Raw genomic sequence first — 288,358 nt, forward strand, 5'->3', positions numbered from 1 at the left:
ACATTGGTTACATTTGCTGACTTGGAGAAGTGGCCTTCTGTAAGAGATGTCCTGTGTGTCTCAATAGCACACTCTGCTTGAGTCACCAGATCTATATGCTCTAGGTATGCTTCCTATGTTGGCTGCAGGGTGCTTCTGTTGAGGCAGGTTGAAGTTTTACTGTGGATGGTCTGGTAGACATGCCTGTCCCTAGTCCAGTTGATTGCCCAGACCTACCTCATGTGAATGCTGCCAGCCACTGGTTGATGGAACCTTTCACAATGTGGCTGCCTATTGAATTCTGGGAGGTCCTGAAGATAGTGCTGGCTCATTGGTGGGTGGAGTCAAGGTCAAGAGATTAGGTCCCAGGACTTGTGCTGACCTGCTTGTAGAAAGATTGGGTCCTGTCACAGCAGACTGAAGGACTATGGTTATCTTAAGACTGGTGTCTGCACACTGGTGAATGAGGCTATTTCCATGTCTAGAGCAGACTCACTGGTGGGTGGGGCTGCAGGCCAGGGCATTCTGGGGCTGGTACCTGCCCACTGGTAAGCAGAGCTTGATCTCTAGGTCTCTAGCTGCAAGACCCTGGTGTCTCAGGTCTAATGCCTGTGCATTAGTGTGTGGGGTCAGATCCTGAGTCCTCTGATAAGTATAGCTGTGTCCAGGGGTGGCTGTGGGCTCAGGGGGTCTTAAGGCAACCTATCTGCTGGTTGACAGGGCTGTATCCTTGACCAGTTAGTTAATTGGCCTGAGGCTGCCCAGTACTTGTGTGTACGGGCTGGTGGGCAGGTGCAGAGCTGGGTCCTAGGCTTATAAGCTAGAGGGAGGATTCCTAAATGGTGCTTATCAGTGTCCATGTGGTAGAATTAGCTACCAAAAATGGCTGCTACAGTGTCTAATGTCCCCAGGGTGAGCTCCAATTGCCTCCCACCCCTCTACGAGGCTCTCCAAGATCAACAGGTAGGTCTGACCCAGGTTCCTTTCAAATTACTGCTTCTGCCCTGGGTCACAGAGCATGTGAGATTTTGCATGAACCCTGTAAGAGTGGAGTCTCTATTTCCCACGTCAGTCTGAGTCTCCTAAACGTAAATCCCACTGGCCTACAAAGACAAATATTCTGGGGGCTCATCTTCCCAATACAGGAACCCCAGTCTTGGGAGCCCAATGTGGGGCTCAGACTCCTTTCTCCCTAGGGAGTACCTCTGCAATTCTAATTTTTCTGCCTTTTGTGGGTCACCCATCTGGGGGTATGACTCTTGACTATACCACAACTCCACCTCTCCTACCCATCTTGTTGTAGTTCCTTCTTTATAATTTTAGTTATAGAATATCTTTTCTGATAGGTTTCAGTCTTTTTCTTCAATAGTTATTATGTAAATAATTGTAATTTTGTGGCTGTGAGAGGTGAGCTCAGAGTCTTTCTACTCTGTCATCTTCTATTTATGTACCAACAATGTCTTTTATGACCTACTCTCAGAAGTCAAACTCCATAATTCCTGCCACACTCTATACTTTAGAGAAGTCAAATTTGATGTTTTTTTAATTTAGTGCCATGGTGTATTTATATGTCTGTTTCCAGCTCAATTCCTCACACACAGTATGTGCTCCATAAATCCTGCAGGAAGGCATATAAATATCAAAAAATGGAACTGCTGATTATATGACTTTATATTTACAACAAAGGACTACTATAATGCTAAATCTGCAAATCTTAGAATTTAGTGATGAAAAAATAATCATCTTTGCTATTTTCTTGTATTTATAAGCAGACACTACATTTTCTATAAGTTTTTATCAGGTTGGAACTACCTTCTTTGCTGTCATAAGGTCAGAGCTACATTTAGAAGGTGTTACCAGGAGACTCAGACTCAAAAAATACCTGTTAAAATCTGTAGGAAGTTAAGTTTCAAACCAAGACTGAATAGAGGAAATCAATCTATGAATTTTCAATTTGTGCTCATTTTAATAAAGGAAAAAGACTAATGTACTCTCTGCTTAAAAGAGGATGGATGGATTCAAGTTTCTAAGGATATTTCCTTTACTTCAGGAGAAGAGTGATAATGAACTGTCAATTTCCCCAACTTGGTTTTCTGCCTGGGCAGGTTTTATCAATGGGTCTGTCACAATGCTGAAATTGGGTGTTCTTGCTATGTTGTTTAATAAATCTAATATCTTGAAGTCTTGCAGTATTAGCCAAATAAAAACTCTTAAAGAAGATCCCATATAATATTTTTTTCTTGTTTAATTTTTAGCAGTATCAGTGAAATTGCCATGTCTTTCACAAGTGTCATATTTATATTACTTATTGAATCCAGGACTTGAAAACAAGAAATGATATTTTTTTCTGTTATCCTCAAAAAGTTAAATTATTTGGAAAGTAGTACTATTTTAACTTTTGGCAGTGCTAATAGGTAAGTAAATAGAAAATATAGCCCCTATTGTGTGAGTGTGAGTGAGTGTGACTGTGGGTGGTGGGTTAAAGAGTCTCTTGTCTCACTAGGCTGTCTCAGCATCTGATGGTCTGCCATCTGAGACTTACTTTTTTGGCTTACACTATTACGTTTAAGACTCTCTCATTTGCAAAGCTCTACCTAATTTTCAGTTTATCCATTCATTAATTATTTCATCATCACACCATAACTATGATATAGCAATATAAATTATTCATACCCAATAATAGGGAAGGAAACTGAAACTCAACAAGATTAAATTATTTGTCAAAGGATTCAAGCAAACACTCAGGCTTTCTGACTACAGTATTTCACCAGTATCACAAAATGATAATGATTATTTACTATAAGCTATTTGGGGCTATTATGAGTCAATTTTCATCATCTAAACTCTTCTTCTTTCCCTATAATCCTTCAGTGGACAAACCGTTGCTTACCTTGTCTCAGAAATGCCCACTTCACCAGGAGATGACTTTTTCCAACGAAATTTATTTCTATCTGGTGACATCATAACCTCTCAGTGCTCTTGGAAGATCCCATTGTTGAATTCCAAAGCTTTTCACAGTCTACCTGTTGGGATTCATAAAAATGAAATAATCAAGCCTTAGGAAAGACAAGAATGAAATTAAGGAAGGCAAAAGGATATGCTGAGCCTTTGACTCTGTCCTTAAGATCATTTCAAAAAAGAGTCCTGGGATAAAGTTGCAGCTATGGATATGAAGCAGGTCTTCAAAGTTGTGACACTAAGGACTAAAGCCAGGGAGAAAAGGACTAAAGCCAGGTCGTTTGCATTAGTCAAAACTCTTTGGTCACATATGAAAACACCCAATACAGCAGTTTAAGACAAAACAGGAAGCATTAGACCATGTGACAAAATGGAAGAACAGAGTGTAATAGGGTAGATGGAAGTTAAGGTTAGGGACAGCTGTAACCAGGGACTTAAACTATACTGTCCACTTCTTATTTTTACTTTTCTCTGTGCAGATTCTTCTTTCTCTACTGCAACGTAATAGTGATGTGGAGGATAGGGTCTTTGAAAATAGACCTCAGTCTTATACTCAGTGTTCTTTATCCACAGACTAAAGTTGAAAAGAATGATCTTTCCCTACTTGGATTTAGAAGTTTTTAGGAGATAACACTAATAGACTTTGGGTTATATACCAACTTCTCTACCAATCAACATGTATGGGTATAATGAGTTTTATGATAGCTCAGTTTGGGTCATGTGCCCATAACTGTAGCCAGGAAAGAAGGTTTGGCTGCCAGAAGAAAGAGAAATGGTACATTTATTGCATTTTAGATCAGGAGTAGATCATGGAGAGTTTGATATGCCCTGCCAAAGAATTTGGAGTTTATCATATATGCATAGTTTATTCATTCACAGATTTAAAAGTAAGAAAAACATAATAAGTTTTGCATTTTGAAAAGACAATTCTGGTATCAATGTAAGGGATAAAATAGAGATTATTCCCTAGATTTATTGAAGTATAATTTTTCAAGGTTTATTGAAATATGATTGATATATGGCATTGTGTAATTTTGAGGTGTACAGTGTGATTATTCAGTATATGTATATATTATGAAATACCACAATAAGTTTAGTTAACACATCCATCACTTCACAGAGTTACCTTTGTGTCTGTGTGTGTGGTGAAAACATTTAAGATCTACTTTTTATCAACTTCAAGTATAACATACAGTGTTGTTAACTATAGTCACAATGCTATACATCAGATCTCCAGAACTTATTCATCTTCTGACTGGAAGTTTGTATCCTTTGACTAATATCTCTCCATTTCCCCCACACCATAGCCCCTGGCAACCACCAATCTGTTCTTTCTTTCTATGAGTTTGGTTTTTTTTTATTCCAAATATAGGTGAGATCTAACAGTATTTGTCTTTCTCTGTGTGACTAATTTCACTTAGTAAGGTCCATGCCCTTAAGATTCATTCATATTTTCATAAATGGCAGGCTTTTCTTCTCTTTAATAGTTGAGTACCATTCTATTGTATATGTGTGTATACACACACACACACACACACACACACACACACACACCTTCTTTATCCATTCATCTGTCAATGGACACATGTTGTTCCCATTTCTTAGCTATTGTGAATAATACTGCAATGAATATGAGGGTGCAGGTATATCTTGAAGATATATATATATCTTCAAGATTGCAATTTCATTTCCTTCAGATATATACTCAGAAGCTGGTTTGCTGGATCCTATTGTAGTTCTGTTTTTATTTTTTTGAGGAACCTCTGTACTCTTTTCCACAGTGGCTATTCCAATTTACATTCCCACAAACAGTGCACAAGTGTTCCTATTTATCCACATCCTCCCCAATGCTCATTGTCTCTTTGATGATAGCCATTCTAACAGGTATACGATGATATTTCATTGTGGTTCTGATTTGCATGAAATAGAGATTTTTAAAAATACAAGCGATAGGTGTTGTAGGAGACTATTCTACTATATAGCTAAGATTCAATGATGGTCATAAGGAAGGCAGTAGCAATGGATGTAGAGAGGTAGGGCCAGGCTTGAGAAATGGTGTGAAGATAGAATCTATAAGATTGTGAGGGCTTGGGAGTGGAGAGTGGGAGAATATTTCTATATTTCTAACTTGTATGATTGCATAAATGATGGTATGATCCACAATGTATATAAAACATAAGGAAAAGCAGATTTGGTGTCATTTTTTAAATAAATTTATTATAAGATCTGTCCAGTTTTCATCCCTGGATTATTGGGCAGTGACTACAAGCTTTGCTATCTAGAGAAAGAATGATTATCCTTTGTCTGCTGTAATTGAGCTTGTTGAGCAGGTGATATGTGGTCAAAGTGTAGGTAAAGACCTTTTAGAAGTGACTGTAATCACAGTCAACAAGGAGAATGCTTTGACAAATGGCCTTTGTTCTCATCACTCACTGAAGCTCAAATCTGTATCTTCCACGGTGCTTTTGTGCATAAAGGTGCTAGTTCTTCAAATAGTACACCTTTTTCCTTTTTACCTATTTGCATGTGTATGCATAGGTGTGTATGCATTGCAAATGACTGCACACTACTTTTAAAATCATCTACAAATTTTAGAGTGAAGAATAACAAGGATGAACATGGCACATGTGTCTATAAGGACCTCAATAAAGAGCTTAGAGATTGTCCATTATCACACATTTGAGATCCTGAAATGGTCTCATATCTGATTAATATCTTTCTATGTGGATTTGTTTTCTCATAAAGTTCTCCCATCATGCTGCCATAGAATCTTTAATAATCACTCAAGCTCAGCACATGTATGATGATATTACCTTGACTTTGCTAAAAAGCTTCTCATTCTTTATTGGATCTCAGTGCCTCAAGCTATAGAATGCATTCTTTCTGTGCTTATACCCACAAATAATGTAAAGAATGTTAGCACATCCTTAGTAATCATTTTGACAAGCTATCCAATGTGATCTTTTAAGATTCCATCATTAAGTAGTAGTCTCAGTTCTTTTTATCAGGAGGATTTGTATTTCTAAATATTTTTCTCTCTCTTCTAGAGCAGGGCTTGGGAATCTTTGGCCTGCAGGCTGGTTATCGATTTTTTTGTATTAATACAGTTTTATTGGAAAATGGTCATTCCCATTTGCTTATGTAAGTCCATGTTTACTTTTGCTTTTGTACTACAATGACAGAGTTGAATAGTTGTGACAGAGACTAAATAGGCTGCAAAGACTAAAATATTTACTATCTTACTCTTCATAGAAAAGTGTGGTGACCTCTGTTGTGAACTCTGCTTTCTTTTATTTTTCTTTTAATTTAGTAAGTACATTTTATTTATTTATTTATAATTTTCTTTTATGTCAATATTTTTTTTAAATTAAAGTAGAGTTGATTTACAATATCATGTTAGTTTCAGGTGTACAGCACAGTGATTCAGTTATATATATATATATATATATATATATATATATATATATATATATATATATATATATATAATTTTTTTTTCCTTTTTAGATTCTTTTCCCTTATAGGGTTTTACTAAATATTGAGTATAGTTCCCTGTGGTATACAGTTGTTACTTATCTATTTTATATATAGTAGTGTGTATATGTTAATCACTGAAATATTCTTTCTTGATGATGAGAGATCCTGATTACAGCGAACATTCTCATTAAAAACATGTAAGAAGGGAATGATGAAATAATATTTTTAAAATCTTCCTCCTTTCCTCTGTCAGCTTCTTTCTTCACATAAGTCATATTTTTCTATTATGTGTACAACTTCAGTTGAATTTGCTACATTTTCTCCTCTAATAGTGGTATAGTCAACTAGTATCACCAGTGCATGTGTTTTAGAGGTTGATTTCTTAGGTAAAGTAGTAGATCAAAATTATTTTTTGCTATTGTTTTGCTCTTCTATCTGCATTAGAGAAATACTTTACTTTCAGATTATTTCTGAGAAAATCTAACAAAATTCAAATATTTATGTCCAAGAAAGAACTCATTTATTACTATTCTCTGTGCTTTCTAATCTCAACTTGTTTCTAGGGAAATGGAGATGTCACAGTTATGTCACCCTAACAAGCTGAATCTTAACCATTTTTCTGTGTTTGCCTACATGTGATTTATAAGATCTCTGGACTATAAAAACATATTTAGTAATATGACTTATAAAAATTCTCATACGATTATTATCAATATGCAATCATGGTTCTCCCTTAGGCAAAATGAGGTCCCTTTCTGGAGGAAATAAAAGTTAAAAGAGAAATGTAAAGATAAAACACAGAAACAGAAAATTCCTTTCCTAAAACAGAAAGGTGAGAAACCAATGGTTAGAATCTCAATACACATGAGTCAGTTTTACACAGTGCTCTGGAATTAGTTTGAACCTCAACTCTGTGACTTAGCAGCTGTGTGACCTATCTAAGATCCAGTCCTTATCTCTAATGTGGGGATAATTAATAATAGATCCTAGAGAGATTGGTTCAAGATGGAGGAGTAGAAGGATGTGCTCTCACTCCCTCGTGTGAGACCACTGGAATCACAAATAACTGCTGAACAATCATCGACAGGAAGACACTGGGACACATCAAAAAACATACCCCACATCCAAAGACAAAGGAGAAGCCACAATGAGATGGTAGGAGGGGCACAATCACAATAAAATCAAATCCCATAACTGCTGGGTGGATGACTCACAAACTGTAGAACACTTATACCACAGAAGTCCACCCACTGGATTGAAGGTTCTGAGCCCCACGTCAGTCTTCCCAACCTGGGGGTCTGGCAATGGGGGGAGGAATTCCTAGAGAATCAGACTTTAAAGTCTACCAGGATTTGACTGTAGGACTTTGACAGGACTGGGGAAAAAAGAGACTCCACTCTTGGAGGGCACACACGAAAGAGTGTGCACATCAGGACCCAGGGAAGGGAGCAGTGACCCCATTGGAGACAGAACGAGACCAACCTGCTAGTGTTTGAGGGTCTCTGGCAGAGGTGAGGGGTGGCTGTGTCTCACCATGAGGACAAGGACACTGGCAGCAGAAATTCTAGGAAGTAATCCTTGGTGTGAGCCCTCCCAGAGACCACCATTAGCCCCACCAAAGAGCTTAGGTAGGCTCCAGTGGTGGGTCACGTCAGGCCAAACAACCAATAGAGAGGGAACCCAGCTCCACCCATCAGCAGACAAGTGGATTAAATTTTTACTGAGCGCTGCCAACCAGAGCAACAGCCCGCTCTACCCACCACCAGTCCCTCCCATCAGTTAACTTGCTCAAGCCTCTTTGATGGTCTCATCCACCAGAGGGCAGACAGCAGAAGCAAGAATTTCAATCTTGCAGCCTGTGGAATAAAAACCACATTCACAGAAAGATAGACAAGATGAAAAGGCAGAGAGCTATGTACCATATGAAGGAACAAGATAAAACCCCAGAAAAACAACTAAATGAAGTGGACATAGGCAACCTTCTAGAAAAAGAATTCAGAATAATGATAGTGAAGATGATCCAGGACCTCTGAAAAAGAATGTAGGCAAAGGTAGAGAAGATGCAAGAAATGTTTAACAAAGGCCTATAAGAATTAAGGAACAAAACACAGAGATGAACAATACAATAACTGAAATGAAAAATACACTAGAAAGAATCAATAGCAGAATAACTGAGGCAGAAGAACACATAAGTGACCTGGAAGACAGAATGGTGGAATTAACTGCTGCAGAACAGAATAAAGAAAAAAGAATGAAAATAAATGAAGACAGCCTAAGAGACTTCTGGGGCAACATTAAACGTAAAAACATTTGCATTATAGGGGGTCCCAGAAGGAGAAGAGAAAGGACCCGAGAAAATATTTAAAGAGATTATAGTCAAAAACTTCCCTAACATGGGAAAGGAAATAGCCACCCAAGTCCAGGAAACACAGAGAGTCCCATCCAGGATAAACCCAAGGAGAAACATGCCAAGACACATAGTAATCAAATTGGCAAAAATTAAAGACAAAGAAAAAATATTGAAAGAAGCAAGGGAAAAATGACAAATAACAGATAAGGGAACTCCCATAAGGTTAACAGATGATTTCTCAGCAGAAACTCTACAAGTCAGCAGGGCATGTCATGACATATTTAAAGATATGAAAGGGAAGAACTTACAATCAAGACTACTCTACCCAGTAAGGATCTCATTCAGATTCGATGGAGAAATCAAAAGCTTTACAGAGAAGTAAAGGCTAAGAGAATTCAGCACCACAAAACCAGCTCTACAACAAATGCTAAAGGAACTTCTCTAAGTGGGAAACACGAGAGAAGAAAAGGACCTACACAAACAAACCCAAAACAATTAAGAAAATGGTAAAAGGAACATACATATTGATAATTACCTTAAACATGAATGGATTAAATGCTCCAACAAAAAGACACAGGCTGTATGAATGGATACAAAGACAAGACCCATAAATATGTTTTCTACAAGAGACCCACTTCAGACCTAGGGACACGTACAGACTGAAAGTGAGGGGATGGAAAAAGATATTCCATGCAAATTGAAATCAAAAGAAAGCTGAAGTAGCAATACTCATATCAGATAAAATAAACTTTAAAATAAAGAATGTTACAAGAGACAAAGGAGGACACTACATAATGATCAAGGGACAGATCCAAGAAGAAGATATAACAATTATAAATATATATGCCCCCAACATAGGAACACCTCAATACATAAGGCAACTGCTAACAGCTATAAAAGAGGAAATCAACAGTAACACAATAATAATGGGGGACTTTAACACCTCAGTTACATCAATGGACAGATCATCCAAACAGAAAATTAATAAGGAAACACAAGCGTTAAATGGCACAATAGACCAGATAGATTTAATTGACATTTTTAGGACATTCCATCCAATAACAGCAGATTATACGTTCCTCTCAACTGCACATGGAACATTCTCCAGGATAGTTCACACCTTGGGTCACAAAATCAAGCCTCAGTAAATTTAAGAAAATTGAAATCATATCAAGCATCTTTTCTGATCAGAATGCTATGAGATTAGAAATCAATTACAGGAAAAAATCTGTAAAAAATAAAAACACATGGAGGCTAAACAATACACTACTTAATAGCCAAGAGAAGACTGAAGAAATCAAAGAGGAAATAAAAAAATACCTAGAGACAAAAGACAATGAAAACAAGATGATCCAAAACCTATGGGATGCAGCAAAAGCAGTTCTAAGAGGGAAGTTTATAGCAATACAGTCCTACCTCAAGAAACAAGAAAAATCACAAATAAAAAATCTAACCTTACACCTAAGGGAATTAGAGAAAGAAGAGCACAGGAAACCCAAAGTTAGAAGGAGGAAAGAAATTGTAAAGATCCGAGCAGAAATAAATGAAATAGAAACAAAAGGAACAATAGCAAAGATCAATAAAACTAAAAGCTGGTTCTGTGAGAAATAAACAAAATTTATAAACCATTAGCCAGACTCAGCAAGAAAAAGAGGGAGAAGACTCAAATCAATAAAATTAGAAATGAGAAAGGAGAAGTTCCAACAGACACTGAAGAAATACAAAACATCCTGAGAGATTACTACAAGCAACTCTATACCAATAAAATGGACAACCTGGAAGAAATGGATAAATTCTTAGAAAGGTATATCCTTTCAAGACTGAACCAGGAAGAATTAGAAAATATGAACAGACCAATCACAAGTAATGAAATTGAAACTGTGATTAAAAATCTTCAAGAAACAAAAGTCCAGGACCAGATGACTTCACAGGAGAATTCTATCAGACATTTAGAGAAGAGCTAACACCCATCCTTCTCAAACTCTTCCAAAAAACTGCAGAGGAAGGAACACTCCCAAACTCATTATGAGGCCACCAATACCCTGATACCCAAACCAGACAAAGACATTACTAAAAAATGAAAATTACAGACCAATATCACTGATGAATATAGATGCAAAAATCCTCAACAAAATACTAGCAAACAGAATCCAACAACACATTAAAAGGATCATACACCATGATTAAGAGGGATTAATCCCAGTGATGTGAAGATTGTTCGATATACGCAAATCAATCAATGTGATACACCATGTTAACAAATTGAAAAATAAAAAGCATATGATCATCTCAATAGATGCAGAAAAAGCTTTTAACAAAATTCAACACCCATTTATGATAAAAACTCTCCAGAAAGTGGGCATAGAGGGAACCTACCTCAACATAATAAAGGCCATATATGACAAACCCACAGCAAACATCATTCTCAATGATGAAAAACTGAAAACGTTTCCTCTAAAATCAGGAGCAAGACAAGGATGTTCACTCTCACCACTATTTTTCTACATAGTTTTGGAAGTCCTAGCCATGGCAATCCGAGAAAAAAAAAGAAATAAAAGGAATACAAATTGGAAAAGAAGAAGTAAAACTGTTACTGTTTGCAGATGACATGATACTATACATAGACAATCCTAAAGATGCCACCAGAAAACTAGTAGAGCTAAACAATGAATTTAGTAAAGTTGCAGGACACCAAATTTATGCACAGAAATCTCTTGCATTCCTATATAATAATAATGAAAAATCTGAAAGAGAAACTAAGGATACACTCCCATTTACCATTGCAAGCAGAAGAATAAAATACATAGGAATAAACCTACCTAGGGAGATAAAAGACCTGTATGTTGAAAACTATGACACTGATGAACGAAATTAAAGATGATACAAACTGATGGAGAGATATACCTTGTTCTTGGATTGGAAAATTCAATATTATGAAAATGACTATACTACCCATAGCAATCTACAGATTCAATGCAATCCCTATCAAATTACCAATGGCATTTTTTACAGAACTAGAACAAAAAATCTTAAAATTTGTATGGAGACAAAAAAGACCCTGAATAGCCAAAGCAGTCTTGAGGGAAAAAAGCTGACCTGGAGGAATCAGACTCCCTGGCTTCAGACTATACTACAAAGCTACAGTAATCAAGACAATATTGTACTGGCACAAAAACAGAGATATAGATCAATGGAACAGAATAGAAAGCCCAGAGATAAACCCATGCACCTATGATCAACAAATCTGTGGCAAAGGAGGCAAGGATACATAATGGAGAAAAGACAGTCTCTTCAATAAGTTATGCTGGGAAAACGGGACAGCTACATGTAAAAGAATGAAATTAGAACACTCCTTAACACCATACACAAAAATAAACTCAAAAGGGATTAGAGACCTAAATGTAAGACCAGACACTATAAAACTCTTATAGGAAAACATAGGAAGAACACTCTTTGATATAAATTACAGCAAGATCTTTTTTGATCCACTTCCTAGAGTAATGGAAATAAAAACAAAAATAAACAAATGGGACCTAATTAAACTTAAAAGCTTTTGCAAAGCAAAGCAAACTACAAACAAGACAAAAAGACAACCCTCAGAATGGGAGAAAACATTTGCAAATGAATCAACGGACAAAGGATTACTCTCTAAAATATATAAACAGCTCATGCAGCTCAATATTAAAAAAACAAACAACCCAATACAAAAATGGGCAGAAGACCTAAATAGACATTTCTCCAAAAAAGACATACAGATGCCCAAGATGCACATGAAAAGCTGCTCAGTATCACTAATTATTAGAGAAATGCAAATCAAAATTACAATGAGGCATCACTTCACACCAGTTAGAATGGGCATCATCAGAAAATCTACAAACAACAAATGCTGGAGACGGTGTGGAGAAAAGGGAAGCCTCTTGCACTGTTAGTGAGAATATAAATTGTTACAGTCACTATGGATAGCAGTATGGACATTCCTTAAAAAACTAAAAATAGAGTTACTATATCACCCAGCAATCCCACTACTGGGCATATACCCAGAGAAAACCATAGTTCAAAAAGGCACATGAACCCCAATGTTCATTGCAGCACTATTTACAATAGCCAGGTTATGGAAGTAACATAAATGCCCATCGACAGATGAATGGATAAAGAAGATATGGTACATATATACAATGGAATATTACTCAGCCATAGAAAGGAGCAAAATTGAGTCATTTGTAGAGATGTGGATGAATCTAGAGACTGTCATACAGTGTGAAGTAAGTCAGAAAGAAAAACAAATATAGTATATTAACACATATATGTGGAACCTAGAAAAATGGTACAGATGAACTGGTTTGCAGGGCAGAAATTGAGACACCAATGTAGAGAACAAATATATGGACACCAAGGGGTGAAAGTGGTGGAGGGGATTGGTGGTGCTGTGATTAATTAGGAGATTGGGATTGACATATACACACTAATATGTATAAAATGGATAACTAATAACAACGTGCTGTATAAAAAAATAAATTAAATAAAATTAAAAAAAACCCAAAAAAGATCCTATTCCGTGGGGTTTCAGAGTGGATTAAAAGAGTGAACATAAAGCACTTAACATAGAGCCTGACATTTTAACAAGTGTTCAATAAATGTTAGCCTTATTAATAGTAGTAATAACATTTCCTTGTAAGTCTTTCTTACTATCTTCGACAACTTAGCCTACTATAAAAAAATACCATAAACTGGGTGATTTATCAACAACAAAAATTGATTACTCACAGTTCTGGTGTTTGGAAATTGGATATCATTGTGCCAGGATAGTTGGGTTCTAGTTAGGGCCCCCTTCCAGGTTGCAGATGATGACTTCCTGGTACATCCTCACATGGCAGAAAGAGTGAGCTTGCTCTCTGATCTCTTATAAGGGCACTAATTTTACTTGTGAGGCCGCTGTCTCAGACCCTACCTCCATACCATCCCACATGGGGGTTAATATTTCAACATATTAATTTTGATGAGATAAAAACATTTAAATAATAATACTTACCTACTCTCAGGGAACAAATTATGTTCCAAGAGACACTGGAGCAACCCCTATACAGACACATTTATTCAATGTGAGTCAATGATTTTTAGTCCATCAGGAAAGATTGGATACACAAAAGGTTAACAGACACCATGAGACCTGGAGTAAAGAGAAGGTGTAGGACAGAGCTGGTATGATAAGAGGAGGAGACAGTCTCACAATTTTTTTTTAAATTTATTTTATTATTTATTTATTTATTTTTGGCTGTGTTTGGTCTTTGTTGCTGCGTGTGGGCTTTCTCTAGTTGCAGTGAGCAGGTGCTACTCTTTGTTGTGGTGCGCAATCTTCTCATTGTGGTGGCTTCTCTTGTTATGGAGTGCAGGTTCTAGGCCTGCGGGCTTCCATAGTTGTGGCACATGGGCTCATTAGTTGTGGCTTGTGGACGCTAGAGCACAGACTCAGTAGTTGTGGCACACGGGTTTAGTTGCTCCTCGGCATGTGGGTTCTTCCTGGACCAGGGCTCGAACCCATGTCCCCTGTGTTGGCAGGTGGATTCCCAACCACTGTGCCACCAGGGAAAACCCCCCTCACAATTGTTTAAATACAAACTTTCAATCAGATGTATTCTCTTCAGTAAGAAAGAATATCTTATTGAGTAGAATTAATTACTTAAGAGAGGTTTCCAAATGCTTTCCTTAAAAAAATTGATTGCTTATATTTTTATAGCATGAAATTAAAACATTATATTTTATTAGGGACATTTTTTAATAATAAACATATAAAGAAATTATTTTATATTTTAGAATATTTCTATTTAATTGATATTTCTAATTCATCAACAATGACCAAATAATCTAAATATATATACCTTCTAAAATTATTAGACAATCACAGGGAAAAATATATTTTTAAAAAGCCTAAAAATCTATGGCCTTGTTTTTTTCTACCTTAGGAGAGAGGAAATATTTCCTTTTGAGATCTGGAGGTACAGCCTTCTTCTGTATAGAAGTAATAATTTTGTCAAACAATATTACATTGACAATTATTTTTATTCCTTTATCTGTGGTAAGCTAATGGGAAAATTTGCAAACTGGTCATCCTTATTGTTTAGACTATGGCTTCAGAATAGTGAATCTGATGGTGCCTTAACATAAAAAAAAAAAAAAAGATTTTTCTTATTACCATATTTCAACAAAAACACTCAATATACCACAGCTTTAGGGATCTTAGCAAGACCACTGTGGTTACTTCTGTACCCCATCAGTCGCAAGCAGTCTTCTCATTTTCTAAACTAGCTTTAAAATGGCTTCTTTATTATTAGTAGGTATTTATGCTTTCTTTTGTTACTCATTCTTTTTCTTTCCTTAATTGCAATAGAAATATCAAGTTCCATTAATACCTAAATTTCCAGCGTTCTTCATACTGTAACTTAACTCATAGATAGAATAATTAAAAAAAATATTACTAAGATTTTTTTTTAATCTGATCATAGCCAAGATAGAAAGATAGTCCCTGTTTGTGGCCCTGATTTCATTAGCAGAGTGGCCAGAAGAATGCCAATTAGCTAAACTTACCTTCAAGAATAGAAAACATGGGCCTCCCTGGTGGTTGAGAGTCCGCCTGCCGATGCAGGGGACACGGGTTCGTGCCCCGGTCCAGGAAGATCCCACATGCTGCGGAGCGGCTGGGCCCATGAGCCATGGCTGCTGAGCCTGCGCATCTGGAGCCTGTGCTCAGCAACGGGAGAGGCCACAACAGTGAGAGGCACACATATCGCCAAAAAAAAAAAAAAAAAGGAATAGAAAACATGGCCAAATTAGCCAGACAATAAATATCTGTGGGTGATCCTTTACGGCAGTTGATAAGCCAAGGTTTTAGTTGAGTTGGGTTTTGATGCTTTCAGTAAGCTGTAGATATTTCCTCTTGAGAAAAAATGTGAAACAAAATGTAAATTGAATGAAATATGTAGAAAGTAAAAGTGGATTTCTTTTCCTTTTAAGGAATTATCTGTGCTCATCTGGGAAATTTATGACCACTTTTAGTATTGCTGTATTAGAATATCATACATAACTAATCCAATCTGCTTTATAAACAAGACATATCAAGTAACAACAGAACTATAGGAAAACATGTGCCTATTTAGGTTAAGAATTTATATTTATTTTGGTTGTCATGCTCTCTGAAAGTAATTTAAGTCACTAAAATCATGAGTCAGTTACTGTCTGATGTATATAAAGTTGAAAGCTATACCTTCTTATGTGTGGAGACTATAATCATAAACTTTCTGGTTGTCAATCTGTGTCTGCTCACCAGGAACCTGGAAATGTCAGGTCCTGTCATGTTTAGTGCTCTTTTAATGAGTCATGGTAACTCACATAAACTTAATCTTTTCTTTTTTTCCCCATATAGACATAGATATGGATTAATGGAATCTATTATTGGGATTTCCTGAGTCCCATTCTTAAAGTCAACCAATCCTTTCTGTAAATCTGGAAAGTTGGGAAACGAAAATATTAAAGATGAAAAAAATACAGTCCAATATTCTCATATTATAGATTACAAATAGTTTGGCTCTGAAAAGCTAAATGATTTGTCCTAGACCAGAAATTAGCAGCAAAACCAGGTAAGGAGACCAGATTTATTGATTCCTGTTTCCAGATTATAACTTATTTTCTCTTAAAAAACACATTATAAGTGTAAAATAATGTGTACAAGATGACATGAAATGGAAAGATTGTGCTTATAGTTATTTACGTTAAGATTATTTTGGATAAATTCCTTCAATTTTTCATTCAATTTCTACTTTAGCCAGTAATAATTTGAAAAAAATTCCATTAAGTTATTCTTGACATATCAACTCCTATTGCCACAATTAAAAAAAATAATAATAATTGACTTTCTCATTATATAGTTGACAGTCACTTGATAAGGCTAACACAATTTATGCATAGAAACATACATATGAACACACACAAAAATATCATATATAATCTCAACAATCTTAGATAATCACTGGTATCATTTTGGAGCATTTCCTTCTGTTTTTAATTTTTAATATCAATCAAGAAATCAAAAAATCTATGGATCATTTTTATTTACTCAGTTTATTTTGGAGTATCTACCAATGCACCATCTTTAGAAGCTGGAAATACACAAATATAAGGCAAAAACAGCTTCTTTTGTATGTCTATTTTATATTTCTTGTAAAAATTACAATTAAATACAGATGGCCTCAACTTACTATGGTTAGACTTATGATTTTTCAACACTACAATGGTGAGAAAGCAATATGGATTCAGTAGAAACTGTACTTTGAATTTTGACTTTTGACCTTTTCTCAGGTTAGTGATAGGCAGTACTGTACTCTCATGATGCTGGGCAGGGCAGCCAGTCACAGTGAACTCAGCCACACCATCATAAGGGTAAAAAACGGACACACTTACAACCATTCTGTACACATACAACAATTCTGTTTTTCACTTTGAGTACAGTATTCAATAAATTACATGAGATATTCAACATTTTATACTAAAATAGACTTTGTTTTAGATGCTTTTGCCCAACTGTAGGCTAATGTAAGTGTTATAAGCACGTTTAAGATAGGATAGGCTAAGCTACAGTGTTCAGTAGGTTAGATGTATTACATGAATTTTTTTTTTTTTTTTCTGCAGTACGCGGGGCTCTCACTGTTGTGGCCTCTCCCGTTGTGGAGCACAGGCTCTGGACGTGCAGGCTCAGCAGCCATGGCTCACGGGCCTAGCCGCTCCGCAGCATGTGGGATCTTCCCGGTCCGGGGCACGAACCAGTGTCCCCTGTATCGGCAGGCGGACTCTCAACCACTGTGCCACCAGGGAAGCCCTATTACATGCATTTTTGACTTAATACTTTCAAGTTACAAATGGGTTTATTGGGATGTTACCCCATCATAAGTCAAGTAAGATCTGTAATTTCAAAACAATGAATTACAACTATAATTACAAATGAGAGCTGTGTCATCTGAATATATAACAAAGGAAACTTAGAAAGAGGGCAGAGAAAGCTCCTCTAAGAAAATGGCAATGAAGTTGATTCTGAATGATGAGTAGAAGTTAGCTACATAAAGGAAAATTTGGGGGAGGAATTAAGGCAGGTGCCTCGCACGATATGTACCTCATTTTTAAATTTTTAACATTAAAAAAATAGCAGTAGTGGGCTTCCCTGGTGGAGCAGTGGTTGAGAGTCCGCCTGCCGGTGCAGGGGACACGGGTTCGTGCCCCGGTCCGGGAATATCCCACATGCCTCAGAGGGGCTGGGCCCGTGAGCCATGGCCACTGAGCCTGCGTGTCCGGAGCCTGTGCTCCGCAATGGAAGAGGCCACAACAGTGAGAGGCCCGCGTACCACAAAAACAACAAAACAACAAAACAACAACAACAAAAAAAAAACACTTTTTGAATCTGGGAAAATTTCCCTAATATATATTCAGAAATCTGTAATAAAGCTAAAGTTTATGCCTTTATATATTGATATATATATTGATAAAATTATATAAATTATTTCATATTTAAAGTTATATATAGATAAAATTGTTTCAAGAATATATCAATTATCAGTCAGTTATTCTCACAGGATTATAGGAGAATTTTCATGTTACTGTACCAATGGCATATTTTTTATATTCAACAATAACTTGAAAATTTTGAATATTTGACAATTTTAATTTTATTTTTTTCCATTTCTGGCTATGATTATTTGCCACCATGGTAAGTTATTATCTTGTGTGCTCTTGCTGTGCATTAGTTTCTTAAATTGGTTTCTTCATTATATTTATTTTTGTTAGAAATTTCTTAGTGTTAAAAGTATTAACACATTAATAATTCTTTGGCAGTATTTTCCCTGTCATTTAGCTTTAATGTTAAAACATTTACATAGAACATATTGACATAGTCTCATTGCAAATTTTACAACTAATATATTTCATAGATTTTATATTCTATATAGACAGTTAGTAGAAATCCTACCCTGCCAGGATCCTCCACAACTAACCTTGGACAGCTATTCCATGTGTGTTCTTGTAGATTGAATTCTATGCATTTACAAATCTACCTAAACACTTATATAAGATTTTCTTTTCTACAAAAATCGTATTGTTATATAAGAATACCTTTTCAAGTTATTATTGTATATTAGAAATCATTTTATATCAGTAAAAACAGCTCTGCTTCTTTTTTTTAGCTCTGCCTTATTCTTGTAAGTGTTTAATAGTATTTAATAATGAGAAGTTAGAAATAAGAGCAGTTATGTGATAAGTGTTTAACAACCAGTTCAATGGGAAAAAAAAATTCTAAGCCCTGATTTTTACCTTCACTGACTTATGAGGTGGAAATATTCTCATTCTTGCTCATTTCAAACTACCAAAAGTTTAACAACCAACTCACAAAATTCCTGAAAAATTGTCTTCCTTGACAATTGTACAAAATTGATCCTTTGCAGTCCAGCTTTCCAGGTGGAACTGACTTTTTGCAGGATGTTGAAATTATTTACACCATAGTACTTGAAGGAAATAATGCCAGTAGAATGGTGATGTGGCAGGTCAAGGTTAGAAACCACTGGTTTGTCATGTCATTTAGCTATAATCACAAGGCTTAGACCATAACACTTAATCATTCCAGGGGAACAACTGATACCCCTCTAATCATTAATGCAGAAAAAACAGAACAGATGTGGAAGTCAAATTTCTGCCATATTGTATGGCTATAACAACAGTCAGCCCCTGGTTCAGTCCAGAGGTCAGGTACTTCTAGTTATTCAGGTTATAACCTGGTTACCAAAGGATTGCATTTCTCTCTCTAGAATCTGACATCTTGCCTTGAACCTGTCCCACAATTCTGGATGCATTTTCTCCCAATAACCAATGTGGTAACATTCCTTTCAACTAATCCTCTATTAATTGATATTGGTTTTTTTCCTGTTTTTAATTCTCAGAAACATTTCATGAATGTCATTATACATACAAATATGTAACTCTTTCTGAAGGATAGAAAACTAGAAGTGGAATTGATTGATTAAAATAAATACACTTAAACTTGCAATAAATAATGCCAACATGTCCTCCTGGAAGGCTATGTCAATTTGGATAATCACCTCTAATATTTTGTGTGCCTGTTTTTCTTCAATGTTTACAGTATTGTTTATTTAAAGTTTTTAAATATTTCTAGAGTAGAGGACATAAAAAGAGATATCTCTGAGCTGGTTTAAGTTGTATTTTTCTGACGACTGTCAGTGTTGATCATGTTTTTATTTCCTTACATACATTTTTTTATTTCTTCGTGGAAAACTTTCATATATTTTAAGCAATTTCTGAGTATATATTTTTCTTAACAATTTATGGAAGTTTTTAACATATATTCTGGATGTTAATTTTGGTTTGTTATAAATGTTTTCAAATTATCGTTTATCTTTTAATTTTGACTGTGATGCTTTTCCTCCTACAGAAGTTTATGTTATGTAACTCTTTATTCCTTACAGGTTTCAGTTTTTATATCTAGCTTAACAAGTCCTTCACTATTCTAAAATATAAGAATATTTTCTTCTTCTGGCTATGAATGCTTGACCTTTAAAATTGCTTTTCTTTGTACTATGAAAGATTAATATAACTTCATAAATATTTTTTCAACTTGGTTACCTACTTGTTCAAATAATTTATTCTTTTCCCATTGATTTGAAAAGTTTCCTTTGTTTACAAGGATCTGATTATATAGACTCCTTATTTAGTTAAAATTGATTTATTTTTGTTTTAATAATATAATTTCATATAGCTTTATCATTGCCTTTCATTTTCAAAATTGTTTTGTGTGTTCTTGAGCATTTTATTTTCCTGTTGAACTTGAGAATCAGTTCAAGTTCTACACGCACTCCTTTAGAAATTTTCATTGGGATTGCATTGAATTTATAGATATGTATTTAGATATTCCATTTCTCTTGTAATTTATTATTATTGAGCCTTCTTTATCTTCTTTAGTAAAACTTTGCCATTTTAAATAAATTATAACCATTTCTTGTTATATTTATCCCCAGGTGCTCATATTAGGATTCTAGGTTGCAAGCAACAAAACTCTGGACAAAATATGCAATAAAGATATTTTCTAAGTTTGGTGGAGGCTCAGAAACAAACACAAACAAACAAAACAAACAAACAAAAAAAAAAAACAGGAGCCTGGAAATTTATCAATAGGCAACATTGAAAGAAATTCTGGAGTGCTAAGAAAAAGGTAACACTGTGCTATCCAAGCACAAACAAGTATGTACTCTGCTACTAAAATAAATCGAATCCAAATATTTTTTTTCTGAACTTGAGTCATGAGCTCAACATTCAAAATCCTGGAGAGTCCAACAGACTGAGCTGAGATGGGATACCCATCCCCTCTCTATTCCAAGGAGTTAAGAAGGAAAGATTTTGGTCCCTTAGCTTTCCACAAATGGAGTTGGGTTCCTGGGATTATCTCCAAGAAAAACTACATTACATAGAGAAATGATTCCCTCAGAGGAAATGAGGGTGCCAGTAGGAATGGAGAGTGGGTTAGGTAGTAAAACAATATTATTTGTAGTAAAAAAATAATATTTAAACATATGTATAGCCAAGCTATTAACTTTTACATGTTTGTCTTGTTTTGCTTAATTCACTTTATGTTTTTATTAGTTCCAAGAATTTTTCACTTGACTGCCATGGATTTTCTTGGTAAATTATCATGTAATTTATAAATATAAATTATTATAAATATGTATAAAGTATTTATAAATAAAATATCTCTTCATGTCTAATATTGCATCTTAATTTTTCTTATTGTAATTATTCTTGGTCTTTCCTGAGATTACTTAGTTTTTATTTTATAGTTATTATAACAATGTTATATTATTTATAAAAATCAAATATTTCTATAATCATATTCAAAACAATTTCCCAATCCCACCGTTCCTTGTCTTTCACGTTCTCTCTGTTTCTAATGACAGTTACTTTTGATTCTTTTATCTATATTTTCTGATATTTACATTTATATTTCTGGACAATATAGCTTTAGAACTTCTTTCGAATTTTCAATTTTAGGCATATATTACTGATTTCCCATTATGGTAGCTGAGGCTTTAACTGCTTTATACAACTTCCTTCTTATTTTCCTACTCTTATCTTCCCAACATACTTACAATATAATTGGTTAAATCAGTAGTAGGCTCTTGGACTATTCTACTTGGGTAAATACATATTCTTGTGAAGCCAAAAAATATAGATTATGTTTTTTTCACTCATATTCCCCTTCCTCAATCATTGCCTTATTTCTTTTATTTACATAATTTTCTATTTTTCTACCATTACTTGTTCCAAAAGCAATAATTTCCACACAGCCGTAATTTTTCCAATGCTAAAACACACCAAGTGATATATTTGGTTTATCTGATTTTTCTTTAATTAATTTTTTTTTTTTTGCGGTATGCGGGCCTCTCGCCGCCATGGCCTCCCCCGCCGTGGAGCACAGTCTCCAGACGCGCAGACGCAGCGGCCATGGGCCACGGTCCCAGCCGCTCCATGGCATGCGGGACCCTCCCGGACCCGGGCACGAACCTGCGTCCCCTGCCTCAGCAGGCGGACTCTCAACCACTGTGCCACCAGGGAAGCCCTCTTTAATTAATTTATTTTTAGAATCTTGGATTTCTTCCCCTTCTGCTCCGGTCTGGACTGGTTGCTCCTAAGCCTGCTGAAAAGCAGTTATTGTGGGACTTTCTTTAACCATCCTTCTACAACTGAGGCCCTGCTTTCTGGATCCCACATCTTCCTCTTGTTTTATTTTCCACTAGCATATTTTCTAAAACTTCTTAGGAAAGGGTACTTGGAAGATTAAATGTTAAAGTCCTTGATTATTTTAAAATGCCTTCAATCTATTTTCCAATTTTAATGGTATTTGGTACTGGCAGAGCATGCTAGGTTAGAAAATAATTTTCCTCAGAATTTAGAGGACATTGTCTCTATTTTCCTATAGGATCCAGAATTGCTATCAAGCAATCTAAAGTCATTTTGTTTCCCACCCTTATGATATGCCCAGTTCCCCTCCCAACCCCTGTATGCTTTTAAGATTTTCTCTTTATCTACAAGTTTTTTTCCCCAGTTTTATTAGTAAAAAATTGGCATAAATCACTGTACAAATTTAAGGCACACAACATGATAGTTTGATTTACATATATTGTGAAATGTTTACCACAACTTGTTTAGCTAACATCTATCATCTCATATAGATACAATAAGAAAAAAGAAGGAAGAAAAGAAAAAAGGGAAAAAAATCTCCTTGTGATAAGAACTCTTAGGATTGACTCTCTTAACTTTCTTATATATCATACAGCAGTGCTAACTATAGTCATCATGTACATTACAGCCCTAGTACTTCTTTATCTTATAACTTATCCACAAGGTTTTGCACATGGATGCAATTTTTGATTTATTTTACTGATAATTCAATACAACTTTTTTAATATTGAGGTTTAATACATGCTTTTTCACTTGTAGGAAATTTCCTTGTTTTAAAAATGTCAATTTTGTATATATATAAACACATATGTATTACATATATACATATATATACATATAATATTACATATATTACATATATACATATGTATAGTATATATGTACATACATACATAATCTGCCCTTTCATACTTGTTCTCCTTTAGTTGGATTTCTTAGCCATGCCTAATAAGTATTATCTAGCTCCTGTCAACTTTGCTCCACAACCATCTTTCACTAGATTTCATTTTATTGTTCGTTATGTCCATTTCTTTTATTATGTCTTAATGAACTAGACCTGGTATTCTCTTAAAACCTGATTTTACTAGTTTTTGTCAAAATTCTTTCTACTCTTCAAATAAAAAGATTTTCTTAAAGGAATGTGACCTCAACAATTAGAAGCATATGTTACTACAACCATCTTGTTAAACCTTGACTCTCACAGGCAAACATGGATAAAGAGGAAGGGAGCTGTTGTCAGGGTCTTTTCTGCATTTATAATATCTATATGTTTTCATAATACAGAAAGTGATGTTACTGATTCTAAGATTAATCTTGGAAATGATTAAAGCCCATTGTTACACAGTCATTCAATCTTTTATAGTTTTTTTCAATAAAATGTATGTCCTGTGGATTAGGAACTACTAGGCATTGACTGATTAAACAAAAAAAATGAGACATTCTCTGCATTTGAGGAGCTCTCAGTATGTTAAAGGAGACAAGTATGTAAACAAATTAGAATAAAATGTATTAATAATATACAACTGCATAATTGTTCACTATTGCCTGAATTAAATGATTAAGTTTTAGAATTTTAAAACTAACTATAACCCTAGAGTTTATTTTGTCCAGAAACAAACAAAAAACCATGAATGAGTACTTACAGTTTGACTCTTTATTTTCATTGACTCCTCACATTAACTGGATACTATATCCAATTTTCAGATGAGAAATTATATTGTCTCATTTATTCATACATTCATTCATTATTTAACAAATGATAATTATTAAGTGTCAGACCCCACTCTGCACAGTCGAGACAATCAGAAGTAAATGTAATTGTCCCTGATTTCCATGGAGATTAGTCTGGTGGTGGTGGTGAGATACATTAGTCAAATGATCACAAAAATATATAAAATGTGTAAGTGTTTAGAAGGAATGTTACATGCAGTTGTCAGCATATGTAATAGGATTTGACCTTGTCATTCAATCAGCTATTTCAAAGTTTTGTCTCATTGCCAGGCATTGTTCTAGCTACTAAAAATACCACATAAAAAAGTCAGACATTGTCCTTACCCTCGTGGAAATTACAATCTAGCAGATGCTCAGAAAGAATAAGCGATACATTGGAGGTTATATATTTCAGAAGTGAGGGAGCCAAAATTCATGCTGTTCAGTCTGATGCCAAAGCCCATTATCCACTGTAACATGCCACCTTCCCCAATTTTATCTATCTGTGGTTTAGTGAGCATTTGCCTCTTTTTGTTTGTTTATTTATCTGCCCAAAAAATAGACTTTTTCTTTTTCCCCATGGTGAAGCATTCCCCACACACTCTATGAGTCTTAAAGACAGGCAAAGGCTGCTTTTCACCATAGACACTGAAAAGCCAGACACTCGTTTTCTGAGTCACCCATGCAGAAGTGAATGGCTTGGGCATGTGATTTTACGAATCCAGTATGCTTACCTTGCATTTTAATTATGTTTGGGTGTCTCAAAGAAGGAGGGAACATCTTTCACAGAAGTAACAGAGAAAACGCCTGGTGTTCAGGGTTCTCAGCTATGTAGGTGCAGTCTGTGCCTCTGATATGCAGCAGTGGCAACATCGATGGTCTCAGTGTGCTGTATTTCAACACCAGTCCTCCCTTTTTTCTTACTATTTTCTGAGTCTGGTTCTCCCACCTTTTTGGTGACTGAGTAAATCATCTAGATTTATTTTCTATTGCTTGCAACTAGGAACCCAAGCAAATTCAGTTTGAATTATTTCATGACAAACACTGAACTTCTCTGACCAATAGTGGATTGGATGATAATGGAATGAAATCTTCATTTGCTTATGCAGAGTTCTATAGAACTTCCTCTTTCATTTCCTTCACTGTTGGGAAAGGTAAATTAACAAGAAATAGGATATTGATAGTGCTTTCAAGACTATCGATTGGTGTGATGGCAAATACAATACACTTAGAGTATTTGGGCTTATTGAAACCTATAAATTGATTCAACCTTTATGAATATCTACACATATCCAGACTCTAATTGAAAGCATCTTCAAAACGATTGAAATCAGAAATAAAACTGAGATATATTACTTTCCTTTTAATCTACTCCTATTAGCTGTCAACTGTTATTCTCATTTTTAATATTTTATTACTTTTGTGTGAGCATAATCCTCATTCTAAAAATGTGAACTGAAAAATCTGTCAAAATTTTTAATCTCATGATCAACAAAAAACTTAGTAGTTGTGATTTTTCACTTTTCAACTAGTTACTCTGATATTATATACATACAATCTAAAGGAGCTGTCAATCAAGGAATTTGTTGATCCTCAAAACTGTGATTTCAACTAGAGAAGTTTCCTTAACCACTGCTGCATTTGACTTTGATGACTGGTTTGCTTATCAGTGCATGTTTTCCTTGTAATTCATGAACAATTTGTTTTTCTGAGTTTTCACTAACATTTATTTATACAAACTTTTTTTGTTGAAGTTTATAATAGCTTTATGTTTGCTACAAGAGAAGTTTGTTAAATGGATACTTATCTGATGAAATGAAAATTTTCTGTGATATTTATCCATGATAGAAAGTATTCAAGAATCTATTGATTCAGCATGTTTAATTATAGGAATACAGTAACAATTCTGAAAAGGAGAATGAGTCAACTGTCTACTTTTTTCATATGTCAACCTTTAAAATCTTTCAAGGATATTAGTGAACTTAGCGACTGGTCATGTGGCTATATCAATTAATATTAATACATGGCAACCACTAAATATTAATCACCCAGAGGTTAAACTCTATATCCAGTAATCTGGATATTTTAAAATATCTATATGTTTGATATTTGTTAGATGAATATCTAAGCAATTTTTAAAAATTCCAAATAAATGTTTATCTTTGAAGCCTATATTAACATGAACTTGATCTCAGGTGGTCTCGGCCTACAACTGCTTGAAGCAGGGTTTCGGTTCCCGTCCAGAAATTGAGGTCGGGTTGCAGAACTGAGAGCACCAAATCCTAGCCAGTAGACCAGTGGTCAGTGACAAGGCCCTGGCCCTTAGGCTTTGCAGAAGAGAACTCCCACAAAGATGGAAAGTAGTGAAACAAGTAAAGTAGTTTATTAGGAGAAAAAAACAAGAGTATAGAGTATGTGTGGATAGGCACTCAAGGGAGGACTCAGAGAGAGAGTCATGCCCTTGTGGTAGTTTGAATCACCTATATGGGACATTTCTTCCAGTTTTCCTTTGGCCAATCACTTTGATTTGCCTGGTTCAGTGCTGTATTTGGTATATCTCAGGATCCTCCCATGTGTGCACGTGCATCTCTCAACCAAGATGGATTCCACCGAAGATGCCTATGCGTAGTTGGTATCACTTACTATGACCTCCCTTTTTGACCTCCAAGGAGCTTTCTAGTCAGGAAGGTTCCCTTGACTTCAAGAATGAGGAATATGTGGTCTCTTCTATCTGTGCAGGGCCCAGCCTCTTCTCTCAATTGCCCTGCTATTCTCATCTTGGAGTATCGGTTCACAGGGAACGAATCTCCAATTGCTTACCCTGGCGGGGGGCCCATCTACCTCCTGCCTCAAACTGATGCCTTCAATGGCTTATTCCTATTTCATTGAGAATAAGCCAAAACATTTTATATTGATATCAAATAAAAATAAAATACAGCATGAAGAGGTAAAAAGATAGATCAAAGTGCCTAAACCTACAATATCATTAATATCTATGTAAAAGCAGATGCCAAATTTCTACAGATTGAGTTACCAATAGATGCTTTAAATCAATTCATTTTTGTGCTTTACTTATTTTGATAGTGTCATCACTATATTTCTAAGCACTTCAATGTCAGCTTTTTGTTTATTTCTTTTTGATTAATTTCTTTCGAGACACTATCTCTCAGATTGACTTAGTTTAATTTTAGCTATATTGCTTACGTTTTCACTCTAGCTTAGTGTACTCAAATATATTATCTTTAATCCTGAGTGACTTTCTGCATTACAGTTAATATTTTATAAGATAAAAGTTATTTACAGTAAATTTGTTTTAATATCACACAAAAACTTAGTAAAATCTTTCTAATCCAGATTTGGGGATGGAGACAAAAGAATTCCAGATAACTTGAACAGGATTGACAATATGGATGACAGGTGTTCTCACTGTTGACCTTCATGCAGTCACTTCCACCGTTCTTTCTTTTCTGTTTTTTAAATTACTGGGTGTATTCTGTGTAGATCATGATTTTAATTTTTTTTTAAGTTAATCTTTATTTATTTATTTATTTTTGGCTGCATTGGGTGTTCATTGCTGTGCACAGGCTTTCTCTAACTGCAGTGAGCAGGGGTTACTCTTCGTTGTGATGCACAGGTTTCTCATTGTGGTGGCTTCTCTTGTGGAGCACAGGCTCTAGGCATGCAGGCTTCAGTAGTTGTGGCACATGGCCTTAGTTGCTCCGTGTCACGTGGGATCTTCCCAGACCAGGGCTCAAACCCATGTACCCTGCATTGGCAGGCGGATTCTTAACCGCTGGGTCACCAGGGAAATCACCATTCTTTCTTAAAGACCTTTATGTGAATGAAAGGCCTTTTGTTTTCATATGTCATTAGGAGATACTTAGTTTCATTCTCATCCAGAATTGGAGGAATTTGTGATACCCTATAATCTTACCAATTCTTGCCTTGCCTTCCTGTTTTCTTGCAGACACTACTACTGCTGTAATTTTATATTTGCTTGTGTCCTTATATATTGCAAATACTCACACATATTTTATTATTTTCTATGTCCAATACAGTCCAATAACTTAACAGTTTTTATCCTCATTTTATAGTTTAGGACACTAAGGACCAAATAATTAAGTCACACGTGATGGGTTGTTACATGGTTCCACAGCTGGGCAAAGCTAGCTCTATAACCTCTGACTCTAAGTTGTGCAAATTTTCTAATACACCACAACATCTCACTATCAGTTATTATGCTTATAGTAAATATTTATTGAGCCAAACTTTTATCTTTCAGTCCCATGATATAATCCATTGTCATTTTTATTATACTATGCCATCAGGTGACATAGTTTTAAGTTTGATAGTGAAGTATCAAAAATGTTGCTTTCTAGATGTTTGGAGTGTGGTAAGGGCAAGATAGAAACATTTTTGTCATATTATAAGCCAAGGCTCCAATTTGCTTCTGTATCAAAGAATTAAATTCCTGAGACCTGAGCCTGAATGAATGGCAAACAGACCCTTTAGTATTATTTACTTACAGCCTTTCTCTGGTTAGCTTCTTATGCATGGGGGCCAATTTCATCCTTTCTCAATCATCTTGAGAGTACATACTGTAAAAATGGAATAACAATACTATTCAGTTGAATTACATTTTGCAAGGTTTTAAACAGCTTGATCTGATAAGAATCTTGTGAAGTTCGTGGGTCAGATTTTATCACTCTCATTTTAGAGAGGAAAAACTAGGACTAAGGGAATAGGCCAGGTACACAAAGATCCTAAGCAACAGACTTGAGGCTAGAACTCAGTTTTCTTGACAGTTGGGTCTATATTTCTTCTACTGTAGTGCCCCACTTTTTCCCCAACTGTGCTGGTACTTAGAAGCCATCACAATGCTTCTGAAAAATGGAATTCTGTGATGGAGGAGTGGCAGCAACATTTTTTCAATTATGTTCAAGAGAGGATATATTCTCTGTACAGTTTCAGAAGGCTTCCCTCAGTTATTCACCAGGTATTGCACAATCAGGCAGTCAAAATTCTTTGCAATAAAATTCAAATTTAATTCCAGGGTCATGCACAAAAGAAATGCTTTCTGGGAGATTAATGTTCAGAAAAGTAAGAGAACATTTGTACTTCAAGGTGCTGGGTGCTGCTTTGTGCCACTACTGTGTGCACCTTGAGTTAAATCATTAGGCTATTGGTTAAACCAATGAACTTGGGTCTCACCAGTGGGTTATTATTCAAATTAGTATAGTGAAAAGTGTCATCGTCACAATCATCTCAGTTTAAGACAAGGAAACAGAACACTTGTCTTGAAACAAAAATATGCAAACAGGGAAAAAATGCTGACACTGGCTGTGTCAAAAGTAGTTTATCCCTGAGTTAATTGCCAGTATGAGTTGACAGGAAGTGATTCCAGAGTCACTCTTCCAAGAGGCAGAACAATCCTGTACCCAGAAAGGAAGAAAGGTGCATGAGAAAAGAACACAGTGAGAAGCTGTGAAGAGGAGCTCAAATTGTTATGCAATGCACTAATGAGAACAAATAGATATTTTGTTCCAAAAAGATCTTCAGAGACAAATATCTCTAAATTGAATTTGTACATTAAAAAAAGGGATGTTTGTTGAATTGCATGTTATGTAAATGTCAACTGTTTGTTAGATCATAAGAAAAATATTATTCAAAACAGGCCAGATTATTTGGATGTGTGATCATCTCTAAGGCTCTAAAAGCTGAATGTAAGTGGCCGGTTGTATCATCAACCACCACATCATAATCATGAACAACATTTGACTTTACCTCACTTTTAGCTGAAATATTTCCTTATGCATGGACATTTTTCTATATTTTTAAAGTTAAAGTGACAAAATACTCTGTGAAGCTGTATTGGGCATCTAAAGAATTTTAATCTAGAAAAAACATACTGCTCAGGAAAACAGTATATTCAGCACTAGAAAAAGTTGCAATAGGGCTCAGTTGTAGGAATGGAAAGTTCCTTTTTGGACACTTCAAATGTTGCATTTCAGTGTCAACTCACTGTCCAATTATCTGTATTTACACTCCTTGGCTGAACTTCATGGCCACCCATTACTTTACTCTAATTTACTTTCATTATCTAATTTTCCATTAATTATTACTCCAGATTCCCTGTTTTCTTTTCACAGTGACATTTTCTCTTCCAAGTCTGTATTTATGCTCTTCCCACTGCTTAAGATGCCTTGTTCCCACTCTGGATCCCTCCGCTTAATTTTTTCTTTAAGTTCCAACTCAAATTTATCCTCCCCCTTAAAGTATTTTCTACTTCCAAATAGGCTTGAGGTCACCAGTTTAACCCTAATTGCAGACATCTGCAGGAGGTTACAACTAACAAGAGTCTTTTGTGAGCAATTTCTCTTTATTTCTTATGTCTTACTGTGAAGCAGAATAGGCAATGCCTCTAGGTATTGGTGACTAAAGAGGGAGACATTTTATTGATAAATGGTTACTTTATCAGGCTGAAACAACTAACCTGAGGGTGCTTTCTCTATGTTCACTGAGTAATTTTTGAGAGCTCAGGTAGCATTGAAGTAAAGATTTAAAGAGGCAGGTTCTATATTTATATTTACAGCACTTAATTTCAGAAAGATGCAGATGGACAGTCCATTTGTATTAACAATATTTTTATTATTGTAATAATGACTAAATCACTAGGTTCTTTCTATAAAATATTCAAGGTGCTTATGGTTGTCATGTGAAAGAACTTTGTCAGATTACAATGTCCCTGAAATTTTATGATCCTTAGAACATATTGTTCAGCTATCATGAGACATCCATTGTAATTGTTTTTTCTTATTTTGAATTCCAGAGATTATGAATAAACATTAAAATGTAAATTCATTAAAATTGCAGGAGACATTTGTATGTTTCCTTGGTTTGGGGATGCTAGGATATATATCCATTTTTCAACAAATAAATATTGACTAAGCACCCATTCTTTTCCTTAATATAGTATTATGGAAACTCAAGAAAGTTCCACTTGGGGGGGAGGGTGGTGGTGGTGGGATGAATTGGGAGATTGGGATTGACATATATACACTAATATGTATAAAATAGATAACTAATAAGAACCTGCTGTATAAAAATAGTAATAATAAATAAAATAAAATTTTAAAAAAGTCCACTTTACCTGGGGAATCACTATTTAAAAATATTTATTTTAATTTATTTTTTATTAAGAAAATTATATATATTAAAAAAAATCTCACAGTGCCTTCATGTAAAGTGATTTATAATATTGTTAATAATACAAAATTTTTCGAGCTTTGTGCTAATATTTGTCCATAAAAGTCTTACTTTATCTTCTATTTACTGGAACTTGTTTACCTACCAAATAAAAGGGAGTGAAAGGAAACATTGTAGGTATTATTGCTTTTTTTCCAACAAGCTTTTAGGGAGCATTTAATTATGTGTTTCAGGATTTATGGTCTCTACAATACAAAGGAGAGTAATATCAGTTGCTACCCTCAAGAAGCTCAAAGTATAGTGGGATAAAAATAATATCTAAAGTTTAAATAATGCTTTATTGATTATATATTCAATATTTTACTTATTTTTATTAGCGCTACTTTATAGATGAGAAAATTGAATTTCGTGAGTCAAGTTGTTTGCCCAAAGTCACACAGTAATACAGTGGCAAAACCTATATTTAAACTAAGGTCTTATGTCTCTGAAACAGAGGCACCACCTGTTATGGATTTGACATTATATTACTGGGCACTGAAAGCCCTGAGGAGATTAAAACTTGTCTTCTTTCTGATTCTTGAATTTAGAAATGTTTACTGAAACAATGGCAACTTTATTCTAGATAAACAATTACTGTCTTCAAAGTTTTTCTTTATTAATGTTTTCAATTTGATCTATTTAGTGTTTCATAGTTTTTCAGGTGGGGGAGAAACAAAATCAATGTTGTGCCACACTAAAGACTCTAAAAACAGCAAGGAGCTATGGGAAAGCTCAGAGTCAATTATAAAGGGAGTCAAATCAGACAGGTAAACAGAATTCATCATTAATTAATGCAGAGTAGCTCTGTGAAGTAGCTGTAGTTGAGTGTTAATCAAACTTTCTGGTTGGTACAAAACGTTTTTGTTTTTGTTTTTAATGAGTCTAAATTCACTCAAGATCTTGCAGCACCAAGGATGCCACTGACCTCTCAATGGTAGTGACTGATGTTTCCACTAAAAACCAGAAAAATTCTAGTTTTGGAAACATATGACTGGTGGAAAGACAAGTAAAACTAATTTGAGGAAAAGTAAAGTTTCTATACCCTACTAGAAAATACATGTTAAAAATAAATTTGAGTTAGTTGAGCTAACTAGCCTAAGTCTAGAGAGTGATAGATTTCAGCTCACTATAAGAATTTTTTCTAAAAATTGCAACTGATCATGAATAGAATAAGCTGACTCTGAAGTAGCAAGGTTCTTATGATCAGATGTTTCAATAAAAGCTATATGAAAATGTTATAAGTTGTGGCAGAGGTGGTCCTCGTGTGTGGTAGAGGGTTGAAAGTGACTATCTTGAATTTCCCTTCCATTCCACGTTTTTAACACTATTCCTAAGTTAACTCTTTGCTCTTTCCTCTGTCTTAAAAAGGCTAATGGCTTTAGAAAAAAAAATGAGGAGGAAAGCAGGTAGGAAGTATGAGGAGAGATGGAAAATTAGGAAAATAAATGCATATTGGAAGTATATTGAGTCTTAGCAGGAAAGGGCCAGTAAAAAATGACTGACATCTGCTAAATATGTCATAGTGTTTAAGCCACATACAACACCCAGTTCAGGCCTCTATGATGTTAAGGTATTAGGTAGATCTTTTCAAGAAACCAGCGTAAGCACTGACATTCAGTCTGATCCCTCACACATATACATCTTCATACATGGCCTGCATAGAGCACATAGTGGAGAAGCAACACTACAGTAAATATAAATAAAGCTGCAAGTTTCTGCACACAGCCTGTGGCATGTTCCTTGCCTATTCTGCTTTCAACTCTACATGTTTTCAGCATTGTCTCCCATCCTCCTGTTTTCTCCTGTCTTTTTCCTGTTTAATACAATGATTTCCTTCTGATTCTAACCTTACATCTTTCCAGGGAAATTCAGGCTCTCTATTTTGACATTGTTCAGAGAGGAACATTGCATCTAACCTACATTCCCTCCATACTCGACTTGGCCCTTTCAACCCTTTTCATAGGCAAGACATGGTCTGATGACCCATCCTTATTACTCTCCAAATTCAAACTGTTTCTGTTTTTCACAGTCCCAAGGAAATTTGCTGATCTCTGTCTATGGTCATCTAACTCTAAAACGGATGCATACCACACTCTCCCAAAGTTTTCTTTGGGACAAGAAAGGTGAAGAAACTCTATCATTAATAAATCAAACACTGAAAAAAAAAATCTTCTGTTCCTCTTGCAGTAAGAATAATATGTTGACCTATAAGTCGGTGAGTCTGAAGAAACTATGAAAGAAATAAATGAATATCAACAGTTGCTACTAGACTTTCAAGTCACATCAGTCTACTTATCTTTCACTTCAAATCATTAAAAATATTGTGCTTAATGTACACATATATAAATACTGTGATATGGGAATGAGCTCTGTAGTATATCCTAAAGCCTACACAGGAGTACAGGAAGACTCCCTTTTATATTGCAGACAACATAGGAATTATTCCAGCTATTTTCCTGAAGTTATTATATTTCTGCTTGTAGTTTTGCCTTTTAACATTTTCTCATTGATAAAGAATAGCTGAACCTCTCTCTTTGGAGGTCATCAAATATGAAATTGCTGTGGTATTTTGCTAGAACCACAACACAAAATGTGGGCAGTTTTAACATTTCTCATAATATCTCTATAATTTAGTATTTTGATTACAAAATACAAAAATAGTGAATATGTCTAGACTAGTAAGATATTAAATTGGAAGCAAACACTATTACAGTTTATATCCTTAAAACCAGAGTTGGAAATTTTTCTTCTGTCTATGAGGGAGTAGCATCTATCAAAGAAATTCTCTTGATTCCACATTTAAGCAAATGTGACATTTGTCCTTCTCTACCTGACTTACTTCACTTAGTTTGATAATTTCCAGGTCCATCAATGTTGCTGCAAATGGCATTACTTCATTCTTTTTAAAAGCTGAATAATCCATTGCATATATGTACCAACCTTCTTTATCCATCCGTCAATGCACATTTAGGCTGCTTCCATGTCCTGGCTATTGTAAACAGTACTGCAATAAATATTGGGGTGCATGTATCCTTTGAGCCATGTTTTTCTCTGGATATATGCCCAGGAGTGTGGATGCTGGGTCATATGGTAGCTCTATTTTTAGTTTTTTTAAGGAACCTCCATACTGTTCTCCATAATGGCTGTATCAATCTACATTCCCACCAACAGAGTAGGAGGGTTCTCTTTCTCCACACCCTCTTCAGCATTTATTGTTTGTAGATTTACTGATGATGGCCATTCTGACTGGTGTGAGGTGATACTTCATTGTAGTTTTGATTTGCATTACTCTAACAATTAGCATTGTTGAGCATCTTTTCATGTGCCTCTTGGGCATCTGTATGTCTTCTTTGGAGAAATGTCTATATAGGTCTTCTGCCCATTTTTGGATTGAGTTTTTTGTTTTTTTGATATTGAGCTACATGAGTTGTTTGTAAATTTTGGAGACTAATCCCCTCTCGGTCTCATCATTTGCAAATATTTTTTTCCCATTCTGTGGTTTGTCTTTTCTTTTTGTTTGTGGTTTACTTTGCTATGCAAAAGCTTTTGAGTTTAATTAGGTCTATTTGTTTATTATGGTTTTTATTTCCATTATTCTGGGAGGAGGAAGGATAAAGATATTGCTGTGATTTATGTCAAAGAGTGTTTTGCCTCTGTTTTCCTCTAACAGCTTTATAATATCTGGTCTTACATTTATGTCTTTAATCCATTTTGAGTTTATTTTTGTGTATGGTGTTAGGGAGTGTTCTAATTTCATTTTTTTACATGTATCTGTCCAGTTCTCCCAGCACCATTTATTGCAGAGACTGTCTTTCCTCCATTGTATAATCCTGCCTCCTTTGTGGTAGATTACTTGACCACAGATGCATGGGTTTATTTCTGGGCTTTCTATCCCGTTCCATTGATCTATATTTCTGGTTTTGTGTCAGTACCATACTGTTTTGATGACTGTAGCTTTATAGTATAGTCTGAAGTCAGGGAGCCTGATTCTTCCAACTCCATTTTCTTTCTCAAGATTGCTTTGGCTATTTGGGTTCTTTTGTGTCTACATACAAATTTTAAGATTTTTTGATCTAGTTCTGTGAAAAATGCCACTGGTAATTTGATAGGAATTGCATTGAATCTGTAGATTGCTTTGGGTAGTATAGTCATTTTCACAATATTGATTCTTCCAATCCAAGAGCATGGTATATCTTTCCATCAGTTTGTGTCATCTTGATTTCTTTCATCAGTGTCTTATAGTTTTCAGAGTACAGGTATTTTCTGTCTTTAGATAGGTTTATTACTAGGTATTTTAGCTTTTTTGATGCAAATGAACTTATTTACAAAATAGGAACAGACTCACAGACTTAGAGAATGAACTTATGTTTACAGAGGTGAAGGGTGTGGGAGAGGGATAGATTGGCAATTTGGGGTTGACATGTACACACTGCTATATTTAAAATAGATAACCAACAAGGACCTACTGTAAAAAAATTAAATTAATTAATTTAAATAAATAAGTAAATTTTAAAATGTGAATAGTTTAGCTTTATGATTGAGCAGAGATTCTTTAGTTCAAATTGTGGCTTTTTTATTTGCATGTGTATGACATTTATTAAATTTCTTAAATGCACTCTGTTTCAATAAAAATAAATAAATAAAGTTAACAGTTTAGATGAAAAAAAAAAAAAGAAATTCTCTTGAATAAAGTAAATGTAAAACCTGGAGAGAAAACAAAAACAGAACAAACAGCTAAGCTAAGAATTGTTTGAATTCTTCAGAGAACAATCCTTACTGCCAAGGTTTGTGGAGCCCAGACCTAAGACAAAAATAAATTGCATCGAAGGGAACCCCACATTTACCTCTATGTCTCCTGACCATTTATTTGCTGATTTTCAGTGATGGGGATGAAAGATGAAGAGAAAGTAGGAGCCCTGAGTTATGAAAATCTTACTGTGATGGAAGGAACACAGAGCTCAGGGAAACCAAGTCAACCACAACTTGAGAGAAAATGATCCTGGAGCAAAGTGCAATGACTGCAGAGAATTAAGTTTAAATTCTGCATGCAATTTTGCCTGGAGCATTTGCCAACTCCTAGGGTGCACAGGTTTGAAGTGAGACACTGAGAAATAAGGCAGAGAATCCACTCATTCCATAGTACTAAGGAAGCAATTTTAAAGGTCTTATTTCAAAAAAGGACAGGCTCAGGAAAACACCTCAAAGGGTAGCCTCAACTGAGGTTCTCAGTTGAGAACCTCAAAGGGCTACCCTTAGCAATAAGAGTTACACTGAAAAAAATAAGGACCATGTTTAAAGGCAAAATAGAACTAAAACAGGGCTTAAAAAATGAAATCCACACTACACTATATGAAGATAATCTCATCATACTCCAGTGAAATGCAAAAGTCACACTAAATTTCTTTTGGAGGAAGATACTACCGTTCACTATCATTACAATACTTTTTATCTACAAAGTTCAGTTTAAAAAATATATTTGTCATGGAAGGAAATAAAACAAAATAACCAAAAAGGAAAAGAAAAATGCAAAGACAAGTGTAAACTCCCAAAAGAGATTTCATTTTTGTAATTATGATACACAACACTTCAATATAACTGTAATACATTTGAAAAATAGAGAAGAAAATGCAGAATTTAATCAGAGAACTGGAGTATAAAAAAATATATCCTAGAAATAAAATATATAGTAATTGAAATTAAGAAAGTAATAGAAGTTTCAATAGCAGTTTAGACACCATGAAATAAAGGATTAGTGAACTAGAAGGTAGTTCAGCAAGAAATTTCCAGATTGAAACCCAAAGAACACAAAAATGAAAAACACAAAAAAATCATGAGAGCCAAAGACAATAGGGTGAAAAATCCAGAACTTTTTGTAATTTGTCTTAGAAGAACTGCAACAGAGATTTGTAAAGAAGCAATAGTCAAAGAAAATAAAAGACAATTATTTTTAGAAAGGCTTAAAAAAAAAAGAGCATCAAGGCCCATTTAAAATAACTTTCAAAGTAAGCCCAAATTAGAATAAACATACACACACACACAGACCCATTGTTCGTTTGGTTAAAAAGCTGAAAACCAAGGAAAAATTGAAAAGCAGCCATATAAAAAGTTATATTTTCTTCAAATGTGAAATAATAAGTTAAACTTTTTTTTTTTTTTTTTTGTGGTATGCGGGCCTCTCACTGTTGTGGCCTCTCCCATTGCGGAGCACAGACTCCAGACGTGCAGGCTCAGCAGCCATGGCTTACGGGCCTAGCCACTCCGTGGCATGTGGGATCCTCCCAGACCGGGGCACAAATCCGTGTCCCCTGCATCGGCAGGTGGAATCGCAACCACTGTGCCACCAGGGAAGCCCAATAAGCTAACTTTTTATCAGCAACAGTGGAAACTAGAAAACAAAGAAATAATATCTTAAAAAATACTGAGAGAAAATAACTCCCATTTTATAATTATTAATATATTCATGATAAACATTGTCTTCAAAGAATAAAGAAAATAAAGACATTTATAAATAAACAAAAATTAGAGATTCATCATGGGGTGACCACACTAAAAAAAAAATCTATGAAAATATTTTATCAAGGAGGTAAAAAGAAGAGAATATTCACTGTTTAAAACAATAATAATGATGTGGTGGGGTTAATTACTAAATCTAATAGGCTACTACAATCACCTTACTACCTAGCAAGTTAGAGGAGAAGCTAAGTAAGAACCCTACAAAGAGTTTTAAACATGAAAGCCCTTTGGTCAAAACAGACAGGCAGTCAACAATGGTTCTGCTCAGCTTGTACCAGCAGAAGAAATCTAAGAGGGATGACCACTGGCTGAGGGAAGTTGTCTCAACAAAAAGTCATGATCCCTTGCATAGTTTCTCAACAAGTTTCTCAACTTGAACCTGTTTTCAAATCTGGAATCCACTGACTGAAAAGGAAACGAGGTCCCCAGGACAAAGTACTCTGTGACAACACAAAAGTATATTCAATAATTCCCTCAGTTCTTCTTCTATGGGATCTATAGCAGTTATTCAGGATCAGCAATAGACTGAGAAAACGGTACTTTTCAAACATTTCAAGAACTATTGGACACCCATTTGAATTGGAATTGATCCCTGGAGACACAAATTATCATCATGGTCCTCCTGGTAATAGTAGGTAGGTAATTTGATAGGTACATTACCTGCAAATCTAGGTAATGTACAGAGTCTTGGCAAAGTTCTAACTACAGTGTATCTCTTGGGTCTGTGTATCCATCCAGTGGTTATTTTTGTTTCCCACATACATAATTAAAATACTTAACTTTTGGTGTACCTGTACTGATTCCTTAGCTTCTGGGGTAAGAGCAATTACACTGGGGAAGAACACGAAGCTGCTTCTGAAACTACTTCAATCCCTCAGCCAGGATAGTAACTAAAATAATATCATACACCAAGGTAATAGTGGACATTAGTACCTGCCTTCAGGTTAGTTTTCCCCTGCTTTCTTTTTTTATTCCTCCTGCTTTCCTCCACACCTTGTTCCAGGATCTCAAAGTACCTCATCTAGTCTATTTCAACATACTCCTTATAGGGTTTTTTGCAGTCAGTCTTACCACTCTTCACACTACAACTAGAGTAATCATCCTGAGACAAATTTAATCAGGCAATTACTTGCTTTCAAAATCCAGGCATGGTTTACTTCTGGATTAGTTCAAAACTGTGTAAACTTGCACACTCCAATAGCATGTACTTTTGAGTCCTCTCCAATAACATCTAGTATATGTTACCATGGTACCTTCTTTCATACTTTTATAAACCCATATTGAAATTCTGCTTTAACTTGTCTATACTCTCCAGCTGCTTTGACCACACTAAATTATATTCAGAGGCAAAATGGCTATGTCTTACTTACCTTTATTCCCAGTGCCTCATCTAGTGATTGATACAGAGTAAAGTGTTCAATTTTACATGTACAAATGAATCAATATTTGTAAAAGTATCTAGCCTACATTAGAAACAAAAATCAACAAGGGCTAGCTAAATCTGTTAGTTGAGTGCTTCCAGGAGGCATACTGAGGGAGCTACTAGAGTAATATTTTCTTTAGGAATGCAGGATTGACTTGTTGTCTTTTACAGAATTTGTTTTCCTAATTAATTTTTAGCTTAGGTAAACATTAAAATTAGTTGTTATTCCAACAGCATAAAGAATGTCAATAAATGGTAACAGGGACACTTAGAGTAGAAAACACAATAATATTGCAGTAGATAATTCTGATGCAGATACTGTAGATTTGGCTGCCATAACAATGTTGATTAATAATAAAAAGGCATGTTGGGTTCTTCTGCTCTTCCATGCAAATGACAGCTGCCCATTAATTCTTGCCAAACCAGTATTCAGAAAATATATATATATATAACCCTAGTCTGATTTCTAAGTCCAGAGACTGGAAAAGTGACCACTTACCCCTCTGCTATGCAGCAGGTAGATTTGTCTTAATCTAAATATTTAACAATCATTATATTCTCAAATTTCTAGAAGAATCAAATGTAAGAAATGGAAGAGTTTTAAATATTATTTTCATTTGACCCTGTCATTTTATAGTCTAGTAAATTTGGTCTAGAGGTATTCTAGCACTCTACCAAAAAAACTATAATCAGGTAGCATCCAGAGCCCTCAGGTAATTTTTTTTTTTTTTCAATGAATGATCCTACTCTGAGTGGTGTTGCCTTATAGGGCCTCTGTAGGATCTGACTTAGTGAAGTTCAGGTAACCACAGTATTATAAAAGTTGATCATAGAAGTAAACTCTGAGAAGTAGCCCAGTTCACGTATGCTTGTGCTCCTCAACTCAACAAGACTCCATGTAAATTTGGACATTACAAATTGTTCTTTGGAATATTTTCCTCTTTAATTCTTAAATGTTTTTCTTTTCCTCCTGAAAGCAGAATAAAATGCTCATTTAAATAACTTTGTTGTAAATTTGTCATCTATTGAGGTTTCAGGGAAATATAATTCATTCTTTTAATATATTTCTTTGGGTAAATTTTGGGGAGCAATGAAAATAATTCCATTCTCAAAGTATACTGAAAACTAATTCAACAACATGTTATAATCTAAGGAAAGCAAAATAAGTTAAATTAAAATTATGAAAAATATAAATTTTCATTACTAAAAACTGGTTTCTTGTCAATATATATTTAAAGGGCTACTATATTGTTAGAAATATTTTAATCTACAAATTAATCTAAAAGGATATTTTAATGCCAGCAACATTTAATTTGCTTGAAATTAATGTAAATTTTATTAAATTATCTATACGACAAATATTTTATCTATGAGTAAAAATTTGACAATTATAATTCCAAACTAAGAAACTTAAAATTTATTTTTGTCAGCTTCTATTGCCTTCTAGCATTTTCTGGGCAGTACTGATCTTGCTTGGAGATGCAGTAACTACCCTCTCCATACAATTGCAATGAACAAAATTCCAAGAATGTATGGATTCACTAAAAATTAATTTTTTCTCTCCTTTCTCAAACTGTGGTCAGATTAGTGTTTTAAGATTCTAGATTCACTTCTAGGAAGCCTCTAAGATTTAGAGAGATAAAGAGTATTTTAGAGATCATCTAAACTGATACCCTCCAATTCATGTATTTTTCAAGGTTTATTGTTAAAAAGCAAAGATTAAAATCTTTACATGCATTGAGGAATTAACCAACTTGCCCTCCAAACCTCTTAAGACTCATTTTCAAGTACTTTCCCTAATAAGCCATGCAGCCAACTAGTGTCTATGACATTTCATGTGAAAAAAAAGCTACTATGTAAAATATCTATACCCTCAAAACTTCTCGCTCATTGCCCCTTCCATCCTAACAGGAGTCAGCAGGTTTACTGCCCAGAGAGTTTGAGAACACCAAGGGTAGCTGAGTACCTTACCAAAACAGGGCACCAATTGGAATTTTATTGATAAGAAAGGATGAGAGGAAAAATAGAATTTAAGATCAGTTGTACTTCTAATCAGTCACTGCACCACCTCTGGAATCTCTCTGTTCAGATCTCTTGTACATCTCAAATCAGTAAATATTTTTAATGTTTAATCTACTATTTTCTTTCATTTCTCAACTTCCAGAAACACTGTTTACCAGGTCTGTAATATACTAGTCAGGTAAATAAAGAACTGTTATCTTATAAAATTAGTTCAGTAGAAAAAGTTTCTGTGCTCTACCTAGTTTCCTTTCTGCTGCAACCTCTAGCAACCACTTTTTACTGCCTCCATAGTTTTGCTTTTTCCAGAATGTCATGTAGTTGGAATCATACTGCATGTATAATTGGCTATTTTCACTTAGTAGTATGCATTGAAGCTTTTCATGGCTTGATGGCTCATTTCCTTTTAGTGTTGAATAATTATCTTTTGGAGGCTTCATCTCTGTTTAGAGGAACTACAACATCCTCAGATACATGCAAAATACATGGATACAAGAGAGGGAATAATTGGGACCATTTTCTGTGCAAATCTTTCAGTCCAGGCTAGCCAATTTATCTCCTGCTACTCACTGCTTTCCTTTTTATTAAAAGTATAAATGACTAAAATAAACAGGTTTTTTTCATTTTTTTTATTGCTGAGCAGCAGTTCATTTGCTACAATTTGTTCATTCATTCACCTATTGATGGAAATTTGGATTGTTTTCAATTTTTGTCTATTATGTATAATAGATAATAATGTTATGTATAACATCGCTATGAACAACCTCTTTTATGGACATATTTTTTCATTTATCTTTTGTACATACTTATGAGTAAAATGAATGTCTCCACAACCTTCACAACACTTGGTTGAGTCAGTAATTTAATTGTAAACATTCTAAATGATGTGTAGAGATATCTTATTGTAGTTTGCATTTCCCTAATGATTAATAATTTGAGCTCCTTTTCCTGTGCTTATTTAGTATTCACATACTTTTTTTTTCCCTAAACAACAGAAATTTATTTCTCACAGTTCTGGATGTTGGGAAGTCCCAGATCAAGGCACTGGCAAAGTAGGTTTCATTCCACGGCCTCTTCTCTTGACTTGCAGGTGGTTACCATCTCCATGTGTGCTCACATGAACCCTTCTTTGTGTTTATGGTCGGGGGGAGAATGTGGGGGGATGAAGTGAGCTCATCCATACATGTTTTGTGAAGTCTGTTCAAAATTTTTGCCCAAGATTCAGTGTGAATTTATTTCTTATTTTGAAAGTTTCTTATATACCCTAGACACAAATCCTTTGCCAACTTTATGAGTTGCAAATACTTTCCCCTGGCCCATGGCTTTCCTTTTCATTCTCTTTACAGTGTCTTTTTATAAGAAAATGTACTTAATTTTGATGACATAGGATTTATCAATTTTTCTTGTATGTAGTTGTGCTTTTAGTTTTTTATGTAAGAAATCCTTCCTAACCCAAGGCAAACAAAAATATCTCCTACTTTCTTCTAGGAACTTTAATGGTTTTAACTTTACACATAACTCTGAGATCCATTTTGAACTACTTTTTGTATGAAGTATTAAAGCTCATTATTTTTTGCATGTAGATATCCAATTTCCAGCATTATTTTTTTTAAAAAACTATTCTTTCTCCACTGAATTGTCTTTGCATTTACCCTGAAAATCAATTTTTGGATTACTTAATCTGTTTCACTGATCTATTTGTATATCTTGATGCCAATGTCACACTGTCTTGATTATTGCATAATAATAATAATATTGTATATTTTACAATATTAATATATGATAATAATATTGTATATTGTATAATCTGTATTAAAGTCAGGTTGTCTAAGTCTTCCAACTATGTTAGTTTTCAAAGTTGTTTTAACTTTCCTAGACACCTTAATTTCCATACGAAAAATTAGAATTATATTTCCAATTACTGTAGAACAGCCTGCTGAGTTTTGGCTGAAATTGGATTGACTATGGATCAATTTGTGAAGAAGCAATATCTTAATAATATTGAGTCTTCTGATCTATCTGTCCATTTATTTATGTCTTCTTTAATTTCTCTCATCAATGTTTTGTAGTTTTCTGTGTCATGGTCTTCACATCTTTCATCATATTTATCCATAAGTACTTTATAAATATTTTAAAAGTTATAACAAATACTGTTTTTAAAATTTCTGATTGTATGTTGATAGAATATAAAATATAATGTATTTAGTCTATGTTCTTCCATCTTGCTAATTTCCTAAACTCATTTATTAATTTGAATAGCTTTTTTTGATGTGTGTGTAGATGCCATTGGATTTTCTACATAAGATAATCATGTTGTCTGCAAATAAAGAAAGTGACTTCTTTCTTTCCATTCTGAATGTGGTTATTTATTGTTCTTGTCTTAGTACATTGGCTAGAACCTTCATTACAGTGCTGAACAGACATAATGAAATTTTCTTGTTCTTGATCTTAAGGGAAGAGCAATAAATCTCATAACACCAAGTATGATTTTATATGTAGGGTTTTTTTCAGATTTTTAAAAATCAAGTTGTCTTTTCCTCATATATTGAGAATTTTTTTTTAATCAGAAATAGATGTGGATTTTGTCAAGTGTTTTTTTGCTCTATTTATTGAAATTATGATTTTTCTTTTTTCATCTGTAAATATGGTAAATTACACTGATAAATTTTCAAATGTTAAATAGCCTTACATTTTCGGAAATAATCTGTACTTGATAATGAAGAATTGACCTTTTTACATATTGTTGGATTCCATTTATTTAGATTTGTTTATGAATTATTGTATCTATGTTCATGAGAAATATTTGTCCTTAGTTTTCTTTTCTTGTAAAGTTTTTCTGGTTTGCTAACAGAGTAATGCTGTCATCATTGAGTGATTAGAAAAGTATTCCCTCCTCTTCAATTTTTGGAAGATTGTATAGAACTGACATTACTTCTATCAATTATTGAGAATGAGGTCTATCTATTTCTCTTTGAAGTTCTATCTATTTTTGCTTCATGTATTTTGAAGCTCTGTTACTATATGTATAAATATTTATGATTATTGTATCCTCTTGATAAATGGACTCTTTTGGATAGTAGAAACAGGCAATATTCCTGGTTCTGTATAGTCTCCAAGAATTGTTCTCCCTAATTTTTCCAGGTGATTCTTTCCTCAGCTTCAGGTAGATTTATCTTTCTGACACACGTGTGCAGATTAGTCCTGTACTGAAAAATTTGAGACAGACCTTCTGCATATTGCCAGACATTTCTTTTTTTGAAGACCTTTGCCTTCTGGTACTTGCTCTGTGGAACAAGCTACTTTGCCTCTAAACTATCAGCAGCTTCCTCATCTCAGCTGGAATGCCACATTTGGCCTCTGTCCGTTCTGTCTCAACTAGGTGGGAAACTAGAGCTGATTACATCATTTACTAGTTAAAATAAACCATGCCAATTTGTACAAAGGCCTGAAATCTCAGTTGAAATTGTTCTTGTGCTCTTCATTTAAGAAAATGATGTTATAATTTTGTTTTAAAACAGATGATCAAAAATATAAGAATAGAAACAAATGAAAGGATAAATAACATAGAATTTGTGAATAACACCATTGAACTAATTCACCTTTCTGGTATCTGGGAAATAAAGTTTCTATAAACATTGTTAAAGCGTAACTACTCCTACAGTATGATATATTGTCACTATGTTGTAAAGAGAAACAAGTACATATAATCATTTTGTGAAAGATTGCTATAGGTGCATGTGCTTTAAATAGAAGAAAGCTAAAAAATACTTTGTTGTTGTTACTGCTTCTCAGAAAGTTTGGTGGTTCAGTTTACTTCATATAAACCCTCCAAATATCTGGGTCCTTGTCTAAGTTCATCCCAAACATGTTCAAATTCCTTCCCTCTCTCCTCATCACCTCTTGTCTTCTCATTTTCCGTCTAACCTTTTCCTGAACTCACTCTTATCTTCCAACATCTAATAGGCTTTCAATAAGGACTAAGCACATGAGGGCCAGATTTCTGTGCTGGAATTTTCTCTCTGTAGACTTTTCAAGTAAAATTCCACAATGTTCTGATTTTAGTGAATCAGTAACACTCCCTAATGTTTTCATTCTTAATATACCTCTACTTGTAATCTCTACCTCTTTTGTGACTTTTTGACACCCTCTTGATGTTTCCAAAATGTGGTGACAATACCCTTTCTCATTTCTGTCTAAGTTGACCTCAAATTAAGATATTTCTGTAAAGATTTGGTTGGACAAATATAGACATTTATTCCAAATTAAATGAATGGTCTTCTTCAGATTGAGTTTCAAACTGTGAACTTGAAAAGATAAGTTCTGTTTGATTAATTGTAAAGATCAAATCAATTACTTTATAAAAACAATTAAATTATTCTGAGCATAAGCTTTTATATTTGGAAAGAATAGAAGTAAGTTCTATATTCAAGATTTCTTAAGCATGTTGTCTGTGAACCACCATCAGAGGAAAGAATTTTCTCTTAAGATTTTAAAGCAGGATGTAGACAGGTAACCATAGTGGCATAGATGTCTCTCTGATACTGTGTGAACTAGGCTTATAAAAGTTGGTTCTGTATTGAGAAATTTTTGTGCAGTTTTTCTAATCAAAAACAAATATCTATTCCAAATACGTAGACTCGACTTTTTTCTTAGAGGCAACAGAATAAATACAATGATGAGCAACAGTGAGAGACAAATGTCATAACTTTAATTCAGCTATGATAATGAGATGAACGCAACAATTGTGTGTGAAAAGAGCAACTTGATTGAACCCAAAAAATGTTACTTTTATCCTAGGGAGAATGCAGGCAAGCTGTGAAATGTTGATGCAGTGAAAAAAGATACTGACGTACATTTCTGAGAAAATAACAGGTTGGTCCTGTACAAAGGGAATCTTGTCAAAAATATATTTGGGATCCTGTTCTCTTATTATTAGAACACCTTTAGGACATTTTATGATATTTTCTTCATTTTATGATATTTTCTACAGCAGGACTGTAGCTGTTTAGCTTGGTGTCTATCATTCCTTCTTTGGCAACATGTAGGATAACTAACACATCTCATAAGACACTGGTATAAGACAATATGGACAACATAAAAATGGTACGGCATTCCTCAAAATGTTTTATGTAAAAAGATAGGCTGTTTTAGACTAGCTGATTCCCTAGAAGAATATGTCAAAATAAGGGCACAGAGAGGAACAGGTGATTTCAAGATGTTCCGCATACAAACAACAAGGTGCCTTGTTGCACTGCTATATAAAATTTAAGAATGCCAGTATACTAATCCATTGATAGGGAAAGAAATGTCATAAATTCACTTACCTCTTACACCATTCTCCTAAATTGTCCAGTAAACATAGTCCATTGGCATCCTGGAGATGACATTCTGAAGGGAAAGTACTACATTCCTTGGTGGGTCAGTAGATGGCAGTATGTCTGAATTTAATGTTGTAGTAAGGGAAAACTTTTTAGCATTTTCCAGGAAAATGAGGGTTTTGACAGCTGTGAGGCCGCATGGGGCCTCACATGGGCCAGGAGACTTGATCTTTATTTCTGGCTCTACTCCTGAATAAATTTATTTGAATAAATGGAGACCAGCCACCTAACTTTTGTGTTCCTTGCTTTCCTGAAATTGAAATTAGAGAAAATACTCTGTCTCTTACTATCTCCTTCACAAGGACACTGTGAGTTTAATCATATTTCAGAATTATTTCTGTTCTTTGAAGAAAGACTATGAATTTGCTATGCTCTTTGTAATGTGGGTGGCAAAACTGATCTGGGTTGTTCATCTGGGACTTGAAGTTAATAAACACAAAGGCAATTGGCAAGAAGGGTCTTCTGTATTTCACTGACATAAACATTGGTGTATTTTGGTTTTGAGTAGCCAGTATTGGATCTGAGGATGCTAACTCCTGTTTCTTGGAATTAAAATAACTTTCTCAATGCCATGGAACTCAACAATTATGGAATGAAGCCAAAGGCCCCTGGCACCTTCCCAATTTAAAAGTTAACTGTTCAGAGCAAGTACAGATTCAGTCAGATACAATATTTTTTATTCGTGCCTGCTATTGAACATGAGAATTTTTACTTTGGCATTTTACTCTAAAGCTGGCACTATGACAAATGCAAAATGAAATTATAAATTTGAAATAGCATTGAATGATTGAATGATGATCCTTTCTCCCACTGAGATCTAGCTATGCATGGGAGTGTTACTTTCATTTGACCTTAGGCTCTTCAACTGAAACATACTTGCAGATCCATGGCACCAAAATGAGCTGTGACAAGAACATGTGGTGTAAAACAAACTGTGGTATCTGACCTGCCAACCTGGTTCTGGCCATGTTCACAGACACACTTCTCTGCAGGAGCCCTGCTACTTTGAAGCTGACAAAGTAGTGCAAAAAGGGATAAGATCACAAATACTATTTCTGGACAGGTGGGTATTGATAAGGAGGGGTAGAGTGTGTATAGTACGGACTCCTATCTCATCCAGTTTTCCTGGAAGCAAGAAATTGTATTATGTGGCATCACCAGAAAACTGCTTGCCATACATACAAAAAGTAAAATAATAAAACTTAAAAGATGTCATGACTTGAATATACACCATACCACAATTTCTAGCTAGCAGCCATTTAGTATATAGACAAATATTTGAAGTAAATTCTTGCCGTATAAGCAACCAGAAAAGCTGTGCTCATATCAAAATCCACTGTCAAAATGTTAGCAAACTGGGCCTTTTGGAAGTTTCCTGTGCAATAAGCATAGATTCGAGACTAGTGACTTTTGCTGTATGCCATCTTATTTGTCAGACATGGCTCTATAGTTGGATGGTGAATGGCTTGTTGGTTTGAATGTCAGGAGGTTAAATTTTAATTTAAATATGCATAAGCATTAAAATACGTTCAAGAGAATGTCACATCAATCTCAGCCTCAAGGTACCAATTATGTTGTTTGGGTTCCACATTTGACACTGTTCTGACTAAACTGATATCCCCAGCTCAGATTTTTTTAAAATGCTCAGATCTCAGTTTCATAAGACATTCTATTTAAAGTAGAAATATTAGGAAGAACTGAATTATAGGAACACTATTTCAGAGTTTCAAGGACATAAAAGTCAAAGCACAGTGCTTGCAGCTAATGAACAATAACAAAGATGTATAAGTGAGCACATTATCTACTAGCACTAAGATAAAAGAAATATACTTGGAAAGTATGTAACCATTACATAGGATGGATCAAAAAAAATGTTTAAGGCTGGAGTTGAATTAGAAGCACTAATTTGTAAACTGGATGAGAACATATAGCTATTTTTAATCCTTAGTTAACAAGTTTCATTTTTCCTTAAAGCCACTTAGTAAAAAAAAATAAATGATGCAGGAGAAATAAGAGGAATAACTATTAACTAATATTTTATGCATATTTGAATTTATTTAAAACTGGACTGTAGCACAATTTATATAAGATAAAATTTTACTTATCTATCAGGCAGTCAACCAAAATTCTCTATTAAGAATCTCATTATAAATCAATAGTAAAATGTTAACTGATGTTCATTGATTACGCTGAAGTACTTTCTGATTCAGAAAAAAATTAAATTAGATATTAAAGTATGCACAATACATTTTTAATGTTATGTATATTTATAATTTTGAATATTGTTTATTCATATCTAATTTGTGGTAATCTTATGAGTTCTATCATTGGTAAGTTGTAATACTTTCTAGATTATTATTTTTTAATAATTTACTCTATCAAAATAATTTTAAACTTTGGTACAATGATAATTAGAAATGGTTGCTCTGACAAGTTATGAATCAGGTTAGTAGTTACCTAAAGGCATGGAATATAAGAATTTATTTCTGCATGCTAGCTGCACACATCTATAAAATCTAAAATAAAAGTTGTAAAAAATAAGATGACATAAGAAACTGAGGAACTGAAAACCATTGGGAGATCCATGGGAATGGAAATTGGCTTTCTGGACCAGAGGAAAAGGAATAAAATGAAGGAAAAAAACAAAGCACCAACAGGAATCAGAAAGCATTACATTTAAATTCTCTCTGTTACATGGATGATGATTCCTGAATTGTCCTGATATTTTGAAACAGGTGGAAAGTTGATAAGAATAGATTGACTTTCTACAAACTGAGAAGATCTCAAAATCTGGGAAGTGATAGGTCACAGATATACAAATGAAGAATTGCAACTAGTTGACTAAAAGATGATACCTATTAGGATTCTTTCTGCTCTAAATGGTTGACAACTTAAATTGGATTAATAAGCATGGCATATCATTGGCTAATGTAAACAAACAGTTCAGCTAAATTGTAAGCTAGAACTCTAATCATTAGGATTTCTCTTTTACACTACCCCCTGTTCCCTGGGCTAGCTCAGCTCTCAGGATGGTGTAAAATGGATGTAAAATGGCAGCTGCAGCAGCAACCCTCACATTCTCTTACCTCCCACTACAGAGTGAGTATTGTTATCTAGCATCTAGCAATTGTTCTGAGGAACACACTTATGGGACTGGATTAAATGAATGGCCAATGCCTGGAGCAATCCTGATGGCCAGGAAAATATGCCTATTTGGTGAAGTCTGTATTCATCCATTGATTTGTGAACACATCCAGTAAATAAATCAATATGTTGAAACCTTTCCTTGACCTCAGTCACTATGGCCAATAAACCCTACGCAATACCCCCAAAAATGCATAACCAACAGTGGGAAAGTGGTAGTTTCCCCAAAGCAGCTGAAACGTTATTATTTGAAGGAAGGAAAATGAATTCTTAGAGCAAGAAACTGCAAGGGAATTCATAGCTGCTTTCATGATTCAATTCATAGATAGAATGGGTAGGTGTCAAGGAGGCTGAACGTAGAGAGTGAATTTCAATATTTGCAGTACTGGCTCAGGAAAAGGGGATATGTAAGTGACCACCAAAAAGGTGAACTAGTTCTATAAATCAAGGCCACACCAGCATTTTGGATCTGTTCACTGTCAATGACTCATTTATACATTCTGTATCATTTATAGTTCGTTAAGTCTACACATATAACTGTGAGGCAGTTCTGTGTTTCAGATACATCCATGTGGATTCACTCATATCTGGAGACCAAATACTCATCTTTAAGAATCAGGCAAGTGTCTTCTTCTGTGAAGACAGAGCTGAACCACCTTCATGTCAGTCACAAGTATGCCTTATACATATACTGGGTTTGTGTTTAAGGCTCTGTTGTAATTACTTATTTTGGTTCCTGTCTTCCCCACTTAGCTTTGAGCTATTGGATAATAGGGTTATTCATTTTATCTCCAGGGTATGGCACCACAAGGTGTGATGCTTAACAAATACTTTGTTAAAGAATAAAACATATAATTTAAATTCCTCATTTATTATTTACTCAAATCTTAGCAATTTTATGTAGGAAAAACTCTCAAGATATGGAGACTAATTCATATAATCTGTGACAATAATAAATAACTTGTATTTATTTAATCCTGATTACATATCAGTTACATGCCTTACATGTATTATATCATTTAGTCCTCACATCAAACTTGTTTGGTAGGTGTTGCTATCTCCTTTACACAGATACATGCCTGAGGTTAAATAACTTGCAACAGACTGCAAATTAGTAATTGGTGAAAGTTGGATTTAGGTCATACCAGATCTGACTTAAATGCCAGGCATTTTCTGTAGTTCTTAAAATTTTCCTGCTTTGAAATTTTGCAAGGAGAGGGAAAATTCCATAGCAAACAAACAAACTAATAAAAAAATCAAACAACAAAAAAAACTTTCGCTCTGATACTGATACTAGTCAAAAAAGTGAAAAACTCATAAAAATGAAAAATCAGATCTGAATCTGGAAGCTCATCATATGTATAAAGGGAACTTAAAAATTAACACTGAAAGAGTGTTTGAGCTTGTCAGTATAGATTTATTTATTTTTGTGTGTGTGTGTGATTTTTGCCTGCGTGAGCTGTTAAGCACTCATATTCACATTGATCATGGTGTTACTCAGGAGAGCTGGCCTATCACTTCAAGTATGAAAAACCAGAAGGAGGTCTATAAAAATTTCCAGAGAATAAACAATAAGGGGAATTGTGAAATGATTTTTCTTTTCTGATGTATTTTGCACAGTGTCCCTCTTTGCGTATATCAATATAAAAAATTGCTATAAATATAAAGATACATATGATAGGTATACAATATGCAGTATTTAACAGAAATGAATCACCTTAACAAGTCAGAATGTGAAAGCTGAAGCAGCTTAATTTCCTTTCTTCCCTAAAAATCATGCTGATTTCTTAGGATTTATTTCAAATGTGACTTTTTGAGACAAAAGTAAAAAGTTTTGTGGGCTTTTGGGGGGATTGTATTTATACAATAACTGTAGTCAGAAAGGCCTTATCTGAAGTGGGTATAAATGATGGCACTGTGAAGCAGTTATAGCAATATTTGGTCCTTTAGGAACCCCGGCCGCTTCTATAGTATCTCATGTCTTCTTTGGGTCCTCAAAGTGAGGTTTCCCTGGCTGATCTTTGTGTCCCCTCTGCCCTTGCTGTATGATTCTCCTCTAGATCTGCTTTTCAGTGCTTTCTTCTCTTCTGGGATAAGTTAACTCAGTTTTCGATTTAACTTTGGGTCTCAAAATGTCTGACCATATATTAGCCCCTGACTCACAATTAACTTTATAAGACTCCATTTTTCTAACTGCTTTTTCCCCCTGAAAAAAAATAGTAAAATCATGTAAACTTCTAAGTTGCTGTGTTTTCCTCTTTATACTCTGACAAATCAGCTTTTTGTTTTTGTTGTTGTCGCATGTGAATCTAACCTAGCACAATGAAGTGGAAGAGAGCCAAATCATTAGGAACAGTTAAGTAGGTTGTTCCTAGAACAGATTTGGGAACTTCTATGTCATCGCATTTCTAGTTGTTTTGTCAGGAGAAAAAGTAGAGATTAGAGGAGGACAGGCAGCCTGGTAAGCCCCTTGTTATGACAGTGATTCTACTTATATGGACCAAATGGATTTACTGATGTGGATGGAATGCCTCCAGATATTTTGTCAACAACATCAGGGTAAACCTACTCCTCAGCTCCTGTTCTTGTGCATTTACTGCTCATCTGTTTGTATACTACTCCAAGTATGAAATTTCATATTATAGTCCCGGTTGAAGTGTACTAGCAATATTACAACTGCAAATTAGTGTTGGGTGGCCACTGGGAGGGAAGAAAGACATTAAGTAGAGAAAACGAAGGAAAATTCAGTGTTAAATTTCAGGGCTAAACTTAAGGAAATATGGGATGATGTAATCAAAAGGGAGGCCTTGACCTTTCTTTATTTTCCTTTACCCTCATTATTTTTTTCAAGTGCTCTTCCTCGGTTTAACCACCAATTAGACCATCAGATACAAGCCATTTGCATGAGCTCTAGATTCATGCCATGCTGCCAGCTCACTGCCTCACATCTTTATGGCAATGATGTTATACGACATTGAAAACTGGCTAAAGGATGAAGAAAATTAGAAAACACATCTACCAGGGAACTGAAAATTGAACATGCTAGAAGTACAAGGTAAGGAGCAGGCCCAGTGGAGAAGGAAAGAGCTAACTAGAGTGGGAGATGCAGCATGAGAAAAGAAGGGTAGAACTCAATAGGGAGTAAGGCCAGTAACCCAAACACTTAAGAATTAGCTTGGATAAGAGTAAGAAGGGAGTGCCACTGGAATTACAGAGCAGACACAGGGAGCACCATTATTTTCCATGAATATAAGAGGTTACAGGTGGGCCTTGAGATAAACAGAATGTCTGACATGGAAATTAGATGGATATGGGTCATTACAACTATATTATTGATACAGCCAATTAAAAGTTGGAAGGGAAGTATGATTATAATCATATTTGTTTGTTTGTATTCCTAGAGAATTGTATCAGGACCATTATAATAGTACTTAAAACTCCTGTAAGCTATATATCACATACATTAGGTGTGGAGGAGGCCAGAGCCAGAAAGGCTCATTCTTCTTCATTCTGTGTGTTCAAGAGAATGATTGGAGGGGGATCTGGTGCAAGAAAAATTTAGCTTTCTCAAATAGCAGCTCCTTCCCTGAATGGAGAAAAAGTTTTCCACCTAACAGGAAGATATTGCTCAAGTTTTTCTCACCCAATACGGTCTCCTTTGGGAAGGCTGCATGTCTACCAGTAGATAAGGCCTTTGTGGGAAGCATGTATCATAAAAATACTCCATTCCAGACCTGCTCATATGTCCCAGAACTTCCCCCTGTGATGAGCCAGTGAGGAGAGGCTGAGGGTCCAAGACATGTGTCACACCTCAGTATCCCCAGGCCTTAGAATAGGAAACAAGTAAGAGCAAGACAGGGAGAATGAAGAAAGAAGGGATAGAGAATTTATTTCAATATCTAGTGAAGTAGTAAGGCACTGTAATAGATAGAGTTGGGAACAGCTTTTGTTGAAATTGGTTCAAATACAGAAAATAGAATAAATTTCTGGCTCTCAAAGTGAGTTTCCCCATCCACACCGGTTGTTTGTGAATATCTCAGACCTTATTCATTTCCTCTTGGCAGCAGCCTATGAAAAGAGGGGGGAAACTTTCCAAAGGCTTTTTCTATTGCAATCATAGAATGTTATTTTCAAAAATTGTAAAGAAGTATGTTTGTTAAATATTCCTCCTATTTTTTCAGGGACCTACAATTCAAGGAGAAATATTGCAATTTTATGGTTCTAAGAGGAACATTAAATGAACTTTAAAACCATAAAAGGCTTAACATTGCCAGCTCTAAAACTACCAAGTTGCTCTAGTGTCATTGAATTAGTTTACATATCTAAAATACTGTGTTACTGTTGTTATTCATAGAGAACCAATATGATACATCTCATTTCACTGTAGATTTGTGGCTCTGTTTTCTGAGGACAGTCTCTTTTTACCAAGGAATGTCTTTAATCATTATGGTCTTTTTATTAGCCTTTGTAATGTTCTTTATTGTACCTCTTTGTCAGAGAATGCAAATGCATGGATCAAAAGGCATATAAGGGTTTAAGGCTAGATTAAGTCTATGAATAATGTTATCCCAAGATGATTTTACACCCAGAGAGAAGTTGATGCTGAAAGTATCAAACACTAAAAATTCAGTATGACATTATTAGGTGAGTTTCCTGAGTGATTGGTATTACTTAAGTAAGTCAGCAGAGTTAACAAACCAGATTTTTCTTTTACAACCAAATATTTCCTGGAGCTATTGAGGCAAATTCTGTAAAGTTCCTATAACCAGAATTAGCTCAGAAAGTAGGGAATTTGATACCAGTGTTTGTTGTGCATAAATGAGCATAATATTTCTAAAATCTATATTGCTCCATTTCAACACATCTTATAAACTACTGCCAGATAAATATCTCAGAAACACAGTTCTGATGCTGTCACTCATGTCACCAAGAGCTTTTAATGGAGATTCTCAGATATGAAGAAATCTCTCTGGGAGACCTTGAAGCCGCCTTTTTCAACCTTGCTCTACAATATCTAAAATGGCTCAGAAAAACAGAATAGTCACAATATTGAGGCTCAACACTAATAGTCAAATGATTGTCATATTAAAAAAAAAATTCTACCTAATTTCAGGACAATGCAGTTGGACGGAGACAAAGATTTGGTGGCCCACCCCTGCTTTACTCTAAGAAATGCAGCAGCAAACATGGGCCATCTGGAAGAAGGCAGGATGACAGTCCATTTCTCTCTGTCAGCCCAGTGACTCAGAGAATTGGGAAGGCATTAGCTCTCTCTTAGCTTGTCAGAAACCTGATGAGCACAGTATTATGGTCATTAATGGACAGTCACATGTAAGGTGACACAAAACTCTGCCCTAAAACTTCATTCTTTTCCACTCTTTCCTTCAATCCTTGTTGAGACCTACTGTACAGGGGGCAGCATAACATGCTGGAAAAAAGATCAAGTCCTGTGCCCCAACTCTATTACTCACTGTCTCCATGACATTGGGCCTCTGTGGCTTAGTCACTACATCCAAAATGGGAAAATAAGAGTGATAGTTCTACTTCATGGAGCTGTTGAGAACTAAATGAGTAAATTTTATTATTAAGGCAATTTTTAACCAGAGCCAGAGAGGTTGTTTTGTTTTGTTTTGTTTTGTTTTTTGCAGTGCTTTGAAGGAAGATTTTCTGAAGCTAGCTTAATCTTAAAGACCTTCCATTTACCCCACCCTATTCCAAAGGTCAGAGCAATTTAAATAAGCCCAACTCTGCTATCTCAGAGGACAGGGACAAACCAGTTCCAAACAGCTATGTCTGGGATTTGGGCAGAGGACACAGTGAAGGAGAGTTAATATTGGTAAGTCCTGCTATCTCAAATAGGACTTGAAGGGTCAAAGCAAATCCAAACAACATAGCTAAAGAGATCTAACTACTGTTTATGAAGATAGTACTTTAAAGTTTGAATTTGAGTAACTATGGACAGAGAAACCAAAACTGTTTCTTTTTATAGTCATTCCAATACAGGAAGTCACCAAGTCATAGAGGGATGTGGGCCATGGGAAGTTCCATGGGTGGATCAAACTCAGTATGTCTAACAGTAAATCAGAAATTATTTTTTAGTCAGGCTTTCTCATCCTTCCCTATTTCCCAGGTCATGGAACCACTATTTAGCTTCTGAAATTCCAGCTAGCTATCCTGCCTTTATTCTCTATTATTTGCTAGCTCATATTTCTTGTTTTGACTCCCTTTTCATAATTCTGAATGTGCTTATCTCCACCCATGGCTCTTCTCCTTTTTCAATTTGAATGACACTGGATTAACACAAGACTCTTTTCTTGACTCTAAGATCTGTTCAGTTTTTCAAGACAACTGTATCCCAAGATTTGTTTTTCTAAAGCCCCTTTCAAGAAGATGTACTAAGAAAGAAAGAGAAAAACAAATATTTTATATTAATGCATATATGTGAAATCTAGAAAAATGGTACAGATGAACCTATTTGCAAAGCAGAAATAAATAGACATACAGACATAGAAAACAAACGTATGGATACCAAGGAGGGAAGGTGGATTGGATGAATTGGGAGATTGGGATTGATACTATGTATAAAATAGATAACTAATGCGAACCTACTGTATAACACAGGGAACTCTATTAAATGCTCTGTGGTGACCTAAATGGGAAGGAAATGCAAAAAAGAGGGGATATATGTATACATATAGCTGATTCATTTTGCTGTACAGCAGAAACTAATGCAACATTGTAAAGCAATTATACCCCAATTAAAAACAAAAAGAAAAAGAAATCAGTGATATGAAGCATACTAAGTTTCTTCAATTCCCTTGATCCCCATGGCATTTTGTCACATCTGTTCTTTGGATCTTCAACTCAGAATCAAACCTGGACACTGAACCTACCCTATTTGGGAAAATATATAAATATGCTGACTGGATTCATCCAAGAGTAAAACTTTCCAATATAGATGGGTCTCTAAAGTGCCCAGTGTTAATTTTATGTGTCACTCTTTCTCCATTTTCCAGTAGTTATTATATTTTCACTTCTTAACTTAAGCTGGCTATCTCTATTCCTATTATAAACTTGACTTTTATTTCCCACAGAAATAAAATCTGTTACATACTCTCTTGATTTATTCCTTCCCCCTCAAAACCTATATTTTTACTTATCCTTATGTAAATAGAAATTATGTTCTGAGTGGAATTTTCTTGTTATCTTAAAAATGGTGCTAAGCCCCAAAGTTAAGAAGAAAAATCCCTAAATATTCCATATTCTAAACTCAGAGAATGATCAACCATTGGACTGGTCATCTCTCATAGGGATTACTAACAGGTGTCATTGGAGAAACCATACAAGAACTATTGCCTCACAAAACCCTGCTAAGGAAATTTAAAAATTGAGGAGAGTCATGTGGGTCTTTTCATAGAGTGCAGTGTTCTTTACAAGAAGCTATTTCCTTCACTATCTATACAGAGGGAAAGAGTCTGCTTCCCCTCCACAAATAAAGAGAGAAAGGACACAAAGAAATCACTTGTAAAATGTGGAGTCCTGCAAAAAAAGGACATCAGCATTTTGCTTCCAGGTAGAAACTCATTTAAACTTTAGACATGTTGATCTGCCCTTTGATGCTGGAATAAGGAGCAAAAACCTAAAGAGAAAAAGCATGAAGAAGTGTATGGACAGCAAGGACATTCCCTCCATATCCTGAGTTTCAAGAGATCTAAATATATATGACAAACTTGCCTTTAGGTTATGGAGTTGGAAACCATGGAAGGAAGATGAAATTGTGGACTTGATAATAATATGGATCAGGACAAACTAGGAGAGAACTGAACCTTGACCACAGGCCTATAAGCCAAAAGATAAGGATGTCTTTGTCTCCACAACCCTTCTCCTCAGCCTAACAACAGAGGTGGAGCTCAGGGAAGAGAGAGTGAAGGTAGCTAGAGTACACTGTACCCCACTTCCAATCTGATAGAGCTACCAGGAATCCTTCTGTTGAAGAGTAAATGAAAATAACGAATGAACAAAAAAATTTAGAGAAATTAGAGTGAGGATATTGAATGATCAGTTACCAAAATAAAAATTAAGATTTTAATAACAAGTTAACTAGAAAGTGCTAAAATTGAGATAAATTTTTTAAGGGGACTACCATTTAGCAGGAAGAGTATAGTTGAAAGCAGGAATTCAAAAATTTTAAATGGGCTTCCCTGGTGGCGCAGTGGTTGAGAGTCCACCTGCCGATGCAGGGGACATGGGTTCGTGCCCTGGTCCAGGAAGATCCCACATGCCGCGGAGCGGCTGGGCCTATGATCCATGGCCGCTGAGCCTGCGCGTCCGGAGCCTATGCTCCGCAACAGGAGAGGCCACAACAGTGAGAGGCCTGCGTACCGCAAAAAAAAAAAAAAAAAAATTTAAACTGTCTCATGTTTACGTAAATTAAAATATCTATAATATCTTTTATAATCTTTAATAGAGGAAGAATTTTCTCTCTTCTTTACATCCAGGCTAATTTGGTCATTTGTAATCTTTGCCTCTAGGTGTTCTTTCCAGACCTTGCATACTTTCCATAGGCTTCCTCTCATTAGTTAAACATCCTAAGCTTCCCTCCTAAAATCAATGCAACACCACACAACACAACATAATACAAATAATAAAACTACCCCTCAACTCCATCTTCTACTTGTCAGGGAGAAAGAAATTTTGCTCTACACTTCTAGGTTCTTCCGGCTGGTCTAAGAATTAAATTGACATGAGACAAATTAACAGGAGAAAATGGCTGGAACTTTCACCTTAAATATCATCTTTAGCTAAAGAAAAAAGAGGGTGTTGGGGTCAGTGGCTTGGGACTTCAAAAGGGAGGAAGACAATTCACAGTAAGATAGAAAAGCAACTGTTTGGTAAACAAATATTTGGAGGGCTATGCTGAGACAATGGGGCACAGAGTGGACTCTGATCTCTAGGCCCTGTCCTCCCCGTCAACAGACACAGCTGGCCAATATTCTTTGCACATGTCTCTGGTGATAGCTCCATTCCTCCGGGGCCAGTGTCTTTATCTAAATTCTTTAGTGATTTAAGGGGGAAGGTCATTGTTTCTTTCTGAGTCTTTTGGACCTTTATTGTTTTCAGCTTGAAATAATCCACATGCCAAAGAGACATTTTGGAGTGACAAATTTTGTTCTCTTGCAATCTCAAACTACTATTATATTCTATGATGTTTTTGGTAATGAAAACAACAGGTAATGAAATATCTATTTTCATGATATTTTGACCATACGCTGAGAGATTTCATGAGCACATTTGTTGTATTATGAAAATCTACTTTAAAGCCTGTCTCTATTTTATTTATTTTCTTATTTCAATAGGGTCTGGGTCTATAAGCATTTTGAATTGGTCTAATATTCCCTAGGTGTTCTCATTTATTCCTGCAATACCTGTGACTCTTTTATGCTGCTATTTTTTAAGTCTGCATTTCCAGCCTTGACATCTGTTCCAAGCTCTGCAGGTATATATCTGGTTTTGTATTCATCTTCTCTACTTGAACCCTGCAGAACAGCTCATATTTGATATGAACTTATTCTCGGAACCTTTAAAACCATCTCTTTCTGAGGTCTGTGCATCAGTAAATGTCAATAGTGTCTATTTATTTCTTTTTCTAGCTCGTTTCTTGACATTTAATAGATACTCAATAATTCTTGGTTAAATGAAATTAATAAATTAATTAATATTAATTTAAAAATAAATCATGACTAGCATACAATTAGTCTATTAATCAGTATCTGCATTATTTTATTTCAAATAATATACTTTATTTTTCCTTTTTAAATCAATGCAAATTATTCTGCTTTTGCCCATGATGCTTGCTACATTTCCTTCTCCTTTCCAAGTTTGTACATCTCATTTAATTTAAATCTCTTAAGCTCTCAGGAATTCTCAAACTTTCCCTCTTTGATCACTGGTCTTTAAAATTCATATTTATTACATTCATTATTTTAATATTAAATTCAATCCTTGGTTATTACTCTACACTATTTTATGTGGGTTTGTTTTGTCAATTAAAGAATGCACTTTCCAATCCATTTCCAAAAGGATTGAGCCACTGCAATCATTGACCTTCAGCACAGCCAGAGAGGAGTTCAGGGTGGAGATCAGGAGTGAGGCACTCTGTGCTCTGGGGAAACTGGCAGAACAGGCCTTCAGATAGTTAAGATATCTTCAGGAGAAAGTTTTGTGAACTCCAATTCTTGCATTATCCCATACTTAGAAAAGCACTAAAACCATTAGCCAAGATATCTGTTCCTCATGAGTAGCAGCAGCCTTCTACTGAGACATGTGTTTGTTTACATGTACCCTTCACCAAAATCACATATATACTGAATTCCCTCCTTAAGTCTTCAGAACAGTTTCTCAGAGCTATTTGAGAGGTTGTCTCCTGGGCCGTAGTCCTCAGTAAGACACTGAATAAATTCGACTTACAGCTTATACATTGTGCATTTTTTTTTAAGTTGACAGTAATATCTTCAATTAATTTTCAACTCTGAGTTGTGATAAATATAATTTACATATTCCTTTAGACAAATAAGAATACTCAGTAGATACTCAAAAAATGCATGGCTAAATTATGCAAATAAGATTTATCTTATGTTTCCAGAATCACTTAGTGTTGCCCTATGTACCCTTTCTTGAAGTCTGGGAAATTGCCCTTGAAAAGTTACTAGTCATAGACCAATAAAGCCATGTGTTTTATTCAAAAACATAACTGTCACAGGATAATAAATAATGCTGTGGGCATTCATCTGGCTGATCCACTGACTCATTATTTGAACTGAAGGAAGACTGTTCACATTTTTTACTTCAACATTACCTAAGTGTCAGAGAGTCAAAATGAGATGTAGTGAGATAGATGTACACAGAGCTCATGCAGCCTCAGTCTAAAGGAGGCTTACTGATACAGAGCTCCCTCATTCTTTGCACATGTATAATGAAAAAATTGTATTGCAGGGTGCAATTATTTAACATGTGTTATAGTTAAGTATCTAAAACATCTACAGGGTCTGAAAAAGCATATGGAAATGAGCTGTTTTCCAAGTTAATGTCACAGAAAATGACAGCTAAGCTGATCTCTTTTTCACACACTTTTAATGAAGTATTTCTCTTAGGGTTTGAAAGAACTTGCAATCTAGCTGCTTTCAACTCTGGGACATAGAAGATTCAAAAGAAATTAGTCTTGGGTTCTGATATATTAGTTCAGAAGTAACTGGCAGTTTCATTTATAGGTGTACAATTTCTATAAGCGATATTCAGGCAAGTAGGCAGACTAAATGAGCAACGTTTATCTCTAGCCCTTCAAGCCTTTCCATTTTCTAACCCATCCTTGATAATTTCTGCAACTTTTATATCTTTTCCTTCTTTCTAAAGATTCTCTCAGAACCTTCTTTCATACGGATCTATTCATGCTAAATGTAAGTTTCTTTTTCCAAGAAACCCTTTTTGGGAGGTCATTTTAATTTGTGCTTTAGAAGGTGGAGAGGGGCATCCACTAAGCTGCTCCCCACTGAATGTGTTTATAAGACAAACAATAGCTACCTCAGCAAATCATGTAAAGCAGAGGCACATTTCCACTGAATCCTGCCCAGGCTGCAGAATAATGACCAAATAATTCTTGCTGTTTTAAAACACTAAGTTTTAGGGTATTTTGTTACATAGCAATACTTCATTGGAACTTAGGAAAATAACATGATATCAGGATATTGGTGTGGGGTGAATATCATGGGAAAATATATATGGGAATATTGTGTGTGTAAGGATTGAAAAATACATATTATTAGAACTAATGAAAAAAAGATGTGATGGTATATCTGAAATTAACTTTAAAGACATTCTAAACCAGACTTTATCTATGAGAAAATTGATTACAAATGAGGTGAAGAGACTAGCTATATATCAGTAGCTTAAATTTTGTGACAATTGCTTTCTGAATTCCTGAAAATGTTCAATATGGAGAAGAATAAAAATTAAAGCTCTTTTAGTGACAAATACAATAAAGGTTAATAAACATGTAACAGGTATGGGGGGATTCAAGCATGACTTTCTATTATATGTATGATAGAGAAATATGTATAGACCCTGATTTTTAAAAGGAAAAGAGCTGGTAAAATAATATCTTTTTGTAGTGTATTTATATATTGACACTCATGAAGTGTTTTGTGATACATCCTCCATGTAATACCTGAAACATATATGGGCAATCACAGAGGGAAAAAGGAAAATCTGGATTTCATAATCACTTATGTGTACACGTCTATATATGTGAAAACATAGGGACATGCATCTCTATTTTACAACTGTATTTAACATCACAAAATTGGGAACCTATAATGTCATAGCAGACAAAAGAAGTTTACTGAAGCCGGTGTGTAAACGTAATCAGAAATATGAAGCTACTCTGAAAGTCCTATCATATTACTGGTATTTGATTAAATGTTGACTTGTAGAGCTAGACTTTCATTCTTAATGCCCCAATAGTTGTAAACATAATATATAAAACACAATTTATTACATACAATTTCAAAAGCTATAGAAAGGTGAATTACAAAGAAAAATATTGACATTTTAGATTTAGTGATCTGAAGAGTAATTCTATTAAAGAAAAGAAAAAAAGAGATCTTAGCTGAGAAGCTTTACTATAATAACTGAGACAGTAATAAATTATGCATAGGCGGTGTCATTTTTAGGACAATTCTACACAGCCTGGTTCAGAAACTTGTGCTGACCTATATGAAATCTTTCCTTCTCATTAATTTTTTGAACTTTTCCTCTCTCCAGTACATGACATCACTTTTCCATTACCAATTTCAAAACTCTGGCACAACCCAGATCCCAGTAAGAGGAGGAGGTACAATAACCAATCAAAGCATGTGGATTTTGACATGGGGTTCATGCCCAGGTGATTCAGTTGCTCTGTACTCATCTCCAGAAAAGAAGGTCCCAGAGACCAGAAAAAGCTTCTCCTTTTAAGGACTCTGGGAGCTCTGCAGTCTATAGTAGTTTTAGAGAGGTAATATAGCCTAGTCAAAGTGGGTACTGGACACACTTAATCCCAGTTCAATCCCTTAATAGTTTTGTCTTTAGCAATCAATTTCAACAGTATTTACCCAATGAGTAAATAGTATAAAAACTTATACAGCTTCAGAAAATAAATTCTTAATAAATGGTAAATACTACTAGCTATTTTTCATGATAATTTTTTCTTATGCACAAGTAAACTTTTAATAAGTTTAATAAAGTTAATGTCAAGTTGATTATTACATGATGGATATAATTTCAATTTACTGTCACATATTTTAGTATAAAATATATCAATCCTGTGGAAAATATGTAAATTCATAAAGAACAGTAGTGTACTCACTACTCACCTTTTTTAAAAAAATATCTTGATATTTGTTGTTCAAAAAATGAAGCAAACATAGATATTGGCAGCGCTTGGGAGACAACTCTCAATCACATTTTCTTCCTCCCCAATCCAAAGGAAAATCTTATATCTTCATGTCGAATATTATCCTTATGTTTTCCTATCTTTAAAAATACACTAGCATCAATAAACTTTAAAAAAATTGTTATTTTTTTTAGACTATGTCTTTCTATATATATATAAGCTGTTCATTGTATAACTGCTTTAAGCCCTCCATGAATATATCAGGCTTAAAAATCTGTTCTCTTATTAACGAGCATTTAGGTAGTTTCAATATTTTGCTGTTTTACACGCACCTATTTGCGTCTCATTCTCTTTATTTTTAAATTGGAAATATTAATAGTACCTCCCTCATAGGATTTTTGTGGAGAGTAAAATAGTTAATAAATATAAGAATTGTGCTAAGTGCAAAATAAATATGTGTCTGCTAATATTATAAATAGTGTTGCAAGCATCCTTGATGCACTCACCTCTTTGATTCCACCTGTAAAATGTAGGAATGACATCCAAAAGTGGAAATATATGGTATTTGGTATATACATTTCAACTTGACCATAATTTTTCAATCTGCTCTCCAAAGTAATTGTACTATTTTATATTCTGAGGATTACATGGATTTTGGAATCAGACTCTCTGAGAACTAGCTATATGACCTTAGCAAGATACCTCTCTGTGACTTAATTTTCTCATCTGTCAAGTGAATATAACAATTCTATCTATCTGATTGGGTTTCAATAAAGATTAAATAGATTATTTGTATAAAGCATTTGAAACAATGTCTATAACATGTTAAGTGTACAGTATATATTAGCTATCAAAACCATTACCAGCAGAATAGGAAAGTTCTGATTTCTCTACTAGTAGTTGAAATTGTCAGATTTATTTTGTTCTTTGCTTTCTTTCTTTATCCAGATTGATGGGTGTAAGATAGTACTTAATGTTTACTATAATTTACTTTCCTCTGAATAACAGTCAGGTTAAGTATTTTGGAGGTGCCCAAATTTACCTTCTTCCATTTCCCACCTCACATGCAATGATTTTAATCCTTGAAGTGCTCATAAAGCCAACCCATGGCCAAACCTCCTGCTTCCAGCAGGCCAGAGGCTTCATCCTTATTCTCCTCTCTCTTCTACTCCATGCAGATAATTATCTTCTTTTTGAATCAGGATATATTCTTTTACTATTTCCTTTTTGTGTATCATATTTTCATAGTCATCTTATTGCTTTGTATTGGGAGCAAAGGGCTTACCTACAATCATGAACTTACAGACCATCTTAACCAGAAAAAAAAACATTGTTCCTGGAAAAATAATATATTTTCACTGTAGGCAACATGGGACTAGATGGCAGACATGACTACAATAAATAAAAGGTATCCATACTTCTACTAGCAGGAAACATTTCTTAAAACTATTTTATATTTCCATAAAATGAACTGTAAATAAAATTATGTAGATATTAATAGTACTACATTATCAAACTTATGAATTGTGGAAAAGCATGTTGTCAGAAGAGAGTTCCTCTTCTTAAACAATTTGATTATATGGTAATATAATATTAAAATAAATTGAATCAGAAATGAAATCTAAAGTTTGAAAGACAGTCACAAAATCAATGTAAGACAAGAAATTGTAATAACTTAAAAAAGTAAAATATGCAATTATCTAAGTAGAAAATGGAATAAAAGTTTACATTGTTAAATACAGGCATGAATTTCTTTCCTATAAACAATAAAATATATAAACCAATTGTTAATGTAAATGAAAAGTAGAGTAATTGTACAAACTTTAGTATGAGCAAAGAGATGTAATGATACTTTGTATTTTATGATGCCAATAAAATTGAATCTGGTTGAAATGATGCTCTAGGACAGGGTTCCCAAACCCCCAGGCCATGGACTGATACAGGTCCATGGACTGTTAGGAACCCTCGCACAGCAGGAGGTGAGCAGCGAGCAAGCTATCAAAGCTTCATCTGCTGCTCCCCATTGCTCCCCATCGCTAGCATTACTGCCTGAACCATCTTCCTCCACCCCATCCGTGGAAAAATTGTCTTCCACAAAACCAGTCCCTGGTGCCAAAATGTTGGGGACCACTGCTCTAGGAAATATGTTACCTAAATCACCACAAAATGATGTAGTAAGTTGAATAGACAAAGAGCCTTGGAAAATTTTTGAGATAATTGTCAAAAACTACTAACAAAAGTGCTCCCAGAAGGCTTCATAGTTGAGTTTATTGTAAATTTCAAATAATTAATTCTGTCCTATTGACTCTTTCAGAAGTTAAAGAAAAAAGGAAAATTTCCCAATACTTTAATATTTTATAGCATAACCCTGACACAATACTATACATATTGTGCATAAAACTTGAAATAAATCTTACTCATAAAGATGCAAAATCTCAAGTAAAATTTTAGCAAATTAAATGCAGTAGATTAGCCATTACCAAGTAGAAAATGGAATAATGCTTAAATATTCAAAAAATCTAATCCTTCATGTTAATAAGTCAAAAAGAAAACCTTATGATCATCTCAATAGATGACACAAGTGTATATGGTAAATTTCCACACCCTTTAATAGTTTTTTAAAAAGTCAAAACATGCAAAAATAGGTTTTTATATGATAAAAATTAATTCTCTCACTTTCTATGCACCAGTATACATGTATGTATGTATACTTTTGTTGAAATTGAAATAAAAGCCTATGCTACCTCCAAAACTTCCTTACATCTTGAGTACAGCTGCATTAAATCTGTAAGATATTTGGGGCAATAGTTGTAATTATGCAATACTATTACATTTCCTAAATCTATGTGCTTTAGAATGCTAGTTCTACCAGATATTAATAGGTCTCCTTTGAATAAAATATTTCATGGCCAAATAAGTTTGAAGTGCACTGGGTTACCCAGATGAACATATTCTTTCACTGCAAGACTACCTGAGAGAGAGATAAATTGTGTATGATTTCTAAAATGTATTTGGCCATCAGCTACACCCAGCTCATGTGTACACTTTCCTTTTCTACTTTTTAGTGCCCAGTGATGAAATGTACAAGTGAGCATTTGTAGCTAAGAGGAACAAGATCCCAGCTCTTACACTACCGATTTTAAGATTGTTTGCCAAAGAAGTGGAATCTTATTGTGTATTAAAGGATGTTACTCCAAATTTGCTCATATCATTTTCTTAAGCTGGATATTATAATTGTGTCTATTTAAAAGTCTTTTGCCTTAATCCCTTTAAATTTCCATTTAAAATGAAATGTGAATAATGTTGGTTTCATGCATGTATAACTTTCCTTCATTGAATAAACTTTCATGGAATGCTTTATAAGTGCCAGACACTTTCTAGAAATGGATTATTCAAAATTGAATAAAATAGGCAGATAAAGACCTAACTACAATCACTGTAGAGCATATAATCCCAGGCAGTAATTGCTTAATTTGTAAGAATGCATTCCCCTTTATGAGTGTGCAACTTCAAAATACATTGCCTTACTTATAAAGTTATATGCATTCACTGTTGTGCAAACATTTTGAGTAAATTATAAAATTTAACTTTTTGAAAACTTGAAGCTGTACAATATTGGGAATGATTGTGACACAGAGTCCAATACCTAAAGCATCTTTTTATGGGTAAAAATTCAGGGGGCCAGAATTTCATGCTCAGATTGAGAGCAAAATTAGATTTCATAGCAGTTCTGAAGTTTGACCCACCATATTGTACATCATAACTAAGATTTATTGAGTACTGGGGGGAAAATATGTTGTATTGGCTAGGAATTTACAATTTGAGGACCTCAGATAGAATCCTTGGTGGTTTCCTAATCACCTGCATGGGACACTAAAAGTAACTTACCTTCACACCTTGGTGAAAAAAATAGGTACCTTTTATTCTAGTATCTTTCATGCTGAAAACCTTAGGAACAAAGAGTGTATCCTGTAATATAATGATAGACCTCTGCTTGTCACCCATTTTATCCATGGATAGTAAAGTAACCTAATACAGTTTTCCTTTAGGACTAACAAAGTTATATGAGTTATAATAATATTATACTAAATTACTTTGACATTTCATATCCTGGGATGGAAAAATAAAATACTTCATTTTAAAGTTTATATTTTAACAAAGTGTATTTATATTTAAAGTTAACACTTTACAAAGCAAAGTTAAAATTTTTAGTTATTTTGTAATTGTGATGCATGGGCCACTAGATATACAGATGGGAGTTTGGTGATTTCTAAACCAAACAAATTAGTGGGAAAATCCTTTCAGTAATGAACTCCCATTTAGAAATGTACAATAGACAAGGCTGCCAATTTTATCAAAATGTAATAGAAAGTCATGGAAGCAGATATGAATCATTCCTATTCATGGGAAAATGTGGAAGATATTTCCCTTAGCAATTGATCACCCTGAGGGAAAATAAGCAGTGAATATTCAATTGTCCATGGAAGTAAGGCTGAATTGCAAAGGCTACAAAATGTAGCACATTACAACCTGGCTCTAATTACCATTGCAATGTCTAAGCTATTCCTACCCATTTGCAATAATATATTAAAATGTTTCCACTTCTTTAAGTGAAGGAAGCGTCAATTTATACAAAGTCTTTAATGAAGCTACTGTGCATTTTTCTTTCCACTTCTCCCAATTCCCACAAAAAAATAGTTACCAATGTTGGCAATGTATTTTTTTCCAGAGGCAGCAAAATCATGATCTCAAAGAATTCTTACTTTTTGACCATATTTCAGTTTTGATGCATATTTAAAGGCTGACTTAGAGCAGCAGCCATCAAGAGTGTTTTCTCTGAAATGTACTTATGATGTTTAAATTTTTTATAAAGTTATTTTCTGACTTGACATTACATTCAAATGCAGAGTTGAGCATGGTTGAACAAATTGGTTTCTTGGAAACCCTAAAAATAAATTAGGATTCAGCAGCAGCAAGTCAGTTTTAAGCTGCTCCAGGCATTTTGCTATATTTATTATTATAATACTTGACCATGAGTGAAGCAAGTGGATCACAAGTACAGCAATATTATAAAACAACATAGAGAATAAGTGCCTTAAAGAACTAAAATGTTTGTTTTAAACACTAAACTTGCAAACTGAAAATCTTGAAGTTCAATTTGAAATGGGAAAAAGAATTATATCTCGTATATTAGTACAATAATATTAAAATCTAGCTGCATAAAGAAGAATGTCAGTAAAGTCATGACAAAGGATAGTGTTTTTCTTCAATATGAATGCATTGCTTTATGCAATCTCTCTTTGCTTGGTCTCAGTGACAATATGTTTGGCAACTACTATAAATTTAATATATTTTCTTTATTAAAATACACCACTTTCTTTCATATAAATATTTAATTAGTAATGAAGGAAAAGCTATTGGAACATTTCCCTCATTTGCAGAGTGACTCATTTGTCATTGAATACGGCAATTTCCTGGGGTTTACTAATACTAGCTAAAAAGCTCATCCATTTTCAGTCCTCCTTCAGAAAGTAAAAGAACTAAAAATTTATCCTCTGTAAGCCATCAGAAAACAATGAAGCAAAGAGTGGACAAATCAGGGTTTTTTTTTGTGCTGTACGCAGGCCTCTCACTGTTGTGGCCTCTCCCGTTGCGGAGCACAGGCTCCGGACGTGCAGGCTCAGCGGCCATGGCTCACAGGCCCAGCCACTCCACGGCATGTGGGATCTTCCCGGACAGGGGCACGAACCCATGTCCCCTGCATCGGCAGGCGGACTCTCAACCACTGCGCCACCAGGGAAGCCCGACAAATCAGGTTTTAAAGATGGAAAGATAATTTATATTTTATTTATCTACAACTGTTATTTAAATTTTCTTCTTTTACTATCTTATAAAAAGATAATGGGGATGGTTCTGTTTCTCTGGAGAATCCCAACTAAGAGTTCTAAAGGAAGATACTTTAAAAAAATCCTAAAACATTCTGTTCTTTTCCTCTTCAATGATCCTTTTGTTTGCCCATGTTAAAATATCATGTAATTATGAAATATTTCTTCAGAAAAAAGAATAAAACTGTTTGGCGGCCAAATGTTTATGATTGTTTCTTCTTCTCTCTCTAATGTCATTTTAATAGTCACTTAACGCACTCAGAGAATAATGAAATTCAACTTTACTTTTCCTGTCTTTCCACAATTTTATTGCATAAGTAAACCACATAGGTCTATCATGATGATGATCTTTTCAGCACATTGATTCTGCGTCTGTTTCGTTTATTATGGCTCCCTGTGGAAATCTGGTCAGGTCAACTATTTCTGCATTCTTTTCTCTAAATTGGTTAGATTGTCTCAGATTCTTTTCTCTTCAGTGTATACTAGATCTGGGAACATAATGTCAGTGCAGGCACCCTTGCTTGAGTTTATATAAACTTACTCTCTTTTCTCTTGGTCACATAAATGATATTTTGACAATCCAGTCAGAAATTTCTACTTGATTTGAAAATTTCTTAGAAAAAGTTAAGAAATATATATTTATCTCCATTTATAACTCTACTGCTCCTTTACATAACTCAGTATTTGTGGACACCTCCCCTCCTCCCCATCACCTTACCCTGTGACCCAACAATTTGGGCTTTTTTTTTAAACATCTTTATTGGAGTATAATTGCTTTACAATGGTGAGTTAGTTTCTGCTTTATAACAAAGTGAATCCGCTATACATATGCATATATCCCCATATCTCCTCCCTCTTGCGTCTCCCTCCCACTTTTCCTAACCCACCCCTCTAGGTGGTCACAAAGCACCGAGCTGATCTCCCTGTGCTATGTGGCTGCTTTCCACTAGCTAGCTATTTTACGTTTGGTAGTATATATAAGTCCATGCCACTCTCTCACTTCGTCCCAGCTTACCCTTCCCCCTCCCCATGTCCTCAAGGCATATATTTTAAAAATCTCTCTAGCTCTCTTACAAGTAGACTCTATTATTCTATCATCTTCATTCTTTCTTTGTATCTGGATTATAGTGCCTTTTGACTTAGGAACTAGGAATGGTGGTGACACCACAAAGACCTTAGGCCACATGCAGAGTTCGGTCCAGCTGTAGTTAATGTCTTGTGTTTTCTGAATCATTAGCTTCTAATTGTTCTAAAAACTCTTCAGAACTGGCTTCTCAAAAATCTAAATGCTCCTATTTCTAACTAATACTATTTCATTTAAAAAGTTGGTTTCAAATATTTTAGTAAAAAACATTGTTTTGATTTATATTAACACTCATTTCCTAGATATTTACCTCTTAAAAATGACATAAATGTATCTGGAATTAGTGACTTGACTATTAGATACATTGTAAAACAATTATACTCCAACAAAGATGTTTAAAAAATAAAATTAATTAATTAAAAAAATAAAAAAGAAAGAAACAGTCTGCCTTGTTGTTATATTTATCATTATATTTTCTCTATCATTCCTTGTGTACCATAAGCTCCTTGAGGTAAGGGACTATGTTTTCTAACTCTGTAAACTTAAGGTATCTTGCAAGCATTATACTAGTGAAACAGGGGAAAAGTTACAGACAGGTGTTGAATCTTTGTCTTATTGAATTGTGTTTATGTGCATGTGTGTGTGAAGGAAAATCTTCATAAACATTATAAATCTTCCTTAGAATTGCTATGTAAAAAATATTTAATACCCTCTTATGAGGATTTACAAGTGTCTGATTAACAAGTATAAGTGGCTTCACTCATGGAAATAATTAAAGTTGCTATTCACATTTACTTATCAATCATTTATTATGTGCTAGGCACTGTACTAGTCACAGCCCTTTGTGGAGGGCTGAGATATAATAAACATCTTCTTACTTAAGAGTTTACTAATTGTTCTTATTTATTAATTACATATTTGCCTAAGCTTGAACTTGTATTACAAGACTTATATTATGCTACATATCAAGGACAAGAGGAATAGAGCCTACATTTTCTTGCCTCTCTGTTCCAATAAACTGCAATGCCATTGCTTTCACTGACGCTTTCATCCTGCAGGCAGTGCCTGACATGTAATACTAACTTCTATTTAGTAGGCTTTTTCTAATGAACGATAATGAGATTCTGTAATGCAGAAAGTATAAGTTATGAATCAGCATCAAATAAGGCTTTGCAAGTGAACTAAAGACAAATCTCACCAAGTTAGCTATTCATAGCCTGACCCTGGAATGAAATAAAAAGCACCAAATCGACTAACATCTAAAGATTGTGGGCCAACTGTCTTTTACAGCTGACAAGATGCTTGGCACTTCCACGCAAATCAAAAATTATTTCATCATTTATAATTTGCATTGGTCTTTCAAAACTGTGCAGAACAGCTAAAAAGGAACACCTATAGGCCATTAAAGGGGAGTATTTTTAGATGACAATAGCTCCTTGTATTGTCAGATGTTTATCTTGTTTTTAAAAATGTGTAATTTAAAAATATAAGTAATTGAGCTTCCCTGGTGGCGCAGTGGTTGAGAGTCTGCCTGCCCATGCAGGGGACACGGGTTTGTGCCCCGGTCCGGGAAGATCCCACATTCCAGTGGAGCAGCTGGGCCCGTGAGCCATGGCCGCTGAGTCTGCGCATCCAGAGCCTGTGCTCCGCAACGGGAGAGGCCACAACAGTGAGAGGCCAGTGTACCGCAAAAAAAAAAAAAAAAAAAAAATATATATATATATATATATATATATAAAGTAATTAAAATACACACCAAATCATTGACATAAAAGGTAGTCTTGAATTTTGTACAAAGGTCCATGAAACTTAATAATTCTCTTATTCTAACATGTACTATATATTTTCTACGTATTTGTGTGTTGAAAATTGAACTCATGATCTTTACCCAAAACCCTGTTCTTTGTTGAGAATTTTACTTTCCTGGTTTCCTGTCTTACGTCCCTTAGCTCAAACTACCCCATAATTAAGAGATCATAAAGCAAAGATAAATCTACTTCCTAAATATACCACTAAACTCTCCTCTTTTCTCTGTTCATCATGTCACTGATTCCTTTATTCCTGTCTTTGTCTCCTACCTGGACCAAGGGAAGAGGCCATGTGTAGGAAGGAGGGGGCAGGACAATGTCAGTATGGCTGCAATAAAAGATATGAGTGAACTACTTGTGCAAGTTAAGGATGGAAATGCAGATCTGCTGAAAAGAGTCCTGCATTGTAAGATCTTGGATTTTATCCAAAAATTGATGGAGAATCACTAAAGGATATTAAGAAGTGAATGAAGTTATCAGAAAACAAAATTATTCTTTTTATTTTATTTTATTTTATTATTCTAAAGAATCTAAAGGATTCTTTAGAAGGAAAGCATTGTAGGTAGAATCAAAGACACTCTAAAAATGTCTAAGTCCTAATCCCAGGAACCTGTGAATATGTTACTTTACATGCTAAATGTTAAGGAGTTTGTGATGGAGATTATCCTGGATTATCCAAGAGGATTCAATGTAATCACAAGGGCACAGGGGCCCTTATAAGGGAAAGAATGAGGCTGGAATCAGAAAGGGCTGTATGTGTGTGTGTGTATGTGTGTGTGTGTGTGTGTGTGTGTGTGTGTGTGTGTGTGTGTGTGTGTGGGAAAGAAAGAGAGAAAGATTTGAAGATGTTACCCTGTGGTTACCCTGGTGGCTTTGAAGATGAAGAAAGAAGCTGTGATCCAAGGAATAGAGATGGCTCTTAGAAATTGTTAAAGGTAAGGAAATGGATTTTCCCCTAGAGCCTCTGGGGCAAAGCCAGTCCTATTGACACCTTGATTTTCGCCGAGTGAAACCCATTTTGGAATTCCGACTTCCAGAATTATAAGACGATTCACTTGCATGATTTTAAGCCACTATATGTGTGGTAATTTGTTATATGTGTGGTAATTTGTATTTGTATGGAAACTAATACACAAGGCAAAAATGAATAAGAAAGTGGAGACAGCAGTCTCTCTGGGGTAGCATGACAGTGCATTATTGACCATTTCAGCAGTCCAGAAACACCAGGTTTAGAAGGTAAAGAGAAGATTAAGCATGATACTTGAATCAGAGTGCTTTAGAAAAATAATTAGGCAGTTAGGCTAAGGCATAGATTCTATTTTTTTTTTACACCTTTATTGGAGTATAATTGCTTTACAAAGGTGTGTTAGTTTCTGCTTTATAACAAAGTGAATCAGCTATACATATGTTCCCATATCTCTTCCCTCATACATCTCCCTCCATTCCACCCTCCCTATCCCACCCCTCCAGGCGGTCACAAAGCACCGAGCTGATCTCCCTGTGCTATGCAGCTGCTTCCCACTAGCTATCTACCTTACGTTTGGTAGTGTATATATGTCCATGCCTCTCTGTCCTTTGTCACAGCTTACCCTTCCCCCTCCCCATATCCTCAAGTCCATTCTCTAGTAGGTCTGTGTCTTTATTCCTGTCTTACCCCTAGGTTCTTCAGGACATTTTTTTTTTCTTAAATTCCATATATATGTGTTAGCATATGGTATTTGTCTTTCTCTTTCTGACTTACTTCACTCTGTATGACAGACTCTAGGTCTATCCACCTCATTACAAATAGCTCAATTTCGTTTCTTTTTATGGCTGAGTAATATTCCATTGTTTATATGTGCCACATCTTCTTTTTCCATTCATCTGATGATGGACACTTAGGTTGTTTCCATCTCCAGGCTATTGTAAATAGAGCTGCAATGAACATTTTGATACATGACTCTTTTTGAATTATGGTTTTCTCAGGGTATATGCCCAGTGGTGGGATTGCTGGGTCATATGGTAGTTCTATTTGTAGTTTTCTAAGGAGCCTCCATACTGTTCTCCACAGTGGCTGTATCAATTTACATTCCCACCAACAGTGCAAGAGGGTTCCCTTTTCTCCACACCCTCTCCAACATTTATTTTTTCTAGGTTTTTTGATGATGGCCATTCTGACTGGTGTGAGATGATATCTCATTGTAGTTTTGATTTGCATTTCTCTAATGATTAATAAAGTTGAGCATTCTTTCATGTGTTTGTTGGTAGTCTGTATATCTTCTTTGGAGAAATGTCTATTTCGGTCTTCTGCCCATTTTTGGATTGGGCTGTTTGTTTTTTGTTATTGAGCTGCATGAGTTGCTTATAAACTTTGGAGATTAACCCTTTGTCAGTTGCTTTATTTGCAAATATTTTCTCCCATTCTGAGGCTGTCTTTTGGTCTTGTTTATGGTTTCCTTTGTTGTGCAAAAGCTTTGAAGTTTCATTAAGTCCCATTTGTTTATTTTTGTTTTTATTTTCATTTCTCTGGGAGGTGGGTTAGAAAGGATCTTGCTGTGATTTATGTCATAGAGTGTTCTTCCTATGTTTTCCACTAAGAGTTTGATAGTTTCTGGCATTACATTTAGGTCTTTAATCCATGTTGAGCTTATTTTTGTGTATGGTGTTAGGGAGTGATCTAATCTCATACTTTTAAATTTACCTGTCCAGTTTTCCCAGCATCACTTATTGAAGAGGCTGTCTTTTCTCCACTGTACATTCCTGCCTCCTTTATCAAAGATAAGGTGACCATATGTGCATGGATTTATCTCTGGGCTTTTTCTCCTGTTCCATTGATCTATCTTTCTGTTTTTGTGCCACTACCATACTGTCTTGATTACTGTAGCTTTATAGTATAGTCTAAAGTCAGGGAGCCTGATTCCTCCAGCTCCGTTTTTCATTATCAGGATTGCTTTGGCTATTCGGGGTCTTTTGTGTTTCCATACAAATTGTGAAATTTTTTGTTCTAGTTCTGTGAAAAATACCAGTGGTAGTTTGATAGGGATTGCATTGAATCTGTAGATTGCTTTGGGTAGTAGAGTCATTTTCACAATGTTGATACTTCCAATCCAAGAACATGGTATATCTCTCCATCTATTTGTATCATCTTTAATTTCTTTCATCTGTGTCTTATAATTTTCTGCATACAGGATTTTTGTCTCCTTAGGTAGGCTTATTCCTAGATATTTTATTCTCTTTGTTGCAGTGGTAAATGGGAGTGTTTTTTTGATTTCGCTTTCAGATTTTTCATCATTAGTGTATAGGAATGCCAGAGATTTCTGTGCATTAATTTTGTATCCTGCTACTTTACCAAATTCATTGATTAGCTCTAGTAGTTTTCTGGTAGCATCTTTAGGGTTCTCTATGTATAGTATCATGTCATCTGCAGACAGTGACAGTTTTACTTCTTCTTTTCTGATTTGGATTCCTTTTGTTTCCTTTTCTTCTCTGATTGCTGTGGCTAAAACTTCCAAAACTATGTTGAATAATAGTGGTGAGAGTGGGCAACCTTGTCTTGTTCCTGATCTTATGTGAAATGCTTTCAGTTTATCACTATTGAGGACGATGTTGGCTGTCGGTTTGTCATATATGGGCTTTATTATGTTGAGGAAAGTTCCCTCTATGCCCACTTTCTGCAGGGTTTTTATCATAAATAGGTGTTGAATTTTGTCGAAAGCTTTCTCTGCATCTATTGAGCTGATCACATGGTTTTTTCTCCTTCAATTTGTTAATATGGTGTATCACATTGTTTTGCATATATTGAAGAATCCTTGCATTCCTGGAATAAACCCCACTTGATCACGGTGTATGATCCTTTCAATGTGCTGTTGGATTCTGTTTGCTAGTATTTTGTTGAGGATTTTTGCATCTATGTTCAGCATAGATTCTTTAGGATATATTTTTCTTGTTTTGTGAGAGGAAGATAAACATGGTGAAAAGGCAATTTAATGTTATTATTATAAGATGGCACATTTGAAATTTAATAATGTGTATCATTTTCAAAACTTGAAAGATTTCTTCTTGTTAAATCCAGTATCACTAATGTTTGCTTAGCCTAGGATAAGAATATACTGAAATCACTTTTGCTTTCATTCTAGTTCCCAAATACATGGTTAGAAGTAACACAATGAAGTGAGTGTTTGAATTTTGAGCATCACCACATTAATTCACATCTTGGGGAGTAGGTACTGCAAACAAAAACAAAATAGAGCTGTAGGTATGAGGGTAGAGGGGGAGGAGTAGTTTTTTAACTTTTTTGGTTGTACCTAAAATTTAAATAAAAATCTTTCATGGTAAATTAGGTACCTATAACCATTTTACTAGCAAATCATTTGCACTCAAAGAAACGTAGACCCAGAAATACTAAACAACTTTCATAGATGATATAACCATAAATAACAAAACAAGGATTGAGGGCCTGATGTGCTGCTGACACCAGGGCCTGGACCCTATTTTTAACCTCTACACTATACAATTTATAAGCATATCATTGTTATATCTATTCTTTTACATTTGTGAACAACTACCCAGGTGAGTTAATATAAGTCTACTCAATATCTTAATGACTGCATAGTATTCAATGTAGTATTAATTATTGTTCAACATTGGCTTACTGGATTCTTTTTCTAATGAACAGTGCTGCAATAACCATCTCTTTAACCAAATCTTTATATTTATTTTTATTTATTTACTTTCAGTTCCTAGAAATAGAATTTATAAATGAATTGTATGGTTTAAGACTTTTCATTAAACAGCACTTCATTGACCTAAAGAAAGGATTTATTTATCATGACTATATATAAAATTTTCTTTCAGTAATGATCCTGTAATATGAGATGGTTTTATAATTACTTATAATGGTGGTTTACGTTGTCATAGTCACATGTCCATCTTTTATCTGATCCCATGGATGCATTTCTGACATAGCTAAATGTAGTGGTAGATACAGACTGTGAACATTGAATTTTAAATGAACTGGTGGCATTTGATATTTCACTAAATCAGAGAAATACTTAAGTTATAAAAGAGGAAACTTTCCACTATTCTCAAGGTAATTATTAAAATGGCTAACATGTTAAGGTCAGAGTCTACTCAAATTAACGAGGTGTTAACATCCTCTAAAAATAGTCTCATTAGAAGTACTGTTGGGTTAAGTTTTCATGCCTTCTGGGAGCTGGGTCTGATTGATCTAAGTCAATTTCCCTTTTCTTGTCAGAAAGTTTTTCAATATATTCTGTGCTCTTTTTTTTTTTTCCTTTTTCCTCTTTCTTCCTTATAGTTTTGCTTAAGACATAGAGGGTAGAAATAACAGTATTTGAAAAAGAAACACATATGTCAAACTGCTATAATAAATGTGTTTCGTCTAATCCTTTCAGTTTTGTTCTGCATTGCTATAGCTTCTGCTTTTCCATTATTTTATTTTTAAAAGATTTGAAACAATTGCTTTTAGCTATTAGAATGGCTAGACTGCCTGTTAATTATTATATAATTATTTATATAATAGATAACTGAAATCCTCAGTTTATTGCCTATAAAATAATAGGCTCAGGAAATGCAAGACATAATCTTCATAATTAAGTCACAAAAATCAACTTGGTACACACACACTCTCACACATATACTAACCAAGTTATTATTCATTCATTAATTCATTTTTCACACAACAAAGTATTACTCATCAGCTGTGATGTATAAGACATTAGGAGAGATAAAAATTAATAACATACAGTTCTTGCTTTCAACTAATCCAATAGGGAAATAAGAAAATTAAAAATAGAATGCAAAGTGAAATAAAATTAGATATCATAAGTTTGCCTATGCTTTTTTATAGGTGCAAATTCTGTATTTTTAAATAATGAAAAATACTAAAGGTATAAGGAATGCATGAGCAAAGATGTGGAGACAGAGATGACATGGGGTAGTTAAGGAACAGGTAGCAATTATTTCTACCTGATTGGGGTAACACAATATCTAAAAAGGCGCTTTTCAAATAAGGTAGAAAATGAACTACTGGAAGAGACATTTGGAGTTTATTCAGTTGGCAATGAAAAGTGTTTAAAAATTTCCACAATGGGAGTAATTTGATTCAATTTGAGGATGATTTACATCCTCAAGATTCATATGAAATCAAAGCAAAGGACAGAATTAAAAAGGAAACCTATCTTGAAAACAGTTATTATTATTATAAACTATTAACTTGATTAAACATTTAATGAGTTTCCAACATATTCCAGATTATTACACACAAAGCTGTAGAGAAAACGAAGGCAAACGTAGTGGGAATACAAAGGGAAATGTGTTTACCTGGGATAGTTCAGGGAGGGTAGGTGATTTAAAGCTTCCAAATCAAGGGCCCTGAGGAGACTTGTTCTAAAAATTAATAGAAGGTAACTTGTTTGAAAAGTTGAATATGTGCAGATAAAAGAAAATTATGACAATAGCACAAAGAATGGTAGTTTTGAAAAGCTAGAAGTAGGTGTGAAGGTATAGTAGGAGATGAGGGGAAGAAACATACCAGGTTTAAAAATTCATATATTTTCCTAAGACAATAAACAGCTATTGAAGAATTTAGTTAAGGAGTATCACGATCATATAATTGTTTAGATAGGTCATTCTCGCATAGAGTAAGGTTGGAAAAAGAGAGAAAAGTTATTTGTTACTTTAATAGTCCACTTGAGACATAATGTGGGTCTACACCAAAGCAGATATATAAGGAGGAAGCATTATGAAAGAAGCAACTGGTTCAACAGCTTTTGGAAGCTAGTTGGATTTAACGGTGGTGTTGAGAAAAATGGGAGTTCTCAAAAGGGAATAAAGTATTTTGCATAACAGAAGTAATTTCCAATGAGTTTCTGATTGGTGCTCTAGATAAGGCTTAAATGGAGAGTGGATCTCTTTTAGGCAGCAAAATTCATGGACCCTGAACCAAACATTCATATATCTACATTAAATTTTAACAGAGTGAAATATGTGACTGTGACATCATCAATAACTAGTCTGTATTATTGGTATCAGTGTTTTCTGCTTGAACTGTATCTCACCAGGGCATTTAGAACACTGTCTTATCCTTAGCAGACTCCCAGGAAATGTTGATTGATGACCTTGATAAAGATGAGAATTTGCTAGCTGGGCTAGGAGCCAAATGCCACAACTTCCTGCCAAATTTCTTACCTACTTCCTTTCCTTTGCTAACAACAAAGTGAATTTTATTTGTCATTTTTTTCAATACAAAGCATCTGTAATAAAAAGAAAATCTTAACCAAGTTTTAAAAGTTGAACAGTTTTTTTCACAGTAAACAGAAATTGTTTGAACTTATGATGAGATGATTATGCCAGTATGTGAAATTCTTCCTCTTACTGAGCAGAACAGGCTCCATGCAGGTGGCTCTGGTTTGCAAATTTTTGAAAACAAATTGTTGATTATTCTGCCAGTTTACTGATTATTCATTTGTTCTCTATTAAGTTTGGGGAATATTGTACAATTGCTGCAAATTCATCATGATTTTCATTGTTCTGGTATTCTTCAGGATCTGATGATAAACTCTATCAGTCTTTTTACTCCTTCTCTAACTTCTTGGTTGGAATGGGGAAAAGTGTGATAAATCCAGGCTTTTAGATCCAGCACATGGTTGATGTTGAGCAAATAAACAATAAATATATGAATGAAAGATCTTGATATTCTGATGGTAGGTAGAACAGTAAAAATATATATTTTCAAGGTCAAAGGAAAAATATGAAGCATTTTATTGAGGAAAGCTTTGAGCAAATAAAAATATAAACAGCAAGGTATTATGAAATCTCACATTTCCATCACAGAAGCTTTAATGATTATCTACTCTTAGCCAATGCTGCTTCATCTATATCCCTACCTATTTCTGACCCCTTCCTTCATGATGTATCTGAAGGAAACATTGCTATTTTCTGAATATTCCTTATTAACAATAAAACACTAGTATAACATCAAGAAATATAATAATTATTGGCCTTCCCTGGTGACACAGTGGTTAAGAATCTGCCTGCCAATGCAGGGGACACGGGTTGGAGCTCTGGTCCAGAAAGATCCCACATGCCGTAGAGCAACTAAGCCTGTGTGCCACAACTACTGAAGCCCGTGCGCCTAGAGCCTGTGCTCCACAGCAAGAGAAGCCACCACAATGAGAAGCCTGGGCACAGCAACGAAGAGTAGACCTTGCTCACTGCAACTAGAGAAAGCCTGCGTGCAACAACGAAGACCCAATGCAGCCAAAAAAAAAAAAAAAAAAAAGGAAGAAATATAATAATTATTAAATCACTACGATTGATTTACTTTAATACATTAAGCTTTGCACTTCACAACTTTTATTTTTTCCCCATTTTGAGTCCAACCCTCTATAATCTAGCTCTTGTTTCAACATTTTAGCCTTCCCCTCTAAATACATAATTTCCCTCTATGTATATCCTTCAGCTGCTATGTTGTCCATGGCAGTTAAAGTTGTTCAGATATCCATAGTGACTCTTTTTCTTCTATGGTTTTTTCTTTGAAACATTTCTACAGTTACTGAAATAATGTTCACCTTTGGAATAAATTGTTGTGTTAACCTTGTCAGATGTTATTTCTTCAACAAGTCAATAAGAGTTTTGTCACTGAATGAGTCATATAGTCAAGGCCTTCACTCTCTTTTTGTTTTTATTTAGAGAAAAATTTATTTACAGAAAAAAATATTATTTTCCTTAGAAATAGAGGTTCAGACATTTTTTGCCAACAAAATTAAAGAATCTATCTAATTGATATGGTTTTAGGCAGAAATACTACACACTTATAAAAATGACTGGTTTTAAAAATTATGGTTATTTAACTACAAAAGCAAATCTCACATATTTATACAGATGTCAGCAAGCATGTCCTAGAAATGCTTTGAGATTAAAAGAAACAACACTATAAATTGTCACTCAGAATAATGCAAATATTTATTAATCATATCTTTTGTCACTACTTTGCTAAAGTCTTTAAATCAAAATAAGCAAATCATGTGCTGGGTAAAGTCTTCTAACTTTGTTTTTTCTTGCCTTTTAGCATGTCTTATAGTTTTTTTGTTGAAAACCAGACATGATGTATCAGGTAACAGGAACTGTGGTAAGTAGGCCTTCAATGTGAGGTTTTGATAATCCTGTTAGAAATTGCATTATGTTTAACGTTTGTTGTAGCTATAGGTGTCAGAGGCTCAGCTCCTTCTAGTGTCCTTGTCTTTATCTTGTTATTTTTGGTAAAGAGGAACAAAGATCTCCTTCTTAAGTAGAGTCTGTGTCATACAGTTCTTGCAACTGTAATCCACCATTATTATATTGAAGTTCTATTGATGTGGTAGTAAAGTATGTGGGAAGACACATATCCTATAATTTTATGATTAAATCTCAGGTTTTTAGGGGTTTGGGCCCTAGGGCTGCAACCTTCACAAGTGTTTCTTAACATTTTTTTTTTTTCTCCCTGTAGGTGAGATAGGAAGACTAGCTAAGACTGGAAAGGGATGATTGCCCTTCCCTAGGTTGGATAAGGATTTCATAGTCCTTTTCCTCAGAGAGTAGGCCATTGTTATGGAGAATGCTCTGAGAATATTTCAAATGGTTAATTTTCTTTTCTTCTTGACAGAAACTCAAGGGGATTTTGTTTGTTTGTTTGTTTTTGATTTTCACCATGAGGATCTTGTGGGGCTTCTGGAGGTAATGAATATGTGGCTGTCCTCTCAGGCTTAGCCCCCAGGAGTTTCTCATTCTCATGTTAGTCCATATCCAGCATGTAGCAATTCATCAAAATTACCTTTTAAGGGTTTATGGTCCCACTGGGGTCTGCTCTAAATAAACTGATTTTGGCTTGATTCTGTGTATTTGAATGCCTCTCCAGATTTTACAGTTCCAGTTTGCCTTGTAACTTTAATTCTCTGATGGATCCAAAAAGTTGTCAATTTTCAATTTGTTTAGCTTTTTTCTTGTTGAAAGGACAAGAGTGATAAATTCTAAGCCCTTTACATGACAGAACTGAAACCAGAAGTCCTTAACCATCATTTTAAGCATTTATTATGAAAATTTTTGAACACACACAAATTATAAAGAATAGTAAAGAGGACCTTTATATACCCATCCCACAACTGATCATGAAAAGCAGCATTTGTTTATCTTGTTGCATCTATGCCTCCCATATTTTTATTTTGGCTGAGTATTTTAAAGCAAATATCAAACATCATACCATTTCACCTTCAAAAATATTTCAGCATGTATCTCTAATAAATGAGGTTATTTCAAAAATATAACTGTAATAATCAGACCCAACAAAATTAAACAATAATTCTTTAATAGTCTCTAATACTTTGTTCATGTTCAATTTTCCCTGATTGTCTCAAAATATCTTTTTACAGATAGTTAATATCAGGATCCAAACAAAGTCTAAGTACTTTTCTAAATATAGCTTTTAAGGCTCTCTTAACCTAAAATTTCCCTTTCCTTTTCCTATTTGCTTCAGGATATTAGTTCATTAAAGGAACTGTGTCATTTGTCTTGTAGTACCCTGCATGGTCTTGATTTGGTGCTTTGTATCCTTGTGGTTTAAAAAAAAAAATTGTTCTTCCATCTTTTTTATTTCCTATATTGGGTAGTTGGAGCTAGAGGCTTGGTTAGATTCAGGTTTAATTTTTTTTTTTTTTTGGAGGCGGTGGGTGGGTAGGATACTTCAAAAGTGGTGGTGTGTACTTCCTATTGCATTATACCAGGTGTTTGATACAGCCTGATTTTTCTACTCTTAGTGATAAGGTAGTGTCAGAGTAATCCTCCCATTATGAATAGCAAACTCTAATATGAACTTTGGTAAGGTGAGACTGTTGGAAAAGACTATTGCAATAGAAGGTGAGACACTATTGTAAAAGGTGAGAGGGACTGTTGGAATAGGGTAAAGGGGACTACTGTAATAAAAAGAAAACTCTGACTATAAGATCTGCAGTTGTCTCAAAGATAAAGCAGAAGGGCTTTTCTTTTATTGAGTAAAGTAAATAAAGGTAGAAATAACCAGATGTATGTGTATGTGTGGTGGTATCAAAAAATTGAGCAGTTGTTTCCCTTTGTGGTTTTCTTTTTTCCTTCCTCTCTCCCTCCCTCCCCCTTCCATCCTTCCTTCCTTCCTTCCTTCCTTCCTTCCTTCCTTCCTTCCTTCCTTTCCTCTCTTTCCAGTGGTTTTGATTTTGGCTCTCTCATGCTCACATTCTCACTTTTTAAAATTTTCTTTTGATGCTGGGCCTGGCTGAAGGGGTCTCAAAGCCCTAATGGCAGCATGGGAAAGAAAACTGAATGAAGTTTGGTCAAATAAACTTATCAATAATTTTTATCAGATTGGTCAGTGGAGACAAAGAGATCAGCTAATCATTCATGAGACAAAGAATGGGAACTTAGAGGGTCTGTGTATGGCCTAGTCTTCAATAAAAAAGGGAGTCATTTCTGAGACTTCTTTAAGTCATATATGGAAGAGTGATTCTCTGCAGTAAGCCACTTCCCCAAATAAAAAGAGGTAGAGGTAGTAAGATTTCCTAACCCTCATTGTTTTCCAGGAACACAGGACTCAGGTAAAATTCAACATTATCATACAGTTCTCATAAAGCATTCACTTATGATTTAACAGCATTGATGGGTATCTCCTAGATCCATTAATTCATTAAAAGATATACTTCTTGAAAATATCAGTCAAGATTTATTCCACATGATTAATCCTATGCATAGTCATAATTGTGTGTATTATTTTGTGGTGTTTCTATTCCTCACTGTTTAATTTTCCTAGCTTTGAGTTTATCTCTACTATGACTGCTTGAATGTTACATAACTCCATAAAAGAATTCATATTCTAAGCAATAAACATCAAAGGTCTTCAGAATTTTTGTTTCTATCAAATTCTGATTTTGAATTAGATACATGAAAGATGGTTTAGAATGTTAGTGTTGAAACAGGATAAATTAAGGCTTGGGAGTTTTTGTGTGTTTGGGTTTTTTTTGTTGTTGTTGTAGTTACTTAATAATTCTTTTTTTTTTAGGCATAATAATTCAGAAAATTTTAAAAATTATTGACTTCTTATCTTTCTACATACCTGAAATTTCTTACCACTGAAGTAGAAAACACAATATGTGAAATGTTTTTTTACTCATTACTGCTTAAATTAAGTAACTGCTTAATAAAATTAACCTCTGCTCTTTCTTATTCTAATGAAAATTGTGTTTTATTTTTTTCCCAAAGATGGTTTCTTTGCAATTTTTCCAGACACTATCCATATAAAGGCTGGATATAGAATGCTAATTTCACATTAGGCATCAAGATGAGGGAGGTGTCGCTTTAAGAGGATGCAAGTAAATCATCTAAATATTTGGAAAACTATGAAGTATTTTTCTTAGCATTCATGTTCATAATCACTTCAAGGCAATAATAGAGTTAACAAGCAAAATTACTCTTTAAATTACTATTCATGACAATAAATAAAGACAATAAATAATAAAGAATGATTGATAGAGTTAGGAAATCACCATTTTGCAACCTCTAAGGAATTAATGGATTGGGACAATAGTCATCAGTAGCTGAGGGCAATACGAAAAGAGATAGCCAGACATTGTGGAAGAACACACCACCATCTATGAAGTACGCTTGTGTTTTGAGATATATAGAAATAGATTAGCTATAGATTAGAGTATGGTTATAAATGTAGCTATAGATAACCAATTTCCCTGTATTTATAAATATTGGTGCTTAGATTCAGAGGCTTGAACAGATCTACCTCGCTTTAACTCACATTCATGCACACACATATTTCTAGTATTTCTTAAATAACCTAAGAATAATATCAATTCTTTAATTGTGGTAATTTAATTTATTGCTTACATGCTCTTATTCTCTTATACTAACAAATTCAACTTTCAAATATGCTTTTTTTAAAGTTGTATTATTTTATCTGAACTGGACAGATCATAAATGAATCTAAACTTACAAATATTTTTTTATAATTACCTCTGCTCACACTCACATTATGTCATAATTTCAGTTGGCCACCTGGGAAAGGTAGGTACACACGCACGATGCTAAGGAGTATCTTTGCTGGAATTGCCAAATATTGGTAATCATAATACTGAATGTAAACAATGTACCTGATTCTACTATTCTGTTTATATGCAAATTATCACTTATGTTAATATTTAAGGATACGGAAAATTGAAGGAAATTGAAGACTAAAGAGGATATGTAGCTTTCTCCACATTAGATAATTATTAAGATAGTAAAATGTAGTTATGTTTGACTCCCATGCTCATATTTTTAGTCGCAAAAATTAATTTATACTGCTAAAGTTAACTTCAGTGACAAGTCACATAGAATAATCTTGGACATACAATTTTCCTCCCCTTGGCACACAGTGTGTTTTAAGGTAATTTGATTATTTGAAATAATACCTATACACTTACTGTATGACTCTGCTTTTCCACCATCAAGAGAAATAAAGACATCTTTCCACACTAAAACATTGACAAACCAAAATCTGTATTAGTCCACTGCTATCATAACAAATTACCACAGACAAGTGGCTTAAGACAACACAAATTTATTCTTTACAGTTCTGAAGGACAGAGTCTAAAATTAAGGTGTTGGCAGGACTTCATTCCTTCTGGAGGCTTCCAGGAAAGATCTACTTGTTCAGCTTCTAAAAGCCACCTGCATTCCTTACTCACATTGCTGCTACTGTTGTTTCTATCATAACATCTCCTATTAGACCACTGTAACATATTCACAATAACTAAATTCTTTTAAAAATCCAAATGTCTAAAAATTATTGAATGTATAAACAAATATGGTTTACCCATACTGTGGAATACAACTCAGCAATAGACACAGCCACAATGAGGATAAATCTTGAATACATAATGCTATTAGATAAACCCACTTATACAAAATTCTAGAAAAGTCAAACTATTATAACCAAAAATAAATCATTGTTTACCTAGGGCCAGGAGTTTAGTGAGGGAATTAACTGCAAATAGACAGAAAAGAAATTTTTAGAATGAGAGAAATGGTAGTATTTACCCAACATTATAAAATTTTCACAACTCAACAACTGTATGTTTAAAATGGATAGCTTTGAGTTTTTGTAAATTAAACCTCAATAAAATTGGAAAAATTTTGATATAATATCCAGGTTATTTTATGATTTCTTGTTTGTATGTCATATCACTAATTTTCCAATGATTGGGTTTGCCAATGATACAAACCTTGTCAACTTATGAACAGTGAGTTCCACCTTTTCCATGATGGGATACAAATAGGATTAGTTAGAAGTCATCAGAAATACAAATAGAAATTAAGATGAGACATCTTTCCTTTTAAAAACCTGAGATTAAGCATTCAAAATAGAAAATGTCACCAATAAAATTTCAAACCTTCTTGAATCATTTTCTTTTCTTTTCAGCAGCCAAAATACCTGAGCCAAGGATTGAGTACAATTTGGTCCCAGGAATGTTATGCAAATGGTTTTAAGTGAGAACCAAGTCATTATTTTCTATAAAGCTCATCCTGAAGATTGTATAAGCACAGAAAGGCAAACTGTCAAATAAACTGTTGTGTGAATCCCTCAATGAAAGGAATATGGACAAAAATGACCCTCATTCTTTACAACATTTTCATTTGTAAAACTGTCCAAGGATATTGTTTTGATATGATGGAGTTAATTTTGTATAGTGCTGTAGAACAAAACATCAAGGAGATTTTTTCTTAGTTATGATTATTATAACTATAAAATGAACATATATGTCCTACTTTACATAAATTAATAGAGTTCAATTTCCTCTATTCTGCCAAATAAACCACAGAGCAACTTGAATTTAATTCATCCTTCTGCAGAATTATCTGAACAACTGGAGCAATTAATTTTTAAGTTATTTACAAATGCTCACTGAAGCACATATACTGCTGATTTTTGTGGCAGCTAAGGGTCTATGAAGTAGACAATGCTCACTAATCATGGACACCTGGGACATTATCATTATAAAGTAAATACATCCTGAGTGTCTGAAAACTGTCACATAAGGGTTTACATGCATTAGAGTCTGAGCACCAATGGCTAAAACCATCTATCCAGAGATAAAGCATTACTTAAATATTAGTATCAACTAAGTGCCCTGTGCCACTCATCAGGTATTATCTTCAACTCATCCTTTAACCCTACAACCAATCTTAGAATATTTCTTGGAATTCTACCACATGCATGTCTCTCAACTCAATTCTTCTTTCCTTCTATTTTGTCTGGACTGTTATAATGGCCTCTTACATAACCTCCCTGTTCTTAATCTGGTCCCACTGTACATGTTCAACTACCATGAACTATCTAAAACCAAATCTGGTCATATGACTTACCACTTAATTCTCTTCCTTACTTCTTGATACTTCCAGTTTGAAATTGGAATATTTTGACCTGACACACAGACCTCACTTGATCTGCCCCCCTACCCACCTTTCCAGTCACATTATCCATCAACCTTCCTCATGTCTTTACTGCTATAAGTACATACAAGTGTGTTACCATTCAGAAGTATTAAAATACTTTCTATATACATATAATTTTATTTCATGTCTCACATATTTGTTGATACCCTCCTTCTGCTATGTCTTCCTGGTAAACTTTTATAATACATTTTATACACCCACCTTAGGATTACTTTCTCCCTGAGGCCTTCTCCAACTCAACATATTATGGTTATTCACTCCCTTCTCTATGTTTTTGCTGTATTACTGGAAAAAGTATTTTTTTTTATTAATTACCTACAAACAATTTATTTCCTTGATCTTTTTACTTCTATACTGTAATTCTCTTGAGCACAGGAAATATCTTATTTATCTTTGCAAACCTAAAGGCTGGAACATAGGTGGTGTTTACTGAATATTGAAATGGACCCTGGAGAGAAAATTTTGTATTAATGGTAGGTTAGATTTTGTAATGTCCTTTTCAAGTGATGAATTATTATATCTCCTGCATTTCAATTTGACAAACCCTATCCCTTTCTAGTTTCATTGTCTTTATTAGGAAATTTTTGTTCATTATAGAACAAAATGCTCTACCTCACTTGTACATGAGGTAGAGCAAATATAACATTCTCTTCTATTTTTTTAAACAGCATGTAAGTATTGTATAGTGTTCTTTCTCAATACTTCTAGATCTCTTAGGGCATTCATGCTACAAAGACAAATATTAATTTAAGTTAACTCAAATTCACTCAGTTTTATTTATTAAAAAAGTCAAAAATTGTAACAACATAGAGTACTGACTCTAGTGTAAACCTACATACTTGCCACTCTTTAGTTCAGCAATATTACTTGAATCAATTACCTTTTGAGAAGGGTACATTTCCATTGGCTTTTAACTGAAGTATTGAAAAAATTTATTTCCCTCAAACTATTTTTGTAAAGGTTAAACATACACACTTTCAGTGTGGTGTGAATCTTAATATTACATTTTGGGAACACTGATTCATCCAATTTTCTATGTGGATAACAGACTGAGAATCCTTGCCCCCATAAAAACCATCAAAAAACATTATACTAAAAGAGGTTTCAATACCTCTTCTAGTCAGTGAGATAAGTGTTTAGGGTTATGCTTAAATTAGCTGATTTTTCACGACTCTACCACTTTACACTATTCACAATGATATTTATTACTCTTTCCTAACTGACTCCACGGTGCATAAATGAAGTTTATAGGAATCTAATGATTAAGTGGTGGATGCAGGCAAATGATCTATTCTATGTAATACCACCTCCATGTGTGCTCTTATTCTTCTCCTCTGAGAAATTGTTCTATCAATGCTTTACTTTCTCTTGTGTCTCTCTTTTGTGTTTTTCCATCTCTCCCTCACTACTAGCTTTTCTGCCCCTATACATCCACTTTTTACCTGTATTTTTAAGAGATCTTCCTTTGACCTCGTTAACTTTCCTTTCTTTAACTGTCAAAAATAATTTTAAAATAATTTATTCTCATTGTCTTCCTCTTCCTTGCACTCCCATCCTAACTTCTGGCAAAGTGGACTTATACTCAGTTTTTTTTTGTTTGTTTGTTTTTGTTTTTGTTTTTTTTGTGGTACGCGGGCCTCTCACTATTGTGGCCTCTCGCGTTGTGGAGCACAGGCTCCGGACACACAGGCTCAGTGGCCATGGCTCACGGGCCTAGCCACTCCATGGCATGTGGGATCTTCCAGGACTGGGGCACGAACCCATGTCCCCTGCAACAGCAGGCAGACTCTCAACCACTGCACCACCAGGTAAGCCCTATACTCAGTTTTTTAAGGACTTTTCTTAGCCCTCATTGTCCTCGAATTCTTTGTTGGATTAGCTATGTTAACATTATAAATACTATTTCCTTCCTTTTCTAGAATTTCTTTCTCCCTAAAATTGCATGCAGCTGTACTCTTTTGATTATTTTATGTCATCTAAATCTTGGACAGGCATAAAATTTTGACTGCCTAGGTCAAATTCTTACTCCATCATTAACTGCTGGGTGACCTGGCAAAATTACTTCCCCTCTTCATGTTTAAGTTCCTTCATCTAGATGAAGGTTTTATCGCTAAAGGAGGTAATCTGCCACTGACACTAAAGAAGAAGAAGTAATTTGCATTAAACTAATGGGTCTTCTCAAAACAAGACAGATCCAAAAGAAAGTTCTCAAGCAATAAAGTTAAAAATATAGCTATTTTTGAAAATTAAAATTGCACTATATATAATGTGCTGCATAAAACCTCACTGTTTTTGATGACCAAATAATAAAATGTACCTGAAACTAAAATTTAATAAATAAACATGTTTTTATGCAATGCTTAACAAATATTTGATCCTTTAAGTACCAGAAACTGTAGCAGGTGCCTGGATTTACAATTGTGAATGAAACTGAAATGGAACAGGACCCTGTTGGGGCGCTCCCAGGTACAAATCTTTTATGTGTCACCATTTCTTGTTTGTAGGAAATAGGCTTCAGCCTCCCTGACCTCCCTGAGTTCCAAAGGGCATATTCCCTGTTGCTTATCATGGAAGGGAGGGAATGTAGAAACAAAGGAGGAGCAGTCAAGAAGCAATAGTGCCGCCCTGGGACAGGGTTCTGGTTTCTCCTCAAGGGATATACATAACAATGTTTCTTTGAGTTCTGGGCAACCCCCCCCCCCCCCCCCCCCCCCCCGTGGATGATGGTAACCTCAGGCTGACAAAAGATTCCTGGAACACCACCTTGTTACCTCACCACCAACCAATCAGAAGAAAGTCACACACCATGCAACCCTCACCCCAAATTTTGCCTATAAAAACTTCTCCCCAAAAACCATCAAGGATTTTTTGTTTGTTTGCTTGTTTGTTTTGAGCATGAGCCACCTGTTCTCCTTGCTTGGCCCTGCAATAAACCTTTCTCTGATCCAAATGCCAATATTTTGATTTGTTTGGCCTCACTGTGCATTGGGCACACAAACTTGAGTTTAGTAACAAAACATGTCCATATAATAGATGTTAACAATAAACTCACTTATTTTGTAATTTAACTGGTGCCAACAGAATTTAAACATTTTAAACTTTCACTTGAAGATTGTGAATATGTAATTTATTAAGGCATAGATTTTCCTGTTGCAATGTAGACATCCTTTCAAAGCTCTAACGTTGATAGTTTCAAAGTCTGAAGTGTTTGTGGACTAATATTTTACATCATTTAACCCATTTGTCCCAGGGTCTCTGAAATTATTTTTATTTGCATACAAAGACTTTTATAATGTAAGCTCAAACCTAAAATGTTTACTTTCATTTTAGAGAAGTATATATTTACTTAAACTCATCATATTACAGACTGAAAATCTTATGTTGCACATTTTCCTGAGAGCAACCTTAGGGGAGGAGAAGGTCTTTAGCATCACTAGCATTTGGCATAGGAAATACTAATGTGTTCCTTATTAATACAGTTGCTGAAAACTCAGCCTCTGTGCTCTGGTGCCAAATCGAATCTTGGAGACAGAGTTTTGGGTGAAGGGGAAATAATAGCTTTATTGCTTTGCCAGGCAAAAGGGGACATAGTGGGCTAATGCCCTCAAGACTGTGTGTCCAACTTGGGGGGATTTGGTGAGGAGCTTTATAGCAATGGTTCAAGAGCAGGGTTGCTGATAAGGATCAGGGTGTGTGCAGGGCCTGCATTCCTTTAACCTGGCCTCAGGTTGTCTACTGATGAGTTTCTGTGGCTCTTGAGGTTATCAAACTGTGACTTCCTCTCTGGAATAAAGAATACTTCATCAAGTAGTTAAGTTCTTCCATTTGTTAGGAGTTTTGGTTCTGCAGAAGACCTCAACGATATTGATGTGTGTATCCCTTGAGGCAGAACCAGGAGTCTGTCCCAAGGCTTCACTATTGCTTCTTGACTGCTCCTCCTTTGTCTCTTCATCCCCTCCCTTCCCTGCTTAGCAACTGTTTGAACCTGCCGTTTGGAACTCAGGGAAGGTCATGGAGGCTGAAACCTATTTCCTACAAACAAGAAACAGTGGGTAGAGGGGGAAACATAAAGGCTTTCATGCCCAAGAGCCCCACAGAGTCCTGCTCAGTTTCAATACCAATGTTGAAAATATGTACAAATACACAAATAAAAAGTTCAGGTTGGAGTAAAGGTAATAGGAGGAAAGAAAACTAAATCTCTTATTATGTGAGCTAATCTGTAACACATTTATTGTATGTAGTAATTTCAATGACAGTGTAAATCTATATTTTAATATACAGAATGTGCTCTGGGAAATACATTGCAATAAATGCTATTACTTTTGTAACATTATCATAATTTTTTAATGTAATGTCATATCCTCTTGTCTTAATATCAGTTCAAAATATTTATTAATCTATTTGAAGTTGCCTGCTGGCTGACATATTGGGATATTCTACATGGTTTGTAATATAATTTTTCTTTTCCTCTGTATTTTCTATATTTAGTCATTTCCCAGAAAGCTCATTACATTCTTTCCAGAATTTCATTACAACTTCTGATACTGTGAGGGGCATCATAGAAGTTTCTTATTGTATTGATATGGACACTTATTTTATTTTATTATTAATATACTTTTTAAGCAATGTGTGTTTCTGCTCTTTTCTTAGCCTGTTTAATTCAGTATCTCTAATTTTAAGGGGGACAAACCTCTTACTACAATCTTTACGCTTTTTTCCTTCTTTTTCTTCAGTCTCCCCTTCTCATTCCCTAGTGAGAGATGGGTTCAAGGGATATAAATGAACTTAACCAAAAAAGAGTAATCTGGGTGACAAAATGCAGTTAGAATGGATAAGGTAGATTAATTCCGCTTCCTCCCTTACTTTCATAAGTCAAGATTTTGATACATTGTCTAACTTCAGAATATCACATAAGATTAATATTTGTATTTTGCATTTCAAAACACACACACACACACACACACACACACACACACACACACACACACACACCTTAAACAGATTTTGGGAAAATATTTACCCTTGATCCCTTCTATAAAAGAGAAGTTTAATGGCCCTTTGTCTACAAACCCCCAAATCTCAGCCTCAGGAATACAGGACAGAGCAGTGGTTTTAAACTTTATGTTGGAAAAACAACCACCTGGGTTTCCTGTGAAAAAACCAAATTCTTCAGAGATACCCTCAAAGACACTGATTTATGGGATCTGGATAGGCTCAGGAATCTGTATTTTTTGAATAAGTATTCCATGTGATTCTGTTCAAATAATTCAAGGACCATGGTTTGAGAAATTTTTGCCTGAATTTTGTTCCCTGGAAAAAAAATTTTAAAGCTCCAAACTGTCATCATTCAAATAATAATACAGACCTTTTCAACTTAGGATGGGGTTATGTCCCAATAAACTCATCATTAAGTTGAAAATATCATTAAGTTGGAAATACATTTAATACCCCTAAGCTACCATACATCAGAGCTTAGCCTAGCCTATCTTTTATTTTTAATAAATTTATTTATTTATTTATTTTAGGCTGCATTGGGTCTTCGTCTCTGCACACAGGCTTTATCTAGTTTTGGTGAGTGGGGCTACTCTTCATTGCAGCATGCCAGCTTCTCATTGTGGTGGCTTCTCTTTGGTGCGGAGCACGGGCTCTAGGCGCATGGGCTTCAGTAGTTGTGGTGTGCAGGCTCAGTAGTTGTGGCTCATGGGCTCTAGAGTGCTTAGCCTAGCCTATCTTAAATGTGCACAGAACACATACATTAGCCTATAGTTGGACAAAATTATGTACCAAAAAGTCTATTATATAATATAATATTGAATATCTTGTGTAATTTATTGAATACTGTGCTGAAAGTGAAAAATAGAATAGTCGTATGGGTACAGAATGGTCGTAATGTGTTGTTTTATCCTCCTGATCACATGGTTGACTGGGAATTGTGTCTCACTGCTCCACCCAGTATCATGAGAGAGTATCACACTGCATATCACTAGCCTGGGAAAAGATCAAAATTGAAAGTTTGAAGTGTGGTTTCTACTGAATACATATGGCTTTCCCACTGTTGTAAAGTCAAAAAATCTTAAGTCCAACTCTTGTAAACTGGGGATCATCTCTGTTAAGGTCTAAACTGTCAAGGTTATGAAATTATGGGAGGAGGAAGTGACAGGTTTCTCATCATGTCTTTTGTGGAGCCAGCAGTCAAGTCAGCACCCTAGTGATGTATAGGGACCCAAGTAAATATTTCAGGGACATTCTGTCACTGTCTACCAATTCAGGGAAAGTGAAACAAATACTGTAAAGAGCTCAAACATGGTGGAGGATGAGGGACATAGTGCAAGTGAGATTTTCTCCAGATTTCTCAGAAAATTTCTACTGGCTTTTCTCAGACAATGCTTGATAAGTATTTTAGGAACAGACTAAAAATCAGACAGAAGTTATCCCAGGTTTCAGTAGGCATTAGGATACTGATGAAAGTTCAGCCATAGACTTTCTGTGATTTCCCACAAGCATCCAGAGAAAGGGAAGCCTGTGACTAGAAGAAAACCAAAACCATTGTTCAGAACTAGTTGGGTGATTATGTTTTTCTGAAATAACTTCTCAGTGTTGGACTTAGAGGTCTAAACAAATTATCCAGATTGTATCATTATTTTGTCTCTTTTGTAATGAAACTGTTAAGACCAAAGTACCAAATGTGTTAGTGAGAAAAGTTCAGTATTCACATTCCCTCTTCTTCAATACTCTTCTTCCCTTGAAGAGGCACATAAAGATGACAAAGAAGAAACACAAATATGGTCAGATACAAGTTAATGACTGAGATTGGTAGAATATTGTGAGAAATTCTAACACCCAGAGTGAGAAAACCTTGAAAAAATATAAAATTTTTAAAAAGGCATTTATAAATTTTATTTTGTTTAAAGCAACTTTCTTATAAAATAAAGTCTTAATCCTGATATTGAGGCAGATGGTCAATATGTACACAGGATGACAAGAGAGAAAATACTATTTCTATTTTATTTACAATTATAGTTTGGGTCAACAAAACCTTTTTTTTATTGACCACTGTATGCCTAGCACTATTTCTGTTTCTGAAGATACAAAGATGATTAAAAACAGTTCTTAATTTGAAGAACTTACAGTTCAAATGAATTGGCTAACCAAATTGCAGCACTTCTGTTGGTGCCTTTTTATTGCTGTCCACATTAAAGAAAGAGGGACCTAACATAGTGATATTCTTTCTGTAGTCCTGGATCTCTGTTAGTAGAGTTCCATCAACAACTCTATAACTTAGATTTTTTTTTTAATTTTTAAAATAACAAAACTGAATTGTTGATTAAAGACACCTAGCCTTAAAGTGGTAAGTCACAAATGACATACCTGTGTATATGGTCCATGGATTTTCTTTAACACCAACAATAATGATGATAAAATAACTATGCAAACAAATTGAATAAAAATGAATTTGATTTTAATACATAAAATAAGATTATACAAAAATTCATAGATGGTTTAAATGAATCCAACACTCCAAGTCCAAAAGTATGCATTTCTGTTATAAGGAGAAAATTCAGAGATAATTTTGGTGAACCAATGTTCCAAAATAATGGAATATTAAGACACATTTGAATTTTGGAAATGTGACTATTTTCTTAGCTTTTAAAAAGAGAAATAAGGTTGGCTGTATATATTAGAAAACATGGACCTGAAAAATAGTGGTTTGTTTCCTTAGAAAGAGAATCCATGATCACCAGTACTTATCATAGGTAATATATATGTATGTTTCTTTATCTATAGAATTCTTATACTCAGGCGTTGGGAAATGCCACTTGGGTACTGTATCTGAATTTCAAAAAGTCACTAATCTCTGAAAATATTTGTCAGGTGAATTAATAATTGATAAAAACCTTATATATTAGAGGCGTTGAATAATGATGTGTTCCCCTGGAGGAAAATTACCACTAGTAAACTGGACATTTCATCCTATCTCCTGTTCACAAATCTAGGCCATGCTTCAATAGGGGATAACTTAGGAGGGATGTGCACTGGTGAGAGAAATCCCAGTTTAAGGATGAACTGGAAACTTACTAAAAATATTATTCATGTGATAGTCAGGCAGAAAAAATAAGTTGAGATCAAGATACCAAGAAACAGACTTGGGGTCAGAGGTCTAGAATGAAGAGATTAGACACTCAATCTGGAGATACTAGATTTAAACAAAGAAAGAGTACAGGTTAGTGTGGTAGCCTCTAACGTAGCATTGTGTATCATCTACATTAGTGTTGGCTGTTTCTCTAGGTGTTTTTTTTAGCACAGGGACAAATGTACTGGGCCAGTCACAGTCACTAATAGGATTCAAATCTGAAGATACACTCTTCCCCTACCAGAGACCCACCTTAGTAGTGGGCCAGACATTGACAGGTATCCATAGTCCACTTGAGGCATTGGAAATCATTCAGAGACTCCTCAAGGTCAGAGTGATTTTTATAATAACACTAAAACACTCTGTCTATTTTACTGTGCTGACGTTTTCACATTTGCTGATACAGCTGCTGGTGACATCATAAATCAAGGCAGTGGCAAAAAATTTCAGTCATTATATTCCTCACTGTCATGCAACATGCACGCACACACACACACACACACACATGCAGAGAAACCAATTTTACTTATGAATGTCTTTGATAAAATGATAAAAACTATTAGTTCTATTACTATTGACCCTTGAGTATATATGTCATTTTAATATTCTGTGGGACAAAATGAGGAATGTTTATAAAGCTCTTCTGATGTTTGTCTCTAAGTAAAGCCCTTGTGTGATGGTTTCAGTTGCTAGCTGAACTAGTCCCTTTATTCATAAAGCACCATTTTACTTGAAGATACAACAGGCTGACAAATTATGATTATTCAGAATTGAATATTTTGCTGATATATTCTAAAAGAAACCCAACAAGACAAAAGATGAAGCAAACCTGCCACCTTAGGAAAACATCTGATAGTATTTTCTGCAAATGAGAAAACTGGCACTTTTAAGTAAAAATTAAATTTTTGCAAAAATTTATCTAACACCATGCTCTTTAGAATTTCTCAATACTTAAAGATGTTTCTATTGAGATTTGAGGAAATATTAACAAATGTATAAAGTAATGTATCCAACTATGGAAAATATTTTTTTTGTCAGTTAACCAGTATTTTCCAACTAGTTTAGGCATGCTGTTACACAATCAGCACGGGTAAAAGATCCATTCAAAGTGCACAATAGGAAGTACAATAAGCATACAATTCATATAAGTTCTTTCCTTTTGTCATATAAAAATAAAATAAATATCTATTCACACATACAACATACAAATCAAAATAATCTACAATATCACATTATCTTACAGTTATCCTACAGCTTATAATGTTGCCATAATACTCACAGTCTCTATTATATGGAGAATCTTTTCACATAAACTATGCCTATAAGTTTGTTCATCATATTTCACTGTGGCGGTCACTCCATTGATATTCTTACAGCTTGCTTCTTAGTGTTTTTTTTTTTTTTTTATCTCCTGCCTCCCTCTGGCTGTCCAAATAACCACAGTTCACAATAAGTTGGGAGTGAGAGATTTACTCTTGACAGTTTTCTGCATACCCAACAGCAGACACCTTACCCTAGCTATTTCTTGCCTTTCAACAAGAGCATTCTCTTCAGGTTTAAATCTGAACTATTCAATACCCACAAATACAAAATACACAGATCACTGTTACATAAACCATTTGTTTTCATTTATGATGTTCTAATATAAATAGCTTCAATATCCCTAAATCCCAATTAGAAGGTCAAAGAAGAGGTGAAATAAAACTCAAGAGTTTGGCCAATGTATCTTGATTTTTTCACCATCACTGGTGAAATATATCAATCAATATATTTATGAAATTAATAATGGATCAATGTTTCCCTTCACTTTGGCTTCGGAAATCTGATATCTGATCCAAATCATCTTTTACTGTTAAAAAAAAGTCTTAGAATTTGAAAGCCATGGATCCATTCTCATGTCCCCAAGTAGGTAAACGTCTAATCTATCCATTTAAGCAATTGTGAAAGGTGTCCAGGCAAAACGTGCCTCACCAAATTTTTTTGTTTATTTGACAAATGAATAATTCTAGTAATCAAACATATTCAACTTATATCTGAGAAAATTCTTAGAGAAATTTACTTTTCATTTTTTGTTGTTCAAATAGAGGTCAGTTGATCAGCACACTCACTTAATAAATAACTCTTAGTATACTTTTTTTTTTAATTGGAGTATAATTGCTTTACAATGTTGCATTAGTTTCTGCTGTACAATGAAGTGAATCAGCTATGTGTATACCTATATCCCCTCTCTCTTGGACCTCCCTCCCACCCACCTCATCTCACGTATCTAGGTCATCACAGAGCACCGAGCTGAGCTTCCTGTGCTTTTTAGCATGTTCCAGCTAGCTATCTATTTTACGCATGGTAGTGTATATATGTCAGTCCTAATCTCCCAATTCTTCCCACCCTCCCCTTCCTCCTCTGTGTCCATATGTCCATTCTCTACATCTACATCTCTATTCCTGCCCTGCAAATAGGTTCATCTGTACCATTTTTCTAAATTCCACATATATGCATTAATATACGATATTTGCTTTTCTCTTTCTGGCTTACTTCACTCTGTATGGCAGACTCTAGGTCCATCCACATGTCTACAAATGACCCAATTTCATTCCTTTTTATGGCTGAGTAATATTCCATTGTACATATGTACCACATCTTCTTTTTCCATTCCTCTGTCATCAGACATTTACATTGTTTCCATACCCTGGCTATTGCAAATACGGCTGCAATGAACACTGGGGTACATATGTCCCTTTGAATTATAGTTTTCTTAGGGTATATGCCCAGTAGTGGGATTGCTGGGTCATATGGTAGTTCTACTTTTAGTTTTATATGGAAACTCCATACTGCTGTCCACAGTGGCTGTATCCATTTACATTCCTACCAACAGTGCAAAGTGTGTTCCCTTTTCTCCACACTCTTTCCAGCATTTATTGTTGTAGATTTTTGAATAGATCTTTATTAAAATATAAATGCTTCACAATACCGTTTTAGTTTCCGTTGCACAACAAAACGAATCAGCCATATGCATACACGTGTCCCTATATCCCCTCCCTCTTGAACCTCCCTCCCATCCTCCTTATCCCACCCCTCTAAGTCATAGTAAAGCACCAAGCTGATCTCCCTGTGCTATGCTGCTGCTCCCCACGAGCCAACTACTTTACATCTGGTAGTGTATGTATGTCAAAGTTAGTCTCACTTTGCCCCAGCTTCGCCCTCCCACCCCATGTCATCAAATCCATTCTCTAGGTATACCTCTTTATTCCTGCCCTGAAACTAAGTTCATTAGTACCTTTTTTTTTTTTAGATTCCATATATATGCATTAGCATACAGTATATATTTTTCTCTTTCTGACTTTCTTCACTCTGTATGACAGTCTCTAGTTCCATGCACTTCACTACAGGTAACTCAATTTCATTTCTTTTTATGGCTGAATAATATTCTATTGTATATATGTGCCACATCTTCTTTAACCATTCATCTGTCAGTGGACATTTAAGGTGGTTCCGTGTCCTGGCTATAGTGAATAGTGCTGCAATGAACATTGTGATGCATGCCTCTTTTTGTATTATGGTTTTCTCAGCATATGTGCCCAGCAGTGGGATTTCTGGGTCATATGGTAGTTCTATTTTTAGTTTTCTAAGGAACCACCATACTGTTTTCCATAGTGGCTGTATCAATTTTCATTCCCACCAATGGTGTAGGAGGGGTCCATTTTCCCCACAGCCTTTCCAGCATTTATTGTTTCTAGCTTTGTTAATAATGACCATTCTGACTGGCATGAAGTGATACCTCATTGTAGTTCTGATTTACATTTCTCAGATAATTAGTGATGTTGAGCATCTTTTCATGTGCTTCTTGGCCATCTGTATGTCTTCTTTGGTGAAATGTCTATTTAGGTCTTCTGTGCATTTTTTAATTGGATTGTTTTTTTTTTTGGTATTGAGCTCCATGAGCTGTTTGTGTATTTTGGAGATTAATCCTTTGTCTGTTGTTTCATTTGCAAATACTTTCTTCCATTCTGAGGGTTGTCTTTCTGTCTTGTTTATGGTTTCCTTTGCTGTGCAACAGCTTTTAAGTTTAAGTCCCATTTGTTTATTTTTGTTTTTATTTCCTTTATTCTAAGAGGTGAGTCATAAAAGATCTTGCTGTGCTTTATGTCAAAGAGTGTTTTTCCTATGTTTTCCTCTAAAAGTTTTATATTGTCTGGTCTTACATTTAAGTGTTTAATCCATTTGGAGTTTATTTTTGTGTACAATGTTAGGTAGTGTTCTAATTTCATTCTTTTGCATGTAGCTGCCCAGTTTTCCCAGCACCACTTATTGAAGAGGCTGTCTTTTCTCCATTGTGTGTTCTTGGCTCCTTTGTCATAAGTTAGGTGTCTATATATGCATCAGTTTATCTCTGGGCATTCTACCCTGTCCCATTGATCTATATTTCTGTTTTTATGTCAGTACCATACTCTCTTGATTACTGTAGCTTTGTAGTATAGTTTGAAATCGAGGAGCCTGATTCCTCCAACTCCATTTTTCTTTCTCAAGATTGCTTTGGCTATTCAGGGTCTTTTGTTTTTCCATACAAATTGTCAGATTTTTTGTTCTAATTCTCTGAAGAATGCCATTGGTAGTTAGACAGGTATTGCATTCAATCTGTAGATTGCTTTAGACAGTATAGTCATTTTCACAGTATTGATTCTTCCAATCCAAGAACATGGTATATTTCTCCATGTGTTTATGTCATCTTTGATTTCTTTCATCACTCTTTTATAGTTTTCTGACTACAAGTATTTTGGCTCCTTAGACAAGTTTATTCCTAGGTATTTTGAACATCTTTCCATGTGCCTCTGGACCATCTGTATGTCTTCTTTGATGAAATGCCTGTTTAGAACTTCCACTCATTTTTATAATTGGGTTACTTGGTTATTTTTGATATTGGCCTCCATTAGCTGCTTGTATATTTTGGAGATTAATCCTTTGTCCATTTCTTCATTTGAAAATATTTTCTCCCATCCTGAGAGTTGTCTTTTCATCTTGTTTATGGTTTCCTTTGCTATGCAAAAGCTTTTAATTTTAATTGGTCCCATATGTTTATTTTTGTTTTATTTTCATTTCTTTAGGAGGTGGGTCAAAAAAGAACTTGCTGTGGTTTATGTCAAAGAGTGTTTTGCCTATGTTTTTCTCTAAGAGTTTTATAGTTTCTGGCTTTACATTTAGGTCTTTAATCCATTTTGAGTTTATTTTTGTGTATGGTGTTAGGGAGTGTTCTAATTTCATTCTTTTACATGTAGCTGTCCAGTTTTACATGTAGCTGTCCAGTTTTCCCAGCATCACTTATTGAAGAGGCTGTCTTTTCTCCATTGTATGTTCTTGTCTCCTTTGTCATAAATTAGGTGGCCATATGTGCATGGGTTTATCTCTGAGCTTTCTATTCTGTACTGTTGATATATATTTCTGTTTTTGTGCCAGTGCCTTACTGTACCTTTGTAGTATAGTTTGAAGTCAGGTAGCCTGATAGACCAATATCACTGATGAAAATAGATGTAAAAATCCTCAACAAAATACCAGCAAACAGAACCCAACCACACATTAAAAGCATCATACACCATGATGAAGTAGGATTTATCCCAGGAATACAGGGATTCTTCAGTATATGCATATCAATCAATGTGATACACCATACTAACAAATTAAGGAATAAAAAACATATGACCATCTCAATAGATGCAGAAAAAGATTTTCACAAAATTCTACACCCATTTATAATAAAAACTCACCAGAAAATGAGTATAGAGAGAACCTACCTCAACATAATAAAGACCATATATGACAAACCCACAGCAAGCTTCATTCTCAATGGTGAAAATCTGTAAGGATTTCCACTAAGATCAGGAACAAGACAAGGATTCAACTCTCACCACTCTTACTCAATATAGTTTTAGAAGTCCTAGCCATGGCAATCAGAGAAGAAAAAGAAATAAAAATAAATTGGAAAAGAAGAAGTAAAACTGTTTGTAGATGACATGATATTATACATAGAAAATCCTAAAGATGTGACCAGAAAACTACTAGAACTAATCAATGAATTTGGTAAGGTTTCAGGATAAAAAATTAATACACAGAAATCTCTTGCATTCCTATACACTAAAAACAGAAAATCAGAAAGAGAAGTTAAGGAAACAATCCCATTTACCATCACAATGGAAAGAATAAAATACCTGGGAATAAACCTACCTAGCAAAAGATCTGTACTCAGAAAAGTATAAAACACTGATGAAAGAAATCAAAGATGGTACAAACAGATGGAGAAATATGCCATGTTCTTTGATTGGAGGAATCAATATTGTGAAAATGACTATACTACCCAAAGCAATCTACAGATTCAATGCAATCCCTATGAAATTACCAGTGGCATTCTTCACAGAATTAGAACAAAAAATTTTACAATTTGTGTGGAAACACAAGACCCTGAATAGCCAAAGCAATTTTGAGAAAGAACAATGGACCCAATATATACTTTTAGATCTTTGAGATAATGTTATCCTGGGCCCTTTTATTTTTTTTTTTTCTTTTGATAAACAATTCTTACTTCCTCAACCTTGGGAACTTAATTCTATGCATTTACTCATTTTTATTGCTTGTCACTGGACTTAAGTTTTGTTCTGTCTTCTTTTCAAATATCACTTGAAAACATAAAACAGTCTACATTGTGCTCTATTTGAGCCATGCCATTCACAGACACTGAATACCAGCCACTTCATTAGGAGCAATTTATTACCATTTTTCCACCATAGGACAATTGGTTCCCATTTGTATTCCAGGAAAATTTCTTTTCCTGGAGGACTTTCAGAATAAAATAATTCAAACACACATGGCCTACTCCTTCCTGCAGAACCAGACATTTTAGAGTAATTTGATTGTTCAAAGTTTTAAAGCATGTCCACACCTATGTTCCTCTCCTATACCTTTGCTCACTCTTTGCCTATCACATCTTTATCTTTCTATAAAACTTATTGGTGATATAAATTCAACTCTGCTTCTACCACAATAAGATTCCAGACTCATTTTCAGCTCAGTCTGGCTTCTGCCTGCAGGAGATAACCATCTCTTTAAATGTAACCATAGATAGCTTCCGTTTTTCACATTTAACTTTGTGTTGTTAATACCTGACCTGAATCTATAATTTTTTTTCCTTCTATGCTTTGATAACAGTTAACTCAAACCAACAAATCACCCAATCTTTGTAAGTACCATTGTCCACATATCTCTTAAATGTTTGTTTTTTTCCACAAGCCATTTGGGGTAGACAGAATAATGTCCTCCAAATGTCTCCATCTTAATTCCCAGAACTTGTGAATGTTAGTTTACATAGAAAAAGGGAATTTGCATATGTGATTAAGTTAATGACCTTCAGATGGTAATATTATTTATATTATCAGTGTAGAATCAATATAATTACATGCATTCTTTTTTAAATCTTTATTGAAATATAGTTGATTTACAATGTTGTGTTAGTTTCAGGTGTACAGCACAGTGATTCAGTTATATATATATATATATATATATATATATATATATATATATATATATATATATATATATATATCCTTTTTTAGGTTCTTTCCCATTATAGGTTATTATAAGATATTGAGTATAGTTCCCTGTGCTATACAGTAGATCCTTGTTAGTTATCTATTTCATATATAGTAGTGTGTATATTTTAATCCCAAACTCCTAATTTATCCCTCCCCCTACTCCTTTCCCAATCACATGGGTTCTTAAAAACAGGACCTATGTAGGGTCAGAGGAAAATGTGGCTATGGAAGAATAGTGAGAGACAGGCAACATTACTGGTTTTGAAGGTAACAGGAAGACAAGGAATGTAGGTTGCCTCTTAAAAGCTGAAAAGGTAAGAAAATGGATGCTCCCTTAGAACCTCCAGAGGGAACACAAACCTACTGACACCTGATAGTCTATTGAGATCTGTACTGGTCTTCTTTAGAACTCAAAGAAAATAAAGTGTTGTTTTAAGTCACTAAATTTGTAGTAACTTGTTATGGATGCAATAGAAAGGCAATACACCAGTGCATTCCACTTTATTCATATTTTGTCTTAATTCTTCTCAGGTAAGAGCATTAGTAATTGTGATGTTAAAGTGTGCCAGGAATTATCTCTAGCCACTTCAGTTGAATCATTGGTGATATATTCCTAGAAACATTCCTTGTTAGTGTTTCAATCTGAGGATGTGTAGGACTACTTCCAGCAAAACTGTCTTAATTTGGGTTCTCCTACAAGAAGGTCTTGAAAAAAATAATTAGAATGCAAGTAGTATATTTGGGGAGTGATCTGGGGACAGCGTTGGAGAGAACATAGATAATACAAGGAAGAGAGTAAAGCTAATAAGAAGTATGTTACCATGTGAACACCTGGAACTTAAACTTATTGAAGAATTGAGGGAGAGAGAGAAGAAAAAACTTGAGAATTATCCCACTCAGGGGACAAGGGAGACGGGGGTAATGATTCATATAGTTCCATCAGCTACTGGTTAAGGGATCCTAAAGACTACTGATCCACCAGTACTTCTAGCCTAACCATCTAGAAGGTAGAACAGGCTCTGGTAGTCATGGACACCTCGGCAACAAAAAATCAGAGGCATTGGCAGTTGGAATTTGCTCCAGAGTGCACGGAGATGGTAAAGGCTGAGGGGAGATGGGTGAGTCATTTACAATATCTGCTATTATCAGCAATTCACATTTGTTTTACTGTAAGATAGTATCACATCCGTTATCTTATATCCTTGCCTTTTGCTACTCTATACTTCATATGTTTTTAAATGTATTATCTGACCTCATCTAATTAATTGGTAGTTGTTTTTCCTGATTCCACTCTCTTGTCCCCTTCTTCAGTAATTATGTTACTTGTGTTCTCAAAAATGTTTTATTTGTTCTCAATATTTTTTTAACACTTCTTTATCATTCCACTGAAAGTTTTGTAATCTGGCTCAAAAACTCTCCAGGATTTCATGCCACTTTTTTCCATACTTCTTTTGTTTCAAGGACATCCACATAGTCACATATTTTCGCAAACATTAGATATTAATAATATGTCATTTAACGTATTTTTCTGGTTCTATATGCCTTACTACTTCTATTCATACTGAATTCTAACCCTGAGTTATTCTCCCTTTCCCAAATATATCACAAGCTTTCATATCACAAACTTTCATCCCTCCATATCTTTGCTCCTATAGCTTTTTATGACTTGATTCAATTCATTCTTCATTGCCCCATGTAATTGTCACTTCTTCTGTGATCATTTCCTAATTTCCTAGATAAAATAAATTATTCTCATATCAGTGCTTCCATAATACTGTTTATTCTTCTATGAGTTTGTCTTGTATTATTGCTATTGTCTCTTATCTCTGTCAATAAATTTTGAGCTTTTCAGATCATGCACCCACCGAAGTGCTTTACATGTAGTAGATGTCTAACAAATGGATCTTTGATAGCAATCAATCAGAATCAAATGAACTAGTTTACAAGATGAAATGAGAAGCTGTATTAGAGGATATGATTGTTTGATAGGAATAATATCCAACCAACAACTCTCAGGATTAAAGAATATCTATCTTTAGTAATCTTTGAAACATGCTACCAATGACAATAAAATGAAATAAACAAATTTTAGAATGACCATTTTCTCATGACATAATTCTCATTTTCTTCCTTATTTCAGACACTGCATGCAAGAAAGTGGTTAACATGTTTTCTGGATATAGGTTTATCTTCACTGTCTCAGCTAGCGTCACTATCTCAGGCTCACAAAGTATCAAATTTATGATCATGGAATTATCATAACATAGTTTTGGGTTAATGAGCCTATTTGACAGTGAAAGAAATATTTAAATATAGGAACATGAGATCCATTTTTCCTATATTATACTGCATCATTTAGAAACTATTTCCTGATAGAACATTAGAATGACTTCAGAAAAGATACATTTGAATTGAACTCTTTGGGATGAATCCTTGTGGAATTCAAGTCTAAGCCAACACCTATTGTATGGTATTACATCCTCAACAGTAGAACAGATGTCTCTGAGAGTAAAAGTAGGAGTACATACTTTTCATCATCAGTGAATACTATTGACACATTTGGGTAATTTTTAACACTTTTCCTCCAAACTTAACTAGAGTTCCAGTTTTAGAAGGAGGGCACTTCTACCAGGGCACACAATACGGTTCTCTTAAGCCTGGAGGTCTATCTGCCACTGGTTATTTTGCCCACTGCTATGTCAGTGGACTAGCAGGGAAAGAAAGGAATTACTACTCTAGCAGAATTAGTTGACTTAATACATTGAGGTGAAATTGTTGCTGCTATGTTACTGGGGTAGGGGGAAGTGTGTCTGAAATCAGGACACACTGAGGTTCCTCTTGATTCTCTCATGCTCAGTGATAAATTTAGGTGGAAAATTATAGCAAGTATGGTCTGAAAGGATATGGTAACCAGGATGAAAATCCGAGTTATCCCACCATGGATGAAGATCTGAAACCCTAGATCAGCAGAATTGTTGACTGAGGGTGAGTAGCACCTAGAATAGCCAGTAAAAGAAGGAGGTTATGAATATCAATTATAACTTTGGGATCAATTACTGCAGCAGAGACAATAATAGTGAATATGAGAAAACAGAGAGAATTTTAAAGTTCTAAAGAGAACTTTAGAACTAAAGTTCTAAAGAGAACTTTATCTAAAGTGCAAGTAATATAAAGGCAATTGTATCACCTATAAATATCTTGGAGATTACAATTTTGGCAGCAACAAAGGTATGTACTCTTTATCAAATATTATTTTATTTTCCTTTTTATAAGCCCATTCTCCAAACTTCCTTGCTGTTAATTAACTGACTGGGTTACAGACAATGTGATGTGAGTGAAAATTTTGTAGGCCTGGTCCTTAATAGTATTCTATGTGTTCATTTAGACTTTGCTCCCCTGACATTATGACCTGAAGGCTACATATTTCTGATTTCAGTGCCCCCAAACAGAGGAAGATTCCCTGAATGCCATCATTTTATTGAGTCAATAATAAGTTATTACTGTATTAAGCCACTAAAATTTCAAGGTTAATGAGGGCCATGTGTTCACTGAGCAATGAAGAGAAAATACAGATTCCTGTGGGATTTGTAGTACACATGAGGTCAGGCTATATTGTGTTTTCTGTCCTTACATACAAATAAATTTCTTTTTATCATTCCCTCAGTTTGTCTATTTAGGGTTCTCTGTGCCTTGCAACAGAAGAGCAATGTCCAATAAACATAAACAGTATTTCTCAATTTTATTTATATCTAAATATATCTTGTATCCTGTAACATCTTCAATATATTTCTCCTTATTTATTACTAATATTTCACCATTTTTCCCGCACATATTTTCCCTTCCCATATAATTGTTTTTGTCTGACTGAAATGCTTTTTTCTTTTTCTCCGTCTGGCAAACTCATATTTATTCTTTGGCACTCAGATCAATTATATCAAACCTCTGTGTAACTTTTTCAGGTGCCTTAATGGAGATTTAGTTTTCCTTTCCTTGTGTTTCATGGTTTCATGTTCACATATGTATAAAACTTCACTGGGCAGTGATGCATCAATTTTGTTTCATGTCTGTCTTGCCTTCAGTCCTTGGGCACAAGGTCCATGCCTTTTTCAAGTTATGTACACTAGTGCCTATTACAATGGAAGGCATACAGTGCCTGCTCAATAAATGAGGGATCAAAAAGATGGCCCTGATCACATTAAATAGCAAGATAAATTGTTTACTTTCAGTTATTTTACTCTATGACACACCAATCACAAAATATCAAATCTGGGAATGGTGGTGATTTAATTTCATGAGACTGCTGAAATAAAATGATTTTACTTTAATTTCATTTTTATTCATTTAGCTTGGTACTCTAAGCAAACTAAAGAATTTGGGGTCAGGAGAGCTGAGCAGACCATTAATTCAACAACCACTAAGGCATATGACAGCCCTCAAGGCAGTTCAAGAACTGCTAGTCTCACCAACTGCTTCTGGAAGAGTCTGCCAAGTAGTTATACACTGTAGAAAGTGCAATTGCTCCCCATATGACATCTGTGGGCTAGAGTGTTCCTTTGTACTCAACTAGGGACAAAAATATTCATTTTACTGTTTTCTTCAATATTGGGGCAGAAAGAACATTATTAAAACCTTTACATTTTTCTCACTCATAACAACAATCCTGGTTGCATTGCCTTCATGCAAATAATAATCAAGAGAAAATTATAGATGGCATAAGCATCTATTTTTCAGGAGGCCAAAGGGCACTGTGTTTGCATTTCACAGCAAATTTAATCTGTAGTAGAGATATTTTCCCAGTTAGCAGTTTAGGGAAATGTAAGCTAACCACACATGCACACACATGTATGCACATACACATGCACACACGCACACAAACTTTTTCGTTTGAATTTTATATTAAGTTACTAGAATGAAAATTTTTTTTCTAAAATTACATGGTAGTAGCACTTACTCAAAATCTTTTATTGGTCCTAAAATTAAAAAGCTGATTAAAAACTAGTATAGAATTATTATTCTTTTTGTTTTAAATATGCAATATTTTGTTTAAAGTATTTTGTATTTTACTCAGTATTTCTAGAATATTGCTGCAAATTTAAATATATAAGCCTAAATTGCATTCCCTACCAATTCAACTTGCTATTTTTAATTGAGCTTTCCAAATAGACTGTTCAGCTATTTACAGCTTAGTTTTAAAGAAAAGAGAGCAGAATTATGATGAAAACATTTACACTGGTATTTGGTTGATCTCTAAAACTAAAATTGCTTTTCGTGCTTCTCTTCTCGCTCATCAAGCCAGGGACAATGCTCAATTTATAAAAGAAGAGGAGGTTTCATTATATTATTTTATTTTCATTAGGATATAATTTACATACAGCAAAATTCACCCTTTTTAGTGTATAGTCCTATGATATGGACAAATGCATACATTCATGTAACCGCTAATGCAATCAAAATACAGAATAGTTTGGTTTCATCACCTCAGAAAAATTCATCCATGCCCTTTTGAAGTCAAACCTTAACTCCACCCTAACCTATAGAAAGCTCTGATCTGTGTTCTATCACTATATTTTCCTCTTCAAAATGTAATATAAATAAAATTGTTTTAGTATGTACCTTTTCCATTCTGCCTTCTTGTACTTAGTATACAGTGAATGTGAGATTCATCCGTGGTGTTGAGTGTATCAGAAGTATGCTTCCTCCTGTTATTGACTACTATTCCATTTTACAGATGCATCACAATTTGTTTATCTATTCACTATTTGATGGATATTTAGGCCGTTTCCCGTTTGGGGTAGTTTGAATAAAACAACTATAAAAATTCACATATAGGATATTGTGTGAATAAAAGTGCTAAATTCTCTTGGGTAAATACTTAGGACTGAGATTGTTCTGTTGTATTGTTTATAAGAAACTGACAAACTGTCTTTCTAGACATGCCTCACCAGGGCCTCTTCCCTGGTCCAGATCTTTCTGGCGAGCACCCAGTGATGGTTTGTGAAGAAGAACCTGTGACTGTGAAGGAAATACCTGTGTGTCTGTGGCTTCCAGGAGTTCCATTCTCTCAAGCTCTTATGCTAGCCTGCACTCTACCTTTAGGAATGTATTAAAAATGTAGTTAAATTCGTATTGCTTTTTATGGCACCTGGCCTATTTTCCTCCATGCTCTGTCACAGGTAATCCTGGGTTCATGTCCTATTTCTTCCAGGAAAGAACGATCTTTAGATTTCAAGTCTACTTTATTACCATGCAACGCTAGCTTTCTTATGGGTTTAAGAAAATGTGTGATTTTTTAGTCTGTTTTTTCTAGTTGTTAGAGTGGAAACAATGCTCCTTCCAGTTTTCTTGTTCTAAGTGGAAGTTTAACTAAGCTGAGCTTTTAATGAGACCAAATTATAATTTCTGATGCTCTTAAGCACATTTAAACGAAAAATCTTTAGGTCAGTGAGCTACCCAGTGAAGGTGTACCTTGGTGGAAATATCTTGGCTAAGCTAAATAAATGCAAATTCATTTCTTTAGCTTAGTCATCTTGGAAACCTAAGAAGATGTCCTCTGGAGTTGACTTGAACTTTTACAAAACATAATAATACAATACATAAAAAAGGATAACTACTATGATCATTGTATATTCACATCATTAAGACAAAACTGCATATAAAAATGGAGACATTTTTGTATAATTGACCACTAGAACTTGTTTCAAAAAGCTAGTGAGGAAATCCATCCTCACACAGGACTTGTTGCCTCCTTGTCATGTTATCAGTTATGTATCATTACTTGTTTTCTCATTTCTTTGCATATTGTTTGCTTAGTTCAACATCCAGGCTCTGCTGGTGAAATTTTGCATATTCCTTAAGACTGAAACTATCTTTTTAAAATCCTGCCCCTTCCCTCAATGGAAGCAGTCATTTCCTTGCTTTTGATTGTAATCAATTTTGTACAAATATGTTATAGTGTAGTGGCAGATATCATTTGTTACCTAGGCTTTGTTTCTCTCTGCAGTTCTTTTTTAATCACAGAACTCTAGTTTTATTCAGGGTTTAATTTTCTTCAAATGTTCCTATTTATCACTTCTTAGATAAATTCCAGTCTTTTTAATTGGGAATATGAGAGATTCCATGATCTAATTCCATCTAAGCTCTCCGGCTTCATCCCCTTACTCCCTCATTCAAGCAACAAAAGGCTTATGGTGCCCTTCACAAACCGTGGTATTTCTCTTGTCCATGCCTTGCCTCAGAATGCCCACTTTTTCTGCAGTCTTTTCCTTACTCACTAACATACTTTAAATGTCAGGTCTGAAGGCATTTATTCCAACAGACCTTACCTGATTCTCTATGGTTTGTTATGTTTACCCAGAATATGTCCTCTTTATCATCCCTTTCATAACATACATTGTGGAGTAATCATCTATTCATTTTTTCCACCTCTGTCCTTGTATTCTGGGCTCCCTGAATGCTAAGATTGTTTTATTCAGCATTATTTCCTTAGCACAATGCCTGACACATTCAATAAATGTTTCTGTTTGATGTTTCACTTAGAGGACTGTGTTTTGCTTGAATGAAATTCAGTGAATTAAGAGTTTAAAAATATAAGCCAAAATAAATAAATAAATAATAAAAATATAAGCCACAGACTGGGAAAAAAAATAATTGCAAAAGACAAATCTGGTAAAGGACTATTATCAAAAATAAACAAAAATCTCTTGAAAGAATAATAAAAGAAAAACAAACAACCCAGTTAAAAAACTGTACAAAACACTTTAACAAACAACTCAGCAAAAAAAAAAAAAAAAGATATATAAGGCAAGCAAGAATATGAACAGATGCTCAGCATCATATATTATTGAGGAATTAAACATTATAGCAATGAGATACTACTGCACACATATTTGAGTGGCTTAAATCCAAAACACTGACAACACTAAATGTTAAAGAGGATATAGAGCAATGGAACTCTCATCCATTGCAGGAAGGAATGGTATATATAGCCACTTTGGAAGACAGTTTAGCAGTTTCTTACAAAACTAAACATACTCTTATATAATCCAGCAATCATATCTTTTGGTATTTACCCAAATGTGTTGTAAATGTATGCCCACAAAAAACCTGTACATGAACATTTATAGCAGCTTTATTTATTCATATTTGCCCCAAATTGGAAACAACCAAAATGTCCTTCCATAAGTGAGTGGATAAACAAACTGTGTTATATTAATATAATAGAATATTATACATTGTTTAAAAGAAATGAACTGCCAAACCACAGAAAGACAAAGAGGAAACTTAATGCATATTGCCAATGAAAAAAAAGAGAAAACAGTCTGAAGAGGCTACATAGGGTTTGAACGCAACTATGTGACATTCTGGAAAAGGCAAAACTATAGAAACAGTTGGAAATGTGATTGGGAGGGAAAAAGGGGGGAAGGGAGGGGTAAACAGATTGAGTACAGAGGACTTTTAAAGCAGTTTAACTATTCTGTATGACAATATAATGGTGAATACATGTTATATATTTTTCAAAACCCATTTGATGTACACCCTAACCCTAACCCTAATGTAAACTATGGACCTTAGTTAATAACAATGTACTAATATCGATTAATCAATTAAAGTAATTGTACTACACTAATGAAAGATATTAATAACAGTGGAAACTGTGGAAGGTATATAAGAAATTTGTACTTTCTGCTTAATTTTTCTATAACTCTAAAACTGCTCTAAAATAAAGTGTATTAATTTTTAAATTTAATGCACAGCAACTTATAGGATATTATGTATCTTCTCCTTGAGGACTGTGAAAATAACTTAGAAAATGATTTGAAGAAAAATATCTAATATATCCTAGAGAGAGGTGGATAGCTTGGGACTGGCTGCAGCACTGATTTGTGAATGCTAGAATCAGCCATGGATCATGAAGGAAGACAAGATCATGGTTAAACCTACATATGTTGCCAAGACAAAGTCCTGCTTTTGGTAAAATTTGATTCTCCATGCCCATTAGTCAAAATGAGATGGATGACGAGACAGAAAGCCAAACAACTGGCTCACTGGCCTCCTCAAGACTTGACAAACTTTCCTTATTCAATTCCTGTTGAACTCTAAAAATAGCCTTGGGACATATGTAGGACAGCTATTATTAATACCATTTTACAGATGAAGATGCTAAGGCTCAGAAAACTTGAAGTTCCACTTAAAATAGGTATCTAATGAAAAATGATGGTGAAATTATCTAATAAGCTATTTCTCAAGAGATTATCAACCAAAAATATAACAAAATATAAAGAGATGCATCAAATACTTCAGAAACTCCAGAAGAAAAAGCAAATGACTATATAGGATAAGTGAGAAGAGTATAGTCCTTTCACTCAATGAGTAATGGAGACAAAACAAAAATAAAGAATTGATTAATTAATTAATTAATTAAAAAATAGGTATCTAGTTTCCTTGTCCCCAACTGACTCATTTCTGCTCTCTTGTTAATATGGTACATGTATATCTATGTATCTCTGTCTCTCTCTTTCTCTCCACATGACACCTCTGGCAAAACTGCTACTTAAAATAAACAAAATATTTAAAAAATTATATTTCACTATCTAAAAAGAGGTTATCAGCTTTAGTACTTTTGCCTTGGGTTTGGTGTCATAATTTATCTTCCCATCTACATTTTGCTCCAATATACAATGAGAGCTCAACTTTTCAAGCTAATCTTTTCAAGAGGACTTTTTCTTATTCCTCTTTATTTTATTTTCGTCTTTTATTTATTTATCTAAACTATTGTATTGCATTTTCAAGTATGCTTGACTTACATATACTTGGGGATATTTGATTATGTAAGTTCTTTGTCCATTTCAATTTCCTTTATGTTTGAAGGAATTTCATACAATTCTAAATTAAACACAATTTGGTAATGAGTGGAAGCAAGTAATTCAGATTATATTGACTCATGTTAGAATTAATATTTGACTTTGCCGCATAGAGAACAATGAGGCATTTGCCTAAGGCAGATTTTTGTGCTATCAACATAGGGGTATGGGAAGCATTAAGCGAGAGTCTGGAAACTAAACTAAAACTGGCATGGGTAAATGCCTTATATGTACGGCAGCAGTGTTGAAAATTTTATAAACAATTGAAGAATTCTGCCAACTCAAACATTTTATTTTTCCAAATGTTTCCTTCGGAGAAATTTGAAATCAAGTTCATTTGATAAATGTATTTTTACAATGTATTTGTAAGGGCAGCTGTTTTAAACTCAGACTGCTTATGTATACAAACCATTCATATTTGTAATGTAAGCTTTAATTATAGGTTGAGCTAAACTGTAAGATCTATACGGAATATAAAATTACTCTAATGTGATTACTATTTTTATATTGATTGTTAATTAAAATTATTTCACACTAGAGATTTATTACATTTAACAGAACTGAAATTAGAGTATATCAATTAAGTATATTACCCAGTAATTACATGGAACAGAAAATTGAATTACTATGTTTATTGCTGTAGGGATATACTTTGTGAAAACCAAGGTAATATTCTACCTTGAAAGTATAGCAATGCACAGCATGCACCTTTGTTGTGCATGGTCTAGAAATTATATCTCATTACCTATAGTTTTGTATGCCTCTATAGCTGTCCATGATGGCTCTCTTGTGTATTTCATTATGTCTTAAATTAACTAGTACACATTTTACAACCATCACTAAAATAATGAAAATCTAAAGCTCCACTAAGCTAACTCTCCATCCTCTTATCTCTCCTTGTATTGACTCCTTTCTGTGACTTGCAATCTTGGTATAGAATAAAGCAGGAGTCATAGACACTCCAAATTTAGCTCTATCACCTAGATTGACTGGCAAGTCATAATCTCCAAGAAAAAAAATTCCCGATTATTCATTCTTTCACTTATCCATTTGACAAATATTTACTGAGCACCTATTATGTGAGACACTGATATGAACACTGGGGATAAACCAGTATTCAAAGCCGATTGCTATGGTAGTTCTATTTTTAGTCATTTAAGGAAGCTCCATACTGTTCTGTACAGTGACTGTATCAATTTACATTCCCACCAACAGTGCAGGAGGGTTCCCTTTTCACCACACCCTTTCCAGCATTTATTGTTTCTAGTTTTTTTGGTAACGGCCATTCTGACTGGCGTGAGGTGATACCTCAGTGTAGTTTTGATTTACATTTCTCTAATAATTAGTGATGTTGATTATCTTTTCATATGCCTCTTGGCCATCTGTATGTCTCCTTGGTGAAATGAGAGTAGCATCGACATATATACAGTACCGAATGTAAAATAGTTGACTGGTGGGGAGCAGCAGCTTAGCACAGGGAGATCCGCTTGGTGCTTTGCAATGACCTAGAGGGGTGGGATAGAGATAATGGGAGCGAGGGGCAAGAGGGAGGGGATATGGAGACATGTGTATGCATATGGCTGATTCACTTTTTTGTGCAATAGAAACTAGCACAGTATTGTGAATCAATTATACTCCAATAGAGATCTATTAAAAAAGAAACAATTGAATCTCTGCCCTCATGGAGCTTTCATATTAATTGGAGGAAGATGGAAAGAAATAGGCAAAAATAAATAAATTATGTCATGCAGTGATAAGTGTTTGAAAAGAAATATAGGAAGGCAATAAAATTAGGTTGCTCAAGGAAGGCATATCTGAGGCAATGACATTTGGTTAAAGAAAAAGAGTGGGAAAATGCTATGTAGCTTTTCAGTAAGTGTGCAGAAATCAGGGATCAGCATGAACAATGATCTTAAAGAGAAAGAGAATTCCTGGTAAGCAAGAAGAAGAGCAAGAGAGCCCATGGACCTAGAGTAGAGTAAATGATGGGGCCTGTGGCAGAAGATAATTACTGAGCATAAGGGAGATGATAGATCATTAGGGCCTTGTTGACAATAGTCAAAATGCTGGATATTTGGATAAAATTGTGAAAATCCAGTAAAAGTCTTTATTATGTCTTTATCACTAGAAGTGTCTTCTAGAAGGATCCCTGTTTGCTCAAATTAAAGTGGTTTATGACTGACACAGAAATGAAAGTTTGGGAATGTTTAGTTGTTAAGGATTTAGCCATATAGAGTAGTGTGCATATATAGGTAACTGAGCCAGGAAAAACAGTATTCTTCAAAAGAGTATATAAAACAAAAAAGTGCATGGCTGAAGAGCACAGGGATAAAAAAAAAAATCTGGATTAGAGCAACCATTAAGAGCTAGAGAATTGGATTAATTGGGACAGCAATTGCTACTCAGTTAAGTAAATGAAAGCACAATTCTGGAATAGGACCACTGCAGAAAATGGGCCAGAAAAAGGCAGTTTTATTGGTTAGTCTTTATGGTTGGAAATTTCACAAGATGACTATGGTAAATAGAATGTGATTCTATTTCATCTTTCCATCTTTAAAATAGAAATTCAGTCTAGTTAAAATATTACAGAACTAGTTTTATTGGGTCCTGGAAACAATTTGATCCACTGATCCTTGACCTTGACAGTATATTAGATTCATCTAGGAAGATTTTTTAAAAATACTGATGGCCATGCCCAATCCTACAGCTATTAAATCAGAATCTCTGGGATGTAGGGTCTTGACATTTTTACATTTGATTACATTCCTGTTTGACACTATTGTGCAGGCATATTTTATAATCACTGATCTATTTCTTAATCACCTCTTCCAGCTCCATATTCCAAGGATTCTCATGGAAGTGATCATAAATGATTATTTTTCATTCTATGTTATATTGAATCAACATTTGCCTCTGTCCTTTGGTCATTTTTCTCTCCTATGGGATTATATAGAACAGTATGCTCCATCTTCCATGTGACAAGCCTCAGATATTAGAGAATCTCCCAAACCTCCTCTTCTCCAAGTATAATATTCTTTCTTTTAATATTTTTTTAAATTGAAGTATAGATGATTTATACTTATACATTTATACTACAATGTTGTGTCAGTTTCTGGTATACAACAGTGATTAGGATATATATTTTAATATTCTTTTTCATATTCTTTTCCATTATAGTTTTTTACAATATATTGAATATAGTTCCCTGTGCTATACAGTAGGAACTTGTCATTTATTTTGTATATAGTGGTTTGTATCTGCTAGTCTCAAACCCCTAATGTATCCTCCTCATTTACCCTTTGGTAACCATAAGTTTGATTTCTATGTCTGTCAGTCTGTATCTGTTTTGTAAATAAGTTCATTTGTATCATATTTTAAATTCCACAAACAAGTAATATCATATATTTGTCTTTGTCTGACTTGCTTCACTTAGTATGACAATCTCTAAGTCCATCTATGTTGCTGCAAATGGCATCATTTTATTCTTTTTATGACTGAGTAGTATTCCATTGTGTGTAAATCCATATAAATATATATATATATATATAGAGAGAGAGAGAGAGAGAGAGAGAGAGAGAGAGAGAGGGAGAGAGATCACATCTTCTTTATCCATTCATGTGTCGATGGACATTTAGATTGCTTCCATGTCCTGGCTATTGTAAATAGTGCTTCTATGAACAAAGGGGTGGACATATAATTTTGAATTAGAATTTTCTCTGGATATAGGCCCAGGAGTGAGATTGCTGGATCATATGGCAACTCTATTTTTAGTTTTTTTTTTTTTTTGCAGTGCGCGGGCCTCTCACCGCTGTGGCCTCTCCCGCCGTGGAGCACAGGCTCCGGACGCGCAGGCCCAGCGGCCACAGCCCACGGGCCCAGCCGCTCCGCGGCATGCGGGATCTTCCCGGACCAGGGCACGAACCCGCACCCCCTGCATCAGCAGGCAGACCCTCAACCACTGCGCCACCAGGGAAGCCCTATTTTTAGTTTTTTAAGGAACCTCCATACTGTTTTCCATAGTAGCAGCACAAATTTACATTTCCACCAACAGAATAGAAGGGTTCACTTTCCTTTACACCCTATTGAGAATTTGTTATTTGTAGACGTTTTAATGATGGCTATTCTGACTGCTGTGAGGTGATACTTCATTGTAGTTTTGATTTGCATTTCTCTAAAAATTAGTGATGTTGGGCATCTTTTCATATATCTGTTGGCCATCTTTATGTCTTCTAAAGAGAAATGTCTATTTAGGTCTTCTGCCAATTTTTTCATTGGGTTGGTTTTTTGTCATGAAGTTGTATGAGCTGTTTTTATATTTTGGAACTTAATTCCTTGTTGGTCGCATCTGTTGCAAATATTTTCACCCATTCTGTAGTTTGTCTTTCTGTTGTTTATGGTTTCTTTTGTTGTGCAAAAGCTTATGAGTTTGATCAGGACCCATTTGTTTATCTTTGCTTTTATTTCTATTACTTTGGGGGACTAACCTAAGAAAACATTGTGATGATTTTTGCCAGAGAATGTTTTGCCTATGTTCCCTTCTAGGAGTTTTATGATGTCATGATGCATATTTAAGTCTTTAAGCCATTTTGAGTTTATTTTTGTGTGTGGTGTAAGGCAATGTTCTAACTACATCGATTTACATGCAGCTGTCCAGCTTTCCCAACACCATTTGCTGAAGAGGCTGTCTTTTCTCCATTGTATGTTTTTGCCTCCTGTGTTGCAGATTAATTGGCCAGACATTCATGGGTTTATTTTGGGGCTGTCTATTCTGTTCCATTGATTCATGTCTGTTTTTGTGTCAATACCACACTCTTTTGATTACTGTAGCTTTGTAATATTGTCTGGGAGGGTTATGCCTCCACCTTTGTTCTTTTCCCTCAGGATTGCTTTGGCAATTCTGGATCTTTTATGGTTCTATATAAATTTTAGGATTATTTGTTCTAATTCTGTGAAAAGTATCATGGTAATTTGATAGAGATCACATTAAATCTGTAGATTGCCTTGAGGAGTATGGCCATTTTAAAAGTATTAATTCTTCCAATCAAAGATCATGGGATATCTTTTCATTTCTTTGAATTATCTTCAATTTCCATTATCAATGTTTTATAGTTATCAGTGTATAAGTCTTTCATCTCTTTGGTCAGGTTTATCCTAAGTATTTTATTTTTTTGGATGCAATTTTAAAATGGATTTTTAAAAAAAATTCCCTTTCTAATATTTCATTGTTAGTGTAAAGAAATGCAACAGATTTCTGTTTGTTAATCTTCTATCCTGCTTCCTTGCTGGATTCATTTATCAGTTCTAGTAGGTTTTGTGTGGAATATTTAGGGTTTTCTATATATAGTATCATGTCACCAGCATATAATGATAATTTTACCCCTTCTCTTTCAGTTTGGATATCTTTTATTTCTTTTTCTTCTCTGATTGCTATGGCTAGGACTTCCAATACTATATTGAATAGAAGTGGTGAAACTGGACATACTTATCTTCTTCTAGATTTTAATGAGAAGACTTTTAGCTTTTCACCATTGAGTATTAGGTTGGCTGTGGGTTTGTCATGAATAGTTTGTTTTATTTTTTTTGTGTGTGTGTGGTATGCTGGCCTCTCACTGCTGTGGCCTCTCTCGCTGTGGAGCACAGTCTCCAGACGTGCTGGCTCAGTAGCCATGGCTCATGGGCCTGGTTGTTCTGCGGCATGTGGGATCTTCCTGGACTGGGGCACGAACTTGTGTCCCCTGCATTGGCAGGCGGACACTCGACCACTGTGTCACCAGGGAAGCCCCATGAATAGCTTTTATGATGTTGAGATATGTTCCCTCTATACCAACTTTGGTAAGAGTTTTGATCATGAATGGATGTTGAATTTTATTAAATGATTTTTTTTTTGTATTTTTTGAGAGGATCATGTGGTTTTTGTCTTTTATTTTGTTGATGTTGTGCATCACATTGATTGATTTGCAATGTTGAACCATCCCATATGACCCTGGGAGGAATCCAACTTAATCATTGTGTAATATCTTTTTTATGTTTTGTTGGATTCAGTTTGCTAATACTTTGTTGAGAATTTTGCCTCTATATTCATCAAAGTTATTGGCCTGTATTTTTTTTTTTTTTTTTTGTAGTGTCTTTGTCTGGTTTTGGTGCCAGGATGATGGTGGCTTCCTGCTGCTAACTTTAGGTTTTGTTTTTGTTTTTCTAATACTTTCAGGTGGTAATTTAAGTTGTTTATTTGAGATTTTTCTTGTTTTTTGAGGAAACCTGTATCACTATGAAATTCCCTCTTAAGACTACTTTAGCTGCATCCCATGATTTTGTATGATAGTATTTTCAATGTCTTTTGTCTCAAGGTATTTTTTAATGTCCTTTTTGATGTCATCATTGACCCATTGGGTTTTTAGTAGCATGTGTTTAGTCTCTATGTAATCATTTTTTCCTTATTTCTCTTTCTGTGGTTGATTTCTCATTTCATGCTGTTGTGGTCAGAAAAGATGCTTGAAGTAATTTCTACCCTCTTAAATTTGTTGAGGTTTGTTTTGTGTCCTAGTATGTGGTCTATACTAGAGAATGTTCCATGTGCAGTGGAAAAGAATGTGTATTCCTTTTTTTTTCCTTTTTTTTTTTTTTGGAATGTAATGTCCTGAATATATCAATTAAGTGTAACTGTTATATTGTGTCATTTAGGATCTCTATTGCCTTATTGATTTTCTCCCTGGAAGATCTGTCCATTGATTTCAGTAGAGTGTTAATGTCTCCTACTATTATTGTATACATGTCAATTCCTCCTTTTATGTCAGTATTTGTTTTATATATTTTGGGCTCCTGTATTGGGTGCCTGTATGTTAACAAGTTTAATATCCTCTTATATTGATATATTTGTCATTATATAGTGTCCTTTATCTTTCTTTAATACCTTTGATTTAAAGTCTATTTTCTCTGATATGAGTATTGTTACCCCCGCTTTCTTGTCATTTCCATTTGCTTGAATATCTTTTTCATCCCCTCTCTTTCAGTCTAAGTATGTCTTTTGCCCTGAAGTGAGTCTCTTATTGGAAGCATATTTTAGGTTATTGTTTGCTTTATCCATTCTGCCACTCTATATCTTCTTTTAAATTATTTTATTGTAGTATAATTGCTTTGCAATGTTGTTTTAGTTTCTGTTGTACAATGAAGTGAATCAGCTATATGTATACGTATAGCCCCTACCTCTTGGACCTCCCTCCCACCCCCCATCTCACTTGTCTAGGTCATCACAGAGCACTGAGCTGAGCTCCCTGTGCTTGATCAGAGCATTTAGTCCATTGTCCTTCAAGGTAATTAATGATAGATATGTACTTATTGTTATTTTAGACCTTGTTTTCCAGTTGATTTTTATTTCTTCTTTGTTCCTTTCTTTTTTTTTTCTTTTGTGTTTTCTTTTGTATTATGGTTATGGTTTTCTTTTGTATTATGACTGAGTTACCTTCTTTTTGTTTTTTTTAAATATATCTATTATATATATTTGATTTGTGATTACCCTGTTTTTCAAGTATGTTAATCCGTTACTATATCCACTTGCTTTAGACTTGTAGTCAGTCATATAGGCTCAAACACATTCTAAGAAAAAAATCTCCATTTTTCTCACACTTCTCCTCCATGTTTTATGATTTTGATGTCCTCTTTTACATCTTCATGTTTATCTCTTTTCTGTTAATTGTAGTTATCATCTGTTTAACAATTTTTATTTGATTTTTTAAAAAAATCTATGTACTGGCTTATTTAGTAATTTACTTTCCAAATGTGGTTTCTCTTTCCTGTATATTTTGCTTCTTTTCTCTTTAGAGAAGGTTTTTCAATATTTTCTTTAGGATAGATTTAAGATAGCTGTATTTTTAAAATTTTTGCTTGTCTGAGAATTTCTTTATCTCTGTTTCTATTCTAAATTATAATCTTGCTGGGTAGAATTTCCTAGGTTGCAGGTTTTTCCCATTTATGAGTTTGACTACATCTTGGCACTCCCTCTGTCCTACAACATTTCTGTAGAGAAATCAGATGATCACCTTATGGGGGTTCCCTTTGTAACTAACTCTTTATCTCTTGCTGCCTTTAGAATCCTCTTGATCTTTAACTTTAGCTATTTTAATTGTAATATGTTTTTTATAGGTCTGTTTGGGTTCATCTTGTTTGAGACCTTCTGTCTTTCCTGTACCTGGATATCTGTTTTCTTCTTTAGGTTTGGGAATTTTCAGCCATAATTTCTTCAAATACATTTTCAATCCCCTTTTATCTTTCTTCTCCTTCTGGCATCCCTATTATGCACAGATTGGCATGCTTTATATTATCCCATAGGTTTTTTAGATTGCTTTCATTTTTTTTTTTTTTAATTTGGCTTTCTCACTGCTGTTCTGATTGGGTTATTTCCATTATTCTCTCTTCCAGATCACTTATTTGTTCTTCTGCATTATTTAGCTTGCTATTCATTGTCTTTAGCTTGGCTTTCATCTCAGCAAATGCATATCCTAATTTTAACTAGCTCCTCTTTATATTTTCCTTGTTACAGTGATATGCATTTCTATAAATAGTCTTTCTTAGTTTCCTCAGTATTTTTCTTTTAAGAAGATGTTGGGGGTAGGAGTTTATTAATTAATTAGTTTATTTTTGCTGTGTTAGGTCTTCATTTCTGTGCAAGGGTTTTCTCTAGTAGTGGCAAGCGGGGGCCACTATTCATCGCGGTGCATGGGCCTCTCACTATCACGGCCTCTGTTATTGCAGAGCACAGGCTCCAGACACACAGTCTCAGTAGTTGTGGCTCACGGGCCTAGTTGCTCCACAGCATATGGGATCCTCTCAGACCAGGGCTCGAACCCATGTCCCTTGCATTAGCAGGCAGATTATCAACCACTGCACAACCAAGGAAGCCCACCTCAGTATTTTTATTATCTCCTTGGACTCCAGGTCTGGTAGGCCAGAGGAGTCTGTTTCATTGTTTTTTTTTCTTTCAGGGGATTTCTCTTGTTCTCTTAACTGGGTGTGGCTCTTCTGCTTCTTCATTTTACTTATATTTCTCTGACTCTATGAATTTAGGAGAACCAGTTATCTATTGTGGTCTTGAAGGGCTGTTTTTATGTGGGAGCATCCCTGAGTAACATGCGTACTCGAATTTTTTAATGCAAGGACTGTTTTTTTTATGGATGCATTCCATGTCTTTACTCAATGTGCACTGGTTATTATCCCATTGATAGGGATCTGATTGGTGTTGCGGTGACAAAACCCTGTGTTGAGCAGGGCCTCCTCTTTTCTCTGTGGTTGTCACAGCCCTGCACATACCAGCTGTTGCTTGTCTCAGGCTGGGGAGTGCAGCAAGGTGGCCAGGAACGTCTGTGCTAGTCTCTTTATGTTCTGCCTGCTGCAAGCTGGCTTCTACACCCTTCTCAGTGTCTCTGAAACTGTCTATCTTTCCCAGATGACCTCCCAGCTGGTTAAGGGGGTTCCCAGGATGAGGGAACCTTTCTTCTTTCACAGCTCTCTCCCAGGGGGCAGGTCCCATATCAATTCCTTTTTTTAAAATTTTATTTTAATATTATCAGGTTGTGTGGTGATCTTTCTTACAGCTTTGGTTGCATTTCTTCCACCTGTATTCAGTAGGTATTCTTTGAGAATTGTTCCACATTTATATGTATTTTTGATGTATTTGTGGGAGTAGGTGAGCTCCATGTCCTTCTATTCTGCCATCTGTGTCTCCCAAGTATACTATTCTTTCTTACTACAATTATTTTTTCTAAGGCATGGTTTATAAATGTCTTGCTTGTCTCTTCCTTACCTCATTCCTAATTGTCAATATCTGCTGATGAAAATATTCTTTTGCTAAAGTAACTAAAGCATGCATTGGTTTATTTTCACAGTCACATCAAGATGTCTTCTTATATTTAGTTTGTAGTCAACTTAAAATTCCATCCATATTTTCCCTCATAAGAACAGTTGTTAATCCAAATTTTCCCTACACTATCTTAGGCAAGTTTAAGTCATACATCTGAATGAACTTTTTGTTCATTCAGTTTGAACTGAACTACTGGGATCCTAGACACAAGTGAATTTCATATTCATTCCCATGCTTTTTTCCATGACCCTGAGAAATGACCCTGGATATATATGGAAAAATTAAGGGCAAAGTGTGGGCACAGCAGAAAGAACTCACCATGGGGTGCAGAAGCTGAAGATTGTATGAGGATCTTTAAGATATCACTTTAGTGAGGATGAATTACTTTTCCCCCAATTACTATTAATGTATATTTCCAGTTACAGTGGGCTACAAGAGGTATTATTGGGAGATTTGGGGGGTGGGAAGGAATTAGCCATTTTGTAATTTATGCACATTTTTGTTAATAGACTAATTCACCTTTACAGAATGATACTTCTTTACCCTTCCCTGAATCTTCATACCATCAAATTCGGAAACAACAAAACTTGACAGGGTTTGGGCTTAGAGGTTCCAGATTGTGTCTTGATCTTCTCACATTATATTCATCTTCTCTTCCCAATTACCTGCCCTATGGATTTCAAGTTCCAGTATTAGATTAAAGGACCTACAGGAACTGCTTAACCAGCTCTCACAATTGATTAAGGTCAAATTTCAGTAATAAATCCATATGTATACTCTAGTGATTTATTTCTCTTATTAAATTCCAATTGATATAGAAGGGATTAGTCTGTGCTTCAGAAAAGGCATGTAGCTTCACTCCCCCTGCACAGTTTATTATCTCATATGGAGAAAATGTTTAAGCATTTGAGGAAAAACTGTGATCTATGTCACCTCCAAGGAATAGTTAAATAGCTATTGTTGCTGGGAAAAGAGTAGGTGAAAGAATACCCTCAGACATGGTCCACCATAGATATAAAGCAATATCTGTCTGCCTTGGAGAAGAGTGGCAGGGAAGCTATGAAATTCTCACCTCCAAGATCCAGACACACTAGCCTTATTATATAAGACTGAAGTTGGACAATAATAACAGAGAACTCTCCCTTCCCATCCTCTCACAACTAACCTAGTAAGTCCTTGTTAAATAGTCAGTGGATTCTACTGATCTTGTAGGGTTAGAACATGGAGAGGGAACCCCATGTAGCAAAGATGTTCAACATTGACTGAAATCTGAAGGTGGGACACAAATACTGAGAACCTTCACCACTAGGTTCCCAGTACATGAAATACATTGGAGGATTTTGAAGCCTACATTACAGTGAAAGTAGCCAGAGCAACCACACACAGAAACTCAGCTCAAATCCTGACAAAACTGACTCAACATTGCATACTAACTGCATGATAGAATAGTATTTGCAGGTGTTAATATCATTTGCCTCAGTCTCTAATATTGTTCATATGATGTCACTTATGTGACCAAAATTTACAAGATTCACTGTAAAACAAGAAAAAAAAAACACTCATTTTTCAGAAACAAAAGGAATTAACATAATTCAGGGAAGATAAAATGGTGGAACTATCAAACCAGGACTTTGAAAGTTCTATGGTTAATATATTAAGGTATTTAGTCAAAAGATAGACAGCAGGTGGGCTTCGCTGGTGGTGCAGTGGTTGAGAGTCTGCCTGCTGATGCAGAGGACATGGGTTCATGACCCGGTCTGGGAAGATCCCACATGCCACAGAGCGGCTGGGCCCGTGAGCCATGGCCACTGAGCCTGTGCGTCCAGAGCCTGTGCTCCACAACAGGAGAGGCCACAACAGTGAGAAGCCCGCATACAAAAAAAAAAAAAAAAAAAAAGATAGACAGCAAGCATGGCTAGATTAAAATTTTTTAAATAGTTACAGAAGCTATAAAAAAAAAGAGTCAAGTTAAAATATAAGAAATAAAAAGAACTGACTGATGAAAAAGTCCTTTGAGAAGCTTATTATTAGATTCAAGGAAGCTGAAGAATCAGTGAACTTGAAGAACTATACAAAAAATAACAAATTAGAAATACAAAAAGAAAAACAAACTCAATAAAACAGAGCAAAGTATACAGCGCTGTAGAACAATACTGTGAAGGAAATCAGAGAAAAATACTACCATTTAAAAAACACACACCAGGATTATAGTAGATTATTTGTCAGAAACTATGCAAGACAGAAGACAATGTAGTAGCACCTTTAAACTGTTGGAAAAAAATAAAGCAAATAAGCTGACAAACAAACAAAAACTGATAACCCAGAATTGTATGCTAATGAAAATGCCTTTGAAAACTTAAGGTGATATAAATATTTGTCCAGACAAAGAAAAGTAAGAAAATTCATTGTGCTATAAGAAATATTCCAGGAAGAAGTTCTTCACACAGAAGGAATATAAAACCAGAGAGAAACATGAAACCACACAAATAATAGCTTCAGAAATGGTAAACATGAATATATATATGAAAGATATTATTTTTTAAAATCACTTGAGATGACCATACGGTGTTTAAAAATAGTAATAATGTACCTTTGAGTTTATAAACTATTAAAAAGTAAAATGTGTGACAAAAATAGCACACAGAATAGGAGGGATGACTTGGCAGTATGTTTATGTATGGGTTTTTAACTGTATAAGAAATGGTATGCTATCATTTGAAAGCAAACTTTTGATAAGTTACATATGTATATTGGACACCATAAAGAAATCACTAAATTAAAGAAAAATTTTAAATGTGGTATAATAAATAAACCAAGGGTGTAAATAAAATAGAATCATGAAAAACAATCCAACTAACTCTATTAATCCCAAATAATATAAAAACTGAGGGAAAAAAAAAAAGAGCTGGAGGGTCAGTGGCAATATGGTGGAGTAGAAAGAATCTGAGCTCACCTCCTCTCACAGGCACACCAAAATCACAATGATTTACAGAACAACGATTGATGACAAAGATCAGAACCTACTAGAAAATATCTTCTACAACTAAAGATATAAAGAAGGAACCACAACAAGAAAGGTAGGAGGAAAGTCACAATATATTCAAGTCCTATAACTTGGGTGGGCAAACAACAAACAGGAGAATAATTAGTTTTTTATTGAAGTATAGTCAATGTATAATATTATATAAATTATAGATGCAAAATATAGTGATTCATGAGAATAAATACTATTGCAGAGTTTCTCTCAAATGAGTGAGAGGTTCAAGCCCCACACTGGGCTCCCCAGCACAGGGCTTCTGAACTGAGAATTTAAACCCCAGAACATTTGGTTCAAAGGCCAGCTGGGCTTACTTTCTGGATTCTCAGAAGGCTGGAAGAAAGAATTCACTCTTAAAGTGTGCACACAAAATCTCACACACTCTGGGAGCCAGGACAGACCAATAATTTGAAAGTACCCAGAGTCAGATCTACTTGTTGATACTGGAGAGCCTCCCAGAGAGACAGTAGGCAACGGAGCTCACCCTAGGTCCAGAGACACAGGTGGCAGCCATTTAAGGGAATTCCTTCTACCATGTGGACACTGACACTGGCAAGTGTCAGCCCACCAGAGGGTCAAGGACCTGCCCCATGCCTCACTGTACAGGTACTAGACATGATACCCCCAAGGCCCTCCAGCCAGAGACTCTGAGGCCCAGCTCCCAGTGGTCAGGCACCAACCTCAGAATCCCCTGGCCTTTGCCTTGTCCAGCAATGAGACTGCTCTAACATTGGGCCCAATCTTACCTAATAGAGGGCATGTGTTAGCAGCAAGAAAATCACAACCCCATAGCATAAAGACTTGGCCCAACTAGCAGGCCAATTCCTGTCCTGGAACTGGCTTGGACCTGGACCTGCCCACTAGTAGGCCAACACATCCTTCTAGACAACTCAGACACCATAGCCAACTGTTTCAAAAACAGTTTCCAGCCACCATTGATCTGAAACCAGCTTGGGGATCCCTGGACCCTGTAACCAGACTCTAGGACCTGGCTAACCAATAGACCACCACTGGCCCAAGAAACTGGCTTCACCCACCAGTGGGCAGGGAACAACCTCAGGGTCTCCTGGATGTTGACTCCACCCACCACTAAGTCAGCACTAGTTCCAGAGCCCCCCAGGTCCTGTAGTCAACTGCCTCATGACCTGGTCCCACCAACCAGTAGCCAGCAGCCTTCACACAAGTCAGGGCCTGGCCACCAACTGGACTGGTGGACAACAAAGCCTACGAGACTGCCCACAAGGTTAACTAACCACAACAGAAAGACCCATATAGTCCTCATAGGGGGAAATCCTAGAGCATATATCTCTAGTGATAAGAGATGCTGGGACACATAGGACATTTCCTACAAACATCACTTGTCTAAGATCAGAAAACATAACCAGGGACTTCCCTGGCAGTCCAGTGGTTAAGACTTTGCCTTCCAATGCAGGGGGTGTAGGTTCAATCACTGGTTGGGGAGCTAAGATCCCACATTCCTCATGGCCAAAAAACTAAAACATAAAACAAGTAATATTGTAACAAATTCAATAAAGACTTTAAAAATGGTCCACATCAAAAATATCTTAAAAAAAAGAAAACATAACCAACCTACCAGATACATATATAGAAAAAACAGCAACTTAGGCAAAATGAGGCAACAGAGGAACATGTTCCAGAAGAAGGAATAACACAAAACCACAGAAGAAGAACTAAGTGAGGTGAAGATAAGCAATCTACCAAAGGAAGAGTCAGGTTAGTGATTGTAAAGATGTTCAAAAAACTTGGGAAGTGAATGGATGCACAGACTAAGAAGTTAGAAGTTTTTAACAAAGAGTTAGGGTGTATAAAGAACAACCAAACAGAGATTTAGAATACAATAACTGAAATGAAAAATACACAAGAAGGAATCAACAGTAGACTAAATGACACAGAGGAACAGATCAATGAGCTGGAAGACAGAGTAGTGGAAATAACTGACTCTGAACAGAAAAAAAAGAAAGGAGAATGAAAACAAATGAGGTCAGTTTAATAGATCTATGAGGGAACATCAAGTGCATTATTACTCATATTTAAATGCCCCAAAAGGAGAAGAGAGAGAAAGGGGCTGAGAACATAATTGAAGAAATAACAGCTGAAAACTTTCTTAACCTGGGAAAGGAAACAGACTTCCAAGTCCAGGAAGTGCAGAACCCCATATAAGATCAACCCAAGAGAAAAACGCCTAAGACACATTGTAATTAAAATGGCAAAAACTAAAAATAAAGAGAATATCAAAAGCAGCAAAGGAAAAGTAAAAATTTACATACAAGGGAACTCCCATAAGGCTATTATTTGACTTTTCAGCAGAAACATGGCAGGCTGTAAGAGCATGGCATGATATATTTAAAATGATGAAAGTGAAAAGCCTACTATTCACAAGAATTTCTACTTGGCAAGGCTCTCATTCAGATTTGATGGAGAGAGAAAAAGCCTTATAGATAAGCAAAAGCTAAAAATGTTCAGTACATCAAACCAATTAAAGAAATGTTAAATAAACTTCTTTAAACAAAAAAGAAAAGGCCACAACTAGAAACATTAAATTTATGAAAGGAAAAATCATATTGGTTAAGGCCAGCTTAAAAGACAAAAGTAATAAAATCATCTATATCCACAGTTAGCAGTTGAGTACACAAAACAATTAGATGTAAAATATGATTTCAGAAGCAATAATTGTGAGGGGAAGAGAGCACAAAAGTAGGATTGTTAAAATGCATTTGGAATAAAGAGATCAGCAATTTAAAACAATCAAGTATATATATATATATATATATATATATATATATATATATATAATATATATATTGCTATGTATAAACCTCATGGTAACCACATACCAAAAAATCTATAGTAGAGAAGAGTTAAAACCAATCCTTCTCAAACTACTCCAAAAAATTGCAGAGGAAGGAATGTTTCTGAATGCATTCTATGAGTCTATCATCACCCTGATATCAAAATCAAACAAAGATATAACAAAAAAATAATATTACAGGCCAATATCCCTGATGAATATAGATGCAAAAATACTCAACAAAATATTAGCAAACTGAATCCAGTAATACATTAAAAGGATCATACACCATGATCAAGTGTGACTTATCCTTGGAATGTAAGGATTTTTCAGTATCCACAAATCTATCAATGTGATACATCACATTAACAAATTGAAGAATAAAAACTATATGATTTTCTCTATATATGCAGAAAATCTTTTGACAAAAATTCAACATCCATTTATTATGAAAATTCTCTAGAAATTTGGCATAGAGGAAATATAACTCAATGTGATAAAGGCCATATATGACAAACCCATAGCTAAAATCATACCCACAGATAAAAAGCTGAAAGCGTTTCCTTTAATATCAGGGAAAAAACAAGGACACCCATTCTCATCAATTTTATTAATCATAGTATTGGAAGTCCTAGCCACAGCAATCAGACACACACAAAATAAATAAATAAATAAAAGGAATCCAATTGGGAAAGGAAGAAGTAAAACTGTCACTGTTTGCAGATGACATGATACTATACATAGGAAATCCTAAAAGTGCCACAAAAAAACTATTAGAGCTCACCAATGAATTCAGTAAAGTTGCAGTATACAAAATTAATACATAGAAATCTGTTGCATTTCTATACAATAAAAACAAACTATCAGAAGGAGAAATTAAGGAAACTATCCCATTTACAATCATATCAAAAAAATAAAATACCTAGGAATAATCCTACCTAAGGGGGTAAAGGAACTATACTCACAAAACTATAAGACACTGATGAAAGAAATTGAAGACAGCACAAACAGATGGAGAGATATACCATGTTCATGGATTGGAAGAATTAATATTGTTAAAATGACCATACTACCCAAGGTAATCTACAGATTGAATGCAATCCCTATCAAAAGACCAAGGGCATTTTTCACAAAACTAGAAAAATAATTTTGATTATATAATAGAAAAACATTTTCTGAAATAAAGATTACATCTTATGATTGAAAAGATATCTCAAGGACCTTAAGGATGAGTGCAGGGTATATCCTGATAATATTTCTTAATTTTAGGGATAAAGAAAGAGCTATATAGTCATGCAGATAGAAAAGAATGAATAATATACAAGAAAAACAATTGGACTTGCTTCAGACACCTACGACATAGTGATATTAATGTCAAACAAAAATTTCTGCAGATTTCTGAAATACAAAAAAAGTGTATCTTATACATATATACATTAATTTCAAGTTTAAGTCAAAAGAAAACCATTCTTAGTTTGCAAGAAAAAAGAATAATAGTATCAATGACCTTGGGTGGATATGACGTGTCAATGTAGGTTCACCCTCAGTAAAAAGTGTACCCTTTTGATAAGTGAAGTTGCTAATAAGGGAGGCTATTGATGAGTGCGGGCACAGGCTATATGGGAAATCTCTGCATCTTCGTTTCATTTTTGTTGAAAACTTAACACATGTCTAGAAAAATAAAAGCTTAAAAAACCCAACTCTGTAAGGACTAGGGAGGTTACAGTGCTGAAAGGTAGAGGTATAAGAAAAGATCATTCAAAGAGACAACACATTTTACACATTCAAGAGAATTTGGGTTTGGGGTTTTGGCTATTTTTTAAGGTAGGGGTGTATGAATATACAAACACACACATATACACATGTGGAAAAATTATCAATAGAAATAAAAGCTAGAGATAAATGTGAAAGGAAAGGAGAGGTTGGAGAGCTTCTTGACAGTGTGATACAACGAGATCCTTGTTTAGGAGGCCAGGAAGGATGAGATCGGTATTAAAGAAAAAGTAATCTAGGAAACAAGAAAGTTGAATTTAGAAAAAGGAACAACTTTTCTCTGAGGCAGGAATAAGTTCAGGATATTTGACGGCATAGAGTATCCTGAGTATGACATAAAGATACAGAAAGTTGTGGGAAATAACAGAGGTAAGGTTTACAAGTGACCTAATATTTTTAGGAGAGTAACTACAAACAGGCTAACTACAAACAGGCTTTCACAGCAAATAGCAAATCCTTTTTAAACTAAAGGATTTGTTATTTGCTGTGAAAGCTGGTTTTAAACTAAAGGATTTGCTATTTGCAGTGAAAGCTTGTTTGTAGTTAGGTGAATATAACATCCGTGTAGCTTTGGGATCCTTATTGTGAGTCTCCTTGAAATTGCTCAGATTATATCACACAGAAGTAACTACTCAAGAAAAAGATAACCCTCCTATAAAAATCCAGACTCCTGAGTAATCAGCTCCATCTGTCAACCAGTTGTAGCTTTAAATTTATAAATCTACTTTTGCAGAAGTCTTCTAAGTTCTTTTTCTTTTTCTGTTTCTTTTTATTTTGGTATTTCAAAATTACAGAGAAGTTACATGAATAAAACAAGGAACTCCTACAGATATACCTGTCCAGATTTACCAACTCTTTATGTGTATGTATGTAAGAATTTTCTTAACAATCATGGTCCTAACTACTCTTAAATACATTTTTGTCTGCTTCCTAAAATCAAACACCCTTATAAAACCAAAGAAGAGTTATCAAAATTAGGAAATTTAACACTGATACATTATCATCTAAACAACTTTCCATATACACAGTTTATTACTTAACACAATAATGTCAATAACTCAATTCTTTTTCCTGGTACAAAATCTAATCTATGATCACCTTTAGGATTTAATTGCCTGTCTCTTTAGCCCTTTTTCATATGGAACAATTCCTCAGCTTCATTTTTGTTCCTTGATCTTAATTTTTTGAAAAGTAGATATATTTTTTAAAGAATATATGTGAATTTGTGATTATCTGAGTTTTCCTCATAATTAGATTCATATTGTGTCAGAGGCACTGATGAAGGCATGCTCTCTGTCCTTTCCAAATCATCACATCAGGAGACACATGCCAGTTCACCCGAATATCAGCCATGTCAGTTTTGTCACTTAATTACAATAATGTCTCCATACAACAATTTGTGGGAAGATGCTTTGATATAATGTAAGTATTTAATTCTCATAAAATTTCCATCCACTGCTTTTAGCATCAATTGACACATTTCAAATTACATTATTATTTCTATATTAATTAGTTGGCATTCTATTATGAGGGAGAGCTTTCCTGCCCCTTCCATTAGTTTATTTATTCATTTTTTAATCAGTATGGACTCATTGATTCTTGTTTTATTTGATGGTTTATAGTCTATTACTCCAGTTATTTATTTTATTGCTAAAAATTTCCCAGATTTGACAAGTGGAAGTGCTTTCAAGAAGGCTTCAGTGTCATTTTGCCATGTCCCTTTGATTCTTCGATTCTTATTTTCTGGCATAAGATGATCCAGGCTCATCTTGAACTTTTCCTTCCTCAGACTTGGAATCAAGCATTTTTACAAAGAGTCTCGTTCCTTTTTGCATTGAATAGTACATACAGAACAAGATCTGGGTCCCTAATGTGCTCATTACTATGGTTGTACCATTGCTTCTAGGTCTTCTCATACAAGAGAGCCAACGTATATATGTATATGCACACATAAAAGCATGTATTATTTCTATATATTCATATACATCCATAATTTCATACTATCTCCAATTTCAATCTGATAAGAGTAGATACATTCTAGTTGTTGCCATTTTTACATTTGTACCACTATAACAGTGAGAAAATGTACTTCCATTATTCCCAATGTATTTATCCCTTTGCTTAAGCTTAAAAGAAGCTAGTTTCAGAAGTTAGTTTCTAGACACAGAACTTAGTTTCAGCTTTTCTAGCCCATATCACTGTGAAAAGCAAAATTAATAATGAGAGTCAATATTTGTTTACAACTCCTTTTTTGAGGTAAAATTGACATCCAGGTGAAATGCATAAATCTTAAATTTACGATTCACTAAGATTTTAGAGTAAGAGTTTTAGAGTTTAAAGAGGTAAGTTACATCTCTGTAGCCAACATCCCTATCAAGACACAGACTATTTTAGAAGGATTAGTTTTGCCACAATTAGAATGTTATGTAAATGGAATCAAATAATATGTATTCTTTGAGGTCCAACTTCTTTCATTCAGCATAATGACTCGGGTTCATTGATGTAGTTGTATGTATCAGTAGTTCATTCTCTTTATTCCTGAATAGTATTTTATGGAATGAATACACCACTATTTGTTTATTCAACCCCATTTTAATATACATTTATGGGTTTTTTTGTTTGTTTTTTGTGTTTTTCTGTGGTACGCGGGTCTCTCACTGCTGTGGCCTCTCCCGTTGTGGAGCACAGGCTCTGGACGTGCAGGCTCAGCGGCCATGGCTCATGGGCCTAGCCGCTCCATGGCATGTGGGATCTTCCTGGACCGGGGCATGAATCCGTGTCCCCTGAATAGGCAGGCGGACTCTCAACCACCGTGCTACCGGGGAAGCCCTACATTTATGTTTATTGGCTATTGTGAATTAAGATACCATGACTATTATCTGATATTTATAAATTTTTTATTTCCCTATACAAATACCTAAGAATGTAATTGTTGGGCCATAAGCAGATGAATATTCAACTTTAAAAGAAGCTATCTCTCCCCAAAGAAGTTGTATTATTTTATACCACCACCAGTAATCATGTGCATCCTGATTTTAATCATTCCGGGGTATGTGTAGTGGTATCTCATTGTGATTTTAATTTTCCTGAAAATCAAAAATATTGAGCACTTTTAAATGTGTCATTGGCCATTTTTAATATCTTCTTTTGTGAAGTGTCTGTTCAAGTCCTTTGTCGATTTATATACTGAACTTTAAAAAAATTTTACCAAGGTGTAGGGGTACTTTATAGTCTTGATTCAAATATTTTATGAGATATGGCCATTCAATGTCCTCTCCAGTCTTTGCCTTGTCTCTTATTTATATGTTTTGATGAGAAGTTTTTTATTTTGACAAGTCTGTTTTATCAATTGTCTTTACCTATTGGTTTCTCTGTCCTGTGTAATAATCCTTTGTTAACCCAAGGTGGTAAAAATATTCTCCTATGTTTTCATTTGGAATATTTATAGCTTTGACTTGTGTGTTTAAATATATGATCCATCTCAAATGAATCTTGTTTATGGATATGATGGAGTGATGGCTTTCTTTTCTTTTCACATATGGATGTCCAGTTCTTCCAGCATCATTCATTGAAAATAATTTATTTCATAAGTCAGTGGATTTAATGCAAATAACCAAATTTCTTTATATGTGTGGGTCTATTTTATAATCATTATTGAGTTTAATTCATCAGATTGGCTCTCTTTATGCTGATATCATACATCTGGATTACTGTTGCTCTAAATTTATGTAGTGAAGTTATGTGTTATGAATCCTGGACCTTTATTATTCTTTTCCAAGTTATTTTTGTCTACTTTAAATCTTTTGTATTTCTATATAAATTTTAAATCAACTTATTCATTTCTGTTACAAAATCTGCTATGACTATGACAGAGATTATAGACTCTGTAGATTGATTAGGGGAAAATTGACATCTTAACAACACTGAATATTTTAATCCAAAAACATGGTATATTGCTCCATTAAATTATTTCTTCTTTATTTTGATAATGATTTATAGTTTGCACTGTAGCAATCTTGAACATCTCTTGTTAATTTTATACTTTCTTTTTGAAGCTGATATTCATGGAATTTGTAATTTTATTTTTCAATTATTTGCTGCTAATAATTAGAAATAAAATTCATGTTTCTCCTGTAATGTGTTAAATTTATTGATTCAAGTAGTTGTTTTGTATATTCTTTAGGACTTTTTTGCATAATCCATTGTGCTGTTTGTGATTAGTGCAATTTTATTTCCTACTACCCAAACTTTAAGCTTTTAATTTCTGTTTTTTTCTTACCCATTTATACCAGATAGAACTTCTACTGCAATTTTTAAACAGAATTGCTGAATACTAACAACTTTACCTTGTTCCAGATATTACTGAGGCACATTCAATACTTCAGAAATAATTATTTCTCCTAGATATAATTCTTTGATTCCCTTTATTGTACCAAAACTTTCCTTTTCTTCCCAGTTTCCTAAGATAATTTTCCCTTCTTCAACTTAAAAGAAAAATCCTGATAGGCATAGCATTATGTCAAATGTTTTATTCTCCATCTATTGAAATGAGTTGGCATGTGCTTTTCACCTTTATTCTTTTAATGTGGTAAAAGAATTGGTTTGAGTTTTAATCAAATCTTGTAATTTTTTTTACATTCTTGCAAACTCCCCTTTGTAATGATTGTATTTTGGTTGCTACTATTTTCTTACAAATGTCTAAGTCTATATTTTTAGAGAGAATTTTACCTTCTAAAGTCTTACCAAGTTATGGTATCAGGGTTATGCAAGCCACATAAGAACAGCTGTGACATGTTCCTTTTCCTATACAGTCTGAAAGTTTATGTACAACTTAAACTTATGTATGGTGATATTTTTTCCCTTACATTTTAGACTTCATCAGTGAAGCCATCTGAACTTGATGTTTCTTTTATGGGAAAATTTTCGATAACTTTACTTCTTCTTTTGTTTATAAACTTATTCCAACATCTTTTTGTTGAGTCAATTTTTAAAGGAATTTGTTCATCTTAATGATCAAATTTATTAGTATAAATCGTTCATCATGTTTCTTGTTCCAAAAATATACAAGCTTCAGTCACATAGGCTACTTCATTCCTGAGATTGAGAATATGTTTTCCTCTCATTTCTTTCTTTAGCATTTTCTATAGGGCTATTGGTTTTAATACTTTTTCTTTTTTTAAATTCACTTCCGTCTTTGGTTCTTTTTTCTATTTCACAGATTTCTGCCTTTATAATAATAATTTTCTCCTTTTTACTTACTTTGAGTTTAATTTGATCATCTCTTAATAATTTCTCTTTGAAAAAAACTTAGAACGTTACTTTTAACCTTTCTTGTTTTTATTTATTTATTTATTTATTATTTTTTTAACATCTTTATTGGAGTATAATTGATTTACAATGGTGTGTTAGTTTCTGCTGTATCACAAAGTGAATCAACTCTACATATACATATATCCCCAATCTCTTCCCTCTTGCAACTCCCTCTCTCCCACCCTCCATATCCCACCCCACTAGTTGGTCACAAAACAAGGAGCTGATCTCCCTGTGCTATGTGGCTGCTTCCCACTAGCTATCTGCTTTATGTTTGGTGGTGTATATATGTCCATGCCACTCTCTCACTTTCTCCCAGCTTACCCTTCACCTTCCCCATGTCCTCAGGTCCATTCTGTAGTAGGTCTGCAGCCTTATTCCCATCTTGGCCCTAGGTTCTTCATGACATTTTTTTTTTTTTAGATTCCATATATATGTGTTAGCATATGGTATTTGTTTTTCTCCTTCTGACTTACTTCACTCTGTATGACAGACTCTAGGTCCATCCACCTCATTACAAATAACTCAATTTCATTTCTTTTTATGGCTGAATAATATTCCATTGTTTATATGTGCCACATCTTCTTTATCCATTCATCTGTTGATGGGCACTTAGGTAGCTTCCATGTCCTGGATATTGTGAATAAAGCTGCAATGAACATTGTGGTACATGAAACTTTTTGAATTATGGTTTCTCAGGGTATATGCCCAGTAGTGGGATTGCTGGGTCATATGGTAGTTCTATTTTTAGTTTTTTCAGGAACTCCATACTGTTCTCCATAGTGGCTGTATCAATTTACATTTCCACCAACAGTGCAAGAGTGTTCCCTTTTCTCCACACCCTCTCCAGGATTTACTGTTTGTAGATTTTTTGATGATGGCTATTCTGACCAGTGTGAGATGATATCTCATTGTAGTTTTGATTTGCATTTCTCTAATGATTAATGATGTTGAGCACTCTTTCATGTGTTTGTTGACAATCTGTATATCTTCTTTGGAGAACTGTCTATTTAGCTGTTCTGCACAGTTTTGGATTGAGTTATGTGCTTTTATGATATTGAGCTGCATGACCTGCTAGTAAATTTTGGAGATTAATCCTTTATCAGTTGCTTCATTTGAAAATATTTTCTCCCATTCTGAGGTTGTCTTTTGGTCTTGTTAATGGTTTCTTTTGCTGTGCAAAAGCTTGTAAGTTTCATTAGGTCCCATTTGTTTATTTTTCTTTTTATTTCCACTTCTCTAAGTGATGGGTCATAAAGAATCTTGCTGTGATTTATGTCATAGAGTGTTCTGCCTATGATTTCCACTAAGAGTTTGATAGTCTCTGGCCTTACATTTAGGTCTCTAATCCATTTTGAGTTTATTTTTGTTCATGATGTTAGGGAGTGTTCTAATTTCATTCTTTTACATACAGCTCTCCAGTTTTCCCAGCACCACTTATTGAAGAGGCTGTCTTTTCTCCATTGTATATTCTTGCCTCCTTTATCAAAGATAAGGTGATCATATGTGCATGGGTTTATCTCTGGGATTTCTATCCTGTTCAATTCATCTATATTTCTGTTTTTGTGCCAGTACCATAATGTCTTGATTACTGTCACTTTGTAGCATAGTCTGAAGTCAGGGAGCCTGATTCCTCTGGCTCTGTTTTTCTTTCTCAAGATTGCTTTGGCTATTCGGGGTCTTTTGTGTTTCCATGCAAACTATGAAAATTTTTGTTCTAGTGCTGAGAAAAATGCCAGTTATTCTGGTGAGTGCTGGGTCAGCACCGATCCCCTGTGTGGGAATATCTCTGCTTTGCCCTCTGCACCCCTGTTGCTACGCTCTCCTCCATGGCTCCGAAGCTCACTCCACCCCCCACCACCCACAGTCTTTACCCGCAAAGGGACTTCCTAGTGTGTGGAATCCTTTCCTCCTTCACAACTCCCTCCTGGAGGTGTGGGTCCCATCCCTATTCTTTTGTCTCTGTTTTTTCTTTTGCCCTACCCAGGTACCTGGGAAGTTTCTTTCCTTTTGGGAGGTCTGAGGTCTTCTGCCAGCATTCAGTAGTGTTCTGTAGGAGTCATTCCACATGTAGATGTATTTCTGATGTATTTGTGGGGATGAGGATGATCTCACGTCTTACTGTTCTGCCATCTTGAAGCCTCCAGCCCTTTCCTGTTTTTAAATATGGCCCTTTAAAATTATAAAATTTCTGTTTGACCATTGCATTAGTTACATACCATAAATTTTTATTGTTCCTTCATTATTATTCAGCTTGAAATAGTTTCTAATTTTCCTTTTGATTTTTTTGTTGATCTATCACTGATCATGAAGAAGTGAGTTTTTTAATTTTCAAATACTGGAAGTTCCCTGAATATTTTATTTTGAAGTTTTCTAATTAAATTCTACTCTAATCAGAGAATACATGCTGTTGAAGATTCCATATGTCCTTGTACAGAATGTGTATTCTGCAATTGTTGGGTGTAGTATCTTATAATTTTCATTTGGGTCAAGGCATTTACTTGGTGGTATTGTTCAGATCCTCTGCATACTTGTTGATCTTTGTCTGAGTGTTTTTCAGTTTCTAAAGGCAAGATATTAAATTCAAATATAATTTTCAATTTTTTTCTATTGTTCTTTCTCTTTTTAGTTCTGTCACTTTAACTTCATATTTTGAAGCAACTTTTCAGTAGACAGTCTTCTGAGGTTTTTGCATGTTCCATTTGTTTGTATTGGTCATTGTATCTTTATGAAATGCCCCTCTTTAGCTATATTGCTTGCATTAAAGTTTATTTTGTCTGATGTTTACATAGGCTTAATACTTGCATAGTATATATCTTTCCATACTTTTGCTTTCATCCAGAATTGTATTTATATTTAAAGTTCATCTCTTATAGAAAACATAATATTGAACTTTGGATTTTCAACCAATTGGACAGTGTCTCCTTTTTAATTTAGGTGTTTAATATATTTATGCTTAATGTTATGTAAATAAAAATAATTTATTATATTCATCACAATGGTTCTTAATTTGTTTTTATTTGTCTCATATAATCTTTTATTTTCTCCTCTACTTTTTTTCTTCTTTTGAATTAACTGATTTTTTTGTCTTATACCATTTTTATTCCTCTATTGGCTTTTCAAGTATTCCTCCTTGCATTATCTTTTAAAATAGTTATTGTGGTTAAATATGCTCCTTTAATTTATCATAATCTACTTAGATTTAATATTATATCACTTCATGTGAAATATAAAAATCTTGCAACAGAATAATTCCATTTAACCATTATCCTTTGTGTTAGTTCTGTTACTTATATTTCTTAATTCCTCCAGTAATTTTAATTCCTCTCTTTCCATCCTGTAATTTTGGATGTGAATAAGGTCACAGAATATAAGAATAAAACACATAAGGGTATAAGAAGAACTTAACTTCAAATCCCTGTCCTCAGTATTCTGTGTGATACCTGGAAGAAGGGGAAGATCTCTTTCTCAGCACATGCAAACAATGAAGGTTTATAGGACTTAAAAAAAAAAAAAAACCTAATACACCCCCTCCCCAAATGAATGTGTTAAAATGGAAAGAACGAGAATTTGGGAAGTAAATTAACTAATTCTGAGTCTTGGAACTTTAAATTTTAGTGGTATTATTGAGAATCAACTAACTTTTTTTGCTTTTTCCCTCCTTCTCTCTCTCTCCATCTCTTTCTTCCTTCTTTCTGTTCTTTCTTCCTTCCTTTTATGCATTTTTTTTAAATTTCTTTTTTCCTTTCCTCTTTCCTTTCACAAACTTTGATTGAGCTCTTATTATATCTTAGGCACTGGGGACATAAAGTCTTGAACCTTTATTTCTTCATCTATAAAATTACATTGATAAATATCTCATCATATTCACATGGAGATTAAAATAGAGAGAAAAATCTGTGTCTTGCTAATTAGAGTCCCTCCATTTAGTAATTTATCAGTCAATGAGATTGGCCATAATTATTCAACAAATGTTGATTCCCTCCTCAGCCCCCAAATGTGATAAGTTATGGCAGGTTTACTTTGCTCAGTAAAATTCTCTAGGGAATTGTCCTTTGCACTGTGCCACTCAGAGGTCAGGGAGTTTTCACAACAGCTGGAATGATCAAAGTTTTGAAACAAGTGAACCCATTCCAGTTTAAACTTTAAAATCCAAGTAGTTTAAGAGCCACAAGTAACATCTTCTACATATAACAAAGTTCCAAATGTTTGATCAACAAACTCTATTGTTTTATTCCTATTTGTTCTTATGCATTCACTATACATTTCTGGCATCACTCATGTTAGACTTAGCAATGATTCTTAAAAGGATTTCTATATCTTAAAATTGCAAAACATTGATATTTAAAGACATCTAGCTATACATACTAAAACATAGGCAACTAAACATGACTAATGTAACACATTCATTAAACCTGCTGTCAGCAATTATTTTCTCAATCAAATCTTTTCTTTCTATTCTCTACATAATGGATTTTTAGTCCTCACATGAGATCAGAAATACTTTACAATAATGTTTTCCAGAAGTCAGACAAAACCAATCTGAAAGAAATGCCTAAATAAGTTGGACTGTGAAACCCAGCCTTATTCCAAGTTTTAGGGAGACAAGGCATGAGAGCTTGGACTTAAAATGAAACTGATTAATATGCTTATTAGACAAAAGAAAAATCAAGCTGATCATTTGCAGTTTGGATTTCTATATATTCTCCTTCATGAAAATCAACCTTTTATATTTTGTGGGAAGAAATGAGATTAAAAACATCACTCAATATTTACTTAGTCTGTTTTAACAAAATACTAAAAACTGAGTGATTTTAAAATAGCAGAAATATATTCTCTCACAGTTTGAAGCCCATACATCTGCAATCAAGATGCCAGCAAGGCCATGATCCCTCTGAGAGTGGGTAGAATCCTTCCTTGCCCCTTTCTAGTTTTTGGTGGTAGTCTGCAATTCTTGCTATTTCTTGGTTTGCAGCTGCATAACTACAATCTCTTCTGTCTTCAAGTGACATTCTACATATGTGTCAAGGTCTGTGTATTTGTTTTCTTTACTTATGAAGACAACAATCATACTGGGTTAGGGCTCACCATAATGGAGTATGACCTCATAGTAAAAAGATTACATCTTCAAAAACCCCATTTTTAAATATGGTCACATTCACAGGTACCAGGGGTTAGGATTTGGCATATCTTTTTGGTGGTCACAACTCAAATCACAGCAATATTGTCAACCAAATTTTCTTTGAAATGAACGCCTAATGCTAAGAATCAGGTAGTCAGGATGAATTAAACATCTGGGAAGGACAGGATGTAACATCAAAATTTGGTCAAAATAGTATTTCAGTCCACACAAACACCTGCACACAGGTGTTTGTAACACATTTATTCATAATTGGCAAAACTTGGAAGCAACAAAGATGTCCTTGTGTTATTAATGGAAATAAACAAATAAACTGCGGTATGTCCAGACAATGGGATATTATTCCACTCTAAAAAGAAGTGAGCTGTCAAGCTGTTAGAAAACATGGAGGGACCTTAAATGCATATTACTAAGTGGAAGAAGACAATCTGAAGAGACTACATACTATATGATTCCAATTATATGACATTATGGAAAAGACAAAAAATGGAGATAGTAAAAAGATAAGTGGTTGCCAAGGGTTGAGGTGGGAGTGGGAGCAGATGATGGATGAATAAGTGGAGCACAGAGAAGTTTTAGGGCAGTGAAAATATAATGATGGATACATGTCATTGTACATTTGTCCGAATCCATAGGGTGTACAACACCAAGAGTGAATCCTTAGGCAAACTAGTTACCTTGGGTGATTATGAAGTGTCACTGTAGGTTCATCAATTGTAGCAAATATACCACTCTGGTGTGTGTGTGTGGGGGGGGGAATGTCGATAATGGAGGAGGTCATACATGTGTAGAGGCAGAGCGTGTATGGGAAATCTCTGTACCTTCCTCTCAATTTTGCTGTGAACCAGAAGCTACTCTAAAAATTATCTTAAAAATATTATACCATAACACAGTTCAAATTGATTTCCAGTGTATTTTAATAACACATATTTAAATATTTCCATCCATGAAGACACTCTTGGCTCAGACAAGGATGCTCAGTTTCTGATTTTTTCATCTTGAGATGTTATATAATCAGAGAACCATTCCCTTAGGTCTCTGTTCAAAGGGGCACTTGTGATAGGTGCTTCCTGAGTTAGCTGACTCACTAATTTCTCTTCACTTAGGAAACATTTCTTTTTGCTTCTCCTCAGGATTTTGAATGTAAGGGTTTTGCTCTGCTAAAATTTCCCTTTGAAACATGATGAAACTGGGAAAATGTCTAGGGCTATGCACAACCTGAGCCTGAACTAGATTTCATTTTCTCTAGTTCTCAGTAACTAGTGAAAGTAAAAGTAAGTAAGAGAAGATAGTAGTCTCTTGAAGAAATTGTGAACACATTACTTTCTTTCCATGATAATCAGTTGCCTTTTAATATTTCATCCCCTTGGAAAGTGTTGCTCTTGCCTATTTCCCAAATTTAGTTTTCTTGACAATAGTCAGTTATTGGAGGCCCCCAATCAAAATCTGTTCAAGTATCTCATCAAAGTACTGATAATTCACATGACAGCCCTGGGAACTCATGGGGAGCTCATTTTTCAATGTTACAGTTCAATATTTCTTCTACTTAAGTAAGAAAATGTAAGTATTAAAGTGATTCTTAGGCTTGTTACTCCATCGGGTGCAGGTATGTGAAGATCATCAGTATACACATCATATCTGGCACACATGGATTATTGGAGAGGCTTTAGAAGATATTATTTTATTTTAGTGGCAAACAAACAGAAATAAAACAGTAAGGTGGATTTATTAATGCCTCAGAATGCTCAGTTCCAGGCAAGATCTGATCAGAAATCTTCGGACTAAGGAAAATGTTTTCACTCATTACTAGCCTAGACTGTGTGGTGAGAATTTTCTTTGCACTCTAAGCTTACATAATTATATATTATATTGTATGTAACAGAATTGTCAGTAAATTGTATGAAGAGACTTAAAATTTAAGAGTGCTGGAAGGACTCCATGAAATTACTTAATCCAACCCACAATTTTGTATATGTTTGTGCTTTAGCTTTTTATGATGAAGCTGATACCTATGATAAGCAAATATCACAGATCAAGGTAGTGCAGAGACAAGAACTGAAATTAGGTCCTTTGATGTTCAGTCCAGGTGTTTTGCACTGTACCATCCTGTCTTTCCTTTGTATAATGCTATGTATGATATCATTTGTCTGTTCTTCCTGAATCTGCTCAAATGTCTTTCTGGCAACATTTTGTCTAAACAGAATTATTTCAATTCATTGTTCTTTTCACTTGAAACTTACTCTTACATTGTTGGCTTTTTTTCTCATGTTTTTGGAATGTGAGGTTTCATCATGTAGTAGCTAATCTCTAAAGAATGTTTCTTTGATAGCACAACAGTAAATTCCATCATTCTGGAAATGATGATTTTTGTGGTTTGAATTATACACACAAAAATTCTTCATCACAGTCATGCCTTGAATTTAAAACAGTGTTCCTAATAAGATACAAATTAAAAACATAATAAAAATATTAAAGTAGCTAAATTCATGCTGGAGAATTGCCTACTTGTGCCACTAGATTACCTTTCTGGATTAACTCATTTTGTGGGTCCAGAGTGGGGAAAATAAACACATAAATGAATTATCAGATGAATGAGATAGAGCCTCAGAATTTGTTTGAATTTCCAAGCTTAACACAGACAATATTACTTAGGATTTAATAAGATACACAGACATGACAGATGCTTCTATTTTTCAGCAAGGACATGATGATGCTCTTTGACCAAATCTAGATGTGTTCATATAGCTTATGGTGACATTTTGAAATCATCAATCATTTTGTACTAAAAGGCTGAAGAAAGTGTCCAAATGACCTTTTTCAAAAGTCTACCAAGTACCTAGACTGTTATAAATATTTTTATGAACCAAAATGAGTCCTAAAGTGAAAAAAAATGCCTCTGGGTAATTTGGGAATAAATAAATAAAACCTGAGTTTATATCTCTTATACAATTATTTAAGGAGCTGGTTACACACACACACACACACACACACACACACACACACACACAGGGTTCGTAAAAACGGCACAGTACAGAGAGAAAGAGATGTGTACTTTCCAGAGGTGGGACTATGTACAAAAGTACAGACAGGGCAAGTAGAACAGAGTGATTAGGGGTAGCATCCATGTAAGGATTTAGAGCAGGGATTGGCAAACTTTTTCTGTAAATATCTGGATAGTAAATATTTTAGACTGTTCCGCCTCTGAAAAATATTCACTTCTGCCATTGCAATGTAGAAGCAGCCACATATAATGAATGAACAAATTTATTGACTGTGTTTCAATAAAACTTTATTTACAAAAACACACTGTGGACAGGGTTTGCCATATGAGCTGTAGTTCACTGACCCACCCCAGATATAGAAAATAGTCTAAAGGCCAGAGGACTTGAAGTGAGAAAATGTAGATTCAAGTAGATTACCTTTAATAGTTTTTTTGAATTCAGCCAAACACGTTGTTTTCCTAAATCTCTCATTCTAGTTCATCACAATATGATCAGTACGGGACAGGATCACTACAAAGATAAAAGAAAAGAACACAGACATCTTAGTTAACAGGAACCATAGAACACATAATATTTAAAAATCCATCCCATCACACCCTCCCTTAACTGAAATGTGAAATGATAGAAATGGAAAGTATAAATTCACAAGGAAAAAAATGATAGGAGAGAAGATACCAGAGACAAGAGAAATCAACAAAATTTTTGAATTTGGGAAGCTGAGGTTTGAGTAGCAACTTTTATAATATTGTTAAAATGCTGAAAATTAAGTATCTGCAGGAGAAAAACTAAGAAGGAAGCTGATTGGTGCTCCCAAAACTTCAGAAAGTTTTGTGAATTGACAGTACATCCAAAGGTGAGGATGCTGGGTGATGTTAAACACAGGAAAATTGATACTTGGGGCATTTAAACTGCCACGTCCCACACACCAACTAGCAGAGATTTCCTCCTCCACCTTTTCTGTATGAAACAGTTGGGAGATTTGGTCTCTACATGTGTTGATGCCATAGGCTTTGATCTCAGGGACAGGAAGCTGACTGAAGGTGGGTATTTAGTCTTACTGAATAAAAAGAAACTTAAGTAAAGTCTTTATTCTCAATGATAATTGCCCCTCAGCTGTCTACCCAAAATTTACCAGAACACTGACAACATTCAGGTTCATAAGCCTTGTAGAAACTGACTGATGATCTAAGAGAAAAAAAACTTTGCATATTGTTATGATTAGGCCAGATACTCATCTCATCTCCATTTCAACCAACTCAAAAGCTGCCTCTCAGCTCTTCACTGTCTCACTTTAAAAATTAACAGTGAAAATTACGAGATATTTGGAAACCAGCTCTAACATGAATGACAGAGGCAAAACCAAATGAATGTACCAAAGAAATTTAGAGAAACAGAAACTATGCAAAAAATAGAGGGGGAAAGCTTCAAAATGTACAATTATATCAACAAAGAGATAAAATAGCTCATTCACAAAACAAGTAAAGAATGTTATTATAAAAAGCAATATCAAGAGAACAAAAAAGAAAACAGGGAAATAAAAGTATGACAGCAGAAATTTAAAAATTCAACATAATGACTGAAGCATAAATTCACAATGACTCTAGAGCAGTATTTCTCAAATTTTAGCACACATAAAAATCACTTAGAGAATTTGACAAAATGCAAATTATGATTTAGTATTTCTGGGATTGGACCTGAGATTATGCATTTTGAACAGGCTTTCAGATGATGTTGCTGTTTCCTGTCTCAAATACTCTTTGAGCAGCAAAGACTTTCTAGTATAAAAGGTAAACAAAGAGATGAGAAATCAAAAAGAAAATAAGAAATTAGAGTGTTAGTCTAGGGGATTTTATATCTGTCCAAGAGCAGACCCAGAAAGAGACAAAAGGAAGAAATTGAAGGAGGAAGAAATTTTAAAAGATGAAATAAAAGAAAATTTTCCCAGAAAATGAGTTTCTAAATTGAAAAGCCTACTAAGTCTCCAGCACAGTAAGTGAAAAGTGACCTACACTAAGCCACATAATAAGAAAATTTCAGAATATCAAGTAAAGATAAAAAGATCATAAAACTTCCAGAATACAATCAATCATACACAGCTCTCCCCCACAATACACATATACCCACACACATACCCCCCACACAGCAAATATTCAAAAATTAAATAACCAGGTAGCAGATATTGTAGTATTGCAGACAGTTTTCCAAATCTAGAACCTAGATTAATACACAATCTAGAAAGAACAAAAAGTAAGTATGTATTCATATAGGCATGGTATGCAAATATTTTGGAGTAAAGAATTTTTAAAAGGCTGATTCATTCGTTCTAAGATGGAAGCTTGCCACTCAAAATGACATAAACCTCCTGAGATCCACACATCAGGGGATCTTACAAAAGAGAGGCAAAAGAGTTTCTGCAATGTAGGCAAAGTCAAAATTGACAGTTGTTTGACAGGTCTATATACTAACAAATAAAGATTGAAGCAGAGAACACAAGGTTCCAGGAAGGATGTTTCCAAGAATGGGGAGGGCCACTGGGTTAATGGTATCACAGAAAGAGTCTCAGCCTGGGCCACCAGATGCCCAGCAAATGAATGAGAAACTCTAATTGGCTCACTAGGGGAGAAGCATTTCAAGTAAACTTAAATTAAAATGAGTATTTTAAGGAAAGATGAGAGATCCTTAGTTATAAGATATCCAAAGAACTCATGCTTACTACACAAGAATGGCTATTTCAATAACTAAAATGAGAATATTATTTGAACAAAAGGTGACTGGAGGACTTTTTAATGTCCTAAAGATCCCAGAGAAACCTGGAGACCTGCCTTAGTCTTGCAAAGTAAATTTTAACAATCTGTGAGAGAAAAAATAAAGTTAATTTCTGAATCCATCCTACAACTCTCGCTTGTTCAGTGTAAAGGCTACAGGAGAATTTTTATGGACTAAAAGGGTTGCAAAGACTGTGAAAAGTCACATGCATGGCATTTTGGGGTCACTGGACAGAAATTAGAAGCATGGTTGAATCAGAGGGAGAGAATGATGTGAAATTCCATTTGATGACAGGGTTTGGGGCAACTGTTGCCCTATTTCTGAAAAGGGTTAAATTACTTTTACCATCTGTACATTTTTTTGTTCAGTTTGTTTTTTTGTTTTAAACATCTTTATTGGAGTATAATTGATATACAATGTTGTGTTAGTTTCTGCTGTAAAACAAAGTGAATCAGCTATATGTATAGATATATCCCCATATTTCCTCCCTCTTGTGTCTCCCTCCCACCCTCCATATCCCACCCCTCTAGGTGGACACAGAGCACACGCTCTCTCCCTGTGCTTTGCAGCTGCTTCCCACTAGCTATCTATTTTACACTTGGTAGTGTATATATATATATCAATGCTACTCTCTCACTTCATTCTAGCTTACACTTCCCCTTCCCTGTGTCCTCAAGTCCATTCTCTATGTCTATGTCTTTATACCTGTCTTGCCCCTAGGCTCATCAGAACCAGTTTTCTTTTAGATTCCATATATGTGTGTTAGCATACAGAATTTGTTTTTCTCTTTCTAACTTAGTTCACTCTGTATGGCAGACTCTAGGTCCATCACCTCACTACAAATAACTCAATTTCGTTTCTTTTCATGGCTGAGTAATATTCCATTCTATATATGTGCCACGTCTTCTTTATCCATTCATCTGTTGATGGACACTTAGCTTGCTTCCATGTCCTGGTTATTGTAAATAGTGTTGCAATGAACATTGTGGTACATGTCTCTTTTTCAATTATGGTTTTCTCAGGGTATATGCCCAATAGTGGGATTGCTGGGTCATAGGGTAGGTCTATTTTTAGTTTTTTAAAGACCTCCATACTGTTCTCCATAGAGGCTTTATCAATTTACATTCCCACCAAGAATGCAAGAGTGCAAGAGGGTTCCCTTTTCTCCATACCCTCTCCAGCATTTGTTGTTTGTAGATTTTTTGATCATGGCCATTCTGACTGGTGTGAAGCGATACCTCATTGTAATTTTGATTTGCATTTTCTAATGATTAGTGATGTTGAGCATCCTTTCATGTGTTTGTTAGCAATCTGTAAATCTTCTTTGGAGAAATGTCTATTTAGATCTTCTGCCCATTTTTTGATTGGGTTATTTGTATTTTTGGTATTGAGCTGCATGAGCTGCTTGTATGTTTTGGAGATTAATCCTTTGTCAGTTGCTTCATTTGCAGATATTTTCTCCCAGTCTGAGGGTTGTCTTTTCGTCTTGTTTAAGGTTTCCCTTGCTGTGCAAAATCTTTTAAGTTTCATTAGGTCCCATTTCTTTATTTTTGTTTTTATTTCCATTACTCTACGGGGTGCATCAAAAAAGATCTTGCTGTGATTTATGTCAAAGAGTGATCTTCCTATGTTTTCCCCTAAGTGTCCGGACTTATATTTAGGTCTCCAATCCATTGTGAGTTTATTTTTGTGTATGGTGTTAGGGAGTGTTCCAATTTCATTCTTTTACATGTAGTTGTCCAGTTTTCCCAGCACCATTTATTGAAGAGGATGTCTTTTCTCCATTGTATATCCTTGCCTCCTTTGTCATAGATTAGTTGACCATAGGTGCATGGGTTTATCTCTGGGCTTTCTATCTTGTCCATTGATCTATGTTTCTGTTTTTGTGCCAGTACCATATTGTCTTAATTATTGTAGCTTTGTAGTATAGTCTGAAGTCAGGGAGTCTGATTTTTCCAGCTCCATTTTTTTCCCTCAAGACTGCTTTGGCTATTTAGGGTATTTTGTGTCTCAATACTAATATTAAGATTTTTTGTTCTAGTCCATAAAAAATGCCATTGGTAATTTGATAGGAATTGCACTGAATCTGTAGATTGCTTTGGGAAGTATAGTCATTTTCACAATATTGATTCTTCCAATTCAAGAACATGGTATATCTCTCCATCTGTTGGTATCATCTTTAATTTCTTCCATCGGTGGCCTATAGTTTTCTGCATACAGGTCTTTTGTCTCCCTAGGTAGGTTTATTCCTAGGTATTTTATTCTTTTTGTTGCAATGGTAAATGGGAGTACTTCCTTAATTTCTCTTTCAGATTTTTCATCATTAGTCTGTGGGAATGCAAGAGATTTCTGTGCATTAATTTTGTATCCTGCAACTATACAAAATTCATTGATTAGCTCTAGTAGTTTTCTGGTGGCATCTTTAGGAATCTCTATGTATAGTATCATGTCAACTGCAAACAGTGACAGTTTTACTTCTTCTTTTCCAATTTGTATTCTTTTATTTGTTTGTCTTATGTGTTTGCCATGGCTAGGACTTCCAAAACTATCTTGAATAATAGTGGTGAGAGTGCACATCCTGTCTTGTTCCTGATCTTAGAAGAAATGCTTTCAGTTTTTCACCACTGAGAATGATGTTTGCTGTGGGTTTGTCATATATGGCCTTTATTATGTTGAGGTAGATTCCCTCTATGCCCACTTTCTGGAAAGTTTTTATCATAAATGGGTGTTGAATTTTGTCAAATGCTTTTTCTGCATCTATTGAGATGTTGATATGGTTTTTATTCTTCAATTTGTTAATATGGTATATCACATTGATTGATTTGTGTATATTGAAGAATCCTTGCATCCCTGGGATAAATCCCATTTTATCCTGGTGTAAGATCATTTTAATGTGTTGTTGGATTCTGTTTGCTAGTATTTTGCTGAGGATTTTTACATCTGTATTCATCAGTGATATTGGTCTGTAATTTTCTTTTATTGTAGTATCTTTGTCTGGTTTTGGTAGCAAGGTAATGGTGGCCTAATAGAATGAGTTTGGGAATGTTCCTTCCTCTGTAATTTTTTAGAAGAGTTGCAGAAGGAAGGCTGTTAGCTCTTCTCTAAATATTTGATAGAATTCACCTCTGAAGCCATCTGGTCCTGGACTTTTGTTTGTTGGAAGATTTTTAATCACAGTTTCAACTTCATTACTTGTGATTTGTCTGTTCATATTTTCTATTTCTTCCTGGTTCCATTGGGAAAGGTTATACCTTTGTAAGAATTTGTCCATTTCTTCCAGGCTGTCCATTTTATTGCCATAGAGTTGCTTGTAGTAGTCTCTTAGAGTGCTTTGTATGTCTGTGGTGTCTGTTATAACTTCTCCTTTTTCATTTCTAATTTTATTGATTTGAATCCTCTCCCTCTTTTTCCTGATGAGTCTGACTAATGGTTTATCAATTTGTTTATCTTCTCAAAGAACCTGCTTTTAGTTTTATTGATCTTTGCTATTGTTTTCTTTGTTTCTATTTCATTTGTTTCTGTTCTGATCTTTATGATTTCTTTCCTTCTGCTAACTTTGGGTTTTGTTTGTTCTTCTTTCTCTAGTTCCTTCAGGTGTAAGGATAGATTGTTTATTTGCGATTTTTCTTGTTTCTTGAGGTAGGCTTGTAGCTATAAACTTCCCTCTTAGAACTGCTTTTGCTGTGTCCCATAGATTTTGGATCATCGTGTTTTCATTGTCATTTGTCTCTAGGTATTTTTTGATTTCCTCTTTGATTTCTTCAGTGATCTCTTGATTATTTAGTAACGTATTGTTTAGCCTCCATGTGTTGGTGTTTTTTACGTTTCTTTTCCCTGTAATTCATTTCTAATCTCATAGCATTGGGGTCAGAAAAGATGCTTGATATTATTTCAATTTTCTTAAATATAATGAGGCTTGATTTTTGACCCAAAATGTGATCTAACCTGGAGAATGTTCTGTGCACACTTGAGAAGAAAGTGTAATCTGCAGTTTTTGGATGGAATGTCTTATAAATATCAATTTAATCTCTTTGCTCTATTGTGTCATTTAAAGCTTGTGTTTCCTTATTTATTTTCATTTTGGATGATCTGTCCATTGGTGTAAGTGAGGTGTTAAAGTCCCCCACTCTTATTGTGTTACTGTTGATTTCCTCTTTTATAGCTGTGAGCAGTTGCATTGTGTATTGAGGTGCTCCTATGTTGGGTTCATAAATATTTATAATTATTATATCTTCTTCTTGGATTGACCCTTTTGATCATTATGTAGCGTTGTTCCTTGTCCCTTATAACATTCTTTATTTTAAAGTCTATTTTATCTGATATGAGTATTGCTACTCCAGCTTTCTTTTGATTTCCATTTGCATGGAGTATCTTTTTCCATCCCCTCACTTTCAGTCTGTATGTGTCACTAGGTCTGAACTGGGTCTCTTGTAGACAGCATATATATGGGTCTTGTTTTTGTATCCATTCAGCAGGCCTGTGTCTTTTGGTTGGAGCATTTAATCCATTCATGTTTAAGGTAATTATTGATATGCATGTTCCTATGACCATTTTCTTAATTGTTTTGGGTTTGTTTGTGTAGGTCCTTTTCTTCTCTTGTGTTTCTCCCTTGGAGAAGTTCCTTTAGCATTTGTTGTAGAGCTGGTATGGTGGTGCTGAATTCTCTTAGCTTTTGCTTGTCTGTAAAGCTTTTGATTTCTCCATCGAATCTGAATGAGATCCTTGTTGGGTAGAGTAATCTTGTTGTAGGTTCTTCCCTTTCATCATTTTAAATATATCATGCCACTCCCTTCTGGCTTGTAGAGTTTCTGCTAAGAACTCCACTGTTAACCTTATGAGCATTCCCTTGTATGTTATTTGTCATTTTTCCCTTGTTGCTTTCAATAATTTTCCTTTCTCTTTAATTTTTGCCAATTTGATTACTATGTGTCTCGACCTGTTTTTCCTTGGGTTTATCCTGTATGGGACTTACTGCTCTTCCTGGATTTTGGTGGCTATTTCCTTTCCCATGTTAGGGAAGTTTTCAACTATAATCTCTTCAAATATTTTCTCTGGTCCTTTCTCTCTGTCTTCTCCTTCTGGGATCCCTATAATGTGAATGTTGTTGCATTTCATATTGTCCCACAGGCCTCTTAGGCTGTCTTCATTTCTTTTCATTCTTTTTTCTTTATTCTATTCTGCAGCAGTGAATTCCACCACTCTGTCTTCCAGGTCACTTACTTGTTCCTCTGCCTCAGTTATTCTATTCTTGATTCCTTCTAGTGTAGTTTTCATTTCAGTTTGTATTGTTCTTCTCTGTTTATGTGTTCTTTAATTCTACTAGATCTTTCTTATACATTTCTTGCATCTTCTCGATCTTTGTCTCCATTCTGTTTCCAAGGTCCTGGATCATCTTCACTATCATTATTTTGAATTCTTTTTCTAGAAGTTTGCCCATCTCCACTTCATTTTTTTTGTATTTTTGGGGTTTTATCTTGTTCCTTCATCTGGTACATAGCCCTCTGCCTTTTCATCTTGTCTATCTTTCTGTGAATGTGGTTTTTGTTCCACAGGCTACAGGATTGTAGTGCTTCTTGCTTCTGCTCTCTGCCCTCTGACGGATGAGTCTATCTAAGAGGCTTGTGCAAGTTTCCTGATGGGATGGACTGGTGGTGAGTAGAGCTGTCTGTTGCTCTGGTAGGCAGGGCTCAGCAAAACTTTAATCCACTTGACTGCTGATGGGTGGGGCTGGGTTCCCTCCTTGTTGGATTTTTGGCCTGAGGAAACCCAATACTGCAGCTTACCTGGGCTCTTTTTTGGGGCTAATGACAGACTCTGGGAGGGCTCATACCAAGGAGTACTTCCTAGAAATTCTGCTGCCAGTGTCCTTGTCTTCACAGTGAGCCAAAGCCACCCTCCTTCCTCTACAGGATACCTTCCAACACTAGCAGATAGGTCTCACTCTGTCTCCTGTGGGGTCACTGTTCCTTCCCCTGTGTCCTGATGCACCCATTACTTTGTGTGTGCCCTCCAAGAGTGGAGTCTCTGTTTCCCCCTGTCCTGTCGAAGTCCTGCAATCAAATCTCACTAGATTTCAAAGTCTTATTCTCCAGGAATTCCTCCTCCCATTGCCGGACACTGATGTTGGGAAGACTGACGTGGGGCTCAGAACCTTCACTCCACTGGATTGACTTCTGTGGTATAAGTGTTCTCCAGTCTGTGAGTCACCCACTCAGCAGTTATGGGATTTGATTCTACTGTGATTGTGCCCCTCCTAACATCTCATTGTGGCTTCTCTTTGTCTTTGGATGTGAGGTATCTTTTTTGTGAGCTCCAGTGTCTTCCTGTCAATGAATGTCCAGTAGCTAGTTGTGATTCTGGTGTTCTCACAAGAGGGAGTGAGAACACGTCCTTCTACTCCACCATCTTGATTCAGGGCCCTTATTTTGACTTTATTTTTATGTATTATGTTAAGCTGTGTTCTAATTTCATTCTTTTACATGTAGCTGTCCAGTTTTCCCAGCACCACTTATTGAAGTGGTTGTCTTTTCTTCACTGAATATTCTTTGCTCCTTTATGAAAGATAGGGTGATCATATGTTTGTGGGTTTAACTCCAGGCTTTCTATCCTGTTCCATTGATCTATCTTTCTGTTTTTGTGCCAGTACCATACTGCCTTGATTTCTGTAGCTTTGTAGTTTAGTCTGAAGTCAGGGAGCCTGATTCCTCCAGCTCTGTTTTTCTATCTCAAGATTGCTTTAGCTATTTGGGGTCTTTTGTGTTTCCATACAAATTGTGAAATTTTTTGTTCTAGTTCTGTGAAAAATGCCATCGGTAGCTTAATAGGGATTGCATTGAATCCATAGATTGCTTTGGGTAGTATAGTCATTTTCACAATGTTGATTCTTCAAATCCATGAACATGGTATATCTCTCAATCTGTTTGTATCATCTTTAATTTCTTTCATCAGTGTCTTACAGTTTTCTGCATACAGGTCTTTTGTTTCCTTAACGATGTTTATTTCTAGGATCTTATTATTTTTGTTGCAGTGGTAAATGAGAATGTTTCCTTAATTTCTCTTTCAGATTTTTTGTCATTAGTGTATAGGAATGCAAGAGATTTCTGTGGATTAATTTTGTATCCTGCTACTTTACCAAATTCATTGATTAGTTCTAGTAGTTTTCTGGTAGTGTCTTTAGGATTCTCTATGTATAGTATCATGTCATCTGCAAACAGTGACAACTTTACTTCTTCTTTTCCATTTTGGATTTCTTTTATTTCTTTTTCTTCTCTGATTGCTATGGCTCTAACTTCCGAAACTATGTTGAATAATAGTGGTGAGACTGGGCAACCTTGTCTTGTTCCTGATCTTAGAGGAAATGATTTCCTTCTTTCACCATTGAGAATGGTATTGGCTCTGGGTTTTTCATATACGGCTTTTATTATGTTGAGGTGGGTTCCCTCTATGACTACTTTCTAGAGAGTTTTTATCATAAATGGGTGTTGAATCTTGTCAAAAGCTTGTTTTACATCTATTGAGATTATCATATGGTTTTATCCTTCAGTTTGTTAATATGGTGTATCACATTGATTGATTTGCATATACTGAAGAATCCTTGCATTCCTGAGGTAAACCCCACTTGATCATGGTGTATGATCATTTTAATGTGCTGCTGGATTCTCTTTGTTAGTAGTTTGTTGAGGATTTTTGCACCTATGTTCACCAGCAATATTGGTTTTCTTTTTTGTGTGTGTGACATCTTTGTCTGGTTTTGTTATCAGGGTGATGGTGGTGACAACTTTGTCTGTTTTTTTTTTTTTTGTTTGTTTGTTTGTTTTTATCAGGGTGATGGTGGCCTCATAGAATGAGTTTGGAGTGTTCCTCCTTCTGCTATATTTTGGAAGAGCTTGAGAAGGATATGTGTTATCTCTTTTCTAAATGTTTTATAGAATTTGCCTGTGAAGCCATGTGGTCCTGGGCTTTTGTTTGTTGGAAGATTTTTAATCACAGTCTTAATTGCAGTGCTTATGATTGGTATGTTTATATTTTCTATTTCTTCCTCGTTCAATCTCTGAAGGTTGTGGTTTTCTAAGTATTTGTCCATTTCTTCCAGGTTGTCCATTCTACTGGCATATAGTTGCTTTTGCTCATCTCTTATGATCCTTTGTATTTCTTCAGTGTCAGTTATTACTTCTCCTTTTTCATTTCTAATTCTGTTGATTTGAGTCTTCCTCCTTTTTGTCCTGATGAGTCTGACTAATGGTTTATCATTTTTGTTTATCTTCTCAAAGATCCACCTTTTAGTTTATTGATCTTTGGTATTTTTTTGTTAATTTTTTTTCATTTATTCCTGATCTGATATTGATGATTTCTTTCCTTCTGCTAACTTTGGAGGTCTTTTTTTGTTCTTCTTCCTCTAATTGCTTTATGTGTATGGTTATGTTGTTTATTTGAGATCTTACTTCTTTCTTGAGGTAGGATTGTATTGCTATAAACTTCCCTCTTACAACTGCTTTTCCTGCATCCCATAGGTTTTGGTCATCATGTTTTCATTGTCATTTTTTCTAGGTATCTTTTATTTCCCCTTTGATTTCTTCAGTGATCTCTTGGTTATTTAGTAGCATATTGTTTAGCCTCCATGGGTTTGTATTTTTACAGTCTTTTTTTTCCCTTTAATTGATATCTAGTCACATAGCATTTTGTTTGGTATAGATACTTGATACAATTTCCTTAAATTTATGAAGGCTTAATTTGTGAACCAAGATATGATCTATCTTGGAGAATGTTCCATGAACACTTGAAAAGAAAGTGTATTCTGTTGTTTTTGGATGGAATGTCCAATAAATATCAAATAAGTCCATCTTGTTTAATGTATCATTTAAAGCTTGTGTTTTCTTATTTATTTTCATTTTGGATGATCTGTCTCTTGTTGAAAGTGGGGTGTTAAAGTCCCCTACTATTTTTTTTGTTACTGTTGACTTCCCCTTTTATGGCCATTAGCTGTTGCCTTATGTATTAAGGTGTCCCTATGTTGGGTGCATAAATATTTACAATGGTTATATCTTCTTCTTGGATTGATCCCTTGATCATTATGTAGTGTCCTTCTTTGTCTCTTGTAATAGTCTTAATTTTAGACTCTATTTCATCTGATATGAGAATTGGTACTCCAGCTTTCTTTTCATTTCCATTTTCAGGGAGTATCTTTTTCTATCCCCTCACTTTCAGTTTGTTTGTGTCCCTAGGTCTGAAGTTGGTCTCTTTTAGACAATATATATATGGGTCTTGTTTCTGTATCCATTCAGCCATTCTCTGTCTTTTGGATGGAACATTTAATCCATTTACATTTAAGGTAATTACCGATATGTATGTTCCTATTACTATTTTCCTAATTGTTTGCGGTCTGGTTTTGTAGGTCTTTTCTTTCTCTTGTGTTTCCTGCCTAGAGAATTTCCTTTTGCATTTGTTGGAAAGCTGGTTTTGTGGCACTGAATTCTTTTAACTTTTGCTTGTCTGTCAAGGTTTTAATTTCTCCATCGAATCTGAATGAGATCCTTGTTGATTAGAGTAATCTTGTTTCTATGTTTTTCCCTTACATCACTTTAAATATGTCTTGCCACTCCCTTCTGTCTTGTAGAGTTTCTGCCAAATGTTCAGCTGTTAACATTATGGGGATTTCCTTGTATGTTATGTGTTGGTTTTCCCTTGTTGCTTTTAATATTTTTTCTTTGTATTTAATTTTTGATACTTTGATTAATAAGTGTCTTGGCATATTTCTCCTTAGATTTATTCTGTATGGGACTCTCTGTGTTTCCTGGACTTGATTGACTACTTCCTTTCCTATGTTAGGGCGGTATTCAACTATAATCTCTTCAAATATTTTCTCAGTCCCTTTCTCTTTCTCTTTTTCTTCTTGGGCTCCTATAATTTGAATTTTGGTGAGTTTAATGTCCCAGAGGTCTCTGAAGCTGTCTTCAATTATTTTCATTCTATTTTCTTTATTCTGTTCTGTGGTAATTATTTCCACTATTTTATCTTCCAGGTCACTTATCCATTCTTCTGCCTCAGCTCTTCTGCTTTTGATTCCTTCTAGAGAATTTTTAATTTCATTTATTGTGTTGTTCTTCATTGTTTGTTTTCTCTTTAGTTCTAGGTCCTTGTTAAATATTTCTTGTATTTTCTCCATTCTGTTTTCTCCATTCTGTTTCAGAGATTTTGTATCATATTTACTATCACTACTCTAAACTCTTTTCAGGTAGACTGCCTATTTCCTCTTCATTTGTTTGTCCTGGTGGAATTTTACCTTGCTCCTTCATCTGTTGCATATTTTTCTGTCTTTACATTTTGTTTAACTTACTGTGTTTGGGGTCTCCTTTTCACAGGCTGCAGGTTCGTAGTACCCATTGTTCTCGGTGTCTGCCCCCAGTGGTGAGGTTTGTTCAGTGGCTTTGTAGGCTTCCTTATGGAGGTGACTGCTTCCTGTGTTCTGTTGTGTGGGGCTGTATCTTTTCTTTCTGGTGGGCAGGGCCACGTCTGGTGGTGTCTTTTGGTGTGTCTGTGAACTTAGTATTATTTTAGGCACCCTCTCTTTTAATGGGTGGGTTTGTGTTCCTGTCTTTCTAGTTGTTTGGCATAGGACATCCATCACTGGACCTTGCTGGTCATCAGGTTTACCTGGGTCTTAACGTTGAGGTGTAGATCTCTGAGAGACCTCTCACTGATTGATATTACTTGGGGCCAGGAGGTCTCTGGTGGTCAAATGTCCTGAACTCAACTCTCCCACCTGAAGGGCTCAGGCCTGACTCCTGGCTGGAGCACCAAGACCCTGTCAGTCACACTGCTCAGAATAAAAGGGAGATAAAAAGAAAGAAGAATAATTTTTTTTAATTAAATAAAAATATTTAAAAGAATTATTAAAATAAAAAAAGAAAAGAGCAATAAAACCAAAAAAACTCATCCATGAATGATAACAAGCACTAAAATCTAAACTAAGATAACCATAAAAATCAAGAGCAAATCAGTCGCAGACAGCAAACCCCAAGTCTACAGTTGCTTCCCAAGCCCATCACCTCAATTTTGAGAACATTCATTATCTATTCCAGTATTCCACAAATGCAGAGTACCTCAGGTTAATTGTGGGCATTAAATCCACTGCTCCTGAGGCGTCACAGAGAAATTTCCTTTCTCTTCTTTGTTCACACATCTCCTGTGCTTCAGCTTTGGTTTTGGCCCCACCTATCCATGTAGGTCACCCTCATGCATCTGTTCCCTGCCTATACAGGAGAAGGTTAAAGCACCAGCTGATTAGGGTGCTCTTGCTCACTCAGGTCAGGGGGAAGGAAGGATACAATAGTCATAATTGGAATGCAGGTTGAGCCTGTGGTGACAGAAGCCAGCATGATGTTGCAACAGCCTGAGTCATGCCTTGTGTTCTCCCAGGGTAGTTTTTCCTGGGTCATGGGACCCTGGCATGGCGGGCTGCACAGGCTCCTGGGTGGGGGTGGTGTGGATAGTGACCTGTGCTTGCACATAGGATTCTTTGTGGCAGCAGTAGCAACCTTAGCATTTCATGCCCATCTCTGGGGTCCAAGCTGATAGCCATGGCTCGTGCCCATCTCTGGAGCTAGCTTAGGCAGTGCTCTGGCTTCTGTGGGCACAGGGGGAAGGAATCCCCTCTCCTCACGTACTCCAAAACAACATTCTCTTGCCTCTTTTGCAGTTCCAGACTTTCTCCCAGACTCCCTCCTGGCTAGCTGTGGTGCAGTATCCCCTTCAGTTGTCTTCATGCCGTCAACCCCAGTCCTCTCCCTGGGATCTGAACTCTGAAGCCTGAGCCTCAGCTCCCAGCCCCCACACACCCTGGCAGGTGAGAGACAAGCCTCTCAGGCTGGAGAGTGCTGGTCAGTACTGATCCTCTGTGTGGGAATCTCTCTGCTTTGCCCTCTTCATCCCTGTTGCTGCACTCTCCATGGCTCTGAAGCTTCCCCCCTGCCCACTCACATTCCCTACCAGTGAAGGGGATTTCTAATGTGTGGAAACTTTTCCTCCTTCACAGCCCTGTCCCAGAGGTGCAGGTTCCATCTTTATTCTTTTGTCTTTGCTTTTTTTCTTTTGCCCTACCCAGGTACGTGGAGGTTTTCTTGCCTTTTGGGAAGTCTGAGGTCTTCTGCCAGCATTCAATAGGTGTTCTGTAAGAGGTGTTCCACACGTAGATGTATTTTTGATGTATTTGTAGTGAGGAAGTTAATCTCCACTTCTTACTCCTTTGCTATCTTGAAGGTCTCCCCCTCATCTGTACTTTTGAAAATGATTGAAGTCAAAGGAAGAGAATTGCAATAGTGTTACATCATTTTACAGTAATCTCAAAAGGAGCCTCCATATCACCTTTTGCCTCTGAAACAACAGATGTAAATTTAAAGCAAATTGAAAGACAATGATACATTTTTATAAATTAGACAACCAACTTGGAGACTTATTACTCCAAGAGGAGTTCCAATTTTAAAGTACAAGTTAGAAATATTTTGTGGGAAAGTACAAGTTAGAGATATTTTGTGGGGTGGTGGCTGTTTCAGCCATTGAGAGTAGTAGAGGTAAGTAGGAAACTGTGGGGACCCACTAACCTTGAAGGTTGATGTCAGGTTGTTAATCAATCACCCTCTTTTACACACTTCTCTTGCCATGCTCTGTATTAACAGATGACGGTCTCCAAATAGGGTTGTAGAATTGATGTTTGTATTAACATACAGAATTAACTAGAACTTTCTCAGAAACTAAAGTTATTTGAACATACATTCACTTATTCATTCACCAAAATATATTATCTACTATGTGTCAAGCATCCTGCCAGCCACTGGCAAGATAAAAAATTTTGTATGTATGTGTATATATATACATATGTAATACATAACATTTATATTAATATATACTATATCTTATATTAATATATGCTAAAATAATATAATAATATATTAATATTATATATAATTAATAAACTTTAATTATTTAATATAATATAGTATAATTTATTAGTATATACAATATAACATAAACAGTATTAACATTATTGTATTATTATATGTTATATAAGATATATTTTATGTGTGTTAAAATAATGTATAATGTCTAATATTCTATTAATATATCATATTTTATATTATATATTTATATCTGTATATATAAAGTTTTATAAATTCCATAGAAGCCTGAGGTTTTATTATTTTATATTGATCAGTAATGTTGACATCAGTTGAAATGTAGAAGACTAGAAAGACACATAATTGTAAACCACCTAATGGATGAAATAAAACTGACACATGATTACATAAATACTGTAATTAAATATTTATATTATGCATAAGAGTGTTTGGAGTAAGATTTTACTTGATAAGGATCTGATCAGTGCCTGCCCCCTTATTTTTATGAGTTTTCTCTACATATTTATTTGTTATATTGTAGGGAAAATGTAATGGCAGGTGCTAAGAAGAAACAAAATTATAAAAATAAATAATGATTATAAGGGACTTTATGAAGTCATATATCCTGTACCATGGCTTCCACAGAGGCCCCGTCTTCTCTTACCCAACTTCCCTTCCACCATCAGGAGAGTCAGTCAGTAGATCTAAAGAAAGCCCTGAAGGGAGGCCTTGCCTGCTCTGCCCTGGGGATACTTAGGGCCTTCTCCCTGCAAAGATGATCCCACCACCTCTTAACTGTGACCCTCTTCTGGTGCTCAATATTTTAGGAAAATTTTGCTTGTGGAGGATGTTGACTTTTAGCAATTACCATGGAGCTTATGTAAACCTAAATGAAGTCTTTTGAAACTCTTCCAAAATATCTTTCCAGTTGATTACTGAGGAAAATGTATAACAATCTCTTCAGTCTTGCCTAGACCCAGAAACATTTCACTGATAGTTTCTTTGGCCTTCATAAGTCTCTACATCTGCATCATCCATTGAATCTGTTCCCTCTTCCCTATTACTATAGCTTAAATATTAATTCAAACTACCTCATGTGGATTACCACAATAGCCTCCTTACTGGCCTCTGCTTCCAATCTTTTCATACAGTTTTTATTGATTTGAGTGAGTAATCTGTCAAATGGAAAAAAAAAAATCTCAAGTATGATAAGCTAAAATTCTGATTATGTTTCTCCACTACTGAAAATAACTGTAGCCAATGAAATCAAACAAATCTTGGGCTTCTCTCAAAGCTCTGGTCTCATGATATGAGTTCTGTCTAATACCTCACCAGTTTCTTAACCATATCCTCCGTTGCAACTACTATAAGCTACTCAGCGTTTACCAAACATATGGAACACTCCTCGGCATTCCTAATAGTCTTCTCTCACTTAGAATTTCCTTAACTCTACTGGTAAACTGTATTTTCTAAAGATGGCCTCAACATGGTATATGATATTCTGCAATGTGACCTTGTAACTCCTCCACCAAGCAGTGAATTCTATATTGCCACACAGTATATTTGGCTATATAAACAGCCTGATGTTTGACAGCTTTGAGAAATAGAGTATGGCAGAAATGAATGTATCAATTCTAGGCATAGTCCTTAATTGGCCTCAGCTTCTGCTTTCTAAGTTCTGGTAGCATGCCTCTGTATAAGAAGCATAGTTACCCTGGGATCACTAGCAGAGAGAGAGAGAGAGATATCAAAGAACATGAGGCAACAGGTATGTGAAAGAAGAAACAATCTTAGAAGAAGATCCTCTTGACTCACGCAGCCCAACTGATGCCCTGTGCGTAAATCCGAGACAACTACCCCCACTGAGTCTTTCCTTAATTTCTGACCCATAAGATCGTGAGAAAAACAAAATGATATATTTAAGCTACTAAGTTTAGGGTAGTTTATTATGCAGTAGTAGATAATAAAAAAAATCTATCCAATTTTGCCTTCTTACTAAATATGTTTTCACCAAAACTATCAGGAATCACCTAAACTCCAAATCAAATATTTTTCTGTTCCCCACTCACTAAAACATGCAGCATTTTTCACTGCTTACTGCCCTTTCTGTAAGTATTACCCTGGTATTGTTTCTACCTCTGAGCTATTGGTTCTCATTCTCTGTTTTTGGGTCCTCCACCTCTGCTAATCTCCTCAATATGGGTTTCCCTCAGAATTCTCTGTTGATGGTCCACTGGTCTTTTTTCCATTACAACCATGCCAAAAGCTACATGAGATCAGTTCATCATATTATGCAGTCAGAAAACATATTTCCATGTTCAAAATTAGAAAGTTACCTCTCAATATATGTTTTAAAAATATTCCTGAATATTAACATTTGTCTTGTACCAATTTTTTCATTGACATCCTTGTTTTTAATAAAATAGGTAATTTAAATAACAAGCAGAACTATTTTCTCCAGTTTCTGTGTTCTCATATGCTGTCTCTCTACTCTTAGCAAATATTTTGTTAGAGATAATTAAAAGTAGGTGCTCTGGAATCAAGGCTAACTGGACTCAAATCTTTGTTCTGCTCTCAGGAGCTCAATGACCTTGGGCAATTTGCTTAATTTTTTACTGATAGATCATGAGCTCAGAGATTACAAAAATTTAGTTTTATTTATCTGATGCAAAATTGATATTCCAGAAATATCTGTGAAATGAATGAATTTGTTCACCCTCTAAGATCCTGCTCCAATGTTACCACCTTCATAAAATTTTTCTTTATCTCTGTAGAAACCACCCCATTTCTTTTCTAAAACCCTATGGGTCTTTGTTAATCTCTCTTGTATTGTTATATATACCACATATTACAATTTCATATGTTTATCTTATTTACCTAATACAGTGGAAACTCTTTGAGAACAGGGACTATGACATACATCTTTGCATATTTCAAATAATCTAACATAAAGCCTTGCTCATATTAGGTGCTAAATGAACATTTATCACATAAATTAATGAATTTTGACCCATGTGATATTGTACTTTGTGTTATATAATTGCTTCCAATCAACGTATTCTGAGTTCTTTATATTTTTCATCTCATTATATTTATATCCTTCATGAAGTACGTTTAAAAATTTTACTTTGCTGGTTTTCTTTATTTTGTTTCCTCATCATTTTATGCTATCTTTACTTACCAAAGTATATAAATTATTTGAAATAAGACTTAACTATTTTTCTTATACATGTAATTACATTTAATATGAAATAATATCATTGTCGCTCACTGGACCATAATTAATGAACAAAATCAATTTAACTCAAGCAAACAACTTAGATTGATTTTACTTCTCTAGTGCTAAATTCATATACACTAGTAAGTGAATAACAAGTGTAATAACATGTTTCCTTTAAAAATTTCTTTCATTATGTTAAATATAACATTCTGTGTTTTCACCTTAGTTTTGTTTTTAGCAGCAAATTGTTCATGTGGTCTCAGAGTTCCACCTTCAATCTTTCACTCTTTGCTTGGATGCAATTGTAGGAGATTCTGTTCTCTGCAGCTGTTGCTCATTAAATAAAATCTGCAGTGGAACTTTTTTTCTTTTCCCCAAATGGCAATGTTTTGATTTTGGCACTTCCTACAGTGTGAACTAAATGTCTATTCATGGAATATGTAATGGATGCCACTTTTGGTAATAATAGGAAAGATTTTAAAGACTGTTTACATTTTCATGTACAGATCAAATGTATTTTTGAAAAAACATGTATTTTATGCATATCAGTCTATTAATTTTCTCAGAATGCATCAATTTAGCAAATATATGTTGTGTGTATTGAGTTAGAGTGGGGTATATAAGGATGCATCAGATGTAGGTATAAACTCTTTTAATGCTTATGAGACACACGTCTATTACACATTTATTTTTATCAAGAATTCAAAAGGTGACTCACATGGTTTATCTATCTATCAATGTTAAGAAACTACCCAATAATGCACAAGGAACTCAAATCCTATGCTGTGCTCTGCTCATTACCTCAGCCTGCGTCCCTGAAGCTTGATGCCTAGTAGGAATAGGTCTATTGTAGATGGGAGTTTAGTTTTTGCTTGTGATTTTGCTGATTCCTTGAAACCACATTAAGGTTTTCTCATGACCTTAGTATATTGGACAGGCTGGTCTATTAACCTGATCTGTCCTGTGCTGACACTTTCTTCCCTTTCAATAAAATTATTTATCAGAATTCCAAAAAAAATTCTATCAACATTCTTCTGTGAATGATTTTATGTAATCTCAATGAAAGAATCAATGTAGCAGGCCTGTTTCATTCAGTTCTTGCCTATGCTATAGCTATGGTGATGACTGTCAAACTTTGAGAACTAGAAAATGGGAATGCTCACATCACTGGATAGTGATGTTATTCTATATACTGGCAAGGAGTGGGTCAAAATGAAAGATGTTGTCAGCATGCTGAAAGGAAACATTAAGATTCATGATAAGCACCTGTTGCCTGACTTGGGGTCTGCACCATCTCTGGTCATATGGTAGGTTTGTGACCAACTGCCTTAATGTCTTTCTTGGGCAAGTATATCTCTTACATGCCCCTGCAGTTCACAACTGAAGAAAAATGTTTGTGCAATACATGCTAAAGGACAAGAGATCTATAATTGACATTTCTAGCCTTCTCTTATTTCCTGCTACTCTTGTCCTGTATTCTTTGCTGTAATAAATCTTAGGGATGAGTATAACTTTATGTTAAGCCATGTGAGTCCTTCCAGCAAGTCACCAAAGAAATAGTTAAGACTGCCAAGAATTGCTGAGACAGCATGTTTTTTTTTTTACATCTTTATTGGATTATATTTGCTCTAAAATGTTGTGTTAGTTTCTGCTTTATAACAAAGTGAATCAGTTATACATATACATATGTTCCCATCTCTTCCCTCTTGCATTTCCCTCCCTCCCACCCTCCCTATCCCATCCTTATAGGTGGTCACAAAGCACTGAGCTCATCTCGCTGTGCTATACAGCTACTTCCCACTAGCTATCTATTTTACGTTTGGTAGTGTATATATGTCCATGCCACTCTCTCACTTTCTCATAGCTTACTCTTCCCCCTCCCAATATACTCAAGTCCATTCTCTAGTAGGTCTGTGTCTTTATTCATGTCTTACCCCTAGGTCATTCATGACATTTATTTTTTCTTAAATTCCATATATATGTGTTAGCATACAGTACTTGTCTTTCTCATTCTGACTTACTTCACTCTGTATGACAGACTCTAGGTCCATCCACCTCATTACAAATAGCTCAATTTTGTTTTTTTTTTATGGCTGAGTAATATTCCATTGTATATATGTGCCACATCTTCTTTATCCATTCATCCAATGATCGACACTAAGGTTGTTTCCATCTCTGGGCTATTGTAAATAGAGCTGCAATTAACATTTTGGTACATGACTCTTTGAATTATGGTTTTCTCAGAGTATATGCCCAGTAGTGGGATTGTTGGGTCATATGGTAGTTTTTTTCTAGTATTTAAAGGAACCTCCATACTGTTCTCCATAGTGGCTGTATCAGTTGACATTCCCACCAGCAGTGCAAGAGTGTTCCCTTTTCTCCACACCCTCTCCAGCATTTATTGTTTCTAGATATTTTGATGATGGCCATTGTGAACAGTCTGAGATGATATCTCATTGTAGTTTTGATTTGCATTTCTCTAGTGATTAATGAAGTTGAGCATTCTTTCATGTATTTGTTGGCATACTGTATATCTTCTTTGGAGAAATGTCTATGTGGGAGTTCCGCAAATTTTTGGATTGGGTTTTTTTGCTTTTTGTTATTGAGCTGCATGAGCTGCTTATAAATTTTGGAGATTAATCCTTTGTCAGTTGCCTCATTTGCAAATACTTTCTCCCATTCTGAGGGTTGTCTTTTGGTCTTGTTTATGGTTTCCTTTGCTGTGAAAAAGCTTTGAAGTTTCATTAGGTCACATTTGTTTATTTTTATTTCCATTTCTCTAGGAGGTGGGTCAAAAAGGATCTTGCTGTGATTCATGTCATAGAGTATTCTACCTATGTTTTCCTCTAAGAGTTTGATAGTTTCTGGCCTTACATTTAGATCTTTAATCCATGTTGAACTTATTTTTCTGTATGGTGTTAGGGAGTGATCTAATCTCATATTTTTACATGTACCAGTCAGTTTTCCCAGCACCAATTATTGAAGAGGCTGTCCTTCCTCCACTGTACATTCCTGCCTCCTTTATCAAAGATATGGTGTCCATATGTGTGTGGGTTTCTCTCTGGGCTTTCTGTCCTGTTCCATTGATCTATCTTTCTTTTTTTGTGCCAGTACCATACTGTCTTGATTACTGTAGCTTGGGAGTATAGTCTGAGGTCAGGGAGCCTGACTCCTCCAGCTCCGTCTTTCGTTCTCAAGATTGCTTTGGCTATTTGGGGTCTTTTGTGTTTCCATATAAATTGTGAATTTTCTTGTTCTAGTTCTGTGCAAAATTCCAGTGGTAGTTTGAAAGGGATTGCATTGGATCTGTAGATTGCTTTGGGTAGTATAGTCATTTTCACAATGTTGATTCTTCCAATCTAAGAACATGATATATCTCTCCATCTATTTGTATCATCTTTAATTTCTTTCATCAGTTTCTTGTAATTTTCTGCATACACGTCTTTTGTCTCCATAGGTAGGCTTATTCCTAGATATTTTATTCTTTTTGTTGCAATGATAAATGGGAGATTTTTCGAGATTTCACTTTCAGATTTTTCATCATTAGTGTATAGGAAGGCCAGAGATTTCTGTTCATTAACTTTGTATCCTTCTACATTACCAAATTCATTGATTAGCTCTAGTAGTTTTCTGGTAGCATCTCTAGGATTCTCTATATATAATATCATGTCATCTGCAAACAGTGACAGGTTTACTTCTTCTTTTCTGATTTGGATTACTTTTATTTCCTTTTCTTCTCTGATTGCAGTGGCTAAAACTTCCAAAACTATGTTGAATAAGAGTGGTGAGAGTGGGCAACCTTGTCTTGTTCCTGATCTTAGTGGAAATGCTTTCAGTTTTTCACCATTGAGGATGACGTTGGCTGTGGGTTTGTCATATATGGCCTTAATTATATTGAGGAAAGTTCCCTCTATGCCTACTTTCTGCAGAGTTTTTATCATTAATTGGTGTTGAATTTTGTCGAAAGCTTTCTCTGCATCTATTGAGATGATCATATGCTTTTTCTCCTTCAATTTATTAATATGGCTTATCACATTGATAGATTTGCATATATTGAAGAATCCTTGCATTCCTGGAATAAACCCCACTTGATCATGGTGTATGATCCTTTTAATGTGCTGTTGGATTCTGTTTCCTAGTATTTTGTTGAGGATTTTTGCATCTATGTTCATCAGTGATATTGGCCTGTAGTTTTCTTTCTTTGTGACATCCTTGTCTGGTTTTCATATCAGGGCTTTGGTGGCCTTGTAAAATGAGTTTTGGAGTTTTCCTCTCTCTGCTATATTATGGAAGAGTTTAGAAAGATAGGTGTTAGCTCTTCTCTAAATGTTTGATAGAATTTGCCTGTGAAGCCACCTGGTCATGGACTTTTATTTGTTGGAAGGTTTTTAATCAGAGTTTCAATTTCAGTGCTTTTGATTGGTCTGTTCATATTTTCTATTTCTTCCTGATTCAGTCTTAGCAGGTTGTGCATTTCTAAGAATTTGTCCATTTCTTCCAGGTTGTCCATTTTGTTGGCATAGAGTTGCTTGTAGTAACCTTTCATAATCTTTTGTATTTCTCCAGTGTCAGTTGTTACTTCTCCTTTTTCATTTCTAATTCTATTGATTTGAGTCTTCTCCCTATTTTTCTTGATGAGTCTGGCTAATGGTTTATCAATTTTCTTTATCTTCTCAAAGAATGAGCTTTTAGTTATATTGATCTTTGCTATCGTTTCCTTCATTTCTTTTTCATTTATTTCTGATCTGATCTTTATGATTTCTCTTGTTCTGCTATCATTGTGGGTTTTTTGTTCTTCTTTCTCTAATTGCTTTAGGTGCAAGGTTCAGTTGTTTATTCAAGATGTTTCCTGTTTCTTAAGGTACGATTGTATTGCAATAAACTTCCCTCTTAGAACTGCTTTTGCTGCATCGAATAGGTTTTGGGTCATTGTGTCTCCATTGTCATTTGTTTCTAGGTATTTTTTTATTTCCTCTTTGATTTCTTCACCGATCACTTCGTTATTAAGTAGTGTATTGTTCAGCCTCAATGTGTTTGTATTTTTTACAGATCTTTTCCTGTAATTGATATCTAGTCTCATAGCACTGTGGTCAGAAAAGATACTTGACACAATTTCAATTTTCTTAAATTTACCAAGGCTTGACTTGTGAAACAAGATATGATCCATCCTGGAGAATGTTCCATGAGCACTTGAGAGAAATGTGTATTCTGTTGTTTTTGGGTGGAATGTCCTATAAATATCAATTAAGTCCATCTTGTTTAATGTATCATTTAAAGCTCGTGTTTCCTTACTTATTGTCATTTTGGATGATCTGTCTGCTGGTGAAAGTAGGGTGTTAAAATCCCCTACTATGAGTGTGTTACTGTCAATTTCCCCTTTTATGGATGTTGGTATTTGCCTTATGTAATGAGGTGCTCATATGTTGGATGCATAAATATTTACAATTGTTATATCTTTTTCTTGGATCAATCCCTTGATCATTATGTAGTGTCCTTTTTTGTCTCTTCTAATAGTCTTTATTTTAAAGTTTATTTTGTCTGATTTGAGAATTTCTACTCCAGCTTTCTAGTTTCCATTTGCATGGAATATCATTTTCCATCCCCTTACTTTCAGTCTGTATGTGTCCCAGGTCTGAATTGGGTCTCTTGTAGACAGCATATATATGGGTCTTGTTTTTCTATGCATTCAGCCAATCTGTGTCTTTTGGTGGGAGCATTTAGTCCATTTACATTTAAGGTAATTAGCGATATGTATGTTCCTATTCCAATTTTCTTAATTGTTTTGGGCTCATTATTGTAGGTCTTTTCCTTCTCTTGTGTTTCTTGCCTAGAGAAGTTCCTTTAGCATTTGTTGTAAAGCTGGTTTGGTGGTGCTGAACTCTCTCAGCTTTTGCTTTTCTGTAAAGGTTTTAATTTCTCCATCAAATCTGAAGGAGATCCTTGCTGGGTAGATTAATCTTGGTTGCAGGTTTTTGTCCTTCATCACTTTAAATATTTCCTGTCAGTCCCTTCTGGCTTGCAGAGTTTCTGCTGAAAGATCAGCTGTTAACCTTATAGGGATTCCCTTGTGTGTTATTTGTTGTTTTTCCCTTGCTGCTTTTAATATGTTTTCTTTGTATTTAATTTTTGACAGTTTGATTAATATGTGTCTTGGCATATTCCTCCTTGGATTTATCTTATATGGGACTCTCTGTGCTTCCTGGACTTGTTTAACTATTTCCTTTCCCATATTATGGAAATTTTCAACTATAATCTCTTCAAATATTTTCTCAGTCCCTTTATCTCTTCTTCTTCTGGAACCCCTATAATTCGGATGTTGGTGCATTTAATATTGTCCCTGAAGTTTCTGAGACTGTCCTCAGTTGTTTTCATTCTTTTTTCTTTATTCTGCTCTGCAGTAGTTATTTCCACTATTTTATCTTCCAGATCACTTATCTGTTCTTCTGCCTCAGTTATTCTGCTATTGATCCCTTCTAGAGTATTTTTAATTTCATTTATTGTGTTGTTCATCGTTGTTTGTTTCCTCTTTGGGTCCTTGTTAAATGTTTCTTGCATTTTGTTTATTCTATTTCCAAGATTTTGGATCATCTTTACTATCATTATTCTGAATTATTTTTCAGGTAGACTGCCTATTTCCTCTTCATTTGTTAGGTCTGGTGTGTTTTTACCTTGCTCCTTCATCTGTTGTGTGTTTTTCTGTCTTCTCATTTTGCTTATCTTACTGAGTTTGGGGTCTCCTTTATGCAGGCTGCAGGTTCATAGTTCCCATTGTTTTTGGTATATGTCCCCTGTGGCTAAAGTTGGTTCAGTGGGTTGTGTAGGCTTCCTGGTGGAGGAGACTAGTGCCTGTGTTCTGGTGGATGAGGCTGGATCTTGTCTTTCTTGTGGGCAGGTCCACTTCTGGTGGTGTGTTTTGGGGTGTCTGTGGACTTATTATGAATTTAGGCAGCCTATCTGCTAATGCGTGGGGTTGTGTTCCTGTCTTGCTAGTTGTATGGCATAGGGTGTCCAGCACTGAAGCTTGCTGGTCATTGAGTGAAGCTGGGTGCTGCTGTTGAGATGGAGATCTCTGGGAGATTTTCTCCATTTGATATTATGTGGAGCTGGGAGGTCTTTTGTGGACCAGTGTCCTGAAGTTGGCTCTCCCACCTCAGAGACACAGCATTACTCCTTGCAGCACTGAGAGCCTTTCATCCAAATGGCTCAGAAAAAAAAAGGGAGAAAAGATAGTACAAAAGAAAGAAAGAAAGAAAGAAAGAAAGAAAGAAAGAAAGAAAGAAAGAAAGAAAGAAAGATAGAGAGAGAGAAAGAGAGAGAGAGAGAAAGAAAGAAAGAAAAAGAAAGAAAGAAAGGAGGGAGGGAGGGAGGAAAGAAGGAAAGAATGAAGGAGGGAAGGAAGAAAAAAGAAAGAAAAAAAGAAGATAAAGTAAAATAAAATAAAGTAAGATAAAATATAATAATGTTATTAAAATAAAAAATAATTCTTAAAAAAAAAAAAAAAAACGACGGATAGAACCCTAGGACAAATGGAGGAAGCAAAGCTATAGAGACAAAATCTCACACAGAAGCATACACATACACACTCACAAAAAGAGGAAAAGGAGAAAAAATCATAAATCTTGCTCTCAATGTCCACCTCCTCAATTTGGGATGATTCATTGTCTATTCATGTATTCCACAGATGCAGGGTACATCAAGTTGATTGTGGAGCTTTAATTTGCTGCTTCTGAGGCTGCTGGGAGAGAGCTCTCTTTCTTTTCTTTGTTCTCACAGCTCCCAGGGCTCAGCTTTGGATTTGGCCCCGCCTCTGCGTGTAGGTCGCCAGAGGCCCTCTGTTCTTCACTCAGACAGGACGGGGTTAAAGGAGCAGCTGCTTCGGGGACTCTGGCTCACTCAGGCCAGGGGCACGGAGGGGTATGGAGTGTTGGGCGAGCCTGCAGCAGCAGAGGCCATAGTGACGTTGCACCAGGCTGAGGCGTGCCAGTGTTGCGTTCTCCCAGGGACGTTGTCCCTGGATCCCGGGACCCTGGCAGTGGCGGGCTGCACAGGCTCCCTGGAAGGGGGGTGTGGATAGTGACCTGTGCTTGCACTCTGTCTTCTTGGTGGCAGCAGCAGCAGCCTTAGCATCTCATGCCCATCTCTGGGGTCCGCGCTTTTAACCGCGGCTCATGCCCGTCTCTGGAGCTCCTTTAAGCAGTGCTCTTAATCCCCTCTCCTCGCTCACCAGGAAACAAAGAGGGAAGAAAAAGTCTCTTGCCTCTTCGGCAGGTCCAGACTTTTCCCCGGACTCCCTCCCAGCTAGCCATGGTGCACTAACTCCCTGCAGGCTGTGTTCACGCCGCCAACCCCAGACCTCTCCTTGCCCTCTGACTGAAGCCCGAGCCTCAACTCCCAGCCCCGCCTGCCCCGGCGGGTGAGCAGACAAGCCTCTCGAGCTGGTGAGTGCCGGTCAGCACCGATCCTCTGTATGGGAATCTCTCCACTTTGCCCTCTGCACCCCTGTTTCTATGCTTTCCTCCCCGGCTCCGAAGCTTACCCCCTCTGCCACCCGCAGTCTTCGCCTGCGAAGGGGCTTCTAGTGTGTGGAAATCTTTCCTCCTTCACAGCTCCCTCACACTGGTGCAGGTTCCATCCCTATTCTTTTGTCTTTGTTTATTCTCTTTTCTTTTGCCCTACCCAGGTACGTGGGAACTTTCTTGCCTTTTGGGAGGTCTGAGGTCTTCTGCCAGTGTTGAGTAGGTGTTCTGTAGGAGTTCTTCCACGTGTAGATGTATTTCTGATGTATCTGTGGGGAGGAAGGTGATCTCCACGTCTTACTCTTCCGCCATCTTCCCTTCCTTGGAGCAGCAATATTTTTTTTTAATGTATGCATTTCTTAATGTTTTATTGTAATTTCATGTGAATTGTTACTTTTAATTTTTCAAGACATCAACAAAAATAAGCATATTGAAATTTCTATAGTAATTATTACCATTTTCCTCTTTTTTTCTTTGTTTTACTTTTTCACTAAGTGAATCAGTCTCCCTTTTATCCTCTAACATTTATTTATAATGAATAAAAGTACTTTGAAATATATACATTTTGCCAAAGCTACTTTGAGTCTATTGCCATCTATGGAAAAATGATTAATTAGAACATTAGTGGACCAGTGTCATACTTTATATATCTTTTCCCAAGATATATATATAGTTAAAACAAGATGGGCTTAGAGTTGCTCAACCTGGAGTTTAACTCCATTCCTGTTTCTTTCTAACTGCGTCATTTGGATGAGTAATATAGACAAAATCATCTACCTCAAAAGTTGTCAGTATTAAATTCGACCGTGTATAAAATACTGCCCAAAATACAACATGCATGTAGACCACTAAGACAAAATGCTCATATTGTTTGTAAATTAAAAAGTTCTAAATAATGTATACCTCATGAAAGTATTGTAAATGGATTTTTAAATTTTATTTTTGGTTTTGAAATGTTTGCTATCATATTTTTAAAAGTTGCTTTTTACAAATTAACCTTGCATCCTATGACTTTGCTGAATCCATGTCTAGTAAGTGTTTATCCAGGTCTAGTAAGTGTTTATCAATGCCTTAGGATTTTTCACATAAACAAATGTCTAGTACAATGTTGAATAGAAGTTGTGAGAACGAGACTCCTTGACTTCTGATCTTATCAAGAAAGAGTTCAATATTTCACAATTAAGTATAATGTTAACTATAGTTTTATCTTAAAATGCCCCCTTACCACATTGAAGAAGTTCCATCTCTTCCCTGTCCATGCAAAGTCGTTTTCAGTAATAGGTATTTAAGTTTTTCAGATGCCTTTTTGCATCTATTAGGAGGATCATAAGGTTTTTTTCTTTGTCTTGTTAATAGGGTGAATTACACTGATGGATTTTTTAGTGTTGATACAGCTTTCCATTCTTTAGATAAATCCTACTGGGGATAATGCATCATTGTTTTTTTATATATTGCTGCTGCAGTTTATATGAAACTGCTTTTCTTTAGAATAAAACTGCTTCACAAGTATATTTTTTTTCTGATAGTTATATGTTGACTTCAAAGCTAGAAGTGACATCATTAGCTGTCATGTAGTCTCTCAGTTTATTTTCTTATCTTTTACAGCTTAAAGCCAACTGACTATCTTTCTTAGGAGGTGAATTAGTTTCTATTCCGGTAGCTTAAGAACTTCCTTTCACATCTGTAAAAAACTTTACTTTGAAATTGTTATGTTGATATTAGCAATTAAGTTCATTGCAAGTGCTATTTCAGACCAAATTATGGGCTTGGGATTTATGAAGATACCAATAGCTGAGTAATGTCACCTGGTAATATGGGTCTTTAAGAGTAGTGTTTGCCTTTTTCATTGAGATTGTGGTTTATTTGTGTACCCCATATTTTTCACTAAAAATAAAAATTATTTCTTGTGACCTGATGTATGTTAACATACTTTATTTCCATATTTTAATCAGTTTATTTGGCAAGCCAAATACTCTTAACTACTTATGAAAAAAACCATCTAATATTATTTTTCATTAATGATATAAGATTATAATCTCATGATAAAAAAAATGTATCTATGGGTGCATTATTAACTTTCAAGGTTTAGATAATTTCCCTGGCATAGATAAAAGCAATGGATACATATTATACTTACCTACTGCTAAACTATGAGAAAGTATTTAAAGTGGAATTTTATGGAATATTCAGAAGAGGAAAGCATATTTAGACTTGGCATTTAGGAATAGCATAATGGGAATTGGCAGAGATGAGGAATGGGTGGAAAAAGGTCAGAAAAAGGAAAAGAGCTGACTTGAAGGCACAAAAGCAAGAAGGCATGGATATGTTTCACAGTTTCAAGGATCCCAATTTGCTTGCAGCACAAGAAGCATGGAAGAGAACAGTAGACTATAAAGGCTGAGAAGACACCCTGAGATTGGAATGTGTCAGACTAAATAATTTTGACTTTTCTTGGTAGGTCAGGAGGATACCTAAAATTTTTGTAACCTGGATAAGACAAAACATATCTGCTCTTTAAGAAGAATGAACTAGTAAAAGCATGTTTCCTAGGAATTGAAGACAGAATATACAAATTGACAGTGGCCAGACCATATATGGAAATAGAACTCTGACCCACAATTGGCAGCAACCAACCCAGTGAGCCAACCAATTATCTACAGTAACAGACCCAGGAAGCCAACCTGCTATCTATAAGTCAGACTTCTAGGATGTCAGACTATTATGAAATCAGTTTAGGAAGCCAAAGAAAACCCCTCTAACAATTAACCCAAAATGACAAGGACTTGACAGTTTCCCTTTTTTTTTGTCCTGCTTCCAACTTAGGACCAACCTGAGAAAGCCCAATATACACTTCTAACCAATCACACAGGATGCTTCACTTCTAGTTATCCTCATATAGCTTCCCCATATCAACAGCATCCTTTCAAGGCATTTCTGAAACCTTCTTCTTTTTCCCACTATAAAGTTTTCCCACTCCTCTGCTTGCCTTTGAGTATCTGCCAACATGCAAGTGATGGTGGCTGATTTCTTTACTATTAAAAACTGAAAACATAGCTTTTGCTTGTTCTCATTTGGGTGTTCTTTATTTCCAATATTATATTAAAATTAAAGATTTTTTCAAAAATAACAGCTTTATTGAGACAGCATGCTTTTGTCCACTTAATATGAATTGGGTCTCTCAGTGAGCCAGACACTGTGTCAGGTAGTATGGATACAATAAGAAACGTGTAGATGTATTTCTGGTGTATCTGTGGGGAGGAAGGTGATCTCCGCATCTTACACTTACCCTCAGAAAGCCTCCGTCTTGTGTGGGAAAGAAGCAAGTAAATATACATTACACTATTGTCAAAGACAAAACTGAGCCTGACACAAAATTAACACATAATAAAATAATAAAATTATGTTTATCCATAAACATCAAAGAACACATCCACCATCACTTTCATTTCAGTAGAGGTTAAGGGTATTAGAAAGGAGAGTAAATCTTATAGAGTAAAAAGAAGAAATATGGAAATGGCAAACAATCTATTAATGTGGAATGAGGAAGTGGAAGAGACTTAACGTGTAGCTGGCAGTCCTTGGTTAGCTGGGGGGGGGGGCAAACCAGCAGTCTGGGGACATTTTAGAAAAGGAAGTTCAGTGTTAGGGACTGAAGGTTTTCTGTAACTGGCCATTTTCCTGTAACAAATCTAGTTACAGGAAATCGGAGTGCTTTCGTGCAGTCTGTCATAATGTCACGATGAGCTGGAAGTGATGGGGGGACTCCTATGGCAGGTAGTTTCTCACCACCATGTATTATATGCTAAGTCTCCAGTAGTTTTATAGAAAGAAATAATAAGAATTTAAGATAAAATAAGTTTAGTACTGCTAAGTGGGATTACAAAATGTTGAAACTCCAAAAGTGATCACTTCCAAAATACCTTAAAGACCAGAACATTTTTTTTGTGAGTTAAAAGTTTTTGTGTATGTCTATGTATGTGAACTGTTAAAGACAAACTGAGACATATTACAAATATTAAGAGTTTATTTGAGCAGAATTGATTCAAATTGGGCAGCACCCAGTCTAACAGGTAGAAAAGATCTCCAGGAGTTGAACAAAATGACAAACCTTTACAGGCATAAAGGAGCAGGAACAAGGAAGTTATACTAGGCAAAAAAAGTTGGTTGTTTATGCAGAATTACTTTCCTTTAGGGAACAGTAGAAGTCTATTAGACAGATTAAATAGCTAGTCCTGATCAGGCAATTCTTAATTGATTATTTTAAGATCTCATTTCTAGGAGAGCTGAAACTATAATAAAGTCTTGGTTTGGTGATGAAGGGCTTAGCATAATTGACTCCATTTTGGACTTATCTTGTTTTTAACAATTCCTCCCTTTTGATCAGACTCTCAGCCTGAGAGAAGTGATAAAAATTTAAGACATTAGCGCTACTCCTAGGTGTGACTCTGGAGTTCTTGCAGATTTTTTGCTGAATCTCAGTCTGGTATTTACAAGTCATAATTTCAGGTTCACATTTTAAAAGTAGGTCATCCTCTTCATTCCTTTTCTGACATTCTAGTCTTAGAGAGATTATTTGCTTAGTGGTCAGTGGCTGAAAACATGCATGTAAGTCTTTTAAGAGAAAACAGTACACCAGGGAGACTACTTTGATTATTACGAACAGGATAATTCCCAATGTCTAGGGCACTTCAGAGCCACGGTCCCTGAGACCCAAACTGATCAGAATCAAATGTTAAAAAAAGACCTCACTGAAGGAATCACTTTCTCAAGCCAAATGGATTGTTCAATGATCTTATGTTGCTGAGTCTCAACTTTCCCACAGAGGTTAATCCAAGTGCAGAAAGTGGTGTTGGCTATAGCACACCTCCTTGATCATCTAAAAGATGATCAAAAGCTATTCCTTTATCAAGAAAAATTCTGACCAGAGAGTCCAGGGATTTTTGGGAGGCAGCTATTGCTTTAGAAGCAGATTCTGCAATATTTTCAAGAGTAAGGAGACATTTCTGACTACAGCCCCATTTGCACTTACTTCTAACCAGGGGAGTAGGGATCTGAGAGTGGAAGCTAATTTTGACTCATGAATGCTTCCTGGAAATCCCCAATTGAGTCTATAACTTGGGGCTGGAAAGATGACAGTGGAGGCCAGGATATTTTTAAATTAGAGTACAGCTGGTTTAGAATATTATATTATTTTCAAGTATACTGCATAGTGATTCAATGCTTTTATAGATTATACAAATTTAAACTTATTACAAAATAATGGCTGTATTTCCCTGTACCACAAAAATATCCTTATTGCTTATCTATTTTATATATGGTAGCTTGTATCTCTTATTTCCATATCCCATCCTGTCCCTCCCTTTCTCCCCAATGGTAACCACTAGTTTGTTTTCTATCTGTGAGTTCATTTATGTTTTGTTATATAGATTAATTTTGAGATATCACCTCACACCTGTCACACCTGACTTTTGCTTTCATTGAAAAGTCTACAGATGACAAATATTGGAGAGGATGTGGTGAAAACGTAACAATTGTGTACTGTTGGTGAGAATATAAATTGGTGCAGTGACTATGGAAAAAGTATGGAGTTTCCACAAAAAAAAATTAAAAATAGAACTTTTGTATGATTTAGCAATTAAAGACCTGGGTGTATATTTGAAAAAAGTAAAAAACAAAACACTGTTTCATAAAGATACATGGAGGCACCTTCAAGATGGAGAAGGAGTAAGAGGTGGAGATCACCTTCCTCCCCACAAACACATCAAAACTACATCTACATGTGGAACAACTCCTACAGAACACCTACTGAATGCTGGCAGAAGATGTCAGACTTCCCAAAAGGCAAGTAACTGCCCACATCCATGGGTTGGGAAAAAAGGAAAAACAGAGACAAAAGAATAGGGATAGGACCATCACCTCTGGGAGGGAGCTGTGAAGGAGGAAAAGTTTCCACACACTAGGAAGCCCCTTCACTGGTGGAGAAGGGTGTGGGGGGAAGCTTCAGAGCTACAGAGGAGGGTGCAGCAACAGGGGTGCAGAGACCAAATTGGAAATATTCCTGCACAGAGGATCTGTTCTGACCAGCACTCACCAGCCTGAGAGGTTTTTCTGCTCACCCGCTGGGGTGGGTGAGGGCTGGGAGCTGAGGATAAGGCTTCGGAGGTCAGATCCCAGGGAGAGGACTGGGGTTGGCTGCGTGAACACAACCTGAAGGGAGTTAGTGCACCACAGCTAGATGGGAAAGAACCCGGGAAAAAGTCAGGAACTGCCTAAGAGACAAGAGACCATTGTTTCTGGGTGAATGAGGAGAAGGGATTCAGAGCACCACCTAAATGAGCTCCAGAGACAGGCAGGAGCCGTGGCTATCAGCACAGACACCAGAGATGGGAATGAGATGCTAAGACTGCTGCTGCTGTCACCAAGAAGCGTGTGTGCAAGCACAGGTTACTATCCACACCTCCCCTCCCAGGAGCCTGTGCAGCCTGCCACTGCCAGGGTCCTATGATCCAGGGACAACTTCCCCGTGAAAACACATGGTGCTCCTCAGGTCGGTGTAACGTCACACCAGCCTCTGCCATCGCAGGCTCACCTGCATTCTGAACTCCTCCCTACCCCTTGTCTGAGTGAGCCAGAACCCCTTAATCAGTTGCTACTTTAATCCTGTCCTGTCTAGGAGGGAAACAGACGCCCTGAGGCAACCTACAAGCAGAGGCAGTGTCAAATCCAAAGCTGAACCCTGGGAGCAGTGCAAACAAAGAAGAGAAATGGAAATTTCTCCCAGCAGCCTCAGGAGCAGTGGATTAGATCTCCACAGACAAGTTGATGTACCTTGCATCTCTGGAATACCTGAATAGACAATGAATCATCCCAAAATTGAGGCAGTGGACTTTGGGAGCAACTGTAGACTTGGGGTTTGCTCTCTGAATCTAATTCGTTTCTGGTTTCATGTTTATCTTAGTTTAGTATTTAGAGCTTAGTATCATTGGTAGATTTGTTTATTGATTTGGTTGCTCTCTTCCTTATTATTTATATATATATTTTCCATTTTCCCTTTTTGTGAGTGTATATTTCTTTGTGTGATTTTTGTCTGTATACCTTTGCTTTTGCCATTTGTCCTAGGGTTCTCTCTGTCCATTTTTTCTTCTTTTTTTAGTGTAGTTTTCTAGTGCTTTTTAGCATTGGTGTATTTGCTTTTTGGTTTGGTTGCTGTCTTCTTTCTTTCTTTTTTTATTACTTTCTATTTTTAATAAATTTTTAAATTTAAAAACCTTTATGTATTTATTTATTTATCTTCTTTTTTTCTTTTATTTCCCCCCTTTTCTTCTGAGTCATGTGGCTGACAGGGTCTTGGTGTTCTGGCCAAGTGTAAGGCCTGAGCCTCTGAAGTGGGAGAGCCAAGTTCAGGATATTGGTCCACCAGAGATGTCCCAGCTCCACATAATATCAAAAGGTGAAAGTTCTCCCAGAGATTTCCACCTTAATGCAAAGACCCAGTTCCACTCAACAACCAGCAAGCTACAGTGCTGGATACCCTATGCCAAACAATTAGCAAGACAGAAACACAAACTCACCCATTAGCAGAGAGGTTGACTAAAATCATAATAAGTCCACAGACACCCCAAAACACACCATGGGACATGGTTCTGCCCACCAGAAAGACAAGGTGTATCCTAATCCACCAGAACACAGGCACCAGCCCCCCCCACAAGGAAGCCTACACAACACACTGAACCAACCTTACCCACTGGGAGAAGAACACAAAAACAACAGGAACTGTGTATCTTCAGCCTGCAAAAAGGAGACCCCAAACAGAGTAAGTTCAGCCAAATGAGAAGACAAAGAAATACACAGCAAAGAAAGGAGCAAGCTGAAAACCCACCAGACTAAACAAATGAAGAGGAAATAGTCTACCTGAAAAAGAATTTAGAGTAATGATACTAAGGATGATCCAAAATCTTGAAAATAGAATGGAGAAAAAATTTTAAAAATGTTTAAAAAAGACCTAGAAGTACTAAACAACAAACAAACAATGATGAACACCATAAATGAAATTAAAAATTCTCTAGATGAATCAAAAGCAGAATAACTGAGGTGGAAGAAAAGATAAGTGACCTGGAAGATAAAATAGTGGAAATAGCTACTGCAGAGCAGAGTAAAGAAAAAAGAATGAAAAGAATTGAGGACACCCTTAGAGATTTCTGGGGCAACATTAAATGCACCAACATTCGAATTATAGGAGTCCAAGAAGAAGAAGACAAAAAGAAAGGGACTCAGAAAATATTTGAAGTGATTAAGTTGAAAACTTCCTTAATATACGAAAGGAAGTAGACAATCAAGTCCAGGAAGCACAGAGCATCCCATACAGGATAAATCCAAGGAGAAACACACCAAGACACATATTATTCAAACTATCAAAAATTAAACACAAAGAAAAAATTTTAAAAGCAGCAAGGGAAAGGCAACACATAACATACAAGGGAATCCCCATAAGGTTATCAGCTGATCTTTCAGCAGAAACTCTGCAAGCCAGAGGGGAATGGAAGGACATATTTAAAGTGATGAAAGGGGAAAACATATAACCAAGATTATTCTACCCAACAAGGATCTCATTCAGATTTGATGGAGAAATTAAAACCTTTATAGACAAGCAGAAGCTAAGAGAATTCAGCACTACCAAAACAGCTTTACAACAAATGCAAAAAGAACTTCTCTAGACAGGAAATACAAGAGAAGGAAAAAATGTACAAAAACAAACCTAAAACAATTAAGAAAATGGTAATAGGAACATACATGTCGATAATTACCTTAAATGTAAATGGAGTAAATGTTCCATCCAAAAGACATAGACTGACTGAATGGATACAAAAACAAGACACATATATATGCTGTCTAGAAGAGACCCACTTCAGACCTAGGGACACATACAGACTGAAAGTGAGGGGATGGAAAAAGGGGATGGAAAAAGATACTCCCTATAAATGGAAATCAAAAGAAACCTGGAGGAGCAATCCTCATACCAATCAAATCAGACTTTCAAATAAAGGCTATTACAAGAGACAAAGAGGGACACTACATAATGATCAAGGGATCAATCCAAGAAGATATAACCATTGTAAGTATTTATGCACCCAACAGAGGAGAACCTCAATACATAAGGCAACAGCTAACGGCCATAAAAGGGGAAATTGAGAGTAACACAATAATAGTAGGGGAGTTTAACACCCCACTTTCAACAATAGACAGATCATCAGAAATGAAAATAAATAAGGAAACACAAGCTTTAAGTGATACATTAAACAAGATGGACTTATTTAATATTTATAGGACATTCCTTCCAAAAACAACAAAATACACTTTCTTCTCAAGCGCTCATGGAATATTCTCCAGGATAGATTGTATCTTGGGTCACAAATCAAGCCTTTGTAAATTTAAGAAAATTGAAATTTTATCAAGTATCTATACTGACCAAAATGTTATGAGACTAGACATCAATTACAGGAAAGATAAAAGACTGTAAAACATACAAATGCATGGAGGCTAAAAAATACTCTACTAAATAACCAAGATGTCACTGAAGAAATCAAAGAGGAAATCAAAAAATACCTAGAAGCAAATGACAATGAAAACGCAATGACCCAAAACCTATGGGATGAAGCAAAAGCAGTTCTATGAGGGAAGATTATAGCAATACAATATGACTTCAAGAAAGAAGAATAATCTCAAAAAAAAAAAAAAAAAAAACAAAAAACAACCTAACCTTACACCTAAAACAATTTGAGAAAGAAGCACAAAAAATCCCCAAAGTTAGCTGAGGGAAAGAAATCATGAATATCAGATGAGAAATCAATGAAAAAAAATAAAGGAAATGATAGCAAAGATCAATAAAACTAAAAGCTAGTTCTTTGAGAAGATAAACAAAATCAATAAACCATTAACAAGAACCATCAAGAAAAAAAGGGAGAAGACTCAAATCAATAGAATTAGAAATGAAAAAGGAGAAGTAACAACTGACAATGCAGAAATACAAAGGATCATGAGAGACTACTACAAGAAACTATATGCCAATAAAATGGACAACCTGGAAGAAATGGACAAATTCTTATAAAAGTACAACCTTCAGAGACTGAACCAGGAAGAAATAGATAATATAAACAGACCAGTCACAAGCACTGAAATTGAAACTGTGCTTAATAATTTCCAACAACAAAAACCCAGGACCAGATGGCTTCACAGGAGAATTCTGTCAAATATTTAGAGAACAGCTAACACTTATCCTTCTCAAACTCTTCCAAAATATAGCAGAGGCAGGAACACCATGAAACTCATTCTATGAGGCTACCATCGCCCTGATACCAAAACTAGACAAAGATGTCACAAAAAAAGAAAACTACAGACCAATATCGCTAATGAACATAGATGAAAAAATCCTCAACAAAATACCAGCAAACAGAATACAACAGCACATAAAAGGTTCATGCACCACAATCAAGTGGGGTTTATCCCAAGAATGCAAGTATTCTTCAATATATGCAAATCAATGTGATAATCCATATAACAAATTGAAGGAGAAAAACCATCTCAGTATGATCATCTCAGTAGATGCAGAAAAAGCTTTTGACAAAATTCAACACCCATTTATGATAAACACCCCCCCCAGAAACAAGGCAGAGAGGGAATTTACCTAAAAATAATAAAGGCCATATATGACAAACCCACAGCCAACATCGTTCTCAATGGTGAAAGATTGAAACCATTTCCACTAAGATCAGGAATGACACAAGATTGCTACACTCACCACTGTTATTCAACATACTTTTGGAAGTTTTACCCATAGAAATCTGAGAAGAAAAAGAAATAATAGGAATACAAATCAGAAAAGAAGAAGTAAAACTGTCACTGTTTGCAGATGACATGATACAATATGTAGAGAATCCTAAAGATGCTACTAGGAAACTACTAGAACTAATCAACGAATTTAGTAAAGTAGCAGGATACAAAATTAATGCACAGAAATTTCTTGCATTCTCATACACTAATGATGAAAAAACTGAAAGAGAAATTAAGGAAACACTCACATTTACCACTGTAACAAAAAGAATAAAATACCTAGGAATAAACTACCTATGGAGACAAAAGACCTTTATGCAGAAAACTGTAAGACACTGATGAAAGAAATCAAAGATGACACAAACAGATGGAGAGATATACCATGTTCTTGGATTGGAAGAATCAACATTGTGAAAATGACTATACTACCGAAAGCAATTTATAGATTCAGTGCAATCTCTGTCAAACTACCAGTGGAACTTTTCACAGAACTAGAGCAAAAAATTTCACAATTTGTATGGAAACACAAAAGACCTCGAATAGCCAAAATAAACTTGAGAATGAAAAACAGAGCTGGAGGAATCAGGCTCCCTGACTTCAGACTATACTACAAAGCTACAGTAATCAAGACAGTATGGTAGTGGCACAAAAACTGAAATATAGATCAATGGAACAAGATAGAAAGCCCAGAGATAAACCCATGCACCTATGGTCAACTAATCTATGGCAAAGGAGGCAAGGATATACAATGGAGAAAAGGCAGTCTCTTCAATAAGTGGTGCTGGGAAAACTGGACAGCTACATGTAAAAGAACGAAATTAGAACACTCCCTAACTTGATACACAAAAATAAACTCAAAATGGATTAGAGACCTAAATGTAAGACCAGACACTATAAAACTCTTAGAGGAAAACATAGGAAGAACACTCTTTGACATAAATCATAGCAAGATCTTTTTTGATCCACTTCCTAGAGAAATGGAAATAAAAACAAAAATAAACAAATGGGCCCTAATGAAACTATGCTTTTTCAAAGGAAAGGAAACTACAGACAAGATGAAAAGATAATACTCAGAATGGGAGAAAATATTTGCAAATGAATCAGAAGAAAAAGGATTAATCTCCAAAATATATAAACAGCTCAAGCAGCTCAATATTAAAAACAACAAACACCCCAGTCAAAAAATGGGCAGAAGACCTAAATATACATTTCTCCAAAGAAGATATACAGATTGCCAACAAATACAAGAAAGGATGCTCAACATCACTAATCATTAGAGAAATGCAAATCAAAATTACAATGAGGTATCACCTCACACCAATCAGAATGGCCATTATCAAAAATTCTACAAAGAATAAATGCTGGAGAAGGTGTGGAGAAAAGGGAACCCTCTTGCAGTTTTGGTGTGAATGTAAATTGATACAGCTACTATGGAGAACAGTATAGAGGTTCCTTATAAAACTAAAAATATAACTACAGCACAACCCAGCAATCCCACTACTGGGCATATACCCTGAGAAAACCATAATTCATAAACAGACATACACCACAATGTTCATTGCAGCACTATTTACAATAGCCAGGACATGGAAGCAAACTAAGTGTCCATTGACAGATGAATAGATAAAGATGTGGCACATATAGACAATGGAATATTACTCAGCCATAAATGAAATTGAGTTATTTGTAGTGACATGGATGGGCCTTCATTTTGTCATACAGAGTGAAGTAAGTCAGAAAGAAAAACAAATACCTATGCTAACACATATATATGGAATCTAAAAAACAAAAACAAAAAAGAAAAGATTCTGAAGAACCTAGGGGTAGGACAGGAATAAAGACGCAGATGTAGAGAATGGACTTGAGGACATGCGGAGCGGGATGGGTAAGCTGGGGAGAAGTGAGAGAGTGGAATGGACATATATACAATACCAAATATAAAATAGAAAGCTAGTCAGAAGCAGCCGCATAACACAGGGAAAACAGCTCCGTGTTTTTTGTCTACCTAGAGGGGCAGGATAGGGAGGGTGGGAGAGAGATGCATGAGGGAGGATATATAGGAATATATGTATATGTATAGCTGATTCACTTTGTTATACAGCAGGAACTAACATACCATTGTAAGGCAATTATACTCCAATAAAGGTGTTAAAAAAAAAAAGCAATATTCATTGTAAATCTCAATGCTAGAAATTATACACAATTAATTGTAAGTGTATGCTCAGAAAAAAAAGATACATGCATGTCTGTTGATACATGTGTTCATCAACCTATAAATAGATATAAAAGTTATTATACACACACACACACACATACACACACACACACACACACACACACACTGGCATATTATTCAACCATAAAAAAGAATATTCTGCCATGTACAACTATGTGGATGGACCTTGAGGGTATTATGTTTAGTGAAGTAAGTCAGATAGAGAAATACAAATACTGTATGTTATCATTTACATGGGAAATTTAACTGTTTATAGACCACACAGGTGGTTTTATTGTGATTACTCTTGTCTTGTGCTCCTTTCTTTGTACCAAGGTTGCATTCCAAGTTCCCTGTGTTTGCACTTGTTAAGCAGAGGTAGGAAAATGGACCTTCAGGATTAGAGAGGTTGACATAATAGAGAGAGGGCTGAGTTTCTTCCAGAGAAACTGAGACATTGGAAATCAGGGAGGATTTTGTGGTGAGCAGAACTACAGAATCACCAAAATCATGACAAATCCAACAGTCGTTTGGAGGTTGATTTACACACACACAGTGTCCTTAAATATGTAAACAATGGCATTATCTTTCCAGGCCAGAGCAAGATAAAAGGTGAACTAAAGAATCATAAAGACCTTCATGGTATAAGTATTAGGAAAAATTTTTCAGAGAGGGAAGGAAGAATGGAAAGAAATATTCCTCCAACATCCTGAAAGGAAGCAGTCTACTTCAATGTGAGCCACTACTCTTCCTTGTCAATTTAACTTCGAGGTCTCCAGTATTTGCACAGGACCAGATGTCATGTGGAGCCTCCTTTAGTTGTAAAATATGCACCAAAGTTTCAACACCTTGTAATATGGCAGCAGTGTTGGTGACCAAGAGTACTTGGTAAGGTCCATTCTATGAATCTCACTTTTGTAAAAGCATCAGAGTAAAACAAAAACTGCCTGTAGATGACAAAAGACTTAAAAATGTCAATGGTTAAAAATCTAATGAGAGTTAATTATAATAGAATTGACAAGGAAATTGGGTTATTTCTGTGACATGTAACATTTTTTAAGATAGTAACTGGAATTATGACTGATAAAATACCAGGACATATCAGATTTTTAGGAATTTCATAAAATTTCTAGAACCCTTATATTAATAACATTTATCCATGCCAATATAAGTAAGTAGGTTTGTCATCACATATTTGACAATGCTTTCCATGTAAGTTAACATACAGTAAGTTTAATTAGTTTAGCATCTCTCTTTTACAAGGTGAGAGGCAAATCCTTTGAGATTTTCCACAGGCCCTCAGGGAAACCTCAAAATAACCTTGAGGTCAAAAAGACTGACTTGGGGGCTTCCCTGGTGGGGCAGTGGTTGAGAGTCCGCCTGTCGATGCAAGGGGACATGGGTTCGTGCCCCGGTCTGGGAAGATCCCACATGCTGCGGAGCGGCTGAGCCTGTGAGCCATGGCTGCTGAGCCTGTGCGTCCGGAGCCTCTGCTCCACAACAAGAGAGGCCACAACAGTGAGAGGCCCATGTACCGCAAAAAAAAAAAAGACTGACTTGGGGAAGTTGTCAAAGCATCAAAAGGTTTGAACATTTGACTAAATAGGATCATGGATTATTACTAAATAATACTTAATAATCTATTCAACCAAAGTGACAAAAGAAGATGTTAAAGGCAAATACAGAAGGTTACACAGTTTTGAACAAAACTTCTCTCTCTTAATATTGAGAAGACTTGGTTTTCTTAAGTAATAATCAATGACCTGCTAATGACAAAGTGAAGTAGACTAAATTATTATTTTTTATTTTTATTTTTGACTAAATTATTTTGATAAGACATCCTTGCTTTTCATGTAAGTTTCCAAAAGGATAAAAAAAAAAACAAAAAAATTACTTTTACAATCTCTTATCAAGAGCAGACCATTAGTCAAATAATACTTTGTCTTTTTAACAGAGAGAAAACCAATTCTATAATTCTTTCTTTAAAAACTTAAATAAATTCATTCCAATCTTAGCCAGCTTGACCATTCATAAAATTCCTTTCTACAAACCTTCTACAAACTTTTATACATACATTCAGATTTTGTCCTAGGATTTTTTTTCCTTTATCTTTTATTCTGTAACAACCAGTCATTTTGCTTTCCTTAACTACATTCCATACACAGTTGTTTTCTTTCTTTTTTTTTAAAATTAACTTTTATTGGAGTATAGTTGCTTTACAATGTTGTATTAGTTTCTGCTGTGTAGCAAAGTGAATCAGCTATACGTATACATAAATCCCTTATTTTTTGGCTTTCCTTCCCATTTAGGTTACCACAGAGTATTGACTAGAGTTCCCTGTGCTATACAGTAGGTTCTCATTAGTTTTCTCTTTTATACATAGTAGAGTATATATGTCAATCTTAATTTCTATAAATCATTATTTCTAAGTCATTTTCTTCATGTATATCAAGTGGGATTCTTAACTCTTAGATTTTTTTATTCCTAGTGAAAACTAAAAGCTAAGCAATTGTGGACTGTCTATTAAAACTAGTATTCTCTAGATTGGTAAATTTATAAATATATTTTCATAATTTCTAGTTGTATATTCTTTCTCATGGTAAGTTTTGAAATGTGACACAAGACACATTAACTGGTAAACTGAAATACCTTTAGGTCCGATGTAATAAGACAAAAGTAGATAAATTTGTGTTCAATAATTGTTTCAGTATTTTATGTTATTTGGAAATAATCTAGGTTTTTGATAAATATGCATCATTTAACCTACCTCAGTATAACTTTAAATTTTCAAGTTACTAAAAAAAACTTTTTTTGGAAGTCATTTTTAAGTAGACTTACTGTAAACACAATTGAGGTTTAAAAATTCATTTATATAGAAAAGTTCAAGATGGTACAGTTTGAGGACATGGAACTCAACTACCCCCAAGAACACAACAAAAATACATCTATATGTGGGAGAGTTTTAACTGGAGACTGGCAGAAAGACGCCTGTACAACCAAGGCTGTAAGAAAGATTCACACAGAATTGGGTGGAAAGGGAAGTGAAGAAATCAGGTTGGGACCTGTGCCTCTTGGAGGGGACTTAGAGGTAAAAGGAGATTACATGGACAGACAACCTCCCTGGGGGATGAGCAGTTTAAGCCACATATTGGGCACCCCAGTCTTATCTAACACAGGGAAGACTACCCCCCTTGGCTAGGTGGAGGGTTGAGGGGACTAATAGGAGGGCTGTGGGAAGCCTGGACTCCACTTGTGAGGAATGCATTCATACTTGCTTGTTCCTGAAGCAGAGCAGAGAGGGAAAATTGAGATGGCACATGTGGCTGGTCTGTTTCCCACAATTGCTCTGGTGTGTGGTCCAGTCTGAGTCAAGCAATTGCTCCAGCCCCATCTATGTCAAGATGCAGCTCCACACTGGGAAGACAGCTGCCCAAAATGGCATCTGAGCAGGATAGGGGCAGTTTATATACTGCTGCTTATACAGAAAGCACATCAGAAGTAGTACCAGTCTCCGTCTGAGGCTGGACTACCACAGCCCACACCCCAACCCACCCTGAGAGCCCACACTGGCCCCACCTGCACTGTGGTGCAATTCCACATCAAAGAGAGGATGGCAGAGGCTGAGGGGAGAGATCAGCTGTTAGGGACATAGGAATCTCAGACCTGAAGGGGCATCTGAGCAGGGCAGGTGCAGTTATTACTGATGCTTACACAGGTACCACATCAGAAGCAATCCAGGTCTCTGACTCTGGTCATACTGGCAAAGCGTATGCTCAGACTCATGTCCAGTGACAACACCAGTTCCTCTTTCTCTAGGACCACTCCCCACAGGGGTGAGGGTGACAGTGCTGGGAGGGGGAGAGAGGACATACTTAAAGGGAATTGAGCCAATTTGCACCCAACACACAGGGCATCTGCTCCAGCACCATGGGACCTGACCTAACCCACAATAAGACAGACATAACTACTGAGCAGAGGAGAAGCACTGGCCCATACACAGCTCCAGTCCTAGCTACTACATCTCCAGCCCCACGTCCTAACAAGGTGATAGCTGCCTGTACATGCTGAGCAAAGATGTGACTATTGTTCACTTCAAATCTAGCTCTACTACCAAAGCTGTTGGACACACACATATATATATAATGATATATTATTAATAATATAAATAATATACTATAAATAATATAACAATATATAAATACACAGTAATATATAAATACATGATTATTTATATATTATTAATATTTTATATAATTGTATAAAATATATTCTAATAAATATATATAGATTATATTATATTTTTTATAATATAAACATATTATAATACATAATACAATATATAAATAATATAAGTATATATAATATAAAATATCACATATCATATATCATATATTTATGTAATATTAAAAATATTGTTATTAATTATATAATATGCATTATATAATTAATAACATACAATATTGCTATATATATTATTGATATTACATATAATATTTAATTATATCTTAATTATATCATAGATATGTATTATACATTACATTATATTATATATTATATATTACATTACATTATATATATTATATTTCATTATGTATATTGTATATTACATTCATTATATACAATAATGTAATGTATTATTAATGTAATGTATTATTAATGTAATATGTTATATAATGTAATTTATTATATAGTAATGAAATATTATAATTTACATGCAATATATATTTATATACTTCATATACTATATATAATTACATATTATACATTACATATAATATATAATGTATAATATATGCTATGTATAATATATTATGTAATATAAGAAACATATATATTATATATTATATGTTACGTACATGATATATTGTATATATCATATACATTATATAGTTAATTATTATAATTCTGATTATTATATTATATAATAAATTATATATAATATATATTGCATGTTATATTATATACATATATTATATATACATATTATATACATTATATAATATATATAATTATATATGTAAATATATATAATTATAATTATGTATTTATATATTGTATATTATAATACTATTTATTTATATATTGTATAATATAATACTATTTATTTATAATTATATATAATAATATAAAATTATATATACTATATAGCTATAATATATAATATAGAATTATATAATATATTATAATTATACATAATTATATATGTGATTATATTATACAAAATATATTTTGTATAATATAAATATAATCATTATATATTATATTTATATTATTCTAGTATATAATATAAATTACATATGATGTAAATATAATAAGCATATATTATGTTTATATTATTGTAATATATACTGTATATTTATATAATATAAATATAATATATAATATTTATATAAATATTATATATATATAAAACCAGAACTGAAGGATACAATAACTGAAGTGAAAAATACACTAGAAAGTATTAATAGCAGACTAGCTGGTACAGAAAAACACATAAGTCATCTGGAAAATAGAATAATGGAAATCACCCATTCAGAACAGCAAAATCAAAAACAAATTAGAAAATAAGGACAGTTAAATGGCCTCTGGGACAACGTTAAGCATATCAACATTTACATAATAACAATTCCACAAAGAGCAGAGAGAGAAAAGGGTCAAAAATATTTTTGATTAAATTATGGCTGGCAATTTCCCAAACATGATGAAGGAAACATATATCTTAGTGCAGCAAGCACAGAGGGTTTAAAACAAGATGAACCAAAATGGATCCACTCCACAGCATGTCATAATTAAAATGGCAAAAGTTAAAAATAAAAAGAGAATTCTAAAGACAATAAGATAAAAAGTTATTTTCAAGGGAGCTCCCATAAGGTTATCAGCTGATTTTTTACAAAAAGTTTGCAGGACAGAAGGGCGTGGCATGAAATATTCAAAGTGCTGAAAGGGAAAAACCTACTACCTAGGATATTAGACCCAGGAAGATTATAATTTAGAAATGAAGGAGAGATAAAGAACTCAGAAAGTTCTTTAGCAGAAACTAAATGAGTTCATCAATGTTAAATCTACTCTAAAAGAAATGTTAAAGGGTCTTCTCTAGGTGGAAAAGAAAAGTCTGTAACAATAAGTAAAAATCTATAGGAAACAAAAAATTCAACTAATAAAGACAAATATATGGTAAAGGCTGAGGATCAGCCATTTAAACAAACTAGTACAAAGTTTAAAATTTAAAAAATATATATATATAAAATCAACCATAACTACAATAAACAGTAAAAGGCTAAACATGAAGATATAACCTATAACATCAAAAATACAAAAGTTGGGGGATGGGAGGGAAAAATGTAGATCTTTTAGAATGTGTTTGAACTTAAAGCACTACTTGTTTAAAACAAGTAGCTATAGTTATAGGTCAGCATATATGAACTGTGTGGTAACTACAAATCAAATATCTTTAATAGACACACAGAAACTAGAGAAAAAGGAACACAAGCATACCACTAAAGAGAATCATCAAACCACCAGAGAAGAGACTATAAGAAGAAGTGTACAGAGATAAACTACAAAAACAACCAGAAAATGAATAATAAAATGACAATAAATACATACCTATCAATAACTACTTTAAATGTCAATGGACTCAATGCTCCAATCAAAAGACATAGAGTTGTGGATTGCATAAAAAAAGATAAACAAGAACAATCTATGTGCTGCTTATAAGAGACTCACTTCAGATATAAACACGTGCAGCCAGGTTTGTCAAGAGCAAAATGGAGAGGACCCCCCCAAAAAAAAAAAAAAGAAAACAGGAAACATAATAACCAATACCACAGAGATAAAAAAAAACATAAGAGAATACTAAGAAGAGTGAAATGACAATAAACTGGACAACCTAGAACAAATGGATAAATTTCTAGGAACATACAAACTTTCAAGACTGAATCAGGAGGACATAGAAAATCTAAACATACTGATCACTTGTAGTGAAATTAAATTTTTAATTAAAAAAGCTCTCAGTAAAGAAAAGTCCAGGACCAGATGGCTTCACAGAGGAATTCTACCAAACATATAAAGAAGAGATTATACCTGTCCTTCTCAAGCTACTCAAAAAACTGAAGAGAATGGAACATTTCCAAATTCATTCTACAGGGCCACCATAAACCCGCTATTTTTCTTAAATCCTATAGTATGTTTTTGAAGTTGCTCCTGAGTTTATATGTATTGTAACTGATGATATAAACACAACTTCTACTTATCAGTTAGGGACCACTTTTTCAGGATGTTTAGCACATGTAGATCACTTATATTGGATGGAGACAACATATTACTTTCCCCCTGTACAATCACAATTGTTGTGGACTCAAATGCTAATCCCTACTTTACCTGCTCCTAAAGTTAGCTTACCACTTGAACCTCTAAAGAAAATATTACAGGAAACAAAGTTACTACAAAAATTTATAGGTAGATGTAACTGTACTTTGTTAGAACACTCTACTGTTACTACTATTGCAGCTAACAAATTAATGGATGTGGGAATTAATGTACAAAAACATAACTCTTATTCTTGGTGGGACTTTTTCTTTACTCAGTCCCCCAAGGCTCGAAAATTGTTCTCTACATTATTTAATCCACTGTTTGTATCTTTGATTTTATTGCTCCTTCTTACCATTTGGAATTGTCATTTATCCTACCATATCTGAAAAACTGCTCATGTTATATTGTCTTATTCTTACACTCTTCAGTGTAAATAATCATAGAGGCCAAATGTTGGGGAAGCTAGTAAAGTAGTCTTGTTCATGCTATGGAGGCGGCTCTAGGCCTCTCTGACTGGGCAAAGCTAGCTACTTGCCAAACTGCTGAGTTACATGCAGGCCTGTAGGGGTGGTGCAAGCACACCTTCTAAATCATTAGATAAGATAAGGAGTAAGTCTGGGGACTTCTTGAATCCTGAGGGCCTGGCCAGCCTCCAAGGATCAGAGAACACTCCAAGACTTACGAGTTAAGACTAAGACAATAACCAGAGCTGCAAATCTGCATGTAGGCTGAAGGGTAGAGACACTGCCTGGGACCTTTTCCCAACTGGGACTCCAGATTGCTGTTCCAGGGGCTTCCCAGTGCTGCTTAGATCTGCATGTAGGTGCTTCCCCAATTCAATGCCACATAAACCTCTGTCTTTACTATTCTTCCTTAATTAGTTATATTCTTTTCTTAATTAATATACTGAATTCTTGTGCTAATTCAATAAACTCTAAGTTTTGCTAAAAAGAAAAAAAAAACAAAAAAAAAACAGAAAAAGACACTCAAAAGAAAAAAAGGAAAGAAAAGAAAGAAACAAATAAATAAATGAAAACTACAGGCCGATATCTCTGATTAATATAGACGAAAAAGTTTTCAACTAAATATTAGCAAACTGAATCCAACAATACATAAAAGGGATCAGACACCATGATCTAGTTGGATTCATTCAAGGGCCACAAAAATGGTTCAATATTCACAAATCAATGGATGAGATACACCACATTAATGAAAGGAAGGATAAAAATCACATGATCATCTCAATAGACACAGAAAAAACATTTGACAAAATTTACCATCCTTGATGATAAAAACTCTCATCAAAGTTGTTTTAGAGGGAACATATCTCAACATAATAAAGGTCATTTATGACAAACCCACAGCTAACACACTTACTGGTGAAAAGCTGAAAGCCTTTCCTCTAAAATCAGGAAGAAGACAAGCAAGCCTACTCTTGCCCCTTCCTTTTAACATACTACAGGAAATCCTAGCCAGAGAAAACAGATAAGAAAAAGAAATAAAAGACATCCAAATTGGAGGGTAAATAATAAAATGGTCATTATTTGCAACTAATGTAATACCATATACAAAAATCACTATTAGAACTAATAAATGAATTCAGTAAATTTGCAGGATACAAATATCCTGCAAATATCCTTTTTGTTCATACTAAAAGTGAATTAACAGAAAGAAAAAGCAATAAATCTATTCCATTTAAAATCACATCAAAAAAGAATAAAATAGGGCTTCCCTGGTGGGGCAGTGTTTGAGAGTCCACCTGCCGATGCAGGGGACACAGGTTCGTGTTCCAGTCCAGGAAGATCCCACATGGCACGGAGCAGCTGGACCCATGGGCCATGGCCGCTGAGCCTGCACGTCTGGAGCCTGTGCTCTGCAACGGGAGAGGCCACAACAGTGAGAGGCCCGCGCACCAAAAAAAAAAAAAAAAGAATAAAATACATAGGAATAAATTTAACCAAGAAATTGGAAAACCTACACTCTGAAAACTGTAAAACATTGATGAAGGAATTTGAAAATGTACAAAGAAATGGAAATATATCCCATGTTCTTGGACTGGAAGAATTAATATTAATATTGTTAAAATGTCCATACTACCAAGGCAATCTACAGATTCAATGCAATCCCTGCCAAAATACCCATGACATTTTTCACAGAAATAATCCTAAAATCTATATGGGACTGCAAAAGACCCCAAATTGCCAAAGCAATCTTGAGAAAAAAGAACAAAACTGGAGGTATCGTGCTCCCGGACTTCAGACTATACTACAGGCTATAGTAATCATGACAGCATGGTACTGACACATAAACAGACACAGATCACTGGAACAGAATAGAGAGCCCAGAAGTAAACCCAGGCACTTGTGATCAGTTAATCTATGAAAAGAAGGCAAGAATATACAGTGGAGAAAAGACAGTCTCTTCAAAATTGGTGCTGGGAAAACTGGACAGCTATATTCAAAAGAATGAGATTAGAACATTCCCTGACACCACATACAATGATAAACTCAAAATGGATTAAAGAAGTAAATGTAAGACCAGAAACCATAAACCTTTTAGAAGAAAACATAGGCAAAACACTCTTTGACATAAACCATAGCAATATTTTTCGAGTCTGTCTTCTAAGGCAAAAGAAATAAAAGCAAAAATAAACAAATGGGACCTAATTAAACTTAAAAACTTTTCACAGCAAAGGAAACTATCAACTAAAAGAAAAGACAATCTACTGAATGGGAGAAAATATTTGCAAATGGTATGACAGATTAAGGGGATAATATCCAAAATATATAAATATCTTGTACAACTCAATATCAAACAAACACACAACCCAATTAGAAATGGGCAGAAGTCCTGAATAGACATTGTTCCAAAAGAGACATACAGATGGCCAACTGGCACATGAGAAAATGCTCAGCATCATCTACTATATCTCCTAACACCTGTCAAAATGGCAATCATCGAAAAGTGTACAAATAGTGACTTCCCCAGTTGTCCAGTGGTTAAGACTCCATGCTCCAAATTCAGGTGGCCCAGGTTCCATCCCTGCTCAGGGCACTAGATCCCTCATGCTGCAACTAAGAGCCCACATGCTGCAACTAACACCTGGTGCAGCCAAATAAATAAATAAATATATTTTTTTAAGTGTACAAATAACAAATAAATTTTCAAAAAGTGTACACATAGCAAATGTTGGAGAAAATATGGATAAAAGGGAACCCTAGTACACTGTTTGGGGGAATGGGAATGTAAATTGGGGCAGCCACTATAGAAAATAGTATGGAGGTTTCTCAAAAAACAATAGAACTACCTTATGTTCCAGCAATTCCACTGCTGGGCATATAACCAAGGAAAATAAAAACACTAACTCAAAAAGATACATTCACCCCAATGTCCATAGTACCATTATTTAACACACACACACACACACACACACACACACACACACACACACACACACAAACACACTGGAATATTGCTCAGCCTTAAAATGTGAAATTCTGCTATTTGCAACAATGGGGACGTACCTAGAGGGTATTATGCTTAGTAAAATGTCAGACAGAGAAAGAGAAGTATTCTATGTTATCACTTACATGTGGAATCTAAAAAATAAAACCAATGAATGCATATTAAAAAAGAGAAACAGACTTACAGATATAGAGAAAAAAATAGTTGTTACCAAAGGGGATAGGGAGTGAGAAGGGACAAGATAAGTATATGGAATTAATAGACACAAAATATTGTGTACAAAATAAATAAGCAACAAGAATATATTGTAGAGCACAGGGAAATATAACCATTATTATGTAATAACTTTAAATGGAGTATAATCTAGAAAAATATTACTTCATTATGTTGTACACCTGAAACTAATATTGAAAGTCAATTATACTTTAAAAAATGTTCATTTATAAACTTTTACCTTACATCTTCTATTTGCTTGTTCTTAACAATTATGTTTAGATTACTCACAAAATTTCATGAGATATTGAATAGTTCATTATCTTAATTATCTTTCTTGTTGACAGATTCTTTTTTTTTTTGTGGTACGCGGGCCTCTCACTGTTGTGGCCTCTCCCATTGCAGATCACAGGCTCCGGACGCGCAGGCTCAGCAGCCATGACTCACGGGCCCAGCCGCTCCGTGGCATGTGGGATCTTCCCGGACCGGGGCACGAACCCGCGTCCCCTGAATCGGCAAGTGGACTCTCAACCACTGCGCCACCAGGGAAGCCCGACAGATTCTTAAGAGAGATAACATGAGCTTATTTGACTTTAAATAACCCTAGATAGAATAAAAGTGTTATATTTCATGCTGAAAACTGTAAAGACATGCCTATTTTAATTAAATCAACAAATTTAAACTAGCTTTTATTTACCAAAGATTACCTTAGATCATGTGAACTCAAAAAAATTTGGGTTAGTTTCTATATTTCTGAGTATATACTTGACTTATATAAACATGTGTTTGCCTTTAAGCCAATTTCATAGAGCTCTTTACAAACTAATTTTGGCAATACCATCAAGAGGTAGAAAAAAATCACACATTTATAACATACACAGACATATAGAAACATACAGGCAGATGCAAACAGAGATCATATAGCTTTTATCTAAAAATTTTAGCCACAAGACATGCACTATAATGCAAAACTCACTTGTTTATAAAAGAACAGTTGGAAATAGAATCAGGGACATAGAGAATAAACTGGTGGTTTCCAAGGAGGAGGGTGGTGGGAGAGGATTAGCTTGGCAGTTTGGGGTTAGCAGATGAAAACTGGTATATATAGAATAGATAAACAACAAGGTCCTACTGTATAGCACAGGGAATTATATCCAATATCCTGTGATAAACCATAATGGAAAAGAATATGAAAAAGAATATATATATATATATATATATATATATATATATATATATATATATATATAACTGTCACTTTGTACAGCAGTAATTAACACAACATTGTAATTCAACTATACTTCAATAAAAAATAAATTTAAAAAAAGGACTGTTGGAATCAAATTGTGTTTCTGGCACAATTTCTGACTAGATTTGTAAGACTAGTACAGTTGTTTTTAATTCTTCAGAAAATTAGGTTGCAGCCTGAATGGTTTCAAGAGGCTTCCCACGTAACCCCTGAGAGCCGGCAACAGTCAGTAGACCTCTGGCTACACAAAATGAGACATACAGGCAGATGCAAATGAGAAATCAATAGCTGTCCATGGAGAAGAAAGGATTGATGATCAATGGGTGCATGATAGCAAATTCACAAGTCACATTTCAGAGATCTAATTCTTACAAAAGTTTTTTTTGCCTGCCCATCTAAATTTGGAGAGGAAGGAACAACGTGAAATTTTAACTTTGTCTCTCAACCAGGCACCATAGATAGAGATCTGGGAGAGCTGACTTTGGTAAGAATTCTCACCCTTTGCCAGCTTCTGCCAATTTTCCCAGGAACCCATCCGTAGGCTCTGGAGTAAGTGAGGTGTCCCAGAGTCTCATCCTGGTAACAAGAAACTGTACAGGAGGAAAACTAGTCTCCCTCTTCCCTTTATGGTGAGCGTGGCTGATATCTCTTTTTCTCTAGAGCACCCCATAAATGGATAACTTACCTAAGTTCATAGTTCTCCCCTGTGGCCACTGTCACTTGAGATTACCTTTGGTAAGGTTAACCTGCTTGTTCAACTTAAAACGCAATTTTATTCACCCAAGGCCTCACACTGGATCTAGTCCAGTTTTTAAGTTGGACCCAGTCCTACTCTAGTCAGTTTCCAGAATCAGTCAGGAGAAAGAAATGCTCGAACAAAGTCTAAAAGCTCAAAGCACAAAAAACTGTGGAACTAAGATCTGAGAGGGACTTACATAGGACCTCCAGAGGCACCAAAAAAGCAGCGAGCTCAAGGGGCTCCACAGGTACCCATGTCTGGTTGCTTGGCGCTCCTGAGGGCCTTCTGGGGAGTTTCCTTCAGTTTTCCTCTTCTGACACCAGAACCGTGGAATGATAAACTGAGGCATATTTTTTTTTAATTAAGGGTTTATTTGAGCAGAAATCAATTCGAATCAAGCAGCATCCAATCTATTAGACAGAAAGGCACTCCAAGGAGCTGGACAAAATGAAATTTTATATGCAGAAGGGAGGATAAACAAGGAAGATATACTAGGCAAAAAAAAAGCGGGTTGGTTATTGCAAAGTTTCTTTCCTTTGCAGTAGATGGCAGGGGTCTATCAGATGGATTGTGTAACTAGTGCTGATCAGGCAATTCCTGATTGACTGGTTTAAGATTCCATTTCTGGGAGACCTGAAACTGTAATTAAGTCTCAGTTTGGTGATGAGGGGCTTACCAGAAGTGACTCCATTTTGAACCTGCTGTCTTGTTTTTAACAATACAATTTTTTTCAAGAACACAGCTAATTCATAAAGTAAGGCTGAAAAATGGCAGTCCATGACCTGAAGTTTTATTTATATTGGCTACTGCTTAAAAATTGAATGGTCATGCCATTAACAGGAATGTAAATACTATAGCTTTCCATAGTCACTAACATTGATAATTTCTTACTCCAATGTGTTTCATATATCCATGTTACCAGCTCACTTGCGAAGACACTGGCTTTTCAAGTGCTGGAGAAATATAATTAAAAATAAAATCTTCTCCCAACCTAGATATTCTCTCCACAGTTAGCAGAGAAAGAGAACGCTTTTATTATTCAATGAGCATTAAATCAAAATGTGATCTACGAGAATTCCCTGGCGGTCCGGTGGTGATTTCACCTCTGGGACCCAGGCTTGATCCCTGGTCTGGGAACTAAGATCCCACAAGCCACACGGTGCGCCACGTCCCCTCCCCCCACCAAAAGCGATATGCATCACAGGAGATCTGCTAAGAGATTGCAAAGACAGAAAGGAATCTCACCCCCTTAATAGCCAAGCAGATACAACCGGTTTCCAAGATTAAAATAATAATAACCAGTCCTTAAGTTAGAGGACTTGACAGCACTTTTTGTCACACATACTTCATCCTAGTCTAACCTAGTAATCAATGACCATCTGTGTTAGCTTATTGACTTTATGCACAGGAAAGACAAGTCTTATATTTTATGACTTTATGACAGAGGTAGATTTTCAAATTGGAGCAAAGTGCCCAGGGAAGTTAGCCTCCTAACTTCCCACAGAAACTGGGAAATAGGGGTGCTATCTTCCTTAGTGTCTGAATTTCAAAAAGAAATCTCCTAGGTCCTTGAAACAATCATTCCTGGGTCATAAATCTGACAAAAGACCTATCTAGTTTCCAAAAGGATTTATATACATTTTAAAAAGAGGAGAAAGTACTTACAAGGGTAATTTTTCTAAAGTAAATACTCTAAGAAAAAGGAGCACAAAGAAGTCTCTTCCCTTATTTTCAACAGGGAGAATTAAACTCTTATTTTTTTGTTTTTATTTGTTCTTACACAAGGTTCACCTGAATGGGCTCCCCTAAACAAAGTAGCTTAAGAAAACATTTTTAAAATAGTGTTTTCTGTTTTTGTTTTTTTTTAAACTATGGCAATTACTGACATCTGTGAAATAATTCTAAAACTATATTTTTAGGAAATTAGCTTTTTAAAATGCAGATTCTAGGGGGCTTTGCTCATAGATACTGATTGTGAAGATCTGAAATTCAGTTCAAATATTTTCATTCTTATCAAACTCTCATCAGACTGTTCTGAGGGAAGTTATCCCATACCACTTCTTAAGGAACATCACCTAAGGCTAGGCAACCATTTTGAAAAAGTAATCTTGCATAATGACTTTCAGATTTGCTTAATAACCTTTGGATTACTGATTACCCTTAGGCCACTTGTTTATCTAATAAAATAAGCAATTTCTAATTATGCCTGGAGACACCTTTTTTCTTTTTGTAAAGAAGAGATAATTCCTGTTCCATAAAAGAATGATTGCCATGGCATCAGTAATTCAGAGCAACCCCTGTGAGTACCAGACTCATACAAAATACACTTTATAATGTAGCTGAAACATATTTTCAATCAGATATTATTTTTAAAAAAGAAATAAAAATATCTTCATTATTGTATTAATTTACAAGCCAAGAGGAAGACTAAAACTAATGAAAGTGGACTGTTTAATTTGAAATATATCTGCAACCTACTGCTATGTTAGGTACACAATAAGCTAGTCCCTGAATTTTTTTAGGTAATCAGCTGTCAGTTATTTTTTTTTATTTATTAACACCAGACTAGACCCTTAAGGCATGGCTAACTGTCCTCAACTTCAGCACTTCAGGCAATAAGTATCAAAACTACTAACATAATTATGATGATTAAAGTGTTCATTTTAAAATGATGACATTTATAATTAGCATAAGTGACAACAGCTTTTTTTAGTTATTTCAATTGTGCAGGAATAGTTTTAAAATCATCATAATCTGCATTGAAAAATTGTTAAAATATTTAATAAGATAAATAGTAAAAATAAAATATAAATAAGGTAAAGAGACAATGCTTTAATTTATCTCTTCAGGAGAAAAAAATTATTTTCTTCTTTAGAGCATGTTTTTTTTCAGTTGTTAATGTAGCATTAAAACCTTGGAAAATGGTCCTCAGTCATTCACTTAAAAAAAAACTTGTGGTAGTTACTTATTACAGAATTTAATGGGTTAGGGAAACGTTTCTATAATGTATATTGAGAAAAATAATTATTATTTCTTTTATTGGGGCAAAAGGCTACACTATAGTTTAATGAAAACATGATGCAGTTTCTGTAGGTCATGATTTTTTTTGCCAGCTAACGTCATTGTTTCTGTTTTCTATTCTCAATGCCAATCTCCTGCCCCCACTGTCCAATAGAACAAAACAAATCAAGAAATGTAATATTTTACTCCATCCTATCTTCCTTCAAGCTCTTCAAACTCTTTAGCCAGGGAACAAATTTTCAAACCCCCCCCCCCACACACACACACACAAAAGCTACCATTTAATTTCTATAGCCCTTTTTTTTTCTTTTTACTACTTTCTATCTTTCCAAACTATCCAAATCTAGACAATTCAATTATTTGTTTACTATTCTTTTCTCTCTTTTTTTGCCACTTTGTCTTTTGTTTTGTTTTCTTTTGCACTTTTTCCTGGAAGTCTCTCATGCATTCTTTAACTACCTCCTTCTCTTGATGTATGATCTTAACCTATCTTTCAAGTCCTAGGTAAATGCCAGCATTTCCTGGATGCTGTTACCTCTACAGCCAGAATGATCCTCTCTAAACTATAATTGCACCAAGTTTATATTATCTTTTCACACAATTATTCACCATATAATTTCTGAATGCCTGCTATATATGGGAAATGTTCTAGGAACCAGAAACCAGTGCTAAATAAGTTCAGTTATCTGACTTCAAAGAACACAAAGTTTCAAGTGGTAGTTTTCATAGACTGAAGTGTAGCCAAGTCTTTCCTTCAACTACTCTAAATGTAGGAACAGTGTCTTATCTATCTTTGCATCATTACAGCACTTTGCATGATATCAGGAATGTAGTAGGTAGATGATCAATAAAATGATCTTACTGTGTGGAGAAAATATGCTCTATTTTAGGAAGGTATATTTAAAAGTACAGGTGGCCCCTCTCATATATTTTCTTCCTGATATGGCTCCTTCTTGAGCTTTAGCCTGAACTCAGCCTCTATTATCAGAGGTTTTTAAGATACTGCAAAATTATTAGGAGATTTTAAAGAGTTGTTGGGGTGGGGTACTTTGAGAAGGTCTAGGGGAAGCTGGAGATCTAGTCGTTAAGAGAAATAGGCCTCTCACTGAATTTTCTGAAATATAAATCTGAACACCGCAGCCAAAATAAATTTTCTGAAATACAAATCTGAACACTCCATTTTCACTTTTACAACTATTTACAGACAATATTTCCTAAGATAAAACATAAACCAATTAACAAAACTGACCAGGTTGTGCATAATATAGACTGCTGAATTTTTCTATTTTATTTCTCCATTTGCCTCCATTTGTTTGGCTAATTCCTGCTTAGCTTTAGTAGTTCTGTTTTCTACCACAAACAACATTTCAATTTTCCTTTTGGGAACCATACTTACCCCATTCTCAACCACGTGGTCTGAGAGAAATTGCACCTGACTGGCTGAAGTCATCTGCATATCCATTCACCCTAGCCAAAGTGGTGACTTCAGGGACTATAGACATGTTACATAGGCCTAAACAAATAAACACATTTCTCCACTCTTCTTGCCACAGTGATTGATTCAGAGTAAGAGGTGAATCATATGACCTACACTGGTCCAAACAAAGTAAGCCTCATGACTTTTCCTGAGACTATTGAGATACTGGAGCTCTCTTGTTTTCTCAGCTTGACATTTCTTCAACTACAGGGAAAAGACTGGAGCTATGGGTTGGGAATGGGGTTAGGGAAAGAGTTGGGAAGGGAGAAACAGTATGTAGAGCCTGGGTGATGAATAGATCCAGAGCAAGTACAAATAGGAGACAGACAGGATGATGCCATTTAATTTCAGCATTCACCAATGGGTGAGGCTTCTCTACCCCATTGACATTTTAGGCAATAGTTTACATTTTGATGCTCTTGTTGCCAATGTAGAATTTATGGAGTGGTAATAAAAAAGCATATAGGTCAACAATTTTATAATAGCTTAAAATATTATTTATATAACATACGCATAAGTACACTTATTTAAAATGTACAATTTTATGATTTAAATATATCTACGGAGTTTTTAACCATAATTACACTCAATTTTAGAACATTTTCATCACCATACAAAGAAACCCTGTACCCATTAACAGACAGTATACAATGGCCCCAAACTCTCCAACTCTGGGAAATCACTAATCTATTTTCTATCTCTATAGTTTCTCTATTCTGGATATTTTATATAAGTGGAAACATATAGGGGAGGAGCTTCAATATGGTGGAAGAGTAAGAAGTGGAGATCAATTTCTCCCCACAAATACAACAGAAATAAAATTTACATGTGGAACAACTCCTACAGAACACCTACTTAATGCTGGAAGAAGACCTCAGACCTCCCAAAAGGCAAGAAACTCCCCACGTACCTGGGTAGGGCAAAAGAAAAAACAGACAAAAGAATAGGGACAGGACCAGCACCAGTGGGAGGGAGCTGTGAAGGAGGAAAGTTTTCCACACACTAGGAAACCCTTCACGAGCAGAGACTGCAGGAGGTGGAGGGGGAAGCTTTGAAGCCACGGAGGAGACCACAGCAACAGGGGTGTGGCAGGCAAAGCAGAGAGATTCCCGCACACAGGATCGGTACCAGCCAGCACTCACCAGCCCAAGAGGCTTGTCTGCTCACCTGCTTGGGCGGGTGGGGGCTGGGAGCTGAGGCTCCGGCTTCAGAGGTCAGATCCCAGGGAAGGACTGGTGTTGGCTGCCTAAACACAGCCTGAAGGGGGCTAGTGTGCCACAGCTAGCCGAGAAGGAATTCGGGAAAAGGTCTGGTACTGCCAAAGAGGCAAGAGACTTTTTCTTGCCTCTTAGTTTTGTGGTGCTCGAGGAGAGGGGATTCAGAGCACCAACTAAATGAGCTCCAGAAACGGGTACAAGCCGTGGCTATCAGCGCGGACACCAGAGACGGGCATGAGATGCTAAGGCTGCTGCTGCCGCCAACAAGAAGCCTGTGTGCAAGCACAGGTCACTATCCAAACTTCCCCTCCTGGGAGCTTGTGCAACCCGCAACTGCCAGGGTCCCATGATCCAGGGACCAATTCCCCTGGAGAACACATGGCGCACCTCATGCTGGTGCAACGACACGCTGGTCTCTGCCGCCGCAGGCTCACCCTGCACCCGTACCCCTCCCTCCCCCGGGCCTGAGTGAGCCACAGCCCCCTAATCAGCTGCTCCTTTAACCCCATCCTATCTGGGCAGGGAAGAGATGCCCTCAGGCGATCCATATGCAGAGCCGGGGACCAGATCCAAAGCTGAACCACAGGAGCTGTGCGAACAAAGAAGAGAAAGGGAAATTTCTCCCAGCAGCCTCAGGAGCAGCGGATTAAATTTCCACAATAAACTTGATGCACCCTGCACCCGTGGAATACATGAATAGACAATGAATCATCCCAAATTGAGGCCATGGACATTCGAGCAGCAATATATATATTTTTTCCTTTTTCTCTTTTTCTGAGTGTGTATATGCCTCTGTGTGCGATATTTTCTGTATAGCTTTGCTTTTACTATTTGTCCTAGGGTTCTGTCTGTCTCTTCTTTTTGTTTTTTGTTGTTTCTTTTTGTTTTTTTAGTATACTTTTTAGTTCTTGTTATATGTGGATTTTTTCTTTTCATCTTTATTGCAGTATAATTGCTTTACACTGGTGTGTTAGTTTCTGCTTTATAACAAAGTGAATCAGCCATACATATACATATATCTCCATATCTCTTCCCTCTTGCGTCTCCCTCCTTCCTACCCTCCATATTCCACAACTCTAGGTGGGAAAAAAAGCACTGAGCTTATCTCCTTGTGCTATGCAGCTGCTACCCACTAGCTATTGGTTTTACATTTGGTAGTGTATATATGCCCATGTTACTTTCTCACTTTCTCCCAGCTTACCATTCCACTCCCCCATCTCAAATCCATTCTCTAGTAGGGCTGCATCTTTATTCACGTACTGCACCTAGGTTCTTCATAACCATTTTTTTTTAAGATTCCATATATATGTGTTAGCATATGATATTTGTTTTTCTCTTTCTGACTTACTTCACTCTGTATGACAGACTCTAGGTCCATCCACCTCACTACAAATAACTCAATTTCCTTTCTTTTTATAGCTGACTAATATTCCATTGTATGTATGTGCCACATCTTCTTTATCCATTCATCTGTCGATGGACAATTAGGTTGCTTCCATGTCCTGACTATTGTAAATAGAACTGCAATGAACATTGTAGAACATGACCCTTTTTGAATTGTGGTTTTCTTAGGGTATATGCCCAGTAGTGGGATTGCTGGGTCACATGGTAGTTCTATTTTTAGCTTTTAAGGAACTTACATACAATTTTCCATAGAAGCTGTATCAATTTACATTCCCACCAACAATGCAAGAGGGTTCCCTTTCCTCCACACCCTCTCCAGGATTTATTGTTTGTAGATTTTTTGATGATGGTCATTCTGACTGGTGTGAGATAATATCTTATTGTAGTTTTGATTTGCATTTCTCTAATGATTGATGATGTTGAATATCCTTTTGTGTGTTTGTTGGCAATCTGTATATCTTCTTTGGAGAAATATCTATTTAGGTCTTCTGCCCATTTTGGAATTTAGTTGTTTTGTTTTTTTTTTTAATATTGAGCTGCAACCTTGGTGCATTTGTTTTTTGGTTTGGTTGCTCTCTTCTTTCTTTCTGCTTTTTTAATTACATTAAATTTTTTTTAATAATTATTTTTTATTTTAATAACTTTATTTTCTTTCTTTCTTTCTCCTTTCTTTCTTCCTTTCTTTCTTTCTTTCTTTCTTCCTTTCTTTCTTTCTTTCTTTCTTTCTTTCTTTCTTTCTTTCTTTCTTTCTTTCTTTCTTTCTTTCTTTCTTTCTTTCTTTCTTTCTTTCTTTCTTTCTTTCTTTCTTTCTTCCTTCCTTCCTTTTTCACTTTTATTCTGAGCTGTGTGGATGACAGGGTCTTCGTGCTCCAGTCGGGTGTCAGGGCTGTGGCTTTTATGTGGGAGAGCCAAGTTCAGGACATTGGTGCACCAGAGACCTCCCAGCAATATGGAAGGTCTCCCAACAAAAATCTCCCAGAGATCTCCAACTCAATGCCAAGACCCAGCTCCACTCAATGACCAGCAAGCAACACTGCTGGACACCCTATGCCGAACAACAAGCAAGACAAGAAGACAAACCCACCCATTAGCAGAGAGGCTGCCCAAAATCATAATAAGGCCACAGACACCCCAAAACACACCACCAGATGTGGACCTGCCCAACAAAAAGACAAGATCCAGCCTCATCCACCAGAACACAGGTACTAGTCTCCTCCACCAGGAAGCCTACACAACCCACTGAAACAACCTTAGCCACTGGGGGCAGACACCAAAAACAATGGGAACTTCAAACCTGTAGCCTGTGCAAAGGAGACCCCAAATACAGTAAGCTAAGCAAAATGAGAAGACAGAGAAACACACAGCAGTTGACGAGCAAGGTAAAAACCCACCAGACCAAACAAATAAAGAGGAAATAGGCAGTCTACCTGAAAAAGTATTCAGGATAAAAATAGTAAAGATGACCCCAAATCTTGGAAATAGAATGGAGAAAATAAAAGAAACTTTTAACAAGGACCTAAGAACTAAAGAGCGAACAAACAATGATGAACTGCACAATAAATAAAATTAAAAATTCTCTAAAAGGAATCAATAGCAGAATAACTGAGGCAGAAAAATGGAGAAGTGACCTGCAAGATAAAATAGTGGAAATAGATACTGCAGAGCAGAAAAAGGAAAAAATGATGAAAAGAATTGAGGGCAGTCTCAGAGACCTCTGGGACAACATTAAATGCACCAAAGTTTGAACTGAACACAAGAGGAAAAGAAAGGGACTGAGAAAATATTAGAAGAGATTATAGTTGAAAACTTCCCTAATATGGGAAAGGAAATAGTTAATCAAGTCCAGGAAGCACAGAGAGTCCCATAAAGATAAAACCAAGGAGAAAAACGCCAAGACACATATTAATCAAACTATCAAAAATTAAATACAAAGAAAAAATATGAAGGGCAGCAAGGAAAAAACAACAAATGACATACAAGGGAATCCCCATAAATTAACAGCTAATGTTTCAGCAGAAACTCTACAAGCCAGAAGGGAGTAACAGGACATATTTAAAGGATGAAAGGGAAAAACCTGCAACCAAGATTACTCTACCCAGCTAGGATCTCATTCAGATTTGATGGATGAAATAATACCCTTACAGACAAGCAAAAGCTAAGAGAATTCAGCACCACCAAACCAGCTTTCCAACAAATGGTAAAGGAACTTCTCTATGCAAGAAACACTAGAGAAGGAAAAGACCTACAATAACAAAACCAACACAATTAAGAAAATGGGAATAGGAACATACATATTGATAACTACCTTAAATGTAAATAGATTAAATGCTCCAGAAAAATGACATAGACTGGCTGAATGGATAGAAAACTAAGACCTGTATATATGCTCTCTACAAGAGACCAACTTCAGACCTAGGGACACATAGACTGAAAGTCATGGGATGGAAAAAGATATTCCATGCCAATGGAAATCAAAAGAAAGCTGGAGTAGGCATTCTCATATCAGAAAAAAATAGACTTTAAAATAAAAACTATTACAAGAGACAAAGAAGGACACTACATAATGACCAAGGGATCAATCCAAGAGGAAGATATAACCATTGTAAATATTTATGCACCCAACATAGGAGCACCTCAATACATAAGGCAAACACTAACAGCCAAAAAACAGGAAAATGACAGTAACACGATCGTAGTAGGGGACTTTAACACCTCACTTTCACCATTAGACAGATCATCCAAAATAAATATAAATAAGGAAACACGAGCTTTAAATGATACATTAGCCAAGATGGATTAATTGATATTTACAGGACATTACATCCAAAACAATAGAATACAATTTCTTTTCCAGTGCTCATGGCACATTCACCAGGACACATCATATCTTGCATCACAAATCAAGCCTTGGTATATTTAATAAAATTGAAATCATAATAAGTATCTTTTCTGACCACAGTGTTATGAGACTAGATACAGGAAAATATCTGTAAAAAATACAAATACATGGAAGCTAAACAATACACTACTTAATAACCAAGTGATCAGTGAAGAAATCAAAGAGGAAATCAAAAAATACCTAGAAACAAATGACAATGAAAACACAATGACCCAAAACCTATGGGATGCAGCAAAAGCAGTTCTAAGAGGGAAGTTTAAAGCAATACAATCCTACCTTAAGAAACAAGAAACATCTCAAATAAACAACCTAAACTTATACCTAAAGCAATTAGAGAGAGAAGTACACAAAAAAACCCAAAGTTAGCAGGAGGAAAGTAACCATAAAAGTCAGACTAGAAATAGCTGAAAAAGAAACGAAGGAAGCCATAACAAAGATCAATAAAATTAAAAAAATGGTTCTTTGAGAAGATAAACAAAATTTATAAACTATTAGCCAGACTCATCAAAGAAAAAAGGGAGAAGACTCCAATCAATAGAATTAGAAATGAAAAAGGAGAAGTAACAACTGACACTGCAGAAATACAAAGGATCATGAGAGATGACTACAAGCAACTCTATGCCAATAAAATGGACAACCAGGGAAGAAATGGACAAATTCTTAGAAAAGCACAACCTTCCGAGATTGAACCAGGAAACAATAGAAAATATAAACAGAACAATCACAAGTAATGAAATTGAAACTGTGATTAAAAATCTTCCAACAAAAAAAGCCCAGGACCAGATGGCTTCACAGACAAATTCTATCAAACATTTAAAGAAGAGCTAACACCTATCCTTCTCAAACTCTTTCAAAATGTAGCAGAGAGAAGAACATTTCCAAACTCATTCTGCAAGGCTACCGTCACCCTGATACACCCAGACTAAGGTGTCACAAAGAAAGGAAACTCCAGGCCAATATCACTGATGGGCATAGATGCAAAAATCCTCAACAAAATACTAGCAAACAGAATCCAACAGCACATTAAAAGGATAATACACCATGATCAAGTGGGGTTTATCTCAGCAATGCAAGTATTCTTCAATATACTCAAACCAATATGATACACCATATTAACAAATTGAAGAATAAAAACCATATGATCACCTCAATAGATGCAGAAAAAGCTTTTGACAAAATTCAACACGCACATATGATAAAAACCCTCCAGAAAGTAGGCATAGAGGGAACCTACCTCAACATAATAAAGGCCATATATGACAAACCCACAGACAACATTGTCCTCAATAGGGAAAAACTGAAACCATTTCCACTAAGATCAGGAACACGAAAAGGTTGCCCACTCTCACTGCTATTCTTCAACATAGCTTTGGAAGTTTTAGCCACAGCAGTCAGAGATGAAAAAGAAATAAAATAATACAAATTGGAAAATAAGAAGTAAAGCTGTCACTGTTTGCAGATGAAATGACACTATACATAGAGAATCCTAAAGATGCCACCATAAAACTACTAGAAGTAATCAATGAATTTGGTAAAGTAGCAAGATATAAAATTAAGGCACAGAAATCTCTTGCATTCCTATACACTAATGATGAAAAAACTGAAAGAGAAATTAAGGAAATATTCCCATTTACCACTGCAGCAAAAAGAATAAAATACCTAGGAATAAACCTACCTAAGGAGACAAAAGACCTGCATGCAGAAAAATATAAGACACTGTTGAAAGAAATTAAAGATGATATGAACAGATGGAGAGATACACCATGTTCTTGGATTGGAAGAATCAACATTGTGAAAATGACTATACTACCCAAAACAATCTACAGATTCAATATAATCCCTATTAAACTACCACTGGCATTTTTCACAGAGCTAGAACAAAAAAATTCACAATTTGTATGGAAATAAAAAGATCCCGAATAACCAAAACAATCTTTAGAAAGAAAAATGGAGCTAGAGGAATCAGGGTCTCTGACTTTAGACTATCCTACAAAGCTACGGTAATCAAGACAGTAATGTACTGGCACAAAAACAGAAATACAGATCAATGGAAGAGGGTAGAAAGCCAAGAGATAAACCCACGCACATATGGTCACCCTATTTTTGATAAATGAGGCAAGATTATACAATGGAGAAAAGACATCCTCTTCAATAAGTGGTGCTGGGAAAACTGGACAGGTACATGTAAAAGAGTGAAATTAGAACACTCCCTAATACCATACACAAAAATAAACTCAAAATGGATTAAAGACCTAAATGTAATGCCAGACACTCTAAAACTCTTAGAGGAAAAAGGCAGAACACTCTATGACATACATCACAGCAAAATCCTCTTTGACCCACCTCCTAGAGAAATGGAAAGAAAAACAAAAATAAACAAATGGGACCTAATGAAACTTAAAATCTTTTGCACAGCAAAGGAAACCATAAACAAGATGAAAAGAGAACCCTCAGAATGGGAGAAAATGTTTGCAAATAAAGCAACTGACAAAGAATTATTCTTCAAAATTTACAAACAGCTAATGCAGCTCAATATCACAAAAACAAACAAGCTAATCCAAAAGTGAGCAGAAGACCAAATAGACATTTTTTCAAAGAAGATATACAGATATCCAACAAACACATGAAAGAATGCTCAACATGGCTAATCATTAGAGAAATGCAAATCAAAACTACAATGAGGTATCACCTCACACTAGGCAGAATGGCCATCCTCAAAAAGTCTACAAACAATAAATGCTGGAGAGGTTGTGGAGAAAAGGGAACCCTCTTGCACTGTTGGTGGGAATGTAAATTGATACAGTGACTATGGAAAACAGTATGTAAGTTCCTTAAAAGCTAAATTAGAATTACCACATGACCCAGAAATCCCACTACTGGGCATATACCCTGAGAAAACCATAATTCAAAAAGGTTCATGTACCACAATGTTCATTGCAGCTCTATTTACAATAGCCAGGACATGGAGGCAACCTAATTGTCCATCAACAGATGAATGGGTAAAGAAGATGTGGCACATATATACAATGGAATATTACTCAATCATAAAAAGAAAGGAAATTGAGTTATTTGTAGTGAGGTGGATGGACCTAGAGTCTGTCATACAGAGTGAAGTAAGTCAGAAAGAGAAAGACAAATACCATATGCTAACGCATACATATGGAATCTAAGGGAAAAAAATGGTTATGAAGAACCTATGGGCAGGATGGGAATAAAGATGCAGACTTACTAGAGAATGGACTTGAGGACATAGGGAGTGGGAAGGGTAAGCTGGGGCAAAGTGAGAGAGTGGCATGTACATATATACCTTACCAAATGTAAAACCGATAGCCAGTGAGAAGCAGCCGCATAGCACAAAAATCAGCTCACTGGTTTTTGAACACCTAGATGGGTGGGATAGTGAGGGGGGGAGGGAGACGCAAGAGGGTGGGTTTATGGGGATATATGTATATGTATAACTGATTTACTTTGTTATAAAGCAGAAACTAACACACCATTGTAAAGCAATTATACTCCAATAAAGATGTTAAATAATATATTAAGTGGAAACGTACAATATGTTGTGTTTTGAGACTGCCTTTTTTCACTTAGCATAATATTTTCATGATTCATCCATGTTATAGTATGTGTAGGTGTTTCACTTATTTGTTTGACTGAATAAAATACCATTGTATGGATAGATAACATTTTATTTACCCATGGTCATATGGGTTGCTTCCACTATTTGGCTATTTTGAAGAATTCTGCAATGAAGACTCATGTACAACTTTTTGTGTAGATATTTGGGTTCAGTTCTCTTGCGCATGGTGGTTTATATTGTAACTCTACGTTTAATTTTTTTTTTTTTTTTTTTTTTGTTTGGCCTCACCTTGTGGCTTGTCCGATCTTAGCTACTTGATAAGGGATTGAACCTGGGTTCTCGGCAATGAAAGCACACAGGGTCCTAACCTCTGGACCGCCAGGGAATTCCCTATGTTTAACTTTTTAAGAGACTACCAAACTGTTTTCCAGGGTGGCTTTACCATTTAATATTCCCACCAACAATATATGAGGGTTCTAATTTCTCCACTCCTCTCTCTCTGATTTCTTGCTAACAAATGCTATGAAGTGTATTTATTATTATTAATATTATTATTATAGCCATCCTAGTGTGTATGAACTGATATTACAGTTTTGACTGGCATTCCTCTAATGACTAATGATGTTGAACACCTTTTCATGTGTTTATTAAACATTTTTATAAGTTCTTTGGAAGAGTGTCTATTCAGATCTTTTGTACATTTTTAATTTTTTGATATAATTTAATTTCTTAAATGTATTTCTTATTTTTATTAGATTTAAGTGGTTTTTTTTTAATATTCTAAATACAAGTCTCTCATCATATATGTGATTTACAAATATTTTATCCTATTCTCTGTGTTGTGTTTTCATTTTCTTGATGGTATTCTTTGAAGCACAAAAGTTTAATCTATGTATTTTTTCTTTTGTTAATTGAGATTTTAGTAGCATATTGAAAAAGCTTTGACTAACCCAAGGTAATCATTTACTCCCATATTTTCTCATAAGAGTTTATAATTTTAAATCTTACAATTAGGTCTATGATCCATTTTGAGTAATTTCTGTGTATGATGTGAAGAAGGGGACCGAGTTAATTCTGTGCATGTGGATATCTAGTTGTCTTACCACCATTGGTTGTAAGGACTAGTCTTTTTCTATTTGATTGTTCTAGAAACTTTATCAAAAGTCAATTGACCATAAATACAAGGATTTATTTCTTGATACTCAATTGAGTCTGATGGATCTATGTGTCTATCTTATATCAGAACCATACCATATTTATTGCTATAGTTTTGTAGTATCTTTTAAAATCAGGAAGTATGAAACAACCAACTTTGCTATTTTTCAATATGACTCTGGCTATTCTGGATTCCCTACATTATTTTTTTGTGTGTGTGGTATGTGGGCCTCTCACTCTTGTGGCATCTCTTGTTGCGGAGCACAGGCTCTGGACGCGCAGACTCAGTGTCCATGGCTCACGGGTCCAGCCGCTCTGCGGCATGTGGGATCTTCCCAGACCGGGGCATGAACCTGTGTCTCCTGCATTGGCAGGTGGACTCTCAACAACTGCACCACCAGGGAAGCCCCTCCCTACATTTTTATATGAAATTTAGGATCAGCTTATCAATTTCTGCAAAGATGGTAGCTGAGATATTCATAGATATTGTGATAGATCTGTAGATCAATTTGGGAGTATTGCCATCTTTCTTTTTTAGTTTTCTTTGTTTGTTTTTGTTTGTTTGTTTTTAATTTTTATTGAAGTATAGTTGACTTACAATATTGTGTTAGTTTCAGGTGTACAGCAAAGTGAATCAGTTATACATATACATTGATCCACTTTATTTATTTACTTATTTTTTAAGATTTTTCCCCATATAGGCCATTATAGAGTATTGACTAGAGTTCCCTGTGCTATACAGCAGGTTCTTATTAGTTATCTCTTTTATATATAGTAGTATGTATATGTCAATCTCAATCTCCCAATTTATCCCATCCCCCCATCCACTGATGACCATAACTTTGTTTTCTACATCTATTACTCTATTTGTTTTGTAAATAAGTTCATTTGAACTTTTTTTTTCTTTTTTAGATTATACATATAAGTGATATCATATGATATTTGTCTTTCTGTGTTTGACTTACTTCACTCAGTATGACAATATTTAGGTCCATCCATGTTGCTACAAATGCATTATTTTGTTCCTTTTTATGGCTGAGTAATATTCCATTGTATATATGTGTCACACCTTCTTAATCTGTTCCTCTGTTGATGGACATTTAGGTTGTTTCCATGTCCTGGCTATTGTAAATAGTGCTGCAATGAACATTGCATGCTTGTGTCTTTTTGTGTTTTGGTTTTTCTCTGGGTATATGCCCAGGAGTGAGATTACAGGGTCAAAAGGTAATTCTATTTTTAATTTTTTAAGGAACTGCCATACTGTTCTCCATAGTGGTTGTACCAATTTACATTCCTACCAATAGTGTAGGAGGGTTCCCTTTTCTCCACACCCTCTCCAGCATTCATTGTTTGTAGATTTTTTGATGATGGCCATTCTGACTGGTGTGAGGTGATACCTCATTGTAGTTTTAATTTGCATTTCTCTAATAATTAGTGATGTTGAACATCTTTTCATGTGCTTTTTGGCCATCTGTATGTTTTCTTTGGAGAAATAATAGTATTAACTCTTCTTATTCATGAGCATAGGTGGTCTTTCCATCTTTGAGGTCTTCTGTAATTTCTTTCAAAACTGTTTTATAATTTTCAGGGTATGTTTAAAACCTTAGTATTAAACACTAAGTATATTAGTTTTATGCTACTTTAAATGGGATTGTTTAATTTCATTTTTACATTATTCATTCACAGTTTATAGAAATACAATTCTGTTTTTTTATATTGATATTGGGCATTCAAACTCACTGACCTGGTTTATTAGTTCTAATATTTATTTTAGAAGATTCCTTAGGGTTATCTATATACAAGACCATGTCATCTGCAAATAGACATAGTTTTTCTTCTCTCTTTCCAACCTGGATGCCTTTATTTCACTTTATTGCCCCACTGTCCTGGTTAGAACTTCCAGTACAAGGTTAAATAAAACAGGTGAGGGCTTAGGCATCCTTGTCTTTTTCCTGTTCTTAGATATTTAGTCTTTCAACATCAAGTATGGAATTAGCATGAGTTTTTCTTGGATTTCTTTTATCAAGTTGTGGAAATAGACTCCATTTCTAATTTTTAAAATGATTTTTCCATTAAAAGATGTTGGATTTAATCAAATGTTATTTTGTGTGTCTACTGAAATGATCATGTAGTTTTGTCCTTTTTCTATTGATGTGGTGGATTACATCAGTGGATTTTATATTAAATTCTAATATTCCTGGGATAAATACTATTTGATTGTGTTATATAATCCCTTTCTTTGTTACTGGATTTTGTTTGTTAATATTTTGCTGAGGACTTTTTTGTCTATATTCATAATAAATAATTGGTCTATAGTTTTCTTGTTATGTATTTGTCTGTCTGGTTTCAGGGTAATGCTGCCCTCATAAAATGAAGTGTGAAGAGTTACCTCTTCTATGTTTTGGATGTGACTATAAAGGATTCATATTAATTTTTCCTTAACTCCTTGGTAGAACTTACCAATTAAGTCAGCTGAGCCTGGGCCTTTCATACTGGCAAGTTTTTAAATTATGAATTTCATATCTTTAGTTGCTATAATTCTATTCAGATTTTCTATTCCTCTTGAGTCTGTTTCAGTAGTTTGTATCTCTGCCAGAACTTGTCCATTTCATCTAAATAATTAATTTGTTGGCATATAGTTCATAGTATTCCTGTATAATCCTTTTAATTTCTTCAAAGCCTGTAATGTTCCTTCATTCAGTCCTGATGTTAGTGACTTGAATATCCTCTCTTTTTCTTTTTTTGGTTGTTTAGCTAAACAATTGTCAATTTTGTTGATCTTTTCAAAGAACCAAATTTTTATTCTATTGTTTTTTCTTCATTGTTTTTCTATCAACTGTTTCATTAATTTCAAGTCTAATCTTTATTATTTCCTTTCTCTGGTGACATTATATTCTGTTTTCTCTTTTTTATAGTGTCTTAAGGTGGAAGGTAGTTTTTATATTTGATATCTTTTAGTTCTAAGCATTTACATCTTTAAATTTCCCACTAGCACTGCTTTAGTTGCATCCTATGTTTTGATATGTTGTAGTTTTCATTTTTATTCATCTTAAAGTATTTTTTATTTTCTCTTGTGATTTCTCCTTTGATCCTTTGATTATTTAGGAGTGTGTTTTAAATTTCCAAATATATATGAAATTTCTCTCTGCTGGTGATTTTTTACTTCATTCCATTGTAGTCAGAGAGAATATTTTGTATGATACCAATTCTTTAAAGTTATTGAGACTTATTTTATGGTCTGATAATTATCTATGTGTCTCCTGTGCACTTGAGAAGAATGTTTATTCTGCTGTTGTTGGGGAGAGTGTTTTATAGATATCAGTTAGGTTTATTTAATTATAGTGTTATTCAAGTCTACTATTTCCTTGCCAATCTTCCTTTTTGTTGTTCTATCCATTACTGAATGTGAATATTGAAGTTTTCAACTATTATTGTTGAATTGTGTGTCTTCCTCAAATTTTGTCATTTTCTTGTTTTATGTATTTTGAGCTCTCTTGTTAAATGCACACATGTTTATAATTGTTATATCTTTTTGATGAATTGGTCATTTTATCATTATAAAACATCCCTCTTATCTGTAGTAACATTTTTTGTCTTAAAATCTATTTTACCTAATATTAGTACAGACACTCCCTCTGTCTTATGCTTGCTGTTTGCATGATATATCTTTTTCTCGCCTTTTAATCTCAAGCATTTTACATATTTGAATTTAAAGTATGTCCCCTATTGACAGCATATAGTTGGATCTTGGTTTTTATTTAGACTATCAATCTTTGCCTTTTGAATTTTTTAATCCATTCATATTTGATCTTATTATTGATATATGTAATTTATGTGTGACATTTTACCTTCTGATTTCTATATGTTTGCACTTTGAAACATATAGAATTCCCTTTATTCACTTTTTATTGTTTTCTTTTTGATTAAGTGAATATTTTCTAGTGTAGCCTTTTAATTCCTTTAATGATTTTTCACTCTTTTGGTTATTTTCTTAGTGGTTGCTCTAGGTTTTACCATATATATCTCAACATCAGAATCTCCTTCAGATTTATACTTAATTCCAGTGAAATGCAGAAACATTAATTTCATAGAGTTCTGTTCCATCTTCGACCTTGATCATATTACCTTGATCAAATCAAATTACCATGATCAAATCTCTTTTTCTTTCATATGGATTCTAGTTACTTTCTGATATCACGTGCTTTAGTCTGAAGGGTTTCTTTATGTATTTCTCATAAGGTGTCTGTTGGAAATAAATTCACTCAATTTCTTTTATGGTTTTCTGTGTTTTATAACTTTCACCAGTTATGGTTGTTTTCACTGGAAAGTGTACAAACAGAGCTTTATTATACCACCATTCCCCAATGATACATTTTTAATATCTACATTGATTTATATTTTCTTGAATACAAATATGAGGTATCTGGATTAGAGGATATTATTATTACCTGTAGCAATAACTATATCATTTCTGCACATTCAATTTTTTCCACTTTACTGAGATGTGCTGAGAACCAAATGGTTAGGCCTGCAGACACAGGTCTTCTGCCACTGGAGAAGAACCGCACAATTATGAATCTATGAATTTATATAATATGACTTGCACAGCTGTCCTCCATTCTGAGAGAGGTATAGAAATAGAATAGTCTCCCTAAAGTAAACAAAGTCCCCATAGAAAGTAAAAATTAAAAGTTCCCTTTTTTCTTGCCCTTTGGAATGAAAATAAATCTCTTCAGTAGTTTAGATAAAACATCTGTCTCTGGTTTACAATCGTTGGAATACCCCCACTGTTCTGGCCTTTGTCCCCCATTGAAATGTAAATGTAAATGTAAATGTAAATACATAGAGGTAAATCTCTTTGGAGTTCTCTCTACTTAGTCATCTTTGAACATCCAAAGTTTTTCTTTCAGCCCAGGTTCTAGTTTTCATTGCTCAAAAATTCTCACCATGCAGAAACTAGAAACTATTGATATTGTTTCTAATAGCCAGTAACATATGCTTATTTTACTGATTGTTGATGTTTAGGCCAGGAATATATTTAGATAAAATCAGGATGCATTTTCCTCATTTTGCTTTTTATTGTTCTACATGATTCCTAGCTGCCAAGAACAAAAAATCCAACATCACTCTATAGCAAACATTATCTTGGGAAGTTCAAAACCTCTCTGGAACTCAGTGTCTTGTCTTGGGAATTAGATGGTTGTCTGGATAATCAAGATCCTCTGTAGTTAAAATTTTCTGAATTGTTAAATATAGAGGCAGACTCATTTAAAACAAATAAGATAAAACAAAAAGTTCATGCACTGCTCCTAGCATTATTACTTTGGAGAACAAAAATATTTCAAATTTCACATATGCTGTCAACTGAAAAAAGGGCACCACCTAAAAGTTGAGAGTTATGTTTCATTCGGTAGACAAAACTGAGGACTTAAGCCAAGGACACAGAATCTCAGATAGCTCTGAGAGACTGCTCCAAAGAGGCAAGGGAGGAGCCAAGATATAGAGGAGTTTTTGCAACAAAGACCAGGTAGTCAGGACATCAAAAAATTACTGTTAATCAAAGAAAACCAGATATCTCAAGGTAAGAAATTTAGCGATTTTCTATGTATGGGAAGATGCAAGAGTCTGGGCTCACTGAAATCATTCCTTTGATATGCACCTCAGTTATCTGGGGCCAGTATCCTGTGCTTTCTCATCCTGAGTCTCCTCAGGGTGCACTGTCAAGGGAGTGGCTCTAGCGCTGATTGCTAAATGATGGGCATCCTCTTTCTAGCCTGAGTTCCCTCAGGGCTCATCCTACGGTGGTTGTACTGTGATGGCTTGATGGCCACAGCATCCTTTGTTTACTGATATGGCAGGCAATATTTTTCATTCGCAATGCTTAAATCAATCTTTTGTAACACATTTCACAACTCATTTATAAATATCTCATTTAATAATGAACTCAATGTTGTGCTAATGTGCATAAAAATAAAATCTCTAGAAAACTTTGGAGTATATTCTAGTTCAAAATTGGTTAATCAAATTATCTCTCACAAAAATTTGGAGAAATAAGGCTATACAATAGTCAGTCTTTTCTGCTTACCTACTCTGAGAAGCTAAGGGGTAGCCATCCTTTTCATGTGCTTGTTAGGAAGAGAAAACTCATCAATACGTAATTAGACACAAACAAAACAATGAACAGACTTGCAGATAGAAGAGAAAAGGGATCATTTGGCCCTGCAGAAATGAGAATACTAGCTCTCTTGGTTTCTCAAAGTTTTTTAGAATCCAATTAGAATACCTCTTGAGTGCTTTTTACACTTCCTGCTTTTGGTTGTGTGAGAAACACTTAATTCCTTTCTTCCTGGTATAATTTTACTTCAATGATGTTCTGTTACAGCCACTTCACTATAATGCAATCCTTGCATTGCTAAAAATAACTGTACTATGCAAACTCATGCAATAAAAAACAGAGAGCTGATGGTAAGTGTGAAGTTAGAAGCAAAATCCTCAAAAAAATCATCAAAGGCACATACAAAGGAAAAGTAGGAACCTAAAAAATTATACCCCAGTTTTATACATGTTAAATGGTTAAGAAAACATACATACCACAATAGATACTGTAATTATCTTGTGGGGAAAAAAAAATGACTTTCTGTAAATGAACAGAAAATGGATTAAAGCTTGTCAGTTATTGTTCAATGGTAGAAAAATTACACAAAATGTAATCTTTTGCAGCCTTAAAACCTGAGGCTTTTTTTTTCCTTGCCTGTGAGAAATAGGTCCTTCAAGTCTTGTGTTTGTAGCAGATACTTGTTTAATCAAAATTAAAAATTTTATATGATTAAAAACCATCTTCATTAACTTCCTGTATAAATTCTGGAAACTCCTTTGCAGCTTTTGATCTTAAATCATGGCTTTGCTCAACAGCTGAAAACTGGAAATTTTATTGATTTTTTGAATCACCAAACCAGTACTAATAGGAGCCACTTCTGCAGGATTTGGAAATTTCTGTTTAAAATCTTAGTTTATAGATAGTTTTTTATATTGATTATGAAAAAAGGTTTTCTGACTTTTTAAATATCTGAGCTTCAGTATAAATGCAACAATCTTTCCATGACTTCTGTTTCTTTAGGTCTTGTTCTTACTGACTTTCCAGTGCTTGAATTCTTTCCAATCATGTTGTTTCTTTTACTTTCATAGCACTGTCTCTGATGGTTCCCAATTTACATTCCTGAATGCTTGTTGTTTGAGAGCTATCGCATGTTCTCCCATTTCTTTCAAAACATTTTATTTCAAGCTTCTTTTCAATACTTAAAGTTTTGTTTATTTGTTTGTTTGTTTTATGTACTGCTCTTTGTTTTCTGATCAGGACACTTAGATATGTTTGGGATGTTGAACGAGTCTCCACAAATGCAAAAAAATAGCAAAACACAATCTTTTAGGATAAGACATTCAGTGAACAATGAACTGATAGAAGAGATATTTGAGGTCTGTTCATGTATTCATTTTGTATATTCCTTTGTGGCTCAGTTCAGCTGGGTACATGTTTTTGGTTGTTGTTTTGTATTCACCTAGTATTTCTTACAGATAAAATTGCATACAAGCAAATGCAAAATTTACATTGTTCTCAGATTGTTTCCTAATAGATTGCATTGGAACACACACATGTTTAAAAATAAGTGTGATGGAAGAATTGACTGTATCTGCAACTCAAAGTGCCTTTACTAAGACACCTAACATCTATCTATTTTTGTAAGCAAAATATAACATGTGGCATTAAGATATACTTTTTAAAATTTCAATTATATTTAAAAGTTAGATAGAGAGCTTTAAGAATACAAATTATCTAATTTAGATTTTCAGGAGTTTTGGAATATGGAGTGTTAAAGTAAGTGATTGTCCTGCAGACATAAGCAGTTTTTGCTTTATGGCTAAGAACCCAGACTCCCACAAGCACCTTCTGTAGCTGAATCAGCATATTACTATGTAACTTTAGGTAAGTTACAATAAATGATTGCTTTTATTGTCTGTAGAGTAATCACTAACACTTTCACTGACTTAATAGGAAAACTCACAGTCTAAAAGTACGTAAAAATACATTTTACCCAATAAAATGTAATACATAATAAATGTAGCATATATGAAAATGAAGAAATATTATGTATTTTAGAAGTTACCCCCTGTTCTGTCTCATCTCCTTCTAAAGTTTTGATGCTGCAATACACCATAAAAAGAGGGATCAGAAACAAATAATAATAAATACCCAAAGTCCAATAAAAAGAAGCTCTGTTAGTATTGAATAGATCATAACTTGGAAAACATTTTCTTTAATGGAACAGATTAAATTAAATATTTAAGGCTTTGTCAGCCATACAGTCTCTGTTGCAAATAACTAAATCTGCTATTATAGCTCAAAAAACAGTCATAGAAATATAAAAAAAAATGGCCATGGCTGTGTTCCAATAAAACCTTATTTATGAAAACAGAGAGTGATCCAGATTTAGCCCACTGGCCATAGTTTGATGACTTCCAGGAATCAATCCTTATAAATTTAAACATTGATTTTTAGAATACCTACATTTCTGTTATAGTGCTAATCTGTACTAGAGATGAAAAAAGAACTTCATTCAACAGTCCCACATTTAATATTAGCACATCATCTGGATCATTTCACTAATTCCTGCAGAAATTCTGTTTTAGTGGTTTTCAATAGTGGGAACATTATTAAACATATCTGTGAGGCAGAGACTAGTAAGCAGTTTCATCTTTAGTAAAATAGAGCTAACTTGGTTTTGTATAGATGGATCTATAATAATTATTTCATATAACACTTGTATTTCAGGTTAACTAAACCAAGTCAGTGATTATATATGTTATTTTCTAAGACATCAGCATATTTTACCTAAAGAGCATTCCAGGTTTTATACTAATCTAGAAAATGTTAATACTTACTAATATTTACCAGGGTTTCTCACACTCAGCAATAGTGTCATGCTGAACTGGAAAATTCTTTGTTTTGGAAGGGACTGTTCTGTGCAATATTAAATGGTTAACAGCATTCCAGTTTTCTACCTACTACATGCCAATATTGCTCTTCTACCTGCAGTCATAACAATTAAAACTGGTTCCAGATATTGCCAAATATCCAGGGCAAAATTTAGTTGAGAACCTCTGACATTTACTCAAAAAATATATATGGTATTTTATAGTATTGTTATATAAATAACTATGGTAGGGAACTTCTAAGTTGGCTGCCAATAATTCTTACCTCCCGTGGTTCATGCTTTTGTGTAAACTTCTTCCCTTGTGTGTCAGATGGACTTCATGATTTGCTTCTAACTAATCGTCTATGACAATAGTGATGGAACACCACTTCAGAAATAAAGTTACAAAAAATTCTGTATTCTGTCTTGTTTATCTTCTTTTGTTCTCTCACTCGCTCCCTCTGAGGAAAGGCAGTTTCCAGCTGCCCTATAAAGTGACCCAGGCAGAAAGAAACTAAGGGAAACCTTCAACCAACAGTCCACAGGAACTGAATCCAACTAAAAATCACACGAGTGACCTTGGAAGGGGATCCTCCTTCAGTTACACCTTGAAATGACTGCACACCCTAGTGACACCTTGTTTGCTGCCTTATAGAGAGAGACCCTGAGCCAGAAAACTCAGCTACACTGTGCCTGCATTCTGATCTCAGAAACTTTAAGATAATAAAAGTTTGGTTTTAAGCTGCTAGGTTTTGGGGTCAGTTGCTATGCAGTTATGGATAACTAATACAGTGATATATTTCTTTTAGTTAAACATAATTTATTAAGAATTTTTAGACTTCTTGATTTTTTTCATCTTTTTATAAGTCAAATTCCAGGGCTCTTGAGTCATCTAGTGCTCAGTTGTCATGATGTCTATTTATTTGTCAGTTTTTATTTCCTTTTCATAATTTATCTAAAGTCTCTAATTTATGCTTCACAAGTCATACATCTACTAGTAGAAGGAGGAAATTCACAGGAAAAAGGAAGTATTTCTGAAAAACAGAAAAGACTGGTATGCATTATAGCAAAACATCAAGAGACAATTACTTTTAGTATGTTTTTAGTATCTTTTAGTATGTTTGTGTATGTTGTTTCAATATAACAACAAAATCTAAATTTTAAATTAAAAGGAATTTTTTGATGTATTTCAAGAAGAGCTAGTGCAACCTTAAAATGCTAAAGAATCAGGGAGAGAATACAGAACTACTTTATGTCTATTTTGCTTTCATATTATCAAAACAGAGAATGACTTCTGAGTTATAAAAGGTTGGAAAAACACATAACCAAATGGAACTAAAGACATAGAAATAGCTGGGCTGATTTGACTCAGCAGGCCTGGGTTGCATATTCCAAATAGATGTCTGTCTTTAGGACTGGCTCTTAGCAGTCTCCTGGGAGATAACCTCTGATCTCTTAGTATATTTTTTCTGCCTGATAAGAATGTTTTTGTATGCCTGTGGCCTTGGGCCATGATGTACCAGAATGACCAGGTAAGTTTATCCTAACAATGTGATTTATGATGAATACCTCTTTTTGCTCTGCGGGCAGCAAGAGTCTGAGTAGCTAAGGTCTGTCATGCAAGCTGTAAATGTCTACATGACTGATGCCCAGTGAAAACTGTACAGTCCAAGGCTCAGGAGAACTTCCCTGGTTGGTAATATGTTCATGTGTTGCTACACATTGTTGCTGGAAGAATTAAGTGTTTCTTTGTATGACTCCACTGCGAGAGGGACACCTGAAAGCTTGTGTCTTGTTTTTCCTATACTTCATCTCATGTGCCTTTTCCCTTGAGTTTAATCTGTATCCTTTGACTGTAATAAATTGTAAATATGAGCATAACAGCTTTTCTGAATTCTATGAGTTCTAGTGAATCTTCAAGCACAAGAATGGTCTTGGGGACACTTGATAGAGAGAAAATAGTAAGAATTATTATAAATGCATTTAGGGCTTTAGTTTCAGATGAATTACACATCAAGTACTGAAGTAAGTAGTATTTATATCATCAATACTGAAACTGAGCAGGACCCTGTGGGGCTCCTGGCCATGAAAGCCTTTCTGTTTCCCCCTCCACACCCCCATTTCTTGTTTGTAGGGAGTAGGTTTCAGCCTCCATGACATTCCCTGAGTTCCAAAGGGCAGATTCTAACTGTTGCTAATCAGGAAAGGGAGAGGATGCAGAGACAAGGGAGGAGCAGCCAAGAAACAATAGTGCAGCCTTGGGGTAAGGTCCTGGTTATGCCTCAAGTGATACACCTAATGATATCTTCGAGTTCTTCTACAGAACTAAAACCCCAACAAATGGAAGATGTTAGCATTCTTCATTCCAGGAAGATAACCTCGAGAAGCTCATCAGGAGACCACCTGAGGCCAGATTAAAGGGATGCAGGCCCTGCACACACCCTGATCCTTATCAGAACCCACCCCCCCCCCCCGCCCCGCTCTTGAACCACTGCTATAAAACTCCTTACCATATCCTCCCGGGTTGGGATACACGGTTTTCCAGGGCATGAGCCCACTGTGTCCCCCTTTGCCTGGCAAAGTGATAAAGCTATTCTTTTCTACTTCACCCAAAACTCTGTCTCCAAGATTTGATTCGGTGACAGTACACAGAGGCTGAGTTTTTGACATCAGTATTACTCTTGATACTTTTTGTGGTGTATCACAAAATAAGTACTAGAATATTTGTTATTATCAATTACAATCCTAAATTTGGTGTCAATGACAGAAACTATAGATGCATTAGCTTGATATCAGATTCTGGAAATACTCTATAACATATTATAGAGCAGGCAGTGAGCATACTGAGAGCAGGAGTTATAGAGTAAATATCTTTATAACTGTAGAACCTAACATAACACATGATACATATAAGAGCTCAATAATTGTCTGTAAAATTGAATGAGTTCTAATAACCTAAAAAGAGAAAGGATAATACTACAAATTAGCATAGATGCAGAATCAACATGGAAACATAACACAACCCCATTAATATTTTAAATAAAGTGGTATCTAGTAAGACTGGCCAAGCAGAGGAAGGTCACAAGATGATCTGAATTTCAGAAAAGTGTTAAAATCTCTCATGGTTTATTTGTTTACCAGTTGGAGAAATGTAGACCAGATGACAGAAAAATAAAGTTTTGTGAGAGTTGGATGATAGTACATTCAGATGGTTGAATTATGGTTCCTCAAGAGTGATCACTTAGACTCTGTCCTAAGCCTTGTCCTATGTAATATTTTTATCATTGACTTGGATAAAAACAAAAATGTGTGCTCATAAAATTTTCAGATGACAAAAAGCTGAGAGAAATGGTTAATATACCGCATAACAATCAGTATTTTAAAAGTTCTTAACAGCAATTTGTGTGGAAAAGATGTCGGAATTTACTTGACTGTCAAGTGAAAATAAATCAGCTGTGGCTGTCAGGAAAGTTAAATAAATGTGTGTTGTACGTAAATTCAGTGGCACAAATATGTGTACATCTGTGTCTGTGTGTATGTGTGTTTCACTCATGGCTGTAGGAAATTACTGCTTACAAAATCAGTGGAGCTAATAGAATCCATCCAAAGATGTTGTCTTAACTCAAAATTTGTGGTTTTTCTCTTACATGTCAGCTATTCTTATACTTATGATCAACCATGCTGTACATAATCATAATCTTTAAGATTCAGCAATTTCTAAGAGTCCTAGTGTGACCAAGAATGCTGTTGTCCTAAATGGTTTTATTAATTCAGGAAAGTAAACTGTCAAGAGGTATTAGGGCTCATCTCAGTAAATAAGTACTAAATTAAGTGATCTATTTTAGCAAGAATTGTGTGTTACTGATTGCTTTTAGATAAGTGGGGTGGAGGGATGAAAAGCCTGACACAGGGCCACCTGTAAGAGGAAGTTTAAAAGCAGGAAGATTATCTAAAATGTCTGATCAAAGAAGAAAAAAATGCCTGCTTGACAAGGGGAGAGGAAGAGCCTGCATTTCACCTTAAAGGATATAAAATTAATAAGCAAATATGTTTGAGAGTCATAAAGAAAGATAAGGTTTAAAAAAGTATTGGAGCAATAGAGGAATTTCTAGCATGTGAAAGTGTTCTCTCTGACACCCATCCCCCTATGTGAGAATCTCTGTGTCTCATAGGCTGTTGTGTGTCCTCTCCCTGTCACCTCCCAGTGCGTGTGTCTACAGGAGCTGTGCTCTCTCTAAAACAGGATGCCCTTCTGTGAATTATGACTCCCTTGCTGCAAGACAAACTTTTTAGAGTATAATTACATTTGCTGATAAAGGTCTGGGAAATGGATCACAGGTGAATACCATGATATTTTGCTGAAGAAAGCAGGGAGGAAATCTGCCTGTGAATACTTCAACAAATGCAGGGAATGATTACTTCTCGATTAAAAGTTATCAGAATATTTTATTGTGGATATGTTTGTCTTAAAGGGAATAAAATATGTAAGAAAAGTGTGCATAAAGTGATAAGAACTAGATCCTGAGAAAGGCAAACAAGTATATTTGAATTGGAATGATTAAGTATTGGCACTTGTCCTAAAATGTGACAGCAAAGTTGGGCCCTAAATCGTGCTTGGTAGGGGGAGTCAGGATTATATACTTTAAAATAATAGCATTCTTATTACAAATTAAACAGTATTTATAAATGTAATTTATTATATTTATATAATAAATTATAAATAAACTATAATTTTTGGTAGTATAGTGAGGCTATAATTGCTGTTTCCAGCTATCTGAATGAAACTTAAAGCTTTAGAATGTTCATCTATCCATGCCAAACTGTTTGAGTATATAATATATACTTGGGATTAGAATATTATTTCTATTCATTAACCTCTTAGAGTTGAGAGTCTAATGGTAAGAAAGAAGGAAGTATATCTTCAATTAAGAGATATTCAACACCAATAAATTGTAACTAACAACAACATCCCAAGGATTTGATGAAGATGGCGGAAGAGTAAGACAGGGAGATCACCTTCCTCCCCACAGATACATCAGAAATACATCTACATGTGGAACTGCTCCTATAGAACACCCACTGAATGTTGGCAGAAGACTTCAGACCTCTCAAAAGGCAAGAAACTCCCCATGTACCTGGGTAGGGCAAAAGAAAAAAAGAATAAACAGAGACAAAAGAAGAGGGACGGGACCTGCACCAGTGGGAGGGATCTGTGAAGGAGGAAAGGTTTCCACACACTAGGAAGACCCTTCACAGGAGGAGACTGCTGGTGGCAGAAGGAGGGAGCTTCAGAGCCATGGAGGAGAGCGCAGCAACAGGGGTGCGGAGGGCAAAGTGAAGAGATTCCAGCACAGAGGATAGGTGCTGACCAGCACTCACCAACACGAGAGGCTTGTCTGCTCAGCCCCCAGGGTGGGCGGGGCTGGGAGCTGAGGCTCAGGCTTCAGTCAGATCGCAGGTAGAGGACTGGCAGAGTGAACACAGCCTGAAGGGGTTAGTGCACCACAGCTAGCCGAGAGGGAGTCCGGGAAAAAGCATGGACCTGCCGAAGAGGCAAGAGACTTTTCCTTCCCTCTTTGTTTCCTGGTGCGTGAGGAGGGGGGATTAAGAGCACTGCTTAAAGGAGCTCCAAAGATGGGCGTGAGCCGTGGCTAACAGTGAGGATCCCAGAGATGGGCATGAGACACTAAGGCTGCTGCCACCACCAAGAAGCCTGTGTGCAAGCACAGGTCACTATCTAAGCCTCCCCTCCCGGGAGCCTGTGTAGCCCACCACTGCCAGGGTCCCATGATCCAGGGACAACTTCTCCGGGAGACAACACAGTGTGCCTCAGGCTGGTGCAACATCACACCGGCTCTGCCACCGCAGGCTCACCCAGCACCTGTACCCCTCCCTCCCCATGACCTGAGTGAGCCAGAGCCACCAAATCAGCTACTCCTTTAATCCCGTCCTGTGTGAGCAAAAAAGAGACACCCTCAGGCAACCTACATGCAGAGGCAGGGCCAACTCCAAAGCTGAACACCGGGAGCTGTGTGAACAAAGAAGAGAAAGGGAAATTTCTCCCTGCAGCCTCAGGAGTAGTGGATTAAATCTCCAAAATCAACTTGATATACCCTACATGTTTGGAATACCTGAATAGACAATGAAGCATCCCAAATTTAGGAGGTGGCTTTGAGAGCAAGATATATTAATTTTTCCCCTTTTCCTCTTTTTGTGAGTGTGTATGTGTATGATTCTGTGTGAGATTTTGTCTGTAAAGCTTTTCTTCCAACATTTATCCTAGGGTTCTCTCCAGCCGTTATTTGTTTCTTTGTTTGTTTTGGTTTTTTTTACTTAACAATTTTTTTTCCTTAAAAATTATTTTTTATTTTAATAACTTTATTTTATTTTATCTTACTATACTTTATTTTATTATATCCCCTTTCTTTCTTTCTTTCTTTCTTTCTTTCTTTCTTTCTTTCTTTCTTTTTCTACATTTTCTCCATTTTATTCTGAATCATGTGGATGAAAGGCTCTTGGTGCTCCAGCCAGGAGTCAGTGCGGTGACTCTGAGGTGGGAGAGCCAACTTCAGGACACTGGTCCACAAGAGACCTCCCAGCTCCACATAATATCCAATGGCAAAAACCTCCGAGAGATCTCCATCTCAACACCAAGACTCAGCTTCACTCACCGACCAGCAAGCTACAGTGCTGGACACCCTATGCCAAACAACTAGCAAGACAGGAACACAACCCCACTCATTAGCAGAGAGGCTTCTTAAAATCATAATAAGTCCACAGACACCCCAAAACACACCACCAGACGTGGACCTGTCCACAAGAAAGACAAGATCGAGCCTCATCCACCAGAACACAGGCACTAGTCCCCTCAACCAGGAAGCCTACACAACCCACTGAACCAACTTTAGTCACTGGGGACAGACACTAAAATCAACAGGAACTACGAACCAGCAGCCTGCAAAAAGGAGACTCCAAATGCAGTAAGATAAGCAAAATGAGAAGACAGAAAAACACACAGCAGATGAAGGAGCAAGGTAAAAACCCACCAGACCTAAAAAATGAGAAGGAAATAGGCAGTCTACCTGAAAAAGAATTCAGAATAATGATAGTAAAGATAATCCAAAATCTTGGAAATAGAATAGAGAAAATGCAAGAAACATTTAACAAGGACCTAAAAGAACTAAAGAGGAAACAAGCAATGACGAAAAACACAAAACATGAAATTAAAAATACTCTAGAAGGGATCAATAGCAGAATAATGGAGGCAGAAGAATGGATAGGTGACCTGGAAGATAAAATAGTGGAAATAACTACTGCAGAGCAGAATAAAGAAAAAAGAATGAAAAGAATTGAGGAAAGTCTCAGAGACCTCTGGAACAACATTAAACACACCAACATTCGAATTATGGAGGTTCCAGAGGAAGAAGAGGAAAAGAAAAAGACTGAGAAAACATTTGAAGACATTATAGTTGAAAACTTCCCTAATATGGGAAAGGAAATAGTTAACCAATTCCAGGAAGCACAGAGAGTCCCATAAAGGAAAAATCCAAGGAGAAGCACACTAAGACACATATTAATCAAACTGTCAAAAATTAAATACAAAGAAAACATTTTAAAAACAGCAAGGGAAAAACAACAAATAACACACAACAAATAACACACATATCAATCAAACTGTCAAAAATTAAATACAAAGAAAACATTTTAAAAGCAACAAGGGAAAAACAACAAATAACACACAAGGGAATCTCCATAAGGTTAACAGCTAAACCTTCAGCAGAAACTTTGCAAGCCAGAAGGGAGTAGCAGGACATATTTAAAACGATGAAGGAGAAAACCCTACAACAAAAGTTACTCTACCCAGCAAGGATCTCATTCAGATTTGATGGAGAAATTAAAACCTTTACAGACAAGCAAAAGCTGAGAGAGTTCAGCACCACCAAACCAGCTTTACAACAAATGCTAAAGGAACTTCTCTAGGCAAGAAACACAAGAGAAGGAAAAGACCTACAATAACAAACCCAAAACAATTAAGAAAATGGGAATAGGAACATACATATCGATACTTACCTTAAATGGAAATGGATTAAATGCTACCACCAAAAGACACAGACTGGCTGAATGGATACAAAAACAAGACCTATATATGTGCTGTCTACAAGAGACCCAATTCAGACCTTGGACATATACAGACTGAAAGTGAGGGGATGGAAAAAGGTATTCCATGCAAATGGAAATCAAAAGAAAGCTGGAGTAACAATTCTCATATCAGACAAAACAGACTTTAAAATAAAGACTATTACAAGAGACAAAGTAGGACACTACATAATGATCAAGGGATCGATCCAAGAAGAAGATTTAACCATTTTAAGTATTTATGCAACCAATATAGGAGCACCTCAATACATAAGGCAAATACTAACAGCCATAAAAGGATAAATCGACAGTAACACAATCATAGCAGAGGACTTTAACACCCCACTTTCACCAATGGACAGATCATACAAAATGAAAATAAATAAGGAAACAGAAACTTTAAATGTTACCTTAAACAAGGTGGACTTAATTGATATTTATAGGACATTCCATCCAAAAACAACAGAATACACATTTTCTCAAGTGCTCATGGAACATTCTCCAGGATAGATCACATCTTGGGTCACAAATCAAGCCTTAGTAAATTTAAGAAAATTGAAACTGTATCAAGTGTCTTTTCCGACTACAATGCTATGAGACTATATATCAATTACAGGAAACGATCTGTAAAAAATGCAAACACATGGAGGCTAAGCAATACACTACTTAATAATGAAGTGATCACTGAAGAAATCAAAGAGGAAATCAAAAAATACCTCGAAACAAATGACAATGGAGACACGACGACCCAAAACCTATGGGATGCAGTAAAAGCAGTTCTAAGAGGGAAGTTTATAGCAATACAATCCTACCTTAAGAAACAGGAAACATCTCAAATAAACAACCTAACCTTGAACCTAAAGCAATTAGAGAAAGAAGAACAAAAACCCCCAAAGTTAGCAGAAGGAAAGAAATCATAGACACCAGATCAGAAATAAATGAAAAAGAAATGAAGGAAATGATAGCAAAGATCAATAAAACTAAAAGCTGGTTCTTTAAAAAGATAAACAAAATTGATAAACCATTAGTCAGACTCATCAATAAAAAAAGGGAGAAGACTGAAATCAATAGAATAAGAAATGAAAAAGAAGTAACAGCTGACACTGCAGAAATACAAAGGATCATGAGAGATTACTACAAGCAACTCTATGCCAATAAAATGGACAACTTGGAAGAAATGGACAAATACTCAGAAATGCACAACCTGTCGAGACTGAACCAGGAGGAAATAGAAAATATGAATAGATCAATCACAAGCACTGTAATTGAAACTGTGATTAAAAAACTTCCAACAAACAAAAGCCCAGGACCAGATGGCTTCAAAGGCAAATTCTATCAAACATTTAGAGAAGAGCTAACACCTATCCTTCTCAAACTCTTCCAAAATATAGCAGAGGGAAGAACACTCCCAAACTCATTCTACGAGGTCACCATCACCCTGATACCAAAACCAGACAGAGATGTCACAAAGAAAGAAACCTTCAGGCCAATATCACTGATGAACATAGATGCAAAAATCCTCAACAAAACACTAGTAAACAGAATCCAACAGCACATTAAAAGGATCATACACCATGATCAAGTAGGGTTTATCCCAGGAATGCAAGGATTCTTCAATATACGCAAATCAATCAATGTGATACACCATATTAACAAACTGAAGGAGAAAAACCATATGCTATTCTCAATAGATGCAGAAAAAAAACTTTTGACAAAATTCAACACCCATTTATGATAAAACCCTGCAGATAGTAGGCATATATATGGAACTTTCCCCAAAATAATAAAGGCCATTTTTGACAAAATCACAGCCAATATCATTCTCAATGGTGAAAAATTGAAACCATTTCCCCTAAGATCAGGAACAAGACAAGGTTGCCCACTCTCACCACTATTATTCAACATAGTTTTGGAAGTTTTAGCCACAGCAATCAGAGAAGAAAAAGAAATAAAAGGAATCCAAATCAGAAAAGAAGTAAAGCTGTCACTGTTTGCAGATGACATGATACTATACATAGAGAATCATAAAGATGCTACCAGAAAACTACTAGAGCTAATCAATGAATTTGGTAAAGTAGCAGGATACAAAATTAATGCACAGAAATCTCTGACATTCCTATACACTAATGACGAAAACTCTGAAAGTGAAATCAAGAAAACATTCCCATTTACCATTGCAAGAAAAAGAATAAAATATCTAGGAATAAACCTACCTAAGGAGACAAAAGACCTGTATGCAGAAAATTATAAGACACTGATGAAAGAAATTAAAAATGACACAAATAGATGGAGAGATATACCATGTTCTTGGATTGGAAGAATCAACATTGTGTAAATGACTCTATTACCCAAAGCAATCTACAGATTCAATGCAATCCCTATCAAACTACCGCTGGCACTTTTCACAGAACTAGAACAAAAAATTTCACAATTTGTATGGAAACACAAAAGACCCCGAATAGTCAGCCAAAGCAATCTTGAGAACCAGAAATGGAGGTGGAGGAATCAGGCTCCCTGACTTCAGACTATAGTACAAACCTACAGTAATCAAGGTAATATGGTACTGGCACAAAAACAGAAAGATAGATCAATGGAATAGGATAGAAAGCCCAGAGATAAACTCACGTACATATGGTCACCTTATCTTTGATAAAGGAGGCAAGAATATACAATGGAGAAAAGACAGCCTCTTCAATAAGTGGTGCTGGGAAAACTGGACAGGTACATGTAAAAGCATGAAATTAGAACACTCCCTAGCACCATACACTAAAATAAACTCAAACAGGATTAAAGACTAAATGTAAGGCCAGACAGTATCAAACTTTTAGAGAAAAACATAGGCAGAACGCTCTATGACATAAATCACAGCAAGGTCCTTTTTGACCCACCTCCTAGAGAAATGGAAATAAAAACAAAAATAAACAAATGGGACCTAATGAAACTTCAAAGCCTTTGCACAGCAAAGGAAACCACAAACAAGATGAAAAGAGAACACTTAGAATGGGAGAAAATATTTGCCAATGAAGCAACTGACAAAGGATTAATCTCCAAAATGTACAAGCAGCTCAGGCAGCTCAATAACAAAAAACAAGCAATACAATCCAAAAATGGGCAGAAGACCTAAATAGACATTTCTCCAAAGAAGATATACAGACTGCCATAAAACACATGAAAGAATGCTCAACATCATTAATCATTAGAGAAATGCAAATCAAAACTTCCATGATATATCATCTTACACTGGTCAGAATGGCCATCATCAAAATTTCTAGAAACAATAAGTGCTGGAGAGGGTGTGGAGAAAAGGGAACCCTCTTGCACTGTTGGTGGGAATGTAAATTGATACAGCCACTATGGAGAACAGTATGGAGGTTTCTTAAAAAACTACAAGTAGAACTACCATACAACCCAGCAATCCCACTACTGGGCATATACCCTGAGAAAACCATAATTCAAAAAGAGTGATGTACCACAATGTTCACTGAAGATCTATTTACAATAGCCAGGACATGGAAGCAACCTACGTGTCCATCAACAGATGAATGGATAAAGACAATGTGGCACATATATACAATGGAATATTACTCAGCCATAAAAAGAAACAAAATTGAGTTATTTGTAGTGAGGTGGATGGACCTATAGTGTGTCATACAGAATGAAGTAAATTAGAAAGAGAAAAACAAATACCGTATGTTAACACATATATATGGAATCTAAGGGGGAAAAAAACTGGTCATGAAGTACCTAGTGGTAAGATGGGAATAAAGACTCAGACCTACTAGAGCATGGATTTGAGGATATGGGGAGGGGGAAGGGTAAGCTGTGACAAAGTGAGGGAGTGGCATGGACATATGTACACTACCAAATGTAAAATAGATAGCTAGTGGGAAGCAGCTGCACAGCACAGGGAGATCTGCTAGGTGGTTTGTGACCACCTAGAGGGGTGGGATCAGGAGGGTGGGAGGGAGGGAGATGCAAGAGGGAAGAGATATGGGAACATATGTATATGTATAACTGATTCACTTTATTATAAAGCAGAAAGTAACACACATTTGTAAAGCAATTATACTCCAATAAGGATTAAAAAAAAATCCCTATTTTCTTCTGTGACCTGGATCATGAAGAGAGAGAAAAAGCATGTATGTGTCATAGAGAGAAAGAGAGACAGAGGAATGGAGATGCAACTATCAATAGAAGGTAAAAGAGAGAAGAGAGAGAGAGATTGAGATTGGCTTATTAACTTTTAAAAATTGAATTGGCCTGTAATAGCATCAATCACCATTAAACAAGGTAACTTCAAGAAGCAGAATTCTCATTCCTTCATTGTAGCTGATTTGCCTTTTAGAAGATAGGGGAAATAGTATTTGGAAAAGGAAGATAATTATATAAATAGCTTAATTTTAGAAAAAAAAACATCTTGGTGAGGTTTTACAGAATTATATGCAGTCTGCAAGGATTCCTTTCAACATTGTCTTAGGCCAGTTTCCCAGAAACAGACTGTGAACTGGTAACTTGAAAGGGGGTTTGAGATTGAGTACACTGAGGAAAGGTGTTTGAAGAGGTGAGGAAAGAAGACTTGGGTGGAGGGAGAATCTGAACTACAATTCCACAATCTAGTTATGTGATCTCACATTGGGTTTGGGGTCTATAATGGCCCTTTAGAATTGTACTAAGTTGAAAGAAAGGGGCCCAAGCTTTGCCTCTGGCCCCATTAAACAGTTGTTAGATGTGGGCTGCCCCTGGGAAAATGATGTAACCTTACTTCCTTCAACCAAAAAGCAATTTCAGGGGAAACACTCACCTGTGAGCAGTCAGCAGTTAACAGCTCAAAGAATAACTGTGGGAGGCAGGGGTAAAGAAAGGGACATTTGGCCTGGGCACCACACCATCCACTACAAACACCTAGATGAATCCCATTCACTAGATTATCATTCAACATTCCCAGAATTTCCCTGTTTAGACAGGGTGCTTAAAAGCTTTAAAGAGGCATATCTCTTCAACTCCGCCTCTCAAAATTCAGCAGGAAACTCAAGTATAGAGTTGGTAATTGAAAAGAATTTGGAGGTAGTTTAGAAGATGAATGCCAAGAGGAAAGTGGTAGATTCTAAAAAGATGAGTATTGGTCACAGAAAACAGAATAGTGGAGCCAGTATCTGTAAAGTTAGTGTGTCAGAGGGGACTAAGGGAGAAGCCTGCTTGCATATTTTTTTTCTCTAAACCAACTTTCAGTGGTGCAGCAGACACATTACGGAAGATAGAATTAAAATTGATTCAGTCCTTGGGGTCTGCCTCTATTCCACCTAAATAATACTAAAGAGCCAGGAACAAGCATAATGAGAATTCATAATTTCATAGCTTAAATGAAAGCTATGAAAGTCATCAAAATGATAAACCCATAAGGAGAGAGAAATGTGTTTTATTTTATTTTATTATTTTAAAAAACTCCTTGATGCAACTCACAATGAAAGGAAAATTTTCTTAGAGGCCAAGGAATAAAGGAACAAACAAAGGCCTGTGGGGAAGGTAGCATTTCTAGGAAAAAACAGCAGATCCTTCTAAGGAACAAGATATTGCCTAAAATATTTCCTAGAAAAAGATTTAACTCAGCAACACTTAATTAAAAGCTGCAGATCTAGATGAGAGATTGATATCTTTAACTTATAAATGCACATGAATGACTGTGAAATATATTTATTAAGATGTGTTTCAATTGTGGAATTACTGCCGGGTGCTCTGTTTTGTAAGGTTACATAATTATGCACATCCAAATTTATACTTAACACCAGGATTTACATCTTCTTGCAAGTGGATTTGTGTGGAGGTAACTGCACCTTTCAAACTTACAGGAGCAAAGAAAATTCCAGTGGATACTTGGTAGAGGAAAAATGCTGTAGAGTGGATTCCACATGGTAAAGCAGTTACTTTTACTGCTCTGGAGTCTGGATGCCTGGGTTCGAATCCCACATTTACCACTTACTAGATGAGTTAAAACAAGTTACTTGAGCTCTAGACTCAGTTTCCAAATCTGTAAAATAGGGATATTCTTTGTAATTACCTCACAGCACTGTCATGAATATTCAATACACTAATGCATGCTTGGAGCTTATTATAAGCTTATTATATATATAATTATATATATATTATATATATAATTGCATTTTATAGCTTATTATCTAGTACATTATTATTCCATGAATGACAATTATTATTGTTATTACTATTAATTTTTGTGGTGAGCAGAAATGTTAACAAACTTCCTTAGAATAAAAATGTCTTAGAAAATAGTAAGTGTGGAAACAGAGGAAGAGTGAGAGTTTAGTGAGTAGAATCAATGAAGTTTAGTAAAACAGTTACTCGAGGCATGAGAAAGTAAGAAATGTGGCTTATTTATTCCTAAGAAATTATTTTCTATCATTATTTTGAGAAAGCTCATCAGTATATAAACATATTTTCAGTAGTTTGATGGGGTAATGGATTGGTGGGCCTAATGGTTCTTCACATTTGACTATAATAATAGTAAAGATTTATTAATTGCCTACTATATTCCTACTGTTGTTCTTAGCACTTTATGTTTAGACCCAATTAATCTTTCCCCCAATTTTTTAAATCAAGTACATTTAAATCCCATTTCAAGTGGAAGACAATATGATAAGAGAGTTTCTAGTAACTTGCATATTATTAAATTGGGAAGTCAAGATATAATCCCAGGCACACTGGCTCTAGAGCCTGTGACCTTAAACAGTATACTGTACTATCATGTATCTACTTGAATGTGTGTGCTGGACTCAGTAGAAAACATTGGTGAGTAAACCTGTTATTCACTAAGTCATTTCAAGAGAATAAAATGGCAATATCTGGAATTCTCTGATTCTCCACTACAACTAGACTGTCACTGTGTATAGTATTGATGATCTTATGTTATTTACAGCTCTACATTTTGGTAAGGTTAATAAAGAGTGAAAATTAAGTAGGATTTGGATTTTCTATACTCACTCCAAGTCCTGAATGACTTAGTTGGCCAATGGGAAGCATGGGAGCTGTGATTACATAAACACAATACCTATCAATCTTTGACGGCTTGCCACATGATTCTTAGAATCAATTCATGAGAAATAAGAGTGCCACAACCAAAACATCCTAATGGACCAACTATCAAAAACATTGAATTGGCAGCCAAAGGTGGGTAACAGTAGGATCCAATCATAAGGATTGACATGGTTCTTCCACTGTCTTATAGTCACACACGTTTGGGGACAGTGAAATTCTACTTTTAAATATAAGGGGTTTTTTTCCTCTAAAAAATATCAACTATTTTTTCTAATATTTTGATTAGTTAGCTAGGGTTGCAATAACAAAGTGCCACCAACAGGGGGGCTTAAAAAACAGAAATGCATTTTCTCATTATTCTGGAGGCTAGAAGTCTGAGATAAAGGTGTTGGCAGGGTTGGTTGCTTCTGAGACATCTCTCCTTGACTTATAGATGGTCATCTTCTCCTTGTGTCTTCATGGGGTCTTCTTTTCATACATGTGTGTCCAAATTTCATCTTATAAGAATACCACTCTCCAAATAGAGTCACACTTTGAGGTAATGGGGACTAAAACTTCAACATATGAATTTGGAGGAAGACACAGTTGAGCCCATAACACATTAATAGTGGAATAAAAATGTACTATGCTCTGCACATGAGGACAGTTACTTTATATTGTCACCCAAGCCTACATGTTACTACAGTCCAGCAGAAGATTCAAATTGAAAGAGGTAATTTTAAACTTTGTTCAACATAGTCAATAAGTCAGCTGCACAAAAGTGAGGTAGAGTTTCCTCTCCATGTAACATTTTGTTCCTTTGATGGGGGATGGCAAAGAGGAAAGCTTCACAAAGTCAGATTTTACTCTCTATTACCTACTGGAATCGAAGAAGAGTGTTCACACTGTACACACAGAAAATGGATGTCTGACATTTCTGTTGTTTTTCTGAAAATGTAATAAGCTTTTTGTTTTTCACCTAGCACTAGCTCTGGTTACATTTCTCATATTTTCTGAAAGGCATTGGTCAAAGCACTTATGTATCCAAATCATCTCAGTCTTACTGATCTAGAATACAAATGACTAGATACTAAATTTGTAATACATTAGGGTCATCAAAAATTTACAAAATAGAATGTAAAAGGTAAACCCAAACTGAAGGTTAAAAACTGGTGATAAGAAACTCAAATATAATTTCATTTAGCAATGCCTTGTTAAAGTATGTAATTTTAGATGAACCATTCTTCTTCATGTGTCTGAAATGTTTTTCTCCACTACTTCAACCTTGTACTTTATTTCTGCCCCTAAGTATTATAGAAAAGGAAAGAACAGATTAAATAATTTTCATGTTCTTCCCCATGACCATGATTAGAATGTTATTATTTAAATAAAGATACAAGGAATAGGCCTGAGCCTAAGTTAAAATTCCAGTGAATATTGTGGGAATCTTTATAGGCTTAAGAAAGACTTTTTAAATCTCATTTTTTAGTCAAAACATTCACATTGTTACTAAAGTAGGGAGGATAGTGTAATTATCTTTCATGTACCTATCACAGCCTCAACAGTTATTCTGCCATGACATTTTTTTTCCTTTAACCACACTCATACTCCTTGTTCCCTGATTATTCAGAAGTGAGTCCCAGACATTAAAATTTTTAGAAATAGATATTTGAGTATGTATTTCTAAAACATAATGGCTCCTAATAAACATAACCACAATAGTATTAACATGCTCCTGTAAGTTAAAAATAATTTCTCTTTTTTAATAGATTTATTTATTTATTTATTTATTTTTTGTGGTACACGGGCCTCTCACTGCTGTGGCCCCTCCCGTTGCGGAGCACAGGCTCCAGACGCGCAGGCCCAGTGGCCACGGCTCACGGGCCCAGCCACTCCGTGACACACGGGATCCTCCCGGACCAGGTTACGAACCCACGTCCCCTGCATTGGCAGGCGGACTCCCAACCACTGCGCCACTAGGGAAGCCCTAGATTTATTTTTTAGAGAAATTTTAGGTTCACAGTAAACTCGAAAACAATGAACAGAGATATTCTATATACTCCCTGTCCCACTCATGAAAAACATACCCCACCAGAGTGGTACCTTTGGTACAATTGATAAACCTACCTTGACATATCATTATCACTCAAAGACCATAGTTTACATTATAGTTCACTCTTGGTGTTGTTACATTTTATGGCTTTGGACAAATGTATAATGGCATGCATCCACCATTACAGTGTCATACAGAATAGTGTCACTGACCTAAAAATACTGTGCTTCACCTATTTATCCCTCCAACCTTCCAATCCCTGGCAAACACTGACCTTTTTACTATCTCCAGTTTTACTTTTTCCAGAATGTCACAGAGTTGGAATCATACAGTATGCAGCCTTTTCAGATTGACCTCTCTTACTTAGTGGTATGCATTTGTTTCCTCTATGTCATTTCATGGCATGATGCTCATTGCCTTTTAGTGTTGAATAATAGTAATAATGTATTAATATTGATAATAATATTAAACTTTAACATTATATATAATAGTAATTTCTTCTTAAAAATAAAGTTAAATATCCAATCAGTTTACATTTTTGAAATTATCACATATATATGTATAATATTTGAAAATTCAAATAAAATCCGTATATTGTAACTGGTTGAAATGCTGCTTAAATCTCTCTCTTTTTTAAATTACTAGTTAAATGTCTCTCCTGCAGTCTCTTTTTACTGTCATTGTTGTTTTTGTTGAGGAGACTAAGATCTATTGCAGAAAGTCCTCACACAGATGGATTTTGCTAATTGCCATTGATGACAGAAAAACAATTGCCTAAGCTACTTATCGCCATAAATATTTTTCCCAGAATGATAACAGCAAAAAGAAGAATGTAGAGGAAGTGTTCAGGATGTTGAAGGATTGTCTGGAACACTAAAGGAAGAGTCCATTACTGAGGCCAATATTAGCATCACAGAAACATGGATTAGATTTTTGATTCTGAGAATTAACAGCTTGACATTGGACAAGTTTTTGATATTTTTGGTCTCAACTTCCAAGTATGTAAAACTATACATAAGTACATCCTAGTTAAATTACTGAATACAGAAGTTTTTTTCTTGTTGTTTGTTTGTTTGTTTTCTGTGTTTATCTTTTTAAGGCATGAAAGCAGCCAGAGAAAACAGACACAGTTACTACAGGGTGATAACAGTGACAGCTGATGTCACAACAAATATATAAAACAAATTATCTTCAAAGAAGAATGTAGAGGAAATATTTAGTGATGTTGAAGGCTTGTGTGGAACATTAAAAGGAATAGCCTGTGACTGAGAAACAAACAAACAAAAATAATATGGTGCAGCCACCATGGAAAATGGTACAAAGTTTCCTCAAAAAATTAAAAATAGAACAACCATATGATCCAGCAATTACACTCCTGGGTATATATCCAAAGAAAATGAAAACACTAATTTGAAAAGATATATGTACCCCAATGTTCACAGCAGAATGCCCAGATATGGAAGCAATATAAGTATCTATCAACAGATGAATGGATAAAGAAGATGTGGTATATATAAATATATATACATATATGTAATGGAATATTACTCAGACATAAAAAAGAATAAAAAAGAATAAAATTTTGCCATTTGTAAAATATATATATATATGGTTTAGATATTCTGTAAAAATATTTAATACTATGGATTATTATTTTTCTCAGTTAACTAGATATTCCAATATTCTGCTCAACATTTTGTAAGTCACTGGAATTTTAATATGCTATATTCCCAGTATTAGGCACATACTGAAGAGTCTTTCATGTCATGGACTATTTCCTTTTTTGATCCTCAGGGACATCAGGGTAGAAATCTTATTCTCAGCTCCTTGGCAGAAGAACTAATTCTGTGATGATTGCTTTCACTCTGTCTCTAACCTCTAAAACTGTGCATATCTGATGAATGGCATCCTAGGAAACAAGGCTTGTTTGCTTGCTTGTTTGAAATCAGTTGAGAAAAAAAAAATGTTAAAAAGCACTTTAGAGATGCATGTGGTTTTCACTTGAATTTATTGCAGAAAAATATATTTATTTTTTAATAAATAATTCACTTCCTGAATTGGTTTTTAGGTAGAGAGACCATTTGTGTTTCCAGAGGTATAAACAAGAGTGATGATTGAGAGCTTAATATGGACATAATCTCTAGCTTTCACTGATTAGTTCTCCATGGATTTTTGCCATGGATTACTGTACAGCTGCAAAATTTGCACAGTAATCCTCAGCTATGCAATTTGATGGCAGGCTTTATTTTAAGGTCATTGTCCCTACAAATAATAAGAACATAACATGTATCAATTCTTGGTTTACACCTTCATGTGGATAGATAAACAAAGAGAAGACAATAGCGTAAAATTACAAGGAAGCCAACACAGAGATAAAATCTGACAGTAAGATATCTAAGTAAGCAAATTGGATTATAATATAGTTAGTGAAGGGTGGCTTCAGGTCAGTGATGGGGTATGAGTTGTACCTCAAATACGGGGTTAAATTAGATGAGAATTATGTATTCCTATTAGGAACAGAGGTGGCATGAACAATGTAAACAAGGTACGTTTGTGCGCAGTAGATAAAGCCTGGTGGAACAAAGTGGTCATACTTGGAAGAAATGTGACATAAGGCTGGAAATGAAACTGGAATACAACTATGTGAAGGATATGTTAATAAAATTGAAAGAAATTTGAAAACTGTCTTTAAACAGCAAAGATTTGTTATTGGTTTTACGCCTTTGCAGGTAGCTAATGAGAAAAAAAAATTTGAAGTTGACATGCACTGTTTTTGCTTCTAGAAAAACAAATGAGTGAACACTGGGAAACACTTTTCATCAGAATAGCTGATTCTAAAGTGAGAAAATGGAGTAGAAAATGGGCAATGTTCCAGTCTCTTTGACTGTGCGGAATTGAAAGAATTAAATTCAATTACAATTTTCAAATCATCTTCTGAGGCTGGAGTAAAGCACTGTTTATATTGGACTCCCTTAGTTGACCATAGGATGGAAGGCAAAGTTATGCAAACATGGCTTTGCAGGGAAGACCTGATACTGGTAAGATAACATTAAACAGCACTGTTGGAATGCCTTATGCTTATGGCAAATCACAGCTTCAAATATTGAAGCATAGCATAGAGATTCTCAGGAAACAGCAACAGTAAACAAATGAAATATGTCATTCAGCAGATATAGAGAAGGGAAATGAGAAAAGTCCTCTTTAAGGCATACAACAGGAGTAAAGTGTACAAACACAAACACCAGACTTAGCATAGAGTTATCACACAGACCCAAGACCACAGCTGGTTTGATAAATGATTAGGTATAAGTTAAGCAAAGGACAACAGTATTTGGACGGGGGAGGTAAAGAGTGCTCCAGACTCAAATACAACATGAGAGAAGATGTAAAATTGATGGAGACAGTGGTGCACTACAGAAACTGAAAGACATGAATTGTGTCTTCTAATGAAGCTAGAAGACATTAATCTAGAAATGAGTAGCCAAGTGCCAAGACTTGAAGGTTTTATGGCCATAATAATAAACATTTTCCCATATGATAGAAAAGTACTAAGTGCTAACCAAAACAATGAATTCTTTCCAAATATCTATATCTGTGCAGAGGATATTGTTAAAAATTATTTTATTAGGTAATTTGTCCTACCTAATAAAATTTATATTATCCTTGCTTTACTATATTCAACCTAAAATTTAAGCCAATGTATACAGTTCATAAGAATGGAAAACTTTAATTCTGGCAGCATGTTTTAATACCTTTTTTGATTAAAAACACTTACTAACTACCTGCTATGTGAAAAATTCTGTGCTAGTTACTGGACATACACAGGTTAAAAAAAAACTTAATCAGATAAACTGCAAAATCTGGAAGGTGAAATCAGTTCATAAACAAGTCATCTAAAGGGGAAACTGAGTTAGTGAAAAGTGGAAAAAGAAGGAAATAACCACAGTGCTTAGAGTTCTTTCACGTTCAGTTTAAATATTGATTTGTGAGGAAAGATCACTCAATTGCAATTCAGTAGAATATTTGATGAGAAGCCCTATATAAGCATTGAGAATAAGCTTAGAAGCTGAAACAAATTTAAAAGAACAGGGGGAAATCACAGAAAAAGTATCGACACTGAGATCAGTCAGATATGAGTTGAAATTAGTAATGTGCCAGACATTCTTAGATAAAACAGTGAATAGAACATAGTTCCTGCTCTTATGGATGTTACATTCTAGTGGGGAAATTGACAAAACAAAAAAATAATTACAATACCAGGCAATGTTAAAATTTATGAAGAAAAAGAATTGGGTTAGGGTGTAGGGAATGTTGGGATGTACGTCAGGAAACAGTCTCTCTGTGACATTCGAATGAAGACCTCCAAGAGGTAAGGGAGTCCTGCTTACTGATAGCCGTGTTGCCTGAGCACAGAGAAGAGCAAGTGCATTGGTACTGAAGGAGATCAGATTTTCAACGTTCTCCAAAAAGGCCAGGATTCAATATTATGTGCTCAATAAAGTTAAGATGAAATAACCCTAAAAATCCATATTAGTATTAAAGTATTTCCATTCCAGAGCAAAAATCTCAAAAGAATAAGACACTAGAAATTAAAGCCAAAGAAGGTTATAGAGAAGACTGAGTCTAACCACTTCAATTTGTAGATGAGAAAACTGCATTCAGAGAAATAAAATTATTGGCAGAATGTGGCTGGGACTAGAAATTAGGTCCCTTCAATAATAAGTAGCTTATCCTTTTCGCATTGTCCCTGCCGACAGGTAAAAAAGAAAAGGTCCCAGGAATTGTCTTGCTATAGCATCTAGCTTAGTACTGAATACAATGAGCTGCATGATTCATGCACCTTGTTCAAAATGACATGACAATTTAGAACTTCTTGTCATTTTCTCCCTGAAATATCACATATATTTTATTGAAGGCAGAAAAACCAATTTTTACATAGTAAAACTGCTTTATAATTAGGCCTCCAATATGAGTAGCATAAAAACATTTTTTTTTAATCTAGAGAAAATTGGGTCTCATTTGGAAGGAACACCAGCTACTCTCAAAAAATATTGCTCAATATGCCTCGTTTAACTCTCCAGGAACACTTGAAATGACTAAGGCTGACCTTTTGCTTATTTTTGAGTTTTTTGAAACATGAATCAATTTGCCACCTTCTATTCCTTTAGTTTTTATTTGGATTTTGTGAATTTGCTACAAGACACCTTTTCTCAGAAGTGTTTTTAAGTCATTAGCACCTATTAAAGGTCAATTATTATTGCCTCACTCCCTAGCTACTACACCTGGGCTGGGCTGTTGCTGCTGACATGGTTTTGTGACTCATGTAAAACTCATGGCCTGTCACTCTTCTAGTTCTGCTGTTCCAAAAAACATTAATGTGTGTCTGTCAACATAGCATCAACAGTAAGTGGTCTTGGTCCAGACATTAATTATTTGTCTGGAGTCAATCAGTGTATTTCTGTTGATGACAGTCTATCTATATCATTCAAATAAGTTTGCATTGTTTGTATTATTTGTTTGTATGTTTGCATGCGTGTTTTGTTGTAAAAGTTTGTAAATATTCTTAAAGAAAAAAAGTGATAAATGGTGGTAGCTTCTGCCCCTATGCTACAAAAAGCCAATTTAACTCACAATATAGTTTTAGTATAAAATGAATAGAGTCAATTCTGAGATTTCAATCCTGAGAAGAGAAACATTTTCTGTGGAAAGAAAAAAACACATAAGCAAAAGGGAGAGACAATGTGTAGAAGTGAATTTGTTTTCTTCCCAGTTCCTAGTTTTAGAAATGGCAGTACAATTCCCATAGCAGTAAAATTTATATATTTTACATATTTACTTTCAGCCTAGGAGTCCTTTTTGTAGGGGTTAGAGATTTCATTGACTGTAATAGATTAAAGATGAACCAAAATTCCTTTACACTTCTCCCATTAATAGGTGTGGTCTGATTCTCCCACCTTGAATCTGGACAGAGATTGTGACTACTTGCCAAATAGAATACTGTGAAAGTGATGCCACTAGTTTCCATACTTAGATTTAAGAAATTTAGGCAGCTTCCACTGCCTGTCTCTTGAATACTCATTCTTGGCTCCCAGCTGCCATGCTCTGAGAAAGCTCAACTAGTCTTTTGGAGAGAATTTTGTAGGAAGGAACTGAGGGTTATGACAGTTCCAGCTGAGCACCCAGTTGACAGTAAACACCAGTTTTCCAGCCATACAAGTGAGCCCATCTTTGAAAAACCATCTTCTAGCTCCAATCAAGCTGGAGCAAAGGAACCAGTGATAAGATCTTCCTACCAACACCTGCACAAATGGTAGGTTAATAAAAAAATGGTTTTGTGGTTTTAAGTCGAGAAGTTTTGAGTGTTTCTTATATACCAGAACAGTACCCTTTTATGAACATCTACATACCAGTCAGGCTTGCTATTTCTATAACAGTGTTCTATACTTACTTGCACTAAGGGAGTACACTCTCCACAAAGCCACTTTACATGTAGTTCCCCAAACAATGATAACCTTCTCTTAGATCAGGTGAGCTAATCTGTTGTCAGAAGGAAGCAATATGATTGAAATAATTTGCACTAAATCTGGAATGATTAATGTGTATTTAAGACACTCAGAAAGCTTTAACAGGCAAAAATTCAACAAACAAAATAAATTGAAAAGCACAGGGAATATAGCCAATATTTTATAATAAGGGTAAATGGAGCATAATCTTTAAAAATTGTATAAAAAAAAAGAATGTAAAAAGAAAAGACATGCTAAATTTCAGTTAGAATTCAACAAAGCAAAAAACAAGTAAATATTTTCCCTTTCAAAAAAAAATAAATTGAAAAAATAGCAGACCATAGGAGAGGGTCATAGTTTAGAGTATGCAAAACATGTGGATTGTCCTTAGGCTGTAGTTTGGGCCTCTAAATTGAGGAGATTAAGTCAAGGATTTACATCTTGTGTTAGTTATTAGGAAAGGGGCAATGTATATAGTGCATTGCATTGTATTTTAAAACAATTCATTGTTCACCCCCATGACTAGTTTGTATGTTTCTTTAAGATAGGAATGAAGTCTACCTCATCCATATATTTTCCACCATAGCTAGTAAAGTATATTTTGTACAGTTCAGATGTTCAAAAATATTTTTATGTGAAACAATATGTAGAATTCCTGAACACATATTTACTATTTGTTTTGATGTCAAAGTGCCCAAATATTATGAGATATCAACATAAAATAATTAAATTGAATGAATTATATATATATATACACACACACATACACATACATATATATATATACATATATATCTTTTCTTGCCTCTTTATTGCACTGGCTAAAATGTCTAGTACAATGTTGAATATGTTGATTGATTTTAAAATGTAATAATTCCCTTACATTCCTTGAATAACCCCAACTAAGTAGTATTATATGATTCTTTTTCTGTATTTCTTGGTTCAGTTTTGTGTATTTCATTCAATATTTTTACATCTATGTTCATGAGATTAGTCTATGATTTTCTTCTTGTAACTTTCTAGTCAGGTTTTGCTATCAAAGTTAGGCTGTTCTCATAGAACAAATTGAAGAGTTCTGTCTTTTCCTAATTTCTGATATAATAATGTAGTGTAACAATAACCATTAAAATAATTTGAGTCTGGAATTTCTCTTGTCTGAAAGATTTAAATAAAGTATTTTTTAAGTAGTTATATGGTTATTCATTATAAAAACTGTAAAGGAAAAACATATTCAGAGAGGATATTGTCATATTTGCAGACACATCCAAAAGAAACTATAGATTAATAATGGAAATAATAATTTAGTTTAGAAGAATGCTGCATAAAATTTCAATACATACAAATTGTAATATGCAAGAAAATGGGCAGGAAATTTAATGATGAAAAATCTCATTTAAAATAACATCAAAACTGGACTTCCCTGGTGGTGCAGTGGTTAAGAATCCACCAGCCAATGCAGGGAACACAGGTTCAAACCCTGGTCTGGGAAGATCCCACGTGCCAGGGAGCAATTAAGCATGCACAACACAACTACTGAACCTGCGCTGTAGAGCCCATGAGCCACAACTACTGAGTTCGTGTGCTGCAGCTACTGAAGCCCATGTGCCTAGAGCCCATGCTCCACAACAAGAGAAGCCACCACAATGAGAAGTCCATGCACTGCAAAAAAGTGTAGCCCTTGTTTGCTGCAACTAGAGAAAGCCCTCGTGCAGCAACAAAGACCCAACACAGACAAAAAAATAAATAAAATAAAACAAAAATAAATAACATCAAAACTATAAAATACCAAAAAATAGATGGAATATATTAAAGATATCTATACAGAAAATCATAATATATTTTAAGAAAATTTAGAGAGGAACTTAGTAACTAGATATATCATGCAAAATATACTATAAAGGCACAAATTCTCCCCAAATTGACCTATAGTTGTATTTTGAAATTGATTATTTTATATTAATTAATTGAAATATATTTGCCTTACAACATTATATTATTTTCGGGTGTACAACATAGTGATAAGATATTTTTATAGATTATGCATTATAGAAAGTTATTATGATTATATTGATTATATTCCTTATGCTGTACATTACATCCCTGTGACTTATTTATTTTATAACAGTAATTTTTTACCTCTTGGTCCCCTTCACATATTTCACCCATTCCTCACCCCCTCCCCTCTGGCAACCACTAGTTTGTTCTCTGTATCTGTGAGTTTGTTTCTGTTTTGTTATACTTGTTCATTCGTTTTGTTTTTTAGATTTAACATATAAGTGAAAACATACAGTGTTTGTCTTTCTACGTCTGAAATTTCACTTAGCATAGAGTTCACTAAGAACTACAGGTTCATCCAGGTTGCCCAAAATGGCAAGATTTCATTCTTTTTTATTGTTGAGTAATATTCAACTGTATATATATACCACATATTTTTTCACTCATCTGTTGATGGACACTTAGGCTGCTTCCATATCGTGGCTCCTGTAAATAATGCTTCAATGATCACTGGGGTACATATAACTTTTCCAATCAAAATTCTAGTGGCTGTATTCCTGTGTTTGGCTACAAGCTGATTTTAATGTTTATAAAGACTTGTACGATTAAAAAATAGCAACTATGATATACATCAATAAACAACAAAGTAACATTGATAGTGCAGATACAGATCCAATATTAAAGGGATACATAACTTATGACAAAAGTGGAGCTAAGAAAGAAGAGTGAGGAGACATCTCTGTATTAAATTGTTAGGTTAACAGGATATCCATATTTTTTAAAATATGAAATTTGACTTCTACTTTATACTGTTCACAAAAGTTAATTCCAAATACTTTATAGATATTAGTATGAAAGGAAAAAGAGTAAAACTTTTAGAGAATTATATGAGACTACTGACATGATCTTGAGGTAGATAGCCACATTTTTGTAAAGAAAACAAATAAAACACTGTCTATAAATGCAGTTTCATAAATTGAAATACATTAAAATTAAAAGTTCTGGAAATTCAAAATAAGAGTGAAATGGCAACCTGCGGAATGGACAACATAATTCTAACACATATAACTGACAAAGGACTTGAATCCTAAATTAAAAAAAAAAAAAGCTCCTAAAAATAAATAAGGAAATTACAAAGAAACCCAATAGAAATGAAATGGGTATGACACTGGAACAGGCACACTACAAACAGGATATATATATATATATATATATATATATATATATATATATGTGTGTGTGTGTGTGTGTGTGTGTATACACACATATATATATACACATATATGTATATATATATGACCAATAAATGTGTAAAGAGATACTCAACATTATTGGTAATTAGGGGAATGTTGGCTAAAACAACAATACAAAAAATCCAGTAAGTGATTAAAGTAAAAAGATAGACAGTATGAAAATTAGCAGAATAACCAGAATCCTCATGTTCTGCTACTCGAAGATGAAAGTGGCATAGTGACTTTCAAATACTCTTTGACCAGTATCTACCACCATGCATCAGGGGAGATGGAGACAAGATGGCAGAGTAGAAGGATGTGAGCCCACCACCTTTTACAAAAACACCAAAATCACAAATAACTGCTGAAAAACCATGGACACAAAAATGCTGGAACCTACCAGAAAAGATTCTCTATATCAAAAGACAAAGAAGAAGCCACAATGAGATGGTAGGAAGGGCACAATCACGATAAAATCAAATCCCATACCCACTGGGAAGGCAACCCACAAACTGGAAAATACTTATACCACAGAAGTTATCCCATAGTAGTGAAAGTTCTGAGCCCCACTCAGGCTTCCCAGCCTGGAGGTCAGGCAACAAGAGAAGCCTCCAGAGAATCTGGCTTTGAAGGCCAGAAGGGTTTGATCACAGGAATTCCACAGGACTAGAGGAAATAGAAACTTTACTCTTGGAGGACACACACAAGGTCTTGTGTGCACCGGGACACAGGGAAAAAAGCAGGGACTTCATAAAAGATTGGGCCAGACCTACCTGCTAGTATTGGAGCATCTCAGGCAGAGTCAGGGGCAACTATGTCTCATTACAGGGACAAAGACACTTGTGGTGGAAGTTCTGGGAAGTACTCTTTGGTATGAGCCCTCCTGGAGGCCACAATTTTGTTAAGACCTGGCCCCACCCAACATCCTGCAGGCTCCAGTGATGGGATGCCTCAGTCCAATCAACCAACAGGGAAGGAACACAGTCCCACCCATGAGTAGACAGGCTGGTTAAAGTCTTACTGAGCCAACAGCCCTCTAATCACACCCCTTGTCATGACCCTATCTGATAGAGGGACAAGACCAAGCTCCACCCACCAGTGGGTGGAAACCAGTCCCTCCCATTAGGAATCATGCAGAGCCTCTTAGAAAGCCTCATCCACCAGGGGGCAGATAGCAGAAGTGAGAAAAAAAATACAACCCTTCAGTCTGAAGAACAGAAACCACACAGAAAATTAAACAAAAGGAGATGGCGGAGGAATATGTCCCAGATGAAGGAACAAAATATAACCCCAGAAGAGCAACTAAGTGAAGTGGAGATAGGCAATCTACCCAAAAAAGACGTCAGACTTATGATAGTGAAGATGATCTAAGAGCTCAGAAAAAGAATGGAGGCAAGGATGGAGAAGATACAAGAAATGTTTAATGAAGACCTAGAAGAACTAAAGAACAACAAAACAGAGAAGAAAAATACAATAAATGAAATGAAAAATACTCTAGAAGGACTCAAAATCAGAATAACTGTGGCAGAAGAACGGATAAATGAACTGGAGGACAGAGTGGTGGAAATCACTACTGAGGAGCAGAATAAAGAAAAAAGAAGGAAAAGAAATGAGGACGATCTAAGAAACCTCTGGGCTAATATTATATGCACCAATATTTGCATCATAGGGGTCCCATAAGGAGAAGACAGAGAAAGGGCTTGAGAAAATATTTGGAGAGATAATAACTGAAAACTTCACTAACATGGGAAAGGTTGTCACCCAATTCCAGGAAGTGCAGAGAGTCCCAGGCAAGATAAACCCAAGAAGGAACACAACAAGACAAATAGTAATCAAATTGACAAAAATTAAAGACAAAGAAAAAATATTAAAAGCAGCAAGAGAAAAGCAACAAATAACATACAAGGGAACTCCCATAAGGTAATCAGCTGATTTCTCAGCAGAAACTCTGCAGTCCAGAAGGGATTAATATATTTAAATATATTAATATAATTAATATTTTAATTATATTAATTAATATAATTAAAATATTAATATAATTAATATTTAATTATATTAATCAATATAATTAAATATATTAATATAATTAATATTTTAATTATATTAATCAATATAATTAAATATATTAATATAATTAATATATTAATGTTTTTAAAGTGCTGAAAGGGAGGAATCTACAGCCAAGAATATTCTATCCAGCAAGGCTCTCATTCAGATTCGGTGGAGAAATCAAAAGCTTTACAGACAAGCAAAAGTTAATATAATTCAGCACTACCAGACCAGATTTGTAACAAATGCTAAAGAAACTTCTCTAGACAGAAAAGAAAAGGCCAAAACTAGAAATGAGATAATTATCAATGGAAAACCTCTTTCGTAAAGGCAAACACAGAGAAAAGATAGGAAATCATCCACACACAAATATGATATCAAAACCAGCAATTGTGAGAAGAGGAGAACACAAATGCAGGATACTGGAAATGCATTTGAAATTAAAAGACCAGGAACTGAAAGTAATCTTATTTATACATACAGACTGCTATACCAAAACCTCATGGTAACCACTAACCAAAAATCTGCAATAGATAGATACACAAACAGAAAAAGGAATCCAAACACAACACTGAATTTAGTTTTCAAATCACAAGAGAAGAATACAAAAGAGAAAGGGAATAAAAAAGACCTTCAAAACAAATCTAAAACAATTAACAAATGGCAATAAGAACATACATCACAATAATTACCTTAAATGCAAATGGGTAAATGCTCCAGCCAAAAGACATAGACTGGATAAACAGTTACAAAAACATTACCCATATATATGCTGTCTAAAAGAGACCCACTTCAGACCTATGGACACATACAGACTGAAAATGAGGGGATGGAAAAAGGTATTCTGTGCAAATGGAAATCAAAAGAAAGTTGGTGTAGCAATACTCATATCAGAAAAAATAGACCTTCAAATAGACTGTTACAGGAGAAAGAGAAGGACACTTCATAATGATCAAGGGATAAATCCAAGAAGAAGAGATAACAATTGTAAATATATATGCACCCAACATAAGTGCACCTTAATATATAAGGCAAGTACTAACAGCCATAAGAGGAGAAATTGACAGTAACACAATAATAGTGGTGGACTTTAACACCCCACTTTCATCAATGGACAGATCATCTAGACAGAAAATCAATAAGGAAACACAGGCCTTATATGACACATTAGATCACATGGACTTAACTGTTATTTATAGAACAAGCCATCCAAAAGCCCAAAACACATTCTTTTCAAGTGCACATGGAACATCCTACAAGATTTATCACATGCTGGGCCACAAAACAAGCCTTTCTCCTAAGAAAACAAGGGAGAGGACTCAGATCAATAAAATCAGAAATGAAAAAGAAGTTACAACACGGACACCACAGAAATACAAAGTCTCATAAAAGACTACTATAAGCAACTATATACTAAAAAAATGGACAACCTGGAAGAAATGGACAAATCCTTAGAAAGGTACAACCTTACAAACTTAACCAAGGAGAAATAGAAAATATGACCAGGCCAATCACAAGTACTGACATTGAAACTGTGATTATAAAACACCCAACTAACAAACGACCAGGACCAGATGGCTTCACAGGTGAATTGTATCAAACATTTAGAGAAGAGGTAATACTTATCCTTCTAAAACAATTCCAATATTGCAGAGGAAGGAACACTCCCAAACTCATTCTATGAGGCAACCATCTCCCTGATATCAAAACCAGAAAAAGATATCACAAAAAAAGAAAAATTTCCAGGCACACATCTCTGGTGAACATAGATGCAAAAATTCTCAACAAAACACTATCACTCCAAATCCAACAATATATTAAAAGGATCATACAACAAGATCAAGTGGGATTTATCACAGGGATGCAAAGATTTTTCAGTATCTACAAATCAATCAGTGTGATACAGCATATCAACAAATTGAAGAATAAAAACATTATGATATCTCAATAAATGTAGAAAAAGCTTTTGACAATATTCAACACCCATTTTTGATAAGAACTGTCCAGAAAGAGGGCATAAAGGGAACATAACTCAACATAATAAAGGCCATATACCAGAAACCCACAGTAAACATCATTTCCAATGGTGAGAAACTGAAAGCATTTCCTCTAAGATCAGGAACAAGACAAGGAGGTCCACTCTCACCACTACTATTCAACATAGTTTTGGAATCCATAGCCATGGCAGTCAGTGAAGAAAAAGAAAGAAAAGGAATTCAATTAGAAAAGAAGAAGTAAAACTGTTTGCAGATGACATATACTCTACACAGAAAATTCTAAAGATGCTACCAAGAAACTACTAGAGCTCATCAATGAATCTGATGAAGTTGCAAGACACAAAATTAATACAAAGAAATTTCTTGCATTTCTATACACTAACAATGAAAGATCAGAAAGAGAAATTAAAGAAATAATCCCATTTACCATCACATCAAAAAGAGTAAAATACCTAGGAATAAACATACTGAAGGAAGCAAAAGACCTGTACACCAAAAGCTATAAGACACTGATGAAAGAAATCGAAGGTGACACAAACAGATGGAAAGATTTATCATGTTCTTGGACTGGAAGAATCAATATTGTCAAAATGAATATATTACCCAAGGCAATCTACAGATTCAATGCAAGCCCTATCAAATTATCAATGGCATATTTTACAGAAGTAGAACAAAAAAATGTTAAAATTTGTATGGAGACACAAAAGGCCCTGAATAACCAAGGCAATCTTGAGAAAGAAAAACAGCTGGAAGAATCAGGCTCCCTGACTTCAGACTATACTACAAAGCTACAGTAATCAAGACAGTTTAGTACTGGCTCAAAAACAGAAATATAGCTCAATGGAACAGGATAGAAAGCCCTGAAGTAAACCCACACACCTATGGTCAATTAATCTATGACAAAGGACATTAGTATAAGACAAAGTCTTATAGTATAAGACTATACAATGGAGAAACAACAGTCTTTTCAGTAAGTGGTGCTGGGAAAACTGGACAGCTATATGTGAAAAACTGTAAGTAGAACATTCTTTAACACCATACACAAAAATAAACTCAAAATGGATTAAAGACCTAGATGTAAGGCTGAATACTACAAAACTCTTAGAGGAAAACATAGGCAGAACAGTCTTTGACATAAATCATGTAATATCTTTTTTTGAGCTGTCCCCTAGTATAATGGAAATATAAACAAAAATAAACAAATGGGACATAATTAAACTCAAAAGGTTTTTCACAGCAAAGGAAATCATAAACAAGACAACTCTCAGAATGGGAGAAAATATTTGCAAACAAAGAGACCAACAAGTGATTAATCTCCAAAATATACAAACAGCTCATGCAATTTAATGTCAAATAACAAACAACCCATTCAAAACACATATATATGGAATCTAAGAAAAAAAAATGTCATGAAGAGCCTAGGGGTAAGATGGGAATAGACACAAACCTACTAGAGAATGGACTTGAGGATATGGGGAGGGGGAAGGGTAAGCTGTGACAAAGTGAGAGAGAGGCATGGACATATATACACTACCAAACGTAAAATAGATAGCTAGTGGGAAGCAGCCACATAGTACAGGGAAATCAGCTTGGTGCTTTGTGATCACCTAGAGGGTTGGGATAAGGAGGGTGGGAGGGAGGGAGACGCAAGAGGGAAGAGATATGGGAACATATGTATATGTATAACTGATTCACTTTGTTATAAAGCAGAAACTAACACACCATTGTAAAGCAATTATACTCCAATAAAGATGTTAATAAATAAATAAATAAATAATAATTTGGACAAAAAAAGAGAAAAAAATAAAAAAAACAATGGGCAGAAGATATAAATAGACATTTATCCAAAGAAGACATACAGGTGGCCAAGAAGCACATGAAAAGATGCTCAACATTGTTAATTATTAGAGAAATAGAAATCAAAACTACAATGGGATATCACCTTATACCAGGCAGAATGGCCGTCATAAAAAAGTCTACAAAAAACAATGTTGGAGAGGGTGTGGATATAATGGAACACTCCTACACCATTGGTGGGAATGTGAATTTGTATAGCCACTATGGAGAACATTATGGAGGTTCCTTAAAAAACTAAAAATAGAGCTACCATAGGATCCAGCAATCCCACCCCTGGGTATATATATTGAGAAAAACATGGTTCGAAACGATACAGACACCCCAATGTTCATTGCAGGACTGTTTGCAATAGCCCACACATGGAAGTCACCTAAATGTCCATCAACAGATGAGTGGATAAGGAAGATGTGGTATATATATTCCATATATATATATATATATATATATATATATATATATATAAAATGGAATATTACTCGGCTTTTAGATAGAATGAAATAATGCCATTTCCGGCAACCTGAATGGGCCTGGAGATTATCATACTAAGTTAAGTAAGTCAGACAGACAAAGACAAATATCATATGATATCACTTATATGTGGTATCTAAAAACAATGATACAAATGAACTTATTTATAAAACAGAAACACTCACAGACTTAGAGAATGAACTTATGGTTGCTAGGAGGAAAGGGTAGGGGGTGAGTGATAGATTGGGAGTTTGAGATTTACATGTAAACACTATTTAAAATAGATAACCAACAAGGACCTACTCTATAGCACAGGGAACTCTGCTCAATATTCTCTAATAACCTAAATGGGAAAAAAATTTGAAAAATAATAAATACTTATATATGTATAACTGAATCACTCTGCTGTACACCTGAAACTAACACAACATTGTAAATCAACTATACTCCAATATTAAATAAGAATTTTTTAAAAAAAAATGCATCAGCTTTATAATGATCCAAAAATTACACTTCTGAGAATAGATCCAGCAAAAATTATTGATTAGACATGTAGATAGATTGGATGATAGATATAGTAGATAAATTGATATGTTGTTAGATAGATAGAGTTATATACTAAAAGACAAGAATGTTCAGAGCAGTATTATTTACAACAGTCCATATTCGAAACAACCTTACAATACAATGACCCACATCGGAAATGTTCATCAGCAGTAAAGTAGAAAGTAGCATATTCATATAATTAGAAATTATATAATGTAATTATAAATTGATTTGATTTGATTCATAGTTCAAAAATATAAAAAAATATGTGATGCTGGTTATCTCATAAGGTGTGGTAAAGACTAAAAAAGGAAGACTTGCGTGAGAGGGGTGGTATTGAAAAGCACCTTTAGGTCTGAACCTTACTGAAAAAGTTATTTTTGTTTTTCCTTGAAAACTGTCATTAAATATGTGAAAAGGCTGTAACTAGGTCATGTTTTTTATTATGGTATTAGTTACTTAGCCAAGGCTCACCACTAGTGAGGGAAAGAGTATGACTCAGGAAGTATTAGTAGAAACAGAGGGATGAAAGCTCATGGAGGAGAAAAACCTTTGTATAATACCAAGGACAAGGATTTTCTTTTTCAGGCTGTGAATTTCAGTGTGTATAAAAAACAATAGATTTGTTCTAGATTCCTAAAGTGCATTGCAGAGCAGTCCCAAGCAAGGGACAGGAGTGGGGAACTGAAGAGAGAAGAGCCCATGGAGAAGAGTAACCTAGGGTCCCTTAGGATATCAGTTTCTACTAGGAGATGAAAGGCAAACCCAACTACAAAGTCTGGGCAACAAAATAATTGCTGTGTGCAGTTTACTAGTCAGTGTATGAGATTTTGGATAAGGACTGAGCAAATAGAGCAATCTGTGAGATGTACTACCTAAATAATCCCTGGGTAATGTGAGTTGCTTACATACTGTTTCTTGCTTTTCTTTTTATTGAGGCATAGTTGATGTACAATATTATATAAGTTGCAGGTGCACTACATTCTGATTCATAATTTTTAAAGTTTATACTCTTTTTATAGTTATTATAAAACACTGCCTATATTCCTTGTGCTGTACAATATATCATTGTAGCTTATTTCATACATAGTAGTTTGAACCCTTAATCCCCTACCACTGTCTTGCCTTTCCCCCTGTCCTTCTCCCCACTGGTAACCACTAGTTTGTTCTCTATATCTTTGAGTCTTTTTTGTCATATTCACAGTTGTTTTGGGTTTTTTTTTTAGATTCCACATATAAGTGGTATCATACAGTATTTGCCTTGCTCCATCTGACTTATTTCACTAAGCATAATGCCCTCTAAACTCCATCCATGTTGTTGCAAATGGCAAAATTTCATCCTATATTATGGCTGAGTAGTATTCCATTGTGTATGTAAATATATATATATATATATATATATATATATATGTATTATCATATCTTCTTTATCCATCCATCTGTTGATAGACATTGAAGTTGCTTCCATATCTTGACCATTGTAAATAATACTGCTATGAACATTGGGATGCATATATCTTTTCAAATTAGAGTTTGCAATTTTTTTGGTTGTATACTCAGGTGTGGAATTGCTGGGTCATATGGTAGTTCTGTTTTAACTTTTTGAGGAACCCTCATTCTGTTTTCCACAGTGCTGAACCAATTTACATTCCCACCAACAGTGCACAAGTGTTCCCGTTTTTCCACATCGTGGCCAGCATTTTTTATTTGTGGTCTTTTTGGTGATAGCCATTCTGACAGGTGTAAGGTGATAACTAATTGTGGTTTTGATCTTCATTTCTCTACTGATTAGTCATGTTGAGCATCTTTTCATGTGCCTGCTGTCCATCTGTATGTCTTATTTGGAAATATGTCCATTCAGATCTTCTGCTGATTTTTAATTGGGCATTTGTTTTTGCTGTTGTGTTGTATGAGTTATATATACAAACATAGTTTAGATATTAACCTCTTGTTAGTCATAACATTTTCAAATATTTTCTCCATTCAGTAGGTTGTCTTTTTGTTTTGCTGATGAATTAATTCCTTTGCTGTGCAAAAGCTTTTAAGTTTAATTAGGTACCATTTGTTTATTTTTACTTTTGTTTTAGGGACAGATCCAAAAAATATTGCCATGATTTATGTCAAAGAGTGTTCCACCTTTGTTTTCTTCTAGGAATTTTATGGCTTCTGGTCTTATATTTAGGTCTCTAATCCATTTTGAGTTTATTGTTGTATATGGTGTGAGGAAATATTCTAATCTCATTCTTTTGCATGTAGCTGTCCAGTTTTCCCAAAACCAATTTTGAAGAGACTGCCTTTTCTCCATTGTATATTCTTGCCTCCTTCTCATAGATTAACTGATCATGAGTACATGAGTTTACTTATGGTCTCTCTATTCTGTTCCAGTTTTTTTATGTTTCTGTTTACATGCCAGTATTATGCAGTTTTGATTAAAATAGCTCAGTAGTACAGTCTGATAGTAGTATGCTCAGGGAGCATAATACATCTAGCATTGTTCTTTTTTCTCAAGATTGCTTTGGCTATTCAAGGTTTTTTTGCGTTTCCATACAAATTTTAAAATTGTTCTAGTTCTGTGAAAAATGCCCTGAGTATTTTGGTAGGAATTGCATTGAATTTGTAGATTGTCTTGGGTAGTATGGTTATTTTATATAATATAATAACCATAATATATTATATAATATTTGTATAATATATTAATCATAATATAATATAATATAGTTCTTTCAATCCACAAACATGGTATATCTTTCCATGTGTTTGAGTTGTCTTCAATTTTTTTCATCAGTGTTTTAGAGTTTTCTCAATACAGGTCCTTTAGTTCCTTCAGTAGGTTTATTCCTAGGTATTATATTCCTTTTGATGTGATGTAATCACATGATGTAAGTGGGGCTATTTCCTTAATTTCTCTTTCTAATAATTTATTGTTAGTGTATAGAAATACAGCATATTTCTGTATATCAATTTTGTATCCTGAAAATTTACCAAATTAGTGAGCTCTAGTTGTTTTTTGGTAGTGTCTTTAAGGTTTTCTATGTATTTTATCATGTCATCTGCAAATAGTGACAGATTTACTTCTTCCTTTGCAATTTGAATTCCTTTTATTTCATTTTCTTCTCTGATTGCTGTGGCTTAGGACTTCAAATACTATGTTGAGTAAAAGTGGTGAAAATGGTCATCCTTGTCTTGCTCCTAATATTACAGTAAATACTTTCCGCTTTTCACTTTTGAGTATGTTAGCTGTGGGTTTGTCATATATATGACCTTTATTATGATAAAGTATGTTTCCTCTGTATAAAATTTCCGGAGAGTTTTTGCAGTACATGGATGTTTAATTTTGTCAAAAGCTTTTTATGCATCTATGAAATGATCATATAATTTTTATTCTTCAATTTGTTAATGTGAAATATCACATTGCCTGATTTGCAGATATTGAAAAACTTTTGCATCCCTAGGATAATTCCTACTTGATCATAGTGTATGATCCTTTATATGTATTGTTGGATTTAATTCCTAATATTTTCTTGAGGGCTTTTGCATCTATCTTCATCAGTGTCATTGGCCTGTAATTTTCATTTTCTGATATCTGTCTGGTTTTAGTACCAGGGTGATGGTGGACTCATAGAATGAGTTTGGGAGTATTCCTTCCTCTGCAATTTTTTGAAATAGTTTGAGAAGGATCAGTGTTAACTCATTTCTAAATGTTTGATAGAATTCACCTGTGAAGCCATCTGGTCCTGGACTTTTGTTTGTTGAGTTTTTTTTTAAATTACTGGTTCAATTTCATTACTGGTAATTGGACTGATCATATTTTCTATATCTTCCTGGTTTAGTTTTGGGAGATTGTACATTTCTAAGAATTTGACCATTTTTTTCCATGCTGTCCACTTTATTGGCATATACTTTTTCATAGGGTTCTCTTATGATCCTTTGTATTTCTGTGGTGTTGGTTGTAATTTCTCCCTTTTCATTTCTGATTTTATTGATTTGGGCCCTCTCCTTTTTTTTTTTCTTTATGAGTCTGGCTAAAGGTTTTTTTTATCTTTTCAAAGAACCAGCTCTTACTTTTGCTGATATTTCTTATTGTTTCTTTTAGTCTCTATACCACTTATTTATGCTCTGATCTTTATGATTTCTTTCTTTCTACTAATTTTGGATTTTGGTTGTTGTTTTTCAGTTCTTTTAGGTCTAAGTTTAGGTAGTTTATTTGAGATTTTTCTTGTTTCCTGAGGTAAGTTTATATTGACATAAACATGGCTCTTAGAACTGCTCTTGTTGCGTCCCATAGAATTTGGATTGTTGTGTTTTCATTTTCATGTGTCTCTAGGTATTTCTTGGTTTCTTCTTTGATTTCTTCAGTGATCTTTTGGTTATTTAGAAACCTATTGTTTAGGGTCCATGTGTTTGTGTTTTTCAGGTGTTTTTTTTTTTTCTTGTAATAGTTAATTTCTAGTCTCATAACATTGTAATCAGAAAAGATGCTTGATAGGATTTCTTAAATTACTGAGGCTTGTTTTGTTGCCTAGCAGGTGATCTAACCTGAAGAATATTGCATGTGCACTTGAAAAAAATGTTTTCTGCTGCTTTTGGATGGAATGGTCTATATATCTATTAAGTTCATCTGATCTAATGTGTACTTTAAAGCCTCTGTCCATTGATGTAAGTGGGGTGTTGAAGTCCTCTACTATTATTGTTAATGTCAGTTTCTCCCATTATGTTTATTAATATTTGGTTTATATAATTAAGTACTCCTATGATGGCTACATATACATTTATAGTTGTTTAATTCTGGGATCAATCTCTTGATCATTATGTAATGTCCTTCTTTATCACTTGTAACAATCTTTTTAAAGTCCATTTTGTCTGATATAAGCATTGCTACCACAGTTTTCTTTTGATTTCCATTTGTATGGGATACCTTTCTCCCTCATTTTCAGTCTGTGTGGGTCTCTCTAGATCTGAAGTGAGTCTCTTATATAGGTAACATACATATGAATCTGGTTCATGTATGCACTCAGCCACTCTATGCCTTTTGATAGGAGCATGTAGTACATTTAGATTTAAAGTAATTAATGATATGTAGGTTCTTATTGCCATCTTGTTAATTGTTTTAGGGTTGTATTTTTAGGTCTTTTTTGTACTTTTCTTTTTCTTTTGTCCACTTCTCTTGTGATTTGATGACTATCTTGAGGATTATGTTTGTATTCCTTTGTGTGTGTGTTTGTGTGTGTGTGTGTGTGTGTGTGTGTATCTTTCACACATTTTTGGGTTTTGGTTACTTTGAGGTTTACATATAGCAATCTATGTACATACTTGATTGTTTTAAGTTGCTTATTTCCTAATTTCAAATACATTTTAACCATCCTTTACTCATACTTTCTTCCTCTCACAAATACAGTTTTTGATGTCATATTTTACATCTAATTGGTTTCACATCTGCTTATTGTGAATATAGCTGATTTTAGTACTTATTCTGGTTTTTTTAAACATCTTTATTGGAGTATAATTTCTTTACAATGGTGTGTTAGTTTATACTTTATAACAAAGTGAATCAGTTATACATATACATATGTTCCCAAAACTCTTCCCTCTTGCATCTTCCTCCCTCCCCCCCTCCCTTTTGCACACCTCTAGGTGGTAACAAAGCATCGAGCTGATCTTCATGTGCCATGCAGCTGCTTCCCACGAGCTATCTATTTTATGTTTGGTAGTGTATACATGTCCATGCCACTCTCTTACTTTGTCACAGCTTACAACTCCCACTCCCCATATCCTCAAGTCCATTCTCTAGTAGGTCTGTGTCTTTATTCCCATCTTACCCCTAGGTTTTTCATGAACTTTTTTTTTCCCTTAGATTCCATATATTTGTGTTAGCATACGGTATTTGTCTTTCTCTTTCTGACATACTTCACCCTGTATAACATACTCTAGGTCCATCCACCTCACTAAAAATAACTCAATTTCATTTCTAAAATGGCTAGGTAATATTCCATTGTATATATGTGCCACATCGTTTTTATCCATTCATCCGATGATGGACACTTAGGTTGCTTCCATCTCCTGGCTATTGAAAATAGAGCTGCAATGAACATTTTGGTATATGACTCTTTTTGAATTATGGTATTCTCAGGGTATAGGGCCAGTAGTGGGATTCGTGGGTCTTACGGTAGTTCTATTTGTAGTTTTTAAAGGAAACTCCATACTGCTTTCCATAGTGGCTATATCAATTTACATTCCCACCAACAGTGCAAGAGTGTTCCCTTTTCTCCACACTCTCTCCAGGATTTATTGTGTCTAGATATTTTGATGATGGCCATTGTGAACAGTCTGAGATGATATCTCATTGTAGTTTTGATTTGCATTTCTCTAATGATTAATGATGTTGAACATTCTTTCATGTGTTTGTTGGTAATCTGTATATCTTCTTTGGAGAAATGTCTACTTAGGTCTTCTGCCTATTGTTGGATTGTTTTGCTTGTTTTTTTGTTATTGAGCTGCATGAGCTGCTTGTAAATTTTGGAGATTAATCCTTTGTCAGTTGCTTCATTTGAAAATATTTTCTCCCATTCTGAGGGTTGTCTTTTGGTCTTGTCTATGGTTTCCTTTGCTGTGCTAAAGCTTTGAAGTTTCATTAGGTCCCACTTGCTTATTTTTGTTTTTATTTCCATTTCTCTAGGAGGTGGGTCAAAAAGGACGTTGCTGTGATTTATGTCATAGAGTGTTCTGCCTATGTTTTCCTCTAAGAGTTTGATAGTTTCTGGCCTTACATTTCGATCTTTAATCCATTTTGAGTTTTTTTTTTGTGTGTGTGTATGGTGTTAGGCAGTGTTCTAATCTCATACTTTTACATGTAGCTGTCCAGTTTTCCAAGCACCACTTACTGAAGAGGCTGTCTTTTCTCCACTGTATATTCTTGCCTCCTTTATCAAAGATAAGGTGACCATATGTGTGTGGGCTTATCTCTGGGCTTTCTATCCTCTTCCACTGATCTATATTTCTGTTTTTGTGACAGTACCATACTCTCTTGATTACTGTTGATTTGGAGTATAGTCTGAAATCGGGGGCCTGATTCCTCCAGCTTCATTTTTCTTTCTCAAGATTGCTTTGACTATTTGGGGGTCTTTTGTGTTTCCATAAAAATTGTGAAAATTTTTGTTTTAGTTCTGTGAAAAATGCCAGTGGTAGTTTCATAAGAATTGCATTGAATCTGTAAATGGCTTTGCGTAGTAGAGTCATTTTCAAAATGTTGATACTAGCAATCCAAGAACATGGTATATCTCTCCAACGATTTGTATCATATTTAATTTCTTTCATCAGTGTCTTATAATTTTCTGGATACAGGTCTTTTTTCTCCTTAGGTAGGTTTATTCCTAGATATTTTATTATTTTTGTTGCAATGGTAAATGTGAGTGTTTTCTTAATTTGATTTTCAGATTTTTCATCATTAGTGTATAGGAATGCCAGAGATTTCTGTGCATTAATTTTGTATCCTGGTACTTTACCAAATTCATTGATTAGCTCTAGTAGTTTTCTGGTAGCATCTTTGGGATCCTCTATGTATAGTATCATGCTATCTGCAAACACTGACAGATTTACTTCTTTTCTGCTTTCGATTCTTTTTATTTCTTTTTCTTCTCTGGTTGCTGTGGCTAAAACTTTCAAAACTATGCTGAATAACAGTGGTGAGAGTGGGCAACCTTGTCTTGTTCCCGACCTTAGTGGAAATGGTTTCATTTGTTCACCATTGAGAACAATGTTGGCTGTGGGTTTGTCACATATGGCCTTTCTTACGTTGAGGAAAGTTACCTCTATGCCTACTTCAGCAAGTTTTTTATGATAAATGGGTGTTGAATTTTATCAAAAGATTTCTCTGCATCTATTGAGATGATCATATGTTTTTTCTCCTTCAATTTGTTAATATGGTGTATCACGTTGATTGATTTTCGTATATTGAAGGCTCCTTGCATTCCTGGAATAAACCCCACCTGATCATGGTGTATCATCCTTTTAATGTGCTGTTAGATTCTGTTTGTTAGTATTTTGTTGAGGATTTTTGCATCTATGCTCATCAGTGATATTGGCCTGTAGTTTTCTTTCTTTGTGACATCTTTGTCTGGTTTTGGTATCAGAGTGATGGTGGCCTTGTAGAATAAGTTTGGGAGTGTTCCTCCCTCTGCTATATTTTGGAAGAGTTTGAGAAGGATAGGTGTTAGCTCTTCTGTAAATGTTTCATAGAATTTGCCTGTGAAGCCATCTAGTCCTGGGCTTTTGTTTGTTGGAAGATTTTAAATCACAGTCTCAATGTCAGTGGTTGTGAATAGTCACTTCATATTTTCTATTTCTTCCTGGTTCCGTCTTGGCAGGTTGGGCATTTCTAAGAGTTTGTCCATTTCTTCGAGGTTGTTTATTTTATTGCCATAGAGTTACTTGTAGTAATCTCTCACGATCCTTTGTATTTCTGCAGTGTCAGCTGTTACTTCTCTTTTTTCATTTCTAATTCTATTGATTTAAGTCTTCTCCCTTTTTTTATTGATGAGTCTGCCTAATGGTTTATCAATTTTATTTATCCTGTCAAAGAACCAGCTTTTAGTTTTATTGATCTTTGCTATCATTTCCTTCATTTCTTTTTCATTTATTTCTGATCTGATCTTTATGATTTCTTTCCTTCTGCTAACTTTGGATTTTTTTTGTTCTTCTTTCTGTAATTGCTTTAGGTGCAAGGTTAGACTGTTTATTTGAGATGTTTCCTCTTTCTTAAGATAGGTTTGTATTGCTATAAACTTCCCTCTTAGAACTGCTTTTACTGCATCCCATAGGTTTTGGGCCGTCATGTCTCCATTGTCATTTGTTTCTAGGTATTTTTTGATTTCCTCTTTGATTTCTTCAGTGATCACTTCATTATTAAGTAGTGTATTGTTTTGCTTCCCTGTGTTTGTATTTTTTACAGATATTTTCCTGTAATTGCTATCTAGTCTCATAATGTTGTGGTTGGAAAATACACTTGATACAATTTCAATTTTCTAAAATTTACCAATGCTTGATTCATAACCCAATATATGATCTATCCTGGAGAATGTCCCATGAGCACTTGAGAAAAATGTGTATTCTGTGGTTTTTGGATGGAATGTCCTAAAAATATCAATTAAGTCCATCTTGTTTAATGTATCATTTAAAGCTTGTGTTCCCTTATTTATTTTCATTTTGGATGATCTGTCCATTGGTGAAAGTGGGGTGTTAAAGTCCCCTATTATGAATGTGTTACTGTTGATTTCCCCTTTTATGGCTGTTAATATTTGCCTTATGTATTGAGGTGCTCCTATGTTAGGTGCATAAATATTTACAATTGTTAAATCTTCTTCTTGGATCAATCCCTAGATCATTATGTAGTATCCTTCTTTGTCTCTTGTAATAGTCTTTATTTTAAAGTCTATTTTGTCTGATATGAGAATTGCTACTCCAGCTTTCTTTAGATTTCCATTTGCATGGAATATCTTTTTCCATCCCCTCACTTTGAGACTCTATTTGTCCCTAGGGCTGAATTGGTCTCTTGTAGACAGCATATATATGGGTCTTGTTTTTGTAACCATTCAGCTAGTCTGTGTCTTTTGGTGGGAGCATTTAATCCATTTACATTTGATGTAATTATTGATATGTATGTTCCTATTCCCATTTTCTAAATTGTTTTGGGTTTATTATTGTAGGTCTTTTCCTTCTCTTGTGTTTATTGCCTAGAGAATTTCCTTTAGCATTTGTTGTAAAGCTGGTTTGGTGGTGCTGAACTCTCTCAGCTTTTGCTTGTCTGTAAAGGTTTTAATTTCTCCATCAAATCTGAATGAGATCCTTGCTGGGTAGAGTAATCTTGGTTGTAGGTATTTCTCCTTCATCACTTTAAATATGTCCTATCAGTACTTTCTGGCTTGCAGAGTTTCTGCTGAAAGATCATCTGTTAACCTTATGGGGATTCCCTTGTGTTTTATTTTTTGTTTTTCCTTTGCTGCTTTTAATATGTTTTCTTTGTATTTAATTTTTGACAGTTTGATTAATAGGTGTCTTGGCATGTTTCTCCTTGGATTTAACCTGTATGGAACTCTCTGTGCTTTCCAGACTTGATTAACTATTTCCTTTCCCATATTAGGGAAGTTTTCAACTGTAATCTCTTCAAATATTTTCTCAGTCCCTTACTTTTTCTGTTCTTCTTCTGGAACCCCTATACTTCGAATGTTGGTTCACTTAGTTTTGTCCCTGAAGTCTCTGAGACTGTTCTCAGTTCTTTTCCTTCTTTTTTCTTTATTCTGCTCTGCAGTAGTTATTTCCACTATTTTATCTTCCAGATATTGTCCCAGAGGTGTCTTAAACTGTTCTCATTTTGTATCATTCTCCTTTGTTTTCTTTCTGCTCACTTATCCGTTCTTCTGCCTCAGTTATTCTGTTATTGATCCCTTTTAGATTATTTTTAGTTTCATTTTTTGTGTTGTTCATTGTTTCTTGCTTCCTCTTTAGTTCTTTTAGGTCCTTTTTAAATGTTTCTTGCATTTTGTCTATTCTATTTCCAAGATTTTGGATCATCTTTGCTATCATTATTCTGAATTCTTTTTCAAGTAGACTGCCTATTTACCCTTTATTTGTTAGGTCTGGTGGGTTTTTTTCTTGCTCTCCCATCTGCTGTGTGTTTTTCTGTCTTCTCATTTTGCTTATCTTACTGTGTTTGGGGTCTCCTTTCTGGAGGCTGCAGGTTCGTAGTTCGCGTTGTTTTTGGTGTCTGTCCCCAGTGGCTAAAGTTGGTTCAGTGGGTTGTGTAGGCTTCCTGGTGGAGGGGACTAGTGCCTGTGTTGTGGTGGATGAGGCTCGATCTTGTCTTTCTGGTGGGCAGGTCTACGTCTGGCAGTGTGTTTTGGGGTGTCAGTGGCCTTTTTATGATTTTTCAGCAGCCTCTCTGCTAATGTGTGGTGTTGTGTTCCTGTCTTGCTAGTTGTTTGGCATAGGGTGTTCAGCACTGTAGCTTGTTGGTCATTGAGTGAAGCTGGGTGCTGGTGTTGAGATGGAGATCTCTGGGAGATTTTCGCCATTTGATATTATGTGGAGGTGGGAGGTCTCCTGTGGACCAGTGTTCTGTAGTTGGGTCTCCCACCTCAGAGGCACAGCAGTGACCCCTGGCTGCAGCACCAGGAGCCTTTCATCCACATGGCCCAGAATAAAAGGGAGAAAAAGTAGAAAGAAAGACAGAATGACAATAAAATAAAATAAAATAATTAAAATAAAAAATAATTATTAAGAAAGAAAATTTTAATAAAAAACTCAAAAAAAAACCCAACAAAAAATAGATGGAAATAACCCTAGGACACATGGTGAAAGCAAAGCTATACAGACAAAATCTCACACAGAAGCATACACATACACACTCACTAAAAGAGAAAAAGGGGAAAAAATAATATATCTTGCTCTCAAAGTCCACCTCCTCAATTTGGGATGATTCGTTGTCTATTCAGGTATTCCACTGATGCAGGCTACATCAAGTTGATTGTGGAGATTTTATCTGCTGCTCCTGAGGCTGCTGGGAGAAATTTCCCTTTCTCTTCTTTGTCTGCACAGCTTCCAGGCTTCAGGTTTGGATTTTGGCCCTGCCTCTGCGTGTAGGTCACTGCAGGGTGTCTGTTCTTCACTGAGACAGGACATGATTAAAGTAGCAGCTGATTCGGGGACTCTGGTTCACTCAAGCCAGGTGGAGGGTGGGGCACGGAGTGCCTGGTAAGCCTGCGGTGGCAGAGGCCAGCGTGATGTTGTACCAGCCTGTGGCACGCTGTGTGTTCTCCTGGAGAAATTGTCCCTGGGTCACGGGACCCTGGCAGTGGCGGGCTGCACAGGCTCCCGGGCGGGGAAGTGGGGATAGTGCCCTGTGTTTGCACACAGGCTTCTTGGTGTCTTAGCATCTCATGCCCGTCATGCCCGTCTCTGGGTTCCACGCTGATAGCCGCAGCTTGCACCCATCTCTGGAGTTCCTTTAAGCAGCGCTCTTAATCCCCTTTCCTTGTTCACCAGGAAACAAAGAGGGAAGAAAAAGTCTCTTGCCTCTTCGGCAGTTCCAGACTTTTTCCCGGACTTCCTCCCTGCTAGCCATGGTGCACTAACCCCTTCAGGCTGTGTTTATGCCACCAGTCCTCTCCCTGCAATCCAACCAAAGCCCGAGCCTCAGCTCCCAGCCCCCGGCCGCCCCAGCGGGTGAGCAGACAAGCCTCTCAGGCTGGTGAGTGATGGTCGGCACCCATCTTCTGTTTGGGAATCTCTCCACTTTGCCCTCCACACCCCTGTTGCTCTGCTTTCCTCCGTGGCTCCAAAGTTTACCCCCTCTGCCACCCGCAGTCTCCACCCACGAAGGGGTTTCCCAGTGTGTGGAAACCTTTCCTCCTTCACAGCTCCCTCCCACTGGTGCAGGCCCTGTCCCTATTCTTTTGTCTCTGTTTATTCTTTTTTCTTTTGCCCTACCCAGGTACATGGGGAGTTTCTTTCCTTTTGGGAGGTCTGAGGTCTTCTGCCAGCATTCAGTGGGTGTTCTGTAGGAGTTGTTCCACGTATAGATGTATCTCTGATGTATCTGTGGGGAGGAAGGTGATCTCAGTGTCTTACTCTTCCGCCATCTTCCCCCTCTCTGATTTTAATACTTTTGTCTTTATCCTTCCTACTAGCTTGTGTAGCATTTGGATGATTTTCTCCCTTCACTGTATATGAGCTTTAGATGAGCTTTTTTCATTTGTAATTTTTATGTTTTTAGTTGTGGCCTTTTCTTTTTTGCTTAGAAGAAATCCCTCTAACATTTCTTAATGGTTCTGAACTCCTTTAACTTTTGTTTGTCTTTAAAGCTTTTGATATTTTCATCAAATGTGAAGGACAGCCTTGCCAGATAGAATATTTTTGGTTGTAGGTTTTTCTCTTTCATAATTTTAAATATATCACTCCACTCTTTTCTGTCCTGCAGACTTTCTGCTGAAAATTCACTGATAGCCTTAAGGGTGTTCCCTAGTATATTATGTGTTGCTTCTCCCTTGCTGCTTTTAATAATCTCTCCTTATCTTTAATTTTTGCTTTTTAAAATGCAATGTATCTTGGTGTGTTCCTCTTTGGGTTAATCCTGTATGGGAATCTCTATGCTTCCTGGACTTTGATGTTTGTTTCCTTTCCCAAATTAGAGAAGTTTTCAGCACTTATGTCTTCAAATATGTTCTTAAGCCTTTCCTTTTCTCTTCTCCTTCTGGGACTCTATAATGTGAACATTAGTGTGCTTGGTGTTGTCCGAGAGGTGTCTTAAACTGTCCTCATTTTTTTCATTATCCTTTCTTTTTTTGCTGCTCAGAGTCAGTTACATACACTACTCTTTCTTACAGCTCATTGATCCCTTCCTCTGTACCATTTAGTCTACTGTTGTGTCCTTCTAGTGTATTTTTCATTTCACTTATTGTATTGTTCATCTCTGATTAGTTGTTCTTTATATTTTCTGACTCTTTTTAAAAAAAATTTCTAAATTTTTGCCCTGTGCATCCATTCTTCTCCCATGTTCTTTGATAACCTTTATGATTACTACCCTGAACTATTTCTTGGGAGACTGCCTATCACCACTTCACTTAGTTCTTCTTCTGGAGTTTTACTTTGTTCCTTAGTTTGGAATATGTTCCTCTGTCCCCTCATTTTGCCTAAGTTTTTATTTCTATGTAAATGATAGGTGGGTTACATTTCCCAATTTTGGAAAAGTGGTCTTTTGTAGGGGACATCCTATGTGTCCCATCAGCATATTCCCCTCTCCTCACCAAATCTATATGTTCTAGGCTTGCCTCCTGTGGGCCATGTGGTTTGTTTTATTGTAGTGGACTGAGTACTATGGACAGTCTGTTATGCTTGGTTGGTCCCTGGCCTGATTGGTTGTCAGTCTCTGTCTTCTGTAGAAGCTGCCAGCTGCTGGTTGGTGGGGTTGGGTCATGGGGCAGATGACTGGGGAATCTTGGGGGTATCTGTGGCTAGTGCTGGCTCATTGATGGGCAGAATCTGGGTCCAGGGGACCCTGGGGCTCTGGCCCACACACAGGCTGGAAAAATTAGGTCCTGGGGATAGTGCCAGCCCACTCGTGGCCAGAGTCAGTTCTTGGGATATGGTTTCATGGCCCAGGGGTCTCAGAGTTGATATTCGATCACTCGTTGGTGGGGCTGGTTCCTGACACAGTTGGCTGTGGGGTCCCAAAGCTTGTGTTGGACTGCTAGTGAGTGAGGTCAGAAACTAGCTGTTACCAAGGTAGTATCTGACCTACCAGTGTGTGGGCAGTTTTCAACCTACAGAGCTGCTGTTATCTTGCAGGTGGTGTCTGCCTCTTAGTCAGTGAGGTTTCTCCTGAGGCTAGAGCAGGCTAACTGGTGGATGGAGCTGGGTCCCAGGGTATTTGACTGCAGGGTCTTCAGAATCCCAGGTTAGTGCCTAGACACTGCTGTGTGGAGCTGGATCTTGGGCCCTCTGATGGGAAGCCTGGTTCCCCATGGTGACTGTGGGCTCAGGAACTATTAAGGCTGCCTGTCTGTGTGTAGATGGGGCTGTGTCTCTGCCCAGATACTTACTTGGCCTGAGACACCCCAGCACTGACACCTATAGACTTTTATTTCAGGACAGGTCAGTGTCTTAAGGCTAATAAACCATAAGGAGGATTTTAAAATGGTTCTTGCTAGAATCAATTTCTACATGATAGATTGATCCCTCCAGAAATGGTTATCACTAGTGTCTTCATCCTCAGGTTGAAGTGTGGTTACTTCCTGTCTCCATGGGAGACACTCCAGCAGGTAGGTCTGACCCAGGACCCTTTCAAATTACTGCCTCTGAACATGTGAGCATGTGAGATATTTTGTGCACCCTCTAAGAGTAAAGTTTCTATTTTCTCCAGCCCTCTGAGACTCCTGAAAGTAAGCCTGACTGGCCTTCAAAGCCAAATGCTTGGAGACTACTGAACCAAGATGGTGGAGTAGAAGTACGTGCTCTCACTCCCTCTTGTGAGAACACCAGAATCACAACTAGCTTCTGGACAATCATTGAAAGGAAGACACTGGAACTCACCAAAATAGATACCCCACATCCAAAGACAAAGGAGAAGGCACAATGAGATGGTAGGAGGGGTGCAATCACAGTAAAATCAAATGCCATAACTGCTGGGTGGGTGACTCACAGACTGGAGGACACTTATACCACAAAAGTGCACCCACTAGAGTGAAGGTTCTGAGTCCCATGTAAGGCTTCCCAACCTGGTGGTCTGGCTACAGAAGGAGGAAATCCTAGAGAATCAGACTTTGAAGCCTAGTGACATTTGATTGCAGGACTTCAACAGGACAGGGGGAAACAGAGACTCCACTCTTGGAGGGCACACACAAAGTAGTGTGTGCATCAGGACACAGGAGAAGGAGCAGTGACTCCAGGGGAGACTGAACCAGATCTACTGGCTAGTGTTGGATGGCCTCCTGCAGAGGTGGAGCATGGCTGTGGCTCACCATGGGAACAAGGACACTGTCAGCAGAAGTTCTGGGAAGTACTCCTTGGCATGAGCCCACCAAGGGTCTGTCATTAGTCTCACCAAAGAGCCCAGGTAGGCTCCAGTGTTGGGTTACCTCAGGCCAAACCACCAACAGGGAGGGAACCCAGTTCCAGCCATCAGCATTCAAGTGGATTAAAGTTTTACTGAGCTCTGCCTACCAGAGCAACAGTCAGCTCTACCCACCACCAGACCCTCCCATCAGGAAGATTGCACAAGCCTCTTAGATAGCCGCATCCACCAGAGGGCAAACAGCAGAAGCAAGAAGAACTACAATCCTGTAGCCTGTGGAACAAAAACCAAATTCACAGAAAGATAGACAAAATTAAAGGCAGAGGGCTATGTATCAGATGAAGGAACAAGATTAAACCCCAGAAAAACAACTAAATGAAGTGGAGATATGCAACCTTCCAGAAAAAGAATTCAGAATGATAGTGAAGATGATCCATGATCTCAGAAAAATAATGGAGGTAAATATCAAGAAGGTGCAAGAAATGTTTAACAAAGACCTAGAAGAATTAAAGAACAAATAAACAGAGATGAACAATATAAAAACTGAAATGAAAAACCACACTAGAAGGAATCGATAGCAGAATAATTGAGGCAGAAGAACGGATAAGTGACCTGGAAGACAGAATGGTGGAATTCACTGCTGCAGCACAGAATAAAGAAAAAAGAATGAAAAGAAATGAAGACACCCTAAGAGATTTCTGGGGCAACATTAAATGTAACAACATTTGCATTATAAGGGTCTCAGAAGGAGGAGAGAGAAAGGATCCAAGAAAATATTTAAAGAGATTATAGTCATAAACTTCCCTAACATGGGAAAGGAAATAGCCACCCAAGTCCAGGAAGCACAGAGAGAACCTTACAGCATAAACCCAAGGAGAAACATACCAAGACACATAGTAATCAAATTGGCAAAAATTAAAGACAAAGAAAAATTATTGAAAGCAGCAAGGGAAAAACAACAAATAAGATATAAGGGAACTCCCATAAGGTTAACAGCGGATTTCTCAGCAGAAACTCTACAAGCCAGAAGAGAGTGGCACGATATACTTAAAGTGATGAAAAGGAAGAACATACAACCAAGATTACTCTACCCAGCAAGGATCTCATTCAGATTCGATGGAGAAATCAAAAGCTTTTCAGACAAGCAAAAGCTAAGAGAATTCAGCAACACCAAACCAGCTCTACAACAAATGCTAAAGTAACTTCTTGAAGTGGGAAACACAAGAGAAGAAAAGAACCTACAAAAACAAATACAGAACAATTAAGAAAATGATCATAGGAACATACCTATTGATAATTACCTTAAACATGAATGGATTAAATGCTCCAACCAAAAGACACAGGCTTGCTGAATGGATACAAAAACAAGACCCATATATATGCTATCTACAAGATACCCACTTCAGACCTAGGGACACGTATGGACTGAAAGTGAGGGGATGGAAAAAGATATTCCATGCAAATGGAAATCAAAAGAAAGCTGGAGTAACAATACTCATATCAGATAAAACAGACTTTAAAATAAAGAATGTTACAAGAGACAAGGAACGACACTATACAATGATCAAGGGATCAATCCAAGAAGAAGATATAACAATTATAAATATATATGCTCCAAACATAGGAGCACCTCAATACATAAGGCAACTGCTAAAAGCTATAAAAGAGGAAATTGAAGGTAGCACAATAATAGTGAGGAAGCTTAACCCCCCACTTACACCAATGGACAGATCATCCAAAATGAAAATAAATAAGGAAACAGAAGCTTTAAATGACAGAATAGACTAGATATATTTAATTGATATTTATAGGACATTCCATCCAAAAACAGCAGATTACACTTTCTTCTCAAGTGCTCATGGAATATTCTCCAAAATAGACCACATCTTGGGTCACAAATCAAGCCTCAGTAAATTTAAGAAAATTGAAATCATATCAAGCATCTTTTCTAACCACAGTGCTATGAGATTAGAAATGAATTACAGGGAAAGAAACGTAAAAAACACAAACACCTGGAGGCTAAACAATACGTTACTAAATAACCAAGAGATCACTGAATAAATCAAAGAGGAAATCAAAAAATACCTAGAGACAAATGACAATGAAAACATGATGATCCAAAACCTATGGGATGCAGCAAAAGCAGTTGTAAGAGGGAAGTTTATAGCTAAACAAGCCTACCTCAAGAAAGAAGAAAAATCTCAAATAAACAATCTATCCTTACACTTAAAGGAACTAGAGAAAGAAGAACAAACAAAACTCAAAGTTAGCAGAAGGAAAGAAACCATAAAGATCAGAACAGACATAAATGAAATAGAAACAAAGGAAACAATAGCAAAGATCAATGATACTAAAAGCTGGTTCTTTGAGAAGATAAACAAAATTGATAAACCATTAGCCAGATTCATCAAGAAAAAGAGGGAGAGGACTCAAATCAATAAACTTAGAAATGCAAAAGGAGAAGTTACAACAGATACCAGAGAAATACAAAACATCCTAAGAGACTACTACAAGCAACTCTATGGCAATAAAATGGACAGCCTGGAAGAAATGGACAAATTCTTACAAAGGTATAACCTTCCAAGATGGAACCAGGAAGAAACAGAAAATATGAACAGACCAATCACAAGTAATGAAATTGAAACTGTGATTAAAAATCTTCCAACAAACAAAAGTCCAGGACCAGATGGCTTCACAGGTGACTTCTATCAAACGTTTAGAGAACTAACACCCATCCTTCTCAAACTCTTCCAAAAATTTACAGAGGAAGGAATACTCCCAAACTCATTCTATGAGGCCACCATCACCTTGATGCCAAAACCAGACAAAGATACTACAGTAAAAGAAAATTACAGACCAATATCACTGATGAATATAGATGTAAAAATCCTCAGCAAAATACTAGCAAATATAATCCAACAACACATTAAAAAGATCATACAACACGATCAAGTGGGATTTATCCCAGGGATGCAAGGATATTTAGATATATGCTAAGCAGTCAATGTGATACACCATATTAACAAATTGAAGAATAAAAACTATATGATCATCTTAATAGATGCAGAAAAAGCTTTTGACAAAATTCAACACTCATTTATGATAAAAACTCTCCAGAAAGTGGACTTAGAGGGAACCTACCTCAACATAATAAAGGCCATATATAACAAACCCAGAGCAAACATCATTCTCAATGGTGAAAAACTGAAAGAATTTCCTCTAAGATCAGGAGCAAGACAAGGATGTCCACTCTCACCACTATTATTCAACATAGTTTTGGAAGTCCTAGCCATGGCAATCAGAGAAGAAAAAGAAGTAAAAGGAATACAAATTGGAAAAGAAGAAGTAAAACTGTCACTGTTTGCAGATGACATGATGCTATACATAGAGAATGCTAAAGATGTTACCAGAAAACTGCTAGAGCTAATCAATGAATTTGGTAAAGTTGCAGGATACAAAATTAATGCACAGAAATCTCTTGCATTCCTATACACTAATGATGAAAAATATGAAAGAGAAATTAAGGAAACACTCCCATTTACCATTTCAACAAAAATAATAAAATACCTAGGAATAAATCTACCTAGGTAGACAGAAGACCTGTATGCAGAAAACTATAAGACATTGGTGAAAGGAAATAAAGGTGAAACAAACAGACGGAGCGATATATCATGTTCTTGGATTGGAAGAATCAACATTGTGAAAATGACTATACTATCCAAAACAATCTACAGATTCAATGCAATCCCTATCAAAATACCAATGGCATTTTTTACATAACTAGAACAAAATAACTTAAAATTTGTATGGAGACACAAGAGACCCCAAATAGCCAAAGCGGTCTTGAGGGGAAAAAAATAGAGCTGGAGGAATCAGGCTCCTGGACTTCAGACTATACTACAAAGATACAGCAATTAAGACTATATGGTACTGACGCAAACACAGAAATATAGATGATGCAACAGCAAAGAAAGCCTAGAGATAAACCCACACACGTATGGTTAACTTATCTATGAAAAAGGAGGCAAGGATAAGCAATGGAGAAAATACAGTCTCTTCAATAAGTGGTGCTGGGAGAACTGGACTGCTACATGTAAAAGAATGAAATCAGAACACTCCCTAACACCATACACAAAAATAAACTCAAAATGGATTAGAGACCTAAATGTAATACCAGACACTATAAAACTCTTAGAGGAAAACATAGGAAGAACACTCTTTGACATAAATCACAGCAAGACCTTTCTTGATCCATCTGCTGGAGTAATGGAAATAAAAACAAAAATAAACATATGGGACCTAATGAAACTTAAAATCTTTTGAACAGCAAAGGAAACCAGAAACAAGATGAAAAGACAACACTTAGAATGAGAGAAAATATTTGCAAACAAATCAACAGCCAAAACATTAATCTCCAAAAAATATAAACAGCTCATGCAGCCCAATATTAAAAAAAAAAACAAACAACCCAATTCAAAACTGGACAGAAGACCTAAATGGACATTTCTCCAAAGAAGACATACAGATGGCCAAGAAGCACATGAAAAGCTGCTCAACATCACTAATTATTAGAGAAATACAAATCAAAACCACAATGAGGTATCATCTCACACCAGTTAGAAAGGGTATCATCAGAAAATCTACAAACAACAAATGCTGGAGAGGGTGTGGAGAAAAGGGAATCCTCTTGCACTGTCGGTGGGAATGTAAATTGATACAGCCACTATGGAGAACAGTATGGAGGTTCCTTAGAAAGTTAAAAATAGAATTACCATATGATCCAGCAATCCCACTCCTGGGCATATACTCAGAGAAAACCATAATTCAAAAGACACATGCACCCCAATGTTCATTGCAGCACTATTTACAATAGCCAGGTCATGGAAGCAACCTAAATACCCATTGACAGATGAATGGATAAAGAAGATGTGGCACATATATACAATGGAATATTACTCAGCCATAAAAATGAACGAAATTGTGTAATTTGTTGAGATGTGGATGGATCTAGAGAGTGTCATACAGAGTGAAGTAAGTCAGAAAGAGAAAAACAAATACTGTATATTAACAGATGTATGTGGAACCTAGAAAAATGGTACAGATGAACCGGTTTGCAGGGCAGAAGTTGAGAAATAGATGTAGAGAAAAAAGGTATGGACACCAAGGGGCGAAAGCTGTGGGGTTGTGGGGATGGTGGTGTGATGAATTGGGCGATTGGGATTAAAATGTATACATTGATATGTATAAAATTGATGACTAATAAGAACCTGCTGTATAAAAAAATAAAGAAAATAAAATTCACACACACAAAAAAAACCAAATGCTCTGAGAACTCATCGTCCAGGTGTGGGACCCCTTAGCTGGGGAGCCTTTCAAGGGGCTCAGTCCCCTCATTACTTTGAGTGAACCTCTGCAATTGTAATCATTCTCCTATTTATGGATCATCTTCCCAGGGATATGGGACCTGACTATATTGTGACTCTGTCCTTCCTACCCATCATATTCTGGTTACTTCTTTGTATCTTTAGTTGTAAAAGATTTTTTTAGGGGGTATGTTCTGGTCTTTTTCATTGATAGTTGTTCTGTAAATAGTTGTAATTTTGGTGTGCCCATGAGAGGAGGTGAGCTCAGGGTCTTTCTACCCTGCCATCTTTGCCTGTGTCTCTGTTACTTGCTTTACCAAGCAAACCAGAAGGGATGATGTGTGTGTGTTTTGTGTGTGTGTTTGTGTCTAAGGGGTTAGGGGTGTCTGCCAGATTAAAGTGTGATCATTTCTCTGGGAATGATTCTGTGAGGAGAGTTATTCATTGTTAATTGCTATATCCATTTATCCCCTGTTCCTTGGACTGGCAGCATGCAAAGTCTGTGATTCTTCTCTCCTTCTATTGTGCCATTCCTGGAGAGGAAACCACTAAAAAGAGGAAGTGTTGGGGTTTGTTTGGGCCACTTAAATAGAGCTGACTGAATATAAAATCATTAATCATTTTTATTTCTTCATATAATAGAGAGTTTGAATTCAAGGAAATTATCCTAGGTAACAGTGTGACTACTGACAAAACCTTTACAATACTACACAACAATTTATCACCATATGTTGGGATAATATTGTGGCATTCATAACCAAAAATCTCTCCTCCTTAGTCTTTTGTGTTGAGGGACAATGCTATTATATTCAAATATTTAATTTTGTCTGTTTCTCTTAGTCTGAGCTGTATCATGAATAAATGTATTTTAGCAAGAATATTGCATATTCCACTTGCACTATATAGAAGTCATGGGCCTACTGCTGAGCAATGTGTTTATGTCTGAGATAAAATAATCATTGCTTTCTCACAAGCAACAAAATTACTTTGCTTACATGGGGAGACGGAGAAAAACAAAACTAACAAAGAATGCTTGGTGGAGATTAAAAGACTGTTTAAACCAAAGAGCATGTGCATTTCAATTTCTATAGTGAGAGAGTAGGGAAGAATTATTGCTAGGAGAAAAATAGCACACTTGTAGAGAATATGAGCAATGTTCTGTGCATGAGCATAAATATGAAGTGGTGGGGTTAGGACTTAATTGGTCAAAAGCACCTTGCAAATTTAGCAAGGAGGAAATGCTCATTATTCAATGAGCTTTGACATAACTAAAGTAACTTACACAATTTACAAAGTCATATGATTTTAATTATAAAAGACCTTGAGATGCTCAGAGATGTATAGAGATGACAGACTGGTGACATTCTCATGCAGCCTAATATTCCAGGAAATCATTAAAGCTATCTTCCATTAAACAAATATGAATAAAGGGTATGCCTTGCCACAGTCCTGCCAATTGAAATTAACCATCTAATTAGCTTATGATGCTGGATTGTAACTAAAGCAGGGAGAACTGATGAATGATACATGCTGTTACTCCTAGAAAAAAAATGGACCACATCTTGGGTCAATCAAGCCTACATAGCTGCATTTTTCCCTCTAAATGTCCTTCTCTTTGTATTTACCTTCAAATACCCATTATTATTCCATTTGTCTCAATTGGGAGATTAATTAGAATTACATAAACTGGTAATGATTTTTCCTAAGTATTAAACACACTATTGATAAATTTTAAAAATGATATAAATTATACACATAAGGAAATAAAAACCTGAATCTGTGAAATAAAATGTTAGCAATAGACAACATTCAAGTTGCTGATAATTAAATATTTTAAGCGCAAAATACATTTCCTTACTAGCAAAGAACATACTTTCAATATCATCTTTCTTTTATGGTATGAAGGCCATATTATATTTTTATATTATCAAGAGCATTTATTTTTGGCAGTACATAAGCAACCTATAAAGACTCTGAGTCAATATGGCCTATTATAATCATAATTATCACTCAAAACTGGCAGAAATTTAAGCCCAAAATGAAGCGGTTTAGAAACCTAATCACGTATAAATAACACCCTATTACTCTTTTAAGCTCTCTTTTCCTTAGGTAATAATTGTTGAAGTCATTACTATTGATAATGTCAGTATACATGATTACTTTCTTCTGAATATGCAAACATATATTAAGTACTGTAGAAGATCTGTAAATACAGTACATTCCCAAATAATAACAGGCTGAAAAGGGATGAGTAATACAGAACAGAGTGTAAAAGACAAATAAAGAGGATTCTGAGAAGATACAAAGTATAAAGCATGGAGATCTGACTCCTCACTTACAATTGAACCAACAGAATCTGTCTGATATAACAATTTTGTAACTCTAGAAACTGTGGAAGTCTTGCAACTTCAAAGGGGGAAGACGTGACAGTAAATTGTGCTTAACCTTGGTCAATTTAAACTTTTGGCATAGAAACAACTACCCATCTCCCACTCCCAGTCCTATGGCAGTGTGTACATGTATTCTGGAGCAGCTTGCACACAGCTTGTGAGGGACAGTGTGGACAAAAGTGACCCTGTTCTCCAAATATCAGACAGCTGCATCCTGCTCACTAATTGATGCTTCTGATTCTCAGAGGTACAAAGAGGCTGGCAGCAATCATTGTTACACTTTCTCCCATTGTCACAATATCCCACCTCTTCAGCTGAAGTAACTTCTAGAAGCTTTACAACTCCGATATCCTTATTTCCTTCCCCTTCGGTTTTCCCTTTTGGGAGTCAGACATTAAAGACTAAGACATTCAAAATCAACTACATATATATGGGAAATTAGAAAGTTACCATGCTTTCCCAAAGAAAGGAAAAGCTCAAAAAATACCTGTTAAGACCTTAATTTTACATCTTAGACTTATCCTTGGCCCAGAGATAGACTGCAACAGTCAAAAAGGCAAAAACAATACAAAGGAAACGAACAAAACATCCTGGAAGGAAGAGAATCTGATTTCCAGAGTTACCACATTATTAGATTCAAATATCCAATTTTTAACAACAACAACAAGAACAGCAAAGCCCCAAAGCAGACAAGGAGACAGGAAAGTATGGCCAATTGAAAGGAAAATAAATCAATAGAAATATTCCCTTAAAAAGACTTGATAATGGAGCTACCTCACAAAAACTTTAAAATGACTGTCTTACAGATGCTTAAAGATTTAGAGAAAGGTGTGGAGAAAGTCATGAAAACAATGTATGAACAAAATAAAAATATTAATAAATAAATAGAAAACCTAAAAGAAAACCCAAAAGAAATTCTGGGACTCAAAAGTATAACAAATGAAATGAAAAATTCACTGGAAGTGTACAAAAGCAGATTTGAGCAGGAAGAAGAATTAGTGAACTAGAATACAAGGCTAAAAATGATCAAATCTGAGGAACAGAAAGAAAAGAGATTAAAGAAAAGTGACTAGAGATTAAGGGTCCTGTGAAAAAACATCAAAAATATCAACAGATGCATTGCAGGAGTCCCAGAAGAGAGAGAGAAAGGGGCACATAAATATTTAATGAAATAATGGGTGAAAACTTTCCAAATTTAATGAAAGATGTGAATTAAATATCTGCAAAGCTCAATAAATTCCAAGTATCATGAACTCAAGGAGACCGACACTAAAACAGAGTATAATAAAACTTTCAAAAGACAAATACAAAAGGAGACTCCTGAAAACAACAGAGAAGTGACTCTTCACAAACAAGGATGGAAAAAGATATTTCATGGAAATAACAAAAGAGAGCAAGCATTGCAATACCAATGTTAGACAAGAGTCTATAAATGAAAAAAAAGTTATAAAAGACAAAGAAATACATAATATATTAATAAAAGTTTCAATATAGCAAGAAGATATTACAATCAAAGCATTTACACACCTAATAACAGATCATTAAATTATATGAATCAAAAATTGACAGAATTGAAGGGAGAAATAGATAGTTCTACAAAAATAGTTAAAGACTTCAATACCCAGCTCTAAATAATGAGTAGAACAACCAGACAGAAGATAAGTAAGGAAATAGAAAACTTAATATAATAAACCAACCATATTTAACAAACATGTACAGAACCCTCTATGCAACAACTATAGAATATACACATTTTTCTCAAGTGGATATTGTACATTTTCCAGGATCAACCATATGTTAAGGTACAATTTAGTTTTCAATAAAATTAAAGACATTATATCTTATAAAGTATCTTCTCCAATCACTATGTGAAGTTAGAAATCAATATCAGAACCAAAAAGTCACAAATTTGTGAAAATAAAAAATACACTCTTAAACAATAAATGGATCAAGGAAGAAATCACAAGGGAAATTAGAAAATACTTAGAGATGCATGAAAATGAAAACAGCATACCAAAACTTATGGAATACAGAACAAGCAGTGCTAATGAGGAAATTTATAGCTATAAAGGCTTAAGTTAAAAAATAAGAAGGATCTGAAACAGCCTAATTTTAAAATGTAAGTAACTAGAAAAAAAAAAAAAACTAAACCAAAAACTATTAGTGAAAAGAAATAATACAGATTAGAGCAGAGATAAATGAAATAGAAATAGAAAAAATACAGAGAAAATTAATGAAACCTAAAGTTGATTTTTTGAAAAGGTCAAAATAATTGATAAACCTTTAACCAGATGGATTAAGAAAGAAGAGAGAACACTCAAATTACTAAAATTATAAATAAAAGTGGGGACATTACTACTGATTCTACAGAAATAAAAAGGATTATAAGAGAGGACTATGAATGATTGTATGCCAACAAATTGCATAAGAAAGATGAAATGACCAAATTCATAGAAACACAAAACAGACTAAGATTAAATCAAGAAGAAATAAAAAATCTGAATTTATCTATAACTAGTAAGGACATTGAAGAATTATGTTTTGTGCAAGTCTCATCCTATTAATAAACAGTGTTGTTGTTGACCCTTGTGGTTCTTATGATGATTGGAAAATGACCTATAGCAATAACCATCTGGAATCTTTGAAAAAATAGAGAGTTATTACTTATAAGACCTAGAAATTACACAGTACATCTGGGTCACACAGTGAGGTTGTAAGTAGAGAGAGAGAAAAAAACATAGGCTGGGGGTTCTACATTTGTTAGGGTCAAGGGTGGAGCCTAGGGATTCAGGTGCTCACTAATTATTGGGGAATTTACCACTTAAGAGTGGGAATTTAAAGCATGAAAAGAGGAAAAAACAAAACAAAACAAAAACATAAAAGAAACAAGCAGCCCAAATGTTTAGATGTTGAAATGAACCAAGATCGCTAAAACAAAGGAGGCTTAGTGAGAGGAAGTGGCCTGGCTCTTTATCTAGTCCTGTGACTGACAATGTGTTTATCTGAGGTAGCCATCTTTGAAGCGAATGCCTCTAAAATGAAAGGTTAAATCAGGCACTTGCTTTACAAAATAGGAAAAAAAAAAATTAAAAACTGTCAGGACTCACACTACACAGTAATAAAACACTCTCCCAAAAGAAAAACACATGAGCCTGATGGCTTTAGTTATGAATTCTAACAAACATTTAAAGGAGAAATAACATAATCCTTCTTAAACTATTTTTTTTTCCAAAAAATTAAAGAGAACACTTCCTAACTCATTCTTTGAAGACATTTTCTTGATACTAAAGCCAGCCAAAGACACTAGAAGGAAAAAAAGAAAAATAAAACAAAACAAAAACTACAGACCAATATCCTTGGTAAACATTGATGCAAGTGTCCTCAACAAAATTCTACCAAACTGAATTCAGTGGATATTAAAGCGATTTTAAACTATGACCAAGTGGGATTTATTCCTGAAATGCAAAGATGGTTCAACATACCAAAATCAATCAACATAATACACCACATTGCGAAATGAAGAAAACAGACATATGATCAACTCAATTGATGCACAAAAATCATTTGGCAAAATTCAACACACTTTCATGATGAAAACACTCAATGAACTAAAAATAAAAGAAAACTATGTCAACATAATAAAAGCCATACATGAAAAACCCACAGCTAACATCATACTCAATGGTGAAAGACTAAAACCTTTTCCTCTAAGATCAGGAAAAAGGCAAGGATGTCTGCTTCTGCTACAAATTGGGAGGGAAAAAATAATATTATCTCTTTGCAGATGATATCTTATTTGTAGAAAAAAAATTCCACAAAGAAATTGTTAAGACTAATAAAGGAATTCAGCAATTCAGCAGGATTTAAGTCAACACATAAAAATTAGATTCATTGTGGAGAGTGATGTCATCAAGATGGCAGTACAGTTATTTCCTGACCAGTTTCCTTCATAAGATCATCTAGCAACTATGCATAGACAAGACACCACTGTGATAATCCCAGGATCTGGGACAACAGAGACTGAGAAGGACTGCATTCATAGGGTAAGAGAAGCAGTTCCACTATTACAACACTGCCCCTCCCTCTGGCCAGCCCAGGACCAAATTGAGAGAACCCTCTTGTTTTATGGCTAATTCGGTGGGAAAAATAGAAATCAAGGTGGATATCCAGCTTCCCCAGCCCTTCAGGCTCTCACTAGGAGGTTCACTAGCGTCTCACTTCAGATAGCTCACTAGGAACTTTGTGGAGCTCAAATATTGGGGATATTCTACAAGCTGTCCAGCCCAGTACCCCAGACTGAGCTGACTGATGAAGGTCTTTCTCTGTCAAAATGAACTGTTAAGTCTGTTAGGAAGATAAACTTCAGTAAATTTGTAGAATACAAAATCAACAACAAATGCTAACACTATATGGTAACAACAAACTATCTGAAAAAGAAATAAAGAAAACAATCCAACTCCCAGTAGATACAAAAAAACATAAAATATTTAGGAATAAATTTAACCAAGGAGGTGAAAGATCTATACACTAGGCCTTTTTTTTTTTTGCTTTTTTTTTACAGAAATAGACAAAACAATCTCTAAATTCTTATGGAAACACAAAAGAACCCAAATAGCAGAAGTAATCCTGAGAAAGAAGAACAAAGCTAGAGACATCACACTTCTTCACTTCAAAATATATTACACAGCTACAGTAATCAAAACTGTATGGTACTGGCATAAAAATAGACACATAGCCAAAAAGAATAGAATTGAGATCCCAGAAATGAATCCATGCAGATACAGTCAAATAATATATAACAAGATAGCCAACAGTACCCAATGGGAAAGATAGTCTCTTCAATAAATGGGACTGGAAAAATGGATATGCACATGCAAAAGAAAGAAGGTGAACTCCAAACACTACACCATTCAAAACAATTAACTTGAAATGGATTAAAGACAAAAATAATACCTAAAACTGTAAAACTCCTAGACAAAAATATAGGGACAACTTTTGCTCTTTGACATTGGTCTTGGCAAGGAGAATTTGAAATGATACCAAAAGCACAAGCAACACAAACAAAAATTATTAAGTGGGACTACTACATCAAACTAAAAGCTTCTGCAGAGCAAAAGAAAATAATCAACAAAATGGGAAGGTAGCCTACAGAATGAGAGAAGATATTTGCAAATCATATAGCTGATAAGGAGTTATGATCCAAAATGTATAAGGAACCCATACAATATCACAAAACAAATAACCCAATTATAAAATGGGCAAAGGACCTGAATAGACATTTATCCTGAGAAAATATACAAACAACCAACCTCACTAATCATCAGGGAAATGCAAATCAAGATTACAGTAGATACTGAGCTGCATGAGCTGTTTGTATATTTAGAAGTTTAATCCTTTGTCAGTTGCTTCATTTGCAAATAGCTGATTCACTTCATTGTAGGGCAGAAATTAACACAACATTGTAAAGCAGCTATACCCCAATTTAAAAAGAAAGACATAATTGAGGAACTCAAAATAAAAAAAAGGACTACTATAGATATGGCCTCAAATCTGTTAGAATGGCTATTGTCAAAATGACTAGAAATTACAAGTGCTGATGAGGATGTGGAAAAAATGGAACCCTTGTGTACTGTTGGTAGAAATGTAAATTTGTACAGTCACTATGGAAAATAATATGAAAATTCCTCAAAAAATTAAAAGTAGAACTACCATATGATCTGGCAATCCCATTTCTGGTTATAAATTGAAGGAAATAAAATAATTGTTTCAAGGAGATATCTGTACTCTCATGTTCATTGCAACATTATTTATAATAGCCAAGATATGGAAACAATCAACATCCATTGACAGATGGATGTATAAAGATAATATTCTACTATGAAGGAGGTAATTCTGCCCTTTGCAGCAAACGGATGGAACTATGGAACTTGAGCTCATTATGTAAGTGAAATAAATAACAGAGAAAGACAAATTCTGTATGATCTCACTTATATTTGGTATATTAATAAAACTGAACTCATAGAAACAGAGAGTAGACTAGTGTTTGCCAGTGGCTTGGGTATAGGGGAAATGGGTGGAGATGTTTAAAATGTACAAAATTTCAATTATAAGAAGAATAAGTTCTGGAGAACTAATGCACAGCAGGGTGACTATAGTTAACAATACTGTATTGTATAATTGAAAGTTCCTAAGATAATAGATCTTTAAAGTTTGCACCACAGCTATGTGGGGTGATGGATGTAACTAATTTTATTATTTCACAATGTATACATAGGTCAAATCACATTGAACTCCTTAAACTTACAAAATGTATATGTCAATTATTATCTCAATAAAGGTGCAAAAATGTTGCATTTCTATACACTAATGATGGACAATACAAAAAGGAAATTATATAAATGATTCCGTTTATAATAGCATCAAAAATATTTAGGAAAAAACATAGAGACAGAAAGTATAATAGTGGTTCCCAGGGGCTGAGATCAGAAGGAAATGGAGAGTTATTATTTAATGGATACAGAATTTCAGTTTTATAAGATGAGAAATGTTTTAGAGATGGCTGATGGTAATGGTATCACAATATTATGAATATATTTAATACTACAGACTGAGCACTTAAAGATGATTAAAATTATATGTTTATGTATATTTTACCATAATTTTAAAAATTGAGAAAAAAATGACAAGTACAACTTGCTTCCACTAATTATGTACAATTGGAATCCCAGAAGGAAAATATAAAGAAAGATAATGGATCAAAAGTAATATTTGAAGAGATATAACACAATTTTTAAACTGATAGAAGATATTAAAATAGTTTCCAGAAGTTCATCAAATTGCTTACAAAACAAATACAAAAAAAAAACTTACACAAAGGCACATCATGGGAAAACTGCTGAAAAGCAAAAACAAAGGAATAAGTCTAATAGCAGCCTGAGGGAAAAAGACACATTACATTTTAAGGGCAAGAGTGAGAGTGACATATGACTTAATAGAAACTCTCAAAGTGAGAAGGGAAAGGATTGGTATCTCTATAAAGCTGGAAGAACAAAACTAAACAACTAGTAAAGAAGAATATTGAGCACTGTGGAAATTTTTCCTAAAAATACTGTGAAATAAAAATTTTTTTTAGACAAAGCTGAAGGAATTTGTCCCTAGAAGACTTCCACCAAAAAAACAACAATCAAAGGATTTATTTATTTTTCTTATTTTATTTTATCTTAACTTTTTTGGGGGTATAGTTGTTTTACAATGTTGTGTTATTTTCTACTGTACAGTGAAGTGACGTTCCCTGTGCTATATAGTAGGTTCTCATTAGTTATCTATTTTATACATATTAGTGTACATATGTCAATCCCCATCTCCCAATTCATCCCACCCCCTTTCCCCTCTTGGTGTCCTTAAATTTGTTCTCTACATCTGTGTCTCTATTTCTGCCTTGCAAAGAGGTTCATCTGTACCATTTTTTCTAGATTCCACATATATGCATCAATATACGATATTTGTTTTTCTCTTTCTGACTTACTTCACTCTGTATGACAGTCTCTAGGTCCATCCCATCCATGTCACTACAAATGACCCCATTTCATTCCTTCTAATGGCTGAGTAATATTCCATTGTATATGTGTACCACATCTTCTTTTCAGGCAGGAAGAAAGTTACCCAAAACAAAACATGGAAACACAAGTAGAAAAGAGTAAAATCTAGTTGACGTTAAATTGTGTGTAGGATTAAAATGGAGGACAATAACCAAAAAAGGTGAGAGGTAGTAAATGCAGATTAAAATGTATATTGTAGGGCTTCCCTGGTGGCGCAGTGGTTGAGAGTCCGCCTGCCAATGCAGGGGACACAGGTTTGTGCCCCAGTCCGGGAAGGTCCCACATGCCATGGAGCAGCTAGGCCCGTGAGCCATGGTCACTAAGCCTGCACATTTGGAGCCTGTGCTCCACAACGTGAGAGGCCACAACAGTGAGAGACCCACGTAACACACACACACACACACACACACACACACACACACACACACACACACACAAGTATATTGCAACAGTATCAGGAAGTAGTAAACTACAAAAGCACATTAGACAGTAGTGAGATGCATATTATAATCTCTGTGTAACAACTGAAGAATAGTTAAAATATGTATTTCTAACAAGTTACTTGTAGGGTGGAAATGAATGACATAAATTTATTCACCCAAAAGAAAGCAGCACTGATAGAAAATGGAACAGAATACAGATAGACCAATACAAAAAGAATAATATGATGGTAGATGTACCTACTGATACCTATTTAATTATACCAATTATAAATGGACTAAACACTACAAGTAAAAGATTAAGCTTTCAGAATGCACTTAAAAATGTCATGCTTCATAAAAGAGACAAATATTGAATATAAGAAAGTATAATGTTTGAAAGAAGAAGGATGAAAATTATATACTATGTAAACACAAACCAAAAGTTGGGATAACAATACTAAAATCATGTACAAAATTTGTGTAAAAATATGTACATTCTGACATCAGAAAAAGATGTGAAAATTAGAAATACTGTTAGAGATAGAGATGAGACATATCCTAATGATAATAACAATAATCCAAAAGGAATATATCAGAATCTTATGACTGCAATCTCTGATAACAATTTCCAAAATTATAAAGCAAAAATGGACAGAACTAAGTAATGAGAAACAGATAATTATCATAAAAGACTCATAAATTATTAATATGCCCATTCTTCAAGACAATCATCTTCAAATCTCTCTCTGCTCCATCTTCACATTGACTTCTCTATGCATAAAAAATAAATCTCACTCCATCTTATAGGGGTATAAGTAATTGCATTTAGGACCCAACCAGATAATCCAGGATAATCTTGTTATCATCAATCTTGAAATTAATCACATCTACAAAGACTGCTCCCCCACGGCCTGCTGTTTTCACCATGTGATGTAACAGTCAAAGATTCTAAGGATAAGGGTGTGGACATCTTCTGTGGGACCATTTTTCAGCATACCACAAGTGTCCATGGAGATATCCTTCCTTATCAGAGTCCAACTTTACTGTTGGAGACTTGCTGAGACAACAAATCCAGCTTTCTCTGAAGTGCTGGTCCTCTTATCAGATTCTGGGCCTGGTCTTCAGCATAGTCAGCCCTTCAGCTGTAAGAAATGAGTTTCTCTTTGTTTTTTGTTTAATTATATTTTATTTATTTATTTTTGGCTGCATTGGGTCTTCATTGCTGTGAGCAGGCTTTCTCTAGTTGTAGTGAGCTGGGGCTGCTCTTCGTTGCAGTGCACGTGCTTCTAATTACGGTGGCTTCTCTCGTTGCAGAGCACAGGCTCTAGGCAGGTGGGCTTCAGTACTTGTGGTACGAGAGCTCAGTAGTTGTGGCTCACAGGCTCTAGAGCACAGGCTCTGTAGTTGTGGTGCATGGGCTTAGTTGCTCTACAGCATGTGGGATCTTCCCAGACCAGGGATCAAACCCATGTCCCCTGCATTGGCAGGTGGATTCTTAACCACTGCACCACCAGGGAAGTCCTGAGTTTCTCTTTGAATACCACCATGGAGTCATGTCTTGAGTTGGTATTTGGATGACATGGAGCTTTCATTTTTCTCTTCCATGCATCAGTTATACTCAGTAACAACATATAATTCTGACAATACTTTAAATTACAACATCCATCTCTTTCCAGTGCAGGCAATATTGAATATACCTGTGTATCTCCTTCCACTTGGATCCATCCCAGTTCACAATGAATGAAAATCTTAATAATCTCAGTGCTCCAGCATGGCATAGTGCATATACACTTCACTTACCACGAGTAATGGGATCCTTAATACCATCTGGTCATTGAGGAATCCAACTCCAGGTTTATA

This window comes from Stenella coeruleoalba (genome assembly GCF_951394435.1).
Source record: "Stenella coeruleoalba genome assembly, chromosome: 8".
Taxonomy (NCBI): domain Eukaryota; kingdom Metazoa; phylum Chordata; class Mammalia; order Artiodactyla; family Delphinidae; genus Stenella; species Stenella coeruleoalba.